General features: G+C 40.9%; 2 protein-coding genes across 9 annotated transcripts; both read right to left on the bottom strand.

Annotated features, from left to right (window-relative positions):
- Window positions 1-67,881: 67,881 nt before the first annotated feature.
- Window positions 67,882-221,750, bottom strand: LOC122699847 (synuclein alpha interacting protein). Of its 8 annotated transcripts, XM_043912259.1 has the most exons (13): window positions 220,450-220,554; window positions 192,125-192,221; window positions 146,954-147,056; window positions 130,882-130,954; window positions 110,443-111,314; window positions 108,668-108,847; window positions 103,242-103,355; window positions 92,872-92,997; window positions 87,744-87,913; window positions 81,805-81,897; window positions 80,159-81,227; window positions 78,548-78,618; window positions 67,882-68,435 (listed from the first exon to the last, which is right to left on the bottom strand). In XM_043912259.1, exons 3-13 carry the CDS (start codon window positions 147,008-147,010, stop codon window positions 68,351-68,353), a joined length of 2,910 nt encoding a protein of 969 aa, XP_043768194.1. In that variant the 5' UTR covers window positions 147,011-147,056; window positions 192,125-192,221; window positions 220,450-220,554; the 3' UTR covers window positions 67,882-68,350. The 8 variants fall into 8 exon arrangements, with proteins under 8 accessions (XP_043768194.1, XP_043768198.1, XP_043768197.1 ...); XM_043912263.1 differs by lacking the exons at window positions 192,125-192,221; window positions 220,450-220,554 and adding an exon at window positions 221,577-221,750; XM_043912262.1 differs by lacking the exons at window positions 192,125-192,221; window positions 220,450-220,554 and adding an exon at window positions 221,277-221,391.
- On the bottom strand, window positions 154,574-160,763 carry LOC122699849. Its single transcript, XM_043912267.1, has one exon. It carries the CDS (start codon window positions 159,291-159,293, stop codon window positions 158,322-158,324), a length of 972 nt encoding a protein of 323 aa, XP_043768202.1. The 5' UTR covers window positions 159,294-160,763; the 3' UTR covers window positions 154,574-158,321.
- Window positions 221,751-274,240: the final 52,490 nt, after the last annotated feature.

Below are 274,240 nucleotides of genomic sequence, written 5' to 3' on the forward strand. Positions count from 1 at the left end.
ACTGTTTACTATAGACTTTTTAATATTTGACATGATCTCAACTGTTAAAATTCTGAAGATATGTCTTAAACAGTGTAACCCAGAAATGCTCTAAAATTTCACAAAATACAACCAAAAGATGAGTAAAATAGAATCATAAGCTTAATTCATTACATTTTCCAAGGGGCATGCTGTCCCTTTTCATGAATTTCTAGAATTTTGTACCATAGAATCAGAAAAGAATAGGCACCACAAATGGCTTCAAGATATCTGGAAGCAATAGGTTAATGTTTAGAGGTATTAGATAAAATTTTAATATAACTTAGATATGGAGTTACAGATTATATAGTACTAAGACAGTATCTAATATGCAAAAAAGTTCATTTTCCTTAAAACATTTTTTTACAGAGGCATAAAATTGTTCTTTAATTAAGAGTCAAATTTTTAAACCACTACTAATTAAACCAATGTTGTTATTGAGAAAGGTTACAGATCTCAATCCATTGATTCACACGAAGTAATAGCCATTATTACACTGATTTCAAACCTTCTGGGAAAGCAGAACACAAACCCTGAACTTAAATAAGGTTCAGAGTTGTTCTAAAAATGGTGTAAGCCAATATTTAATCAATCAGAACAAATCTGTTTTTGTATAAAAATTTAAACACACAAAATGAACACCTTGAGACACTTTGGGAATATATGTAAGCAAAGAATTTCCAAATAAACACAGCCCACGCTTATGAGTGAAGCCCTCCGCTGTTGTGGGCGGCAGAGGAGCAGCGCAGTGTAGACAAAGCGTGATAGGGACATAGATCACAGTAATAACATTTGCAATAAACAATAACAGAACAAAGCAGACATCTATAAGAATCCCACCAGGAATTTACGTTGTCCATAATTTTTCTTTACATTTGAGAAACTATGGCAGGAAGGGCCATTACATTCAATGGCACCAATTAATTTCTGCAACTTTTAATGACATCTTTCTGAGTAAAAACCTCACATAATGCCCTAAGCACATGATTGATAGCAGCTTGTGTTTGATTTGTACTGGATTCCTGAATTTTTTTTTAGTATTTTTAAAGAGTCCCTCTGCAGCCAATCAAGCAATCAACATGAAATACTCAGATTCTCTCAAGAAAAGAACAGGAAGAAAGAAAAGACAATGCGGCTTCTTTCCTGGGCCAACAGATGACTACTGATGTTAATTAAGTAGTTTTCAGGCTGATGGATTATAGAGATTTTTATTCCAAAAAAAAAAAAAAGACAAAGCCATTTAATTTTTGCTTTATTCAGGATATCAGAGTATAACATACTCTTAAATATAACACACAATTTTCCTTTATTGACTTCCCTAGACTTTAGCAAAAAGTATTTCTTACTATCCTAGAAAATATTCCAAGTTTGTAATATCAATGAAAGGATTTAAACTGAACAAACAGGACCACACAAGAACTCACATATGCTTTTAGTGGGCATGATCATGGGAAATGAATCCTTGATTAGTATGGGGGTGGCTAGAACTTCTCTTTCCTTTAACCATGAAAGCTCCAGTCAAAATCTGGTTGAGTTTAAAAAATAATCTAAGATAGTGAGCATATCTAGCAGTGTGCTGGTAAGCTCAAGGGTCCTATTCACAAGTTATGTGTTCTTTAGAAGGGTCTTCTGAAGGAGAAATAGAGAAACCTATAAGAAGCAACATAACATGTGTGCAAGTGACAACCTGCAAAGCAAGTACGGCTTGATGAAGACCAAGTACTGCTCAGAACCATTTATCAGTGATGACCATGAAGGGAATATGGAGTGTCTAGGAGGAACAGAACATGCATTTATTTCATAAATGATCGTTGTCTCTTTCAGTCTAAACACTGAGACAAGTTTGAGATTCCCAGGCGGCGCTAGTGGTAAAGAACCCACCTGCCAATGCAGGAGGTGCAAGAGACCTGGGTTTGGTCCCTAGGTCAGGAAGACCCTCTGGAATAGAAAATGGCAATCCACTCCAGTATTCTCACCTGGAGAATCCTATGGACAGAGGAGCCTGGCTGGCAAAGAGTTGGACATGACTAAGTGATTGAGAACACACAATGAGACGAGTTTAGAAAGGCTAAGTGACTTCGCCAAGGGCACAGAGAAGATAGTACAGAGCCGGGCTCATCCAACTTGCTCTAAAATTGTAACTTGCAAATAATATGTTTTATCATGCCATGGAAATAACAGAAACAAAAGGACATTGGATTTCATGATTCAGTGACTTAAAATGAAAATTAGTGTAAAAGCCTGCTATTAATTGGTGGTTTAGATATTTCTAAACTATTTCAACCATAGATATTAATCATATCCGAAAATCATAATTCTTGTTCAAGGAATTCTACCTAATTGCAAGCAGTCTTATGTTCATGGGTAAGGAATAATCAGTGCCTAGATACTTGGGGAATAAATGTACTCAGGCCTTTAAATTTCTATAACTTTCCTGTAATTATCCATGGTTCCTGGTATGTTTACTAACCAAGAATTCCCAATAACCCAGCAGTCACTCAAATCCCACAACCTCTGCTAACAAATAGGGTTTCAATGACAGAGAGCTAGATGAAAGATGATAAAATTCAGATTTTTCCATGACCACTAATATTGTCATGAAAGAGTTCTGTGGTTTTATACCAGAGCAAGCCACAGGCTAAGTTCTGATGTGTGCCTTATGTAATCTTTCTTTCAATCCACAGAAAGTTACATAAAATGGAATAATTTTTTTCTAATTAATGGACTCATCCAGTTTTATTTTCTATATTTCTTTTAAGTAAAAGTACAAGGTTACTGCCAAACTCTTCTAAAATGTTACCCCTAAAGATAACTGCTGAGGATTATTGCATATTAATGGAGATCCAAGAACTGGAAGTGCCCTCAGAGGAAATAAACTCTAATATCCTCATTGTTTTTTTTAACAAATCTAGAAACAGAAGCACTGAAAGTACTTGCCCAACACCACTGAGGAGTAAAGCCAGGGTTAGAACCCTAGTAACCAGATGCCTAATAAAATACAGTGATGCTCCCTGATTATTCTTTTTGTAACATCAAAATCAGAGTAACAAGAAATAGAGCATTGCACTGTGTTCCCAAAAACATTCGGTGAGCCCTGTTAGAGACTGGCATATTCTTTTGCCTTCCCTTTTTAAGAAGACACAAATTAAACCTTGCCCAGAAAGATCAAGACCAAACATATACTCCCCCAAGTATATGTGTTAGCATTCTGAACACTCAATATTGGTCATTGTTATTCTTCTCAGCAGAGGCTAAGAGTCTTATTAATTGCCATGTACCTTTTGTTCCCTGTAAAACAAAATGTACTCCTTGTATATGAAAAGATAATTTCCTTATTCAATTAAGGAAAGGAGAAGTGGTCAAGAGTGTTGGGAAAAATAAATGAGAGAGAAAAGAGGCAAAACAGGAAAAGAGGATGGAAGCAAGTGAGGTATTTAAAGTACTGTGGAACCACTGCCCACCATTGGTATGGCTACTTTAAAAGCGGGGAAAAAAAAAAAGGAAATAACAAACGTTGGCCAGGATATGGAAATATTGGAAACGTTGTGAACAGTTGGTGGGGATATAAAATGGTATAGCATCTGTGGATAACTATATGACAATTTTTTTTTAAAAAAGCAAACATAGAATTATAATATGACCCAACAATTCCACTGCTGGGTATATACCCAAAGAAGGGAAAGCAGGGACTTGAACAGCTATCTGTAGAGTCACTGAAGCACTGTTTACAAGACCCAAAAGATGGAGGCAAGTCAAGGGTCCATTGATGGATAAAACAAATGAATTCACATACAATGGGATATCACAAACATACAAATATAAGTACATATGTATACACATACAATGGAATATTACTCAGCCTTAAGAAGAAAGGAAATTCCAACACATGCTATAGGACAGATGAACCTCGAAGACACTGTACCAAATGAAATACGCCAGTCACCAAAAAATAAAATTATAAGTTATTTCACTTATATTTTACTTAGAGTAGTCAAATTCATGGAGGCAGAAAGTAGAATAGTGGTTGCCAGGGCCAGGTGGGAGGGAAGAATAGAGAGTTGTTGTTTAATGGATACACAGTGTAAGCTGGAAAAGGTGAAAAAACTCTGGTGGTGGTTGCATAGCAATGTGAATGCGCTTAATGCCATGGAACTGTACATTCACAAATGGTTCAAGTGGTAAAGTTTTTTTCATATTTATTAATCTATTTATATCGGAGTATAGTTGTTTTACACTGCTGTGCCAGTTTCTGCTATACACAAAGTGAGTCAGCCATTTGTATACATATATCCCCCCCCACCCTTCTGGATTTCCTGCCCATTTAGGTCACCACACAGCACGGGGCAGAGTTCCCTGCGTGCTGCAGTGGGTTCTCGTTAGTTATCTGTTTTATTCACAGGAGTGTATATATGTCAATCCCAATCTCCCAGTTCATCCACCCTTCACTCTTCCCCCTTGGTATCCACATGTTTGTTTTCTATGTCTGTGTCTTTATTTCTGCTTTGCAAATAAGATCATTCAATACCTAAAATGGGAAATTTTCTGTTATGTATATTTTATCACAATTAAAAAAAAAAAAAAAACAGAGTCCTAGGAGAAAGTTATAAAAGGCAAAAATATAAATGAGCCTTAAACTTCAGTATGCACTTAAAAAAAAAATCCCTCTGAAGTAACAGGCATTATTTTTAGCAAAGGTAATTCTTTTTGTTTCTAAAACAAGCAACTGCTTTTCAAAGGCAAGGGATCTGAGGGCAATTCCACTTTCTTTCCCCACAGACAGTGTTTAAAGGCAGGTAAACTAGTGCATTCTTTCTGTCTGAGAAAAGGTATCACAGATTTCAGAAGTATACACTCTATGGAGTCAATGCTTTTTTCCCTTGTGCAGCGCAATATTTCCTTTGATTATTCCTATTGGAAAATAAATAGCCACGTCTTTATTTTTGCAATACTCTTTCTGATCGATCCAACAGCAGCAGCAATGAAATATTTATTCTTTCTACTCCTTTACAGTTTGTTTTTCTTTAATTACAGGAAATTCTCATTATAAATATGCTCTGTGTTATCAGGCAGCATCAGCTATTGGACACTTAGCCTGGCTGCCAAGTTTATTTTAGTCTTTACAGCTCCTACCTTGCAAGGATGTTTCAACTTCTCCCATATCCTTTTACAGACTGGATAATGGCCAAACTGCAAAGGATCATTACTTATTAAATGATAGAATAGCTTCCCAAGAGCATAGGTGATACGAGGCAACTCATTTAAGATATGTAAAGTGGTGTTCATTTTTATTGGCAAAAAATAAAGTATCTTGAGATGAATGTTTACTTAATTACCACTGCAAGAATATCATATTATTATTACTCTCAGAGATTCTGGGAAGCTGCTACTGTGTGCTAGATCATTATCCCATACTGTTGTGACACAAAGGGTGGACAGATATGTTTCTGGCCCGAAAGGATCTATTAGAGGTTAGATCCCTGGGTCAGGAAGATCCTCTAGAGAAGGGCATGGCAACCCACTCCAGCATTCTTGCCTGGAGAATCCCATGGACAGAAGAGCCTGGTGGGCTACAGTCCATGGGGTCACAAAAAGTCGGACAAGACTGAGCAACTAACACACACACACACACACACACACGGATAGGTCTTGGTTAACTTACTTTATACAGTTTTGTGATTGAAGTTGTTTAGGAGAAGTTCTGCTCCCAATATTGCCAGAAAATGTACCTGTTTTATGAAGATCTTTTGGAGAACCACATCACTTAGCTTACTGTCTACATTAAAATGAGTTCACTGTTCCATTGTTGTCAACAGCATAACTTTACTATTTCAAGAGTCTCTTGCCCAAGTGAATAACTGGGTTGTTATAAAAATTTCCCAAAAGATCTGTCAACTCTTCAATCAGAAGCATTAACAGGCAGTTCATATCCCAAGGCTCTTTGAGTCTTTGCCCAAGGATGCTTGCCATTTTCACCAATCCTAAACAATTATAAAATGATCCTTCACGAGTCCTACTCAAGTCCAGGCTTTAAAAGACCATCCTTGAACCCAGACTTCAAAATTCTAACAAGTCAGAACTTGCCCTTCCCTCAAGTCTACATTAGTCACAATAGCTGAAAGATGAAAAAATAACAATCAGTTCAGTCCAGTTCAGTTCAGTCGCTCAGTCGTGTCCGACTCTTTGCGACCCCATGAAAATAACAATACCGCCCCTCAAATATACATAATGGAAGGATGGATAAACAAAATATGGTATATTCATACCCTGAAATACTGTTTAGTCATAAAAAAAATCAAAGTATTGATATATGCTACAATGTGGATAAACTTTAAAAACTCTATGCTAAGTGAAAGAAGTCAGACAGAAGGTTGCATGTTGTATGGCTCCATTTATATGAAATATCCAGGATAGGTGAACCCATAGATACAGAAAAAAGATTAGTGGTTGTCAGAGATTTTGAGGTGTGGAAGGGGAATGAGGAAGGGCTGCTTAAGAGGTATGAGTCCTCCCCAGGGGGTGAGTAAATGCTTTGGAACTAGGCAGAGGTGATGAACACACAGCATTGTACACTTTAAAAGGTAGATTTTATTTTATGTGACTTCACCTCAATTAAATATTTTTAAGTCTATGGAGTTGATGGTTTCTCCTACCTTGATAAGAAATAAAACTCCTTTGTAGTAACAGTTTGTTCTAATGGTGTTTGGGGAGCCAGCATTCAACAGGCATAATTTAAATCAGAGACCATAATCCTCATTGGCGTTTGAAAACAGATCTCACTCCCCTTGTTTGTGATCTTCAATGACTCCCAAATTTGGAGTTCAACTTCCCCTCAGTTTTCTCTCCCTGTGAGTAAATGGCCCCCTTTTGGTCACAATGTTTTATCCTCCTACTTTAAAGTAATCTTTAAGATGTCATTGATTTTGAGGCACTCATTTGCAAATTCTAACCTCGGTATGGTTAGTTCTAAATCACTAAAATACAGTCTGCTTTTCATTATGATGTCTTAATCCTTAAAAATTAAAGTATACATATCCATTTTTGGTTTGTCTTTGCTTGTTTGTAACCATTTTATAAACTGTTATATTTTTTTAAGTTATTCTGTTGAAACCACAGAGGCTCTCTAAAAACATCTGGTGCAAGGAGGTACATTATACTACATATTCAGTTGTACAAGTACAGGGTTGGAATAGCTGGGCATGGGTTAGTCTCCATTTGTTTTGTCCAAAGGCAAATAATGAGAGGTGTAATTGATGTTTTTTGAACTGTGGTGTTGGAGAAGACTCTTGAGAGTCCCTTGGACAGTAAGGAGATCCAAACAGTCCATCCTAAAGGAAATCAGTCCTGAATATTCATTGGAAGAACTGATGCTGAAGCTGAAGCTCCAATACTCTGGCCACCTGATGCAAAGAACTGACTCATTTGAAAAGACCCTAATGCTGGGAAAGATTGAAGGTGGGAGGAGATGGGGACAACAGAGGATGAGATGGTTGGATGGCATCACCGACTCAATGGACATGAGTTTGAGTAAGCTCTGGGAATTGGTGATGGACAGGGAAGCCTGGCGTGCTACAGTCCATGGGGTTGCAAAGAGTCGGACACGACTGAGCGACTGAACTGAACTGAAGCATATAGGAGATATTTCCCATTCCAGTCTCATTTGCCTGACTTTTTGTTTCTGTTTGAGTATGCCATTCCTGGGTTTGGGTGGACTCCGGGAGTTGGTGATGGACAGGGAGGCCTGGCGTGCTGCGGTCCATGGGGTCGCAAAGAGTCGGACACGACTGAGCAGTTGAACGGATACTGATACTTCCTGACTGACTCTTATTCCAATTTTTTCCTGATGGCTCCTCAACTTATAACTCCAGAACCAAGCTCTCTGAACAACCGTGGTGTGAAGATGCCCGCGCCTCTCGCTTCGTTGTTCTACTGTCCATTCCTTCCCACATTGCAAAATGTACTCGGATCTAAGCACATTGAAGTCATGGATTATTTGTATAAGTACGTGTCTGCTTTGTTCAAAGCCAATAGTTTCATCCTAAAGCCCAATTCAGTAGATTTATCTTCAACAATGACTGGGCTTTGATCACCCTAGAATAGGTGGTGTCGTGTGGTATGTAGCTGTCCTTTTCCAGGGCGCTTACCTTATCAGGATACATGTCTGTTGATTTGTGGGAAGCTGGCTGTTTTTCGTTCCTGACAAACCCCAGTGATTAAAATGTAGTGGCTTGCTCTCGTTCCCCTGATAAAGGTGACAGCTGCAGACTTTCCAGTGGTGGTGGATATCGTCCATGCAGATTGCTTTTTAATGAAAGCAATATATTATCTTACCTAGAGACCCTGAAGCCTCACCTTGTTAATGTATTCTAGCCTGGCACCACATTTATCTATAAATTAGTTGTATTAAACACACTCCTTACTATTTATCCAGGCTTTAAAGAGTTTTTCTAGTGAGAGGATTTTGCCTTCTTTCTTCACCTTAAGTATTGTTATACCCAATGACAACCCCACCAATATTTTAAAGTGCAGTTTTGTAAAAAAAAAAAAAAAAGAAAATCTCCCAAGCTGTAAAACTATTACAACTATACTCCATAACTTGATAATCTTTCACCACATTTTGCCACTAAAAGAAGAGTCAAAAGATGGAATTGTTTAGAGCTTGAGCCTTTCACTTGAGTCTCCTAAAAATCTGCAATAATTCTAAAAGCAGAGCTCACTAAGTAACATAATTAAACAAAGAGAAGAAAACAACTTAAAACTTAGTCTGTAAAGACTAAGTTTAAATTTTAAAATTTGAGATTTATAGGAACCCTCTTGCTCATATGTAGGAACATCAAAAGAAAATGCTGTCATAGTTTAAGACTCAAATAATCCCTTGACATGCGATCTGTTTTCCCTGTATCCCACACAGGGTGTATACCATCAGGTCGCTGGCGAGTGGGCCCAATTCTGCTGGGACTGAATGGCATCTATTGTCCTCTTGGAGGAAGACGCCACAGGGAGGTGCAAACTTCACGCTGTGGCTCTGGAAATAGTTACGGCACAGAGGCCTCGTAATGACCCATGAACCAAAATTGGAAACAAACAACTATTTTGCTGAATGTGTCCTCTCTGACCTAAACCCAATATTAAACTTTTTACAGAACTATAAATCAAATCCATTAAAAACAAAAAACCCAGTGAACCAGTCTGAACTGAATCCAAACCTACATATTTTCTAAAACAACTGAACTGTAACAAAACTAAAACATCAAAATATTCTCCAACCTGAATCGATATTTCATTTGGTTCAAGTCTCTGAACCATATTTTCTGTTTCAAGACAGAATTATTGTTGCTAACCATCCCTTTAAAGAGGAAATACAGAAGGGATGTTAATGCCATAGTTAGCACTGAGTATAAAGAAAAGAACTTTGCAAAATGTATGAAAAATATGCATTTTATAAATAAACAATCATTTAAAGCAAAGCAAGAAAAAACTGTCAAAAGAGGAAAATACAATAATCAAATTTGTGAACAACTAAGAAAACATAGGGAAACCAGTGCAGATCACCGTGAGGAAGCAGTAAATTTCATGTGGAATGAACTGATTCCATGGAATGGGAGAGGAAACAAGCAAGCAAATATACATTAAGAAGTGCTAACACCTGCTTATATTTTAGATCACAGGGAATTATTCATTTTAATTATAATTTTCCTTACTTTTTGGTCATTTTTGTTGATTATGAAAGGCAAGAGAAGTGAGTAGTAAATAGAAAAAAGTTGGGAAGTAACTTTTGGTCTGTATGAATAAGAAATGATAAAATTCAAAAATGTATTATTTGAACCTTTAAGTTATCTTAGAATAAAAATTTGGATGATTTTTGTAAGAAATTTATGTTTAAGAAAATGATTTCCTAACATCCAAATTTTGCAAATATTTTTTTGTGGTGTAGAAACATGAATATGTCTCTAAAAATAATGGAAACTTAATTGCAAATTGTATTTAGCTATGCTCTGGCATATTCATACATAAGAATGCATACAAACTATGCATAAAAAGTATGCATAAACACTAATCTAAAAAAGTCTAGCCTTTTATGAATAGCATATTATTAGGGAAATGATCACAGGGCATAGAATCTGCAGATTCATGACTTTTTCCAACAATCAATTAAGACAAGCTTCCTGAAAGGAATACTACCACATTCAAATTTTGTATCTCTTAGGGCTGCGATGAAAAGTGAAAAGTCTTCAAAAAAGTGAAAAGTGTTCAAATTCTTTTTTTTTTTTTTTTATTATTTTTTTTTCCAGTGGGTTATTTTCTATTTCTGGAAGTTTCTCTTAAAAAATAATCATGAATGTGAGAAGACTTACTCACAAGGATTATCTTTAATTACTATATAGCAGGAACTATTAACTAATCACCAATCCCCTCTCCTCATTTTCTAGGGCACACAGCTAACAAACATCCCCCAGATTGCCTTGTGGTTAGAGATGGAGGTTTAAGTTCCATCCCATGGAATGTGAACAGAAGTGATGTGTGATATGCGTCACTTTTGCCCTCACTGGTAATTATGCTCTTTTCCTTTCCATGATGACCTTGGAAGCATCATGTTAAAGATGATGGAGCCATAATATGGAAGGATATTTCATTCCTGAATCACCATTTGAAGGAAAGCTACCTGGTAACAGAAACACTGGTTTGCACTGCACATGAGCAATAAATAAGCACTATTGTGTGCAATCTGTTGAGGCTTAAAGGGTTTATTTCTTATACTGCTACTTTAATATGCAACTTTTTAAACAATGCCAAATAACTAGAAACAACCTAAGTACCTAGCAAAGTTTCAGTGACCATTCTAGTTGTTGGACATCGTTGATAATTTTAATTCCCCTTTTTGAACTGTTCTGGATAGTCTTTCTTTTCTACAATTTGTGCATAAAACATTTGTAATTAATGCCTAAAATTTATAATTTTGACATCATACAAATCAAGTTAAATGTGTATAATTTCATGGTGAATAGTGTTGATGGCATCCAGAAGTGATGGATATTTTCAATAGAAGGAGGAAAAATGCTGTAAGTAGTTGGAAAGAAGCAAAAAAATCCCTTTTTATTTTCCTCATAGTTTAGTTTTACTTAATTCAATGGAAAACTGGTGATTTTAAAAAGAGGAAATGTTATTGGTGGTTGACTCCTGAATTTAAATTGTCAAAAGTTTTTGTGTGTGTTGTGTGTGTATGTGAGAGAGAGAGAGACAGAGAGAGAAATATCTAGTCGGAATCAACTGGAGATGATCAAGCAAGTGACCTATGGCATGACTGGATTCTTAATACTCCTGAAAATCTTAGTGTATGGCTGCCTAGTTCTCCTAGAAAAATATAAAGAATCGTCTATTATTACATGACTACTACAAGGATAGAAGAGTACATTCAATTTTCTTTTATATATTTCATATTCAGAACTCTCTATGTATCAGTTATACACTCACTGCCCCCTTTCATGATGATCATTGTTTATATTATGCAAACAGCTTTGGGGCTTCTCATGTGGCACAGTGGTAAAGAATCTGCCTGCCAATTCAGGAGATGCAGCTTTGATCCCTGGGTCGGGAAGATCCTCTGTAGAAGGAAATGGCTACACACTCCAGTATTCTTGCCAGGATAATCCCATGGACAGAGGAGCCTGGTAGGCTACAGTCCATGAACTCGAGAAAGAGTCACAGGTGACAATATAAATGCAGGAGTCAACCACCAGTAACATTTTCTCTATTTAAAATCACCAGTCTTCCATTGAATAAAATAAAACTGAACTATGAGGAAAATAAAAAGGGATTTTTTGCTTCTTTTCAACTACTTACAGCATTTTATGAACATAAAATATTTTCTCCTTAGTGACTAAACAACAACAGCAACAACCAGGTTTAACTCATTTACTTTTCTTAAAATTTATTCACATGGTAGGCGCTGTCTTAACTGACTTGTACATAACCAGCTTAACTAGAATTATCATGTTTTCTTTCCACTGAAAAATCAACATTCTGATTGAAGTCGATTGCACTATGAGTGCATGGAATTAACCTATGATAATACCTTTGTTTATTTTCAAAATTACCAGTTGAGCTATAATCTAACCGAGGGTTGTTGGGTTTGAGATTTGATTTCTACCCTGCTTAGAAGCTATAAATTACCCTGTTACTGTCTCATGCATGCTGGCAGAGGACACAAAACTTGGGTCAGAGACAAAGCGCTCTTACCTGTGGCACAGTGAGCAACAGGCGCATCCGTGTATCTCCATTAGTTCCTCTTGTTTGCAAGGCTCACGAGGGCAATGTGATAGGCCCCGCTGAGGCAACACTGGGTATGCAGTTGGTTTGTGCTGCAGCTTAGGAACACTGGAGCTGGGAAATCTACCTCTTTATGATGAGCAGTAAGTAAGCCTGCTCGTTGCCCAGGGGGAGATGTTACCTCACCTCCCAAAGTTGTCGCATAAACAACCCTGAGTAAGGATTCCAGTGAAAGAGTAGTCAAAGTTTCGCAGTCTTGACACATGGTTCCTTTGAAAAATTGTCCTGAGATAAAATACAGACTGGCTCCACTTTTTCAATTAATTGTATTGTATTCTGCTTTTCCTCCTTTTCAGGAGCTGTTGATCATCATGTGGTACCTATTGATAACCTTCTTAGTGGTATAGAACTAGACGCTCACTCTATTTTCCAAAGTGTGTGTCTCAACAAAGAGGATGAGAGCTACATTATGTCCAGAACCATATTACCCAATTTTCTCAGGGACTTCCTTTCAGAAACCACTTTTTCTCTTTCAGAAAAAGAAACCAACACCTTTTCAAGCTGTTGCAACTATAACAATCTAGCTACCATGAGAGCCAGTTTCCAGTTTAGGAATCATCATGAGAAAACATCTGTGGACAATGTAACAATTTCTAGTCAGAAAGGCCAGGACAAATTAGGATGGAAGAGGGAATCTTAGTAGCTACAGTATGTCTCATAAGCCAATGATTTATGAGATGTTTTTACAGCATTTTTCATGAAGTACCAGCTGCTTTTGACTTTTTCACAAAAGTCAAAAGCTTAAGCTATTGCTTTTTCACAGACAGTGGATTTTGAAGTTCATTCTTACTCTGGATGCGACTGAAGCTTGGAATTGAGAAACGGGGATGTGGACGACCTCACGTGAAGGGTCCCAGGCCACAGCCATCCATATGACTGCTTTTCATGAGCACCTCAACTGTGGCAAAGATACTTTTATTTCATGAGTCTGGAGGACTCCTCATAGGGAAGTAGGCCCATAAACACAGTGGCCCATTCATGCTAATCAGGTTCAAAGATTTTGAAACTTAGCTAGTGGACTACAGAGAAGTGACTTGGAAACAGTTTACTCTCAATTTTTACTGAAAATACATCATGTTGAAAAGGACACGACCCCATCAAAGTTTGGAAAATTAGTGCTTTGACCTGAATTTTTATTATATTAAGAAACATTGGGACAGAAAAGGGCTTCATGAGAGGGAAAAAAATTGGCCATGACTTTTTCCTACAACCACAGAATTCCACAAAATGCATGCAAACAAACCCATGAAAGCTCTGACTAGGCCATTTATTTCTGCACCCAGAACACCAGTTCCTGCTTTGTAAACTCTAAACCTGTTTGGGCTCTCCTTTCTTCACCTCCTGTTTTTAGACAGTTCCTGTTGCATCCTGATAACCTGATTGACAAGAAAGACCTCCCAATGGGGAAAAACAAGAACCATTTTCAGATTTAGATTACCAGGGAAAAGAAAGAGATTATCAAAGATCTAAATAATGCAACCAATATCAAAACACCCTAGTAAATCATACTAACCCAGCTAAATTAGATAGCACTGTCCATATACAATTACACTGTTAGGCTCCCATGACAGTCTTTAAATGTGACATGTTATTTGACATGTTTGCAATTAGGGCTTAGGAAAAAAAATCAATTTTTTTCTACTCCACTTAAAATAAAAAATATACTGTTTCCTTGAAATGTACCTTTTTGAAAAAATTCAAGACAGACTAAAAAGTAATACCAGAACTAACATATCACAGCTGCATTATGAAGATAGACATTTAAAGTCCGAATTTAATAGATTTTATGAAAGGGCAGCACCTAGAAGTAATTACCGGCGCGTGGTATTTACTTCCACATCATCATCCTTACTCACTCTGCCCCTGAACTGTGAACAGACAGTCAGGTCCACGGTAACCGGTGGTCCTGGGTGAGCTTCGGAGCAGCTCTGTGAGAACTGCATGTGTTCTCGACCAGCCAGCGGGGCAAGCTCCTGCTTTTACCAAGACCCCGAGTAACATTCTGTGTCCCTCCACCTTCAGTGTCGGTTCCAAACTGCCCTAAATAATCCATATACATTGTGCATGCTCAGCTGCCTCACTGTGTCCTACTCTCTGCGACAACATGGACTGGCTGTAGCCCGCCAGGCTCCTCTATCCATGGAATTTTCCAGGCAAGAATACTGAAGTGGGTTGCCATGCCCTTCTCCAGGAGATCTTCCCCACCCAGGTACCAAATGTATGTCTCTTTCCTCTCCTGCGTTGGCAGGCGGGTTCTTTACCCCTGTACCACCTGGGAAGCCCTATATATGTTACACATGGATAAATATTCAAAGGTGAGATTCTTAACTGCATAAAATGCTTCCAACTTATCGTCACTCTTCCCTTCTCAAATCCCTTATCACTTCTTGTATCCTCTGGAAATATACCATAAACAGATAACATTTCTTCTCTTTCAAAAAGACATTCTGACCTTTACTATAGTGTGTCCCATCATCACAGATCAGATATATACATAATAGTAATAATAACAATAACAGCAATAATAACAGCAATGAAACAACATTATTTGTATAGTTTCTATGCACCAGACTCTGTTTTCAGTGGTTTACATGAATTGTTTCAGCTGACCTTCACAGTGACCCTATAGTTACTATTATTAATCACCAATAAATATATCTGCCATTATCAATACAGTAAGGGATCCCAGCTATAATTCTGAAGTCAATCATTATAATCCTTGTGTTAATAACAAAATCAATACAAGTAGGGGATTTATGATACTTAAACTTTGAGATGAATTTTGGGTAAAACAAACCAAGATTATTATAGGCAAAGGAATGGCCCTCCCCCAAAGACATACATGTTCTAATTCCCCAAACCTGTGAATATGTTACCTTACATGGCAAAAGGGTCATCGCAGATATGACTGAGTTAAGGATCTTGAGATAGGAAGGTGATCCTGCATCATCTGTTCAGGTGCCCCCAAATCATAAGTATCCTTACAAGAAGAGGGTGGAAGGGTCATGAGAACAGGAGGGAAACAGGAAGATGCTACGCTGCTGGCTTTGAAGGTGAAGGAAGCAGCCACAAGCTAAGGATTGTAGGTAACCTCTAGAAGCAGGAAAAGACAAAGGAACAGATTCTCCTCAACAGCCTCTAGAAGAAATATAGCCCTGCTGACACCTTGACTTTAGCCTGATGAAACCCATTTTGGAATTCTGACTTCCAGAACTGTAAGACAATAAAAGTGTTGCTTTAAGTTACTAAATTGGTGGCAATGCAGCAGCAATAGGAAACTAATTAAGCATGAATCCTATATTGTTTCATTAAGCAGTATGAAAAAATATGGTGCCCATGAGGAGGAGCTTGGAGGAATAAGAGAGTCTTTTTGGAGGCCAGTTGTGTGTGGTTTTTAGTTTGGCTGTTTCTTTGGTTGCCTGGGCTCTTTGTTGGGGCACACAGGCTTAGTTGCCCCATGGCATGTGCGATCTTAGTTCCCTGACCAGGGATTGAACCCTCATCCCTCACATTGGCAGGCGGATTCTCAACCACTGGACCACCAGGGAAGTCCTCCAGCAGAGTCTCTTTGGAGGAGCCAAAGAGCTCTGTGGGAGCTATTCACCCGTGAAGTTAGCGAAGGGGCCATCCACACTAGACCTCACTTCTGACACAAATGTAAGTCCAGGGAGTTCCCTAAACACAACTGTAAGCCTGGGGAGTTTGATAATCCTCCAGAAGGATTCGTAGAACTCCTGAGAGCGGTTATACTCAAGGTTATACTTTATGACAGGAAAAGGCACATTAAAATCGCCAAGGGAAGAAACACCAGGGAAGAGTTGGAATACCGAACGTGACACGCCATTGTTCTCATCCCGCTGAGCTGCAGACAGGCTCACTATTTCAGTACTGATCTGTGACAACACTGGTGTGTGGCACGGATGACGGCCTTGGCGGAGCTTTCACTGGGGCTCCATCAGGTAGGCTTGCCTGACTGACTGGTCACTTGCTCACACGGTTGATCTCAGTTTCCAAGGCCACTGATACCACTTTACTCACAAACTCCACTCTCTCTTCGTTCGGTCTTTCTGATCACTCCCAACTCTTCATACTATCTGGTGTGGCCAACCTCCACCCTAAATCACAATCTTAGACTTTGCGGCCTGACCTAAAAGCCCCAGGCAACCAAGATACTCCTACCACACATGCCCCTTACAAGGCCCCAGAGATTGCCTCTGAGAAGCTGACGCTTTCAGACTCTCTCTTTGGACAAAGCTAAATTCTTTACTACACACACACACACACCAAGCTGTGTTTAAAGGGTGAGGGGGAGTGTTCTTCTTGGAGCAAACAAAAGGAGATAAGACATAGAAAGCAGCTGAACAAAGGCAAAAATGTTTGTGGTATTTCTAAAGAACAAAATTAGCAATGGACTGCAGTTTGAATACAGGATACTGGGCACTTGGGAGGTGGGAGTCCTGAAGAAAACTGATTGCAAAGACCCTAATGCCAGATAAAGGGGTTTTGTATCAAGAGCCGGGGCACTTGGAAGACTTTCTGGCAGGGAGTGATATAAACAAAGAATCCTTTTGCAATGTAAATAGTCATCTCCCACTTTATGTTTTATGAGTTCATGCTTTTGTCTATTGAAGTGATTTTTTTAATGGGGCACTTTGTATTTATAAGGAAGGAAGAAATTCTCTTTTTCTGCAGTAATGCTGACAACAGAGTCAGAGTGTCTGAACAGACCAGACCAGGCTAAGTCCTAGAGCACAGGACTGAAACTCTGTGGCAGGACTAGGCCAGCAGGACTGCTTCCCCTGACTTCTTCTTATCATCTAGAAAATGAGGCATAACTAGAAAAAATCCCAGGGATGCCAAGGCAGAGCGGGCCTGAAAGTGGACTTCTGGCAAATAGCCCAATCTGCACATGGCTAGACTGAACAGTCTATCAGTGGCTAAGTCATGTCTGACTCTGTGACCCCATGGACTGTAACCCGCCAAATTCCTCTGTCCATGGGCTTCTCCAGGCAAGAATACTGGAGTGGGTTGCCCTTCCTTCTTTTGACTCAGGATCTTGCCAACCCAGGGATTGAACCCAGATCTCCTGCATTGTAGGCAGATTCTTTACCATTTGAGCCACAAGGGAAGTCAGATTTTTAAAAAACCTTATCTTAAACTTAGTTATTTGATCTTTATTTTACTCCCCACAGAGGTCATATGCTACAATGCTGGGCTTACCACGTGGCACTCTACTTGTCTGGAGAATTCCATGGACAGAGGAGCCTGGCGGGCTACAGCCCATGGGGTCATAAAGAGTCAGACAGGACTGAGTGACTAACATTTCACTTTCACTTTCACTTTGTGATGGTCAAGACCCAGAGATGATCAGAAACTCACTGTCTTAGCAGCTTACGCTGCTACAACAAAACTCACAGACTGCGTGACTTGAATAACAAGCATTTTTTTCTCATTATCTTACAGTCTGGGACATCCATGATCAAAGTGTGGGCAGATTCAGTTCTTGGTGAGGACCTTTCTCCTGGCTTGCAGACAACCACCTTCTTGCTCTATCCTCATATGGTATGGAGAGAGAGAGAGAGAGAGAGAGAAGAGAGACAGACAGAATGTCTCTTCCTCTTCTAATGAGGGCACTAATTCCATCATGGGGTCCCCACCCTCATGATCTCATTGAACACTAATTACCTCCCAACAGCTTATCTCCTAACACCATCACAATGAGGGGTTAGGACTTCTACACATGAATTTGGAACGGACACAACTAATCCATAACACTCACCATTTTTCTCCAGTCAGCTTAGAAGTGTCCATGGGGGTTTCCCACACAAATGAACACTATTTTCTGTCATTTACTTTTCACAACAGGCTTGTTTCTACACAAAAGCTAACTTACGGGCAACTTCCAATTGAGAAAATTACATTATGTGCTTCCTATAGAAAGGACTGCAGGATTTCAATGCCTAAGAACATACCTAAATACTTGATTCATCTTCTATACAATATTATGCATATCTTCCTTCTAATTTTAACCTGTAAAATAAGAAGAGCAATACTTTTTTTTTTTTCCCCTGAGGAGTCTTCACAGGGTTTTGTGGGAACAAGGGAGTACTGAGAGAGTCATAAACAATGGTACATGTGAATTTTTGTCTACATGACACAAAACATTGCTTTTGTCTTCAGGGAGGTTTGTGGGCCTCTTGGATCTGTTCAAGGACCCCTCAGTGAGAAATTCTGCTCCCCAAAGAGCTTCTGGGGAAATAAAGAATTCTAAGACCTGGGGTCCATACTTACAAGAATCTTATGATGTACTTGATGAGGCAAGTTAAGCACAAAGATGATTCTAAAAGGAATTTCCTAGATTAAGCAAATTAAAAAAACAGAACAGATGTTCAGTTAAATGAATTTCAGATAAACAAGGAATGATTTGTTAGTATAAGTATGTTCCAGATGTTGCTTGACATACTTACACTTAAAAAATTGTTGCTTATCTGAAATCCACATTTATGTGGGTGTCCTGTATTTTATTTGGAAATCCTATGCATAAGTCACATGAGAAAAAGAACTCTCTTGGAGCTCAAAAGAGGGAATGTCTCAGTGATTCTCAAGAAGTGGATGCTGAGGCAGAGTTAGGAGGGCAAAGGTTTAGGGCACAGGAAGGTCTGTGAAAGGAAAAGGGAGAAAGTAGGGTTGGCTGGAGAGCCATCAGACGGCGATCTCACCCTGACCAAGTCTCCACCAGCATAACCAAGGGCTCTGACAAAGAAACACCCTCTTGGGGAGTCCAGGTTGGGAAGAAAGGATTAGATTTTTGCGCCACTGAGCTGCTGAGTCTCCTCCCAACTCCACCCAGAGTAGCTTCCTTCTGGGCCAGGCACTGATGCTGGAAATTCTGTCATTATGCCACCATTGCACAGCAAGAGAAAACTGGCTAGATTCTCTACCTTTTCTCAATACTATGCTTTCATTAAATATAATTATAGAAAAGTGTTTACCAAAAACAGGTTAAAACTCAGGTTATAAAACAATATATAGGATATGCTCTTATATTGTTAACACATGTAGCTGTATCCATGTTTATACACATTTCTGCACATACACACACATCATGGAAACAGAGAGAGAGGGGAGGTGGCAAGGTGGGAGAGAGAAAGAAGACAGAGATCAATAGCATATGCACTAAAATATTAACAATAGTTCTCTCTGAGTGGTGAGATTATTGGAGGTTTTTGTTTGTTGTTATTAATAAACTCTAAAATTTCTACAATGTGCTAGTGTTATTTTTGTATTACAAAGGTTAAGTTATTAAAACTTTTTTAAAAGCCACTATTATACTTCTTGTTGTTTCCTTCCCTGCTCACAACAATTAAACACTTTTCTATACATGATATTTAAAGCATAGTTGGAACTCAGCATAGAGATAGCAAAGATGTCAGCTTTACTTCATCCTACTGGAGAAAGTGGTCTAAGCATTTTCTGAGGATTCTGCTTTTTAGAACCTATACATCACTGCAGTGACAGCAGGCAAACCTGATAAATGCTGGTGGTCAGAACAGAAAAGATCTTTGCTTTTTTTGTGTGTGTGTATAGAAGAGGAAAGTAAGTGGCAGCTTTCACCTTCCCACCTTTTCCCTTCTATTTCTCACATTTAGTCTCTTCTTCACTCTGAAGGGCAGAAAAACATTAAATTACTATATAAAACACCTTGAGTCCTGCCAGGAACATTTTTAGATTAAAGACCTAGATGTGGAATTTTAAAGCTTATGAAAGTTTTATTTATCAGGGATGTTAGATGACTAGTTCATAAAATATGAAAACATCTACATTTATCTTGAAGAAATGCTATGGTTTTCTTGGAACATATAAAATACTGCCTTGGAACATATAAAATAAAAGAAGAAATTAAATACTCTCAAGAAGGGGAGAGAAAATAAGATCTTATTTAGTTTGGATGCCTGCAGTTGATACCATAAAGCCTGTCATTTATATTATTTTTTTTCTCATTTTAGGCAGAAGACATAAAATAAGACAAAACTGGAAAGAAGGAAGAAAGAAAATGGATGCATTGTTCATGAATTATGTTTTCACTGGAAAAACCAGTAAGGGAAAACTGAAAACCTTTTAAATGCCAAAAAATCTGCTTCTTTCCTTTATCCCTGGTGGAGAGGGGTATGTCTTCCCAGAGGTCCAAAGGGAAAGTTCTCAACCTGCCTCCTTCTAGACTCCAATCAGATTGACAACTGCCATGGCTTCCAAAACCATAACATCCAGCTTCGGGTAGAAAAGTTTGGACATTTACTTAATGAGATAGCAAATGCCTACTCTGTGTCAGGTACTGGGGTGCTAAAGACGCAGATTATGAGATGCCTGCTTCAGAGGAGAAGCAGGTTACATGATCATCGAGATTCCTTCCTTCATATAATTTCCTCAGAGTGATCAGAATTGGAAGGTAGCTAAAATCCAAGCAAATTAATGGTTTGGCCAAATACAAAGTAAGCAAAAACAAAAAAGTAGGCTCCCCACTCAGTCTGGGGGAAGAAATGCTGGGAAGGCTTCCTGGAGGAGGGGGTTACTTAGCTGAGTCTTGTAGGACAGGGAGGAGGTGGACAGACAAAGGGAAGTGGAAGGAGCACCACGCAGGAGGGTGCTGCAGCAGGTGAAGAGTCCTCAGAGAGTCTGGGGGCGGGGGCGGCTGGAAATGATGTAGGTGGAGAGCTGAGATGGGTCTGCCTTGGTGATCAGTGGGAGTGCAGGGGCGGAAGGAGCCTGTGTAGAGGGTTTGGCACAGCTAATTCAGGAATTCAAGGAGCCAGGGAAGGATTTTTCAGCAGAAGGGTATCTTGATCAGATCTGAATTTTAGAAAAAGATTCTAACAGCAGCTCAGGGCATGGGTTGGAGGTTGGAGGTTGGTGGAAAGGGGCAAGCTGAACAAGGAGAGAAAGTGTGAAGCGTTAAGTCGCTTCAGTCATGTCTCTTTGCTACCTCATGGACTATAGCCTGCCAGACTCCATGGGATTTTCCAGGCAAGAATACTGGAATGGGTTGCTGTTTCCTTCTACAGAACAAGGAGAAAGACGGGGCCTAATCTTATGCCCAGAACTGAGGCTGTAGGGATAAAAGGAGGAGATGGGTTCTGAGAAGGCAAGAGTGAACGAACTGGGAAACAAATCAAGCAGGCTTAGCTGAGGGATATATCTGCTGGGTAGGGTATGATTCTAGAATGACTTCCAAGTTTCTGGTTTAAGCAACTGAGGAAGCAACTTAGTGTCATCCACTAAGATAAATAATAAAGAACAGGCAGGTTTGAAGGGCAGGAAAAATGGTGATTTTGGTTTTGAACACACCAAGTTTCTGTTGTGAGGTAGATCATATTTCCAGAGATTATCCCAACCTTATCTCATGCACCACATGCTCTTATAACAATGTGACTCTGATATGTCTACCACTGAGATGTGGCCACCTAAACCCGGTGGGCCACTGTGACTGCCGAGACCAACAGAATATGATGGAATTGACACTAAGTGACTTCTAAGGCTGCATCATAAAAATTTCATGCATTTTGTACCTTGCTTTCTTGGGATGCTTACTCTCAGAGCCCAGCTGCCATATTGTAAGGAAGTCCAACTGGTACCAGCTAGACAGACCACATGGAGATGCCCTGTGCTGGTCATCTAGACAACAGTCCAGCTGAGGTCCCAGCCAATAGGAACATCAACCACCAGATATGCGAGTGAAAACATATCTGGATAATTCCATGTCCAAACTGACAAGCTGTCCCAACCTTGACTCTTCCCAGTAGAGGTCCCTGACATAGTGCATTACAGATCAGCTGTCCCTGTGGTGTCACCTTTGAAATCCTGACCCACAAAATCTGTGAGCCTCATAAAGCAGTTGTTTTACACCATTACATTTTAGGCTGGCTTGCCAGTACCTGGAACAGGATGCATGAGAAATATTCACCTGAATATGTCTGGTGCAGAGCTGGCTGTGTGTACTGGAGCTCACAGCTCAGGTTCAGCTGGAAATGTTGAACTGGGCATCATCAACATATAGATTATCACTGAAGATTATCGATACAGGGGCTCTCTTAGGAAGTGTCTTAAGTAAGAAAATAAGAAGGGTATGTCTGGAATCTAAGAATATATTTATATTTAGGGAGCATTTAGAAGAAAAGAAGTATGTAGAAGAAGCTAAGAGTAATACTGGTGTGGGTACAGAGTGGAAATGAAAAATAACTTGAAGTATGTCAAGCAGAGATTTGAAAGTGAAAGTATAAATTGTTCAGTCCTGTCTGACTCTTTGCAACCCCATGGACTGTAGCCCACCAGGCTCCACCATCCATGGAATTCTCCAGGCAAGAATACTGGAGTGGGTAGCCATGCCCTTCTCCAGTGGATCTTCCAGACCCAGGGATTCTGCAGGGGATCTTCCTGACCCAAGGGTCGAACCCAAGTCTCCTACATTGCAGGCAGATTCTTTACAGTCTGAGCTACCAGGGAAGCCAGTAGAGATTTTGGTTCTTATGAAATTACTGGAAAGACTGGGTGTCTGCTTCTAGCTGCCATAGCTGTGGTGCAGCGTCAGAGAGCTGCTGCCACCACTCAGAGGACAAGGATCTGCAGAGAATTCTTTGCAACCTCACCGATCCATCTCAGCCTTGACCACTGGGTGAGCATGGAGATTGCTGCAGAAACTTCTCTTTGCAGCCCATGCCTCTTTTGCCACCATAGGGGGAGAAGAATAACATTCACTTTCTAAGTCCAATGAATGCATCTCATGGCATGCAGACTGCAAATGTGATCCAGGATTCTGGAGAAAGGGAATGGAAAGAAATGCACCCCAGGCTTCTCCTACTAAAAAGCACAAAGTGGGGGGGGGGGGGTCAGGGAGGGGCCCGTGAGAATGTATGCTGATTGCAAAAACAAACCAAACTGAACCAAATGCAACTCAAGGGCTATCCAAAAGAATAGGGTAGCTGGAGGTACAGAATAGAACCCACCTTCAAAGTCAAGTCAGGAAGTGAAATTGAGTGGTGGAGGGGTAGTGGATTATGGAGACCAGCAATACTGAATTCTGATCCCCAACTAAATCACGGGGCTCACCACTTTTCCCAGCTCCTATTTCCTCAACTGTCAAACAGGGAGGAAAATATAAACATTGCAGTGTTTGTTGCTGGGAGAATTGCAAACAATACACGCTGGGTGTTGAGCAGAGAGTTTGGAACATGGCAGCAGACACAGTGGCCTTGATTATTCCTGAGGTGAGCAATCAGGCCCGACTCCATCCAGCAGTGGGGAGTCCTGCCCATGTGTGAGATTCCATCTAACTCAGTGGCAAGTCCAGTGGTGGAGCAGAAACTTTCTGAATGGCACTTGGTCAGACTTTATCCAACAGCCCTTGATTTAACAGAACTCCTTTAGAGATCTTTAGAAAAAAGGTAGCTGGTGGCTCAGACGGTAAAGAATCACCCACAATGTGGGAGACCTGGGTTCGATCCCTGAGTTGGGAAGATCCCCTGGACGAGTGCATGGTTACCCACTCAAGTATTCTTGCCTGGAGAATCCCCACTGACAGAGGAACCGGGCGGGCTACAGTCCATGGGGTTGCAAAGAGCCAGATACGATTGAATGACTAAGCATTTCATATATCCTCTTTAAGAGTTAGTTTCAACACAGACTTGGAAGGGTGAAAGAAAGTGGGCTAGAACAAAAAGAGTGCCTAAGAGCTCAAGTTTACAGCAGCTGATAATGAACTGCAAGTTGTAGCACCAATCCTTCCATCGCAAGCTTGTCTGATCCTAGGTGAGGAGGCTTGCTTAGCTTTGGGTATGTTGTGAATGCCAGCCTCTCTCTGCTTCCAAGTGGGTTATTTCCACTGTTGAATTATCCTCCAAAAGATGGACCAGTAGAAATACAGTATGTAGTATCCGAGAATGCTTGGCATAGTGTAGTAGAAAGAGCATAGCTAGATTCAGATCCAGGTGATGCTACTTTTAAACTGGGTCAACATGCTGAACCTCTCTGAGCCTGTTTCCTCACTTTTATATTAGAAACAAACAAACAATCAAACAAACAAACAAGCAAAAAAACCATACTAACTACCTGGCAGGATTGCTGTGAAGATGAAACGAAATTAGTAAACCATGAGAGCTGCCATTTATTGACACGTATGTTCCAGATGCTGTGCTAACTGTTTTATATCAGTTCAGTTCAGTCGCTCAGTCGTGTCCGACTCTTTGTGACCCCATGGACTGCAGCACTTTCCTGTCCATCACCAACTCCCAGAGCTTCCTCAAGCTCAAGTCCATCCAGTCGGTGATGCCATCCAACCATCTCCTCTCTGTCATCCCCTTCTCCTCCTGCCTTCAATCTTTCCCAACATCAGGGTCTTTTCAAATGAGTCAGTTCTTTGCATCAGTTGGCCAAAGATTTGGAGTTTCAGCTTCAGCATCAGTCCTTCCAATGAATATTCAGGACTGATCTCCTTTAGGATGGACTGGTTGGATCTCCTTGCAGTCCAAGGGACTCTCAAGAGTTTCCTCCAACACCACAGTTCAAAAGCATCAATTCTTCGGTGCTCAGCCTTCTTTATAGTCCAACTCTCACATCCATACATGACTACTGGAAAAACCATAGCCTTGACTAGACGGACCTTTGTTGGCAAAGTAGTGTCTCTCCTTTTTAATATGCTGTCTAGGTTGGTTATAGCTCTTCTTCCAAGGAGCAAGCACCTTTTAATTTCAAGGCTGCAGTCACCATCTGCAGTGATTTTGGAGCTCCCCAAAATAAAGTCTCTCACTGTTTCCATTGTTTCCCCATCTATTTGCCATGAAGTGATGGGACCCAAAGTCACGATCTTAGTTTTCTGAATGTTGAGTTTTAAGCCAACTTTTCCACTTTCCTCTTTCACTTTCATCAAGAGGCTCTTTAGTGCTTTATATACAATTACTTAATCTAATCCTTAGAATAAATCCAAAAGGATTTGCTATTTCTAATTTGTAGGTAAGGAAACTGAGGTTTAAAGAGATTAAATAACTTTTCCCAAATCAGTCAGATACTGTATGTGCTTTAGAGGCAGGATTTGAACCCCTGTTGATGGAAGGGTCTGGCAGGGATGTGGCATGCAGGAAGTACTCAGGAAGGGAAAATGTTACTAATCCAGCCCACCCCTCATTCGATACACCTCTGATTCCCAGTGAGTCACTTGCCAAGGGGCACTGGGGGTGTTGAAACTTAAACCTCCTGATTCTGAGTCTAGTGCTTTTTCTCTTAACCTAAGCAGTCCTCACTGTATCAAATCTTTTTCTGGGAAGACTAAACTTGAAGACAGGCTGGACACCAACCATCCCATGTATGTGGCAATAGCTCCCTCTGCTGGCCTCAAATAGAACTGAATGTGGCAGTCTGGCTATCAGGACTTCCCATCTCAGCAGTTTGATTATCCACCCTTTCCTCCTTTATTAAAAAAAGGGGGGGGGGGGGGAACCCTTATGTCTCTCATTCATGTTTTTACAAGAAACTCATTGTTGGTTTTTGAAAACCTTGTGACCCTACCCATACGGGCATGGACCCAGTCTTAGGGGGTTGTAACATGCTCTTCCAGGCCCCTCTTAAAAAGATGTCCTTTTCATCATAGGGGACTGGAATGCAAAAGTAGCAAGTCAAGAGATACTTGGAATAACAGGAAAGTTTGTCCTTGGAGTACAAAATGAAGCAGGGCAAAGGCTAACAAAGTTTTGTTAACAAAGGTCTGTATAGTCAAAGCTATGGTTTTTCCAGTAGTCATGCATGCATGTGAGAATTGGACCATAAAGAAGGCTGAGCACTGAAGAACTGATGCTTTTGAAATGTGGTGTTCGAGAAGACTCGAGAGTCCCTTGGACTGCAAGGAGATCCAACCAGTCCATCCTAAAGGAAATCAGTCCTGAATTTTCATTGGGAAGACTGATGTTGAAGCTGAAACTCCAAAGTAATGTCCAAGGTAATGTCTCTGCTTTTTAATACACTGCCTAGGTTTGTCATAGCTTTTCTTCCAAGGAGCAAGCATCTTTTAATTTCATGGCTGCAGTCACCATCAGTTATTTTGGGGCCCAAGAAAAGAAAGTCTTTCACTGATTCCATTGTTTTGCCATCTATGTGCCATGAAGTGATGGAACTGGATACCATGACCTTAGTTTTTGGAATACTGAGCTTTAAGCCAGTTTTTTTCACTCTCCTCTTTCACCTTTATCAAGAGGCTCTTTAGTTCCTCTTTGCTTTCTGCCATAAGGGTGGTGTCATCTGCTATCTGAGGTTATTGATATTTTTCCCAGCAGTCTTGATTCCAGCTTGTGATTTATGCACCCCAACATTTTGCATGATGTACTCTGCATATGTTAAATAAACAGGATGACAATATACAGACTCAACACACTCCTTTCCCAATTTGGAACCAGTCTGTTTTTCCATGTCTGGTTCTAATTGTTGCTTCTTGACCTGCATACAGGTTTCTCAGGAGGCAGGTAACTTGGTCTGGTCTTCCCATCTCCTTAAGAATTTTCCAGTTTGTTGTGATCCACAAAGGCTTTGGCATAGTCAATGAAGCAGAAGTAGATGTTTTTCTGGAATTCTTTTGCTTTTTCTATGATCCAGTGGGTGTTGGCAATTTGATCTCTGGTCTGGTTCCTTTGCCTTTTCTAAATCCGGGTTGAACATCTGACGCAAGGCCCTCTTATCTCAGCTCTGCTGAGTCAATCTGAGCCCTTGACACCACATCTGACTTTACCTAAGCTTTGTGCTTCTACATATATCACAGGAACCAGATACATTCTCCAGGGGAGAAATCCAGAAGCTCTTGGAATCTGACTCCAGAGGTCAAACAGACAGTGTTCAGTGACTACTACATACTCGCTGTTTAATATTATGAGCCAATGTAGGTGTTACTAAATGATGGACACGCTGATGGTCCAGTCCCTGCTTCACTGAGGGCTGAAGGAGACATTGTGTGTGTGTACTGCGTGGTGCCTGCGACTCAGACAGCAAGAATTAATAATACAGTCGCTAGAACAAAAAACAAAAACTGTGCCATTATGTTCTCAGGACCAGTCCAAGCTCTCTAACTGCCTCACTCGCTTCCACAGATCAGGCACTCGCAGGCGTTTCAGCACGAGAGTCTGATTGCCTGGCATTGCATCCCCAGTGCCAGTCACCTGCCCTCAGTAATGCTGGAACCATCAGCCTTCTCCTGGCATTGGAAACAAACCTGTCGTTTTAAACATTTCCCCCACCGGTCCTCTTGCAATTACCAAGAGAGGTTGCTTTTCCGCCCTTTATTTTCAAATTAGAGAAAATTCACCAAAACTTTTCCTTGATTGCTCTCTTCCTGAAAAGAAGATAGGGTTCCAGATTCCAGAAAGGAAAGGAACTCCATTACAGCCCTGACAGAATCTGCCAGTAGCAGCCAGATGTGGTTTTCTGTCTTACTTAGGTGACATTTTCACCACTGGGGACCAGGCAAAGTCCTACTGATAGATACAGGTCAACAGGAGTTTTGTAGCTACATCAAGGCTGACTGAATTTGTATAATCGTTTCATCCGAAGAGGTCAACTGATTAAGGGCACAGACTGAAACAGCCCTGGGCTCACAGCCCCATCAATCACCTTCTTGCTAGACAGTCTTAGGCAACTTGTTAATTTCTTTGAGTTCTTCAACCCCAAAATAGGGATAATGATAACAAGCTCTCTCCTGCCAATTCTTGTGGGGGTTCTAGAAGACAGTAAATGGAACCTGGGGTCTCTGCATCTGGCACAAAGTGGGCATCACTCGTTTATTTAACAAAAATTAATTGCACAGCTACTATGTGCTGGGCGCTGATCCACGTTCTGGGGATTCAGGAGTGAACAAAAGAGCTCCCAGCTCTTTGAGATCCCACTGTCTAGATGGGAGAGACAGATGCTAAACTTACAAGCTAGGACATATCTGGAGTGATGCGCTGTGAAGGCAAGGCAGAGTGAGTGCTTTGAGGCAGTGGGGGCGCTGTTTTCAACAGAGGGCAAGCTGCTTCTTTTTTTCTTGACAGGGAAGTCTTCTCTGGGAAAAGGGCATTTGGGAAGAGACCCGGGTGAAGTGCAGGAGACGAGCCTGGGGATACCACAGGAAGAGTGTTCTAAGCAGGAAGGTCAGTGAGCGCCAGGCCTGCAGCAGACGAGGCCGCAGTGAGGGGTGCTGGGGTCAGCAGTGGCTGGGAGCCGGCGCGTGCGCTGGGGCAAGCGAGGCATGGGCAGCATCGGTCAGTGGGAGGGGAAGGCGTGCGGCCCAGAGAGCCAGTCTCCTCCTCTGCCCCTTCTCCTCGGCCCTTCTTCCCGCCTGTATTCAGAAATAACCTTCAAAATCATTCCATTTCATGACCATCCACCATCTTATTGACTTTGGAGAAGGTAAAGACTCAAGGAAACTGGACCTTGGAATATCCAGTTGAGAGCAGGCGTTTGAACAAACTCCAATCCAGCACTCTCCCTGGCTTCTCCATTTAGTACTACTACTAATGTTATGAATATTAAGTACTTCCTAAGAGTGACTCATTTTCTTTACTGCCCAGGAGGGTTGTGCAATTATTCAATTGAAAAGCTCATGGATTAGACTTGGAGAAATCTAGACTTTGCTTATCTAACAAATATGAAAGGCGCATTTCACCTTTCCCAGGGGCAAACACTAGTTATTGATTGCCTGATTTCCTTCAGGACACAGAAGTGAATATTTTACTTTCAAACTTGAGAAAAATCTCAAAGCAGAAAGTCTTCCTAAAAACCGAAACCTGTCTATCAAGAATGTGTCTGATGACATCTAACAGACTGATGAAGCTACAGGAATCCTCTTCTTGTATCAGAGGTGGAATATTGTTTTGGAGGATATTTCAAACTAAATCTAACCCATGTGTATATACGTGTGTGTGAGGCGTGTGTGTGTGTGTGTGTGTGTACATATTACAGCCAATTCAGTACAGAGTGGCATGTATACCACATGCCAGTCTCGGGGCTAAGGTGCAGACGGTGCAAGACGGTGGCATAGGTTCTTGCCACCAGTAGCTTGCAGTCAAGTTCACGGCCATCACTACCTGATATTTCCACAGAGCTAACACCACCATCTCACAGGCCTGGAGAAAGCTTCTGATTCCCTCTAGGAAAGATTCTCCAGTTTGGATTAAAACATGATCAGGTGTAGCATTGGCCTTTATTCTTAGAAAAAGTCAAATAAGCCAAATGATAAACTGTGAATTGGGTCTCGAGTATGGATCCGAAGCAAAATGAGGATGGAGAAATCATTCCTTTCAATTACCTGAAAAATTCCACCAGGGGCAAAGGAGTTATAAATGTTACTTAAGATTCCAGAGCTAAGTAGTTATATGAGGCTACAGAGAAAGGTTTATGCCAGGCAGGCACTTGCCTACTGATAAAGAGCTGGCGATAAAAAATATCTCCAGAAACATTGAAATGACAGTAAAGTACATAGCTCTATATATGGAGGATAAAGGGAGTCAGATAAACATATAAATAACCACGAATAGGAAGCACTGACATAATCATGAGTACTTCTCGCACAAAGAGACCTGGATTTCTGCAAATGATATTTAGTTAGCTAAATGTGAATGCAATATTGCTAAGGCTTATCTGAAGAGTCAGAACACAAATGAGACAAGAATTAAACCAGACATGCTGGCTAGAATGCCTTTAAAATTTGTTTCCAGAGTCATAAAAATTGTTTGGAAAAGCCAGTGGTCTAATAACTGTGGAAAAACCAAAGCTCATAATAAATATTGTTTATCTCCAGTCTCAGCTCTCAGTCTGTTATAGATGTACATACACTTTGTGAGTATCTCAGCCCTGAAGATGTGCTCCTTATGAGTCAGACCTCCATAATTTCCCGGAGGCACTTCCTGCTCTATATGTGTCCTTTTCCTTTTTAAAACAACGAACACTCTGAGGGCAGTCTGGATCACCTTTTAATCTCTAAGAGCCCAACTCCTGGCACAGAGTAGATGGTTAAAATCTGCTGGCTGAACGAAAGAATGATAAAGTGAAGGAAATGAAGGAGAGCTTGTGTGAAGACCACACTGTAATCCCTCACCTGAAAATGGTCTTGCTGGACCTTCCAGTTCCTTCCAAAGAACCACCGTCTGCAGCGGGAAATGAAATAGGTCCCCAGCTTGGGTGGGAGCTCCACTCTAAAGCTGCTACCATCACTTCTAGGACCACCATCATCATCTAGGACTTCTGTCTCATTCCCAACCCCTTAATCCACTTTTTCTGTCTATCCCTCTCTGCTGGAGTGGGTTTTCCAACATAGCATTTTCATGACAGGGTGAGTGGATAGAGCAGAGAGATAGAGGCTGCCCATCCATCCATTCATCCTCAGTTTCCTCATCTGCTAAATAGGATTAATAATACTATACATTAATAAGGCTGTTTGAATACTGTTATTACTTCATAAATGCTGAGAAATATGTTTATTAAATCAATAAAATCATTGAGATGTCTCAAAAGTTGTTACTCATTTTGCCTTGAAAGTGAAAGTTGCTCAGTCATGTCCAACTCTGCGACCCCATGGACTGTAGCCCATCAGGATTCTCTGCCCATGGAATTTTCCAGGCAAGAATACTGGAGTGGGTAGCCATTCCCTTCTCCAGGGAATCTTCCTGACCCAGGAATCAGACCAAGGGACCGAACCCAGGTCTCCTGCATTGCAGGCAGATTCTTTACCCTCTGAGCCACCAGGGAAGCCCAATATTATGCCTTACTGGGTGATTAATGAAACAAGACTTTATAGACATTATAGCTCATGATTTTTGATGATTGCAAACTACTTTACTACTGGCATTTGAATCATGTGATGGTACACTATCCCTGGGTTGGTGACGAAGGACTTGCAAAATCCTGCCTTGAAACACCATTCACACAGGAATGTGGTCATAAGACAGCATATTGCTGACACAAGGTCTGGGCTATAAGATGGGCTACAGAAATTTGGCCTTTATTTTATACCTGAATGTTCACCTGAGTCAAATTTTCAATGATCTAGGTCATTGCCATTGGATTTGTATGATCATCAAATTGGGTGACAGTGATTTATGACTCCTGCATGCTCTGCTTTTCTGGGGTTCATCATAATATTTGTGCACAACCACATAGAGGAGGATTTTAGTACAGGACCCCTTCAGTGTTAAGCAAACATGCCATCACCTTGAACCTGAATCTCATCAAACAGCCATCAAAGATCTGTTCTGTCTGGCTTTACTGCACTTCACATATTTTCCAACTGTTGCTTTCTCACTCAAGACTGTCCACCCCAGAAGAGACCCACACTCCTTCCGAAGTGGTAATTTTGTGATCACACATTCTGGATGTGTGATCACATCCAGAAATGGAATTTGCACAAGAGATAAAGAGTCACAGGCAACTTGAACCACGCTTACAGATATTGCCAAATATGTGCATATGCAATTGAGTTTCACACTGCAAAATTAGCATCGACTGAACCATCTGCTTGCAGGAATAAATTTTTGGGTCACCCTTGTGATTTTAAATACAGGGGCTTCCATCGGAGACACTTAGAATCCCTGAGTCATTTTCCTTGGTGTTTTAACACTATTCCATCAACGTTGACTAGATCAGAGGGAAGTGAACTCTTTAGGTCCATGGACAAGCAGCATCTCCCCATGGGAGGTTCATGGACACAGCGGGCCGTCCTTAGGAGGGTGGGGTGATAACCCCTGAATGAGTTGAAGGGGAAATAATCTCACTCTGTGGGCCACAGTTCTTTAGATCAAAGGCGAGCATGTGATCTGACCTTGGCCAGATTCTCTGTTTGGAGATGCAGTGACAGTCATGATTTTGAGTTCATGTAGGACATGTAGGATTGTTTAGGACATTTCCCACCCCTACCAGTTCAGCATATAAAGCTTCTTTATTTCACTTCTTCTTCACTTTTAGAAAAGTGAAGAAAAGAGAAAAGCAGATGTGTCGTGAGAAGGCAGATCATTTGGCAGGAGGGCAAGACGCAGGGGGTCGTCTGAAGTTGCCTCCGTTCCTAACTGCTCTCCTGTCCCTGCCCTTGAGTCTGTGAAGGAACCTGAGTCCTTCCAGTGTCATCACCTCCCTTCCCCTTAGCTAGGTGGAGTGGGGTTCTGATATATTTAACCAAGTAACCCCTGACTAGGACAAATGGGTGGGCAAACACAGAGGAACACGGACTGCGCCAGCTGCTGCCTGGGTTCCTTTCGGTGGCCTCTGAGTCCTGCGCTCACAGACCTGTCGTCTCAGATGCGCCACCTGGTGGTGGAGCAAGGATCTGCTATTTTTTTCAAGCTGTAGGGTCTGTGCTGAAGCAAGCAGCTAATCGTGAATTTTTCCTTTATTACTCAGTTTCATAAAGATTTAGAGAGCACCTTTCTTGAGCAGACACACCTGTAGATGCACTGAAGATGCCTTATAAATAATAAAACCAGGTCTCAGGATTTCCCTGGGGGTCCACGGTTAAGACTTTGAGCTCCTGTTGCTCAAAGGGGCCTGGGTTCAATCCCTGGTCAGGGAACTAGATCCCATATGCTGAAATTAAGAGTCCATCTGCCACAACTAAAGATCCTGCATTCTGCAACAAAGACCCAGCACAGCAAAACAAACAAACAAACAAACAAGTCTCTTCTCTGTAGGAGCTTGATGCCATTAGGCTAAACATCTTCTTTAATCAGGCCTGTGATTCAAGAGCAAATTTCATTTTAATTATATGAATGGAAAAAAAACCTTCCTTTTTAAACTATGGAAAATATTCTAAGAAGAATCCTTAAGAAATTTTAAAATTTAGAAATTAGATAATCAGATCTCTAAAAAGAAGACTTCTGATGGTATGCATATAATTTCACATATCCATTATTTATACAGAATGATTGGGTATTTAAAAATCCAACTTAAAGTTTTATGGCGATAAAAAAAAGTTGCACATCAAACGTTCCTTTGCCTTGGCAGTGTTTAATTTCTTTGCTAAAAAAAATTATCTAGTATTGCTTTTGTATTTCTGTCCAGGGCCCCAGAATCTGACACAGTCGCTATGAAAACTGTATATTGGTGCCTTTTCACTCAGAAAGCAGTGTTTTCTCAGATATCAGGTACTGAGGCTCTGGGCAGAGGAAAGAGACTGATTTTGTATTGTACACTCTGATAAAGCTGTTCCTTACCACTTAGAAACAGGCAAGGAAATGGAGCAGAGGGAAGGGGGTAAAAAGGAGAGGAACTGATCGCAGAAGAAATTAAACCCAAACAAAGGGTTGCAAACACACAGAGCTATTTTCCTCCCAGTTCTGCACTTCTGCTGAGTGGTAAGGTGCTGAAATAGAAGAGACTGGGATGTCTCAAGCTCTGTCTCCCTCTGGTGACCATTCTTACTATCTTCAGTTGAGTTCAGTTCAGTCGCTTAGTTGTGTCTGACTCTCTGCGACCCCATGAATCACAACACGCCAGGCCACCCTGTCCATCACCAACTCCCGGAGTTTACGCAAACCCATGTCCATCGAGTTGGTGATGCCATCCAGCCATCTCATCCTCTGTCGTCCCCTTCTCCTCCTGCCCCCAATCCTCCCCAGCATCAGGGTCTTTGTCAACTCTTCGCATGAGGTGGCCAAAGTACTGGAGTTTCAGCTTCAGCCAGTCCTTCCAATGGACACCCAGGACTGATCTCCTTCAGGATGGACTGGTTGGATCTCCTTGCAGTCCAATGGACTCTCAAGAGTCTTCTCCAACACCACAGTTCAAAAGCATCAATTCTTCGGTGCTCAGCTTTCTTCACAGTCCAACTCTCACATCCATACATGACCACTGGAAAAACCACAGCCTTGACCAGACGGACCTTTGTTGGCAAAGTAATGCCTCTGCTTTTTAACATGCTATCTAGGTTGATCATAACTTTCCTTCCAAGGAGTAAGCGTCTTTTAATTTCATGGCCGCAGTCACCATCTGCAGTGATTTTGGAGCCCAAAAAAATAAAGTCAGCCACTGTTTCCACTGTCTCCCCATCTATTTGCCATGAAGTGATAGGATCAGATGCCATGATCTTAGTTTTCTGAATGTTGAGCTTTAAGCCAAATTTTTCACTCTCCTCTTTCACTTTCATCAACAGGCTTTTTAGTTCCTCTTCACTTTCTGCCATAAGGGTGGTGTCATCTGCATATCTGAGGTTATTGATATTTCTCCCAGCAGTCTTGATTCCAGCTTGTGCTTCTTCCAGCCCAGCGTTTCTCATGATGTACTCTGCATATAATTTAAATAAGCAGGGTGACAATATACAGCCTTGTACTCCCTTTCCTATTTGGAACCAGTCTGTTGTTCCATGTCCAGTTCTAACTGTTGCGTCCTGACCTGCATACAGGTTTCTCAAGAGGCAGGTCAGGTGGTCTGGTATGCCCATCTCTTTCAGAATTTTCCACAGTTTATTGTGATCCACACAGTCGAAGGCTTTGGCGTAGTCAATAAAGCAGAAATAGATGTTTTTCTGGAACTCTCTTGCTTTTTGGATGATCCAGAGGATATTGGCAATTTGATCTCTGGTTTCTCTGCCTTTTCTAAAACCAGCTTGAACATCTGGAAGTTCACGGTTCACGTATTGCTGAAGCCTGGCCTGGAGAATTTTGAGCATTACTTTACTAGCATGTGAGATGAGGGCAATTGTGTGGTACTTTGAGCATTCTTTGGGATTGCCTTTCTTAGGGATTGGAGTGAAAACTGACCTTTTGCAGTCCTGTGGCCACTGCTGAGTTTTCCAAATTTGCTGGCATATTGAGTGTAGCACTTTCACAGCATCATCTTTCAGGATTTGAAATAGCTCAACTGGAATTCCATCACATCCACTAGCTTTGTTCATAGTGATACTTTCTAAGGCCCACTTGACTTCACATTCTAGGATGTCTGGCTCTAGGTGGGTGATCACACCATTGTGATTATCTGGGTCGTGAAGATCTTTTTTGTACAGTTATTCTGTGTATTCTTACTATCATTGGACTCCTGCAAAGACTGCGGCCATCCTTGTTTTTCTGAGAAGCTGAAACGCCTTTGATAAAAATGCTCGTTCTTTCAAGACTCGGATGGGAGTTTTAGCTGGGGCAGCTGTGGAACACCCATAATGAATGGCACATGCCTCAGGCTGAAGCTCAGCTCCACAGTTTACCATGAGGTATCCTGTGCATCAGTGAAACTCTCTGAGCCTGTTTCCTTGTTGGTACCATGAAGCAGAGAGCTGCAGGGAGCAGAGGTCTGCCGAGGAGTGGTTGAGATACTCCCCATGAGCACTTGCACTGTGCCCAGCGCAACGACCACATGCTGCAGAGGTGCTGGTCAGAGGATGCTGGACTGGGATGGATGAGGGAGATGGCTTCCTGACAAGCCAGGCATCTGCAAGGAAGTGTTAGCTATGAAAGGGTGAGGGTGTGTATATTAGGAGTCAAGTTTCCTTGTAGGAATTCACAGCTCATATTTTAAAGTCAGATCATAAGTGGCACAAAAGATAGAAAACATAAAAATTCCCCAGATCTTAGTCACTGGAAGGATTTAGAAGTTTCTATCTCAGGGAGATTCTGGAGTCTTACTCTTTAGGCCAAATCCTGATTGCATCACTTTTCAGTTTGTTTGACTTTGGACAGATTTGACTTTTCTGAGCCTTGGTCTCCTCCTCCGTAAAACAGGAGTAAGATCACTCTCCACGCCCACAGTGTTCTTGGGACTGATGGACTTAAATGAGACCATCCATAGGAAGGACCCAGTAAATAAGCATGCAGAGGAAGCTCTCAATCTATGTTACATATTATCAACACCATTCCAAGCTGAGTTTTTCACCCTCAGGGGAAGACTGAGGCCAGCATCAAGGGAGAAAGCTTGCTAACTGTAGAGTAATTTCAGAAGCAATGGGGTTTAGCAGAAACCAAGCCTTCTTTCTTTACAAAAATGTGGTTTTCAGCATTAACTGCATATTGGAATTGTTTTGGAAGCTTTAAAAAATGTCAAAATTGGGGCTCCACCCTCAGAGGTCCTGATGTAATTGACCTGGGGTGTGGCTTGACATTGAGGTTTATAAAAGCTCTCCAGATGATGGTAGTGTGTTAGCCAAGGCTGGAGGCCATTGTTTATTAAGAGTATTTCAACATACCACCTGCATGATGTTGGATTCTCTTTTTTTTTTTTTTTGCACCTCATACAAAATCTGCTAAGGTATACAAGCTAAAAAGCAATTTAAGAACCAAGAATGTTTGAAACCAAAGCAGCTTGACTGACATTCAAGGATCAGAAAACAATGGGAACGGACTTCGAAGTCCCACGAAGTAGTTTTATCAATTGTAATGCTCTTCAGGGCCGGAAACCTGCCTCCATTCTCTTTGAAATCCGCTTACACTTTCACTTACACAGAAGGCTAAAGTCCCCCGCCATGCCCTGGAGATCCAAAACGTGGGGTCATTTGTACACACACGTACAACCCAAGTCAACAGCCAACAGGAAAGGAAGCTTTTAAAGGGAAGAGTCACTGAGGAACTTAACTGTAGGGCAGCAAAGGAGACGGAAACATAAAGAACAGCGGAGGAAGGAGAGGGTGGAATGAATTGGGAGAGTAGCACTGAAACATATACATTACCATATGTAAAGCAGAGAGCCAGTGGGGATTTTCTGTATGCAGCAGGGAGCTCAAATCCAGTGCTCTGTGACAATCTAGAGGGGTGGAATGGGGTGGGAGGTGGGAGGGAGGTGACATATGTATACCTACAGCTGATTCATGCTGATGTATGCCAGAAATCCACACAATATTGCAAAGTAATTATTCTACAATTAAAAATAAATAAATGTTTAAAAAAAGAAAATAAGAAATGTAAATAAAGGGAGGAGTCTTTTGAAATACATGAAGGAACTCAGGGAAGGGGTGGGGTGGGCATCACTGGGAAGAATCCACCTCTTTCTTTGTGCTAAGGGATTTTGGAAGGAAGCCCCTGGTGTTCTATTTGTTTGAGGCCCAGCGCTCATTTGGGAATAATGGGGTCAGACCCCAGGAATGAGTATCTCTGGTGAAGGAGGGTTTGAGGGTGGCGAGGGGAGTGCAGCAAGCAAGGGCTCCGTCTCCAACCGTAGAGGAGCAGGCACACAGAAAGACATCACCCCGATGAGAGAGGGAGGACATATCCGGTGAGTCTAGGGACACAATTAGCAATTAGAGGAGGGAGGCTTCGAGTGTAACTCGAAGTGTCCCTTCTCTTATTTTCCAGCCCAGAGTATGGACTCTGGAGTCTGATGAACCTGGGTTTGAATCCCCATTTGGCCACTTACTGTGTGATTTGGGCATGCCGCTCAACCTGTCAATGCCTCAGTTTTCCCATCTGTGAAATGGCAATAACAGATATCATTCACTTCACAGAGTTGTTGAGAGGCTTAAAAGTCATAAACAATGTCAAGTGCTTCGAATAGTGTCTGAGAAATGCTGAGGAACACATTCAGTGTTAATATTTTTATTATTTCTGATCCAGCTCTGAAAAAACATTTTTAGGTCTTAAAAAAAGTTACTACAATTAAAGGGGTTGTATATAAAAAAAATGAAGATAGTGAATTGGGAGAATTCTTATACCCCTGCAATGAGGACCCTTCTTTAACTTCAGGAGAAGTGTTGGAAGGATGCCATGGTAGAGATCAAGCTAGGAAGAGAAAGCCAAGTCAGGTCAAGGCCAGCTGGTATCCTCCAAAGTGACAGCAGGGGGCGCTGCAGGAAAAAAGGCAGGCAGAGTTGCAGCCTTTTCGCCTCGGTCTCAGAGGAGAACTTCATGTGCCATGGCGCCGTGGCAACCCTGGGTTCCAAGCACAGGAATTAATTTCTATCAATTTTTTTTGTAGGGATGACTAAAAATGACCCTCTCCATTGTTAGGTCTTGTAACTTCTTTTTCCACTTAGATAGACTGACTTACTGACCAGCTGGTCTCCAGCTGGTCCCTGAAAGCATGAAACCCAATAAACCAAGGAGGCAGAGAGATTGTTCTCATTACACCATCTTTGGGGACAACTCTGCTGCACAGATTCTCAGGGGTAACCTTAGGGGTCTTGAGACCTTTTGGAATATAAGATAAAACCCCTAAGGAGAGACCCAGACCCTCATCATTTACCCTCATCGACTCTGTGGCTTTTCTCACATTGCTATGTGGTAAGGGTAGGAGTCGGGGGGCGGGGGGCAGGGGGCAGGACCTTGTGGATAGCCAGAGTCAGACAGGACAGTCAGATATTTGGTCAAAGATATCAGAGTAACCAATTCCAGGTTCACTTAGGCAATGATTGAAGAGTTAATAAATGTCCCAGACAGCTTCAGACTCAGAGGAGAGTCTGGAAATGCTACGAATCAGACTCAAAAAAAGAAGCATGATAAAAGAAGCTATTCCATGGTCTGTGTTAATGAGCCCATCACACGCAGTTTTCTCAGAAAAGGTTTTTCCAGAGACTTTACAGTTTTTTAAAATTAATTAACGTTTTACATTCAGCATCCCACGGATTTCACATCTGCCACTGATTTTCTTACTAATTGGAAAAGCTGTTGGTGGAGGAATTGTTAGATGTTTGTACCATCCCAATTAGGGCATAATTAGAAGGCGGGGTGTAAGCTAAAGAGAGGGAAGGCTGATGAAGCCGGGTAACAGGGACAGAGGAACCTTCCTTCTCATAGATGCCTGAGCTCATTTCCACTAGAATCCTACGTGAATGTAGGTACACATCCCTCTTGACAGTTGGCTGGCTGTTGTTTGAAACCATACAGTCTTCAGATAGAAGATCTGCCCTCTGAAGCCTTTTAACCTCAAAATCCCACGGAGAATACAATAGCCATGTAATACCTGTTCCCAGGTGTAACCAGGTGAGACCGCAGACCACTCCCATTACCATCAAATAGTACTTTGGAATGCTTTTCGATATATATCTTACAGAGTTTTTACCCTCTGTGGACGCTCCAGCCTGGCATGGGGCAAACAGGTCCAGACTAATAACACAGACAGCAAGGCAGGGGCCACGTTGAAGGTCCTATGACTGCAGTGTAGTTCCTGCCACGATGGCTCAGCCGTTTTGTATGATCTTACTTAGGATGCTGAAGACCGCATGCTGATTCAATTTAGAACAAATAAGGAGTACGAGCTGTTTGGCTTTTTCTGTAAGACGGCATGGAAAAACGCAAGCAAACTTTTTGGCCAACCTGGTATTTCCCCAGTCCACAGAAAGTAGCCACCTAACTGAAGAGAGAAAGGAGATACTGCAAATCAGTACAAGAGAGGACAGGAGTGGCTGGTCAAAACGAGGCCACTGTGGAGGCTTCCGAAGCCAGAGCCCCTGCCCCCGCCTTGTACGACTGCAGTGACATCAATGAGAACTTGGAGCCCCTGAAGAAAGGATCCCTGCTTTCCCGTGGTTCTGGTACTTTTGTACAAGGACACTGCCATTGCATAGACTGTCACAGTCAAGTCATGGGGGTCCCTTCCCAGATGGTACCAGTTGTGTATAGCACTGCCATCTTGGGGAATCCCTGTCCACTGTCAGTCAGACGGTCCCAAAGCCAACTGCAACTTCCATGGTGACTTCCCTGGTCCTCCAAAGCCTGTGGACCTTCCCTCTATCTTCTTGGCTTTGATCACACCCATAAGCTCATTCTTGGATTCAGCACTGGCTGGGAGAGTATCTGCAATGACCTCCGCCTGCTTACCATGTTGACTGGGTTTGTACAGAGTTCCACAGGCCTGGTTATTCCTGAGGCCTGGGTGGTGTATCCAAAGTCCCCAGGACCAGAGAGGTAACACAGGGGGTTGTGGAGGCACTGGAAAATCACAGGGCACAGGCTCGTTTTATAGAGAGCAGCCACCACTCAGCTCCAGCCACATGGAAACGTGGATGGGGCATTGCCAGATCTTTCTGATTTCGCAAGAGAAACTGGAACAGTGGTTGTATACAGGAAATTTGCCAATTTTGGAAATGTTCAAAACAAATTCAAAACTTTCAAAAACCGCAAGTCAAACAAAAGAACACACACACACACAAAAACTCATACTATATTCATTCTACACGTGGCCCAGATGGAGTCTGCCTTAGGCTGATGATCCCAGTCTCAAAAGATATAAACAGAAAGTGCCAACAGAATCGAGAAATGGGTGGTTTTGACGTCAGCTTGGGGAATCATGGAAGACTGGAGGAAGAAAGACGATGATAACCCAGTTGCTTTGCACCAAAGACATGCTCTCTGGTGTTCTGTTTACTACTCACCCTTCCCATTATTAAATTGCTTTTTTTTAAAAAAATTATGACATATTTGTAATTTGGAAATATTCTGCTAATATAGGGCCCTATTAAGTCTCTCTGTCCGTAGAAAGTTGTTTCTGGCAGTTTATGCATGATACTTTATGATATAGTATGTTGGGATATTGGTAAATAAATCCTTGAGGCAAAATATATTTTCAAAACTCAGGAGTTTTAGCACATATCATTTTAAAAAATCTAAAGAGTGACATCTGCTAAAAGAACATTTACTCTCTGAAAACATATCTGTAGCTGAATGTTGCCTTTAAGGAACTGGAAATGCCTCATTTTTACCAAGAGTCTGTATATGAAATAAGACTTTGACATTACTTTGACATTCTGAAGATAGTTATGAAATGTTCTTTTATATGATGATGAGGTCATGCTTCTGTAACAACCTGCATCTTTTCTTATATAATATTTTTAAGGGATAGAGCTGCTTTTAAATTTTCATAATGGTCATGATTACATACTAGAGAAAAATGATTTTTCATGGTATGTTTAAAACTTTATTTTTCATTAGAAACTTAAACTGAATTTATACAGAGTAAAATTCACCCTGTTTTGTGGATAGCTCTATGAATTTTGATAAACACACACAGTATGTGACCTGTATGCCAGTTTGATGTCATAAGTCAAATGTTAATACAAAGACAGTTTACTGTCACATACAGATGGCCAGCAGGCACATGAAAATATGCTCAACATCGCTAATTATTAGAGAAATGCAAATCAAAACTACAATGAGACACCTTCTCACACTGGTCAGAATGGCCATCACTAAGAAGTCTACAAATACCAAATGTTGGAGAGGGTGTGGAGAAAAGGGAACCCTTCTACACTGCTGGTGGGAATGTAAATTGGTACAGCTGCTATGGAAGACAGTATGGAGATTCCTCAGAAAACTAAAAATTGAGTCATCACATAGTCCAGTAATCTCACTCTGAGGCATATATCCAGACAAAACTATAATTCAAAAAGATACATGCATCCCTATGTTCATAGCAGTGCTATTCACCACAGCCAAGACATGGAAACACTCTAAATGTCCACTGACAGATGACCGGATAAAGATGTGGCATATAGATTTACAATGGAATACTACTCAGCCACAAAAAGGAATGAAAATTTGCAATCTGCAGTAACATGGATAGACCTAGAGATTACCATACTGTCGGGGGAGTTTGTAATTTCCGCGGTTATGTCTCACTGCAGCAAAAGTATGAAGTGACTGGCGGATCGGTGTTACAGCTCAGTTCTATTTGGCAAGCAAAGGAAAATACATCCTTGAGGCTTGAGGGCAGGCTCACCCAAAAGACGTGAACAGAAGAGAGGCCCGAGACTCAATTTTGGCTCCTCTTTTTATATATATTTTTTCTCCTCCCCCTGAGCCTGCCCTATGTAAATTAGGCTAGCCAGGAGGCTGGCTGCTTCACTTGAGGTCCTCACTCCAGTCCTCGGACCTTCCTTTGTTCTATTTTCACGGGCTTTTCCCTTCTTTGTCTTTTAGTCACCACCATTCTGGACTCCTTTTTCCTATTCTAACTACCTAACAATACTAAGTGAAGTAAATCAGAAAAAGGAAGACGGATATGATATGATATGATGTGTGTATGGAATCTAAAATATGACACAAACTTATCTATGAATATGAACAGACTCACAGGCATAAAAGAGCAGACTTGTGGTTGCCAGGGGAGGGGTGAGTTGGGGAGAGATGAAGTGGGAATTTGGGGCTAGCAGACACAAATTATTATACACAGGATGGACAAAACAAGGTCCTGTTGTATAGCACAGTGAACTGTATTTAATATCCTGTGATAAACCACAATGAAAAAGAATGTAAAAGAGAATGTATATATAACTGAATCACTTTGCTGTACCGAAGAAATTAACGCAACATTGTAAATCAATGACGCATGCATTTGTTCAGTTGGTCAGTCCTGTCTGACTCTTTGTGATCCTACGGACTGTAGCCCACCAGGCTCCTCTGTCTGTGGGATTTTCCTGGCAAGAATACTGGAGTGGGTTGCCATTTCCTCCTCTAGGGAATTTTCCTGGCCCAGGGATCAAACCCCCCGGCTCCTGAATTGCAGGTGGATTCTTTACCAGGGAGTCACCGGGGGAAGCCCATAAATCAATGATACTTCAATTTACAAAGAAAAAATAATCTCAAACCTCGATTCATTGTTTCAATTAATTCTTTTCACTCATTCAATCATTTAGCTCCTAAAATGGACCAGGCATTGAGAATACACGGCCCCAGCCTTCAAGGAGTTTTCTGTTTTTTGTTGAGCCATGTATCTTAAAAGTGACAACGCAGTAAATAAAATAAACTGCTATAAAGGATATCTTTGGCTTCCCTAGTGGCTCAGATGGTAAAGCGTCTGCCTACAATGCAGGAGACCTGGGTTCAATCCCTGGGTTGGGAAGATCTCCTGGAGAAGGAAATGGCAACCCACTCCAGTATTCTTGCCTGGAAAACCCCATGGATGGAGGAGCCTGGTAGACTACAGCCCATGGGGTCGCAAAGAGTCAGACACAACTTACAAATAGCATCTCATTTATTCCCTTAACTAATAGAATCTGATCCACCCAGTAGGATTAGGCCCCCTGTTAAGCATTGGGAATGTAACTATGGGCAAGGAGAGCTTGGAGCAGGCTCAGAAGCCCGCCAGCCACCTGGGGAGGAATGGATACAGAGAGGTGAGTGCCCTGCTGGGGAAGGACACAGATCTGTGGGAAGAGAACAGGGGCCGTATCTCTTGTTGGGAGCAGAGGGGAGCGTGTGCTGCGGAAGACAAAAAGGCTCTTCCTGAAATCCTTCTGCAATTCCTCCAACACTGCCCATGTCTGGAGGGGCTGAGGACATCTCCACTGAGAGATACAGACATTGCCTAGCAGATTTATCACTGGTTCATGATGGAGAAAATGGATGACTGAGCATGTCCATTAAACTACAATCCAGGAAAGCTTCTGTTTTTCATACTCCTATCAGGCATAGATAAATGGCTATCTTGCTAACAGGGAGCCCGTGATACATGCACAGGCAGAGCCCGGAAAGCCATTTATTAGGAGGGGGAGGACAGAGAACAGGCCTGGGTGTCTGGTACCAGCAGCCCTGCCCAGTCCCCTGTTGGCTCAGGTCCAGGTGATAGCCTGAGTCTGAGCCTGTGATGAAGCACTCCCAGCCAGCCACGGGGAGCTGAGATAAGAGGGTTACTCCAACAATCCCACGGCAGGCAGGCTCAGAAGGCAGCTGGGGTAAAAGGTTCCCTGGACTGGAATGCTTGGTTTTGTCCAGAGCCATTGGTATCTTCAATATCCTCCGCTCCGCTGGGCAGTGTTCCTCAGCTGACAAAGGGGATGCTTACTTGATTGTTTTTTTTTTCTTTTTGTTGGGGGTCATGGTGGTTGGTTCCACCATGTGACATGCAAGATCTTCCCCAATCAGGGAGGGATGGAACCTGTGCCCCCTGCGCTGGAAGCATGGAGTCTTAACAATGGGGCCACCAGGGAAATCCTAACAGTTCCTTTAAATGATGCATGGAGTTTTTTGACTTGAATTCTGGGGCCTATTCACTCCCATCTCTTCATTACAAATGAATGGAGATCTGCATCTCAATAAGTTCCATTCCCATTCGTCCTCTTTAGCCCCAAGCCACACCTTTGCAGTCTCATCTGTGTTTCCCTATATATATAGATGCTGGATGCTTTGCAAAGCTTGAGGTCAGGTTTAGAGTTAGATAAGTGGGGAGGTGGGGGGTGGGGGTGCAGATTCTCAGCCTCAGCAATACTGACATTTTGGGCTGGGTGATTTTATGGGTGGTCCTGTACATGGCAGGAGGTTTAGCAGTGTCCCTGACCTCTACCCAATTAATGACCAATGCTCTCCCTCTAGTTACAGCAACCCAAAATGCCCAGGTACTATCTGGAGTCATTAATAATTTAATATTAGTAAATATTCTGTAGGGGGCAACATTGTCCCTTTTTGAGAAACACTCAGGTAGACCTGCATTCTAATCCTGGTTCTGCCACTTATTAAGTTTCTTAGGATCACTGAATCCCAGTATCCTTGTCCATAAAATATTTTCTATGGCTGGTAAAATAATTGGAAAATTATACGGTTGATTAATTCCTGTTGTGTGGAATATCTTCAAAAGGCAGCTATTATTACCATTTGAGTCCTCTATGAATTTTCCTAAATTTTTTTGGTTGTAATTCCAGATTTCTGGTGACCAAAGAGTTCAAGAACTGTGGACAGGAATTTCCTTGGCTCTGTCTCTGGCCATGTAAAGAAGCTTGGCTTGGATTGTATCACCTAAGAGGATAGTTTGGAGTCTCTCTCTGGGAAAGCTGCTGTTTTCAGCATTCCTGTAGAATGGGATCAGCAGCCCTATGGGCATAAAAGACTTCAGTCTTGTTACAGCCGGCTCTGGGGTTTGAACTGCCTCCTGGACTTCTCAACATAGGCGTGGAAGTCACTGATAGTTCCTGAAGCCAAGGTTTGAATCCGCAGCCTTTGGGATTCAGGGCTCAGGACAGATGCAAAGTGATTTAGTAGTAGAGTTTTAAAATGGCTTGTGAAGAGGGAACTATTTCTTGGAATAAGTTATAATTTTAAGAAAACGGCCTTTTAGCTTTGCTGATCAGGGTTTAAGGAATGTTCCCTCTTTCCCTCCATCCACCTCATATTCTCTTCACTTTCTGTCTCATTTTGAGGATATGAAGATTTTAATACAATGACATTGAAAAGCATCCTTCAAGAAATTAACATTCTTCTATTGACCGATTTCTAAGAAAAGGGAAGTGGAAGGAGGCATACAAAGAGGAGACAATATTTGTGGTTTATCAAAATTATGAGGTAACATGTGAGTCATTCTCCTCCCTTCCCCACCTGCCCTTTTCCTCTCTATAAACACCTTTCTACTTGCTCTAGGACCAGCCATGCATAATGATACGTACAGACTTAAGACATGGTAACTGAAGTAAATAAGAATGGCAAAATTAATTGTTTAATTACACAGGAGTGAGTCACAAGCCAAATATAAATGTACTCTTCAGTTGCACACAGATTTTGATTAAAGTTTTATTTCTTTGGGAGAATATGAGTGTGACATATCTAGGACCCAAAGAGGAATATCAGACAATCTGGGTACCCAAGAAGTAGAGAAACTAATTGGGAGAGAATAAATAAGCGCTATTGATAAGATTAAGCTAGAAAATTGACTGAAAAGAGATTAGAACAATGCTCACATAGAGTAAGTGGTTACAATAATAGACTTTAGAAGAGGAGGAAGCAGAGGGAAGGAGGGGGGAGAAAAGGAGGGAGGGAGGCAGGAAGAAAGGATCCTATAAAATAGCATACATTAAATGACAAATGAGGGCCACAGATAATTCTTTAGGAATTTAGAGAAGATTCCAGGACATGGGTTATTCAGAGACAGCTCCTTAAGGTAAACATGGAGAGACATACGAAATGCCAAGTAGTGAGTAGAAACAGAGGTCTCAGTTTAGCCAATAACAAGTATTTCTAAGAGATAAACTCATGAGGAAATAGTCTACTAAGCATGAATTCTTCTGAGTTGCTATGGTTCTCTTTTGAGCTCCTTGAAATATCAAGCTAATGAAGGGCAATAAAACCCATTGCCTCTTACTGTCTTAAAATGTGTATTTTTAGATCATAGGCTTAAGATGTGCCTATGTAGTGAGTATTCCATGTCTGACGAAAACACCAAAATACATCTAGGAAAGAGGCACAGCTATCTTCCCTGAAGGCAACCAAAGAGCTGAGACATGCCCTTCCTTACCCACCCTGAGATGGAAGCCAGCAATTTCTCTCAGTGAAGGATTGTAAGTTCTTTAAGTCACTACCTGCTGTGGAAGTCGTAGCTCCTTATATGGTTCCTAAGTTTACCTCTTTTGGACTCTCAGATTCATATCTGAATCTCTAAAATATTCCAGTTCTCATATGAAGAAAAACATCACTAAATATTTCATCTACCTATTGGCTGGCACTGTTGCTTCTTGCCTGAATATTCATATGTTTTCAGAATCAATTGGGATCAAGTCTTTATTTCCATTGAGTGCAAGGAGGAGGAGGATGGTCCTAGAAAATGAGATGATAGCAAGCCCGGACCCATCAATGTGAGGCTCTGTGTGAGGTCAATAATTTGGAATTCCTTCAAATGATACATATATATATATTTTTTAATTGGGGTGTAGTTGCTTTACACTGCTGTGTTAGTTTCTGGTGTACAACAAAGTGAATCAACGGTATGTGTACACATATCCCCTCCCTCGCGACCCAGCCCACCCCTCTAGGCCAGCACAGAGCACTGGCTGAGCTGGGCTCCTTGCGTGATACAGTTTGCTGCTAGCCATCTATCTCACACATGGTGGTGTACATGCAGATCAACCCTCATCTCCCAATTTGTCCCCCCGTCCCCTTGCTCTATTCCTGTCCTGCAAATAGGTTCATCTGTTCCACTTTTCTAGATTCCACACTCAAGCATTAACATACAATATTTGTTCTTCTCTTTCTGACTTACTTTACCCTGTATAACAAACGCTAGGTTCATCCATGTCTCTACAAATAACCCAGTTTCATTCCTTTTTATGACTGGGTAATGATATATTCTTTGTGTATTTGTCTGACCTTTACTCAGAGGGGTGGGGAAATATTGATTTTTTATTAATACAAGTTGTGTAATTTTTTTTTTTTTAGTGCTCAAAATTAAGACTTGATCATATGCGAAGTAGGCAAAATTATTTATTTTCTTTTTACTTATTTGCAGTTGCCTTGGAACTTCCCCTTTTTGGACTGATTTCTTGGGAAGCCTGTTATCTAAACTTCAGAGGATAAAATGATCCCATATTCTTAGTAAACAGCTCTCTGGTGTAGTTGTGATGGGCAGAGAGCCCTCTGAGAAAAGTAGTATTCATAGTCTACTTAGAAAGTTGCGTACTTTGTGAAAAGCGGGACCTATTTATATTTTACCACCATGATCTGTGATCTGGACGGCAACCCGAGTTAATAGGAGTCACGTTTTGTTTTCAGTGCTTTCTGCCCTGTTGGCTGAGCAACTGGGCACAGACCTTGGAGGTGCCAGGGCCGGTTACTCTGGGCTCCTCTCTGGCCATTCCTGAGGGCTCACTATTTAGGAACTGCTCACAAGTGACTGGTCTCCCAGTGATAGGTAATTCCGTTGCAACCCTATCATATATTCCATGGTTTTAAAAATTACGATTATGTCTCTCATTGTGTACTTTTCTCTTCAAATTGTATTAGTCATCCTACTCATTTTGAAGATGACTAATCCTGCTTGCAATCTGCTTTTACTCTGGTGGTCTACTTTATAATGTTTGATACCGGGAAAGTACGATGTCGTAAAGACAGTCTTCGATTTCGGAAATGTAGGGGGACTCTAAGTTACCTTTAAAACCTTCTGTGGAGTATGGAATGGGGGGTGGACAGGACAAATTATACCTCTGTCCTTGGAAAATCACTTAAATTGTTTCTACATTTCCTTCAAGGCGCTATAACTCTGCATGATTTGTTCCTCATTTATCTCTGGTCTCTCCTCCTATCACTCTGCTTCATCCGCTCAATATTAGTCACAGGGCTTTACTTTATGGTCCTTAAAAATGTCAAGCTCATTTCCAAATCTGAGGGGTTTTTTTGGTGGTGTTGTTGTTGCTATCATCTGGAACATTGTTCCCAGGTTTCTACCTAGTTCATTGTCTTACTTCATTTAGGTGTCTAATTCAGCTATCACCGCCTCAGAGGAGCCTTTCTTAGCCACTCTGTCTAAGCAAGTCACCAGCCTCAGACTCATTCACTAGCATCTTAACTGTTCTTCTTTGATATCACTATCTGCTGTTCCCTGGGGAAGGAAATGCCAACTCACTCCAGTATTCTGGCCTGGAGAATTCCATGGACAGAGGAGCCTGGCGGGCTACAGCCCACAGGGTTGCAAAGAATTGGACACAACTGAGTGACCATCCCTCATCTGATGTTACATGTATGTGTGCATGCCTCGTTGGGTCTGACTCTGTGACACCCTGGACTGTAGCCCACCAGGCTCCTCTGTCCATGGAATTTTCCAGGCAAGAGTACAGGAATGGATCCCACCCCAGGGGATCTTCCCGACCCAGGGACTAGACTCCTGTCTCCCCTGCATGGGTAGGCAGATTCTTTACCACTGCATCACCTGGGAAGCCCATCTGATGTTATAGTGTATATTATTTTCTTCTCTAGAATATAAGCTCACCTAAGCAGGAGTTTTCTGTTTTACCTACTACTGTGTTTCTAGTACTGTATCTCTAGGGCCCCAAAGAGGTAAATTTAGTAACAGTTTAAGGGGTTACTATAAAGGATATAGTAGGTAATTACCTGGAGAAGGAAATGGCAAACCACTCCAGTATTCTTGCCTAGAGAATCCCGTGGACAGAGGAAGCTGGTGGGCTGCTGTCCATAGGGTCGCACAGAGTCGGACATAACTGAAGTGACTTAGCATGCATGCATGCATTGGAGGAGGAAATGGCAACCCACTCCAGTGTTCTTGCCTGGAGAATCCCAGGGACAGAGGAGCCTGCTGGGCTGCCGTCTATGGGGTCACACAGAGTCGGACACAACTGAAGCAATTTAGCAGCGGCAGCATTAGTTACCTAAAGAACACAACCCCACAATGAGAAAATTTTATGGCCACCAGCTTAGAGTAGGTAAACAAAAAGATGTGGTATTTCAGGGCAAGTTTCTGGCTCTTTTTGATTCCTGGCATATAGCAGGGGCTTAACATTATCTATTCTTGCATAAATCATTAAATGCCTCAAATTAAAAGCTGGGACTAGATAATTTCCAATGTCTTCTCTAGTTCTAAACGTTTACAAGTCTTTAAGATCTTCGAATTGTCATCAATTTAATGAAATAAGACGTCTTGGGAATCCCTATGAAATCCTAGACTAGGGGAATTCCATCAATATCGTATTGACAAGAGAGAATGTTTAGGGAAGTAATAAGCTTGTGTCTCTTTTTTTCTTTTCCATGGGAAAGAATCAGGAAGACATAAAAAAGAATCAGAGTGTTTTAATAGGGAAACTGGGCTGAATTATGGTCGGTGTGCTCTATGCTTTTCAAAGTGCCCCTGCTGGCCAATGTGGAGAGAAGTTTAAGAGTTAACAACTGTCACCAGGGCTGCAGGCGGAGTTGCAGAGAAGGTCAGACTAGAGATGTGCATTCCAATCCACCTCTTTCTTTCTGAGTCCACTCTTCACCCCATTTATTGTACTCTAGCTATTGAATTTCCTCCTGCTGCCATTTGCCTTCTAAAGCTTTCCCCTTTCTGACTGCTTTACTGCTTTGGACAAAGATTTATCTTTCTTTCTCACCCAGATAGAATTCCAATTCCCTGGTTCTCCTGGTAGCCCAGTTGATTAAAATATTTTATATTAAATAGTCAATAGGACTTAAAGAAAACCTGAAGCTTGAAAGAATGATCTAATGTCTTCCTGGTTTTCTAGGAATGCCATCTTACATATATGTGTCTTACTTACACACACACACACACACACACACACACACACACACACACACACACACACACACACACACACACACACCCTATTCCCCTGTTTAAATTACTCTTCAGGCCGCTGCTGCTGCTAAGTCGCTTCAGTTGTGTCCGACTCTGTGCGACCCCATAGACGGCAGCCCACCAGGCTCCCCGATCCCTGGGATTCTCCAGGCAAGAACACTAGAGTGGGTTGCCATTTCTTCCTCCAATGCAAGAAAGTAAAAAGTGAAAATGAAGTTGCTCAGTTGTGTCCAACTCTTAGTGACCCCATGGACTGCAGCCTACCAGGCTCCTCCGTCCATAGGATTTTCCAGGCAAGAGTACTGGAGTGGGGTGCCATTGCCTTCTCCAACTCTTCAGGATAGGAGACAGTAAATAAAGGCTTGCCGTGGTATAAATCCTAAGTGACCAAGAACAGCCATTGACATGCTAAGAGTAGCATATACATGCTCTTGTGTATCCTGATGTTCATGGGTTTGAAGGTACAATCTTTGACATTTTTCTAATCAGACCAAACAAGCAAATAATGGTTTTCAGAGAAAAGGATTTCCTAACCATTGCAATTTTTATGGTCTTACAGAACAGACTACAGAAAAATGTACTCTGTGACTTCACAAGATAATTTAGTAACAATCCCTTAGATGTCACCTTGACATGCAGCCAGAGTAGAGATCATCATTCTCACTTTGCCATTACGGAATATCATCCCTCATCCTGGATCCCAGCGACAAGTGGTGATGATGAGCAGGACAGATTTTTGCATCTATGTAACCTTTCCTGGAGAGTTTTGAAATGACTGAGGGGAGAGGGCCTATGAAAAGACCGGGGTTTAATTTGTCTCAGAGCCCTGAGATGATAAAAGTGACATCATTTGCCTCTCAAGATCCTTACATTTGAAAAAAGGCAGTTCTTTAAAAAGTGAGACCAGTGCCCAGTGGCAGCCCTGGACATGAGGAGGAATTGAATTTCAGTACAGAGCAGGAAATGGCAACCTACTTCAGTATTCTTGCCTGGAAACCCCATGAACAGAGGAGCCTGGGGGGCTACAGTCCATGGGGTCGCAAAGAGTCGGACATGTCTGAGCGGCTAAGTAACAAGAGAGCCTTGGAGCAGTGACTCAAAACCCGGTGTAGCTGGGGTGTGAGCAGTGAACACAGGACAAAGCCCTGTGGCATTTGCCTTGGATTTAAAGTAGATCTAACATCAGAATCTCTAAGGAAAATGCCCCCAAATCTGCATTTCTAATGAACACCCAAGGTGATTGTGATGTACAGCCAGATGTGGCTGGGGAGCGGACACGGGCTGGGGAATGTGTGTGTTGATTCCTAGAATCATAGGGACTATGATCCCTTGGGAAAGGTTCTGCATGAGTTTGCAGCAGGGGCTTGCAGTATACACAGGGTCTTGCATAGTGGTGGGGCAGGAGTGAGACAGTCTTTAGCAAATGATTTTTAAAAATCAGCTTATTGAATGCACTGAGGTATAATTTACATACAATAAATGCATAAATTTTATTAAACAGTTTGGTGAATTTTGAAAAAAATATATTCATCTGTATAACATCCTAATCAAGCTATAGGACATTTCCAACACACGTAAAATTTTCTACATGCATTTTCTATGCAGTCAGTCCTTTTACTGTCTGGATCCACATTCCCCACGACCCCTATTCTTGTTTGCATCAATTTGGTTTTGTCTGGTTTTGAAATTTATATAAAGGAATCACACAGTATATAGTCTTTTATGTCAGGCTCTTTTTGCTCAGGATAAGTTTTTGAGATTAAACTACGTCACATCTATGAGTAGTTTTTTCCTTTCTATTTCTGAGTAGTATTCCATTGTATGAATGTGGATGGACATGTGGGACTTTTCCAGTTTTGTGCTATTATGGATAAAGTTTCCATAAATATTTTCTATGTTTTCCAAGCTTTTTGCAGATACAGTTTTCATTTCTCTTGAGTAAATACCCAACAACAGAACTGCTGGCTCATGCAGTTGGTACATGCTTAATGTTGTACTGCTGCTACTGCTAAGTCACTTCAGTCGTGACCGACTCTGTGCGACCCCATCCCTGGGATTCTCCAGGCAAGAACACTGGAGTGGGTTGCCATTTCCTTCTCCAATGCATGAAAGTGAAAAGTGAGAGTGAAGTCGCTCAGTCATGTCTGACTCTTCGTGACCCCATGGACTGCAGCCTACCAGGCTCCTCTGTCCATGGGATTTTCCAGGCGAGAGTACTGGAGTGGGGTGCGATAAGAAATTGTCAATTTTTTGTACCTTTTGCATTCCCACCAGCAGAGCCTTGAGAACACTTGGTATTGTCATTCTATTCAATTTTAGCCTTTCCAGTGACTATGTGGTGTCTTATTTTGTTGTAATTTGGATTTCCCTGATGACTAATGGTGTTGAGGATTTTTTTTCAAGTGTCTGCTATGTATGTATCTTCTTTTGTGAAATACTGGTTCAAGTATTTTGCCTTTTTGGGGGTTGTTTGCTTTTCAGTAATATAAACATGTGCCTGAATTGCTAAGTTGCTTAATTTGTGTACAACTCTTTGTGACCCTATGGACTGTGGTCCACAAAACTCCTCTGTCCATGGGAGTCTCCAGGCAAGAATACTGGAGTGGGTTGCCATGCCTGCCTCGTGGTTCTTCCCAACCCAGGGATCAAACCCAGGTCTCTTATGTCTCCTGAATTGGCAGCCAAATTCTTTACCACTAGCATTACCTAGAAGCCTCAAATATAAACATAAGAAAATAGAATTATTTATTTGTATGTTACTTGCTTTGCAACAATAATTATCAAGAACATCTTTCCATTAAATAATTTCTGCAGCATTATTTTGTTTTAATGTGCATAGTTTTACATACTATGGGTGTATCATACAACATTTATTTAAACCAAGATTCTATTATATTATTGGATAACTTGGTTGTTTCCAATTTTTCAGTTGCAAATTGTTTTGATAACTGTTTTCATATAATAATCTTTGTGCAACTAGGTTTTATTTTTCTTTGTATAATTTTCTGTAAGTGAAACTGTTAGGTAAAGGTATCCTCTTTCAAGGCAGTTTCCTGTTTTAATAATGACTTTTTCTTGGGCCTAAACCTATAGATTTTGCTTGGTCGCCATGTATAGGCGTACATTGATTTACCATCCCAAAGCATTGTCACGTGGTCTCTGCATGCAGGCATTGAAATTTCCTAGTGTCCGTGGCTAATACTTTGTCTCCTACTTCCTTCTCCAAGAAATTCTAGACCTCCATCTGGTAACCTATCAGATTTTTATCAATACTTCCAAAAGGAAACTTCACTTTTCTGAGATTCAGAACAGAGATCTTCTTCTCTATGATTTAATAAACACGTTTTTCTAGGTTTTTCCTAGTTTCTTTAGAACTCTGCAAACATTTCGTTCATTCATGATGCAATTACATTGGGATCAAATGATTAATGTGGGATGTTCCCTGTCTATTTCCATACTTTACTCAGCCAAAGAGAATTATCAATTGACCAGATAAATTTCCTGATTCTTTTCTTCTGTTAGAGAGGTCAGGTCAATCTATATCATCAAGTGATGCAGAGAAGAGGGGAAAGGCAGAGAAAAGGAAAATGGTGTATTGAGAGAAGTTATGAGGAATTGTGGGTTGAAGTGCTCTGCAAAGGCAGCAAGTGTGAGGGGGGTGGGTGGAAGATGAAGGACGGTTTTAATAACTGTTGTTATGGTCTTTGAATTTGGATATGCTTTATGGTTTTTAAGAAACATAAGGGTTTGGGTTATTTTGAAATTACTTTTGGCTGTGGGAATATATTTCTTGACTGCAACCCCGTTCCAAGATCAAACTATGTCTGCTCCAGGTTTATAAAAGTTATATAGGCTTAGGAATAGGTTTTCCTTGTTCATATCCTTTTAAAATTGTGCTGTGATTGTTAGTTTGCTGTTCATGAGATGGTAAGTACTGGACACCTGTTTAAACAGATTTAAGACTGCTCCTTCTGGCCAATAGTTTCATTGTGTACTCTTTTTTTTAAAAAAATCCAAACCAAGACAATTGAGACATAAATTTCTCTTCTCCTTTTCTGTTTATATTTTTTATTCTATGGTTTTTCTGAGGTAGGGAGTCCACATTAAAGGTCATAGTGCTTCTGGCTCTAGGGTTTAATTTCTTAAACACATCCCAGGTCAACTGGAGTGCTAGAGTTTATTACTTTTTAAAAACCAAACCCCTGCCAAGTGAAAGGAGAGAAGGGCATGTTTAGATGAAAGTGCTTGATGTTCAAATTCTGCAGTTTGTTGACATTTTATTGCTCAATGCAATTTTTCCTACCCTTCAGGGCATTTTGCTTAATGGTTTCACAAGAAACCAGTATGATGAGGCTTCAAAGCAAGCCCCAGGTTTTAGCAACAGTACTCTTATTCCAGTTTATATGAGACACATGTCCAAAACCTTGTATAAATCTGAAGTTTTTCTCATAAATACTCATGCCCAGAAAATATGGTAAGCCATGTTAACAAGCCATATTAAATATCACACACTAACAGGGAAATAAACCAGGCACTCCCAATGTAATAACAGATTTTCTTAGAGGTTGGGGGGAAGAGAGGTGTACCTAAACCAGATTTTAGATGTACTGCAGTAAATTTATTCTGCGCTCTCTGTCACCAGTGGTCTGATAGTGCTAGCTATTGGGTATTAATCTTTCATTAAGAAATAGCTGTGTTGGTGTTATGCCTTAAATATCAAACTATTACAGATACACCAACAAGATGATGGATGACCCCAAGAAGTATGCCCTTCATAGGTATTTATTCATGAGTATTTATTCCATAGGTTAAGGGAAACATGAGCAATTTATTACCTTTAAAGTGGTTCTCATATTAAACCACATACGTACCAATAAAACATGAGTTTATGAGGGGATATATAGTTTTACGGTTAAAAAATGAAGTGCCAGTTCTTACACTTAGCACTTGAAGTAGTATCTAATCCCTCTTTTACTATTATCTGCTTCAGAAGCTGACTCTTTGCCCTCTTTTTTATATTTGCACTGGATCAGATCCTTGTCATGGTCAACAGGCTTAGTCCTAAAAGGACCATTTCTGGGAAGGCAGGCCCACAGAAATGAGGCGGCCTGGGGGAAGAAAGGCCTGGCATTAATGGCTGTCCCAGCCTAAAAATAGTTACTGACAGGGATTGTGGAATCTCATCCTCTGGAGGTTTTTTAAAGAAATACACATTTTCTTTTGTTTGGAATGGTACCCCTGTGCCACTTCTAGCAAGCACTGGGAGGCAAAGGGTCTCTCAGTTCTCTGCCCAGCATATCATACTTTTATATTTTTTAAAAAATTTATTGGAATATAGTTGCTCTGTAATGTTGCATTTCTACTGTGCAGCAAAGTGAGTCAGTTATAAGTACACATGCGTTAGTCTCTCAGTCATGTCTGACTCTCTGTGACCCCATGGACTGTAGCCCGCCAGGCTCCTCTGTCCATGGGATTCTCTAGGCAAGAATACTGGAGTGCGTAGCCATTCCCTTCGCCAGGGGATCTTCCTGACCCAGGGATCGAACCCAGGTCTCCTGCACTGCAGGCGAATTCTTTACAGTCTGAGCCAGCAGGGAAGCCTATAAATATCTCCCCTCTTTTTTGGGTTTCCTTCCCATTTAGGTCACCACGGAGCAACAAGCAGAGTTCCCTGTGCTACACAGTAGGTTCTCATTAGTTACCAATTTTGTTGATGGTATCAATAGTGTCTATTTGTCAATCCCAGTCTCCCAATTCATCCCATCCCCTCTCATTACCCGCCTGGTATCTATAGGGTTGTTCTCTACTTCTGTCTCTATTTCTGCTTTGTAAATAAGATCATCTGTATCAGTTTTTTCAGAGTCCACAAATACACATTAATATATGATCTTGGTTTTTCTCTGATTGCACTCTGTTTTTTGATGTGTTGATTACTGAAAAGCAGAAGAAAGGGCTCTCTCACCTACAATAAGAAGATCTAATAGCAGGCAGGGCATTTTCCAGGTGGCACTAGTGGTAAAGAACCCACCTGTCAATGCAGGAAACATAAGAGATGCAGGGTTGATCCCTAGGTTGGGAGGATCCCCTAGAGAAGGAAATGGCAACCCACTCCAGTAATCTTGCCAGCAGAATCCCATGGACAGAGGAACCTGGCAGGCTACAGTCCATGGGGTCACAAGGAGTCAGACGTGACTGAAGCGACTCTCTCTCTCTCTCTCTCTCTCACACACACACACAATAACAGACAGAGTGGGTAGAGTCACTCTTGGCAGATGGCTTCCAGCAGGGTGATCCTTCAGGAACGCAAGTCAGCCAAACCTGCAACATTTAGGAGACTGTGGGGTCTGAATTCATGTTTAGGAAAATGTTAATATGTTCTTGAAACTCCATCTGACAGCCATCCTGCCATACTCATTGCACAACAGAGGAAATTTTCAGCCCTGGTTTTAAATTTTCTTCTCTCTTGTGGGCTTAAGGATGGACCTCAATGTTATTTTAACTGAGTTTCCTCCAGGCAAGGAGATTTATTTAATTAGGTAGCCAATCAAGAAACCCTGTGACTGAGCACGGGGTAGACTGCAGTCCATGTGCCCCTTATGGTTTGTGGTGTGTCTGGAAAACAAAAGAGGCACACGAGAGGATGCCCAGTCATTTAAAATGTCTAGGAGGAGGCTGAAGGAGACGCAAATAAAGTAAGAATTTTAAGTGTCCACCATGCCAAGAAAAATTCTGGTAAAATGGTTCTAAAATCAGAGGTGTGATTTCGCTTTGTTGTCAAGAGTTTATGTCCAAGAAGAAACAACAGCCAAGAATTCACGTGGAATGCTGCTCTTGTACATACAGGAAGAAAGAAGCACTTTCCATTCCCTTCTGATCACTCTGAAGCTTAAGGATGAATTGCTTCCTCCTGGAGACATCATTACAACCCAGCAATTGCTCGGAATGTGAAATCGTGGGATTTGTCTTGCAGATGTGTCTGCAGATCCAGATAAACAGGGAGGGTTTGCAGCCATGACGTCAGGAATCCATTTAGACAGGCTACAGTAGAATGGTTCCTTTCTCCTTGAAGTCTTCACAGGTTTTAGAGATTGGCTATGACAATAAATCCTGCATGAAAAGGTGCCCGCCCCCACCCCCAAGAGGCAACCACCATCAGTAACATGATGATGAGCAACTTTCAATCTAACTTATTATTTATTCCCTGTGCCTGCTACACACTGCCTGTGACAAACTTAGGAAAATTCAAAATAGCTGGAATGCGAAGTCAAGTGGGCCTTAGAAAGCATCACTATGAACAAAGCTAGTGGATGTGATGGAATTCCAGTTGAGCTATTTCAAATCCTGAAAGATGACGCTGTGAAAGTGCTGCACTCAGTATGCCAGCAAATTTGGAAAACTCAGCAGTGGCCACAGGACTGACAAAGGTCAGTTTTCATTCCAGTCCCAAAGAAAAGCAATGCCAAAGAATGCTCAAAGTACCACACAATTGCCCTCATCTCACACGCTAGTAAGGTAATGCTCAAAATTCTCCAAGCCAGCCTTCAGCAATACATGAACTGTGAACTTCCAGATGTTCAAGCTGATTTTAGAAAAGGCAGAGGAACCAGAGATCAAATTGCCAGTATCTGCTGGATCATCGAAAAAGCAAGAGAGTTCCAGAAAAACATCTATTTCTGCTTTATTGACTACGCCAAAGCCTTCGACTGTGTGGATCACAATAAACTGGAAAATTCTGAAAGAGATGGGCATACCAGACCACCTGACCTGCCTCTTGAGAAACCTGTATGCAGGTCAGGAAGCAACAGTTAGAACTGGACATGGAATAACAGACTGGGTCCAAATAGGAAAAGGAGTATGTCAAGGCTGTATATTGTCACCCTGCTTATTTAACTTACATGCAGAGTACATCATGAGAAACGCTGGGCTGGAAGAAGCACAAGCTGGAATCAAGATTGTTGGGAGAAATATCAATAACCTCAGATATGCAGATGACACCACCCTTATGGCAGAAAGTGAAGAGGAACTAAAAAGCCTCTTGATGAAAGTGAAAGAGGAGAGTGAAAAAGTTGGCTTAAAGCTTAACCTTCAGAAAACTAAGATCATGGGACCTGGTCCCATCACCTCATGGGAAATAGATGGGGAGACAGTGTAAGCAGTGTCAGACTTTATTTTTTGGAGCTCCAAAATCACTGCAGATGGTGACTGCAGCTATGAAATTAAAAGATGCTTACTCCTTGGAAGGAAAGTTATATTCAACCTAGTTAGCATGTTAAAAAGCAGAGACATTACTTTGCCAACAAAGGTCCGTCTGGTCAAGGCTATGGTTTTTCCAGTGGTCACGTATGGATGTGAGAGTTGGACTGTGAAGAAAGCTGAGCACCGAAAAATTGATGCTTTTGAACTATGGTGTTGGAGAAGACTCTTGAGAGTCCCTTGGACTGCAAGGAGATCCAACCAGTCCATCCTAAAGGAGATCAGTCCTGGGTGTTCATTGGAAGGATTGATGCTGAAGCTGAAACTCCAATACTTTGGCCACCTCATGTGAAGAGCTGACTCATTGGAAAAGACCCTGATGCTGGGAGGGATTGGGGGCAGGAGGAGAAGGGGACGACAGAGGATGAGATGGCTGGATGGCATCACTGACTCAATGGACATGAGTTTGCATAAACTCCGGGAGTTGGTGATGGACAGGGAGGCCTGGCGTGCTGTGATTCATGGGGTCGCAAAGAGTCGGACGCGACTGAGCGACTGAACTGAACTGAAAGATAAGTACATCTCTCTCAACAGAGATGAACTGAAGGGAAATCAATGCTACAAATAGCAAGAGATAAGTTGAGTAATTCACTGACATGTTCTTTGTGTTAAATTAACTCAAATATGGAAAATGTGAAGGCGAAAATTGGGGTGAGAGAAAGGAAGTGTGAATTATTCACCTGTGAGCAGCAAAACTTTTGCATAAGAGATAAGAGATGCAAAAAAAATAGGATGGAGCTTAACGTAGGGTGAAAGCTTTTTTCCACCTCTTTTTGATAATTTTTTTCTTTGAACTCAGGTGACATGTTTTACCTGTGTTACAGGGTGAGTTGTACTCAGTCACATATTGCCTCTCCCTGCCTCACCAGCTTAAGGGAACAGGACATAGCTTTCTGTGATACAACTCAAGGCAGAGAAGGGAACAGACTCTTTCAGGACAAGTTACAGGAGACATATTGATACATACCAGCACCAAGTTCATCTTTGCCAAGGGATGACCCATGCCCCTCCCCACTTCCACCCACAGGATTCCAGGCACCATCCTGCCCCCACTGTCCCACCCTCCCTAGGTAGGGGGAGTAAAGAAAGTTAGAAAGGAAAGAAAAACCCAAGCTGAATGCATACCCCAAGAGGAGGCTGAACCTTGAAGGGGGTGAAAGAGTAAAAAGAGGTGGCTCTAGGGATGAAGGTCAAGGAGTATGCCAGTTAAGGTCATCTGGCAACTATCAAAATGGGATTAGATGGGCAAGGAGTCATTGAGGGGCAGGCTTGGGAAGGATGAAGGGGGGAGGAGCAGGCAGAGAGAGGCTTCAGACTGGCACACAGGACTGACACCTATGCAGGGAGAGAGGAGAGGAGAGTCTCAGACTGCAGAACATGCTGGAGAAAGATCTGGCCCGGTGAGGGGAGTCCTGGGCCACAGCCTGCTCTGAGAGGAACTCCCTGGCAGAAAGAGATGCTCTGACTCGGATGCCTCTGCTGCTCAGACTCCAGCTAAGAAAGCACAGAGAAGTGGGGCCAGCAGAGCTGAAGGAGGCTGTGCGCAGGGCATCTTGAATGGAGCCCGGCAGGGTTAACGGCAAGGCCACCACCAGGGGCGTCCATGGCGTTGACCCAGGAGTGCCTGCAATGAAGGCTCTGAGCAGCTAGGATTCAGGTCCCAAGCAGGTGAAGAAAATAGAGCTCCATTTCTGAATCTCTGCCTACCTCTGTTAGAAAACATGCATTGCTTGACCAAGTTAAGGGCTGACTGAACGTTTGCCAAGACTCTGAGTCGGACAAACTGCCAGTAAGGCCACTTGGCTGCAGACACGCACTGCTGTGTTCAAATATGTGACTGACATTTTGACACGTGATACACAGCATGGGGACTGGGTAGCCAACCACTGTACCTGAGGATATCCATCTGCTTCCACTGAATGGGAACTCACAGGGCACAAGCCTGGCCTCAGCCAAACCAAGAGAGTTCTCCCTGCTCTCAACGACTGTGGTCGCGGAGCACCACCTCCCCCACACCTCCAACACACACACACACACACGTTTCTTGTCTTGCACTTTACACACGTGTGTGTGTGTGTGTGTGTGTGTGGTCTCTCTCGTCCTAGATCAACAATGAGCAACTCGAGGTGACAGTGTCTCTTATTCTTTGAATCAGCATTGCCTTGCACACAGTTGGTTTAAGTTTCAACCGCAGTTAGAGAAAATGAATGGACAGGATTGGGGAGACCAGGGGTGGGTAAGTTGTGGAAAAAACAATAGGAACATTTATATTTATTTCAGCCTACTTATTTTCAGAAGGTCTAGGGTGGCTTATAGTAGTGATACGGCACAACTATTAAAAAAGGATAAAGATGTAAGAACAAAGAATGAAGGCAGACATGAGAAAAACTATATACAGCTGGTCCTCCATGTTCACGGGTTTCACCAACTGCAGATCGAGTACTGTGTTACCAGCCACAGTCAAATGAATCCGAGAATGCAGAACCCAAGAACATAGACAGCCAACTATGGGACTTCAGCATCAATGGGCTTTGGTATCTGTGGCGGGTCCAGTAACAAATCCTAAGTGGACATCTACGCAAGAATCTACTGGAAAAAACTAAGCTAAGGACTGCTACTGAGATGGAATGCAAACTTTACTTTTGACCTTTTCCTGGCAGGCAAGACAAAAAGGAAAACACAAGTTATATAAGGTTCTTATTAGCTAATAAAAAAAGCATGCCAGTTTTTCTATAGAAGCAGATTTTTTCCTAACACTAACTCTAAGAAGAATTTATTTTATGGCCCCTAACAGAGCCATTGGCTTTTTAAACATATAATGGTTTCAGTAAGAATTTTATAAAAATAATACATAGAAACTTTTTAATTCATGGCTATTTCTTATATTGGTTTCTGAGAAATGCCATGGTTCAGAGATGACATTTCTTTGGGGACTTAATATGTAGTTCAGCCATCAGCAGTGAAATAAGGTTGATGGATTGCATCTGGGGCCATAGCCTATAGAAGGACCCTAAGAAAGGTAGTTTACATATAATGACCACAGGCTACTACATTAAGTATTAACTTGATATGATTGGTAAACAAAGTTGTATTCAACTGGAGTATAACTTTGGCTGGACTTCTTTGAAATTTGGCTAAATAGTTCTACCATGGCACAAGCATTTTGATTTGACACTGGGTCATAATATGGGCTTCCCTGGTGGCTCAGTGGTAAAGAATCCACATGCCAATGCAGGAGGTGTTGGTTCGATCCCTGGTCTGGGAACATACCCTGGAGAAGGAAATGGCAACCCACTCCAGTATTCTTGCCTGGGAAATCGCACGGACAGAGGGGCCTGGCAGGCTACAGTCCATGGGGCCGCAAAAGAGTCAGACATGACTTGGCGACTAAACAACTTTATCATAATAGTCCAAATTCTATGTACACACAATGATTTAGAATTGATTCTAACAACTCCTAAACTCACATTAAGAGAAATTGCTCCGGAGGATGTGAAAAGTGTTCTAAAAGTCTAAAAGTTCTAAAAGTCTAAAAGTCCTTACAAATCAATTTAAGCACCTAACATATTTAAACAAGTATCCTTTGTACTCTGAGATTCTTCAAAGTTTGAGCAGGCTAATAATATCCTGTCATAATCCGAGTTCCCTGGTAAGTGGGCTCTGACCTGGAGATTAGTGGGCAGGAAGTCTATTATAAATGGTTCTTAGGATTAACAGGGGAGGGTAGTTGGGGGTAGAGAATAAGGCAGGGGAAGAAGCTGGGCCAAGCCCATGGGGAGCTCTGGAGCTAGAAAGGCTTTTTGGAGTTATTTCAAGTTGGGTGAGGGGTTGAGTTTATCTACCCCAACACTGAACAGCCCTTAGATACAGGTGCCCTGGAAAGGGGCATGCCCTTGGGCAACGTGCCTGTCTTCAGCTGAGGGCAATCTCCAGAGAAGGCTCACACCTGAGGTCTCTGGCCCAGGAGCACTGCCAGCAGCTGGGAGAATAAATCCTATTTCTGAAGGCAGTGCATTACAACGTGTTATGAGATTTTGTATGCACAGTTTACCAAACTGGCAAAACCTGCTTTAATCCTGAAACACAGACAAACATCTAGACCTAGTGGTGGAGAGAATACAACTTGTGAAATGTTCCTTTATCCCAATGAACTGGACGTATACTACTTATTTTGCACAATGAGTATATCAATTAGGTTTTCTTTTTGGCTAGTCCTACCAGAAGCCAGGTATTAGTGATTTAGTCAATGAAAAGAACTTATTTTGCTCACCTAGGTTAATATGCAGAACAGGCCAGGGCTTACATGGTGGCTGCCTCTCTTTCCTTCGCTTTCATCCTTGGCACGTGACTTTGTTCTCAGGGCTGTTAAGGCGCTGCTCTACCACAGAGGGAAAAGTTCTGGGGCAAAGACAAGCGCCAGACAAATGTCTTCCTCCATAAAATTCTCGAAAGCTCCACTTCACCATTTCGGAACTTCTCAGGAGGTGCCAATGGTAAAGAATCCATATGCCAATGCAGCAGACACAAGAGATGCGGTTTCCATTAGGAGGGGAAGGTCCCCTGGAGGAGGAAACGGCCACCCACTCCAGTATTCCTGCCTGGGAAATCCCGTGGACAGAGGAGCCTGGTGGGCTACAGGCCCCTGGGTAGCAAAGAGTCGGACATGACTACGCACCCACGCATGCATGCCTGATTTCTACTGACGTTTCATTGGCTAGAGCAGAGTCACATGGTCATTCCTAATTTCACGGGCATCGGGGAAAGTAATTTTACCAGAGAACATTTGACTTCTCTTAATTAGGGAAAAGGGAGAAAATATTGAGACGGGAATAGCCTTGCCACAAAAAAAATAGTTTAACTTCTTCATTCCTTGTTCCTGACTAGCTGAACGACTCCAGGAACTCATTCCACAGAAAAAACAAAATATATTTCTAAAATACAAGTAAGACATTACAACAAATTGCTATACTTTTCAAATTTAAGCTTGACCCACATTTTGCACATTACATCAAAAGCACTATGGATTTACCACCATAGGCTTCTGGCTGTAGTTCCACTGTTAGGGACGGAAGTGTACATGTGATAGGTGTTCAGTGCGTGTTGTGTAAACAAAGGAACATATCTGGCACAGAGGATAACACTGTACTCTGTAGTGAGCTCATAAAACACATGTACCTTGCTGGCATGTTATGGGGAGGCCCTGCAGTGGTGGTTGGGGACTGGGTTTTAGTCTTCGCTTCAGTGTGTTTTATCTTGGTGATTGCCACTGCCAGATGGGTAGCTTTCTGATGATTTGATTTCTATAAACAAGGATTTTAGGAAATTAGGGGAAATAACAATTGAAAAGCTAGTCACGTTATGATCACGCATAAAAGGGCAATGACCCCATCCTTTATGGAAAAGTTATTGTTCTGTCTTCTATCTGAATCAGAAAAGAAGCCTTGCTTTCTATAATTATATGATTTATAAATCTCCTACATAGGCAACTATAGTATTGAATATGATTTTCAGTTTATAGGCATATTAAACCTAAGAGTGCAATGACCCCAATGTTACTTCCCTAGACCTAATAATCTTTTCTCCATACCTATCGCAAGCGTAGGGGTATGTCCTTCTTTCCCTCTCCTTGAGAAAGGGTCTTTTTCTGTCAACCTATCTTCTCAAATATTATCTCAATAGATAGTACAGCTCATCTGTAACAAAACTAAAAATAGAGGCCATGGTAAATGCCAGAAGGAAGATTTTGCATTTCTAGTATGCTCCCAGATGAGGCCGATACTGACAGTGCCCAATGACACTTCGGTAGTAAGGCACTGGTTTCAAAACTTGACTGCACTTTTGGAGTCCAGGGGGAGATTTTATAAACGCTGATGCTTGGCTCTATTCAAGAAGTTGGATTTATTTGTTACAAGGTTCAGTTTGGGCATCGGATTTTGAAAAGCTTCCCCAAGTGATTCTAAAGTGCAGCAAAGTTTGAGAACTACTGCGATAAATGAATGAGAAGACTTTTTTCGGTAGGTCCCTCTAAATATACAGTTTGGTAGACTTCTGTCTCCTTGTATGGCCCTCTACAGTTGATACTGACTTCTGGGTCTCTTTTAATTCAAGGAGAGTGCCTAGCATAGGGATTGATTCTTGGCAAGGATCAATCATAGGCTGTTGACTACTCACCATATAGAAGGATGAGTGTTCTACTGATATGCTTTGGCGAAGGGAGAGGTGATTTACTTTTCATTGAAAACATGGGTCCAACACATTTCTACTTACTGCAGTTTCTTTGCCAGGTTTCTTCCAAGGAAGTTCATACATAAAGGGCTTAGAGATCTTGAGAATTGAGGGTAGAGAAGAGAGAAGAAAATGGTGAGAAGACGACAGTAAAGAGGAAGGAGAGACAGCAAGGGAGAAACTGGAGAGAAAAAGAGGATAAGAAATGGGTAGAATATGATGAATGTGGGAGAAGTGAGAATAGAACAGTAATGAAAAATTGCTAGTAGATATTCACTAACCACCATCTATGAGAGGTGGTTCTATTGAGATCAACAACAAAGACTATTTAGATTAACAAACTTATGGTCTCATTGGGAGACACAAATCAAATGCTTGAAAAGTTATATAAAGCTATGCAATTGTTAAAGGATAATGTGTGACCAGAAGATAACACATAGACAGATCAACAAATGAGAGTTATGGGCAATGGATAGCACAAACTCCATTTTTATGCGGGGAAATTTTATCAACCCTGTTGTAATAAATTCCTTATTCTTACTTTGCTTTATTAAATTAACATTAAGCTTCTAGGAGGCTAGTGAAGAAATAACATTTAACTCATCTTTCATCAGCGAGTCTTTCAGGGGAATTATTTAAATATCTACTTTATATTCATTTCCTCCAGCCTGTACCAACCAGGATGTGGTTTATGAATATTCACTTTGAGAAAACAAACTTCTAAGAATATGCTTCTTTAAGATACCCTTTTCAGAGCCTCACCACACTCCCAATGCCATGATGTACATCTAGAACTTTATTAGGGTTGAGGTCTTGACACAAATTTTTGTGAGAATAAATAATGGGAATTCAATCCATTCATAGTGGTGAAGGTTTGGTATCTTGTTATCTTTTCTAAGAAACATTCTTAATTTGATGTGTTGAACTTTGGCAATGCAAGTCCCTTTAGTGACATAAAAGCAGCCAGACTTTAAAAGATGCTGACAGATGTTGTGATAGTTGTTTTTTTTCTTTTACAGTGGAGCTGAGTTCCCTGTTCGGCTGCATGTAATTAGACATGCAGATAGAGCTTCACTCATTTTACTAGTCCGATGGGAGGGAGCGGGGGCTGGGGCCCCAAAGCTGTGCTTACGAAAAGGAAACACTTTTTCTTCAACATGTAAGTGTGTCTTGATTTCTATAAGGATATAAAGAGTTTGCGTCTTCAGTTTTAAAATTCTGCACAAAACTAAGTTTGTGGTAAGGAAAACATCATGTCTACTAATTTCAAGCACACATAATTCACCCATGTCATAAGGAACTTGGACAGTAAAGATGTTGTACATGTGTGATTTAAGACCAGCATTTTTAGTGTCCTAGAAACATCGTTAAACATAGCATGCATTGTCTCACGGTCTGGCTCATCTGAATCCATTCGACTTGCCTATTTTACCTTTTTTAAAAAAATTCTTTGTTCTTCTGTGGTTAGTACTGTGGCATCTAAAATGATAGTTTCAACAAACAATCAGATTGCCAGAATGTTCTAGGTCGAGTTAGCATCTCTTTCTTTCAAACTCCTCACATTTCCTTTGCTGTGTTTAATTGGGAACTCTGTGTCTGGCTCATAAAATCTCTGCAGAATGTCCAGCCCCCTTCAACTTTTGAGTTTAAAAACACAGTCTAAGAACAAAATGGGGGCCTCTGCAAGTGCGGGAGTGGGCGGGCAGAGAGAGCACTCTCTGGATCTTCCTCCTCTGTAGACCTCTTTAGAGGGATAAGTCCCGAAGGTTGGCTCACATATGACTCCAGGATCACCTCCTCAGCACTGAACAGAAAGCGCAGGAATCCACTTGTCACATATGCCTGCCATATATTCTCGGTTAGAATCTTACACACTAGGATAGAGCAGTGAAATGTGAGGAAGCGACCGAACAGGGCACATGAGGCCAAGGGCCACAATCAGAACAGGGCATCTCACTGGAGGAGAAGCCAGTGTGAGAAATGTAGACCCGCACACGGCACCAGCCTCTCACAGGAACTCACAGGACCCGGATGAGGACGGTGCAGACTGGCTGACATTCACAGACATGCTGTTCTGTAAGTTGGAAGGAATCTCCCTCCTAGATGGGCATGCCAGTCTCCTCCTTTCCCCAGGTTTATTAAGGAGGCAGGTCCCTTGCCCAAGACTAAAGGGGTATCCAGGACTAGAGCCAACACCACACCACCACAAGCTTCCTGCGTGCCAGTCCAGTGGTCCATGCACTAAGAAGGTACTGTTATGCAGGACGATGGACAGGGCAGTGAGGACCATGAACAAACTTGTATCAAAGCCAAGTCTGCTATTGCTATGGTGGTGCCTTGGACATGGAATTTATACCTTCTGAAGTTTAATTTTCTAATCTATAAAATGAAAGTCATAACACCTTAAGCATGGCTGGTACATAAAAGGCACTTAACCATTACCCCCTTCTCCTAAACTCCACTGCATGTCATCAAGCCCACGTTTGTTGAATGACCCACCTTTCCAAAATTGCCTGTTAATTCAGTACCTTGACCTATTTTGTCCACCAGGACACAGAATGGTCCACAGCTGATGGCAGAAACATTGCTAGTGATTGCTAATAGCATACACTGCTCCCTCCTACTGATAAGAATATGTACTACTTTCAAACTACAACTTGACAGGCCTCTTACAGACCATGCCAACACTTTGAAAATAAAACTCTTGAAGTTGCAACAGAAATACATTTTCACATGATAGGACAAAACCATCTGGAACTTACTCTTACATGGATTCAAAGAGCTGCATCAACAATAGGGCTGTTATGAACTCAGGCTCCACACTGTCTCCTAAAGGGATTAGACAGGCCTCATCATGTGTTAGAGGCAGCAAAAAAGAGACCCAAGAAGGGGCTAAATCCTTAGCTGTCATTAGTATTTTCTCTTGTCAACACTGAGATTTGAAAAGACAGAAGGAATTGACTTACTTTATATACTCGTTTGATCCTTTAGTACTTTAGTGAAAAGTAGAATGTTTTATTTTACCCCTATGGGAAAGCAGCTCAACTGGGCAGTTTGTTCCTGAAATAAAATACCAGCAGTCAAAATATGCTTTAAGCCCCTCAGAAATCAGAACATCATAGACTTATGAGAAAGTAAGTGCCCCAAGCTTACAGGTGGTTGTTAACATTGTTTTATTTCCTTTATACAAAAAGTAAAAACGACAGAAAAAAACACTCGACAGAAAACAACAGCACTGACCTGGTCTCCCGGAGAAGCTGAGCCCAAATTGCCCGTATTATGGGGAAAGGGAGGTTAGCCAGCATCAGCAAACACCCATGCAACTGATGAGACAAAATGGTGTCAGTGGCTGGTGGATGTCCTGTGGGGAGGTTGAATCAATCTTAAAAAACATACATTTGCCCAATCATGCTTTCAAACTGCATCTCTTTAAAAACAAGTTATATATACAAATATCACCCCAAAATGTGTCTTATATACGTTAGTGCTATAAATTTAAGGCATCCTAATCGTCTGGTCTTCTGCTGGTGAGGCATTGTTCTCATGATTCTATTTCCACAGAGGACAGTCCAGAAATTTCCATTGGTGTCCAAAGGGCAGCAATGAGAGATAATAAAAAAGTGATTTATAAGTAGAGTTCTTTTGATTCTGGCTCAGCAACATGCTTTATACTGTAGGATTTCTTCATTTTTCTACTGATGTCATCATGCCTAAGTGGAAGACAAACCACAAGGCCAAAATTAGATAAAACTACGGTCAAGTTACAATACAATGCCACTAAACAGCTCACCCAAAATGGAAATTATCCTCACACAAACCACACTGAAGAACACTTCATTCCAGAATGCAAATTATTCTTTTTTTCACATAAACCACTCTTTAAACAATAAAAGGAATAGTCACGTAATAACATACTATGTGGATATTTTAAAATCTGGCCCCGGAAGTAATTATTCAATCATGCCGATTGGAATCCAAGTAAAATTCTACCGTCAAATGAATTTTATCAGTTAAACAAAATAGGAAGAGTGGTAATGCTTGTTAAATTGAAACAACAGATATTTATATTTTATTCATGGGGTTCACTGGTGACACTCTTTGTTCTCCAGTAAGCTTGAGTATTAACAGTTTAAAGGAAATGCTTTTGCTTTGGGTGTGTGATTGCTGAGTAGTAGCATGGAAAAGCACAAGTAGGTATATCTATAGGAAAAAGAAGAGCCTAGGGAACAATAGTGCTGTTTCCCCTTCAATACTCAATACCTTGTAAATCTACGGAAAAAAGTACCAGCTCAAGTCTGGGAACAGTTTTGCTTTTGATGTGAATTTCCCCTAGGAAGAAGCATTCATTTTCATTGAAATATTAGTCTCATTCTGGGTGTAAAATATCCCAGACAGGAGTTATCTTCTGACTGTGAGCAAGTGTGCATACTACTAAATTCCTTCTTGTTGCTAGGTCAGACAAAAACAAACTGTTTCTGGGAATGGTACTTGCTCACATGAGGCTACATTTGAATGGAGAACTCCAAGTGTGGCTTTATGGCCCTCAAAATCATGCTTGCTTACAAAGATCATGTAGTCTATTCTTAGACTGGTTAATAACGATCATCATCACTGTCTGAAAGCTGTAATTCTTATTTTTATTTAAAGTTCATCTGAACAGAACTTCAGAGAGATGTTTATGGGAAAGAAAGGGAAGAGTGTGAAAGTAAAACCTGGTTGGTTAAAAGATTAGGAACTTCCAATTAAGCATGATAGACTGAATACATAGTACTAATCATCCCTTTCTTACAAAAGAACAAGCAAATGAATAAAAAAGGCACCAACCTAAATGAATAAGGGAAATGGAAGAGGAGATGATAACACACACAAAATGCCAATAACATTTCAGAAACAGGAAAATGGATGAACATGTGGAACTGATTTAGCAGAGCAGGTAGGAAGCAGAAATCTAAGCCTACAGTCAGGGAACCCAACAAACTGATGTTCATGATGCAGGAACCAGAAACACTATATACTTCTGAAATTTGCAGTGGGTGCTGTGTGAGTGCTGAAAATAGGAAGACTATTCTAAAACTTTTTGGAAGTACCAGTTCATACCCAGATTACCTTCCTGACCTAATGCAGCCAGGTGACTGTCCCTTTCCCAATGTGAAAAGAGACTGCAGGTTACAATTTGCAAGACATGGAGCAGAGAGACTCTAAGTTCAGCTGAAGGGGGTGAAAACCATGGGATTAGGTGAAAGTTATAAAACACAACTGTCGACCCATCCCCTGTTACTTTAACCCAAAGATTCCTGGAAAGTAGGTTAATAGATCCAAGGAGGAGACTGGAGTTTCCTCATCTTGAGAAATGAACTGCCAAAAGAAAAGTCCTACAAATAGTGACCGTGAGTTTCCCAGCCAGAGAGCCTAGTACTTAACCAGTCTGTGTGATGCAATATCTATAGTCAACAAGCCAGAGCTTCTGTTCAGTTTTAGTGTCTTATTCTTAAATATGAACGAGTTAGGGATCACCAGATATTTGAGAAAAATGCTATGACAGGCAGAGACCAAGATAAATCGAGAAACAGCAGTCAAAGTGAATAGAGATAATATAAGGGGTGATAAGAACTTCAAAAATTTGTAACAAGAAAAACTGGGGAAAACATTTGCTATTTGTATCACAAAGGGTTAATTTTTATAGTGTATAATACATAAAGAGCTGCTACAAATCAAGAAGAAAGACCAGAATCTCAATAAAAATGTAGAAAGAATTAAAAATAATACATTCATACAAATAAAGAATACATATCTATGTAAAAGAATGAAGGAACTCTCTTTAATGAATACATAAAGATCTCCAAAATGATAGGTGAAAAAAAGCAAGAAGCAAGATTATGTGTAAAGGATGCCATCTTTATTGTAAAAAAGAAGGAACATAAAAATATACATTTGTATTTGTATTTGAGTATAAAATATAAATAAGTCTTACATACTTAATGCTATAAAAAAAGAGAAAGTCAATAAAATGCTACTGAATATTAGCACAATAATCAAAGAAATAAAAAGTTAGAAAGATTGGTAAGTAAAGTTGAGTAAATAACCTAGGAAGAATTTTTAGAAAAAGCAAAAGTATGGATAAAAATAGGAGAAATACAGTTAGACAATACTTAGAAAAATAGAAAAAACAGTTATAAAAGTATCAGTCCAGTGTGTTGAACATCAGATTAACAATATTTTCAGAAAAATGAACAGAAAAGCAGTAGGGGATACAATTTTCAAAGAAATTGTACAAAAACACTTCCCAGTACTGAAGCACACAGATTTCCAGATTGAAAAAGCCTGCTGAACACTCACATCCGAGAAATGAGAATAGGATCATGGCAAAGTATCATGAAATCAAAATACTGGTGATAAAGAGAAAAATCGTAAAAGCTTCCAATGGATTAGAAATTAGGGAGAAACTGAGCTTCTTGACAGACACATCAGAAGCAAGAGGAAAATGAAATACTCTGTTCAAGATTCTAAGGGAAAATGGTTTCCTATCTAGAATTCTATACCCAGCCAAATAGTGCTAATCCATATGAAGGCAAAATGAAGCTATTTTCAGTCAGGCAAGGCCTCAAAACCTTTAGCATTCTTTCACCTCCACAGGATGGAAGTTGTCTTTACCAAAGACAGAATATAGACTGACAAAAAGGGAAAAGGCAGATTCACAGGGGAAATCACAGGGGAAAAGCCAAAGGCAATTCCCAGGATAATGTATATAAGAAACTGCAGGGATACGGCTGGTAGCACTGCCAGATAGCAGCAACCTAGACTGGGGAAAAGGAAGGATGGTGTCTCCATGAGCAGGCTGAAACAGAGAGGGACCTGATGTGTCTGAATGCACTCAAAGAAGGGTTTTTGTCTCTAGCAGTGTTCAGAAATTATATACTTAAAAATCAAAATTATTATCTTCAAGGAAAACAAAGTTACACAAATAAAGAAATGTTAACAATAGTACACTGCACGTATCCACTGTGATAACTATCTAGATAGCCATAATAATAATAAACACCAAATACTGATTTAACTCCCAAGAGTGATACAACTATTTTGATGGTGGGAAGAGGAGGCAGGTGTGTATATGTGTGTGTGTGTTGGAATGGGGGGCAGTGCTGGTTGCCAAAATAGAGCTGGACAAATTTGGTTCATTGTTGAGAACATGGGTTTTGGAACCAAACTGAGCTGAAACCCTGGATACATAATTTATGACCACTGGTACTGTGTAATCTTGGGTAAGATATATAATTTCTCTGGAAAATTTGGATAAATAATAATATCTACCATATTGTGTCATTCATTGTGAAAATTAAAAGTCAATATGCATGAAGTACCTGGAATATTCTTTGGTACATTGTAAGTGCTTTATAAGCGGCAGCTATCATTTTTATCTTCTGTAGTAAGATACCAATAGACAACAGAGATAATATCTAAAATTGAAAGTCCATATAAGTATGTTATTGAGAAATACAGAATACTAGAGAAAACACCTAAAAGCAAAGCAAATGTCTGATTCAGGGGAGTAGGAATGAGAACAGGGGAGGCTGGACACATGGACAGCCAGTTTTTGTTACAAGGCATTACTATCATATATACCTATAGCACTTGGACAAAAAAATATAAAAATCAATAAAACTTTTTTAAAAAAGTCTAAGGATATCATCATAATTTAGACATTGAGGGAGTAATTTTACTTTAATATAAGGGGTGTTGTGTTTAAAAACATTAAAAGCACTTTGTGTAGAATAAAACCCAGCATGATTAGAGTTGAGTCAATACCAAGTAAAATGTTAATTTGAGGCTTTTATCTGAATAATATCAGGATGATTCAAGACTCCCTGAACCCTTCAATTACTTAGTCCCGAATAACCAGTATTCAAATTTTTTAAAAAAGCAAAAGTGTTTGGGTAATTCTGGCATGAATTATTCAGATAATTTGCTGCTCTTGATTTCATTTTTGGATATAAAATCACATTCTCTGTGACCAAAATTGGAAAGAAGGCTTAAATTTAAGTAACAGTTTTTCAAGTAATCTAACCTGCTGACTCATCTGTGCCTGGATTCCATATTTCTACAGCCCTGGGTGACTAGATGGCAAGTTATTTTAGAGAATCTGCCTAAAATGGTCCATTAGTATGCACTACATATTCCTACTGATGGCCAAAACAGGTAGACTGACTTAGCTATTTCTGTGATCTCCTTCAGATCTTCACTGAGAGCATATCTATAAATGCTCATCTTCTAAAAAATAAGATTCTGGCTCAAAGAATAAAAATATATACTTGAAATACTCAGTATTAAACTCACTGTGGCAGAGAAGACTTGTAACCAAAAAGCCTAGGCTTCTACAGAGCATACCGTTCTTTCCTCAGGATGACAGGATTGCTTGGTCTTGTCTTTTCCCTCTCCTTCCTCCTTTCCCTCTCTCTAGCTTCCTCTCCTTCATATATTCTAAAGTCCCTACCCTGTGCCAGGCACCAAACTAGACACTGGGGTGCAGACTGGGGTATGATGGTGCTACTGAGGGTCACCACTCCCAGGAAGTTCTTACACCTTTCATGGGGTTGACCATGGTTTAACCACATCCTCTCAATTTTCTTTTGATCATTCTCTTGCTAAATGAAGGAACATGCCTTATTCTGGCACAGCAAAATTGCTAACGAAGGTATTCAAACAAAGGACACTGGCAGTCCGGGGATCTGACATCCGGGAGGGTCGTAGGGCTGCACTGTCCTCCACGTGGGAAGGGATAGGACAGATGGCTATGGCTGGAGCTGGGAATCTCAGTGAAGATACTAGAAGATGTTTGGGTAAAGTCTACCTGATACTTTAAAAACTCAAGTGACTACGGCTTCTTTAAAACTCCAGGCGTAAGAGAGTTCATAGACAGTTTAATGTGTAAAGACTCTGTAGTAGTGGCAGACATGTGGCACAAATATGACACTGGTTCGACATTCATCCCCTTTGGAGTCACACAATTCAAAACTGGACTCTGGGGGAGGGGAAGGGAGAGGAAAGGAAGGTGGAGGTGGGAGAAGGGAACTGTTTGTTCATAACTGTTGGGAGTACACTTAAACCAGATGAGTATGCTGAAAGAGTGTATTTCTAATGGGAGGATTTTGGTTTCCAAGGTAGATCTCCCCTCTGTCCCCTCCTACCTGCATCTCATAGGTGTTCCACATGTTCATTTCTTGCCTTCCAAGTGCAGTGTTTTGAGATAGAACATGGGTTCTTATTTGCAATAGCTTCTTCTATGTCTCAACTCATCACATTTTGATACTAAACCTTGTTCTACTGTCTTCCTATGATATGCTTTCTCCTTTTCCCAGAGGGTATAAGGAACTTATGAATAAAAACTCCATGTGTGAATCACGCTCTCATGAATCTTGCAAACTCTGGCAGATTTTATAAAGGGTTTGCTAAGTTGTGCCCAGACACTGGAAAGAGCTGCTCATGTGAACAATTCTCCATCACATGGGCATTTTTCTCCACACACAAGATTCTACTAGGCAACAGCCAAGAACAGTGCAAAACTGTGACCCATTTCAAAGGACAGGCTGTTACTTAATGGATGTAATCTGGAGAAATGGTTCCAGATTGGGACACATCATAGGAACCTGTATGAAATGCAGGTTTTCTCTCTGAAATGAATGTGAATCCTAGGGAGGCGGAGGTAGGGGAGGGCAGGAGAAGAGCTGAGCAGGAGAAAACTGGGCAAATGTGGGGAGGGCTATAGGGAAAGGAGACAGACAAATTCTAGGGCTTTCTGAGGCAGAGGTGGTCGCCCCAGGTACACCAACTTCTCCTGGCTCTGGACCCCAGAACTAGTATATTAGATGCAAAAACACAGAAAGATATACTTCACATCAGAGATTAGAACATAAAACTGTGGTGTGGGGGCAGAAACTCTGTCTAGAGGGTTACCAAACCCCCTTTTAGTACTAGCACTCTAACTAGCTTTTCTGAACTGTTAAATTCTGAACAGTCTGCCCTCAGGGATTCAGTCTAGAACTACGCAATCAACATAATTTCAGCTAGTTTGGTCATACTCCTATGGCTAGATAATTATCCCTTCAAGAATCTCTATGAGTTGAAAATACTTTCAGGTCAGAAGTTTAAGATTAAGGTGTGGTTATTTGACTTATACCCAGAGAAATGATGGCAAAAATGCTTTAGAGATTCCTTTTTGTTCTCCCTGCATTTTCTATCACGATTCTGGAATCTGTTCAGAGGGGCTGTGGTATACACTGCTTGGGACAGGTTTCAGCCAGGGCCTCACCTCTACCTTCCCAATGTCTTCCCGTCTTTGGCTCATTTTTCTGTTCAGTAATATGTCCTGACATATTAAAGGACACTAAAGGACAGATATGTGTGTGTATGTATGCACATGCATAGTAGGGGTACCCTGAACTCTAACCTCCAACTGGGCACAGCAGATGACCACTGCCATATCCTTACATCATTTCAGGCCAGATTTACCACTCTTTCTGAAGTGGCTGTTGAACAATCTTGACATCTATATGAAATATGTGCTACTAGCTCTTGGCTCCGGATGTATAAGTCCCAGCGTGGCTAATTCCTTGGCAGTAAAACCCACACTAATGGTGTTTATTGCTTAATGTCTTTTTAAGGAGTCTGCTCTCATGTTGGTGATAGGATTAGGGGCTTCCTGATGCTAACCCCTCAGGCCATGGTCCCACTGCGGTCAGAGAGGATATGACCAGTGGTGGCCAGGGGTTAATGCCGTCTGCCTATCAGGGACTGGAATCGATGCTCACTTTATGTGTTACAGATCTCACATAGACTTAAACTCTGGGAAATGAATGTCTTATTGGCATTTTAAGATAAGTAACTGCCAACATTCCCTTGGAGTTGTAATAATTCAAAACCAACTTGTCTTTTATAAGAAAAAGTAAAGATAAATCTGCTTGTTATAAACAAAGTCATCCTCTGCAGTTGAAACACACTGGGAAACTATTCCAAGTAACAGAGTTGAATCTAACTTTAAAGGGCATTGAAAAGACATTTAGATTCTTTGCTATCAAACTGTGACCAATTTGGAAAAATAAATAGCAAACAGAACCCCCTTCACAGAGCTGACATTAGAATGTTGTATTCATTCTCTATTTTTCCTTTACTAAGAAAAACAATCTTAGGAACTAAAACGTGATGCAAGAATAGGGCTGGAAGAAGGATCCACTGCCCCTCTCTTTCTCCCAGGGACATTCTGATAGGGTCACCAGTGGCATAATGCTTAGAGCCAACTTCAACCCACTGCTTTCCAAGTTACATGATCCCAGGCAATCCCTGCTCCCCAGAGGAACCACGTGGCCTTCAAGAAAATTCTTGGGTCAAGATTTGAAGGCATCACTGATAGAGAGGCACTTCAGCTTTTTCCTTTTTTTCTTTTTTTTTGCTTCTTTCTGTGAGATGCCCTTGCTATGGATCCCAAAGGCAAAACAAGAATTAATAGGTGTTTTGCATGTCCACATTCCCATGCTAGCTTATTTCTCTGAGGGATCTTTATTTCAACTAGATATAGCCATCTTTACTTTATCTAAGGAGTGAACTGGGCTGGTCCTCCCTACCTCTGTGTGTGGTGAGTGAATAGGAGAAAAGTTCTCACTCTACAGTGAACAAACTGGTGCGTTTTCACTTTTCATGGAACACATGCCAAACTAAAACCATGATAAAATACACTTTGATTTTATATGGTGGGGACAGTGAGGGGGTCTGGATGTTTATCTAAATAAACTGAATTATAACTATAATTTTGGGGTTTCTCCTCATCACTGAAAGAAAACTCTCTTAATACATGAAGCCAGTGAATCTGATCGGTTCAAAACTGAGTCTTCAGAAGGACTGTTCCTTTAACTGAGAAGGAAAGTGTTAACCCAGCTGTCAGATATGTGAGTAGCCTTATAACCTCCTTTTGTGCTCTGATTTCTGTAATCCTATTATAGTAGATTGCTAGCTTTGTTCTCCTGCTTGTAAGAAGACAGGATGAAATATATCTAGCAGGAGAATCTACTGTGATGCTAATTATCTTGTTTTCAGGTGCTGTGGGAGCCTGGAAGAAAGGAGAGGTATTTTCCCTCCTGCTTCAAAGGAGTTCCCCAAGCCTTTGTGCTTCCTTGCCTTAGAGTATTATTGGTGATTTCCCTTTAAGGACAAACTCAGAATTTTCCAGGTGCTAGAAGACAGAACCTAAGATGCGGACACAGAAGGATGGTCAAGATAGGCTGGGAGAAACAGAAGTGGGCTGATACCAACGTCTGGGAAGGGAATGGGTATTTTTTTTTTTCTATTTCCTTCCCAACCCAGGCACCGAGCTGTTAGCACTGGCCAAGACGCCCTGCCCCAGTGTGGTGGGAAGCAGCCCAGACTTAGGCAACATGTGAGCCTGACCTGAGCAGAACGAGAGTGACCTGTAAATACCAGAGCTCTAAGGGGCTTCCTTCAACTTATGTATGGAATTAATGAGATCCTTAGGGGGACCCTGTAAAATGACAGATTTACTTTTCCTCTAGCCTGAACGGAGACATGAAGCGGATTAAATTTGATTTAGAGGGAAAGAAAAAGAGAGTGACATTTCTTACACCTTAGAATTCTGAACGAACATTTATATCCACAACATATTCGCTTGTATTTGTGTATCTGTAATTATTATATATAAACACATCTCCACACAAACACTTTGGAGGATTTTGGAAGGGTGCTAAAAGGCATGCCATAGTCTTAATTTAAATGATTAGTCCTTGTGAAAGGGGCTAGGGGTTTATCTCTCCTGGAATAAGCCTGTCAAGAGGCACTAGACTGCAGTACCTCCCTGTCAGCTGCTCTCCTGTAAGCACTCCCCTGACGCCTGCTCTGTCAGGGAGTCGTGTGTATCCTGGGGATGAGTGACAGCTCTGCTGAAGAAGGACTTTGCTCAAGGAGCAGCCTGAGTCACTGGGCACCCTGGAGATGGTCCTTCTATATACACAGTCCATGCCTTATTGAATCACAAATATTGTGTTGAAGAAAGGCCTTTTTGTTGTTGGTGGTGGTGGTGGTGGGTTCTCACAGCCTGGCTTATAGACCAGCATTGCAGTTCTGAACGCTGAACTAACTTCAGCATGGCAGGACCTCAGCTCTCCTGAGGGCAGCAGATTGCTGACTAAAGCAGCTTTCAGTCTGTAACCAGCAATGAAGAACCTCAGCTCGGTTTCAAAGTTCTGATTATGATAGGAGGCTGACTCACTCCACCCATGGCAGGAAGTGTCATTTTTATACTTACTCATGTGAAAGAACGTGAAAGTATTAGTTGCTCAGTCTTGTCTGACTCTCTGCAACCCGATGAACTGCAGCCCACCAGGCACCTCTGTCCATGGAATTCTCCAGGCAAGAATACTGGAGTGGGTTGCCATTCCCTTCTCCAGATGATCTTCCCGATCCAGGGATCAAACCTGGCTCTTCTGCATTGGCAGGCGGGTTCTTTACCATCTGAGCTACCGGGGAAGCCCACCATTAAAACAAAGACTGAAAGTCAAGGTCAGCTGGGAAGCACAGCTTGTTTGTGATATGAGTAGACTCCTCTGCCCTCGGCTGCTGGAATGAAGTCCCTCCAAGAGGGTACCTGCTCCCTTCCTAAGGACCAGTTACAAATCTGCCAGCTTCTATTTGGGGGAGGAGTTGTAATTTTCTGCTTCCTAGGTGTCAGCACCTGCAAAGGTGCCCTAGGACCACCATTGTAAAGGTCTTACAACTTAAAGCGAAGGCCTGGCACTGCTGTGGATACACCCCTAGCACCACGTACCGTGCATAGTTACGCAGATGCTCTTCAATCAGCGTGTTAGAGGAAAGATTGATGCAGCTGCCGTACATCTCCTAGAGAGGTGCAATTAAAAATCATCTGAACACATGCAACAAGCTTAGCACATGCACAAGTCTCGATAAACAGGAGGCATGCAGAAGACAGGTTAAAGGAGAGAAGCTTCGGACACACTTTAAGGTGCATGGGGAACTGCTGAGATCTTTGACTCCTCAGTGAGAGGACCCATTAAGTTACCTGGAAAAGTTATATTCCAGCAATGTACGTTTGGACATATTTAATCCAAAGGGCCTGGGGTTCGGGGCACAAGCGTGACTTTTCTAAGCTGAAGCAAATACATGCTGCTGCTGCTAAGTCACTTTAGTCGTGTCCGACTCTGTGCGACCCCTTAGACGGCAGCCCACCAGGCTCTGCCATCCCTGGGATTCTCCAGGCAAGAACACTGGAGTGGGCTGCCATTTCCTTCTCCAATGCATGAAAGTGAAAAGCGAAAGTGAAGTCGCTCAGTCGTGTCTGACTCTTCAAGACCCCATGGACTGCAGTCTACCAGGCTCCTCTGCCCATGGGATTTTCCAGGCAAGAGTACTGGAGCGGAAATACATGCTAAAGTCTTTTATAAAAAAGCAATTGCAATGTGCAATTAAAACTTGTGTGCTGTTAATTTGAGTTATATTAACTAAAACTTGATTTTGGTACTGCAAAAAGGGTCTGGACAGTTCTTAGACCTCATTGGAATGGGGCTGTACCTTATAACAGATAATAAGTTATGCAGGTGTTGACTCTCTAGTTACCATGAAGGATATTCTGGGTCCTTCTTTTCCACAGAGGGTTTCACATTTTGGCTGCTATACCACATTTTGGCTGCTGTTTTTAAGGGCCTAGCAGGCACAAAGCATGCAGGAATCATCGCTTAAAAAGATGTTCGTATTTCTTATTCATAGGATTTAAATCCAGATTATAACTTGTGGTTTTACAATAAATGCAACCATACAGTGTAGTTCATGGCACACACTCTGCCATCCCCTGCGTGCTGGCAAGCACTTGTAGACCACTCGGGCTTCCTTAGGGGCTTGTGTCATAAAATGTCAGTGTGGAGGTCCCTGTGGTGTATTCATTCCAAAGGTCTTTCTAAAGCTGAGTAGCTAAGTCTTTAGAAATAGAATTTCTATTTGTATGCTGTTTAATTGGGCTCAAGAATAAACTGTCCAGTCACATGAGGAGAACTAACTCTTCCTGAGGCAGAATCAGGGAGAGAGAGAGGCCTGATTCCACATCGATTTTGTAGCCTAATCCTGTAGAAATGCCTCCCTGTCTACAACTCCTAATTCTCAAAGATCAAACTACTTGGGCAAATCTAGGGACCAGGATATAATCTCCTGTGACCTGTTTAATCATCCTCTCTCAATTTCCAAAGGGAGAGTAAAAGGTACTCAACACAACATATCTCATTAGAAACGCTGGCGTCTGTTTTTCCATGCATCCTTTAGAATTCTTCTGGGGATTCCCTCAAGGTGGCCAAGGGCTGTAATCTGTGGTGTCAGGAATAACATAATTAATTTAAAGGAATAAAAGGGACATTCTCCAAACAGCACTCACCGCCTTATTTTTTCCTTTGCTAGCAGAGCTCCCGGTGTTTCCCTTACCGTCCGTCACCTTCCTCCCAAGGGAGGTTAAGGGGAGGGTGGAGGTCTTCAGCTGGTTTGATGCCTGATAGTTATTGTTATTGTTCTGGTTGCCACTGAGCGTCTCCATGATGGATCGGAAGGTTCCAAAAGGCCTTTTGAGCTGATCCCCTGATTCGCTACCCGCGGACGGCCGCTGGAGGGCCCTGCCCTTCTCTCGCTCCTTTTCTCCGTTTAGTTCAAGGCTAGTTTGCTCCATCTGCACCACCGGCTCCTCAAAGGTCACTCTGAGTTTTGAGTTCTGAGATGTCCGGCGCTTGGACGACGGGGACTTGAGGGCACTCTTGGGACTCGTGGCCACTTTCTGGGCGGCTGTGCTATCAGGGCTGGGCTGAGGGGCTTCTCCAGAGGGGTGGCTTGGGGGTGTGTTTCCTGAGCCCGGACACTGGGATTCCAAGTCCGGCTCGCTGCTCTCTGAGGTGGGGGATGGGCTGTGGCCCTCCAGGGATTTGGAGGCCTTGATACTAAAAGGAAACCTGCGTCCTGATGCCAAGGTGTGTTTCTTGATCATCAAGTGGAGGCTCTCTGCGCTGTCCACGCCCTCCACACTCTCCACAATGGGCTGCGGTCTGGGCCTGTCAACCTTCCTCACAGGGGTGCCCTTGGGGTCCTCAGAGTTGTTGGAGTCCGTGTCAGACTCGCTCAGGGACCGCTGCATCAGCTGCTTTAGCCGCGCTAACTTCAGTTCCCTCTTCTCCAGCGGGATCTTTTTGGAATGTCTCGAGGAAGTCTGAGCATCCTGGAATTCCAACGACAGCTTTTCCTGGGTGCAGACATTCTCTGAAATATCTTTTCCTAATAACTGACGTAGGATTTTATCAGAATCTTCGTCTTTCACTTTGGCCCTAGCCCGGCTGGATGCTGACAGGCTTCCAAGAACCTGAATCCCCTCCTGGACTCCCGGTTTGCTTTTGGCTACAGACTCATCCTCTGCGTCTGGGGACTTCCACTGGGGCTTTCTGCAAGCTGGGGAGGATGGTGAACTGAAAGAGGATGGAGGATATATGAGATGGTCTCCTATTGGTTAAAATAACTCAGCCACGAATCACTGCGCGGCTTTACTGCTGCGAATAACTTTCGCATCACTGAGACTGAGATAAGAATAATGTCTGTTTCAATCAAACTACAAACATTCCATGGTGGCAACCACAGCCAGAATGGGATGCCTCATACCTTACGCTGTGACTACTAAATGTATCTAGTGTTCTGCTTTTTTACGCATCAATTTTGCACAAATTTTCCCAATCCTATCATCAAAAACCTTATGAGCCTAAATATCCTTACTTCCATTTTATAGATGAAGGAAAAAAGACTCTAAAAGAGTAAGTGACTTGTGTATAGTCATGGAAAGAAGAAATGGCAGAGCCAGAGATAAACTCACGTCTTCTGACCCTAGATCCAGTGCCTTCTTCCCTGTGATAGCTCATTTTTATTCCTCTTTATAAAAATAAAATGTCTTCTCTTGTTATCTTCTAAAAAGATATTAAAAGAAAGTCCAAGAAAATGGCTCAGAGATTAAAGATACTTAAAAGTCTTAACCACCACCACTTCTGGTATTACCTGGGTGAAGAAAGGAGTGACTTGCCCTCTGATTTCTGGGCTTCTAGAAGTTGTTGGAGCTGGTTCTGCAGTGTGACACGTTGCATCGTCTGTCTGGGAAAAACAAATCAAAACAAATAAGTTCTCTGACACATGGCTACTACTATAAATTAATAGATATACATTTTCACCTTTATAATTCAGAAATTTTCCTAAGGATACAATCAAAAGTACTCAACAAGATATTTATTATTCACATGGCAGGCAGGTTCTTTACCACTAGCGCCACCTGGGAAGCTCATTAGTAAGAAAACTGTAACATAAATGCTAATCACTAAGACTGAGTAAATCAATTTATAATTATTTCTAGGAAGGCAGCAATTAAGAATAATATATCTGAATATTTGTGACGTATAAAAAGCTTCCCTAATATATGTGTGTGTGTATATATATAAAGTATACAGTATGAAGTGTATTTATATAAACAGACACATACACACAGAGTGCAATTTACTTTCCTTAAGTTAAAAAAAAAGTTACAAAATACAGTGTGTAATATAATCTCATTATCTCATTTTTAAGAAATCTCGCTCTCTCTCTCCCCAAACCCCCCCACCACACCCCAAGCTAGAAGGATATACTCCAAAATGTTACTCACTCTCCCTAAATTGTCTGAATTTATAAAGTAATTGAATTAATTTAGCCATCAGAAAAAGGCTAAATCAAACAAAGCAAGCAAACTGCTTCCGTGCTGGGTATGCTGTGCTGTGCTTAGACACTCAGTCGTGTCCGACTCTTTGCAACCCCATGGGCTGTAGTCTCCCAGTTTCCTCTGTCCAGGGGGATTCTCCAGGTAAAAGTACTGGAGTGGGTTGCCATGCCCTCCCCCAGGGGATCGTCCCAACCAGGAACTGAACTCAGGTCACCCAAACTGCAGGCAAACTCTTTACCGTCTGAGCCACCAGGGAAGCCCCAGAATATTGGAATGGATAGCCTTTCCCTTCTCCAGGGGAACTTCCTGACCCAGGAATCGAACCAGGGTTTCCTACATTGCAGGCAGATTCTTTACCAGCTGAGCTACCAGGGAAGCCGCTGAGCTACCAGGTAAATCACTTTGTAGTTTTTGTATAAAGAGAAAACTGTGTATGGCAACAGTTGATTTACTCTGGACATAGAAGCATATGCATCAGAATGTGCTCTATTTAAAGTTAAGAAAATAGGTTAAAAGTCATAGGTTAAAGAAGGTAAAATCTGTTTATAAAACACAAATTATTATAGAACTTGAAAAAGTAAATTAAACTGATTCTGATTTTAGAGAGGTAAGCAGTATTTACTGATCTCTGTAGTATTCCTGTGGTACTCCCCATTGCCCCCCCTAAAGATGTCTATCACATCCTAATCCCTGGAAGATGTGATTATGTTACCTTATGTGATAAAAAGGTTGGATTAAGGGGTGGGTCCAATCTCACCACATGAGTAACAGTGAAGAGAGGCAGAAAAGGAGATCAGAGGGACTTAAAGCGTGGTAAGGACTCTACCTGCTGTTGGGGACTTTGATGATGAAGGAAGTGGCTGTGAGCCAAGCAATGCAGTAGCCTCGAGGAGCTGGCAATGACTCTCAGCTGACAGCAAGAAAACAGATACTTCAGCAAGAAACTGATTCTGCTACATGACATGAATGAGCAGGAAACAGACTTTCATCCGAGAGTCTCCAGAAAGGAAAGCAGACTGTGAATACCCTGATTTTAATCTAGAGAGATTCATTCTGGTGTCCTGACCTACAGAACTGTAAGATAAATGTCCATTGTTTTAAACCACTAAGTATATGGTAATTTGTTACAGGAGTAGAAAACTAAGCATCAAAACTGGTAGCAGCTCCCATAAGTCAGAAGGAAGAACTAAACCAATGAGTTATAAGTGTTCTTAAAAGCGTTGCTGAATCTTTGATGCTGGCTTGAGGAAGTTCAATCTTCTTGCCAAATGTCACTGCACATACTCAACAGCTGTTGGCTACCTAAATTTAATTCTGAGAGATCAGATCTGCATAATACTCTTCCACCAGCCCCAGATATTCTCCTTTTCTCAGAAGTGGTCAGTCTTAGTACTAACATTCCATCCCTAAGACTTAAAAAGTCTGTGATCTTATTTTATCTCGCTCATTCTGTGACTCACACACTGAAATAAAGCAGAAGCCAGCAAACTTTTCCCTAAAGGGTCAAATATTAAATATTTTAGGCTTGTACCCCACAAATTCTGTGTCATAATTACTCAACTCACCTTATGTAGTTGTGAAATCAACATTCAGTAATATGTAAGAGAATGTGTATGTTTCAATAAAACTTTATTTACAAAAACAGGTGATGAAAAAAAAAAGCAACAGGTGGTGGGGTGGATTGGGCCTCAGTATATAGTCTATAGTTTGCTGACCCTATTCTAAAGAATAAACAAAAAACAAAAAATACACAGGAGCTTTCTACTTTTCCTACTTTGAAATCTGGCATTGCCTGTCAAGTATTTTAGAAAAACATTAGCTCAGCTCAGCTCAGCAAAGTCACTCAGTCGTGTCCAACTCTTTGCGACCCCATGGACTGTAGCCTACCAGGATCCTCAGTCCATGGGATTTTCCAGGCAAGAATACTGGAGTGGGTTGCCATTTCCTTCTCCAGGGGATCTTCCTGACCCAGGGATTGAACCCAGGTCTCCCGCATTGTAGGCAGACGCTTTACCATCTGAGCTACCAGGGAAGTCCTAGAAAAACATTAGGTGAGGGATTAAAATAGATGAAACAAGATTACAGTCTCCTTTTAAAAGGTTTTTAGGTGTCAATGTGAATTATGACACAGTCAAGAAAACTATTTGGAGGCAATTAGGATGACTGATGACAGGAATCCCAGGTATGGATGGAGAAAAAAAGGACTCTATTCTCTAGAATCTAAAAAAGCCCTCAGAAAGGAATAATCAACTTTAATTATAATATATGAGCATGTGAAATATGAATATATGAAAACATGTGAGCATTTGTCCAGTATGTCTGCTAGGCTGCTCTAACAAAGTACCACAAGTTGCCTTCCTTAAACAACAGAAGTTTATTTTCCTCACAGTTCTGGAGGCTAGCAGTCTGTAATCGAGGTGTTGACAAGGTTGGCTCCTCGGAGGGCTGTGAGGGAGAACTGGCCCTATGCCTCTCTCCAAGTGTTTGGTGGTTCACTGGCACTCTTTGGCATTCTCTGACTTCTAAATGAACCACCCTGATCTTTGCCTTTATGTGCATATTATCTTCTCCCTGTGTGTGTCTGTGTCTGTGTCCAGATTTTCCCCTTTTGCAAGGACACCAATCATCTTGGATTAGGCCCAATCCTATGACTTCATTTTCACTTGATTACTTTTGTAAAGACCCATCTCCAAATAAGCAATAAGCTCACATTCCAAAGTCCTAGGGGTTAGGACTCCAACACATCATTTTATGAGGCCACAATTCAACCCATTGATACACCTACAGATCAGGATGTCTAAGAGAGCTGAAGGGTGCCACTTCTAAATAACAGCTATGTTGATGAAGGACTGGTAAAAATATTCTAGGAGGAAAAGGCTCTTAAGACTGTCTCCCACTCACAATTTTGGACTGAAAAACTAGTGTTTTCCATCCTTCCTCTTGCACATTTTGATGTTATTGGTGCCCTAGAGTCGGAAGGGTACAGTGGACTAAATAGAGTAAGTGAATTTCTGTTTTAGTTTTGCCAGCCTTACTGAGACACACAGTAAGTACAAACTAGGGTCTCTAGCATAACCTCTCATATTTCATATTCTCATTGGCTTGACTACAACTGTCTACAGCCTTCAGTTTGGAGACAGTGGAATAACTGCTGTCTATTACTGTACATGTGTGTTTTATCCCAGGATCATCAGCAGACAGAGCAGCCAAGACCCTGACCTTGAAGAGTTCTACCGATAAAGCAACTGCTACAGCTCAGGAAAGCCTCTACGACTCTGTGCTGAGAGATTGAGGGGAACGGTTTGGCAGTCTTTTCTCTGAGTACAAACCTTTAGAAAAAACATTCCATTGGACTATTTTAAAGTTCCTCTCAATGGATATGTCCATACACTACTGGGCGGAGTATCCACTGGTACACCATTTCTGGAAGGATATTAGGCAGCATCTATCTACAAGTATCATGACAGCAAGGAGATCAACCCAGTCAATCCTAATGGAAAGCAACCCTGAATACTCATTGGAAGGCCTGATGCTGAAGCTGAAGCTCCAATATTTTGGCCATCTGATGTGAAGAGCTGACTCACTGGAAAAGACCCTGATGCTGGGAAAGACTGAAGGCAAAAGAAGAGGGTGGCAGAGGATGAGATGGTTGGATGGCATCACTGATTCTAGGGACATGAACTCGGGCAAACTCTGGGAGACGGTGGGGGGACAGGGACGCTTGGTGTGCTGCAGTCCATGGGGTCACAGAGTCAGACATGACTTAGTGGCTGAACAACAACAATCCACACGCATGCCCCTTTGTTCTGGCAATTCCTTTTCTAGGAACTCCTTTCAGAAATACCTATACATGTACATAAAGACATGTGTACAAGTATGTTTGCCTTGACAAGATAACTTCCTGAAGGGAGTTAGGAATTTCTGTGTATTTCCCCTTCAGTTACATCCAGACCTTCAAAGCTTGCTTAGCTCACCTGTCCCAGGGGAGTCTTGTGTAACTGGGCAGAGGATTGTTGGAGAGAAAGGAACCCCTCTAATTTTTAAGTTTAAATTTTTTTCTAGTGAAAGCCTAAACTCATTAGAGACAGTATTCTAGGTACTGACAGGGGAAGGGTGGAGGAGTGCAGAAACTCTTAACCTCTAAGGCACTAGAGCAGAAGCAGAGAGAGAAATGTTTCCCAAGTTTAGTGAGGAGCCAGAGGATCTAAGGACTTGTCACACTGTTGCATGAATTAACTTTTAACCAGTTAAGGCCTCCTACCAACTACAGATCTTTTTTCACAAGGAAAGAAGAAAAAAATATTTTTTATAATTTTAAAGTAAAACTTCACTTTTCTCCTCTAAAACTTGATTTTTAAGGTCTGTCCTCCTAATCTGTTACCATTACTTTGAGTGCTGTTCTTGATTTTCAATGATTCCCTTACCAGTATGGCAACTGTCATTCGGCCAATGTGTTCTCCAAGGGCTGACCTCTGTCCCCTTAGAGGGGCATCTGCTCTTAGTCCTTCAACCTGCTTGAGAACCCCCAAGATGGCCTCTCCTTTGGCCCTCCTTTTTTCAAGCACATCATGGCAACTTACCAGCCATGCTTCCCTGACATCTAGTTATGCAATGTGTACCAGCTTCAGCATTTCATCAGAAAAAGAACCGAGCTTAACTAGACAAAGAGTGTTTTAAGTAACGTCATGCTGAGTCCACATTCTGAGGATTTTTCATTCTGAGGATTTGTGAATTGTCTGCTTAATTTTTATAATAAATTGGCAGCAATGGTTACCAGGGTACCTGTACTTTCCCAAATATACATTTTCCTTTTTTGAGAAAACTGAGAAACTGGCTCATCTTGAACCTTTCTCTCTCATGCTCTTTATAATTTGCTGAACTATTAAAGACAGAAGTTTGGAATGATGCCCACATGTGCTTTCTGTGCCCGCTACATCATCTGGGGCCCTGAGATGTGAAGACAGAGAGAGGCTCTCTCCCCTAGTCCACTGTGGCTTAAGTTTCCTTCTGAGGAAGCTTGCTCTGCATTCTTTTTTTCCTTAAATGTCATTTTGCCTCCACAGAGATGGCATCTTCAGCATGAACACCGGCTGTGAGGACTTGCAATGAGGGAAGAAAAGAAGATGAGGACGACGCTAGGCACTCCCTGCACCACCAGTGCGAGGGAGCCTTCTGAGGACCAGGCTGACGCCTAAGCATGACGCTGACCAGCCAGACTGGGTTCTCACGGAACAAACGGGTCACTCACTCCTTCAGCTGCTTGGTGAGCTTCACCACCTGGGAGGCTAGCGACATGCAGGTCTCCACCACCACCAGGTACCGGGAGCACAGGCTGTGTCCGTGGCGCTCGGCGCTCTGGGAGGGCTTCTCCCCCACGTGGTTCTGCATCGTGACATTTGCTCCATACTCAACCAGGGTCTGTTAGAGAAGGCAGAGACATGTGATCCATCAGGATTTCCCTCTAAACATGATTTAAAAATTTTTTTTTGAAGTATAGTTGATTTATAATGTTAGTCTCAAGTGTGGAGCAAAGTGATTCAGTTTTATATATATATATATTTCTTTTTTCCAGGTTGCTTTCTAATATATACAAGATATTGAATATAAAATATAGTTGCCCATGCTATACAGTGAACTCTTGTTGCTTATCTATTTTATGTATAGTAGTTAGCATCTATTACTTTCATACTCCCAAATGTATCCTTACCCCACCTCCTTCTTCCCTTTGGTAACCAGAAATTTGTTTCCTATGTTTGTGAGTCTGTTTCTGTTCTGTATACAGAATAATTTGTATTATTTTTTAGATTCCACATATAACTGATATCATATAATTGCTTTTCTGACTTACTTAGTATGATCTTTGCTGCTGCTAAGTCACTTCAGTCATGTCCAACTCTGTGTGACCCCATCCCTGGGATTCTCCAGGCAAGAATACTGGAGTGGGTTGCCATTTCCTTCTCCAATGCATAAAAGTGAAAAGTGAAAGTGAAGTCGCTCAGTCCGGCTCTTCGCGACCCCATGGACTGCAGCCTACCAGGCTCCTCCATCCATGGGATTTTCCAGGCAAGAGTACTGGAGTGGGGTGCCATTGCCTTCTCCATAGTATGATCTTTAGGTGTGTCCATAAACATTACTTTTTAATGACTGTTACAGAAGGTTGAGTGGAACTTCTCCTGTTGTTCCAAAACCAGTCACCAGAGTCCACAGCAGGACAGGGTGGGGACAAGGAGCCTCATATACAAAGAGGACTTCTAGTGAGATTTTAGCAGTCAGTATCAGATGCCTCCCTTCAGAACCCACAACAATGCAACCAACCATCCCTACTACTATCAACCCCACCGAGCCTCAGAAGGACACTGGGAAGGAGAGGAGGATGTGTTGTCCTTAGGAGTCCTTTCCTTCATGAGATGATCAGGGCAGTGTCTGTAGTGAGAGGCTCTGTCCCTTTCAATGGGTGGCCTCATGAATTTAGGGATGCCCATAAGAAAAAGAAGGAACTTTTTTTACCTGTTCCTTTTTGGGCAGCACACTTGACCTGGTGCTGAACCTACCCAATCAGAGATACAAAGAACTGGAGAGAATTGTCATGGCAGGGGCCCTTATTCATACCACGTGCCCTGGCGAGGACGTGTCACATAGATTGAGCAGATGTTGTAGAAGGGAGCATGCTGTGAGCTTATTATCACCCGATGAAAACGGAGAAGGTTCTTTAGCAGCAGGAGGCAGTGGGAAGCAACACAGTGGAGGGGCTTGTATGGGGAGGAGACTGCAAGGTCGGGGCCACATCTCCCTGTCAGGTAGCAGTGGGGAGGCTCTAGAGGACCCTCGAAAGACCCCACTCATCACATCCACCAGAGACTCAGCCCCTGAAGGCTGCTCCCGAGGACATCAGTGGCAAACCTTAGTGAGCTAAAGAAGCAAGACAACTTTCAGGGAGATGCCATGACCCCTGCCAGTTAAGCAAAGAGACAGCTGAATTTTGCTCTCCATATTTCCTATTTGTCCTCAACAGTGGAGCCCAGGAGAGAGAGGTGAATAGGAGCTAAGGTGGTGTCTAACAAGCCTGTCAAGCTTCTGTCCCAAGCTCGTTCCTTCTACCCTGAGCTGATCTGGGTTGGGGAGGAGAATACTTTGAATTAGGAATAAGACTGAGATTTTTCAGTTGGTTTGAAGTATATGTTAATAGTCAAAGGCAAAAAGTTAAGGAATCTTGTCAAGGTATCATTAGTATAGGGGAGAAAGATTTGATGGAGCATGGTTGAGATCATTTTTTTTCCTTTTTACTGTACTTTGGCTTGTGTGATCTTAGATCCCTGACCAGGGATTGAACCTGTGCCCTCGGCAATGAAAGCACAGAGTCCTAATCACTGGTATACCAGGGAATTCCCTTACATCGTTAATTTTTAAAAATCAAAACTTTAGTTTTTATGCTGTGGTGACAATAGACTCCACAAAAAGCTGTCACATCAATATTAATCAACTGTCATAGTCTGATATTTTTTGACACTACCAAGATGAGTTTGTAGACCTCCCTCCGGATTTATTTTAGTAATAGATAATGTTTTCTCTACCAGAAATCACTGTTATTTTAAAATTTCTTGACTACTCAGACTCAGAGGTCACTAAGGACCTTCATTTTCCACTCAGTTTAGGATCACTCACCATGAAAAGTCACTGAGCCACTCAGCCCACAGAGTGTCCCCACCTCACACTGAGCTCTCAGAGACACAGCATAAACACACAGTTAGCACTCCCCTTGACTCTGGCCTCTGCAGTTTTCTTTCCAGTGTTTCCCACACTCAGTTCCCTCCTCACATCATAACGACACTTGCTCACTCCCTTTTCTACTTTCAATCTCTTTGTACCTACTTTTTCTCACACCCAGTGGAGAGACTTACTTCCAAGAGTATCCAAGTTTCCACATACATGGTGCCTTGTGCCAAAAATATCATTTGTGTTAAGTGGAGATGAACACGCTGAAAGGACAGACTGCCTCTCCTCACATAGTAAAAAAAAAAATAATTGAAATCTCAAACAGAATTAGTGATATCAGCTGGTTTTCTTTGGCTTGCAGTCATTTATTAGCTGATAAAAGTTTACTCTTTTTTACTTTAAGGCTATTAAATATGATAGTGTTTTGTTAAACGGAGAAATGAAGTTTTCAGTCTTCATTGAATTATTTTTCCTCCACAAAAAGCAATGCTACTCCTTTCATCTTTCTGCAGACCCTGGTAGTAATTTAAATTTCTCTCTTTTCCATATTTGATTTCGCATCACTCCTTTCACAACTGGGTGTCTTAAATTAGAAGATGCACGCTTTGCCAGCAATAGTGGGGAAACTTCCCAGACACTTGGAATATTTCCTGTCAATGTGGCTTTCCACAGAGCAGTTGCTATGTGAGGAGACCCTGTAGAGATCCTTTTGCTATTGCCTCTGCATTCTGGTTTTATTCAGCTCTTGCCTCATATTTACAGCTTTTTCATATCTGCTGTCATTTCCTAATCCTCTCTACCTTTCTGAGCAACTGGTTCTCACTGCCCAGCTTTCTCTTTCAGATACAGTCTACCGGCACACAGGAAAACCTTGCTAAGTGCCTGTTAAGTCTGGAATAAAAGAAATATTACCAAATATGGTGAAAAAGAGCACTGTTTCCTTAGAGTTCTCAAGTGCACATAAGATATTTTGAACTGTATGAACCTGGTGAGGTGAAAGTATTTTCTTTAATCGTGGCCTTCATCCATACATTGTCAATTGTTCTTTTCCTATATTTCAGGCAGATGTGGGAACAAATCCATAGATGTTGGGTCATTTTCAATGATAAGAATGGTGTGATTGGTCAGACTCTGGTAATGATGATTTATGTTCCTAAAGTAAATTCCAGGTCAGTTCTAAACTTTGTTTCAATTCAAAGCTTTTCCTCTCCTTACACCATCATTGTCCCTCCTCCCCTTCAGCCCTCCTCTCTCATTGTTTTGTCAGTCAGGGCCTTATACTTTCTAGCTGAAAAGGCCTATCCAGTTATTTTTTTAAATTTTCAAAAATTGAGTTTGTGTCAGTTTTTGCTATATTGCAAAGTGACTCAGTTATACACATGTAGGTTTTTTTTTATATATACTCTTTTCCATTGTGGTTTATCACAAGATATTAAAAATAGTTCCCCACGCTGCAGAGGCAGGCGGGAGAGGGAAGGCCTGGGAGTCTGGGATTAGCAGATGTTACACTCTTACATACAGGAGGCCCGCCCAGTGTTCACACACACGTGCTCCTCTCAGGGCCCCCGCCAACTGCTGTGAGGGAGGCAGCACTGGTGTGGCTCGGCTCTGGGCAGCTCTGCGTTCAGCTGCAGGACGAGATGCCGACCCCTCTTCTCATAGGAAGCCTGTACTCTCTAAGCAGCCCCCTTGGAGGTCCCCTCAGGTGGCTGCGGCAGGGGGATGCCACCTCCTGTGGCTCCACTCCCCAGGCTCTTTCCATCACTACACACGTGAGACACAGTAAAATTCTCCAGCTATGTTTGGCTACAAGGGTGAGCCCACCTGAGGCTGCTGGGTGGACTGGCTAGCCAATCAGGGCCCTGTCTAGCCTGCCCACGGGCTGAGGGGGGTCTATATCCAGGGCTTCCTATAATCAGTTCTGGGCTTTTTGAGTGTATTCAAGAAGCTCAGTCCTACTACAAAGAAAGGGAGAAAACCACAGGACCCTCCTCTCCCCCCAGCCTACTACCTGCTGTGTGTGTTTAGTCTCCCAGTCGTGTCTGACTCTCTGCGACCCCATGGACTGTAGCCAGACTCTTTGTGATTCCCTTACCTATGCGATTATCCCGGCAAGAACACTGGAGTGGGTTGTCATGCTCTCCTGCAGGGGATTTTCCCCACTGAGGGACACAACTTGCGTCTCTTGTGTCTCCACTGTGTCATACTACTTGATACGCTAAGGAATTTTTCTAATTGTTTCCTGAAAACTCAGTCCTGTTTATCAGACACTTGGGAAGGCCAAGTGTGCTAACGACAGCAGGAATGGCCCACCTGCCATGTGACAGTCTGAGCGACATCTGTCTGACCGGGGTTTTCTGCTATCTTGAGAACACGGGGTACTTAACACCTACTGTCCTCAGCACTGGGGTTTTCAGGCAATGCTGAAAGGGCAAGGAGAGACCCTGGCAACATCCTGGGACACTCAGGGAGAAACCCAGACAGCTATTTATGCCAATGCTTGTGGGCATTTCTGGAAATACAAATATATCAATTTGATTCTTTATTATCCACTAAAGAGACAAAGTGGACTAAATCTAGACTTTCTCCGAGGGAAACAAATTCCCATTTTCTGTTTTACTACTTGTGGCCCTCATTTCTCCAGAGAAGCGGGGCCTGTGTACCTGTATGCACCCGAGGTAGCCATGCTGTGAGGCCACATGAACAGCACTGTTACCATCTTGGTCCACTTCATCCAGCGAGATGCCCTGCTCTTGCATGAACTGAAGAAGCCACAGCAGAATCTTCTCCTATAAACACAAGGACAAGTTGGAATTAATAGGCTGTCATGCAGAGCCAAATGACTGGAAAAGACCCTGAGGCTGGGGAAGATCGAAGGTAGGAGGAGAAGGGGGCGACAGAGGATGCAGTGGTTGGATGGCATCACCAATTCAATGGACATGGTTTGAGGAAACTTCAGGAGATGGTGAAGGACAGGGAAGCCTGGTATGCTGCAGTCCATGGGGTTACAAAGAGTCAGACATGACTGAGCAGCTGAACAACATGTAGAGAAGCCTAATAAAAAGAGGAAAATAAAACTCCAACATGTGAAGCTTAGATATAGCCAAGCTTACCCTCTGAAGAGAACATTTCCATTCAGTATAAACTGAAAATTCATGCACCTCTGACAAAAGTCAATGAAAGAGAATTGCGCTGAGAATTCAAAGAGCAGAAAGTTATCTCAGAAATGCCCTTGTTTTGCTTCCATATTCTTCAGGTGGAAAAACTGATTCAGAGAAAGTTTGAGCATCTCCTCAAAGTTACACAGTGAGACAGAGTCAATGCTGGAACCAGAATCCAAGTCTTTTGATTTCAAGGCAATATTTCTGCTTATTTTGTTAAATTCTGTTAAATTATTCTGTTAAATTATCTGGTAGCTTTAAGAATATTATAAAACCTTGAACTATTGAGATAACTAGTTTCTACTTTATCACACTTCAACTATGACTTCGTAATCTCATACTTTTCAGTCAACAGGCTTCCAGAAAGGGGAAACATATAAAGTTGTTAAGTTAACCACACTGAAATAAAACTGGGACCATCTTGATTTTTCTGATCAAATGGTGGTGGTATTTGAAAGGTAAAGCTTTCTCTTCTTCTATGTTAAAGAGCACCAAACCTCTGAATACTACCTTTCCAAGGGAAAGACACAGAACAGTCAGTGTGTGTTGTCATAACCTGTGTGCATTTTACCCATTGAGTCTTTTGTGGTATTTTCATGTTATGTTTGGTCTCAGAGAAAGCAGGGGGATGGGATTTCAGTGTTTTAAAATAGAAAAATTAAATATAATGCTAAAAAAATACAAGAGTGGTAAAAACAACAGCATGAAATTTAGTGGGTGGAATTTGACATTTAAAAAGATGATCATGCCTTTCAAAGAGCCTTGAACCTCTCCCTAGCCTTTTAAAGGATTTTTTTTTCCAATTTGCTCGGACTGGTCATGAACTTTTATACTTTTCTGGATTAAATTTGCCTGCACCTTCTGAACATGCCAACTAATCTCCTAAAGGAATGTTGGATCAAAACAGCCAACTCCTTTCATGTTTCTCCCCTCATGTGGGGAACAGGGCACTGTTTATGAAGGCAACTGTGATATCAGGGAGAGACTGAATATTTGCACCACACTTTTTTTCACAGGAGCACGCAGAAAGTAAGCCCTCTAAAGAAAGAGAAGAGAAAATGTCAATACCTGCAACCAACCAAGAATGCACCCTGGGAAAGCAGGGTGAGTGTTAGCTGCAAAAGCAGACAGACCTTGTAGGAAGGGAAACCCTTCAAGTCCTGAGAGAATGAGGTGGGGCAGAGCCCGGAGGCCAGGGCTGGGTGGCTGGAGGTGGATAAAAAAGAGGCCTATGTGCTCTCTTCTTCAGAGGCAAAGAAAGAAAGAAAGTTGAAACTGATACCAGAGCAAGTGATGTTTCAAATGCATAAGGGAGAACAACTTCTGTTACTTTTCCTATTTTAGGGAAAAAAAAACCTGAATTACCTTAATTTGGAGACAGATGATCAAACCTTGTGACCTTTTTTTTTTAATTCATTTTTATTGAAGTATAGTTGCTATACAATGTTGTTAGTTTCTACTGTACAGCAGAATGAATCAGTTATACATATACATATATTTCCTCTTTCTAAGATTTCCATCCTATTTAGGTCACCAGAGAGCCCTTGAGTAGAGGTCCCGAGCTAAATAGTAGGTTCCCATTAGTTATCTATTTTATACATAGTAGTGTATGTATATGTCAACCGCAATCCCCCAATTCATCCTCCCTCCCCCTTAGTATCCAAATGTTTGTTCTCTATATCTGTGTCTCTGTTTTGCAAATAAGGTTATCTGTACTATTTTTCTAGATTCCACATACAAAGGATATTATATGATACTTGTTTTTCTCATTCTGACTTACCTCACTCTGTATGACTGTCCCTAGGTTTATCCATGTCTCTGCAAATGGCACTACTTCATTCCTTTTCATGGCTGAGTCATATTCCATTGTATATATGTACCACATCTTTTTTATCCATTCATCTGCTGATAGACATTTAGGTTGCTTCCATGTCCTAGCTAATGTAAACAGCTGCTGCTGTGAACACTGGGGTGCATGTATGGTTTTCTCTGAGTATATGCCCAAGAGTGGGACTGCTGGACCATATGGTAGTTGTATTTTTAGTTTTCTTCAGAATCTCAATACTGTTCTCCACAGTGGCTGCATCAACTTATATTCCCACCAACAGCGTAGGAGGGTTCTCTTCTCCTCCATACCCTTTCCAGCATCTGAATCATGTGATCTTAACTCCTAAAAAGATCTGGATGAGTGGGTATATCTCAAGATCAATGACATGACCAACTGGTTAGAAGTCGATGTCTAAGAAATATCAAGAGGGCAAGTTGCTGTGACTCTATTGGTGAAAAGGACAGCCATGCTATCTTCAAAGGTCATTGGCAAGCTTGTGGTGACTTGGTTTGCTCCATGATATTAAACGTTAAGATTGTAAAGTGGGAGAGATTTTAGAGAAGCATCCAATTCAAACACTCTTATTTTACAAATCAGACAACTGAAGAAAACAACTGGATATTCTTGGATATTCCAGCAACTTCTTTAGCAAGTAAAGTTCAGAGGGGTTCAAGATAATCAGAAATATTTTATATATATGTTATCAGGCATACTTTCATGATTTCCAGACTCAATTAAATATCATAATGGATATGTGCGTGCTCCACATGCACAGAAAATGCCCTTTACTATAATTCACAGTGTTTTGACTTCTGTTATTGTTGCTCAGACACCAAGTCATCTCTAACTCCTTGCGATTCCATGGACTGCAGCACACCAGGCTTCCTTATCTTGCACTGTCTCCCGGAGTTTGCTCAAATTCATGTCCATTGAGTCAGTGATGCCATTGAACCATCTCATGCTGTCATCCCCTTTTCCTGCCTTCAATCTTTTCCAGCACCAGAGTCTTTTCCAGTGAGTTGGCTCTTCCCATCAGGTGGCCAAAGTATTGGAGCTTCAGCTGTAGTCCTTCCAGTGAAAATTCAGGGCTGGTTTCCTTTAGGATTGACTGGGTTGGTCTCCTTGAAGTCCAAGGGATTCTCAAGAGTCTTTTCTAGCACCACAATTCGAAAGCATCAATTCTTTGGCACTCAGCCTTCTTTATGGTCCAACTCTCATGTTCAGATATAACCACTGTAAAAACCATAGCTTTGACTATATGGACCTTTGCTGGCAAAGTGATGTCTCTGCTTTTCAATATGCTGTCCATGTCTGCCATAGCTTTTCTTCCAAGGACTAAGTATCTTTTAATTTTGTGGGTGCAGTCACTGTCTGTAGTGATTTTGGAGCCCAAGAAAATAAAATCTGTCACTGTTTCCACTTTTTCTCCGTCTGTTTGCCATAAAGTGATGGGACCAGATACCATGATCTTAGTTTTTTGAAAGTTGAGTTTTAGGCCAGCTTTTTCACTCTCCTCTTTTACCTTCATCAAGAAGCTCTTTAGTTCCTCTTTTCTTTCTGCCATTAGAGTGGTATCATCTGCATATCTGAGGTTGTTGATATTTTTAGTAATGGAGTTAGAAGAAATAGAATACTACATCCATAAGAGTAGGAATTTTCCTTTTATAGAAATCTGGGGAAGAACCTATAGAGACCTGGACTTTACAGGGGCTTGATGCCTTGGGAGAACAGGACAAAGTCTGTGTAAGGCAGGAGGTGCCTTGACTCCTGGGGTTCTCCCAGTCATGTGTAGTCCACACTGTTATGATAACCTGCTGCTTTTCTTAGGATGGCCTGGATAATTCTTCCTTATAATTACTCTTAGCAAATTCAATATGCAAGACTTTAATCAAGGAAGAACCATTATCCTAATTCAGGTTAGTTGCTCTGTGGTGTCTGACTCTTTGTGACCCCATGGATTGTAGCCCACCAGGCTCCTCTGTTCAAGAAACTCAAATTCTGGGAGATAGTGAAGGACAGGGAAGCCTGGCATGCTGCAGGCCATGGGGTCAGAAAGAGTTGGACACATCTAAGTGACTGAATAACAGCAGTAACAACATTATCCTATTATCTAAAACAATGTAGGTCTTTGCCCAGCAGGTCAAATTCAGTTTCCTATGCTGCAGTGAACACTTTCATAAGAAGCTATTCAACTGGTTGCACCTTCCCTAGTGGCTGAGATGGTAAAGAGTCTGACTGAAGTGCGGGAGACCTGGGTTTGATCCCTGGGTCAGGAAGATCCCCTGGAGAAGGGAATGGCAACCCACTCCAGTATTCTTGTCTGGAAAATCCCATGGATGGAGGAGCCTGGTGAGCTACAATCCATGGGGTCACCAAGAGTCAGACATGAATGAGCAACTTCACTTTCACTTTATGCAACTGGCCTGTTTACTGAGAAGTTATATGGAAACGACCATCTCCCCTATGATATGTGCAGAGAGGCACTGCTTAAAGGGATGGGCTGACTATCCACTCTTTAACAACCAAAGTTTAGAACTTCTGAGATGGCATGGAGATGGTTAGAATCCCTTGGTTTGGGTAAGAGCATGTTTAGCATCCTGGAGAAGAAAACGGCAACCCACTCCAGTGTTCTTGCCTGGAGAATCCCATGGACAAAGGAGCCTGGTGGGCTACCATTCATGGGATCACAAAGAGTCGGACACAATGTCGGACACAATGTGCTGAGTGACTAAGTACAATGTTTAGCATCCACTCTCCTAGAAATGCTTTCTGCTCTGATTCTGGAAGACATGCCTGCAGAGACCCACAGTCCTACAGTTTAAACAGCGACTTATTTGACAAATATCCAGTGAAGAGAACAGAACAAACACAGCTACTTCCCCCAACTAAGAAGACCCTGTGAATGTATATCACATATAAATATATATCCATGGTGCCTAGCTCTTCTTTTAGACCTTTAGTGTGTTCTCCCCACATCCCCAGTGACCCCACCCCTGCTGTGTGTGTGTGTATGTATGTGAGAGAGAGAGAGAGAGAGAGTGGGGGATATTAAAGAATGTAACTTCAGACCTTCATGTTCCCATAGGTATAGCTTTTAGAGAACATCCAATGTAATCACATGGATGAGGCAGTTCTTCTGTATTATTTCTGTTTTACAGAATGCCTCTCCAATTGACATTCCATCCAATCACCTATATCTATTATATCTATGCATTCAATGTTCATCTAATGAATGAAAACTTACTTTATGTACTAGTTTCCTCTTCTGGGGACTTTTTGCTCTTTTGATAACCCGTTTTAATGTCTTTTGTGCATTCTTAAAGGCAATGGAATTTATTTATAGAGACAACTGTAGTTCTAAAGGAGGCAATTTTGTCTGTGATTATGTCATCAAATCTAACAAGCCATCAATTATAAGATTCATTCCAGTTTTTGAGATGCTAAAATGTGAAAAAAAAAGGCCAGCAATAGTTTCATATTGTCACTTATTGTAAAATAAATGTAGACTCTAGGGACAGTAAAACGTGAAAAAATAATACATCTAAGAATTGATTGAACAGGTTTAGCACTTCCCTGGTGGCTCAGACGGTAAAGAATCTGCCTGCCGATGCAGGAGACCCAGGTTCTATCCCTGGGTTGGGAAGACACCCTGGAGAAGGGAATGGTAACCCACTCCAGTATTCTTGCCTATGAATTCCATGGACAGAGGAGCCTGGTGGGCTATAGCCCATGGGGTCACATAGAGTCAGACACTGAGTGATTAACACACATACAGAGTTGTTTAGGCTGAAAAATGTTTTTTGCCAAACTTATTTTATACTTTACTTATAGGTAAATAAACAATATGCATAGCAATAAAAATCATAAATTGGAAGGTAGCCAATAATCATTAGAGCTGACATTTACCTAGTGTCTACTACAGGCTTCCTGTGACTTTTCTCATTTGAATCTCAGAGCAACCCTGTTAAGAAAGTTCTATTATCTCCATTCTAAAGATGAGGAAACTGAGGTCCAGGGAGACATTTTCTTATCTTTTCTTTTAAAATAAAGAAATATATACAAGGCTCCTGGGCTAGTAATGGTAGGGCTAGGATTTAAACTCAGACCGAGGAGCTAACGTTCTGTGCCTTCTGTATATGAATATCCACCACAGCTCATGACGCATGACCCCTGACTCCATAAAGGACGTGCTCCTTCGGCACCCCTTGGGTCACAGAAATCACATTAACCGCCTGTCAGTCTGTGGGCTATGGAGCTCTGTGCTGGTTATGCTTTTTCAAAGGTCCTTGGAGAGCAGACTCTTGCTTGTGCCAATCAAAGACTTTTCTATGCACTTCCATCTGCAATCATAGCACTTTCAGTGTTGTTTACTTATTTCTGACCCATGACAATGAAATAATAAAGTCAACAGAATATTTCTCCTTTTAAAAAAGTAAACTGCGGAAAAACTATAACACAGCCTGTGGAAACAACCCCCTCATCAGAAGGCCCATCACCATTCATGACCATTCGGAGGAATTCTGAGCTTTTTGTGAAAAAGCGTCTTTTATTTTTTAAATCTGATCAGGCCAAACATTTTAAATGGAGAATGAACAGAAAGAACACATAAGCAAGCGTGTTCTTTCTCAGTAAATGCTTAATGTTATGATGCCTGTTGTTTCCGTAACAGAACTTCTTGACCAAAAGGCACATTAAAGGTTTAGAAACAAAATGAGAAGTTTGATGTTGAAACAGTGACCAACGCACCAAACAGGCCGAAGCCCCCAAGCAAGTGAGGGTGAGAGCTTCGCTGGGACCCTGAAGGAGACCATCTGAGCTTTCATATTTGAATAAAACAGTCCAAGTTACACAGGCAGTAGCTTTGACTTGAGATCATTCTGCCTCGATTGTTTCACCAGCAGCATCTCTCCCATGGGACAGCAGAGCAGGCCCATCTGAACGTGCGCCCGTCTCTTTCCCTGAGTGTCCCTCATGCGTTCACCTTCATGCTCCCCGGGGCCGGTTCTGCTAGGTACTATCAGACAATGAAGTAATTGCCCCCTCTGAGACTGTGTGTCAAGAGGAGGAAAATCAATTCCTGTTACCCAAAGATCTATCACTCCAGGAGACCACTAAAAACTGCTGGCTACCCCGTGGTTCTGGAGTCCTTACAGGTCATTTTTACCAGAAAAAGGATGCCAACTGTGAGTCAAATAGAGCCCATTCTTTTGAGAATCTACAGGAGGGGCAGAGGGTAACTAAAATAAACCAGGAGAGAAATTTTCCTCTGTACTGTCCTTTCCAAAAGGTATTTACTGAAGAAACAAAAGCAGAACACACTCAAGTGCCTGCTCGATGTAGAAAAACCTGCATGTGCTGAATCCATTAGAAAACTGTTCAGTAACAGTCTTCCTTGTGAAAATATTAGGCTTGCAGTGGTTCCAAGTTCAGCATCTCCGCAGGTTATCTGTTACATAGTGGCTGTGGCAGATGTAGGATGGCTGGGCTGAGTTTGCAGTCCTGATGGGTGTCTACATTTTCCACTTGGGTAGGAATGCTCTCCTGAAGGCACTGCTGGGGTACCCTGCTCAGAGCTGTACTTGAGGTCATTAAAAATGCTTATCAACTTGAAATAACAACCTGAAGACTGATACTAACATGAAGCAAATGTTTGACATGGCTCTTCGCAAAGGTCACTAATTTCTGTATTTTCCTCTATTCCAGCCAAATAAACCACACTATCACCTGACCAAATCCCAGAAATGGCACTTTCTTTTGTTTTGTCCCAATGGCTTCAAAGTTATGAGACTCCTGCTGTGAGAGCTGAAGAGAGAAACTGGCACCTCTAAGCAACATTTCCCGGGACAAAGAATACCAGATGCCCTGTTATTGACTTAAAGTCTCAGAACAGCAATGCAATCCTTCCCTCCTTTTCTTTGGCAAGCTCTTCCAAAACTGCAGTCAGCTTTTCCACTGATATCTGAAACTCCTCTTTACATAAGCAAATGAAATCAGGGGTGTGAAACAATTATTCAGGCAATTTGAGAATAAATAAAATTTTCATCTTATACTGAGAATGATTTATGGGAACTATTTGTCTTCATACTTCTTTTGGTCATTTGAAAATACTATTCTCCCTTCTGCTGGCCTAAGCCAAAAAAGAGCATCTTTAGCAAATACTTATTAATTCTTATGGTAGTTCATAGAACACCATGGCTGGGGCTCATAAGTGCAATACACAAAGGAAATGAAGCAATTACTTCAAAGACAGTGGCTTTTACAAATTTTAAATGTTCTTGCTTCTTTCTTCATTCCATAAATTTAGTACCATGAGTTTGTGTTTAAGATATTCCAAATATCACAACATATTGTTAGATAGAATTATTTAAAAAAAAAAAAAAAAAGGACTCCTGCAGCTATATCAGTTCCACTGCTACACAAAGTATATACCCGGATGGAGGAAAAAAACAGAATCTGGCCCCAAAGTCAAAGGACCTGAGTTGAGATCCAGCCTTCTCTTACTGGCCACTAGACCACATGCTGGTCACTTAAACAATTTCCTGTCTTCAGTCTCCTCATCTATAGACCAGGGATAAAAACAACAGAATCCAATAATGTTGTTTCAAAGACTAAGTCAGATAATGTACGCAAAGTCCAATGGCATGGTGCTTGATACGTGTAGGAAACATTACACACATATATTAATTGAAGTTAGCATGGCATATTATAAAGCATCACCTACCATGAACCCCACTAAAGAAAGGTTGTGGCAATATTCTGAGTCTATTTATAAATTTGAGACTGTCATGCTTGAAAAAGTATAATCTCTTGTTGACAACACCACAATTTACTGCCACTGGGAAAGTTTATGAAGCCAAAGGGATACGGTTATAAGAATGAGAAGCAATTTTCTTTGCCACAAACAAATGTGATTAAATCTATTTTAATGCACTGCTGACTTTATTTATATTTTCTTAAGGCTGAGATTGGCATTTTGTGGTTCCAGTTTTTTTTTTTTTTAAGATTATTTATACTCATCCTTCTCAAAGGGAGTTAGTGATGATTTTTTTTACTGCCTACACTGGATTGTAATCTGCATACATCAATTACTCACACTGGGATTTCCTAATGTAGAAACTGACTGTAACTGAGACTTTGTTTGCATGAGTGCTCATCTTTTTTTTTTAAATTCTCTAATTCTTTGTTGAAAATGATAAAACAAGCTTTGAATATATAAAAAACATGAACAGAAAGACTCAATGCTGTAATTATTACCAAATTAATCTGAAAGTAAAATTTAGCAATGACAATTAAAATCCCAATAAAGATGGTTTAACTGCATGTGAACAGCCTATTTTGGAAAAGAAAACATGTATGAATATTTAAGAAAATTTTAGGTAAGTGATTGTTTTGCTAATCTTTAATGGAGCAAGACTTCCTCAATTAATGTCTTACTAAAGATTTGCTTTTTAATTTTGGGTTCAAGAAAATATATCATTTTTCCTTTCCACAAAAGTTAAATTTGTTTATGTCAGGAAATTTGGAAAGAAGTGAAAAACATAAAAAAAGAAAATAAAAGCCACTTATAATTCTGAGTGATAATTACTATAAACATGTGGAGACAGTTTTTTTTTTCTAGTCTTATTATTCATTTCTCTTTCTCTCTCTCCAAAGTTCAAAGTTGGTACCAAATTACAGGAACAGTTTTGCATCATATATTTTAACTCAATATTATATAATGAATATATTTCTGAAAAAGTCATATGAACATATGAATGTTTTATTATTTATCCAATATTCTATCATGAAATATTTAGGTTTAACAAAATGGCAATCCACTCCAGTATTCTTGCCTGGAGAATCCCAGGGACTGGAGCCTGGTGGGCTGCCATCTATGGGGTCACACAGAGTCCCAGACACGACTGATGTGACTTAGCAGCAGCAGCATAAATCTTTGAATACATCTTTGATGATTTTTTAGGTTTGGATTTTGATATACTGAAAATTTAAAATGTGGTAGATTACACAGTATGCAAAGAGAAAATAATTAAAAATTTCTTCATACCTGACCAAAACAACCTGCGTAATGAATAAGGCTTGGAAAATCCTTAGAACAACTCAATTCAGCAATGGCTTCTGTTTCACTGACCATCCAGCGTACACACTCCAACTGACCATTCTGGATTAAAAAGAAAAAAAAAAAAAGAAACTGAAGGTAATTTAAGTTTAAAAGTTACCTCACAGGTGGCATTTTTACCAAGAAAAAAAATCACATGAATTTTAGCTTTTACTTCTGGCTTAACTCATTTATAATAAATGTATACCATACCTGTGATCAGTAATTTTTACTCTAAATCAACTGCATAGTTTTACTTAAATATGTTCTCATAATTTCATCAGTTATTTTAAAATCAATTTATTAAAGTATAATTTGCTAACTATAAAATGTACTCTTTTAAAAGTACAATTTGAATTTTTGACAAGTATATTCTCCGGTAGCTATACCTCCAATCGAGACATAGAACATTTCCACCCCTGCCCCCTCATTTCTACTTCTCCTTTGTTCTCATACCGCTTTGCCCACATGACCACTCTGATTCCTATCACAGCAGAAGAGAATATGCACTCTTTAACATCTGGTTTCTACCTACATAATGCTTCTATTTACATAAGCTACTGCTTGGAGATAGCTTATTTCTTTTTATTGCCAAGAAGTATTCCACTGCATGAATATACTACAATTTATTTATCCATTAACTCTTAGAACTGACTTTTTCTCTTGATAAGTTAGAATGTGAGGAGTCCAAAATGAAGAAAAGGAAAGTAATCCCAATACTACTTTCACTGAAGGGGCCTTCTCTGACTTGATGCTCACAGGAGACCTTTTCTCCTATGCTGAAACCCACACTGTGCAAACCAGAAGACAGCTGAGACATACCCGACCTAGTGATTAAGACCCAGACTTTGGACTGGATTTAAATCCTTAATCCACCACTTAGTTACAAGACCTTGAATAAGCTTCTTCTTCTCTCTGATACTCAATTTTCTGATCTATGAAATAGCAGGGGTTAGAAGCAGCTACCTTATGGAGTTACTGTAAAGATTAAGTGAGGCGAAGCATGTCAGCTTCCTAAGCACACAATACCTGTTATCTTATATTAAAATGCTATCTTAGATCCTCATAATAACTCCAGAAGACAAATGAGACATTCAGCTGCTTTCCTGGTTTACACAGTGTGGGATCTTAGCCCAGGAGAAAAGAACTATGGTGAGTGTGAAGTCAGGGAAGCCTATACTGAAAATAAGACGGGAAGTAATCCGCTCATTCTTCTCTTACTCTGGAATTTCAAGTAGTCAACTTGTAGCTAATCTCATGTAGAAAACTCATCTAGCATGATTAGTACCTGCTGAATAGCTTCCCGGTGCCCCACTCAGCTCTGTCTCCTCCCATTTCTTCCCTCCTTGCTGCCCAAGGAGCCTGATGTCTATGGGTTGATTCCCTTGGGCCCTGGCTTTTGACTGGGTTTGGCTGATGGAAAGCAGTAGCAGGAAGAGAGACAGTGTTTAAGGTTCCCTTTGTTCCCAACTCCCCCTTAGTGGATATGCCACTGGTCTGCTGAGTCCTATCAACCAGTCAAAGGTCAAAAGTCAGCAGTTCTACTCAATCCTCTCTATCTCAGGTCCTTCCCCTGCCCTTTTAGGCTCTGGAGTGGTAAATGTGCTCTGGTTGTTACTGACCCCAATATATTGTACTTTCCTTCACATGCTCCCTATACCTACACCTCATCCATTTACCCTCCTTTTGCATATAAATCATTCATTATGGCCTCTCCTTAAATTACACAATTTGAGCATGCAGTGTTTCTTAGGAGAATTTAAAAAACAAAACAAAACAACCCACTGATACAATGTGCTTCATTCCCTCTGAATGAAGAAAGGAAAAGGAGCCATGCTGAGCATCTATGAGCAAGACAATCTACATCAATGGGTATTAACACAGAATGCAGAACTATGAGACAAGAGTCCTGATTTTAGTAATAGCAGTTAGTCTTCTCTCTCTCTGGTTAGTCCGACTAAAGGTTTGCTAATTTTTAAGCAGCTTTTTTATGAGACCAAATTTGGTTTTGCTGATTTTCTCTACTGCTTTTCTATTGTCTATTTATTTTTGCTTGAAAAGTTTTAGATTTCCTTCTACCTACTTGCTTTGAATTTAGTATTTTTCTAGTTTTGTGAGGTAGATTAGGCTATTAATTTGAGATCTTCCTCCTTCTCCTTTTTTAAACACAGGCATTTACTAAAACATATATTTCCCTTTAAGTAAGCTTTAGGTGCATATTTAAATGTAGGTATGTTGCATTTTCATTGATCTCCAAACAGCTTATAATTTTCCTTGTAATTTCTCTTTTGATATAATGATTATTTTGGACTGTATTAATTCTATATACTTGTGAATATCTTAAATGTCCTTCTGTTATTAATACCTAATTGCATTTCATTATAGTTAAAGACAAAAACTTTGCATGATTTTAATTACTTTATATTTATTGAGATCTGTTTTATGACCCAACATACAGTCTATAAGAGAGAATATTTTGTGTGCACTTGAAAAAAAAAATGCATGTTTCTGCTATTGGGTAGCATGTTCTGTTAGACGTGTTAGGCTTAGTTCATTGAAGAAGAAACATTTAAACAAATAAAAAGTTGCCAGAGAAGTAAAAGGAAATATTATATCATTACCATGAGTTTGAAAGCCATATCATTTGTCATTAATAGAACTGGCAACAAAACAAAAATCTTATTAAGTTCTAGTTGGAAATTTTTACTTGCTAACATCCCTGAGCTTTGGGTCACACATTGTATATTAAAAAGGAGTATAAAAAAAAAATAAAAAGGAGTATCAGTAGGTTATGTATTTTCTCACCAGACCAGCATTTTGTCTTTGGGCTTATTCAGAAATTAAAAGAGAATTAAAGTTATTTCATTACAAATCTGTTTAGATTCTGAATTTTTGTTTTGGCTCCATGTTAGAAAATAGATTGTTTTCACCTTTTTGAAATTTTCTTTACAATTATTTTGCTTAACTGTTCCCAAACGGCACTTAATAATACCTTGAACTCCCACAGTATCTAGTGTTGGGTCCCCCAGAAAGCACTCAATAAATTTTGCATGGAGCTGGCAAGAATTTATGATGTTCCATTTAAGGAGTTTAAGTGTGGGGGGAGATGTTCTTTAGCTTTGGTATGACTTCAGAGCCCCTTTTCTAATGTAATCTTCTTATTTGATATCCTGTCTCTGACTCTGCTTCCTGTCAGCCAAGTCATATCATCTGAGCAACTTCTGCCCATTTGTACCAAGTTTGTTTGTCTTTAATGACAGCAGGGCTCTCCAAAATGTGCTTAACGAGGTGAATCACCACCAGTTAGTTACCAGTGTTCAAAACAAGGTCTTAAAATGGAAGAATGATGACTTCTTGGGACTCCCTCAATTTCTTCAATGTCCATCACAATACACTAATGAACTGAGGCAGGACATGTGTCAGGACAGGATCGCCAAAGGGCAAGGCACGTGTTACAAAATATTTGTATTTACCGCTTTTGTAAATTCTAGATTAAATGAAGGAATAAAAGAACACTTCCAGGGTTGGCTTAATGACCACTAAATTTCTTAGGTACCTTTCTACTTTGAAGATTCTTACTCTATCAAAACAAGCATTTGGGCACACAAATTAACAAATTTTATACAATTATGTGAGTGCGTTAGTCTCTCGGTCGTGTCCCACTCTTTGCGACCCTATGGACCGTAGCCTGCCAGGCTCCTCTGTCCATGGGATTTTTCCAGGCAAGAATACTGGAGTGGGTTGCCATTCCTTTCTCCAGGGGATCTTCCCGACCCAGGGATTGAATCTGGGTCTACCACACTGCAGGCAGACTCTTTACCGTCTGAGCCACTAGGGAAGACTTAACTACAATTATGTAGTTAAGATATATTCAAAACCCACCACTAGTGAGGAAAACTAATGAGCACTGTATTTTATAAATACTAAAATGACAAGGTAGATGTCAGCAATCACTGGCACTGAAAGAATATTTTAGTCATGACTGACATTCCCACTGATTACCAAACCCAATTCTTGCCTTCCCCCAGGATTCTGACATGGGCCTAGATCCTGAATTCACCATCCTGCACTGGTAACTACCTGCCTTATCCACCAGGCTATCAGTTCCTTAAGAAAAGAGACTATGTCTCATTCACATGTGTTTTGCCAGCACCTTAAAACAATGTCTGGTGGACTCAAAAACACTGTTTAACTTTACTGAATTTTCACTCACATTTGTTTTTCCTTTTTTCTTGATGGCAGTTCAGCTCTTATTTGACATAGCATCATTGCCAACTAACAAAAAATGATATCTATCCACTGGGTCATGGATTTCTTATATGATCAGAAAACCTAATCACTGAATAACATTAAACACAATAGAAAACAACTTTTTAATAATGTAAAACTTTGCTGAATAATAAATAAATTGAAGATACAAAAATTTAGATTTGCATAAGAGGTATACAGGGGAAGGAAATTGCTTTTCAAATATAACATGTTCCTTAGTGAATTCACAAACAGACTTTAACTAGCAAGTTCCTCTAGTATATTTCAATATAATTCTATTTGTAAAAATTATGATTATTCAGCTTATAGAAGCCCTAACTATTAAGCAAAGCAAAGTACAAATGCAGAAGCACAAGATATATTATATTTCCCTACATTTCACTTCTGGCTTCTTAATAAATGTGACTGAATTTCACATTTATTTGCCAAAGATCTTAAAAGTAATTTTAGTTTAATAGCTAACCTTCTAGTGATGTGTTACATTTTACAGAGGCACTCACTACAGTGCTATAAAAGACCACATTTTCCTGTATCACTGTTTCTAGGTTTTAACTCTATCCCAGTCAGCATTAATTTGCCTAGTTTTTGACAGATAACATACTGTGCTCTGCGAGAGCCAAACTTAAACTCGGCACTGATATTCTAAAGAACTCCTGATAATGCAGACACTTCAACTTCAGATGTAATCCATTAAAGGTCCACTTTATTATCTGAAATCCTCCTGAGTGCTAGGCTAGCATGCCTTACCATACACCTTTTCCCCATTCGTCTTGCTCATTTATACTCACATTAGGGAAAAAAAAATGAAACAGCCTCACATAGATCCAGGGGTGGTTAAGAATCCAAACTTCAGTCACCATGGATAACAGAAGTTCTTAAAATGGCAACAGATCATTTTCCTTTCTCTTTATTAGCTATTTTGATGCTTACCCTAAATTGGAATATAGTCTCAAAATCTCAAAGCAGTTAGTGACTGAGATGGTTAACCTTTTAAATGCAGTAGGTTCATTTGCTGTTTGCTTGGAACACCACTCTTAAGTTTACTTAACTTTACTAGAAATCTTACAAGACAGGAACATGTGGAGGGCCCAGCCCCAACCAGTCACCTTGATGGCCAGGCCTGCTGGAGTCAACTTTTCCACATTTCGCTCGTTGAGGCAGTCTTCTCCCATCAAAGAAGTGAGGTGCTGCAGACACTCTGCATGTCCCTGTGATGCGGCAACGTGTAAGAGATTGTTTCCACTTTCGTCATGAATTTTGTCTAGATTGTCGGCAGCTAGGTGTGGCTGTACACATAGTAAGATGAGGAAAACGTAAGTCAATAAAACAGAATGAGAAGCTGTGGGGGTTTTGCTCTGGGCCTTGGGAAGAAGAGATGCGCTTCCAGAAGCCCTGGTGACAGCCACGGGGTTGTAATAAGTCAGAATTCCTTGCTATGAAAGCACAGGAATGCTCAAGTGACTTACTTTCATGGGAGACGGGCAACCGAGATGAGTCAACGAGTCTGTAGAGGCTCCAAGCCAGCTTTCTAACAACTTATGGTAACCAGCAGGTTTCCTGTCTGTCTCTTCCACTCCTGCTATCTTCTGAGGGCCAGACTCTGCTTTATTCCTTGTGGTAGGTTTGTTGAATGAATGAACTACCTGTCATAACCATCTGCTTTGCCTTGAGCTTTGGAGAGCTGGCTCTGATGGCAAGCCTCATGGTGGGTGCTGTAGTCTGTGCTCCCCCGGGCACCTCCAGACACTTTCACCCCTAAACAAACTCCTGGGCAGCTGGAAGCTCTACTTGGATTCTGGTTTCTTCACCTCGAGTGAAGTTCAGTGCCCTGAGCGTAACTCATTGATAAAGACTGTTGGGTAAATTGAGAGGTGTTACCATTTGGGAAACATAAAAACATGGGAAAGATAAAAGAAAGGAATGAACCAGAGAGGAAGAGCCAGGAGAAATGGAAAAGACATTTTCAAGAGACAAAAAAAAAAAAAAAATTTACTTGACTTAGTAAAATTGTTCAATGATATCATCCTATTATAACACTAAAATTTGTGGTAATAGACCAAGTGCATTATATTTATCTATGCACAGATTTACCCTGAGTAGAATCACATGGCCAAGATGTGATGATTTTCCTTGAATGAGACTTTAATTAACACCACAGTGTCAGCTCAGGCTTACTACTGTTTGATCCATGTCTGGAAGCCAGGAAAGAACAATGTAGGCAGATGGAATGTGATTTCAGTTTAGTTTTCTCTGAGCCTAAGCAGAACAGACTTTTCTTACATCATGTTACTCTGTGTCTAGAGTCTCTGGAAAAGCTTCTTCATGCTCCCTAGACATGCAGACCTGGAACTAAATAAAAACTCCATGTGGGTCAGAGGGCAATCAAGCTCTAGGGTAAGTCTCTATCTGCAAATGCTTTCAAACGTCCTGGTCCAAGTCTTCTGAATAATGATCAGGATAAAACAGAAGACCCTCTGTTCATGTATCTGGCAGGTTCCCCATCATCAAGGAACTGACATCCCCACAAATAACTCAGTGAGAGCACTGGGGACCATTTGAAAAGCAAAAAGAAAGACATTAAGATTCATATTTTTAAAAGTGCTGGACTTTTTTTGGTTTTGCTTTTACTTGCGACTACATGTCCTTATTACAGTTGAATTCATGCACAGTTGAAGTGAAATAACACTCCCTCTATAGCCATTTGTTTTTCCTTATATTAACCACCTAACTTTTAATTTTAAAACTCCAAAGTCACATCGCCCAACAAAAGCCATTGCGAAAAATTGGAACAAAAGCACCATCATTCTGTTACTGGTGAACGGAGTTGATGAAACTGGAGTTCTAGACGGTTAGTGTGTATACTGAATTAGTTCATACTCACCAGGAGAGATATTTGCCCTTCTTTAACAATGTTCAAGATGCTTTTCACTTTTTTCAGGTACTCGTTCCTTTCTTCGGGTCCCTGGGAGCTGGTCCAGTTCATGCCGCCAACCTGCTCCTCAGGCTTGGGGTCCGTTGCCGAGGGCTGCAGATGGAAGGCCCTGAGCTGGCAATCTGGTGCCATAGCCTTGTCAACTTTCCGACTGTGAGGATCACTGAAGGTCTTGTGTAGGAAGTCCTTACCCTGGTCTTCAGGCTCATAAGCAGAGCCACATTTAACGAGAGGAGGAGAACTCTCCGATTCCTCAGGGGAGAGCTTCTGTTGGTCCTGGACAACAGAGGACGCTTTTCTCAAGTGAGGGCTTTTCACAGGAGAAAGAACACAAAACGGCGTCATGTTAGACGGGGAGCTCTCGGCACTTCCTGTAGGGCAGGCTTTGCCGGAAAGGCCGTTAATGCTTGTGCATAAACCCAAAATCCTTTTTTCCGAAGTCGCCTTGGTGAAAGAGGCCAGCTGCTGACTGGATTTGATGTAAGGCACGTCGAGAATCTCATCCATGTCGAGGTCATAATGTTCCAGCTCCCCCAGCAGGGCGCTGGGCTCCGTGCTCTTCCTCTGGGGGCTGCCCTCGCCAGCTCTGGGGCCGAGCTCCTCGGGCTGGGGGCCTGGGTCAGGATCACCCCCTTTCTGGTACTCTGCCTTTTGGTTCTTCTGATCATCACTTTCATTGTTCTCCAGAGTCTCTGGCTGGTGTTTCAAGGGGGACACTCTTTTCACTGGGCGGAACTTACTATACACATCGGCGATTCCTGTGGGCTTCTGCGTGTTTGTAATAAGAGTTGAGACACCACAATTCCAGCCAGAGCTAGACACTGTTTTAAAATAAATTAAGAGAGGGGACTATTAAATTGAAACACTGAAAACAGCAAGGCCATGTAGGCAGACACGATCCACTCAAGTTGTGCTCAAAGGAAGTCTGGGTATTAAGGAACAATTTAAGAGAGAATGTAGACCATAAAACAGTTTGTACTTACCCTTGAAAAACAGTGAATGCTAAAAGAAAGTTACCATGTATTGGCTCGGAATTAATTCATGTAGTAATAATAGTAGAAGCAAACAGTAAAAGAAAACAAACCCAGACAGACACTCTGTTTTATTCCCTGAGTGGTTATACCTCCTTGACAGTATGCTGATACTTGCCACCACTCTGAAAAACAGAATTGGAGGACAGGATCCTTTGCATTTAATAAACTTCCAAACTAATTCAGGGAGAGAAGGTATGTACCTGCATATGTGTGTGTGTGCACACACACATAGGTATACCCTTAGAGCTCATGAAGTCTTGGAGAAAGAAGGGGTAAATGATTTAATATTGGGCAAACTTAAACTGAGAACTATTGAGTGATTTGCTAGGTGATCTGTTAGATGGATCAAGGAAAGAACAGGAAGGCATGGAATGGTCAGGACTGGCTGGACCGTGGGAGATAAGCCACAGTGGAGTTCATCCCACCCTAGACTGAGTATCCAAGTCAACCATAGCTCATGGGCATTTGACGGTGCTTTCTGGCATATGACCAGCAACATAACACACTGCCACGTCACAAGGAACATGCTCTTTTAGAGTCTGCCCTCCATCATTTGGAAAGCTGGAAATGAACAGGAGGAAGTTGCAAAGGGAGGGTGAAGCAGGCAGGCTAGTATTTTTTCTTCCCCCTTCTCATTTCTGTGCAAAGTTCAGATAAAGATTGTATAGTCTGCGTTTGAGTGTCTGGTTGGGATGACGTGTCAAGCGAAACAGCAACACATCCAGAGGTGAAAGTTAAGCACCACTTCCTTCCACGGGGAGCCTCATATGACCAGCTGCCCCTGCCTCCCCTCAGAGGCTGACCGAGCAATGGCCTCCTCCCTCGGGCTTGATGATACAGCTTCCTCTCTGGGACACTCCTCTGACTAGACAGATGACCCTGCACCCTGGTAACTTGCAGGCCACTGATTTATGGACTCTTACTCCTTTCCCACTTAGTTTATACCATCCTCCACCAAAGGCGTGAGGTTTCAGGATATGCCTTCCCACTCGGCATCTCCCATCTCTGTCTCCTCTTCTAGAACGGTAGCAGGTGGGAAGTGTTTAAACCGAGGCACCTGTGTGTGTCTGTTCTTTGCCAGCGAGCACAACCCAAAAATGGGCTTCCCAGGTGGTGCAGTGGTAAAGAATTCCATCTGCCAATAGAGGAGATGCAAGAGACGGGGGTTCGATTCCTGGGTCAAGAAGATCCCCTGTGGGAAGAAATGGCAACCCAGTCCAGTATTCTTGCCTGGAGAATACCATGGACGGAGGAGCCTGGTAGGCTCCAGTCCATGTGGTCTGAGTGACTGAGTACACACACACACAGCACAATCAGACACTAAAGGATCCTGAGAAGAGGGTATATTCAGGACTGTAACTTCTGCAATAGCCCCTGCTATCACTGATTCTTGGGGTGAAAGTGGCATACTAATGATTTAAAGTTCCCCAAATTTAGACCTGGCCATTCTTCTTCCTACTACAATGTGTTCTCAAGGGATTCAGGTTCTCAAAGGATTCAGGTAAGTTCCAGAGTCAAAACAAGATGCGAGTGAGCGTTCTAAGCCTGAATGCGAGATACCTATTGGTGGGTGAGTTTTTCCCCCCGGTGGACCACAACTTTGCTTGTGGTCTCAGAGGGTCTGCACGAAGCGATCCTTCTCTGAGGACTTTCGGGAACCTACGAGAACACTGTCAGATGTGGAATGAGGCCAGGATTCTGTCTAGTAAGAAACAAGTGTTAACTGAGAATATTCCAGAAGGGAAGGGAGGTATCTAGATGCTCTTAAGCTGCTGCTCCTCTGCCTTTAGCTAACTCTGGTTCTTACATGTATACAGTTCTTGACACAGAGCAGACAATTAACAAATGCTAGTATCTGAGTTTGAATCTCACTCTGTACAACACAGTAAATTTCTTTAAAAATGCCCAAAGCATCCTTCTGAGGGATTCACAGCTTAATTTCACAGGGAACCAAAGTCCTTTTAATAAACTCAGAGGAGCGATAATCACCAATGAGAGCTGGATTTTCTAGTTATTTATGAAATGTAAATATGCAAAGGCAAAGACTAATTCCAACTGGTCCATTATAAATTTCAAAGTCTTTCTATCCTTTATATGTCCTTTTGCCCTATAAAATGTAAAGCTAAAAAAATTAATGCCTGCCAGAAATTCTTGCCAAGCCTTTAACTCTTCCTTTCAAGAACACATGGTTACTTACTTATTTAAAAGAGCAGAGAAACAGTGGACACAGAGTTTATAATATGTAAATATGCCTTTAATTTTATCCATCAATTATCTGAAAAGCTTATAGTAGAATATATATATATATATATTCCTTAACATTTCTGAGATGTACATTTATTATTAGGGAGAGCATTTGCTAATATATTGCCAACTACCTTCATGTTTTTGGAACTTCTTGATAATGTGAATCTCAGGATGTAATAAAAAAATTTTCAAGTAGTGGGCCAGTACAACGAGAGCATTGTACCAATGTATTTATGTATCATATAAGGTTGTGGGTTCAAAGGGCTACTCTTTTATGTTGGCTTTATTTACATGTGAAATTTTTTCCAAGTGATACAGGGAAATGGATACCATATGTTTCCCAGCTGTTTTCTTCTGACAGGGGCCATTAAGAATGCTCTATGGAAATGAATTCTGTCTGAATCTTATGAAAACACTTCTTTCCACAGAAGAGCCTAGAAACTGAAGAAGGGGCATCAACATTAGGCTTGTTGTACTCCTTATTCAAACCTATGATTTTTTTTTTTTTTTTAGGCTGAGAGTGAAATCTGTGCTTTTTAGTCTCTGTCTTGACTTCCTGGAAAAAAACCCAGTTAGGAAAAATGGATTAGATGACAAGTTTTCATGAGAATGTTCTCATTTATTACCATATACTTGTCTGAGAAGTAAAATTTTGTTTATATATAAAAGATAAAACTCAATTAGTTTCTTTCTCCTAAGCTGGGAAAATGGGCATTTTAAGCATAACATCATTGCCCTTAATAACTGACAAGATTTTCACTTCCAATTCAATAAGTCTACCAAAAATTCCACTTATATTGTTGTTCTATGCCAACACCATAATAAATTTCTTATAATGCATGGAAACAAAGATCAGACTAATTATGGTTACTAGGAGGACTTTTAGGCTAAATTTATTTCCTGGAAATCATGAATAAACACTTCACATGTTAAACTTTGAATCTCTGACAATTTGATCTATTATCTTATGAGATCTTTACAAGCTCTGTAAGAATACAGTCTGTGTCTAATTTCTCTCTATCCCTCAAAGCACCCAGAAAATTCCTTTATATGAGTAGGTTCTCAGTGACTTTTTGGTACAGTGGATTAATTTTCAACATCTTATGAAAGGAAACATGTAAAATATACCTTAAATCAGTCCTCCTGATTATGGCACACATTTTCTAAATGGTCAGTAGGTAAATGGAAGTGCATTTGAGGCTGATTTATAGACCATAATTCCCTCTCCTAATCTAGTTGGCATTTGGAATGTCTCCGACCTCCAGCAGGGTATTTCCAATTGCCTGCTGACCATCTACAGGTCACCATGTCTTCAACAAGCATCTAACGTGATCCTACATCACACAAGTATGTGTAACAGGTAGAATGTTCTGATCCAGGGGTTTTATCACCTTCCACACTGGCCTGCTTTCTCCTTTTCACTTCCTTATCCAATATATACACATACACATACACACACACACTCTCTCTCTATTCCATCTTCTCTAAATGTATTCCTGAATCATATGACCATGTATTCTGGCTCCCAAGAAAACCACCTCCAAGGCATCACTGATCTATCTCTTTTTTTAAGTTAATTTCTGTTAGAGTATAGTTGACTTACAAGGCTGAGTTAGTTTCTGCTGTACAACAGAATCAGTCAGTTGTGCATATACACATATCCACTCTTTTTTAGATTTTTTCCCATATAGGTCATTGCAGAGTAGTAAGTAGAGTTCCCTGTGCTATAACAGTAGGTTCTTAGTTATCTATTTTACATATAACATGTATATATGTCAAATCCCAATGTCCCAATCTATCCCTCCCTCCCTTTCCCACTTGGTAACCACAATTTGTTTTCTACATCCATGACTCTATTTATGTTTTGTAAATAAGTTCATTTGTACCATTTTTCTTTTAGATTTCATGATCCAGCAATCCCATTCCTATGCATATATCTGAAGAAAACCATAATTCAAAAAGATACACGTGCTCCAATGTTCACTACAAAACTATTTACAATAGCCAGGACATGGAAGCAACCTAAATGTCCACTGATGGATGAATGGATAAAGAAGATGTGGTAATACACACAATGGAATATTACATGACCATAAAAAATAATGAAATAACTCCACTTGCAGTGACGTGGATGAACCTGGAGCCTGTCACACTGAGGAGAGTAAGTAAAAGACAAATACCATATGATACCGCTTATATGTGAACCCTTCTCTTTTATGATCCCTGGCCCTCACCCGTTTGGCAGTGAGTCTTACTGTGGCCTGATCCTCAGTTCTTCTCTAATTTGGTCCCTTGCTTCATCTTATCACACTGACTAGACCACACAGACCTTCCCATAGTCTATGCAGGTTTCTGTCTATTTCTTAGGTTTTCCTTTTTGATCCCCTATTCAGATAAGTCTGATTTTTTCACTTCTTAATTTAGAAACATTGAGGTGGCCTTGTACTGCCTAAAACAATACCCCAGTGCATAGAAACCATGCTAAATACCCCTGATTTAAAGAATAAGCGAGCTTCTCACCTTTCAACTCTTTATTCTTCTTAATTAATTTAAGAACTCTGTTAGATGCTACAATGATTTTAACTCCGCTGCAAAACTTACAAACTCCTTTTAGAATAATGAGACTGTGGGCCTTTACCTCAGAGACTTTCATAAGCAGAGAGTTCACAGAAATGCTTTATTTCTATTCCATTTTAATTATGTCCTTGAATTTACTATGACAATGATTTTCCACTTACAACACTGACCTAAAGTTTCTCTTAAAAACAAATATGCTAAAAATAAGTGGTCTTAGAAAAACAAGTTTAAAATAATAATACAAGTGGTTTACAGGTAAAACAAAAATGGCAGAGAAAACTTTACATGTAGACTCTTGAGAGTCCCTTGGACTGCGGGGAGATCCAACCAGTCCATCCTAAAGGAGATCAGTCCTGGGTGTTCATTGGAGGGACTGATGTTGAAGCTGAGACTTCAATACTTTGGCCACCTGATGCGAAGAGCTGACTCATGGGAAAAGACCCTGATGCTGGGAAAGATTGAGGGCAGGAGGAGAAGGGGACGACAGAGGATGAGATGGTTGGATGGTATCACTGACACAATGGACATGGGTTTGGGTAAACTCCAGGAGTTAATGATGGACAAGGAGGCCTGGCGTGCTGCAGTCCATGGGGTTGCAAAGAGTCAGACACGACTGAGAGACTGGACTGAACTGAACTGAACCCATGTTGTGGAAATAATACTTGAACAACTAAGTTTTGATGAACCTTTTTTTCAGGATAGTAGCTAAATTCTTGAGGATTCTTTATGTTCTAATTATCTTCTCATCTCAGCACCATCATTCCCACATCACTAACTTTCCTCTGCCTTTCCATCACTAAACTCACCCTTTCTGGATGTCCCGTATCCTTCTTTCATTTTCCTTCTTTGTGGCAAGTACCCCTCTCCCATGATGCCTTTGCTGCCTTCTCTGTCTGAGATGGAAGCTCATCTGCCAAGATTCCCCTCATGTGTTACCTCCTTGGTTCATTTCCTCTGACTTTCCCAGATAATTGTTGTCTGTTGCTTCTCAGTGCCCTGAGATATACTTGCTCATGCTGAGAGTCAGGCATGTATAAAGCTCTGTTGCAACAATTCACTTAAGCATCTGTCTCACCTTCTCCACTGAGAGTCCCTCAAAGGCAAAGACTGCTTATGAACCAATCTGTTTATAACAGCCCTCTCTCAAGCACAGCATGTCACAGATATAGGGACCAAGGACTAAACCTTTTAAAAAATAAATGAATGAAGAGAGGAGAGAGGGTGTTGGGCAGGGGGGACAAAGGTACAAAGGAATATGCTAGACCAAAGATGCAACGTATACTACATACACATGAGTCTTGTCACAGTGAGTCACCCTTGCCCACATTTTGGACAAACTGAATGTGTTGAATATTTCAAAGACAGTCTTGGTAAAGCTATTGAAGATGTGCTACGTATTAAAGTGTTTTTATGTGTTTCCTAAGTTCTAGCCAAAATTGCTTCATCTGTAAAATAAAGGGGTTAGACACATGATGGCTAAGACCTGACCCACCTCTAAATTTCTATGACTGTATGGAATGTCTACAAATAACAGGGCTCTTTATTTTGAGTGACTCACTATGAAACACTATAATTCTTCTGGATCCATGTCTTTCAACAGATCCTCACAAATTTATAATTATGAGGCTAAGCTGATTGCTGACACAGAACAACTCTTTGGCTCTTGGGACTGATAAATTAGTATTTTCTTAGGAAGATAATGTACAGTTTGCGATTGCAACGGTGGATCCAATTTTTGAGACTAAACGTCAGTGCTGGCTCCCAAAATGTCTATTTTACTTCTAAATATGGAGTTATGTGTCCATACTAGAAAATCAGCTTTAGACATCAAGAAGAGAAAGAAAAGGAATGTATCTTTATGATAAAATACTGTTCTCTTCTTATTTATTGTTAAAAGGTAAAGGAATACTAGTTTCCTTGAGAAACAAAATGATCAACTTTAGCTGTAATTGCCTTAACATGTACACAACAATGCACTTCCCATCTACAGCTACTGGAAACCTAGGCATCTTCAAGGACATGACTTCAAAGTTCTCCAAGAGGCCATTTCCTTCCATTTCTATACCTAAGAGAGGGATATCAATGAAAGATCAGGAGGGTCAATGCTAGAGTCACATTTCCTTAATCCAAAGTAAATGAAATTCATTGTGGGCCCACTTATCAAAAACACTTCAAGTTCTAAAGAGTGGTGACAGGTGACTTACATCATCTCATGACAAATGAAGAAGGATACGGAGCCTGACTGAAGATTACTTGCTGAGTGCTCTCTGTACCATCCGTGAGGACTAGATTGGAACCTGATCTAAGAAAGGGTTAACTCTGAATCTGGAGTATTGTGTCAGGCCACGATGTTGGGAACAGCTGGTGGGAGTGAGGAACACATGTTTCTGGAACGTTCCCATGGAGTTGTCTGCTCATCCCTTTCACTGGTGCCACAGACCCTTTATTGAGCATGTTGTGAGGCTGAGGGGAAAGTACAAAGGATTTTCTTATAAAAATATCAACCAAAGATTTATTCACATTGAGATGTTAAAATATTATTGGAAAAGATTCATTGATTTGGTTCTCAACTTCCTGAATTTAGTGGCTGCTGACACCAAACAGCTTAGAAAGTGTCAGATTCCGGTTTTGTAATTCTCAGCCCTGCCCTGAACTGTCAAGACCTGCTCACATCACTTTGTGCCCCATCTGAACACATCTATTTGTTGGGTGAAAACTCACAGAAATACTCAAAATCCCTTACTACCTGGATAGAAAAGATACTTCTTCACCAAAGATGTGTGTTCTGTCAAGAAATGTGACATAATATTTTTACTACTTAAAATCTTTGGACCTTTAAAAATATGGGTCCTATAAAAGAGCAATGGGTGATTCTCAAGAAAGTACACGGTTTTAGTTATTCTGTTACCTGAAAGGGCTTCCCAGGTGGTTCAGTGGTAAAGAACCTCCTGCCAGTGCAGCAGACTCAGGTTCGATCCCCAGGTCTGGAAGATCCCCAGGTCTCTAAGACCCCCTGGAGAAGGGAATGGCAACTTGCTCTAGTATGCTTGCCTGGGAAATCCCATGGACGGAGGAGGCTGGTGGGCTGCAGTCCATGGGGTCTCAAAGAGTCAGACAGGAAAGCATGTTGACCTTCACTCTGACATCAGCAAAACCTTTTGAGTGGATTAACTCTTGTATCCACTCGAGGCCCATTACCAGGTTTCCTTTTTTTTTTTTTTCTCTCTCAGTGCTAAGTTGTAGAGAGAGATACACATCCAGGCATGGTACAAAGGCTCAACAAGCAGAGAAGTGTGGAGACGGGAGAGCTTGCTCAGCATGGTTTCTGGAAAGTGCAGAACCACGCTCACCAGTTTTAACTGAAGGTGGCGATGTTTTACAGTGCTCATCTGTCAAGGCCAGGAAACACCGAGAGACTGCTCCTTGCTAAGAGAACCAGAGGCAGAGAGGGTGGGCCGGGCAGGGGATGGGGGTTGGAAAAAATCCCCATCCTCTACCCTCTACTCGACAGCTCCAACAGATGGCTGGCTCCCAGAATGCCATCAGTAAAAAGTGTTCTCTGTATGAAGTCACGTATCCGCATTAGGAATACAGCTTTAGATACAAGAAGAGAAAAGGGTGTACACATCTTAAGGATGCAAGTGTTCTACTTTTTTTTAAACTAAACGTTAAATGAACTTTATTTTCCAGAAAAAAGTGGTTAAGTGTATGAACTCTGGTGCCATTTTGAGGGGGAAGCACTTGAAAGGTCTGGAAGGGTGGAGAAATGGGAGGAAGAACTAGCCTGGCCTGCAGGCTCCTTTTTCACAAGGGTCTGCCCACCCGAGCTGGTGGGGCCCCCGGCAGAGCTCTCCATTACAAGGCTGTGGAGAGAACAGGGCAGGTAAGAGGGAATGCAGCCAACTGCAGACAGAGGCTCGGCCAGGAGAACGCCTAGCAGAGCCACGTGCCTCCCTGTCTATTGCAGCTCAGTACACACTTCTCAGGCACTGTTATAAACGATCGGAAAATAAAAAAAAAAAAACCTCTCCAAATGCTGTTTCTTAATTAGAACTTTCCTAAAATGTCCTCCATCTTTAAATTGCTAACAACATATGTTGGTGTAAAACCTCCTATGTTTCTGACTACAAGGCAAGTGTATCATTTCACTAGATGTTTTCACAGCAACTGCAGAGGGTGATCGGTGCCTCTGTTTTTCTCACTTGAAAATAAATGAGAACTCAGAGAATTTTAAGCGTTATGTGGAAAATTACACACAATGCTGACTGCTCAACCAGGACGGAGATTCCTGGACTTCAACTTTCTTTCCGTAATACCACAGAACTGCCTTATCAAAACACAAAGCATCCCCTAAACATTCAGTTCACATTTTTTTTTTTTAATTTGGGTCACATGTGGGCAATGGAATCCTAGACACCAGTAGTAAAACCTGGTTGTACTCATTTCAGATTCACTTTAGTCTAAATCCCAAACTGTACACTCTGTCTATAGATTTTGGTAACCACTGACTATCAAGTAACATTAGTAAAATGGCTTTTAATAACAAGTTTTCTTAGAAACAGTTGAGTGGAAGAATTTCCCTACTTTGTTTATCTTTAGTGGCATCAGCCTAAATTTAGAGTCATCTTATCACCGAGAATTAGTTCTGAATTCAGCTGCCCATTCCTTCAACTGGTTAAAGGCGGCAATTTCTTTCCAGGATAAGCAAGAGATACAAGAATAGAATAACACTTATTCAGAAGTGCTAAAGTAACTGGTAGAATGTTAAAAGCCTCTTACAGGGGCCATTCATTCTACAAACATCTGTTGAATGTTCTCTGTGCAAACGCGTGGTTCTAGGGGTACAGAGGGGAATGAAACAGACATAATCATTGTCAGCAGAGGGCAAGCCGACAGACAAGACACAGATGAATGAGAAGTTACAAAATGCAAATTGCTCTGATGGAACAAAGAATAGATGAGAAGCCTCGTCATGGAAATGATACATCCTAAGCCAAGGCCTGATGATGAGAAGAAGACAATTACTTGAGGGTAAGATGAGAATTACAATTCTCATCTTTCTCCTGATAGGAAAATATAGGATAAAGGATGATTTTGTGGAGATCTGGGTAGAAGGAAGCCCATCCTCAAATGTCTGGTGCAGGACAGAATCTGGCAGGTTTCATAGTTCTCATATCTAGAGCAGAGTGAGCCAGGGTGAAGGAGAGCAAAGACAGAGCTAGGCAAGGTTGTCAGGGGCCAACTCATTTGAGGCTTCTATTGACCACAAGAAGGAGTTTGGTTTATATTTTAAGTGAAATGGGGTATTCTTAGGGGGGTTCCACAGAGAACACAAGGGTCTGTCTTACATTTTTATTATTTTATTTATTTACTTATGTATTGACCGTGCTGGGTCTTCACTGCTTTGCTAGAACAGGCGCTATTCTTTGTCGTCGCAGTCCTCAGACTTCCCACTGTGGGGGCTTCCCTTGTGGAGCAAGAGCTCTAAGCACACAGGCTTCAGTAGCTGTAGCACACAGGCTTGGTAGGTGCAGCTCACTGGCTTAGTTGCTCTGTGGCATCTGGGATCTTCTTGGACCAGTGATTGAATCCTTGTCCCCTGCATTGGCAGGCAGATTCTTATCCACTACGCTACCAGGGAAGTCCAACTTTATATTTAAAAATACATCTTTGTGCCTACTTGGTGGAAACGTGGGATGGTAGGATTGACGGTGAAGAAGGAAGTGAGACTAGTTGATGGTTGTTAACTCAGATGAAATGTAAGGGTGGCTTAAGTCAGTGCTTCACAAACTTGAGGGCTTCCCTTGTGGCTCAGCTGGTAAAGAATCCATCTGCAATACGGAAGACCTGGGTTCGATCACTGGGTTGGGAAGATCCCCTGGTGAAGGGAACAGCTACCCACTCCAGTATTCTGGCCTGGAGAAGTCTATGCATCGTATGCAGTGGGGTCACACAGGGTCAGAGACGACTGAGTGACTTTCACTTTCACCTTCTCAAACTTGCATCTGCACAAAGGCTTGGCCTGGAGAGCCTGGTAGGATGCAGATTCTGATGGAGGAGTCTGGAGTAGGGCTGAGTCCACCTTCCTAACAGGCTTCCAGGTGGTGCTGACCGTGCTGGTTCTGGCTCCAGGTCGCATCGTGAGACGCAAGAGCCTGACCAAACAGTGCCGTGGAAGGGTCTGGATTTTTGTAGATGATTCTTTACTCCCTCTGAGAATCCTTCAACTATGAGATTCTAGTATCCTGTTTCTACTACATGACTTTCAAATTTTTTCTTAGGGGAAGAGTCAGGGCAAAGGAGCTAAGTGGACAAAGCGCGTCCGTTCATTTTAAATAGGAAGAGCGAACCCATTGGGAGACAAAAGAAAAAGGATAAGCTCTCAGCCAGAAGTGGGGTGCTCTCTGAGATGCTGAGAAGCTCCAAAACCAGTAATGACCCTCCCCTCCCCAGTCATACCATCGCATTGATTGGGAAGGCGGGGCAGGGAAAATCCCTCTTCCCTTCTGATGGAGTGACTTCTGAGGAGGAAGTCACCTAGGGGGGCTGCACAAGGTCAAAGGCACTGGGGTTCTGTACCAGTTTCCCCCTGACCCTGGGCTTCACTTCCTCCCCTACCTCCCGCCACGATGCTTATCTCCCTGACTTCTCACGCTTCCTTACTGGGATCCCCTTGAACTCATTTCTACCAAGAGCAGATTTCTCCACCTGTTTTGAGTTCAGTAAAACCAAAATATGGGGAGGAGACTGGGTCTCTGCCCTGAAGTTTTCTCTCTCTCTGACACTGCCTCATTCCTGACTTTTTTAACTCCACAACCTTCTAGACAGTCAGGGAGCTGCAGGGCTTATTTCCCTGGCTAAGCAAAGGGAAGAAATGTTCAAGTAAAGAGGAGGAAAAAGATGCAATGTATTTAATCTCTGCCACTGCCAGCCCTTTACATTATTTTTGACAAGAGTTTTATTTTTAACTTCTCTATCACCCCCCTGCTCCTATCTTTCCCTGTACTGACTTCATACTCTTTCTTTCAGAAACGTAAGCTAAATATGGGGTTATGTGTTAATCCATAAGTGTTAACGGATTAAAAGCAGACAGAGGGGGCAGCTCTGTTTTCCTAAGATCTGTGGTTCATTCAAAGTGATGGCCATACACATTTTGTAAGAGCAGAAAAAAGCAGTGGATAAAATGGCCCTTACATCATGCTGACAACCATACAAAAAAATACGCCTCATGAAAAAATGCTAGTGAGAAATATAGCGATTTTGTTTTGGTGGCATGGTTAATTGTAGCTTTTACTTACCATTTTAAAAATGAACTATGTCAGCTTTATAATTATAATTTTGTTAAAGAAAAATAAAAAATGACTAACATACCCACCTACATGCTTTACGGTATGTAAATTTTTACTGTGGTTAAATAGACATTTGTCATAAATGTCAGATTCTTTGCTGTATCAGGTTGACGCGTCATTTTCTTGACTGAGATCTTAACAAATCTGTTCCCCAATTCTTTGAGTACATTTTACGTTAGAGCGTGTGAAATGGATTAGTCAGCAGGCTTTCAATTTAAACTGCTGTACCAACCTTCGTTTTCATGCTTTTAGCATGAAACCTTAATAATATATAAACAGGAGGTTTATGTGTTTAGCATCATTAGCTATACCACAGCAGCACTGAGCAGATAAATTTCATGTCAATGTATTATTTTTGGTGCTAGCCAAAATCCTTGAAAAATCTTAGAAATCCATGGATTTTCAAACATTCAGGGTTTTTCCTCAAAATTTGCATGCACAAGGGCTAAAAATATAGCAAATTCATAATGTTTCTAATTAAACATCCAAAATTACTTTTACCAGATACTAACTTTAAAAGGTATGATTTTTCTTTACTCATTATCATACCAGTGATCTTCTCTACTATTTAGGTATTGAAATCCTTTCAGTGTCTCTTCTCAAACACACCCTAGGGCCATTTATTACTGTTACATAACCAAGTTTCCCAACCTTAGCACAACTAAGTTCTCAGATGCAAAACTGCATTAATATTTATCTGCCTTCTTTCAAAAGAAAATTATACGAGCTGAGCAGATACATACTTGTAAGAATCACAAGACATTTAAACCATGAATTGAAACAAATGTGTATTTGAGTGTCCAATTAATTAAAAGAAACTCGAAGTCAATGAAATTGAATATGTTTGATTTGAATACCGTATGTCGATTTAACGCATTTAATCCTCATATGGAGAAAATGGAGAGCAGAGTTAACACTCCCTGCCTTGTTCTGTCGTCCTTCCCTACATGAGGAAAGGGATTAAGCAGAGAAAACATGCAACTGTTTTACAAATAACTCTCTCTTATAGGTGCAAAATTTTCAGACATAACATCCTTGGTGCTAATCCTTGCCTCACACCACTAGCCACGCGTGGTTCCTCAGACTGCGACAACTCTTCAACTGTTAAACTTCATAGGGGCTCTGCAGTCAGTAGACTTGCCTTCAAATGCAGAACTCTGGGCAAAGCATTTGCTCTCTGTGAGTCTCAGTTGCCTAGTCAGTAAAATGGGCATTTATTTTCCTTATCAATAAAAAGACCATTACTATATAGTCTTCCCTGTGAGAATTATTTTGAAAGTAAAAGTGTAAAGTGTTAGTTGACCAGTCATGTGCAAATCTTTGCAACCCTATGGACTGTAGTCTGTCAGGCTCCTCTGTCCATGGAATTCTCCATGTAAGAATGCTGGAGTGGGTTGCCATTCCCTTTTCCAGGGGATCTTCCTGACCCCGGGATCAAACCCTAGTCTCCTCATCACAGGCGGATTCTTTATTGTCTGAGCCACCAGGGAATTATTCCAACGACAAATAAGCTGTGTACAGAAGACTCTGCCTAACACCTGGTACACTGCACACCTCAGACATAACCGGGAGAGCTCGGTAATACAACTCCAAACACACCAAAGTTTGTTCTCAGGCTTCTAAGCCCTAGTTGTTCTTCTTCGTCCTGCCTTCCTCTGATATCTTCGATTTCTTTACACTTCTTTTCAAAACTTCTTTTGCTGACAAAAATTCTATGTAGTCATACAGTGGCTCGTAGGCATAAAGAATCTGCCTACGATGTGGGAGACCTGGGTTCGATCTCTAGGTTGGGAAGATTCCCCTGGAGGAGCACAGTTGACAGTATTACCCTGTGAGGGAAAATACAGATTTTAATAGGAATCCATGCCTTTGGCTGTGGGAAGGGCACGCAGAGCAGACTCGTGGTGTCAGTGAGCAAATGGAAGGCGCAGGGAGTCTGCCCCAGACCTCTGGCAGCACTTGGCCATTTGCATTTTCAGAGTCCATGTGGAGCTGGCACAGGGTCCAGGGATGAAAAGTGGGTAACCCTGGGCTGTGTGTCTTGTGGAGAAGCTTCCAAGGGTTCAGCAGGGTTCAACTGAACTCCTGCTCTTCTCAGGACACTTGGAAAACCAAGCAGAAAGGACAGGCACTGGTTGTGCCTCTGCAGCCCACTAGGGGTGGCAGGAAAGGAATGTGCTAAATTCTGAGGCTGATCAGTGGGGCTGACAGGTTCTGATCAGATCACACGTGGGAAGGCCTCAGGTGCAGTTCTGGGTGCACCACTTTTAAGAGGGATGCTGATAAATGAAACATCCACAAGAAAGCAAGAAGCATGAGCAGTATACACTCAAAACTGGGGAGGGAGATTTTAATTTGGAAAAGACAAAACCAAGGGTGACTGCCATCTCCAAACGCTTAGTGGCAACACTCTTGCCCAGGAGGAACGGTCCTTGTCTAAGGTTCCAAAGGAAAAAATCAGGTATCAGGATGGACATCTGAGGCCGCTGATTTTGGCTGAACAAAAATTAACCACTAATTCTGGCTGAACAAAAATTAATCTCTATGAATAGGTGGCTTTGTCAGACTGTGAGCTCCCCGCCACTAACATGATGAAGTACAGGCTTGGATGATCCCATCAGCATAGTAACCATCACTTTCTAAGATCTGATGGATTTGGGACTACATTCTTATTACTTTTAGCCTTAAAAAAACTCACTTATAAATAATCAAAACATTTTTCATTTAAATTTACAGAAGAGTTGAAAGAATAAAAAAAGTACAAAGAACACATGTATACTCTTTACCCACATCCATCAACTGTCAACATTGTAACCATCTGCTTTTATTATCTGCTCTTTCTCACTTTCTCTCCTTTTTAAACTAGATGATTTTTAGGGATCCTTCTTTGACTGAGAGTTATGACTCTAGGCTTCCTTCCAGGTAACAGGAATTTAGAAAAATTGGGATTCTGTTGGCAGTGCTCTTAAGAGGTCTTAGCATAAAACCTGAACTCCAAGTTCCTTGACTCACAGGGCCCTGTAGAGTCTGACCCTCACTGAATGGCTTCCTGGCCTCATCCTCATTTTGATCGCCCCCCAACTCCTCCACAGCCACACTGGTTTTCTTTTTCTTCTGCATCCACTAAGCTGATTTCTGACTCAGAGGCACTGCACTTGCTAGTTCCTCTGGCTTCAATGCTCTCCACTGGCTTTCCCATGGCTGGGCCCTAGGAACACTCCCTGATCCCCAAACTCTTCTCTTTTCTCCACTATAAGTTACTTTGTCACAAGCCTCGCATCACTTCATCACTATTGGGAATGATCTGGTTTGTGTATTCATTTGCCTGCCTTTGTCTGTCACCCCCAGGATGTAAGTGCTTTGATAACAGGGCCTTGTCTACACCTTGTTTATTACCCTGTCTTCAGTGCGTAGGACAGAAAACACACAAGTTACTTGGGGAATGAATAAATAAAAGAATGAGTGGCTCCAAGAACATCTATCTCATCAAAGACTTGTTAATAACAGGATGGATGTTACTACTTGACAGCTTACACAGAAAGTGCCTAACAGACTTAAAGGTAAAGAGACACATCTCTATTGGGTGGGGTATGTTCACAGTCACTAGAAGTTTAGGGGAAAGTTCCCCCATCCAGAAGACGTAGACTTTTCTCAGGAGCCAATGTGTCTTCTGCTGCCAAGGGTTCGAAAAGATCATCGTAACAATGGAGATCTGCAAGGGCTACTGGAGCCAACTCCTCCTAGGTTGTTGAAACAAGAAAGACCTGGGGCTGGGGTTGGGGGGCAATGCTGGGGGGCTGCTGGGGACTATTTCTACATCTGAATGCCCATGGAACTCATTGAGACTGGCTCAGTTCTTTCAGAAAGGGAAGGTGAAAACTTTACTATATTGAGATCTCTTTCAAAGAAGTTCACAGATAATTCTACAGTGGTGCTTGGGAGAGATTAATTTTTCATGTGTTTCTTTTTCTAAGATCTCTCTTGCTCTATTAGGAAGTGGTTTACCAGCAACAGAACTGGACATGGAAAGACAGACTGGTTCCAAATAGGAAAAGGAGTACATCAAGGCTATATATTGCCATCCTGCTTATTTAACTTATATGCAGAGTACATCATGAGAAACGCTGGGCTGGAAGAAGCACAAGCTGGAATCAAGATTGCCGGGAGAAATATCAATAACCTCAGATATGCAGATGACACCACCCTTAAGGCAGAAAGTGAAGAGGAACTAAAAAGCCTCTTGATGAAAGTGAAAGAGGAGAGTGAAAAATTTGGCTTAAAGCTCAACATTCAGAAAACTAAGATCATGGCATCTGGTCCCATCACATGGGAAATAGATGGGGAGACAGTGGAAACAGTGTCAGACTTTATTTTTTTGGGGCTCCAAAATCACTGCAGATGGTGACTGCAGCCATGAAATTAAAAGATGCTTACTCCTTGGAAAGTTATGATCAACCTAGATAGCATATTAAAAAGCAGAGACAATACTTTGCCAACAAAGGTCTGTCTGGTCAAGGCTATGGTTTTTCCAGTGGTCACGTATGGATGTGAGAGTTGGACTGTGAAGAAAGCTGAGCACTGAAAAGTTGATGCTTTTGAACTGTGGTGTTGGAGAAGACTCTTGAGAGTCCCTCGGACTGCAAGGAGAGCCAACCAGTCCATCCTAAAGGAGAGCAGTCCTGGGTGTTCATCGGAAGGACTGATGCTGAAGCTGAAACTCCAGTACTTTGGCCACCTCATGCGAAGAGCTGACTCATTGGAAAAGACCCTGATGCTGGGAGGGATTGGGGGCAGGAGGAGAAGGGGACGACAGAGGATGAGATGGCTGGATGGCATCACCGACTCGATGGACATGGGTTTGAGTAAGCTCCGGGAGTGGGTGATGGATAGGGAGGCCTGGCGTGCTGTGATTCATGGGGTCACAAAGAGTCGGACACGACTGAGCGACTGAACTGAACTGAACTGAACTACCAGGCTCCAAATGGTCCATCATATTGGAGGTATACATGTGATTCCATTAAAGAGACCTGAGTTTTCCCCTCAAACATTCATTTCTTGTCAGGTCTAATCATTGGTGATTACCTTGAGCATTGGATATTTGCTCTGGGTGAGTCTGAAGGCATCTGAACTTGAAATTGGCCTCCTTTTCAACCACAGAAGAAATCTGTAACATTGCCTATTGTGGAAGGGGCCACAAGTCACATGACCTGGAGAAATATGGACTAAACCACCCCCAGGAAAATTGCTTTTAAAAGCTTCGGTTAATTCACTTAATTTGGTAAGCAAGAGAAACTATTTAACAGAGAAAACACATTTTCTACTTCAATGGTGAGGGAAAATGCTAGCTTTTAAAGTTTTAAAATATCCTGAAATTAAATTACTATCCCTAAGTCTAGTTATCTGTTAGTATAAGGAATGTATAAGAGAACAGACTCCAGAGACAGACTTCCTGGAGTTTGAATCCCAGCTCCATAATGTAATTGCTGTGTAACTCTGGGCAAGATAATTAACTTCTCTGCTCCATGCCTCAGTTTGCCCATCTATGTAATACAAACATCCTAATGGTACTTAGTTCACAAGGATTTTAGGATTGCGTTAACACAAGTAAGGGCTTACAGCAGTACCTGGCACATTAAGCACTACTGAAGTGTTTGCTATTAAGTCTTCTTTCTTACTCTCCATCTCCAACTTAAAAAAAAAAAAAGAAAGAAAATCTTGTATCTCCAAAGTATCTTCAGATACATCACCTAATTTTGATACTAACAGTAGCCTAGCAACACTGGCAGAAAAAGTTTCTTTTTTATTTTATAGATAATGAGTCACAGGCTCAAGGTCAGATAAAGGGTAAAGAGCTGAATGCTGACTCAGACGGAGGTCTTAGACTCTGAGGCTTGGGGCCTGTCCACTGCATCTGCTGCCTTTGTCACTGATCACAGGGTTCAACTCTCAATCTGGTGATGGCTTTTAAGGAGGCACATTCTGATAAGTCTTATGATCAAAGCCTCTGTTAACCACATAGAAACTTGAGTGTGCTTGAAATTAAAAAAAAAAATTTTTTTAATGGAGGTAAGTGAAAACTTTCATTTGCACTTCAAACTATCTTCTATGACAGTTCTGACCCAGACAATGAAACATTACTTTCACTCACACAGAAAAACACAGAGATAAACAAACCTAGATAGACGAATTATTTTTCCCACTTCATCTAAACAAACTGTCGATAGTAAACAAACAATCCAGGAGAAAAGTAAATAAGCTTTATACAGTCGTTTCAGTTCAAAAGGCCTAGAATTCTAGTAGCTGTATAAGTAGGATGATCTATTTATTTTCAAATACGATGCACCTAATTCAAGGATTATCTTAAGTCTTCCATCATCTGCGTTTCTTAGGATGCTAGTTACTATCAGAGGTCCCGCTTTGGCAAGGTTAATGGTGATGCCTTAGAGTAATTAGTTGGAAAAATAACAAACATCATTTCATAGTTTAATGCTATGGTATCATTCCCATCAATATCCTTTTTTATTTTCATTTTTGCCCATCACAGAGAGAAAAGCAGAGAGGCTTAAGTTGATTTTCAGAAGGAAAAACAATCCTGAATGTACTTTTACTTTGGTCGAGGGTGGGGGGCGGTGCAAGGAGAAAAGGTCAGCCAGCTGGTTTTCATCTATATGCCATAATTCTCTGTTTAGTTTACACTATTAAACTCCAAAGCTTTGCTTTAATCTTAACTGTTACAGTATGCCTTACTGCAGATTCTATCATGTCGCATCCCTGATAGGATTTCAGACTTTGGCGAAGCACCATCCCCCAAGTTGGTCCTTGCCATCTGGGTAGTAAACGTATCCAACATTTTTTCATTGGCGCCTGCATCATTATGTTTTGTCACCAATGGTTTCTCGGGTTTGCAGTAAATTGCTGCGTATACTGTGGTTTGGAGCCACCGCGATGATCGCCTACATTTATTTGTATACAACTGGGTCCTCATCAGGGCCTCCCCGTCCAGTTGGTCTCTGGAGGATGACCTCACATCTGTTTGTTGGGGGTGGGTGGTGAGTGGAGAAGCCATAAAAGAAGAAGAAAACAGAAAGCAGGAGCAACCAATTTGATGGGGGAAGAGATTCCAGGAGGAGTCCCCCACACTCTAAAAGGCAGGATAAGAAGAGGTGAGGAGCGAAACTTACCTGATCTGTCTTCATTTTGGGAATCACATCTTCGGCACAGTTCCGGGATGGTCTTGAGTGATGTGACTGAATACTGAACGGGAAGCCAGAGGAAAAAGAGTGTAAAGTAATAATTTTAAACAAGAGCATTACATTCATTCAACTGGCCAGAAAACCAAAACACAAGAAGTGATACTTGAGTACAACATGTATGTCCAGAAAGCCTAAGTTTACGATAAATGGGCTGCTTGGTGATCTGGCTGCAGCCCATACTCTACCTATAAACATGTAAGTAGATACAGATTAAAAAGAGGTCTGGACAGTCCTTTAACAAATGAGGTGGGGTGTAGCCAGCAGATATTCTATCTCTTCTGCTACTTGTGGAAGATGGATTTTTCTGAACCTTGACAGCTTCCAGGAGATAGCCATAATATTTGCACTCTGAATCCTAAGAGTGAATCTATGTGTGGAAAAAAAAAGTCAAGAGGAGGAGCACCCAGCTTCCTACAGCATCCAGGGTAGCCAGAAGCCATCTCTCCTGGACTACAGAAATGTCCCTAATGCTGCCACAAATCATGCTGCGATCTCCATGGGAAATATCAGGATAATGCTATGAAAAGCGAGAAGAGCACGGTTCTGTTTGAAAGCTCATCTGTTTCACGGATAGATTAGTCTAAATTGAAAGAAACCACCCTGCAGGCTCAGTCCCAGCACCAACTCAGGGGCTGCTATCAGGATGATAGATTATGACATAAAGGGGCATAAAATCAGAGGAGCTACAACAAATGTAAAATCAATAGTTATGATGTATAGGAATGACATTTGATGCCAATCAATCTTTCTTTGGAGAAGGGTGTTTTAAAACAATGTAAATAGGATGAACTCTTTCTTTAATCAAAGGCCAAGTCAGGGACGGTCTTCAATCATACTTTAATTCATAATATATAGCTTCCTAAAAATAGTTTACTCTGTACCTTTAAGAACAAAGCTCTTATGTAAATGAGCATGGATTCCGAATGACTTCAAGTTGCAAAACTGGGAAGGGGATTGAGAAAAACAAAAACATTATCTAAAAGAAAAATGATCGTGAGAAACTCATTAGGATTATTCCAGCATTACAAGTGAGGGATGTGTAATTGGGACACATTCGTCTATAGGAAGGTGCTTCAGTTAGCCTGATGTTGATGGATGAAGCAGTGTCTACACTGAGCCCCGCCACATCCCACCCCTGCACTTTCCATGTGGTATCAGCACAGCGAGACAGAGGGAGGGGCAGTTGGAGCGACTGTCAGTTTGCCAATTGCACATCACAAACAAATTAAATTTCCAGTACTTCCAAGTGGAAAATGAAATCTCAGATGACTAATTAGAGAAATGACTCTTACCTGTCTGATGCAATAACATCCTGTTTATGTTGGCTATTCCTCAGAGACTACAGGTGTTTTAGCAAACCCCTTCACATACTCCAGGGACAGAGGACTGCCTCTTAAGCCAAAAATGAACTCCGAGAAAGTTCTTCCCCTTTTACATTAAGTTCTCTGGGAGTGGGAGGTAACACAGGTACAGAAGCATTTTTCTTGTTACTCTTAAGTTACCTTCTGTTTCTGGCCAAGTACAAGCTCTCTAAGGAAATCTGGTAGCTTCCTGAGGCCAGCTGGTACAGGTTAAATAATTACACAGTCTGTGATTCAATTAAAACTGGGCCTTTTGTTTCGGCTGCCATCAACCCCATGAAAGCACCCTTTGGCAAAGTCTTACCCTCTCTTTTTTCCCCTTTTCTTCCAAGGCAAAAATCTCAGACAGGAAGTTTCAGATTGATCATGTTTAAATATAGTTAATGGTAAATTCAGTAAGTTGCTCAGTGGGCCTAATGATACGTATTTGATTAAACTGGGTGTGCTGCTATCTGCATTTCCAGCCACATGCATCGTAACTGCCACCTCCCACCCCATGTCAGAAATGTCAGAACCTACAATTTATTAGGTGCACCTTCAGCTCCTCTGATGTGACTGCAAAGGTCCACAGTATGCAATCACTTTTAATTTGATGAGGTTTGCATTTCAACTGCCCACAGGATGCCTGGTTGATAGAGGGACTGAGCTCCAGGGATGAGCCTGGCTGAGCCCCATCCACTGCCTCAATCTGTTTTACTTCTGGTGGCTCTGCCTCTCATCCACAGTCACACAGGAAGTTACTTTTGGCAAGGTATCCATCTTAATTCTTTGGGAATATGACATGGTAGAAAAAGTCATCTGCTTACTCCTGGTCATGGAAATAAATAGTAATCTAAGACAAAGATGATGTGTTGGCCAGAAAATCAAAGTTTTGGATAATTATAAGTATATATGGAATGTCAAATTCAGCGATGACTCTAACCTACACTGCGAACAAATCTATAAGGACACACGAGGAAAAAAAATCAGTTTGTGGATTTGTTTCAGCAAGTACACTGCTCCTTGGATACAAGATAAAACTTGAGCGTGCCGTACAGACGGTTGAGTTGTGATATGAAGAGATACAGCAGAAATGCAAAATTCACAAAACTAACACAAAAAATAAATTTTCATATCTGCAAATCTGGGAATAAGCAAACAACCCAGGAAGTCTCCTTTCACAAATGCATTGTGATACCATTTGGGAGCTGAGAGGAAAGCTTTCCCAGGACTTCACCCGGGTTTACAGGACAGATGGCCTTTTATAAGGAGCTGTTATGTCGCCAGCCCACCTATTCTCAGGACAATGGCCAGCTCCCAGGGTAGCCATGACTGTTATTTTGGCCCTAAGAGAACCAAAGCCCCGTATCTTCCCTCTGTCTTGACCCCAACCCAAGCCTTTATATTGTGTTCCCTTGATTCCTATTATCCTTGAGTAACAAGAGAGGAGAAGGGTCTTGAAGATGGCCAAAAAAGTACTATATTTCCTACCTCTGTGCTGCATTCTGATTTTTTTCTTTTTCTAAGCATCTTTAGAGGAAACAATATTTTTGATTCAAACTTCTTTTCCACTCCTCCAGCATGCTTCAAGGAAAGCCCCTGCCAAAGACTGAACAGTTGCCTTCACTTCTTCCACGTCCCTGTGCGTTCAAAGTTTAGTTTCCCTTCAGTTCCTTTACTCTGGGGCCTCCTTGCCTGCAATGCTTTCTTCTGGCTGGGCAAATGCTCTCTGCTCCTCAAGGCCAGGGTTTCACAGAGTTCCACATTCTCTGTGAAACCCTGCCTGATTGCTTCAGCCGTGACTGAACATACTCTTTCTAAAAAATTAGTCAATTATTTGAGCTTCCCAGGTGGCCCAGATGGTAAAGCATCTGCCTGCAATGCGGGAGGGAGACCTGGGTTCGATCCCTGGGTTGGGAAGATCCCCTGGAGAAGGAAATGGCAACCCACTCCAGTATGCTTGCCTGGAGAATCCCATGGACAGAGAAGCCTGGTAGGCTACAGTCCATGGGGTTGTAAAGAGTCGGACAAGACTGAGTGACTTCACTTTCACTTTCAGTTAATTATTTAAAATTGAAGTATAGTTGACTTACAATGTTGTGTTCACCATTTCTGTGTATAACAAAGTGACTCATTTTTATACAAATACATATATACACACATTCTTTTTCATATTCTTTTCCACTGTGGTTTATCATGGGATATTGAATACAGTTCCCTCCAAGGACTTTGTAGTTTATCCATTCTACATATATCAGTTTGCATCTGCTAATCCCAAACTCCCAATTCAGCCTCTTCCAACCCCCTCCCTCTTGGCAACCACCAGTCTATTTTCTATGTCTGTGATTCTACTTCTGTTTCATAGATAGGTTCATTTGTACCATGTTTTAGATGGATACAACTAGGGACCATCATGGGCTTCCCCTGTGGCTCAGCTGGTCAAGAATCTGCCTGCAATGCAGGAGACCTGGGTTTGATCCTTGGGTTGGAAAGATCCCCTGGAGAAGGGAATGGCAACCCACTCCAGTATTCTGGCCTGGAGAATTCTATAGACTTTATAGACGATGGGGTCACAAACAGTTGGACATGACTGAGCAACTTTCACCTGACTTCACTTCACTTTTCAGGGACTATCATGCTAAGTGAAGTCAGTCAGAAAGGGATGCTTTTCTGCCCTTGATAAGAAAACCTTGCTGTTTCTCTGTTGTTCCCCTGTGCTGTGCTGGCTCCCACAAGTGCCCGAGGGAAAGGATGATGTCTTTAGTATATATGCATGGCACAAAACAACTTATTCACTGACTGAAATGCTAAGCTATACACACATGTGATTAATCCTGGGACATAATATTATAGATGGTCAAGCAAGTTCTTTCATATTTAGGTTGTAAGTGGGAATTCCTTCCATGCTTCTGTACTTGCTCTAAAATTACTTAGTTTTCTAAAATGTAAATTTGACTAAGGTGCTTCTCAGTTTCAAATCTTCAGTGGCTCTGCCCTGCCCCTAGGAGAATGATCAACAGGCCTTAGCAAGGCATGGGCAGCCTGCCATGAGCTTAGACTCATCTCTCACCACTGTCCTCTTCTTCTGGTTCTTCTGGTAATACTAAATTTCTTGTAAATCCCTCATATCTTCTCTGATCCTCCCAGGTGGAATTTATCTCAGCTTTCAAAGTGTGGTGGCCAGATCAATGGCATTAACAGCATTTAGGAACTTGTTAGGAATTCACATTCTTGGGCCCCACCCCAGAAACTTTAAGGCAGGGCCCAGCAATCCAAGAAAGACTGACAGCAGGAGGACAAGGGGGCAACAGAGGATAAGATGGTTGGGTGGCATCATCAACTCAATGAACATGAGACTGACCAAACTCCAGAAGATAGTAGAGAACAGGGAAGCCTGGCCTGCTGCAGCCCATAGAGTCGTAAAGAGGGGGACACAATTGAGCAACTGAACAACAACAGCAATCTGAGTTTTTATAAACCATTCAGGTGATTCTGATGCCTAGTGAAGCTCAAGAACCACTGTTCTTTATTTATTTATCTTGCCCATATGTTCAGTACAGAATCCATCATGTGACATTTCATCTATACCTTTATATAATGTCTTTCTCTGCTTCCTGAGGGTGTGGACAATATTTTATTTACCAGAGATACTAGGTACTCACTGACCTGAATAAAACGAATTTTCCTAGGTAGCCCATGATATTGGTGGCAATACTAATACTAATAATGGTAGTGCTTAATATTTATATAGCACTAATCTTCTTAAGAAACTTCATGTGCACGTTAGTCGCTCAGTTGTGTCCAACTCTTTGCAACCCCATGGACTCAAGCTCACCAGGCTCTTCTGTCCATGGGATTTTTCAGGCAAGAATACTGGAGTGGGCTGCCATTTCCTTCTCTAGGGCATCTTCCCTGGAGAAGGACCAGGGATCAAATCTTCCCGACCCAGGTCTTCTGCATTGCAGGCAGATTCTTTATCATCTGAGCCACTGGTAGTACTCCGTAATATTTATATGGCACTAATCACCTTAGAAAATGCCATACCTACCTGTCTTGCAATGTAATTAGGACATATTTAAAAGAATAAACACTTCTAATATATTCATAGCATGAATGGCAGCTGGTACCTTAGCTTTTCATATAGAGACAATGGATTTGGAGCCAGAAGCTCTGGATTCAAGTCCTACTTCTGACATTTATTAACTCTGTAGTTCTGGGCAGAGAAATCATTTCCAATCTCTGAAGCTCAGTTTCTTTATTTAGAAAACACAGATAATCAGATGAGATCATGTAAGTGAAGTCAATCTGCAAGCTACAAAATGATGTTAAATGTTCTGGTCTCTTCTCTCTAACTCATCTTCCTCATGAGTACCACAGCTCTTCCCTCCTCATCTTTGTACCTCTCATGATTCGCAGTTCAGGAGATCAAGACTTGAGAACCGATGAAACAGGAAGAGGGGGGCCAGGCTGGGACTGGAAAGGAAAGGAAGGACAGCCCAGCCTGTCTCAGCACTTTATTTCACTTCTTTGGTCTTTCCTCCTCCAAGAGAACCCATGCCCAAGAACAGACACTGAAACTTAGCTTCACAAACTACACAGAGTTGCTATGATGTTAAGATGATCCTACAGATCCCAATGTTGTCACTCTGCCATGCAAAACAGTTTGAACGTGCATGGGATTCATAATTATAGGCTGTGACTTCTACACTGGGCTTTGGGGACCTCTGACCACCTACATACTATTCAGGGCTGAAAAGCTTTGGCCCTTGCTCCTGAGAACTGGAGCCAGTTGGGTGAATGAGCAGACATTACTCAAATGGTCATGAGCCACAGAAAATGAAAGAACTAAAATCCTAACACCTTTTCAAGCTAGAGACTTTTAAACAACCAAGGTCGCATTGAGTTTCCAAAAGAAACGATTAGGCCAGTCATCCAAACAACTATCCTGAAATTCGTGGTTTCTCACGTAGCTTTCCAAAATTCAAGCAGGCATCTACACAGTCACACACTAAAAATGACAAAAATGTGTACACGCAAAGTTGGTAGGGAAAGCAAAGGCACACAGCTGAAGAGAGATTTTCAGAAGTGCAATATTTCCCTAAAACTGTGACTTCCTCTCCAGTGGCCCAACTCAGGGGAGTAGTGTCCTGACTTCACGCCCTCGCTAACAGATCATGCTCTGTTTTCCCTTCTCTGAGGATGTGGTACTCACACTCCACACCTTCATCACGCTAGCCTGCTGTTATGGCTCAGATCTCCTTTTCTCCCATCTCCTCGGACTCATGCTCCACCATCACCCTCTCTTCTCTCCTTCTCCTCAGCCACTCTCTCAACATCACCTCTCTCCTCTGATCCTATAAAATTAAACAAGCACCCCCACCACCTCAAGACACGCTGCCTCCTCAGTTGGTCATGGGTGGAGTTTCCTGCTCATGTGTTCACATCCATCTTTTTTGAAAGAATTGCCTTGGTTCCTGTCTCCACTTCCTCAGCTCTGCATTCACTCCTCCAGCCACAACGATGTGTTATTTGTGCCCTCACCCATAAGACTGCTCTTATTGTGTCCACCAATGAGTTTCAACTGGAAAATCCAGTGGCACTTTTCAGACATTGCTCTAATGATCTATTTCCCACACTTGACCATTGTAAGTGGTCCTTTAAATTCTTTAAATCATCCCTCCCCCTCTTTCTATCTCCCTTAGTTTCCTCTTATATCTTTGAAAACTTCTTTCCTGTCTTCTTTGGAGAAGCTTTTTTATCCTCTTCCTCACAGGACACACTTCTACACAGTTCCTTTCTTGGGACACTCTTCCCTTTTCATATTCCATGCTTCTCAGGTGACCTTATTGATTCCCACAATTTCAACCATCACCTCTACATAGTACAGACACTGGTCATCTACATATTCACACACACACACACACACATATATATATATCCCATGCATGGAAAATTCTTAAAGAGATGGGAATATCAGATCACCTTACCTGCCTCCAAAGAAACCTATATGCAGGTCAAGAAGTAACAGTTAGAACCATACATGGAACAGCTTGGTTCAAAATTGGGAATGGAGTACATCAAGGCTGAATATTGTCACCATGCATGTGCAGTCCATGGGGTTGCAAAGAGTCAGACATGACAGAGTGATTGAACTAACTTAAGCAGAGTACATCATGTGAAATGTTGGGCTGGATGAATCACAAGCTGGAATCGAGATTGTGGGGAAAAATATCAAAAACTTCAGACAGGGAGATGATACCACTCTAATGGCAGAAAGTCAAGAGGTACTAAAAAGCTTCTTGATGAGGGTGAAAGAGGAGGGAGAAAAAGTTGGTTTAAAACTCAGCATTCAAAAACTAAGATCATGGCATCTGGTCTCATTACTTTATGACAAATAGATGGGGGAAAAAGTGGAAATGGTGACTGATTTTCTTTTCTTGGGCTCTAAAATCACTACAGACAGTGACTGCAGCCATGAAATTAAGAGATGCTTGCTCCTTAGAAGAAAAGCTATGACAAACCGAAATAGTCTATTAGAAAGCAGAGACATCACTTTGCTGACGAAGGTCCGTATAGTCAAAGCTATGGTTTTTCCAGTAGTCATGTACAGATATAAGAGTTGGACCATAAGGAAGACTGGGTGCCGAAGAACTGATGCTTTTGAATTGTGGTGCTGGAGAAGACTCTTCAGAGTCCCTTGGACTGCAAGGAGATCAAACCAGTTAATCCTAAAGGAAACAAACCCTGAATATTCATTGGAAGGATTGATGCTAAAGCTAAAGCTCCAAAACTTTGGCCACCTGATGTGAAGAGCTGACTCACTGGAAAAGACCCTAATGCTGGGAAAGATTGAAGGCAGCAAGAGAAGGGGACAACAGAGGATAAGATGGTTAGATGTCATCACTGACTCAATGGACATGAGTTTGAACAAACTCTGGGAGATAGTGTAGGACAGGGAAGCCTGGTGTGCCACAGTCCATAGGGTCACAAAGACATAGGGTTGGACACGACTTGGTGACTAAACAAATCCCATGTGTGCATGCTCAGTCACGTCCGACTCTTTGTGGCCCCATGAAAGTAGCCCCCCAGGCTCCTCTGTCCATGGGATTTCCCAGGCAAGAATACTGGAGTGGGTCGCCATTGCCTTTTCCAGGGGATCTTCCTGATCCAGGGATTGAACCCACATTTCCTGCATCTTCTGCATTGCAGGAGGATTCTTTACCATTGAGCTACCTGGGAAGTCATATATATCTCAGTCTGTTTTAAATATATAATTCTTTCCACCATTCGGACTCTTTTAAAGAAAATTATTATATATTATCCTAATTTAAATGCATTTGATTTTTGCTCTTACTCCTTGTTTTTATCCTATGCTCCAAGAGGTCTTTAAAAAATTGATAAGCGTCAAATTCTTCCATGCTAAAACAGTGCTTGCGGTTGGTATTTGGGAAAATTCAGTAATTCTCTCTGAGCATATTAGAAGTACACCAGGAATGACTCCATTGTAAAGTTAACATGTACAGTCAGACAAAAGATGAAAATCCACATTGGTGAAGGGATGATGAGACTGCAGAATTGAATGATCCTCTTCTACTGTGGGGAGTGGTCATGGATGGGAAAGGATGTGGGTGGACGAGGGTAGATACCAGTGACCAAGGGGCTGAGCAGAAGTCATTTTTCAAGGTAGTAATTACATACCTGGACTATACAGCTAGACTGTACATGTTATAGCCTGAAGTGAAGTGAAGTGAAGTCACTCAGTTGTGTCCGACTCTTTGCGACCCCATGGACTGTAGCCTACCAGGCTCCTCCGTTCATGGGATTTTCCAGGCAAGAATACTGGAGTGGGGTGCCATTTCCTTCTCCAGGGGATCTTCCCGACCCAGGGATTGAACCCAGGTCTCCTACATTGCAGGCAGACGCTTTACCGTCTGAGCCACCAAGGAAGCCTGACTTCACCATTTTCCAGCTAATTAATCTTAGTTACTCAATCTCTGCATATTACAAGTCTCTGTAAAATAGGTACTAATGGTATCTACGTCAGAATGTGGCTGTGAAGATTATGAGGTAATAATGAAAAATATCAGGAATGGTGTCTGATGCATAGCATATGTTCAAAAATTGTTAGTTATTATTACTATTTAATTAAAAAGTATAAAAAATGAGCTAAAATAATGGTAACTATTGAGGCAAAAATTACAAACTATAAAAGATTTAGAAAGCAAGTTATCTTATAGTAGGGCAGATGGCCAACCACAAGCCTTATTTGACTTCAATGATTGCATACTTTTAATTGTGAGCCAATAATCAATCACAACCAAAATATAAAGACTGACTTCAAGAATAAAGTTTGATACTGTAATTAATTGTGACCTACTATTTAAGTTAGCCTGACATTTCATAATATGCTCAACTGTTAGCATAGGGTATGGTAAACTCACATAAACTCACATAAATCTCACACAGGGTATGAGAACACAGAACACATCTGTGTCCTTCACCTCAGGTCTAGAACCATGCCTGGCGCACTGTAATGTTTAATATACGCCTGTTGGGTAGACTGGTATAACATGTACTCGTTCATAAATGGTAAATAGCTTGCATAAATAACCTGCATAGTCAACTTAATAAGTGTCATGACTGTTGGGCAAGATGCAAACTATTTACAGAGCAAGAGAAGGGCAAAACAGTAAATCAACCAATTGTTCATTCTGCTAGGAAATCACTCCGTGTCTATAAGACTGCTCTCTACCTTCTCAGGTGTGGATGGATGTCAGTCAGGTCCAAGTTTGGAGTCTGGGGACGTGGGTTCTAGGCCTGCACTCTTAACACTAGTATGGGACATAAATTTGAAATTAAATTTTGCCTGGATTAGATTATTTTTAATTCCTTTCCTGGCAGGCATTAAGAAAATGGTAAGACACACATAATATTAGAACAAGTATGAGGTTTTGAGTAATGGTGAGGTGGAGAAGGGACCAATGAGAGGTAACTGAGACTTGGATACAAGACACTACAAAAAGAACACTGCCAAAAGTTGGGGCATTCTGAAGGGCTGATGAAACAGATCCTACTGAGAAGCACTTTAGAGAAGTTTGAACGGAAATAAGAGCAGGGTGATGGCTCGGGAGGGCAGGGACAGCGAAGAAGAGATGGAGGCGATCTGAGGCCCCTAACCTCTAGTAACCTTCCAGGAAGCAGCAAGGAAAGATACTAGGGTTTTAGAGCCCGTGCTAGAGAGGAGGGACAAGCAAGGTTCTCTGTACCTTGATTATCTTTCTGGATTTTTTTCACACCTAAAACTGGAACAAAAGCTGTACTCTTTACCCACCCCACCTCAGTGCCTGGGTGCATGCGATAAGCTCTTCAGGCCCTTTCTCAAGGTCTCCCACTACCTGGAAGCACTTCTTGGTCAGAATGTAATGAAATCTGGGAAGTGTCAGTGCAATGAGTTGAGCACAAGGTGATGTACACAAAAGGGGGGCGGGGAGGGCTGGTATTTTAGTGTAAGTGATGCCCAGTCTGTGGGACGGAGATGTGAAAACTCACTGAGAGCGAGATTTACTTGCCATAAGAACTTATTTTCCTACCAGTGGTTTAAGCACTTCGCTAGCTTGCTCAGTTGCTCCAGCCGTGTCCTACTCTTTGCGACCAGCTCTCATAGCTCGCCAGGCTCCTCTGTCCACGGGATTCTTCAGACGATACTACTGGAGTCAGCTGCCACGCCCTCCTCCAGGGGATCTTCCTGACCCAAACCCACATCTCCTGTGGCTCCTGCACTGCAGATGGGTTCTTTACCCCTCAGCCACTGGGGAAGCCCCTTAAGCACTTTAGGAAAATGAATCCACCTAAGTCTGTGCTATTACTCTGGGCTGCAAGGGCTTAGGTCAAAAGGGATAATAAAGTGAAAGGACACTTACTGATCTTGATCTCAACTGATTTGCACAAAACATACACTATGTGATTGCCAAAAATGTCAACTTTCACCAAAGCTGCAGTCATGGTGATACAGAAAAGCAAGAAAAATTCCTGTGCTAAGGAATAAAGCATTGTACTTAGTTCTATTTATATGCGTGTGCACACATGCCTGTGTGTGTCTATTTACATGTATGTGTACATGTTTATATGTACATGTAGGTATTTGTATAAATATATGTGTATACATATATGCACTTGTGTCTGCATATGAACAGAAGTGTGAGTTTATGTATGGACATAAATATACATTTCATATCTTCTCCATAAAATACAGGACAATAGGTAGAGATGGATTATTATGACTTAACAGATGGAAAAACTGAGGAACAATTAAATTAGGAGGGTTGTTTAAGTTCTCCTAGCTTCTTTTATTTTATTAATATTTATTTACACTGTATATCAACTCCTTTACTATTGATAAGCACTCTGCAATCTCTTCAGAGACAGCTAGGGGTAGTGATGGGCGAGATGACTGGTCCAGAGATGATTTTATTCAACCAAATTGCACAAAAGAGAAAAAGTAACACAAACAGTTCTGTATTGAAATCCTGACCCTCCCACTTATCTATCTGTAACCTTGTGAAAGTCAGGCTATCTCTCTAAGCCTCCTTATTTTCATCTGCCAAACAGGGGATTATAAATAGGGCCCGCCTTGCAGAGCTGATATGAGGATTAACCAGGACCAATGATTTATTTATTTATTTCCTTTTTAGGACCAATGATTTAAAGAGTTCATCGCGGTGCATGGCGCAGCCAACATTTGACGGCTCATGAGTGGAGCACTGCGGTGGATCCATGGTTTGGCCTCTGCTTTGTTCAGTCCTGTGTATAATCTTATTTTTGAGGACAGCAAATTGGCCTCTCTTCATAAAATATACATCATGGCTACTAAGGACTCTATGGTAAAATAATATTCCAGAGCATTTTTCCTTTTTAAGATGGAGAGTGCTGGCTTCCATACGAATAAAGAAGGAACTCTGTAAACACTTTTGCAGTGACAGAAAAGTCCAGCTTTGAACCCCTGTGTTTATGTATGTCGTCATCTCCCCCTCACAGACCCTCAGTCATTGCACAATGTTCTGCCCTTTCAGATGGCAGAGTTACAAGAATGTATAGTTTAAACTCTGCATTTTGCAAAAGATGAGCATTATTTTTGAGTCTGGGAAACTTCAAAATAATTTGATGGCCTTCTGTGTTTTGTCTCATTAGGTAAAGGCAAAAAAGCTCTGCTTTTCTGTACCAATATACAGCTTGTGTCTTAATTAAAACAAGAACTAGGCTCATGACCAGGGGGGAAAATCATGAAACAGAAACCCTATAATACGTAAAAGGGCTATGGTTGGAGAGTAAGAAAAGGAGTTTTAAACTTGGGCATCTCTTTTGTAAACATCTTTTTCAAATGTATTATGCATTCCCCTTCCCCCTTCCTGCCACTAAACCAGGAAAGAAGCATAAAGGCTGTCAGAAAAGGAGGTTTACAGAATTTTAACAATACAGGCAGGTTTATGGGAGACAACATTTCTTGTTGGGCTTCCCAGATGGTGCAATGATAAAGAATTCGCCTGTCAATGCAAGAGACACAAGAGATGTGGGTTTGATCACTGGGTGGTGAAGATCCTCTGGAAGAGGAAATGGCAACCCACTCCAGTATTCTTGCCTGGAAAATTCCATGGACAGAGGGGTCTGGTGGGCTACAGCCCATGGGGTCGCAAAGAGTTGGACATGACTGAGAGAGTATGCATGCACACACATTATTTGTTATACCAGTGAATTAGCAAGTTGAACACATCTTTGTGGGGTTTTTTTTCCCCTAATGTTAGCATCTGAATTATATCCACTTAGCCCTTAAAGCAGATGTAAATTTATTGCTCCTAGGTTACCTAAATAGCCTGAGAACAATCATTTCAATGTTTTAGAGGCTATGTCCACTTCTCTTCCCATGAAGACATTATATAGGACAATATATTCTGACATGTTTAAAGTCTTAAACCTGGATGAGATGGAACAACTATAAAATAATCTACCATGTTACAGAGGATGCCAGTTAAGAGTCGAGTTTCTTTAGTTTTAAGTGGATTGAAATAGACCAGGATTGTTCATTCTCAGTACTGCCAGCATCTTAGGCTAGATATTTCTTTCTGGTAGGGTATTTTCCTAGGCATTGCAGGATGTTTAAATCCATCCCTGGTCTCTACCCACCAAATGCCGGTTATACCTCCCCAGTTATGACAATTAAAAACATCTCCAGGTATTGTTAAACGTCCCCTGGGGGAAGGGTAAAGTTGCCCCAAGTACTGAGGCTAAAAGCAGATATTCCAAAGACAGTGCTCCTAATTCAGTGGGTGACACTGGGCAAGTTAAACAACATCTCACACCTCAGTTTCCTCATCTATAAAGGAAAATAACAATTTTCCCTTCTTCAGAGAATTATTGTATTAAACAAGATAATGCTTATCCCCTGGGAAGTGCTCAATGTTAACCATTATCATTAGTTTATCAAGTCTATGCAATTTCATTTTTTCCCTTCTGGTTTCAGTTTAAATGCAGGTTAAAGATCCAAACAATAGGAATATATCTAAAGGGGGTGAGTTTGAGTGCAGTTACACAATTGCAGATGGAGATCTTTACTCATGTTTCAGAGTGGTCAGGCTATAGAAGCTCAACTATTGCATAATTCTGAATCCTAATTCGCTAAACAGCTTCAGTTATTGCTTAACATATTTTATTATCTTTCAAGTGGAGATTCCTAATTCATCAAAATTATGGGCTGCTGCCAGATGAGTCTTCTATAAACACAACTGCTCTATTGTATTTTTTTAAAAAAGTCTTGACATGATGCCTGGTCTTTTCCCTGGAGTTCTTTCTTCACCATTGGTCATATAAATATTATTGTAGCATTCATTGAAATAATAACAAAAGCTACCATTTTTAAGAGCAACTTACTGTGTGCCAAGATAAGTGCTTTCCGTATATTACTATTTCACTGAATCCTCGAAACAATCTCAAAAATGAGGTGGGTATATCAGCAAGGCAGTTATTGTGCTACAGCCAGCAAAGGTCAGGACGAGGCTGCAGCCCAGACTGGTGCCTTCAAAGTCTATGCACCACCCTGAACTGATAATCATAACATGCGTCCCTTTCTGAAACACTTTCTACCTTACCTCCACCACCCACATCATCATTCACTTTCCTTGCTTTTCCCCACTTAACTCAAGATAGCTGGAGGGGAGTGGTTTTAAAAGAACCAGGCTGTGATCCACATTAATTATGGGGCTTTCCAGGTGGCTCAGTGGTAAAGAATCCATAGGAGATGTGGGTTCCATCCCTGAGTCAGGAAGATCCCCTGGAGGAGGAAATAGCAGCCCACTCCAGTATTCTAGCCCGGGAAATCCCATGGACAGAGAAGCCTAGTGGGCCATAGTTGATGGGGTTGCAAAGAGCTGGGCATGACTAAGTGATTGAGCATGCATGCATAGTGATTTAAAAAGGGAGAGGGAAAACACTCACTTCACATCCATCTTAATGAGGACTAATAATTGTCTGAAAGCTGAAAGAGGGAAAGGCTGAATTCACATACAGGAAAAGCTAGGCAGATTCACCCATGGCTGAACAAAATGGGTGATTCATCAAACGCACCCCCGGAATCCAATTCTTACATAGAGCATGCATATTTCACTTAAGGGAAGGAGTAAAGTAGCAGAATAACACCGCTGCCAGAGGCATGTGAAAGACTATGTTTTTGAGACAGTTGCCACTGGTGACCAAAAACCAAGACATCAATGGAAAGGAAGGTCAGGAAGTAGGTCTGTGTTGGCCCTGAGAAGAAAAGGCATATAACTTGTTCAGAAAAGCTACCTTCTCGTCACATACTCTGAGAGTCAGCCCAACTGGGCTAGGGTCTGAGAGGCCAACATTGCTATCCGGCCTCTGGCAGAATAGACCATGTGGTCCAGGGTGAGTCACAAGAAGCTCTGAGCAAGCAGGCAGACCATCCACTCACAGTAGCCAGGAGTCAGACTGGAGGCAGCAGGAAGTTAGTGAGTGCAGAGGATTCAAGGACGTTCATCCGTGCACAGTACTACAGGATGAATCAGGGCCTCAGAGGCCAGCCTGTCCTGTCCTTAGCAATACATGACTCTTCCTCGATATTCCCAACAAGTGTCCAACCCATGTTTTGAAAGCTCCAGTGACTGAAAGCTCTTATACTGTTCAAAGACTAATAACTTGGCCATCCTTCAGTCTGTGTCCTTGTGAATGTTAGTGCATGCAGGCTGTGGCACAGCCAGTCATATAAAAGGGACTAATTATGGACATTATGGACATCTACACTAATCGGGTTAATTATGTATATAAGTAAATTTATGAATGTGCCTGTTATTTGCAGGCACCTCATACATTTACCCAATGAATAACTGTGACAAGAAAGAAACAGATTAGGAAGGGAAGCCCAGTGAGGTTACATGCTTTCTCATCCAAGCTCACACAAAATGAAGTGGGATTCCTTCACTTCCTGGTCAGGAAGGACCCCAAACCACACTTTGTCTGCCACAGCAGGATTTCTGTTGTCAATTTCTAAATGTGGTAGGAAGAGCTTAGAATATACAGACTACAACAGAGAAAGGAGACCATATAGATTAAGGCAGAATTTCCTGAAAGCACTGCTTGCAAGGAGCAATACTTACAGAGATGTCATCACTGAAGTCAATTTCATCCAAATCAAGGTATTCAGGGGCTTCCATTATTCTTCTTTGCACATTTTGAGTAACGTCAGCTACTTATAAAGTCCTGGACAAGAACGAAGCACAAGACAAAAGCAAAAAGGTTAGCTGCTTTATAACCAGAGATCATTTTATTTAGACAAAATGAGAAAAGTAACTGGTACAAGGGCTGCCTTTGAGCACACTTTCCCGCTTGTTTCCAATGTCCCCAGCCTGGCCCTCTAAGCACAGCTCCTCTGGGCTCCCCAGGAGGGTCCCCAGTGGGTAACCATGGGTCCTTCACTGTATTTCATTTGTGCCTGCTTGTCTTTGCCAGAATAGTAAGTAACTCAGGTCAGACTCTTCCCCTTTGATTAAGACGAATCTAGCCCACATCTAACACTACACCATGGGGGAATGTATGGGCTTTGAGGATGGGGAGCAAAGCTCGAAATCTGAGGACAACCCTATTCAAATGTTTATGTGGGCGTATCCTCCGATCCTAGGCAGGGAGTAATGAATTCAGCCTCTCCATGGTAATAACACAAGGACAGGCAGATACCAACTAACCAACAACAATGAATATTTCAGAATTTGTAGGGCAACCTCCTGTTCACACCTCAAAAAAAGGATCTAAGCACAGATTTAAACCACAGAGTTACTGCATCACCCCCTGCCTCTAACAGCTTTGCTTGCCAGTGCCAGAGGGACCCGATATGTCCCATATGTCCCAGTGCCAGAATGTCCTCGGTCAGGACTTGCCTCTGGGCAGCCCGCAGCAGTTCTTTAAATCTGTCAAGGAAGATATATCGCCTCCCAGTTCATTTTCCCATCACTTATCATCACCACCATCGGCAGTGGCATCTATAGATGTCAGGAATAGAAATAAAGATCTCTTGCCAGTGCCTTGCTGGGCAGTGCTTTTCTGCAGAGCAAACTTTGAGATGCTGAAAAAGATTCCATTTCCTGTAACTTGTTTTGCTTATTACAAAAACTGTCTTATGCACTCAGACTTGAGGATCTTAAATAATTTATTTTCTCCTCTTTCAGATCTCTAATGAAGTGGTTACTTGCCAAACAGTAAGGAATACATTATTGGAAAGTGAAAATAAATCTAGGCTGATGAGAATGAACTTATCAGTATAAGATCAAGATTGTAAAAATACCTAGTTTTTAAAGGAAAACTGACTCTGAAGGCACTAATTTCTCATTTTGAGGTTTTTTAAAAAAAAATCTACAAAAATAGCATAGTTGCAGCAAAAGAGAGAAAATCGCTCTTCATTCCATACTTCAAATCCATCACTTGACTCAATTTTCCTTTTTGTCCCTTCCCACATGAATATACCATTTTTATATATTTTTAATTTTTTGTGGACACAGAGTTGATCTAAGAAAGGATTAGGATGCTATTGCCATGTACAAATGTGATTATCCATTTAGAATATATATTAAAAGTTCTTCTGAAATCACAGGTGTAAAATAAAAAGAAAATCAACGTGTATTTGATATCTAAATTCAATTGTATTATTTATAGAAATCTAAAAATTGGTTTGTAAGCAAATTGCTTGGTACAAAATGTATCACTTTTCCTTTAAGCCTCAAAAAGCTTTTCAGAGAAAAATATGCACACTTATACTTGCAAATTACTCAAAATAACTTTCCCTTCCATTTTGGTGGATTCTGAGACAATCCAGACTTGGGATTCCAGCTTGTCAACTAACAGATCTTCTTTCAATCCAATTTCTCTTCACTAAATCTGTACTCCACAATGAACTGTTGATTTATAGACTCTATTCCCAAGGCTTTGGTGAACACAAAGATGATTCTGGGTGTTAGGATGGGGTCCAGACACAGTATCACCAGAAGCATGGAAACATGAGATGAAGTAGAAAAGCATGAGTCAAACCTGGGGAACAAGTGGATCTTTCAATACATGGATATACAAAACTAAATGCAAAATGCAAATGACCACATCTTAACTAAAGTTAACAGTCATTGAGTCTTTGTTTGAGGTGTTATTGACATTATGAAGAACAATTTGCATTTGAGCATAGACATTCTAATGGAACATATCCAGTGGATAATATAAATCATGACAATGAGAAAATCTTTATATTTGGTCTTGGAGGTTGACAGTGAGATTCTTTATTCTAACAGACCGGAACATAAGTGTTACAACAGTTCCAGCCCATTACATGAAGGCCATATTTATCTCAGTAGGTTGAATGGTCCCACCTCAGATTAAGTGGTCCAAGGCATACAGTATTCTTTGCTTCCCAACGGACCCGCGCATGCAGCCATCTCCTTTAACACGCCTAATGCCATCTACAACACAATTCCTTCTGTCAACTCTCAGTGCTTCTTTCTTTCAAGGGGCCACTCTGGAATTATTGCATCCTCATTTATAAGGTAGAGAAATCCCTGTGGTTCACCAAATCCGGGTCACATTCCCAGCATTAAGTCCATCTTTCAGCTGAGGGCAAGCTCACGGTTGCCCCAGTGGTTATTACATCGTCTCTTCCTTCCCCATCTGCCCTCCCACAGAGCACATAGGACCCTCGAGCACTCCCTTCTGAGGAAACAGGGATATGATGGGATCAGAGTCAGGTTTAGAGCGGCCACTGCAACTCATCCAACACAATCAGGAAACTGAGCTGGGCCGGGGATGTGCTTTCCCCCTTGTGCTCTTGGGGCACTATCCCACCCCCGACACCAGCCACAGCGGAAGCCAGCGAGCCCCCCTTTTCTGACGGCCCCACGGGCTCTGATGGAATGAACAGTCACCGAGGGCACACCCGAGGCCCAGGAGCCAAGTCTGGCCCACAGATGTGATGTGTTTGGCCCCAGCAGTGTTTCTAAAAAATAGACTCTGTGGCCAGCTTGTAGACCTTTGGTGATTTCACATAAAACTCTGGATTTCTGGCTTCACTTAAAAAATATCTGAAGCTCTGGCAGCACAGGTCTGTGTTCCCCACAATAAATAATTGGCTGGAGCGGAGCTGCCGCTGCTCTGTCTAGGGAACATGTGCTCCTCAGCTCCGCCCCTCAATCCCCATCAGTTCTGCTCATCCACAGGTCCTGCCTGGCCTCGGGGCATTTCAGCATTTGACCCTTCAGAGGAATCCAGGATTAAACCTTAAGTGCCATCCTCCCCTCTTTTCTTATTGGCGCCTCCTGTCAAACGAAATTTCCTTCATTTGTATTCTAAGGTTGAAACAGTATTCTACGATTGTTTTGAATTCTCATACCACAACAGCAGTTAAACACAATTTCTCACAAATAAACTACCGGCATGTTACAGTATGTGCTTGTCCACGGCCTCCATGTCATCTCTTAGAATTAAAGAAAGGAAACCCTCACAAACACAATAAAATGGAGGCGGGGATTACATTTCCTGCATTTTACAACCAGAGGAAGAAGAGGTCTTTGCCTCGTGGTCACTGGCGTTGTGCAGTTACACGGTGCCACTTCACTATTGTGACTGGGGGGAAGGGCAGAAGCTATGCCAAGGACAAGTCCAGAAAAGAGACCAAGACCATCCTCTGCGTGGCCAGCCTGGCAGCTTGGACCCCAGAGGGCCAAGCGGCTCCAGGCCGATGAGAGTGGGTCAACAGACACCTCAGTGGAAAATATTTTTCAGCCTCCCCAGAAAGGGCAGTCCAGCTGAAAAGCCTTTACATGAGATTTTTATTGCTATACATCATAGTTGGCCCTGGACCCCTCTGGGATCTCAGAGCCCAGACATTTATAAATTTGCACAGCACCCTTACCCCATCAACCCTGAGCCTACAAGCTGCAGATCCAGGTTCCTTCTCTCCTCTTTTGCCCATTTCCTTCCCCTCAGGCACACCTCTTACAAGACACTTCTACCCTCAGATACTGTTGACTGGTTGAAATCCTTCCATTTCAAGGTCAGTTGGGCTTTTCTCTTCACTGACGTGGGCAAGTTTTAATTTGTCATGCACTGAGGGATGCATGTCAAGTGTTTCGGCTTTCTTTTTTAGGGCTGGGGGGAGAGGTGAAGGTGGAGAGTGGGCAGGAGTGGGAAAACAGAGAAAGGGAAAGGAAACATTTTCCAATGGCTTAAGTCTACTGCTTTGGGTGGGAAAAATTACAGAGAGGGAAGGAAAACCAATATTAGGATGTGGGGACACACGACTGGGTGGCCGGGACCCACATGCCATGTAGAAGCTATGGGTGACATGATGCACCCTTTCTCTTGATGTGTCCAAGGCACCAGAGAAACTTTACCCAAACTCCAAACTGATGCCAGTTAGAGGGAAAGAGAATAAAGAAGTACAGTAATGAGCATCAACTGTGCACGTCTGTAGGATTTTCCCTACTTGCACAGAGTTTTGATAAACTGCCAAGAACAGAAGTCCCTCCAGTGCCTATTAAAACGTCCAGCAGGGGCTCTGGCCCTAATAGGTCTATCAACGCCATGTCACCTTCTCATGGGTGACCTCAGTGATGGCCCGACTGCTTCCTTCAAGGGAAGATTCAATTTAGGAAAGAGCTCCAAGTAACTAAGAGTCCAACTGAATAATCAAAAGTAGGCATCAATCTAAAAAATAGCCCCCCCCCCCGTCTCCAGTATTAGGACTTTCAAGTGACATTTTCCATTTTTTTTTATAGTGACTTGAAAACTGACTCTGAAAATAGTTCCAAATGAAGACTTACAAAATCTGTTGGGAAATGAATGGCTTAGAGTGGCCGACAAAATTTCTTTGAGGAACTACCCTCATTTAATGTACACGTTCTGGTGTGCGACTACAGTCACAGATCACATAAACTGCTCGACTGAAATTCTTCTTAAAATGAATTGCCTCACTCCATTTTACAAGGAGTCAGCATGGACTCATTTTGAAGGCTCATGTTACACAGATTTCTCCCCTTCTGCCAAAGTCACTATTGCTACATTTTACCAGTGTACTAGGAGGCCTGGTAATTAAAAGTTAAGTTGGGCTTGTCAAAATAAATGAGCAGGGTACATTTGGTGATGAGGTAACCTTGGCTGATTTGCATTACAGCTTCTTTCTTTAGTCTTTAATTCACCAATAACTTGGGAAAACACCGCACTTGCCTACACTCTGACACACACAGCCAAATTCGTACTGGGATACATTTTCAGTTTAAAAGCCTAGGCGTAGATATTGAACTTTCTTTCCTTCATATAACATGAGTTTAAAAAAAAATCACAAACTGCATACTGGAAGGCTTGGGTGGAAAAAAGCAGAATATATGAAATGTCGTCCCCAGTTGGCTCAGTAGATTGGCTGGCAAGGAGGCAACTCATTCCAAATGTTGGATTCAGTTTCTCTCACTCTTTGATTCAATAGTGGCCAGAGGCATGGCAGTCACTGAATGCCTAGTATTGAAGCAGAAAGATGAGAGAGGAAAGAAATTTCTACTGGAAAGAGGTAACTGAAGGAGAGCCAAGAAGTACATATGAGGAGAAAGGGGAGGCAAGCACAGGCTGTGGAGATCTCATCCTTGTCTTCATTTACGGCATGTTCCCAAGAGAACACGTTAGGTTAGACCAACACTACTCTCCAGGCCAGTATGGGGGGAAGTAGTGCAGAAAAAAAGGCCATTACCATGTACTGTGGTCCTTGCTGGGACACGTAAATACACAGGAGCTGGGCATTTGCAGCAACATAGGTAGAACTAGAGAGTGTCATACTGAGTGAAGTAAGTCAGACAGAGAAGGAGAAATATCATATGACACCCCTTATATCTGGAATCTAAACAGAAATGATACAAATGAACATACTTAAACAAAACAGAAAGAGACTCACAGACTTAGAAAACAAACTCATGGTTACCGGGAGGGTGCGGGGAAGGGATAGATAAGGACTTTGGGAAGGTCATGTACACACTGCTATATTTAAAATGGATAACCAACAAGGACTTACTATATAGCACAGGGAACTCTGCTCAATGATATGTGCCAGCCTGGACGGGGAAGGGGGTTTGGGGGAGAATGGATACATGAATACTTATGGCTGAGTCCCTTCACTGTTCACCTGAAACTATCAGAACATTGTTAATTGGCTAAACCCCAATACAAGATGTTTTTGGTGTTTCAAAAAAAAAAATACACAGGAGCCGGAGTCACCCAACTGAGACCCTGTAGATGAGGGAAGTGCGCCCAGTAGAGGGGAGGTCTAAGCTGACAGCTGAAGAATGTGAGGGCACAAATGGTGAGTGAGTCGATGGGGCAGGAGGAAGCGTTCTGGGTAGAGCTGCTCTACGGGTGGAGGCCTGGAGGTGAGAAGAATCCTGAAGCAGGATTTCCAGAAAGATGGGTAACACGGATTTAACACCTGCTGCTGTTTTTGCTTCAAAAAGTGGGTCTTGAAGGGTGATAGCTGGGGTGGGTTGATAAGCCTGGCGGGCAGGAGACTATTTCCAGAGTACAGACAGAGTGTGTGCTGGAATAACAAATTCTCTGGCATGTCTGGAGAAAGTACAAGTGACTATTTGCTCTCAAACAGGACGCTTTAATGTAATGTATTGAGCCCACTCCAGCTCCAAGAAAGGGGAGCTGCATTTCCGGTTTGAACGGCCACAAGGATTTATGAAGTCAAACTTTAGACCAGGGGTAGGTCTGGGTGCTTTTACATATACGCCCTCACTCACAGTTCACCAAAGTCATAGGAGACAAACATCTTCACAATCTCCTTCATGGAGCAAAGGAAACCAAGGCTCAGAGAGGTGCTGTGGTTGCCTCACATGCAGCCAGGGCTTCTGGTGGTAAATGTGCTTTTTCTCCCTTATTTCAGTTTACCCAAACCGCAGGGGTAAAGTATGGGGTTGGCTGCAAGACTGTACAGAAAATCGAACAAACTTTTTGGCCAACCCAATAACACTTCACTTGTATTAGACATTTTATTTTTTCAAAACACCTTCAATATCTTTTTCTTTATCTACAATATATTTTATCTGACTTTATTACAAGTCCATGAGGGATGCAGAGGGTGAGTATCACAACTGGCAATCATATCCTTTCAATTTTAAAGATGGCAAAGCTCAGGAATGTTTTGGCCAAGGTGATGTACTCCTACAAAGATAGGGACCAAGCAAGCTTAGACAAACCACTTCCCAGGATCAAGCCCACAGCTCTTCTGATTTGCATCTTCAGTTCAGTTCAGTTCAGTTGCCCAGTTGCGTCTGACTCTTTGCGACCCCATGGACTGCAGAATGCCAGGCCTTCCTGTCCATCACCAACTGCCGGAGTTTACTCAAACTCATGTCCATGGAGTCGGTGAGGCCATCCAACCATCTCATCCTCTGTCATCCCCTCCTCCTGCCTTCAATCTTTTCCAGAATCAGGGTCTTTTCCAGTGAGTCAGTTCTTTGCATCAGGAGGCCAAAGTACTGTAATTCCAGCTTCAACATCAGTCCTTCCAATGAATATTCAGAACTGATTTCCTTTAGGATGGACTGGTTGGATCTCCTTGCAGTCCAAGGGACTCTCAAGAGTCTTCTCCAACACCACAGTTCAAAAGCATCAATTCTTTAGTGCTCAGCTTTCTTTATAGTCCAACTCTCACATCCATACATGACTACTGGAAAAACCATAGTCTTGACTAGATGGACCTTTGTTGGCAATTAATGTCTCTCTTTTAATATGCTGTCTAGGTTGGTCATAACTTTCCTTCTAAGGAGTAAGCATCTTTTAATTTCATGGCTGCAGTCACCACCTGCAGTGATTTGCATCTTAGACTGTCCTAAAACATGGTCTCTGAACCACGTAGGCCAGAATTCCATAGGCATCCTTAGTCCTGAGCTGTACTGCTTTGGGTGTGCAAGAACTGTAACTCCAAATAAATTGCTCCTCTCTCCAGTAGAGTCTAAAGAGAATGGTGGGCATGATCATCTTTAAAGGAAAGTATATAGACCTTTGTGTACCTAACATACCTTATCCACAGGTATCCCTGAACTGGCCTATAAAGCATTATATTCCATAGCCAGTTGGTTTAATACCTCAAGTTCATCTTCAAAGAAAATTTGATTATGACCATCTTTCCTTATGTCTTATTAGAAAGACAAAACACCACAGTATAGGCTGCATTTCTTTGTAGTTTTTTTAAAAAGAAAATGAAGCATATTTGATTTAAAATATGGTCTTATTGTAGTTTTGAACCCTAGCCTATAGTTTAAAATTCTTGCAAATGATTTGGGGGTATTTCATTATTTTTAAAATCTGACACTGAGAATGAACTAACTTATAGCAGAATTTTAGAGCCTGAAAGGACCTTCATTTTTAAGCCCTAACACAATGGTACTTTTAAATTTGTATTTCTGTGTGTGTGTGCGTGTGTGTGTGTGTGTGTGTGTGTGTGTGTGAGAGAGAGAGAGAGAGAGAGAGAGAGAAATGGGGGGAGAGATTTAAAGTGAGTTTAATATTTAAAATTCTTTTTGGAAGAGGAAGGGAAGAATCCAAGCTCACAGTACCTACACAAAAGATAAAAAGAATGTAGAAAAAATATAAACACATATAAATACAAGAGAATATATATTGTGTTCAGTGCTGGCTGCCACTACTTAAGAAGGCCACAGGCAAACTGAAATATACCAAGACAGAGTGAGGAAGTCAAGACAGCCAGAGGCTGGCAAGCTCTGCCTCACACGGCATGGCTAAAGAAATGTCTAACGGGAGAAGAGAAAAGCACTCCTCTCTCTCTAAGAACCTAGAAGCCGACAGGTAAGAGGAGGATTTGCCTTCAAGGGTAAGAAACTTCTTGAAGGAAGTTTCAGAGATTCCAGTCTCAGTAAATACTTCTTACTCATGGTGTTTGGAAAGGGTGTAAATGGGATGGGCCTCTTGATAAGATCACAACCACCCTAGCAAGAAACTATTCATTCAGAGGTTTGGAGGGATTCTCTGAGGGAAAAAGATGAGAATCTTGCATTGAAAGAAGGGACAGATGGCCTTCTAAGTCAGAGATTCTGTGAGGCCCAAACCAAGACCTCAGGATAGTCCTGACCAACTCTGAGCCCTGTCCAAGGTGCCGCCATGACAACCTTTGTTGAACTTCACTTCTACCCTATTTCATCTATCATCCTGGTCCTACCAGGAATGTAGATGAAATGTGGAGGTTAAGGGAGAGGAAGAGAGTGAAAGAGAGTCAGAGAGTTAAAGTGAACATAATTTTAAAAAGTGAACTGGAATGTGGTTCATTCAGTGAGAATATGATTTACTCTCTGTTGTAGATGAAAACATCAATTCCACAAGGACAAAACTATGACCTAATGAGGCCCAAGCCAAAAGAACATGTCTGAGGAGGAAAAGGAAACATTTCCAGCACTGGGAAGTTGAGCCTGGGTGTCCGCCAGCCATGTCTTGCACTGACTTCTGGAAAGAAACTCTGGAACTAGATCCATTACTGAGTTATGTACCGGAAACTCTCCAAATCCAAGTTCCAGATTTTTGGCACACCTGAAGTGGTCATGCTTTCCTCTTGATTTTGCAAAGATTGCTTGATTTTTACAGTCGATTTGTTTGGCAATTATTATTGAGAATGTATGCAACACAGATGACAATCCTGATTCCCATTTTAGAGAGCAATAGACATAACAGCATGTGTACAGGAGCATCAAAGACTACGTCAGGTGTCCGTTATCTTGGCTTTGTTCTAACACTTCTCATTGTTTGTGAGGCTTAAACTTCTAAGTAACTCTAGGCCAGTGGTTCTCAAAGTTCAGCCTGCATGAGAATCAACCAGAAGGCTTATTGAAAACAAGTTGGTGGGTCCAACTGCCCAAATTGTAGCTCTGGGCTGGGGCCTGAGAATTTACATGTCTAACAAGTTCCCAGATGATACCGATTCTGCTGGTCCCAGAACCACATTTGAGAACTACTACCTAAGATCAATGGCTGGTCCCAGCCCCAGCTACATCTGCACTTAATTAAAAGATGGTGACCTCTTCCCCACATCCCCCATCTCCACAGATGTTAACTTCATTATATAGGCTCCATGCATAGTGCCCTTCTGATTAAACTTCCTCAGTGGACTCAACTAAGCATTTCCCATGAAGACCACCCAGAAACCTCAGAAGGTCTTAAGTCTGTGTGTGTGTGAATTTTAATTCTCAGTGCTATACAAGGGACAAGACGTTTTGTAGGGCCTACCGAACCCTACAAAATTTGGCCTTGGTTACTTTAAAAATTCCTTTCTCCACAGCACTTCACGGCAACAAGGATGTTCTACATTTCTCCTGTTAATGAGATCCAGGTTTAAAATTTTAGAAGGAGCCTTTTCAGAGCAAGAACCCCAACTTAGGGGCATCCAGTCACTAGAACCATAATGCAATTAATCCCAAGTCTACTTAAAAAGAAGGAAAATGAAATGCAAGAATTGAGTAAAAATTAACTTAAAATTCAATGCTTATACCACATATATGCATCATAAGATATATAAAATTATTATTTATTGAATCTGAAGCAGTCCAAATGGCTATACTGGCTAACTGTAAAAGATAAAATCCTGGTCATATATTTTAAATTATAATGTGCTTATTTTTTTATTAAATCTAAGTTTAGAAAAATAGATTACTATGGATACTTGTCAATTCTTCCAATTAAAATGTACCAACTTAATAACCAAAAGAGGAAATAAAGTCTATTAAAATAAATATCTTTTTTTCTGAAGAAGGAGGAAAGTTGCAAGTTAAGGTGATTAAGTAAGAAGAGTGGGTTAAATGTCTGTAGTAACCAAATATTTGCACATCTGTACATACAGAAAGAATATGATTTAGCAAGCACTGATTGTTTCATCCAAAGGTTTTCTCTAGCCGAATTTACTAAGGATAATTAGAGAAAGGGAAATGAACAGAATCTGCTTCTAGTTTAGGTGAGGTACTGTGATTAAAAGTGCAAAAATGAACACTGTATACTTAACTAATACACTTCCAATATATGTCATAGCATGTCAAGAAAAAACACAAGATGAAAACATAAGATTACTGTTAAGTACCTTTAAAGGAATTCAGCGAGGCAGTGTAATCCTCAGTTTTTACAATATGCTGCTTTTTAACATAATTTCTTACATAGAGTAAATACTTAATACATTGTTTGTTGAGTTCACTTCCAGACTATGATCATTGTTGGGTCCTACACTAAAAACTGTGGTATTGTCTGAAATCACAAATGTTGAGATGACTATTTTTCTTCAACTTATAATAACTTCAAGTTCAAATGTCTTCTTCTTGCACTGTTTCCCTCAGAAGTCTTTTTCTGAGGAGAAGTCAGTCTTTTAGTCCTTCTTTCAGAAATTATCTGTTGATGAGCATTGTGGAAGTTTGGTCTGACTCCCCAAAGTTAAAGCAGAGGTTTTTTTTTTTGCCATTAAGCATATGGAGAGAGAATAACATTTGCAGGCTGTGGTGTGGGTTTTTTCTCTTTGGCATCACAGAAAGACACCAACTTTATTCTGTAATTCACCAGCATAAGCAGGAATGGACTGAGCGCAGAGAAGCCTGAAGAGAGGGCTGTGAGGACAGCTGGAAAAAAGACACAGGCTGCCAAGCCTTTCAAGAAATAGACTAAGATAAAATGAGAAATCCAAAGTGGAGTGATCAGCCACATTAATAAAATACTAAACTTGGCCCCTCTAAGGATTTCAATCTCTGAATCATCGTCTCCAATCCAGATGTCACCGTATGTCATCTTCTTTCTCTCCGAAAGCAGAAAAGACATCCAGAAACAGACAAAGACTAAGGTGGCTAAAGGAAGAACATCAATCAGAACCAAAAACACTTCCTCATAGTAAAATTCTACTTGCTTGTTTCCAAAGTCGGTTACACAATCCATGTGAATCCTGTTTGTAGACAAGGGGTCTGTAGCATTTTCTGCATTCAGGTATTCTGATTTTCTAGTATAGAGTAAAACGGGAATGTAGACTGCCATGCCTGCCACCCAAAGTGCAGAAACCACCTTCAAGGAATGCTTCTGATGGTCCGGGTTTGGAGGCTCACTCAAGGGGTGGAGAGTCTGGTACAGCTTCTGGTGGTAGAGCAACGCGAAGTGTAACATGAACCAGATGGCCAGGGATGTCGTCAGCGCTGCCGTGAAGCGCAGAACTTTGCAGCCAGATGAATCCAACATGCAACCAGAAGAATAAACAATTTTCATGACATTCACCACCAAGTTCTTAATGAGGTGGACAAATATAAGACTGAAAATCAGAAGAAAGGATGTCTCTGGACGCCCGGTCATACACTTCCTTGTAGAATAAAATAAACACAGGTTTCCAACAAAGCTCACAAGGATTAGAAGGATGCAAGTGACGATTTCAAGCACATCCACAGAGGACTTCATGGTAAATGGCGAGTCAGTGAGCTCAGCTGGCTGCTTCTTCAGCTGGAGTCATAAGGCACTTGGAAAACTTTGAAGAAGTCTTTAGTAAGAAGACCTGGGTTTTTCTAAGCCACTACATTGACACACTCCTCAGCTGGTGTCACTCTAATAATTCAGAGATGGTTTGCAACAGAATTATGCTTGTTCCAGTGCCGAGCCATTGGAAACAAAACAGCTTCTCAAGAGGATTCTGTTTTATCATCTCTAGAGATTGAACTATAATGAGAAAGTTCTAGGTATCATCACTTAATTAAAAGTTCTCAGAAATGTATTTATAGCACAGTAATGCAATTTCCTAGATACAGTGTGATACAATTTTCAACAACCATGAGGCAGAGGAGAAAATTAACTGTGTGACAACAAAGGACAGGTGGCCAGAGGTTGAAATGACCCTCTCCACTCAAAAAATATTAAAGACGTGGGGGTGTCTGAATAACAATGAAGGTTTCCAAATAACAAAATTATGTATTACCGATGACATTAATAACATGATAGAAATTTATGAAGGATAGCAGTTTTCTAATGTCTCTACCATTTTTGCAGAACAGGAATACTATTACCTCTTCTGATGATCCCTTGGGGGTTGTTAGGATTACAAAACAGATGATAGAAAATACTTGTGAGGTCACAGGGAAGGGAATAAAGAAGACAGGGAGGGAGGGAGGGAGAAGGGAAGGGAGGAAAGGAGACATTTTCACAAACATGGGCACTATGTCCGAAACCAAAACTTTAAACTACTGGTTAAAGAAACAATTTGATATTCAAAAGTCATTAGGGAGGCCCACCACTCAACCCTCCACCTCTGCACCCCACTGCCAATTGGGCACAAGCAACTAGGAAAAGATTTCTGTCCTCAGTATGACGACAGAGTACGGAGCAAGGACAGAAAAACAGGACTGAAACATGCTGCTCATGTAATCACTTTCTGAATGAGTTCTGTTAGTCATTCCCAGGAGAAACTATTTTCCCTCTGTTCTACATGCTTGTAGATTCCACTGTCAACCATCCTATCCTGTACTGTTGCAACACATGCTTCGCTCTGACCCAGGGGTGCTCTGGAGCCAGCTCGCACTGACTTGAGCAACTGTGTGCATCTCTTCCCAGCTCTGTGCTCAGCAACTCCAGAGCGGTTGCTTGGAAGTTTGAAACTGGGTATCCCGAAAGCATTTACACCATGGAAATCAGCAAATGCTGCAACTCAGGGCTTTGGGTGGGGGAGGAATTGTTTTACTAGGACAATACTGGCCTGACCAAAAAATACAGAATAGAGTGATAAGATATGAGCTGGTATTTTACCTACATAATGATAAGATCAGTATTAGCTATGTTTTTTCCAGTAGTCATGTATGGATGTGAGAGTTGGGCTATAAAGAAAGCTGAGCACCGAAGAATGGATGCTTTTGAACTGTGGTGTTGGAGAAGACTCTTGAGAGTCCCTTGGACTGCAAGGAGATCCAACCGGTCCATCCTAAAAGAGATCAGTCCTGGGTATTCATTGGAAGGACTGATGCTGAAGCTGAAACTCCAATACTTTGGCCACCTGATGTGAACAACTGACTCATTAGAAAAGACCTTGATGCTGGGAAAGACTGAAGGCAGGAGGAGAACGAGCTGACAGAGGATGAGATGGCTGGATGGCATCACCGATTCAATGGGCCTGAATTTGAGCAAGCTCGGGGAATTGGTGATGGACAGGGAGGCCTGGCGTGCTGCAGCCCATGGGGTCACAGAGACTCACACACGACTGGGTGACTGAACTGAACTGAACCCTTTCAATAAGGGTACGAGTAAGTGGTTTATAGCAGTGTTAACAAGGAGGAAAGTTGGACCTTACAATTCCACCCAAGGGAGGTAAGCTTGGGGGCTGACATTTCCTACTAAACTCCTTATCCCCAGTTGGCTGTTAAGACAGGTAGCCAACTCAGAGTCCCCACACCACATTTTTCTTCCCTAAGAAACACCCATTACCTCAGTGTCAACTGCAGTCAAACAGGCACCTCTGAATTTATAATAATAACAATAACAATAATACAGTAATAACACAATAATATTGCTCATACTGGTCACCATTTATTTAACATAAATTTGGGCCAAACACTGTTTTGGTGTTCTGCTTTATAAATACGATCTCATTTAATCCTTAATGACATTCTTATATCACTAATGAGAAAGTAAAAGACCAGAGAGGAAAGCAAATTGCTCAGAGCTGCTAAGAAATAGATACAGGACTCAAAGTCAGGTGTGACTGATTCTGAAACCACTGGTTCTTTACCAGCACCTCTCCACAGTGCTGTCCGACTGTGGGTTTTCTGTTGACAGTTCTTGATAGTTTATTGATCATTTACAATTGGTACACCCAACCTATAGAGCCCATAATATGCACTTCTTGATAAAGAGTTTTCTTGGGTTTATAATACACAAGTCATGTAGATGTTTTGCATAGCAGTCTTCTCCCTTCTCCTTCAACAATAATAACATACATTAAGGGCATTTACACTTTTGAATATCATAAAGATCTTTAAATATTCTGTACACCAGTTCAAGATGCCTTACATGAAAGAGAAAAGAGTTGATATCAGCAGAAGTGAGGACCCCATTCCTGATCATATTTAAGCAGAGGCACAATGATCTCCCGGAGTGAGTCTGTAGATTATTGAAAAACAACCCTAAATAGAAGACAACATACAGCCACCTTGAGATTTAATTTTGTGGTAGGGAATGAAGAAATTGTGTATTTGACACTATTTTTCAAATATGTTGACATAGTAACAATTTATGGCAAACACTCTTAGAGCTGAGGGCTAAGGGTAAAAATGTTTTTAAACCCCCTTCTCTAAAGGCTTACATAAACATTTGTTTTTCAAAGGATTAGCAAACATGTAATATGTTCCTTGGCAGCAGAGCAAAAGTGTAAAATATAAATGTCATTTTTTTCCTTCAAGGTTATTTACATATCTTGACGGTATATATTAGAAGTGTATATTAAAAATAGCACACATTAAAATATAAGGGGAGTAAAACTGATTTTTGTGAATGTTGTCTTGACTGATGGATAATGCTTTTGTTAACCATGGCACAGTATAGCTAAGGAGGCTCCTCTGTGAGACTGCCTCACTTGGCTGTCTACCGAGAACTACTGTGCGCCCCGCTCAGCACTGGACTCCAAGGTGATGCACAGAAATGGAGGCCACTGTCCCTGCCTTCAAGAGCTGTGCAGTTTAGTTGTAAGAACACACTGAAGTTTAACGCTATGTTAATATATATTATTTATATTACATGTATGGGGCTCCCCAGGTGGCGCTAGTGATAAAGAACCCACCTGCCTGCCAGTGCAGGAGACCTGAGAGGTGTGGGTTCGATCCCGTGGTCGGGAAGATTCCCTAGAAAAAGGCATGGCAACCCACTCCAGTATTCTTGCCTGGAGAATCCCATGGACAGAGGAGCCTGGTGGGCTACAGTCCGTGGGGTCACAAAGAACTGGACATGACTGAAGTGACTTAGCACACACACACTCAAACCTACTACATGTGTGTATATATATATATATATATATATATATATATATACACACACACACACACACACACACACATATCATTTAAGATAAATGTAAATACATTATTTACTAATAACTAATAAATCATGAATAATACAATGTGATAAACTGTGTGGTCACGAGTACAAGAATAAAACACTCAAGAGAAGAGAAGACCCCGGGTGGCCAGAACCACTTTTAATCTCCAATTCACAGGAAAGGAAACTGAAGCATGGAGAACCAGCAGAAGAGGTGGCACAGAACCTCAGACTTTTTGCTTTCAACAGATCTTTTTGAAAGAGAAAGGGAAGGGGGAAAGCAAAGCTGACTGACTTGTGAAGCAGAGCTGTTAAGAAACCTGGGTGCCAACCCCAAGGCTCCCCTGGAGCTGCAGTGATGAGCTGCTGACGGCCGAAAGCCCCTTTCTGAGAGGCAGTAATGGGGCCCAGAGCAGGGGGGCACAGGAAGCCCACCTATCTCCTCCTCCTCCTCCTCCAAGGACTGCATCCTCCCTCAAGGAAGGTAACTGTCCTGTGTACATTTCAAGGAGGAAAGAAAAAGAAAAAAAAAACACGTTTCCTTTGGAAACTAAACACTGGCTCTGCCAATCCAACTTCACTGAGGTCATTTGAGAACTGAGGAGTTCAAAGGTTCTCTACAGCTTCGATTTACTTTGGCATAAGATTTAACAGAAAAAGAACTAAGGGAGAATTTATATGGCCCAGGCTGTTTTCCAAGTCGCAAACTGCTAAAGCTATTTAGAATTTACTTTAACTTGCAATCACATGTAAAGTGGCTCAGATGTAAATGCTTTCCGTGTGGCTTAAGGCAATCTAGGTTTCCTCAAACGCACATGTGCGATTCTAATAGTAAAGATCTGGATTCGAAATCGCAGAGTATTTACTTTGGGTTCCTCATGATTAGAGGCTGCTGTTACTTTATGCAACGTCGGGTGGGAGTGGAAGAAATAAAACACGCTGCCTTCATTTGGGCATTAAGTTCTCACAGTAGCGCTAAGATAAACAAATCTTACAGGCTGAGAGAAGGGCATTTACTCCTTTAAATTGAGTATGTAATACAAATCAATGTCTTTGAAGACGAGATGCCTGAAACTTAATTCTAAGTCTGGATCTACAGGAGGGCACTGATTTATTGTAATGATCAGTATAGCACGTATGGGGGAAGGGCACACCTTCTGGACGGTGGTGCTGCTCTGGCCAAGCAGGATAATCCACCAAGTCACACAGAGATGCTGCTTGAAGCTGTCTGTGGCCAGGAACAAATTGATATTTGCATTTTTATATAGAACGAAATGGGGGAAATTACCAAATCCTTTATCTTGTAATCAATGGCTGCCTGTAGGTTGTTTTAATTCTCTCCAAGGCAGTGATTTTGTGATTGGCCTGGGGAAGACTGAAAACGCCCTAGCTCCAAATTGGAAGTGACTGGAGAGCAACTTCAGGCTGGCTGGGGCCAGAGCAATTAAATGGTAATTGCCTTTTAGATATACTAATGTTGCTAATTATATTAGTGTGCTAAGTGCTGGGAAATGCGGGTAAGAGCTCCAGGCCACTCTGGTGGGGAAACGGAGCTCAGATTGATTAAGCCTGGCACTGAGCTGGACCCTCTGCATATGTTCTCTCCTCAAACCCTCTCAGGAACTGAAAAGGAATTGCTAGCTTCAGTAGAGCTGAGGAACTTGCCTGCTTGGTTTCAGTCGTACCTGACTGAATCGTGAGTCCCACCAGGGTTCCGGGGCTGCACAGAGCAGGGGGTGGGCAGGCCTTGAGCAGGAGTGGGGACAAATACTGGATTCAAAGCCGAAAGAAATGTGGTAGCAGAGAAAGCTGAGAGCATTGGAGAACCAGGCCGTGAAGAAACAGTCTGCTGGAATGAGGACCGTGGCGGGGGTCTTTCCTTGCTGCATGTAGAAAGAAAGGGCCCAGGATGGGGAATCTTTGTGGGCAGTATCTGGGGTAGCCTCTCCATCAGAACATGGGAGGCTAGGAAGGGAGGAGCTGCCATCGCGGAGAAGAGTGGCCCCCATGTCCAAGGCTGAAAGGCCTGGAGAAGCTGGAAGTAAAGGGGAGCGGGCAGTACATACACAGGACCCTTTCTAGGGCAGCCTGTGAGAATGGGCAAGTATGTCTGCGGGAGTCCGGACATGTCCCTAGGAACCTACACACGACACTCCCTAGGCCAACCTCTGAGAATGGCAAAGTCTGTCCCTAGGAATCTGAAGCTATAGGACCTGGGTTAATTCATGAACAGATTGTGAAAGGTTTGTCAGGTTATATCTGCTCTTAGCCTCAGACTCCTAATAAAGGTTTCCCAGAGACAATGAAAGTCGCTCAGCTGTGTCCGACTCTTTGCAACCCCATGGACTATATGGGTAGCCTGGAGAATTCCATGGACAGAGGAGCCTGGCAGGCTACAGTCCATGGGGTCGCAGAGAGCCGGACACAAGTGAATGACTTTGACTAACACTTACATATTGGGCTTCACTGGTGACTCAGCAGGCAAAGAATTTGTCTGCAATGCAGGAGACTTGGGTTCAATCCCTGGGTTGGGAAGATCCCCTGGAGAAGGGAATGGCTACCCACTCCAGTATTCTTGCCTGGAGAATTCCATGGACTACACAGTCCATGGGGTTGCAAAGAGTTAGACACGACTGAGCGACTTTCACTTTCTTTTAGACACAATGAAATATATATACTTTTATGTGTGTATAAGTGTGTGTATAAACAAGCATACATATATATTTGTATGCATATGAGGTGTGTGTAATAAGGTTGAGTGAGTGAAGTCGCTCAGTCGTGTCCGACTCTTTGTGACCCCGTGGACTGTAGACTACCAGGCTCCTCCGTCCATGGGATTCTCCAGGCAAGAATACTGGAGTGGGTTGCCATTTCCTTCTCCAGGGGATCTTCCCGACCCAGGGATCGAACCTGGGTCTCCCGTGTTGCAGGCAGATGCTTTAACCTCTGAGCCACCAGGGAAGCCTGTGTAATAAGGTTAGCATAGGTCAAATGAAATCATGAGCCCAGTCTGAAGGCTACAAAGTCTTGTATAACTGCCATTTTTTGTGAGTACTTACTTCCTAAAATCCTAAGACAGTCTAGAGGTGCTTTCTGCTTGTAAGTGGAAGGTGCTACATGGCTCTTTGCAAAGGCTGGAATTCTAAATGCACTGTCTCTGCAGCCTAAGCTCGGTTCCTTGGCAGGCAGTTGTGGAAAACTCCCCCCACCTTCTCCAGGCTTGACTCCAGCCCTAAGTCCCTTGGTCTACATCTCTACTCTACTGTCTGAGGATTAAACCCATCACTCTGACACACACATCCTCAAGTCTCACCAACCCGACAAATAGAACCCATCCCAGGGACTTTTCTGGTGGTCCAGTGGCTAAGACGCTGTGGTCCCAATGCAGGGGACCCAAATTCAATCCCTGGTCAGGGAACTAGATCCCTATACTGCAACTAAGAGTTCACAACTGCAATTAAGAGTTCACAACTGCAACTAAGATGGAAGATCCCATGTGCTGCAACTAAGACCCAGCGCAGCCAGATAAATAATAATCAAAAAAACACATCCCAGCTTTGGATTCCATCCCATCTCTTCTCTCCTTTCATCTGAACATCTTAAGAGGGGCATCTGCATTCATGCTCTTTTTACTTCTTAACACACCACAACTTTCTACTTCTTCTAAGATCAGCTTCTACTACTAAATCCAGTAACACCTGACTTGTCTGATATTCTTCCTTCTTTTCCTTTAAGGGTCTAATAAAAAATTAGGTCAAAGGTCTTGGTCCACTGTTGCTATACACCAAAAACTAACACAACATTGTAAATCAACTATACTTCAATTTAAAAAAAAAAAAAGTCTCACAACTATGTCAAATATCTGAAGAAGAAGCTGAACACAGATGCTTATTTTTTTAGATGAATTAAATGTGGTGGGTTGCTTTAGGATATTTTTCAGCTTCAAATCATTTAAAATCAATCAAGAGACACGCTGCAAGTCGTCATCAGTTTCCTGCACCATCCTAGGCGCTATGGCAAATAGGGATTATGTTTTCTGTTTTCCTTTTCCCCTTTGTACTTTAAGTCATGTTGGATTGATCCTCAGGCTTACTTCTAGTTCCACATTCGTTTCCCGTTTTCCTGGGCCTGACTCTTCCAGGTGAGGTGAGGGGAGCAAACTTCAACCAAAGGGGCCCTGGTCAGTCTCAGCCTCCTTCCACAGAGTCTCCCAGGGAAGGAACTCTGTCATTTGCGCACCAAGTTCCTTCTGGGAAGCAATGACAACCGGCAGAACAGTCTACACAGCATGGATATGTGACTCCTTGCACTGTTGGCAGTAAGTGCAACAAACTTAGGGAGACAAACAAGAGAAGCCATGGTACCTAGAAATTCAATGTTTCAAACATAGCTTCTTTCTCTCTCAACCATATAGTTCATCTGTGATTCAAACCCTTATCAAACTTTCCAAACTCCATCCTCCAAGGTGAAGATAGTTGGAGCACATGTTGCTACATTATTCAACTCATGTGCATGTACTTGTTATCATTATATCATTATGGCGGAGCTGGGGCGGGGTGGGTGGAGCACTTCTAAGGCTTCTGAGCATGGTTCCTGCTCAGTTCAGCCTCAGTTGGACTGCTGCTTCACTCGTCAGGCTCCAATCGAGCCCTTGGCTCGCTCCCTTATTATCTAGTCATATGTCGACATTCTCCAGTTTCCTCTTCTCCCATTTAAGCTGATTCTGCACTTGGTAACCAGTACACGTTCCTATGAGTTCTATGACTTCACACATTCCATTTCTACTGATAAGCCTCAAAACAGCCCTGCTCTAACTCACTTCAGTTCTCTTCAGTCAACACGGCAGTTCCCTGCACATCTTTGAGCTTCACAGAGGACAAACCTGGCTCTCCACCATTTGCTCCATTCCTGGGGTCAAAAAATACCCAGATTTCTGAATTTCCAACATATCCCCTGTGGTGATTTATAGTGGTAATCCTTGTACCTCAGAGGGCAATGACATTTATATTCACCTCACACTCTTGACAGATCTCTACTCCATCATCCAATGATCACAGGCATGTAAGTGATAGAGACTCAAATCTTCATCTGTAAAATAGGAATTTGATCTCTGAGGGTTTTTAAAAATTTTTTTTTAAATTGAGGCATTGTTGACTTACAATGTTGTGTCTGTTTCAGGTATGCAGGGCCTCCCAGGTGGCTCAGATGGTAAAGAATCTGCCTGCAATGCAGGACACCCAGCTTCGATCCCTGGGTTGGGAAGATCCCCTGGAGAAGGAAATGGCAACCCACCCCAGTATCCTGGCCTTGAGAGTCCCATGGACAGAGGGGCCTAGTCCATGGCGCTGCAAAGAATCAGACACGACTGAGTGACTAACACACACCTAGCCCACATACAGCAAAGTGATTCAGTTATATATATATAAGTATCTGAATATATATACTTTTTTCAGATTCTTTTCCATTATAGGTTATTACACGATATTGAATAAAATTCCCTATGCTATACAGTAAGTCCTTGTTGTTTATCTGTTTTGTATATAGTAGTCCAACTCTTTGTGACCCCATGGGCTGTAGCATACCATGCTCCTCTGTCCATGGGATTTTCCAGGTGAGAATACTGTAGTAGGTTGCCGTTTCCTTCTCCAGAGGATCTTCCCGACCCAGGGATCAAACCTGGGTCTCCCACATTGTAGGCAGACACTTTACCGTCTGAGCCACCAGCGAACCTGTATATAGTAGTGTGTATATGTTAATCCTAAATTCCTCATTTATCCTTTCCCCTTTCCCCTTTGGTATCTGTAAGTTTGTTTTTGAAATCTGTGAGTCTATTTCTGGTTTATAAATAAGTTCATTTGTATCATTTATAAAATATTCCACATATAAGTGGTATCATATGATATCTGTCTTTCTCTGCCTGACTTACTTCTCTTAGTATGATAATCTCTAGGTCTATCCATGTTGCTGCAAATGGCATGATTTCATTCTTTTTATGGCTGAGTAATAGTATACACACACACACACACATATATATACACACCACATCTTCTTTATCCACTCATCTATTCATGGACATTTAGGTTACTTACATGTCTTGGCCATTGTAAACAATGCTGCTCTGAACACTGGGGTGCATGTATCTTTCACATTAGAATTTTATCTGGATATATTCCCAGGAGTGAGATTGCTGGATCATATGGTAACTCTGAGGGTTTTGTAAAGAGTTAATGAGATCACAGAGGCAAAGTCCTTGGAACAGTGCTCAACAGATATTAGTTGTTATTGCTTTTATTATTATTTTCACTACAGATCTACTACAATATCCCCAGTAATAATAAAAAAATTACTCAATGTATTAAGGCCAGTGATGATTAAGAAATCAGGATCCTGCAGCTGGAATTGAAAACATTCACACATGTTACCCTCCATTTTCCATTGTTCCCAAACTGTATCCATCCTCCAGTGCTAGAAAATTACAAGGGTCACCCTTTCAAAATCATTACCAGCCAGTTTTATAAAAGGTTAGAAGTTGACTGTGCTGACATAGGGCTGAGGAAACATGAAAGATCTTTCTCTCTTCTTCTATGTCTGGTCTGTCATTTGAAACTGATTATGTGGAAGGAGAAGATCAAATGATACTGATGGAAAAGCTGATCTGGAAAGCCCAGGGGACAGAATGAGCAAACATGCTGAACAAGATCATGCGGAGGCCCTTAAGGTCAGGGAGAGAGTTCTTCATCAAGGGATGACAATAACTCCACTCAGGGAGGCCTGCTTATCCAACTTCCCACAGTTTCCAGGTTACAGAGAGAGAGAAAAGTCATCATAATATGAAAATATTCATGAATGGGCTGCTTTAGCCACTCTGAACTCAACATCCCACTCTGCTTACAAGCAGCATCTCTCTGTATCCATTAATCAACATCTGTGGAAACCCATCCCACATGGGCTATGGGATGTTTCCAACCCTCCTTCAATGCAACACGAATACAATGCAAGTGGACTGGAAGCAAAACTGCAAAGCTTGCAAAAGATCAGGATCCATGAAGTCTGAAATTGTGTTGAGTAACTGCTTAAAATACACATCAGGTCACTGGAAAACGTTGGAGGGGTTAGTAATTCCAGAAACACATCAACAAGGATGATGGTGTAACAGATGTTTCACAAGAGAATGATTTGATGAGTAAAAGGTAAAGATAAGGCTTTGGATAACTTGATGAAGCACAAGGACCTTTTTTTTTTTTTTTTGCAAAAATGACCATCATTATGTACTACAAAGACAAACACAAAATAAAGGATGTCACGTAACATAAATGTATAATTTTATTGAAAGAATTAACAGGCAATTCATTCTAAAGATCTAACCTAGGTCTCATTAAATACAAACTGAGGCACAGATGGACTTATTTCCATAATTTCTATTTAATTTTTCAAGAGAGATTCGAATGATGAGAATTTTGTGTGTTTTACTATTTACTATGAAAACATGTTCAAGTTTTTAGTGACTTCACTTTTTAAGTGGGCTTTTATTCCTCTCCTGATTATTCTCAGATAATAAGGGCCTCTGGTACACATAATCATACTTTTTTTTTCCATGAGGATACTTGGAGACTTTACAAAATAAAACTTAAGTGCTAAGTGAAAGGGATCCAAAAAGCCATTTCTCCTCTTCAAGTAGAGTTCCAGCTAATGAATTTCATGAATCTAAAGAGACAGTACTGTTTTTGAGCAGCTTCCACATGCCAGGCAGTTCACATGCCTCACTTGTAAAACTTGCAACCACCCTGCAAAGTAGTTATAACCATCCCTGTTTCAGAGACAGGACAACTGAGACATGGGGGTAAGCCAATTATTAGTTTACAAAGCAGGTCATTGTTGGAGAAAGGATTACAATCTACAGTGAATAATATTCCTAAGGCCCTCAGGAGACGGGATACTGGAGGCCGGAATGCTAGAGTTGGTGGGAACCAGTAGCTTTCAGCTCAGTCTCTAATATAACCCTATTCATTACCAATCTTCATGAGAAAGACACTTGCAATGTTAATTTCTGGGACTGGCTGAACAACTAGCCTGACGAGAAGACAGAAGGCCCGGAGCTCCAAGAGGCTCCAGGAATTCTGTTCAACTGGTGCTGCTATAGACAGCTGAAGCACTTCCAGGCACTTGCTTGTTGTGGGATACTCTTTTGAAGGGGAGGGCTGGCTATGTTACTAAATATTTAGGTCTCAAGCAGCCAAAAGCAATTCGACATCAAATGTTAAAATTCAAAAAGCATGGTGGGAAAGTGTTTACAGGTGCTCCCTGGAACAATGTTTTCCCACTTCTGCATTAAAAGAGCCCGGCCACAAGTACAAAAAAATCAACTCTGACTACATAAAGAGGTGCTTAAAATCCAGCAGGTTCTCCAAGTTGCAGCATGTTCCTTACCCAGGAATCCTTGGAGCATGCGCCATCACGTGTGGCTACAAATAACAGCAACACATGCTAGAGACCCAGCTCTTTATCTCTACAACTACAGATTCATGGGCTGATGAGCACTTGGCTCTTAAAGACATATTCTGCTCTACCTTTTTCCGAAAAAATAAAATGAATATGACTTTCCTCTAATAGCTATTATAATTCTCTCATAAGATCTTATTAAATAAAGGTATTCACTGATTCAGTAAGCTTTGTGAAGAAAGGCATAGAGAATCCGCAAAGTTTATTTGTTCTGTTCAAGATTTAAACATATGTTGTCACTCGGGGCAAAAGAATATTCAGTGTGAAATTACTCAGAAATTTAAATGCTGTGACATTATTTTGATAATTCAAATCTAACTAAAATCTAGGCTTCAGAGCATAGTTTAGTAAATTATTCTGGGCTTAAACGATAGATTTCTCTGTCTTAAAACAAAAATGACAAAGTACTGTTTTTGAAACCATTCTTATTTTTATACCAACTATATGGAATCATTTCCTATCTAGACAATTGTATATGAAGAACTTAAAAAAACACTTTAGAAAGTGTATTTAAAGGTTTCAGATAATTTTTAAAGCATTAAGTTAGAGGAAACTCTTAAAAAGCAAAGAATCAGACTTATTTTTAATAGATGTGATTTGTTACAAGGAAGACACAAATTCTTAGCTCTGGATCACCTTACGTCTTATTACATATATCCAGAAGTTTCTCTGAGTTCAAAAGTTCATAGCAACAATTTATAAGGGTCTTAGCTCTGAAGCAAGCCAGGAGGAAAGTGCTGCTTTTAATCAACACTCAGCTGCAATCCTTATGCTAAACATCTCACCAATTGGTGTGATGTAGAGTTGTTACATTGCCAAGACACCTCTCAGAAGTATGGTTTCCACAAGGTAAGTTCAGAAAAGTTACACAAATAACCTGCAGGTACACGCATTCCATATTTCCAACTTTTGAGAACTGCAGCCTTAGAGAAAAAAACATTGTGCATACATCCTAGAGATAAAGGAAGGAAAATGGTTTATTGTACTAGACAGAGACCAGGAAAAACGTGCTTTTCTCCTGGAAGTCTGATAATGTCTCTCTTTGTAGGCTGGAGTCCCCAAAGTGAGACTCTAAGAAGAGATAAAAGGTGGCAAACACAGGGGAATTCGAAGGGATTCCATTGCATATAAGGCTTCCCTTGTATATAAAAAAGAAATTTTCTAAGTCTGAAATGTAAGCCTGTTTTGGGGTACAGAAGGACTGGAGACGAACACTAAAGTGATAAAGATATCTCTTCCTAAAAGATACAAGGCTCTTCTTTCCCTCCTTCTCCTTTCCCTCTCCCTTCTCTACTTCCTTCCTGCCACACATTTATCGAGCATCATGTGTTAGATTCAGCCACTGAGCATTCAGCAGTGAATAAGCAAGACAGGCTCACTGCCCTAAGAAAACTCATTTGTTAAAATATAGTCCCCTGTGTTATACAGTCGGTGCTTTTGTTTATCTGTTTTATATATAGTACTATATATATGTTAATCTCAAACTCCTAAGTTATCCCTCCCCTGTCCACTTCCTTTGGGAACCAAACGTTTGTTTTCTGTGTCTGAGTCTCTTTCATAAATAAGTTCCTTTGTATCATTTTTTTTTTAGATATCGCACATAGGTGGTATCATATGATATTTGTTTTCCTCTGTCTGACTTACTTCACTTAGTATGATAATCTCTAGGTCCATCCATGTTGCTGCAAATGGCATTATTTTATTCCTTTCTTATGGCTGAGTAGTATTTCATTGCGTATACATATAGATAATGGGAATGCTCTAAATGGGCATTGTCTGATGAGGTAGCCACGACAAGCTAGTATGCACTGCTCACTTGTAAGATGGCCATGGCCACTGAAGAGCTCCATTTCAGACTTTATTTCATTTTCATCTGTTATGTTTAAATTTAAATAACCACATGTGACTAATGGCTACCATACTAGACAGCACAATTCCAATGGGTTAATCAGACAATAAACAAACAAGTATATAAAGTATTTTCAGGTTTGGGTAAGAGCAACAAAGAAAAAAGGCAGACTGAGGATGACTAGGGGGAGAAGGTTGGACTTTTTAAATTATGGTGGATCAAGAAAGGGTTTTTTCTTAACAAAAGACATCAAGGCACACAAAATGTAGGGGAAGAGGATTCCAAGTAAAGGGAGCTGCCAGTGCAAAAGGTCTCCAGTGAGAGGGATTGCAACAGAAGGAAAGAGAGGGAAGGCTAACGTGGAGGAGAATAGATGCAAGCAAGTTTGAGGAGACCAAGTCTGAGAAGCAGGTGGAGGGGTGGGGGTTCATGGCTTTATGGCCCATGGAAAGGAGTCTGAAGTTTACTCTGATGGTGGAGGGAAGCCAGTGAATGGTTGCAACCAGAGACAGTATCATAAGCTGATTTATATTTAATGAGATCAGACAAGCAGCTGGTTAGAGACCAAACTGCAAGAATGGAAGAGTAGAAACAGCACTCAGGAGGGAGCCCAGAGTCAGGCCTAATGCTGCAGTGGCTTGGCTAGGACCACTCCAGTGCCCGACTCCAGTGTGCTCAGAGGGTGGGGCCGACAGGCCTCGGAGATGCACAACTGGTGGTGAGAGTGCATGTGTGTGACAGAAAGGAAAGCAAGAAATCAAGGAGGTCGATTTGAAAGGGAACTGTAGGGCTAATCCCCAGTATCACTCTGGGGATGGAGTGCCATTTGAACTGTCGAACAGTGTGAGAAAAACATGGTGCTCAAACTCCCAGAAGCAGTCAAACCATAAAAGCCCTTATCAACATGTCAGGAAGCCTGTGTATGTGTGTGTATGTGTGTGTGTGTATAAAACTGTAAGTAAAATGTGCCCAATTATTTCAATCCAGTCAGAAAGAACTTCAGGCATATAAACTGTGTAATGACCTTTTAAAAAGGAAGCCAACTCTTGCAACATCTATTGTTGCCAAAATACATTTTGGCACAGTATTAAACACAATCTACATATATTTATACACGTATAAATGCCACCCACCTTCAGAACCAGTTATACTAAACCATAATCATATGTTATCCAGTAGGAGAGTTGGGGTTCAGACCACTTCAACCTTTCATTACTGTACTGTTTTCAAGTGTTTAACCCTGGAATTGATAACATATTTTCCCTAACACGTCTGTTGGTGTGTTATGCACAGAAAAAGCCCTGGGGGGGCCTCACAGATACAGTGGTATCATTGAATATAGGCATTAACTTAAATTCAGCTCTGTAGTGAGAGGGAGGGAGGAAGGAAGGCAATTGACATAACATGAGAAATTCTACTCACCATTCTCCTCAACGAGTCTGGGCCTGAAAATGAGCATGAGACTCAAGATAGGAAATTAGCTGTTCCAACCATTGATTTGGTTCCATTTCATGCTGTGGGAATCCTACCATGTCGTGTAGGATCTAGTGTTACTTTTCCCTATAATGTGGCCCTACATCATCTGATGTGCAAAGACAAAGCACTGTTTCCAATGTTGGAGGAAAAGCTGACAGCACTGGGCTTATGGGAAGGTGGATTTTAAGGGCAATTTAACAGGCATTCAGGGGTTATTGTGACTAGACGTATTTTCTGCCTCACGCACCAAGTTTATACCCTAATCACTTTATAGAATAGGGCTTCACTCTATACCAGGGGGTCTCCAATGTCCAGGATCTAATGCTTGCTGATCTGAGGTGACGCTGATGTAACGATAGAAATGAAGTGCATAATAAATGTAATGCATTTGAACCACCTCCCCTTTCACCATGGCCCTCGATCCATGGGAAAACTGTCTTCCACAAAGCTGGTCCCTGGTGCCAAAAAGGTTGGGGACCACTGCTCTATACTATTATGTATTGGCACAGAGTTGCTTCAACTTTACTTAGAAGGAAAAATCATGAAGGATCTTATATGGCTATTTCTCACTTTGAAAGAACGTGAACATCAAGCTTTTTTGAGATTTTTTTTTTTTTAGGGGAGGCCATCCTACAGATGAGAAACATTAACGCAAACAAAAGGAATGTACAAATTTTGAGGGGTCTTACCTAATAAATTTATAGCCTCTGAAACACGATTTTAAATCTGAGTTGAATCTGTTGTGTGTTTATGTAACCTGTGGAGAAGTAACAGAAAAGTCTTTGCATGGAATTTGCTTACCTCTCTAGAAACGTCTATGGTATGAGGCTACACTCTTGAACAAAGAATGCATGTACCCACCTCACACACTAACTTTTATTTTACTAAAGAGTAGTATGATCTCAAAACCTAAACATTCCTTTGGAACATAAAACCAGAATTTGTATCCTTGCACTTGCAAATTTGGGAGTGTGCCTAGAAAAACAAACATGTTTTCTTTAATTAGCCCTAACAGAAAAGAAATACAACTGGAAATTAATATTGTTGGTTTTGAAATGCAATAGAAAATAGAAAACATGGTTCATAAACTCCAAAGAAACCTGAGTTTGTCCTATGCTTCACTCTGAAAAAAAAGAGTATAAAAATAAAAGGCCAGTTGATCTGCTTTAAAAGGGATGTTTCATTTACTGTTTTTGATTAGTTTGTGTTTTTGCTCATGTTTAAACTCCTACTAGGCTGATCACTGAAAATGTCATATAACTCTAGTCACATAATATTAACATGATTACTTCACTATATATTTGCTCCAAGACAATCAACTCAGTCAGGGCAACTTTGCTTTCAATTGCCTTTGCTGAAAAGCTGCATAAACATCCAAGACCAGTTAATTCTTTCCATGGGCTTTAAGCCTCATTGACATGCAGATGAGAGCCTGATCAAATGACAAGCCTGGGAGCCAAGTGCTGTGAATGAGTTTACCCACACAGACATGATGGGGACTCATTTCTATGGGCCAAGAGGAGGATGTAGCAAGAATTCTCTCTGCTCCCTATCACAGCCTCTCTGGAAGACCAGGGTCTTTTGCAAAGAATATTAAACACAATTCTCAGAACATTCTTCCTTGAACACAACAAAACATGCAACAAGTAGAAGAAGAAAGGAAATTCTAGCCTGTGCCTTAACAAAATGAAATGCCCAGCTTTCTGAAATAGGAAGATGAATGTGAACCAAGGAAATGCAAACTCAAATGTCTACTAGGCGGGGCGGGTCATGTAAATGAGTCAGCTAAAAAACCTGACTTCTAAGTCAGAAAGAGAAAAACAAATATCGTATATTAATGTCTACATGTGGAATCTGAAAAAGATGGTATAGATGATCTTCTTTACAAAGCAGAAATAGAGACACAGACATAGAAAACAAACCTATGGATACCAAGGGGTAAAGGAGGGTAGATGGGATGAATTGGGAGATTGGGGTGGACATATATACACTATTATGTATAAAAATGAGTGAGTGAAAGTCTCTCAGTCATGTCTGACTCTTCGCAACCCCATGAACTATACAGTCCATGAAATTCTCCAGGCCAGAATACTAGAGTGGGTAGCCTTTCCCTTCTCCAGGGGATCTTCCCAACCCAGGGATTGAACCCAGGTCTCCCACATGGCAGGCAGATTCTTTACCAGCTGAGCCACAAGGGAAACCCATTATGTATAAAATATGTATAAAATAGATAACTAATAAGAACATCCTATGCAGCACAGGGAACTCTACTCAATGCTCTGTGGTGACCCAAATGGGAAGGAAATCCAAAAAGAGGGGAGATACATGTATATATGGAGCTGATTTACTTATCTCTATAGCAGACACTAAAACAATGTTGTAAAGCAACTATACTCCAATAAAAATGTAAAATGAACAAATAAAGACAATCAGGAGTTGTTCTGAAAAAATAAAGAAACTCCAAAAGGGCAGGATCTGGCAGGGTCACTCCGGTTTCCACCTATATACAGGCATCCTGCCCCATAGCTAGGACACAGTACATGCTCAATATGCATGCATTATTAAATACGTTAATAAATGCTGTCATCAAGTAGCTGTGTAATTTGTCTCTAGGGGAACCCTTCTTTTCTTTGCTCCAAAACATGGTGCTTGGGTTACACCAGTGGCATTCACCCTGGCTCAGCCTCACCCCATCCCCATCTTGGGCCCTCCTACTATTCCTGCTTTAACTCAGCAGCTGTTTCTTCCCCTCAATTATCTTATAACTGCTATAATTATTTCAAGTTTTTGGTTAAAAATACACAAATCATAATTGTACAGCTTAACAAATTTTCACAAGCTGAGTCCATCTCCCTCTTGTCCCATGACAGTCACTGCCCCTCCCCAATCCTAACTGACAACTATCCTGAATTCTAACACAACAGACTGGTTGGCCTTGCTAACTTTACATAAATGCAATCACAAAGTGTATACCCTTGTACCTGGTTTCTTCTGCTCAACACATTGCTGTTTGAAATATTCATCCATAATAGTGTGTATAATTGTTCATTCCTTCCAGCTTTAATTCTACTGATGCTAACTACTAAAGCAATACACAAGAAAAATACTTTTGAAAACAGCCAAGGCAATATAACTGATCTCAGTAATAAACAGAACCATAGCAGATGCATCCTAGGCAATATCATCTTAGTCTTAATGTGTATTAAAGGATTTCCCATGTTGATGGGGTTCTGCATCCACTGGCGATAAGTAACTGGAAACTGGTGGTGATTCCAGACCTGTTCTAGACAAACTTTCCAGAGTCCACAGTTCTATTAACTGTTCATTTAGAGCCATGGTATATCAACTCTGGTTAACCATTTATTTATCTGTAAAGCAAGATACAAAGTGAGTAGCCTGCAACTCAAATACATGAAGACAATGAAAAGAAATATTTGTTTAAAAATGGATTCATATCTTCTTTTCAAGGAACCCAAAATTGTTTTATGTTGTCATTTATTCACAAGGATTTTTTTCTTGGCTTGTAACTGTGAGGAATAAAAAGACTGCTTCTCTTTACAAGGTTCACAGTGAGTGAGAAAAAGTTCTGGAGGACAGGAGGAATAGGCAGAAGACACAGAATTTAAAGGGCAGTGAAACTACTCTGTATGATACTGGAAAGATAGATACAGGCCTATTACACACTTGTACAAATCCGTCAACCGTAGACCACCGAGAACAAACCCTAAGGTAAACTATGAATTCTGGGTGATACTACTATGCAAATATAGGGTCACCAATTTTAACAAATGTACCACTCTGGTGAGGAATGCTGATAATGGGGGAGGCTGTGCAAGTAGGTATGGGGGCAGGAGGTCTACAGGAAATCTCTATATCTTCTTCTCAATTTTGCTGTGAATTAAAAATTGCTCCACAAATAAAGGCTGTTGAAAATATTACGAAAGTGGGAAAATTGACAAATATCCAGGAACTTCCCATAAAGCAATTTCTGAAATATTTATACTAATATTTATATTAATAACAATTTATACAATTGTATCATAGGGAAGGCTGAGAGTCTATTTTTATTAGACAAGTCTTCCTATAAACTTTTACAACAGTAACATTTCAAGCAAAACTGTTTCTAGCACTTCTCTTTTTATAAGATGAAAGTATAAATCTCTGTGATATTTTCAGTGTCTGTGAAGTCTCAAAAATTGTTTTAGGTGTAAAAGATATCCTGGTGATTTGTTATTTTATTTTCCTGCATTTAGGTTCTGAATTTGGGAAAGCAAAATTCCAAAGTTCTCAGAGAAAATGTAGACACTTCATTGAGCTAGGATCATAGATGACTTTCAAGCAATATTTGGTAATAAGAAAACTTTGAAAAATAAGCAGAAATGACACAAAAAATGAAAAAGAAACTTAGTTCTTTCATAAGTGAGAAATTTTGCCTTATTGTCTTAAATAATCAAAGATATAGTGAGGTCAAAATAAAGCACTTCCTTAAAAAGTTTTGCTATCTAAGAAAACAACAATAAAATAAATAAAAATCTTTGATTTTGTACATAAGAATGTTAATTAGTAAACCAAAGAAACAAGGCCATCAAACTGAGTACACTTTTTAAAATGTTAACAATTCTTATTCCCTGTTTTCAGACTCAGGTAATGTAAGCCAGGGCAAATAATATTTACTTTCCAAGTTTGGTCCTTCATTAGAATAGGACTCAGGAGGTCTATGAGGTCAAATCTTACCCCAAAATTACAGTATATGGCCTTTATATTAATATGCAATGCATTAATATCAAATCAATAAATACAAAAGCTATATGAAATTTTAAAAAGGTTAAAAAACATTTCTTAAAAACCTCCAAGAACCTTTTCTGTAGTGAGGAACTATTTTCTAATCCTTATATAGAACCATGAAGAAAGGTTGCTAATGTTTATGATACCATAAAATCTGGCAAATGAAAAAAACCAATATAATTCCATATTTACAATTGTCCTTCAGTAAGAGAAGAAGAAAGCTCAGTAATCAAAGAAGATAACTTAGCAGAAACTTGGACTTTAATCTTATTAATGAGAGTCCAATGGAAACTCCAATAATTTAAAAGAAAGCTATTTTATCTATGGATGTTTTTTAAAAGACATCTTAGTAAAGAAAAGAATAGTTTTAAAAAATTCCTGGAAATTTTGCAAAGACCCCTGAGCCTTTAATGCAAGCAGTGGTGTAATCTTCTTTGATGACAAGGTAGAACTGGTTATACAGGAAACTCATTTTTCTGGGAGGCAATGGATAAAATCCAGAAGAGGTGCAGAGGCAAAAAAGTAATTAATGACTTTCGCAGAAATTACCACATGTACCAACTTAATACATTTGTGAAAACATTATAAACAAACGCTGAACATCCAAGATTTTCTAGACTGCACTTTGCCAATCTGTCATAAGCCTGGTTGTTTCCAATACAGCCATTAGATGAATCAGACATGCCTGCCTCCTAGAGGATAACAGTGGGTGAGATCACAGTATCTCGCTTTTGGGGAAACAACAGGTCATCATTACTGACAAATCCTTCTTTTTGAGGAAGGGCATCATCTGGTTTTCTGCTTTAAAGCCCACATACTGTATACAAACTCTTCTAGTTTGGGACAGGCTTGGCCAAATTTGCTAAGCAGCCAGCCTTCCTCGATGAGGTCAATACAAACATCCCACTTAGAGGGCTGGGTCCAAACACAGAGATGTTGAATGCCGCTGATTAGTACCCTCTGTCCAGGCCTGTTTGGGTCCTAATGATATCAAACACAAAACAAAAAAAGCTATTTAATGCCTATGCCAAGTACACAACCACTACAGACGAAATAATGTCTTTAATCAGTCCACATTCTTAATTTTCCTCTGGAGTCAAAAAGCACATCTATTAATGGGGGGACAGATGTAAAATGAGAAGAGAAGACACCATAAAACTTACAGTAAAAAAAAAAAGCATGAAAAAGGATAACACTTTCATATCCAAAAGAACACTGAAGTTTATATGCTGAATCAATAGAAAATGTTAGAGGTAAAATAAGATCTGGGTTATAGTAACTGATGCCCTAGATACAGAGCTAATGTTTCTAACAAAGATCTTCAGGATTAAAGAAAGTAAACAGCACTCAACACTACGAGCAAGAATAAAGACTAGATGTTATTACATGGTCTTTGGTGTTCTGGCTTCAGTTAAGCCTCAAGAAATCCCTCAGTACCACCCCAATCTCTTGTGAACACCTTTATCTCATCTACCTTCTTTTCATCTCACTTTCTCATCTGGGACCCACCTTTTTGTCCAGCTTTGCCAGGAAGCAGCCTGACTTGTTTGGACACCCATCTCGTGACCACCCCATCACACACCTTCCATGATCCCTGGTCTTTGTTGCACACATAAGCACCAAAAAAACTAAAATAACATGATTTTGCCCCCAAACATTTGCAATTAAAGTTGGTCAGTGATGAACTGTGAGTCAGTCTGAGCTAAAGTATAAAAAGGTGATTTCTGAGACTTTTCTAGTAATGAACAATGATTCAAGCAAAACTCTTTTAATTGTAAACATCTTGTGAGGCATTATTCTTTGTGCACAAAAGAAATGCAGGAATCTCAACTGTAATACCTATTTAGTGTGTACTGAAATCAAACAATGATATTAAAAATCATGTCATCCCAATTAAAAATTATATAAGCTGAAACTAATTCTGAGAAACTGCATTAAGATAAAAGAAATCTTCTATTTTTAATGGGAACTTACAAAATTATCTGTCATATTTCTTTCCACTAAAACATAAAAATCAGCAAACCCATTTATGCATTTACAAGTCTTTCAGGTGAGATGGACTCCTGAATTCAGATACTGCTGTGCTTAACTTATTCCAAATGTAGAAATATGCCATGATCAAAAAGATGCAATTCCTGAAATAAATCTGTACAGAATAAACTTCCATTATAGCTGAATGAAATATTGAGATTCTCTCTGCCATTAGATCCTTTTCCATAATTTCTTAAGAACTTACTGAGTGTGTATCTAATATGAGAAAACTGTACTATTCACACAGGGAGAAATACAATATAGTGGCTCTTTTTTTTTTTTTTTTTTATAGTGGCTCTTTCTTAAGAACATTCAGCTGATGGGGCAGCAGACGGGTGTGGAAGTTCAGAGGTGGTCTATAGGTTGGCGAGGGTGGGAGGCGGCAAGACAGGTAGATAGACAGGATGGTCACAGGCAAGGCAGTTCCATCAGAAGTATTTCAGCTCAATGAGGCACCACCGTAGATTTAGGGAATAAGTGAAAGTGAAAGTCGCTCAGTTGTGTTCAACTCTTTGCAACCCCATGGACTTTACAGTCCATGGATTCTCCAGGCCAGAATACTAGAGTGGGTAGCCTTTCCCTTCTCCAGGGGATCTTCCCAACCCAGGGATTGAACCCAGGTCTCCCACATTGCGGGCAAATTCTTTACCAGCTGAGCCATAGGGAAGCCCAAGAATACTGGAGTTGATAGCCTATCCCTTCTCCAGAGGATCTTCCCGACCCAGGAGTTGAACCAGGGTCTCCTGCAGGGTACACTTACAGATGCAGAAAAGAATAGAGAAAGAGAAGTGTGACAAGTCTGAAGAGGCCCTGCCTCCTAGATCCTCAACCTCTCAGGAACACAAGTAGCACTGTGATGTTTTCTTTAAAGAGAGTAATTAACAGCAGAAAAAAAAGTTAAAGAAATATATAGTTCAAAATGCAGAAATGAGTTATTATGGTTAAGAATACTCTCTTTCTTGTCAATAAAGACCTAACAGGTTACCATTACTTTTTCAAATTTGACTTATGTAAGGGAAAACTCGAGAACTTTTTTAATACATTAAAACAGTGCTAGTAGAAAGAAAACAGCCATATTCATTTTTTTGATTCTGCAAAGCGAATTACTGGAAGTTAATACCTTTTGATGTACTATCAGTGGTACTCACTAGAATCTCATAGGAAGTCTTAAAAACAAATAAACAAACAAACAAAAAAAACCCAGTTTTTCTCAAGCTCCAACCCTCAGAGATTCTCATTTAGCTGTTCTTGGAGTGGAACCTGGGAGCAAGTCATTTTAAAGCCTGACAAGAGTTGAGAATTATTGTGCTAAATAAGTATTTTGAGATGAAACAAATAAATACTTTGGGCTTTTAATGAAGGAAACAACTGAGGCACATCCTACTCATAATTACTGGTGATGGATAATTCATAGTCCATCTGGTAATGAATAGTTCAGGTGGCTTTATCATGAGGCTTTCATTATCAGAGAAAAATTGGTAACAGGAAAAGGCTAAGCCACCTTTTCACTGAAATAGTGAAAAACATAATGTCGGGTTATTATCTTAAATAAATTCATTAAAATTATATCATAAAGAAAATTTTAAGCTATAACTGCAGCAATGAACTGGAGTAAAGATTGAATCGAGTAGACATAATTTTTCTTTCCTGACAAAATTACACTACAGTTCAACCTAAACTAGAGCTATTATTTCAAAGAATACTCAAAAATGTCATCAATTTTCCCAGGGGTTCCTCTTGCCCTTTGATTCTAAAATAATTTTCATATGAAACATCTACTTATGTCCTCATCCATTTTTGTTCTCTCATTTTTAATTGTTCATTGGTCTCACTCTGCCGGATCCTCATTTATCAACGGATTTATGTGTGATTTAGGCAGTTTTCCAGGATGAATTGTTTTGAATTAATGAATTCTTTTTTTATATATGTAATTTTATTTATTTAGTTAGTTAGTTTTGACTATGCTGGATCTTCACTGCTGCATGAGCTTTCCTCTAGTTGTGGTGAGCAGGGGCTACCCTCCAGCTGTGGTGCTTGGGCTTCTCATTGCAGTGGCTTCTCTTGTCGCAGAGCTTGGGCCCCAGGGCACTGGGGCTTCAGTCGTTGGCACATGTGGGCTCAGTAGTTGTGGCTTCCCAGCTCTAGGGCACAGCCTCAGTTGTCGTGGTGCACAGGCTTCGGTGCTCCGAGGCATGTGGGATCTTACCAGTTAAAGCATCAAACCCATGTCTTCTGTGCTGGCAGGTGGATTCTTTCCCACTGAGCTAGCAGGGATGTCCCAGCATTAATGAATTCTTGCAATCAATTTGTTATATGGATTGCATGTGTACCATATTTTTAGCATTGCATTTTTTTGTGTGTTACATTGTTGTAAGCATCTTATAATCAGCCAAAACTGATTAATAACAACATCAGCTTAGTGAGATTTAGAAGGCTACTTTTATAACCAGTCACTTTATCAGTAAGTATTTTCCTCTTATGACAGTTCACCTTGTAACCAAACTGTGAGGACTTAGACAATGAAGGCTCTTGTTATCAGAACATTATTTAAGAACATCAAGGTAATGAACAACAGTAATTCTCTAGACCATAATGTTCCAGAAATTGAAAGCCAGGTTCATATATCTTTTTTCCCTTTAAGGAACAAAGATGTCTTAACAAATATGAGAAAATAAACTTTATATTGCTTCTATGTCCCACATTTACTTAAGGAACATATAAAATACTTGGAAAATTAAGATTTTCCCCTTTGTATACCAACTGTTAATATCTTTTGAATGATAGATATATGTCCCTCAGAATCTGAAATAATGGGAGGATACCAGAAATTTGAGAAAAATATAATCAATATTTGTGGGATTTTTTACATATTGAAAATTAAGAGGTAAAAACAAAATACAAATAATTTGCTTTTCTCATAATGTGCTTGGTTATGTTCAATATTCAAAGGCTGAGAAAAAGAGAGAAATAGGAAGGGAAGCACTTATTTTTATGTTTTTAATAAGAAATGGCATGAGAGGAAAAATCAGGATGAATGTTTGCAAATTCAATCTTTTTCTCCCACAAAAACATCACAGTTCTATTTTAGATGAAAATGCATTAGATATTTCTTTTCACAATATTCTATAAATAAGACACAAACAGAACTGCTTGAATACGATGCTCATCATTCCAAGGTACCAGGATGAATGTGTTACTTTAGTTAAAAATGTAAAACATCTCTAAAAATTGAGAGCATAATCAGAAGGGAGACAAATGAAAATCAGTATTTTTTTTTCAAATTGAGAATATCTACACATATGTGAAAGAACCAAGAACTTCCAGGATACCCGGAGAAACAACATGTTCTTATATGGTTAGTCTTATGATTTTAGCATACTCTACACTTGTGTGCACACACACATACAAACACACACACACTTGTTATCTCTGCAATCTGGCCTTGAGCACAGAAGTCTGTCAAGAGACAAAAAAGAAATCATTCCCTAAAGCACTCCTACAACCAAAGAAGGCAGAGCTGGTGAGCAGATGTTCTTTGTGGTAAAGATGCTATGATGACCACTTTATCCCAGCAAGCTTTGAAAAGCACTGCTCACACAGACCTTCCAGAAAGCCATAATATATTATGGATGACGAAGAATTCATAGTCTATCTTTTCAAATAATTTGTAAGTAAAATGAAGAAAGTCAAACAACTCTGGCTTCCTGTAAGTCCTACTGAAGTATATGTTTTTTGCTTCAGCTGCATTAAAACACTGAGTTTAATCTAATGATAAAAATTAGCTCACTCACATCTGGGAATCATTCCTGCAAAGCTTGCCTCAAACTGTGTTCTAATTATTCGGTAATCTTGTTAATGTGATTTTAAAAGAAACCCTACACAATCCACTGACAACTGCTTTCATTGTATCCGTAATTATATCCATGTCATTAGTGTCTCTTAACAACCCCACAGTTTATAATATATCTCAGCAGTCAACATTATTACTTTTTTGTGACTACTAAAAAATTTTAGAATTGGCTTCTCAGCTTTCTGCTACTATACCCTGGACATGCCCAAAATAGATCAAGTAGATCATTTATCAACTCTATTTTCATTCACCCAAACCCCAGGAAATCATCAGATAAGCAGATAAGAATGTGAAATTCCTATTACTCAGTGACTGGCAGGAAGATGTGTATTTCAGTGTCTACTAATTTCGCTGTCCCTGAAATTATCTCTAATAATTTTAGAGTTTTAAAACTCTATTAGTCCATGAATCCATGCTTTGCAGGAGGCGGAAGCTGAGTTCATTGGTGAAACTGCCTTCTACTTGAATGAAGAGAAAAGAGAAAGTTTTGTTTGACTCTGGAAACATCATCAGCTATTTGAGACAAACTCTATCCCCTCATCTTTAATACTGGAATTCTATTTTTAACTTTTTCTAGTGATGCTAATGTACTTAGAAAATATAAAACCACACAGAACAAATCATGGGATAAATGAAATACATTTTTAAGTTTTAAAAAAGTCCTTGCGAGGATGAATTCTAAAGAAGTACAAAAATGCTACCAAACGATACAGTGTAAGCCATCCTGTTAGATGTGCAAAAGTCACAAGAGCATGATTTTCCTGAATCTCTAACACTTCCAGAAAGACCTGTAGCTTTGGGTTGTAGTGGACTACCTCTTCAAGGAAGGAAATCATTAGAAGGCATGCTTTCCTGGAGGGCAGGAAAAAAAGCAATTCATACTCATCTCTGTATCCCCCATATCACGCATCAGGATGTTTTGCATGTAATGGAAACTTAATATGTCCATTGATTGAATAAATTCCTAAAATGGGGCTTTCCCAGTGGTTCGCTGGTAAAGAATCCACCTGTAATGCAGGAGCTACAGGAAACGTGGGTTCAATCCCTGGGTCAGGAGGATTCCCTGGAGGAGGGCATGGCAACCCACTCCAGCACTCTTACCTGGAAAATCCCGTGGACAGAGCCGCCAGAGGGGCTATAGTTCATGGGTTTGCAAAGAGTCGGACATGACTGAAGTGACTGAGCACGCACACATTCCTAAAATGTCCTATCAGACAGAATCTCAGGGAATGAAAGTCTACTCTATCTCCTCTTTGTTTCCGGTCTCTTCCACGCATCCTATTTCCATTATAAAACTATACCAAAACCTCTGGCTCCAGATGTTGAGCTAGGCTATAATCCATGAGGGATAAGATATGATCATGTTATGCCACCAATGGAGGATGGGAATAACACTGGACAGAGAGCCTCAGAGAAAGGTCTCAGGCAAGGACATACTGCCAACACACTAAGGAAGACCAGGAGAGCCAATACCCCTTCAACCCACAACAAACAAGAGGAATAGGACACACTGTTCTTTTGGTTCTTCTACTTCTGTGACTAATCCATGATAAACAGGGCCCAATCCACTGACCTAGGGCTGCCTTGGACTCTTCAGGACTTTACATATATCTCAAGAAGCATGTATGAGGAAAAAAAAAAAACCCAGTATTTTCATTAATTATTTTGATCCTATGTTTAAAAGTAAGAAACGATAGGTACTTTGAAAGAATTAAATAGGTGGTATAATTAGGAAACACACGAGGGCACCCTAATCAACCAACAACAATAAATCTGATATCAACTTTTTTTTTGAAAGATCAATTGTCACAGACCTTTTGTTGACAATGCTAGTGAATTCTGGCATCTGCCTATGGCCAGGTTGGCTATTTCTGTCATATAAAATTTCAAGCGGCATTCAGTATACAGCCTGAAGGGTCTGCAATCTTCACCATGCCTGGTATACATGTCCATAATTCTTCAAGACAAAAGCACATTTGGTGGCATGTGTATATTTACTATTTGCTAAGCTGACAGCATTTTAGTATATTCATTTCTGGGCCTTATATCTAAGCCAAGGATTTTGTGTTCCATCTTTATGATGAAATTCAGATTTTCTACTAAAGGCAACTACTTCAATTCAAAAGACTGAATGTTAAGGGTACTTATAAACATTTGGCAATTGGTTAAATTTAAGGAGCTGAAAAAGTAAGCATAAAGCAAGAAAAGATTTTAAAATACAGAATAAGAATTTCAAACTCAATAAATAAATTATTTCCTTTAAATTCCAAACTTCAATTGTTACTTCTCAAACTACAAAACAAGCATTTTAAGGAATGCTGTATTTGTTTTTCCGTACCTTCCAGTGAAACCGTCTAATGACAGGCTTTTGCTTATTGACACATTTTTCAATGGTTGCTTATATAAGAGATGTTGGTACTTTCCAAATGTTTTCTGACTTCAAGCATCATCTGGACTTTCTCTCCTTATTTCTTTACAGCTCAAGGCTTTCTCTTATCTGAAGCCATTGTTGGTTGACATGAAAAATGGACTCTAGTACAACTAATTCCACCAAATGAGAGAAAAACCTAAATCTCAATTATGAAACAATTAATTATAAAATCATTAGGTAGATTTTATTATACTTGAAGCTGTGCTTCTTTTCCATTAACAATTCTCTCAATTTATTTTCAGCTATGTTAGTGATCTTTAATATCCTCACTCTATTTTTCTTATAGAAAGTGTCTCTAAATAATTGACCCACTCAGTCAATAATTTCTCATGGGTTACAAATTATGTGTCAGGTATTGGTCTGTGTACTGCACTTACAGGACTAAATAAAAAACAAATTTCCTGCATTCACATAACTTACATTAAAAAAATTTTTTTTAAAAGGCAATTTAAAATTTTCTGAAATGAGTCTTGAAAGTAATATAGCTTACATTTTGACAGGGGAAAAAAAAAACAACAAGCAATATATAACTCCAGGCTGAGATGGGTGCAAGGAAGATAAATAGAGCAAGTGAGGCTGAGAGTCATAGGGTCGTGCTAGTTTTTAACAGAGTGGCTAGAGAAGGCATGGTAAGATGACACTTGGGTTAAGGTGTCTGAAAAGAAAGGAAAAAGAAACCTATCATGGTCTTAGACCTTAGTCACCTTATCTTGTAGCTTGGTCATCACCAGAGCTGATATTTTGATCCCTCTCTAACTAAGACTTCTCAGCTGGAGAACCACAGAGCAACGCCTCTCAGTCTGGGGTGATTTTGCCCCTAGAGGACATGGGACAATGTCTGGACATTTCTAACTGTCACATCTTGGAGGAGGTTACACATTCACATGTGATTGGTAGAGGCCAAAGATACAGCTCGATATCCCCCAATGCACACAGACAGCCCCCACAATAATAAACGATCTGACCCCAAATGTCAGGAGAACCAAGGAGGAAAGGCTTTGCCATATATGATGAAGAATGCTTGGCCTCTCCCAAACACTCAATACCTACACCTAAGAGAAAACCAAAAACATTTTCAAAGAATATCATTTTAAAGAGTATCTATGCAGAACTTACTTACAAAACAGTTTCAGTGATTCATTCAAGCAAAAATAAAGATATAATTACTAACGTTTCATTATTTCAGTTTAAGTAACTGCTTACATATAAAAGCTATCTGTTCTTTCAAATACTCAGTTATTAAAACTTGCAGTAATTTCAACAGTCTCCAGTGAAAATTATTGAATTAAAAAAATGTACCTAATATAATGGTAAGCTTTGGTTTCGGTAAAAAGATTTTAGACTGTAGGGATTGCTAGGAGGATAGTGAGATGAAGGGGGAACATAAGAAAACTACTTGACTGGCAAGGGTTAAACTCCAGAAGTGGACACTGAGCTATCCACATAAGAGGCTAGCAGAAAATAATACTTGGCTGATTTAATTTGGCAGGATTTCTCAGGTGGCGTGAGTGGTAAAGAACTCACCTGCTAATGCAGGAAACCTAAGAGATGTGGGTTTGATCCCTTGGTCGGGAAGATACTCTAGAGGAGGGCATGGCAACCCACTCCAGCATTCTTGCCTGGGAAATTCCATGGACAGAGGAGCCTCATGGGCTCCAGTCCATTTAGTTTGACAGCTAAGTACCTAAGTAGGTTTCAACATTAAAATCTTCTGTTTCTATTGTGTCATTAGAAAACCTGGTTGGTACGAAGGCCATACAATGTTTATAATGAACATATTTGTTAAAACTACTCTCAGATGCCATCTGCCGTGGGATCTCTTCCAATGCAAGTGTAATCACAAGCTTAGAAGGAAAGGAAGAAAAAAGACATTCTATTTTGTTTCTTACTTAAGGAAAATACAGAGATAGATCTTCACATATCAATTGCAAAAATCCCCTATACATCTCTAAGATAAGAACAATATATCTTGAACATTCTGCCACTGGAAAAAGAACACAGCCTGCTTATCACACTGTTACCATGAAAAAAAAGGGACAAATGAGGAAGCTCACGCTGTGGGATGCATTATCCATATTGCTGAGTGAAGAACACAGTTAGGAGGACACAGGCTGTGTTAAAGCTATGGGTTTGGGACCAGGATTGAGTCCTTTCACCACCATTGACCTGGAGAATGGCCACTGCAAGTTCCTTAGCCTCTCTATAAGCTCCAGTTTCTTTATCTGTCAATCGGGGATAATGGTCATCAGAGCCCCCCTGTCATGAGGATTAAGTGACTACACAGAGACCTGCGCTAGACTGGGCACTGCATAAAGCTCTGGTAATTACTGACGGCATTACTGATACAGCTAGCTGTGTATGGACTGAAATGGTCCTGCCTTTTCTTTAGCACCCAAATCCATATCCAATGATCTGAATCACTGAGAGAGATGCCAGCTTGTTGCTTGCCAGAGGTCACTGGACACATGTAGTTGTCCTTCCTATGGACACTACCTGAGGACCTGAGCAATGAGCAGTGACTCTCGCTGGCAAGATGAGACACAGAGCAGTTCTGGTTCCATTCTTCCATCCCCAGACCACCCGTCTCAGGTTTCTCTACCCTTAGACTGGGTGACTTGGATAATAAGATAACAGGAGAGGAGAGGTAGGAGAAAAGGAGAAACCAAAGAATTATCACTCTGGGTGTATTAATATTGATGGCTAGCGATCAATATCCTGACTGCTGTAAGGACATGCAGCTGATGGGCAAACATAGCTAAAATACAAAACATCTCATGAAGCACCACCCATGGAAGTTCTACTCTCCTAGAGAAAGCGGTGGCTAGGAGACAGCATATTTTACTGAAATTTGCTAAGCTTTCTCATAGTTTATTTAATACACACCATGTAACTCCTATCCAGCATCTCTTAAGACACCAAAGTGAAAGTGAAATTTTAGTTGGTCAGTCGTGTCCAACTCTTTGAGACTCCATGGATTGTAGACTACCAGGCTCCTCCATCCATGGGATTTTCCAGGCAAGAATACTGGAGTGGGTTGCCATTTCCTTCTCCAGAGGATCTTCCCGACCCAGGGATCAAACCCGGTCTCCCACAGTGTAGGCAGACACTTTATCATCTAAGCCACCAGGGAAGTCATGATACCAAGATACCAAAGGTGGGCTTAAAATGGTAGAGCCTTTCCCCAACAATGCAATTTCCTACAGAACCCCAAGAGACAAAGGCTTTCATTGCTTTTCTGAGGAGGTATGAGACAGACCAAAGTTCTAAACAGTGACAAGAGGCACAGACAATCCTATAGTTTTCCAAATAAAAGTGCTAAAAAAAAAAAAAAAAAAAAAAAAAAAAAAACCCAGAGGTTCTTAGCATTTGCCCACACTTAGGCAGATTTCATTGAAAACTTGGGGCTGGGTTAATATCCAAAAGATTAATAAATCTGAGTCTTTAAATGGTTTGCCTTCTTAATACACTAAATTGCGAACTGAGAAGTAGATGGTTCCTTTGATTAAGGTACCATAAAACCATAAGTAATGTCGATTTTGTATTTCAGAGTCTTGGAGGAGTCTTAGTCACTCAGTCACATCGGACTTTTTGTGACACCACAGACTGTAGCCTGCCAGGCTCCTCTGTCTGTGGAATTCTCCAGGCAAGAATACTAGAGTGGGTTGTCATTCCCTTCTCCAGGTGATCTTCCCGACCCAAGGACCAAACCAGGGTCTCTCCTGCATTGCAAGCAGATTCTTTACCATCTGAGCTACCAGGGAAGTTATTTCAGAGTATGCACTACCAATTTGTATGTGTTAACTAGAAAATGCCAATGACTAAAGTAGCCAGTTCATTTACTGACCACACTGTGTTACCCTGACGACTGAAAGTAACTTTAAGTTTCAAAATCTTCATCGAGGCCAGGAAACTGAGACTGCTCAACCTGTAAAGTCCGTATACTTCTCTGTCAACACTTTAAAAATGTACCCTGTCAGTTTTAAGAGAGACAAGGCGCTGATTATCCTCACTGGTTAGCCAAGACATGAAGTAGAAATTTCTGGCACTAGAGATTCTAACGTTTAAATATGTCCTTCTTTATGGTAGAGCAGGCCCCTGGGGTTGAAAGTAAGGGAGGGGTTTCAAGCCAAAAATGCATTTAAAAACATATATCTTCCCTCTTACTTCATGATCGCTAGAATCAATTTATAAATGCCTAATCTCTATTTAAGTTTAAATCCTAAGGTTACTAGAGCTAATTTATGGAAGTTCTCATGTAAGCAGCCTGAAAATCAGCTTAATAAACAGGTATTACTCACCATCAGCAAGTGCCTAATAAATTTGTCTAGACACAGGTGACGAGGCAGTAAAATTCACTCTAAAATTTCCACGGACTTGTGGGATTCATGTGGTTCTCTGAAATAATGAAATATAAGTGTTCACATATTTTAATAAAAAAGGGTCATTGAAATGATTGTTTATGTTTGTAGCACAAAGTAACAGTAAATACTGAGGATATCATGCACAATTGACAAAGCGGAATACTTTAAGGGCAGATTAACTTTTTAAATTACTTTCATAGCTGCTATAAATTATTTGAAAAACATTCCCTTGCTTCAAGGTGTCAACACTTTGAATCACTGGTCTTTTACTTGGTGATTCTCAGTATTTATTGATGAAGGAAAGGAACGAAAGCTTCTCTGGTGAGGTAAGGAAGAGGTCTGTGTTAGAAGGCACTGGAATATTTCATCTCTCCCTCCATTAATTCCCATCTTCATCCCCTACTTCATTCTTACCAGGGATCCCAGTCCAAAGGAGAGGAAAATGGGATGGTTCTCTGTATTCACATATATATTCAGGGAATCATACTTCAGAGTACTATTTATATTTGGCTCCTCAGTATTCAAAGTAACTCGGTTTCAGCTTGACCCCTCCACATCCATCACATGTTTGAGAAACAAAGCAGAATTCCCATGTTCTCTACTGAACAACTGAATCAAAACTCAACACATGGAAAAAACACCTCAGGTGCAATGGGGGAAAAGAATCTCTCCACAGTTTCCAACTCTAAGTAGGCTTTACACAGTAATTTTTTCTGAACTGCTTGTAAGGGCAATTTATGAGTTCCTGATTGCTATAACATATTGTGCTCTTAAAAGGAAAAAGGTAATAGAAGTTTGGCTCCTTGCTGGCATTCCATTTTTTATAAGATTATTATATTGTCTTCAGGCTGGGTTGAGTCTGAAATTAATATAATTAACCTCCTGCTCAGCTACATGCATGTATTTTCCATTCTCATTCATCTTTTCTCTCTGCCCCTGTAGACAGACTTGGAAAGGAAAGAAACCTATGTTCAGTGGTCTAACATTCATTGTTAGTTCCCAGACTTCTGCTCTAGAAGCCAGCATCAGTTGAACGTGAACACAACCTGAGAAATCACAAGAGACCCTTCACAGCCGACCAACTCGCTTTCCACAAACAGCACTTACATTTTCTGTTAAAAATGTTACAAAAACATATCAAGGATATCAGACAGACAAATGATCAGATAAAAACTGGCCACAAAGGCTTAAATCAGGAAAGGAAATCTCAAACTGAGATATAAATGCGAAAGAGGAAATTGGGTATTCAATTTTGGACCAATCAATAAAAAGACAGTATCCCAAATGAAACAGGATTCCAACTTCCTATACCCCCACCTCCTTTTTGGACTAAAATATATGTGGCTTAACCTAGAAAACTGGAGCATTTTTCACACTTGAAGAAGAAAATTTAAATCTATCCAAAGTTGGCTCTGATTCCATTTTGAAGATTCTATTAAGATAATTAGTTTCTTACTCAAACTGTACTGGCATTCCATGTATGTCCAATGGAAGACAATCAGAATTCCAGTTTCCCATGACTTAGATGGGAGTGAGAACACTGGATGCCTTCGGGCCATATGTAGCCCACATCAGGGATTGATTTGGTCTTCTCAGTGTTCTAAAATTAAGGAATTTTACAAAAACATCCATATTTTTATCTTCTCTTGAACATTAGATGTAGAGAAATTGGTACTACTTTTCGAAATGATCACAAACCCAGTTGCTTCCTTCAGATCAGGACACCAACACGCAAGCTGCCACCCTCCCCCCCCCCTGTATAAAACCCAAGTCCCCCTCCAGGTATCTGACAGCTTCCTGCCTGTGTATGCACACGCCTTTAGGCTACCCTAGAAGCAGAGGTGTGCATGAATCCTTCTATAAACGCTTATGTTTATCCCATAAAGAGGTTTTAGGAAATGAACATTCCCTTGAAGACGTAGGCCAAGATTCAAATGACATACAAAACCACATTCAAATACTATGGGGATCTAAAATAACAGTGAAACCTGAAAGTCTTCATTAAATCCTTGTCCATTATATATGAATTCTCAAGATATTATATTACTACTTGATTCCTAACTTCACTGTGGGGGAAAAAAGAGAACTCAAAGGGCATCTTTAATTTGGTTCTCATTCATAAACTTTATAAATTATCAGTATCAGCATAACTTAATATATGTAAAGATAGATATGAAACAGTATTACTCTAGTTCTGTGACCATTTTAATACCCAGAACAATAAAAAAATAATAAATTCTTAGTTGATCTTGACTGCAGCACTAGGACCGATAATTAACTTTACAGCCATTTAGATTAATACTGATAAATTGGGAAGCTGAGTTATGGTTGTTAATGAAGACATGCATTCATGATACAGTCAAACCTCTACAAGTTTGTAGAGGAATATCCTTCTTTTCTCATTTCAAAAAGCAAACATACTTTCATCTGTTTTCAATATTAAAGCCCCAAATAATTTATAATGCAGTTATACAATATATATGGGACACTGCATCAATCATGTCAAAATATCTGTTTCATTCAACTGTTTCTGAAATCCTCCATTAAATTAAGATTTGCGTAGAAACCAAAGACATACAAATAAAGTAATCGCTGCTTGAGAAAAGACATAAAATACTTCAGATTGAGATTGTCATTAACTTTTATCAAAGAATACATGTGACTGAAAATATTACAATGACTTGCTTTATTCCTTTTTTTACTATAGAAGATGAAATATTATATGAAAATCTGACAAATGTCTTAAAGTCCTCATGGACTATCTGACACAAGCGGTATCCTATTCAAATAAGCAAAGTAACAAGAGAATCTTGCCTACTCCAGTTGTGCTGTCGAAAACAAATCAGAGGATGCCGACTGTCATAGAGCAAGGCAAGTTTTGTGTCATTTGTAACCTGATTCGACTGTGGGGATCAGTCAGCCATAGTTCCTCAAAACACAGAACACAGTGTAAAAGAACACTGTCCAGGCATTCTAATCAAATGAGAAGCCCAAAGGAAGTTATTCTAATTTAAATGGGGTTTAAATTCATTTCAAAAGGCGTATACTTCAAGTGTATATATTTATATTTTTCCTAGCAGTACCCCAAATGATTTCTTTCTACTGGTTCCAAGAACCCCTCATCATAAATGAAATACTTATAACGTGGGGTCATTCAAAGTTTGGAGTGTTTCTATACTTACTGTATACACACACACACATACCTCCTTCCCCATATTAATCTCACTGAAGGGGGGATCAAGCATGGGATTTGGAACAGGTACACCCAGCTTCACCTCTGACTCCTAAGCATATTTTAGCATCGTGAATTTCCTTTACCCACTAACACCTCCACTAAATGGGGACAGAAGTACGGGGCAGAAATCATCCCAGAAGGGACCCGTTTTCCTAGGGTGCCAGTCCACTGTCATCTGCACTACAGCCCTGATAAGCGAGGATAAAAATATTTGCCTTTTACCAATAGAAGTTGTCTCAAGGGTCAAAAGCAAAGTTCTGGGATTTGTGAGGACCTAAACCCGGATAAGGAGACATGGTTAAAACAAGGGAAGAAAGTTAACCACTGAAGCAGAAAATCTCTGGCTAGAGTTAAAGGATTAGAACTAACAGTATAGTGTGGGATCCAAAAGAGGGCTTTGATTTGGATGAAATTGGCTTCGAGTCATGACTATATGACAAACTAGCTGTGTGATCTCAGACGTCACTTAACCTGTCTGAGTCTGTTTATTTACCAATGCCATTAAGAGAACAGTATCTCCCTCACAGAGGAGTTCCACAGATTAAATGACAGGTTAAGCTCCTAACAGGGCTTCCGTTGTGGCTCAGTGGGTAAAGAATCCACCTGCAACGTGGGAGACCTGGGTTTGATCCCTGGGTTGAGTAGATCCCTTGGAGAAGGGAAAGGCTACCCACCCCAGTATTCTGGCCTGGAGAATTCCATGGACTATAGAGTCCATGGGGTCACAAAGAGTCGGACATGATTGAGCCACTTTCACTTTCAAGCTCCTAATACAGTGCACAAGACTAAAAGTGGCTCATCCTATTTATCTATTCCACACTCTTGCACACACATGTGCATTCTCCTGATAACCAGTAACTAAATATATGACCACTTCCCTTTTCTATGCAAAAGACTTATTCAAATAAAATTTTTCTTGGTTTCATTTTCTTGTAAAATTAGGCTTCTGTGATAACACTATCTATAACTTAAATGTAAATAATAAGATGCAGATATTATTTTTTTATTATTTCCTTCTTAAAGTTTCAAAATATTTTAGTCATTTATTCTAGAGGGCATTGTTGCTTCCAGTTCAAGATGGAAGGACATCATCCCCAGTTGCTGGGAATGATATTGCCCAACAGCCCTCAGCTGTCCTTGTCTCTGGGAATCGCCCCTGGCTAGACAGAGATCCTCCACTCTCTGCTGATCGACTGAGGCTTTCGGTGAGACTGCATAAGAGCCCAACTTCTCCTGCCCACTCCCTTCCACAGGTGTTGATCCCAAGAGCACTCTCTGATAAACTTCCGGCATACAGTCTACTTCCCAAGAGTCCCAAAGTACAACAGTTACAGTCCAGAGTAACCATCTGCCAAAGCTAGCCAGTGTTAAAGGTTACTGGGGTCAGGCTTCCTGCAGCATCATAAATGAAGCACCTTTCACTTTGCTTAAGAGCTGGTACATCAGCTTCTCTACAACTACAAGTGGCTACTTTTGACTGAAGAAGATGATAGAAAATAACAAAAACAGATTATTTTAACCAAATAATTAGCTTTTCTTATTTGATTCCAGAATCAAATGGTTAATTGAACTAAGCAGTTGCATTGACTTTGTCAAGACACAGCCCTACATCTGGCATATAAAGAAGCCTATCCTTTGGGTCTTTGACAATTGTTCAACTGAAACTTGTCTATAAAACTGCTCTCCCTAACAAATATATTCCACTAAAGATGAATCTAAAACATTAGGTTTTATTTTTATTTTAAAAACAATTATACAATATCTTGGTTGTCAAGAAAAAGGAAACAGGAAAAACATGCTTGAAAATATGTATTTAAATTGTCTAAAAGTCTTCCTCCCACACTTTTAATTGTGTTAGTTGTTAAAAGTGAAGGCACATTGTCAAATGCTTTAAAAGTACATTCTGGCCAAACCTATACTAATTTAATAATATCTCTGGCATTTAGTAATACTTCCTAAACACTGAACTAAATCCACATGGAGAGGGTCAATATCATTTTTGCCTAAGTGTCCTAAATTGAAAAGAAAAATCCACTAATTACTGGACATTTACCTAAATTCTGTGGCTAATTCATTTGCATAGGGGACAATGAAATAGTTCACATGCTGTTTATTCTAGGACTACTGTAAAGTACATGAGTTTAAGCAAACTATGTGAGTTTGAGCAAACTCCAGGAGACAGTTAAGGTCAGGGAAGCCTGCAGTTCACGGAGTTGCAAAGAGTCAAACATAGTTTAGTGACTGAACAACAGAACTGTAAAACTGCACAATATTTGCACATATTCTATAAGGAGATTTTTCAAGTGCAGACTAGAACTTCTAAAAGAAACAATTTGTCTAATATGAACCCAGTTTGCAGATGAGGCTTTGTTATTACAATAATTTCTCTAATCCACTCTGTATTTTCCTCTTTCAATTTCACTAACATCTGTCCACTGATATGACCCTGTGTGCCCACTCTTACTCATTACCTCTACCCTGGAATTGTCTCAAGTATGAATCAGGTGTTGACCTTGAACAAAGACCTAACTGCCAACTCATTTGTTTGTACAGTGAACACTTAAACTTTTCCAAAGCATCTTAATTTTTCACAGATGTCTGAGAGACAAAACAGTAGAAGGGCCAAGAGCATGGGCTTGGATCTGAGGTGCCAGGTTCAAATCCCAGCTGGGCCTCTTGTTAGCTGTGTAACTTGAGCAAAGTGCTTTAAAACTTCCTCCACCTATACAGTGGAGATGTTAATCATTCCTAGCTCACTGGGCTACGGGGAAGGTGAGTTAACATTTGTAAAGCATCTAGGACAGCGCCTGCATGTGGTTTGAACATCTTTACTATTACTGGTTTGCCACTCTATTTTCATTTCCTTGAGTTCTTCTTATCACCTCTTCAGAGGATGCAAGCCTGTTATAGCATCCTCTCATACTGTCACCTGACTTACCCTCTTAATCCACTTCTCTGTGCTTCCCAAAGCTCAGTTTTCCATACCAACCTGCTCTTCCAAGTGGCCTCCATACCAAAACACAGCTTCCATTTGCCCACTGTTTCTGACTTCTTATTTCCAACTATCTCTAAAAACTGTACTGGTAGCCTGATAAAATGTAAAGTGAAATTTATGAACATGACTAACTAGCGAGGCATACAAATGCAGAGCTGCTACTATCATGCAATCATGCACTGGTTTTTTTTTTTAGTGAGTTATCAGCTCAGCAGGTCAAGAACCCGCCTGCCAATGCGGGAGACTCAAGAGACTCAGGTTTGATCCCTAGGTCAGGAAGATCCCCTGGAGAAGGAAATGACAACCCACTCCAGTACTCTTGCCTGGGAAATCTCATGGACAGAGGAGCCTGGTGGGTTACAGTCCATGGGGTCACAGAGTCAGACACGACTAAGCATGTGCACACACACATAGTACACTCAGCCTTGGCTGAATCTGGCAGAGAGACACCCTAATAGTTTGACTGCTCAAGGGAAATGGGAAACAACTAGAATGTAAGATTTTCAAGTTTCAAATGAAATACAAACTTGAATTCTGAAGAACCCACTGCTTTTCTGTAAATGAGGTATGGTCTCTGTGAGCCAAGGGCCTTTATTTGTACTTCATCTAATACCATAAACAACAACACGAGCTCTGGCCCACATTCCTGAAACTCTTCAGGGCTCTGTGAGGTAGAAAGAACTCTATCTTGCTTTTATAATAGCTACTGTGTACTGGCTACACAAGGCGGGCAGCAGTAAAACCTAGTGGGAGTCAATACACTGAGTAGATGGGACTCGGAAAATACCCAACCAACAAATAGGTTCCGTAATAATGTGACATTTTTATAGTCACATTTTTAAACCATAACGGCGCCTGAATGGTACGTATTATGGTATTTCAATTTAGTCATTTATCTAAAAATGAGTTTTATCTTGGCTCATAAATAAACAGTGACATTCCAGCAATTTGAAAAGCTCAGCTTCACCTTTTGCTTTAAAGCTCATTTTACAACATGCAGAAACATGCCCTTTTGTGCCATGTTGCTTAATCTTTGATTTATGGCCCTTATCTTTGTGCTAACCTCTTTCTGTAAACTACACGAAGTTTGCACAAGCTCAGCTATTTCATTCTCATTTCTAATCTTAATGGGTTAGTTTCTCCCTAGTGGCCGTGTCTCTCTATCAAACAGGATAAGGAGAAAGTATTCACTCTTTAAGTTCACCAAATATTCAGTGCTCAGTACATTCTCAGTCTGAAATAAGCAATGCATTTCCCTAAAAGCCTTGGCAAGCTCTTCCAGAAAGCCTTCCCTTTCTGCTGTCCCCTGCTCCTCCCTCTGCTTGCTCCCATGGGCCCCCTACAGGCAATGGGGGCCTCCCCTCCCTCCTTCACACACTTCACTTCCACTGGACACCCTCAGCCAGCAGGCTGGGAGAAGAAAATGAACATGGCACCTCAGAATCGCTTCTCCTCCAGTTCCATCTTGTCCGCCTTAAAGTGGTGATGTCTGGATATTTACAGTCGCTCCAACTTCTCCCAGAGTCTATCTACGGCTCTAGGTTAATTAAGGAAACACTGGAGATGTCTTTGATGGAAGTGTATTTGACTTGAAGGAAATCTGCACCTTGTTCAAGGTCCAAGATGATGGAACAAGGGTAGTTTCTTACGTCTTCCTTCACCTGTATCCATACGTTATAGACTTGGCAGGCAGGTATACTTCAATGTTTGTGCTCTGGGGTTGCTGCTAATGACTTGTTTCATTACAGATGGATTTTCTTCTCTGTTTTTTCATTACTTATGTTGTTTGGAGGTGGGAAGAAAAGGATTTCAACTCTACTATTTAAAATAGGAGTCTTTAGAAAATATTTGTAACAGGATAAAAAGATGCTGGTGATATAATACAAGTGAAAGAAATCCAGCATACAAAATAATATATCCAGGATGGCACATAATTATAATGTGATGTCAAATACATGAAGGGGATAACACAACAAAATGTTACATCATTTTCTCAGGGTTGGAGAATGATTTAACATGTTTTAATTGATATTTCCTTGTATTTCCCAAATTTTGTTTTGAGTATTTAGTGAATAAGCATTACATTATATTCAGTGAACAATGTTTACAAAAATACATCCATGCAGCAGCACTATCTTGTCTGGGAGTCTTGACTAAGCACAAACTTATATGTGTACATTTCTTCTTTCAACAAATACTTACTGAATTTCTACCAGGCATTATGGTAGGTTTGGGGAATACAGCAGTAAACAAATGAAAGTCTTGCACATAGCAACTTCTATTCAGGTCGGGGAGATGGATGATAAATAAGCAAATAAAGCCTGGTTATGTTAAGTTGGGATAAGTGCTATAACACAGAAAATAACATAAGGTAAAGACACAGAGAATGACAGTGGGTTGACAGGAGCCACCAAACGTCATGTTCCTCCCAGGTGGCACTAGTGGTAAAGAACGCACCTGCCAATGCAGGTCTCATAGATGTGGGCTGGATCCTTGGGTCGGGAAGATCCCCTGGAGGAGGGCATGACAACCCACTCCAATATTCTTGCCTGGAGAATCCTATGGACAGAGAAACCTGGCACGCTAGAGTCCATGCGGTCACAAAGAGCCGGACGTGACTGAAGCAACTTAACTCACACGCACATGCACCAAATGTTTTGTGTCTGCATCAATCAAAGAAGCTGAGGAAGACGAAGATAAAAAGCAGACATTTAGAAGAGACTTGTTAAGTCAATCCTACAGGTTAATTCTGTGTTCATTATCAGGTAGTCATTAAATCAATATATGTATTTATTTCTGGGCAATTCTCCTTAAGGACACAATATTTTTATCTTGAAATGTATACTAAGTATATCTTAGGAAACATTTCAAAAGTAGCATATTTCAAGGATTTTTTTCTATTAAGATGTTTAATTAGCTAAAATAATGAATAGTAAAAGGGACTACTTAATGAACATTCAACACCAATGACCTCGAGAATTCCCACCATAAGGACTTAACTAGGTATCATATTTTAATACACTGTATGCCTTAAATGATTACTGGCCACTTTTGTTGTTCACCTGACCAACTATTTTCAGGAATTATGTGGGAAAACTAAGTGAACTTGGGCTGTAACGTAGCAAAAACAAAGTCCCTTGAAGTGTATCTTATGAAACAAAATTGTCATTTTAAATATGAAACAAGGCAACACTTCACCCATACTAACACATCCACCAAACATGACGAAAGGCCATCGAGATACATGAGTTTAAGCGTGAATACAGTCACTGCTCCCTTCCCTACTTTTGCTAAGTCGTGTGGGTCTACATGGAGCTGAGCCCACACTTCACCTGATTGCCCGCTACAGCCCACCCAGATCCAGGAGCACACGCTTTCCTGTATTCACTGAATCATTAAAACACCCCAACAAAGAAAGTACCTCCACTTTGGAGGTAAAGTCATTTCTTCCAGGTCCTATAGCTGGTAAATGACTGAGCAAGAACTCAAACCAGGCACTCTGAGTCCAGGGTCCTCACTTTTTACCATTACTCCCACGAGTCAGAGCAAACTCTGGGAGATGGTGAAAGGCAGGGAAGCCTGGCGTGCTGCAGTCCAGGGGTCGCAAAGAGTCGGGCACGACTGGGTGACTGAACCACAACCCAACTGACAATCCTTCAGCTCACAATGACCACTGGAAGCTCCACTTTTTGACCCTGAAAGAATTCAGAATTACATAACATACTTCCACACCTGAACAATTTTGGACTTAATTTAATAATCGTATGTGTACATTTAATTTTAGATATCTCTTTTCAGAGGCATCACAATTACTGTCTCAGGATATGTCTGCTTTTACCTTTGTTTCCTCTCAGGCTGTTGCCTCATAGCTTACTTCTGCACCTACACAGTTGTTCCTCTCATCCTAATGAAGTTGTTGCACCAAAGTTATCAGACTTGTGAGTTAAACAAATTAAGTTTCACAGTAGGTTCTATGGAGCACATGCTGGGTTCTCTATTCTTCCATTCAGTCACCTACCAGCCATCCATTCAATACCTCTAGGAATCACTATAACATTGGGTTGGCCAGAAAGTTTTGTTTGGGTTTTTCATACTATCTTATGAAGACTTCTTTCCACTTGATTTCTACTGCCTCTACCCTTGTATGTGCATGTGTATGTGTATGCTAAGTCACTTCAGTCATGTCCAACTCTGTGCGACCCCATGGACTGTAGCCCGCCAGTCTCCTCTGTCCACGGGGATTCTCCAGGCAAGAATACTGGAGTGGGCTGCCAGGCCCTCCTCCAGGGAATCTTCCCGACCTAGGGATTGAACCCTCATCTCTTATATCTCCTGCATTGGCAAGCGGGTTCTTTACCACTAGCGCCACCCGGGAAGGCCCTACCCTAGTATATGTATCTTTTAAATTCTCACTTGTTTTGATAAAATACTGTCTTTACTGAACTCCCTGTAACAAATCTCTTTCCCAATCTTTACTTTTCTTCTACATTCCTTCTCTAAATCTTGGCTTGATTTTGTTTTTTTCCCTTAAAAGAGAATATATGTAAATAAATTAGCACCTTGATTGGCCTCTAGTGAGTGCTTTGTCAACACTATTATTTTGCTGTAACTATGAGCTAGACAGGAGTGCTGGGAATAAGGCAGACATGAACGAGACATGGTGCCCGACGCTGAGGAGCCTGAAATCCAGTGGAGAAAAATAAACAACCTATCACCACATACTTGTAGAAGCACCTCACCCTGACCTGGATGGAGGCAGTGGTGCAAAGGAGTGAGTAGACAGGGTAAGAAGGCAACAGGAACAGGAAAATGCCCAGGAGACTAATAGACTGGAAATTACAGGAGCTCCATGTCATTGAAAAAGTCTGGAGAAGGGTAGGGGATTGGTCATGGGCCCCAGGAGGCTGGATAAGCAGGCGGCGCAAAAAGCCTATGGATTTGTATGTTGTGCCAACGTTTTGGATTTTATCCACAGGCAATGAGGACCTGCTAAAAATTTTACTAGCTGTCATTTATGCAATAATTAGAAAGATCAACCTGGTAACCATGAGATAACTGAACAGAAAGGGAGATGAAGCTGAGTTAAGAGGTGGCAGGGGTAACCAAAGAGAAAGATGACAGCAACCTAAATAAAGATACTGGAACTAGGCATGGAAAAGAGACAATAATGTTGACAGTAACTGAATAAATAAGGAAACTTGTTGAGTGGATGTCAGGAGACACTGGGGATTCCAGAGAAGACAGTGTCATGGATGACTACCTTGAAAACTGGGGCCATTGTCTAAACTAAGAATCAGAACGGAGCCAAGGTCTTGAGGGAAGGGTGATGGGTTTACTGTGGGAGTGGAGATTTTGTGACAGCCAATGAAACATCAAAATGTAGGTAAGCAGAGGACAAAGGGGATCTGTAGCCCAGGGCCAGAGATAAAAATTTGGAAGTCACCAACACAGATGATGGTATGAACCCCGAGCATGGATGACACAACAGTCTGTGTAGGGTCACTTGTTAATATCACTCACTGAAAAAGATAGAAAGGCTCCCTTCTTCCATACTGCGAAACAGATCAAGATTTGGCTCCAGCTGACGTTATCACCTGCCACTCCATACCATATATCTTACTGTGAAGTCACATCAAAATACTTGCAATTTCTCAAGTCTGTTACACCCTAACACTCTCCCTGATGTTTTCTGCCTGGTGATCTCCCACTTGGCCTTAAACTCTTAAACCAAATGTCAATTTCCCTGAGAAACCTTGATAATCTGACCACCTTCCTCCAGATTCTAGGTGGACTTCATTACTCCCAACTCCTTCCTACTATAGCACTCGGCCTATGCCTCTACTATTGAGAGCTAATTATGTCCTCCACTAGATAGAAAGTTCAGAGAAGGAAATGACTGCCTCTACGCAGCAAAAGGTATTAAAGCATGTTTACCAAATGACTATGCAAAGCAACATGTCCTTCATCTGCAAATATCATCCATTACTCAACTTAAAAAACCTATGCCTACATCTATTTGGCAAACAGCCATGGAAGGTTCTTGGGTATAGTGTGATATTTTTAGGATCACTTAGCACGATCTACTAAGAACTTTATTTTATTCCCACACTACTGGTATGCATGTCGACACAACTGATGTGCTGAAAACAGTGTCATCATTTAGAATAATAACTACGATGAATATACTACTAGTTCCTCTTGGTGACTACACCACTGTATTTCACTCAATATGAAAAAAACAGGAAGAGAGAAAATCTAAACAGAAGTAGATGGGCGGAAGGAAGCAATGGGAGGCTTCACGAGGGTCAGAGGGGAGATCGCTATGGCACTTGGATATGTCTCCTCCAGAAAGCACAACTTAAAGACAATAAATAAACAAATAGTTGAGAAAGTTTCCATTTGTTAAGTGCCCAATATATAAAAGGTATATTCTTTATAAGGAAAGACAACATCAATCTTACCTGGATGCGCCTTTGAAGAAAATGTTAAAGAATAAAAAGAGATCCAAATGTTCAAACAACAATCCTTCCTTCTAGAAGCATTAGCCTCTCTGGAAACAAGATATCTGTTTTTGCCACTTAGCTCCTTGAATGGAAGGGGACAATCTATAAATCCTCATTTGGACTGACATCAAAAAGCCTTTCAGATTGCTATCCCTCCCTTGGCTCTACTTAACTGTAAAAAAAAAAGAGAGAGACATTTTTGAAACTCCCTTTCGTTCTAATTTCTTCGTGAATACGTATACAATTTTTCCAAGATATTGAAAGATGCATCCACATGTTCTGAAATTTCAACAACTATGACAAATTCATTATCAAATGGAAAGACATTGTAGGATGTTTAGTTTTTCAAACTGATCACTGCTCCTTCAGGGAATTCATTAGTTTTCATTCCTAACAAACAGTTTAATTAGTGTACTATAAGTTAAAGATGAGATGGCTCCAATTATCACAGAGTGGCCTATTTTATATGACTTAAGAATGAGAACTCTTCGATGGTAGTAAGAAAAATGTGTGTTTCCAGAAAATCTACTATATAAGCATCATAATGCTGGTCTTTTATTCAGCTGTGAGTATAAATAAATAGATCTACCCTCAAGAGTCTGTAAGAAATTCAGTGCTAAGGATCATATATCTTCACACTACCAAGAGGGTATAAACGTGAAAATGCTGAGCCCCAGCTCTTACAGATTTGCTGAGGTGTCCATGACTCAACCCAATTATTATTTAGTGGTCACAAATAGAATGTATTACATTTGGCATATCCACTTACTCCAAGTAGGTTATGTTTTAAGTTAGTACATACTTTGAAGTTGTAACTTTCTTTTCCAGACATCATTGCGACTCTGTACCCTATACAGAGAAACAAGGACAAAAATCTTCAATTCACTTCTTCAGTTCTAGAATGGAAGCACTGAGTGACTTCACTCTTGTCTTCTCTGTTTCACTTTTTCCACTTTTAACATCTGCAACATGACAGTTATTTTCTTCTTGTCTTTTAAAAATTTGAAAACATCGTAATCACAATGAATATGACAAAGCCAGTATTTTGTAACAGGAAACAACTGCTGATGATAATCATATTTAACCTTGTTGAATACTTATTATGAGTTGATCATTGTTTTAAATCCTACAATGACCTCTGAAACAGGTAACCACTTGTGTCAGGTTCCCATGAGGAAATGAGTGGCACAAACAAATGCAATTTGTGGGTATTTTAATAAAGAGACCATTTGCAAAGGTGTGGGCTGGGTTTGAAGAAACTACAAGAGATGGTGCAGTACCCTAAGCTAATAAGACCAAAGGGGAGCAGTTATCAGTATGAAATAGCTGCAGGAGGGCATAGTTGCCAGAATTCAGAAAGTAGCCTTAGGGAGATGCTCAAGTGCCAGGAGCTCATCTCCTGTTGATGCCTCTCACTGACCAAACCCAACCAGAAACCAGAAAGCAAGCCTGCTGATTCAGTCCAAATATCTCAGCACACAGAGTAGGCTGAGAAAGAAATAGAGCGGATTAGAATCCATTTGATACCAATCATCCCAAACTTACTTTGAGCAAGTGAAGTAATCAGTAGATATCTGGTAGTGAAAGATAAAACCATATCAAAATATCCAGAGGTTCAGTAAGCTGCCCCAGATCACACACACACAGCTAGAGACTAAGCCAGCCCGTGCTCTGAGACTTATAACCAATGTAGCAGTCTGCCTTCATGTACCATCTCCGACCCACACTATTTATAAGCACGATGGTGGGTGTTTCAGGTAACAGTGAGAATAGCAAAAAAAATAACCAACACCCTCTAGAAGCTTGTAACCTGTGTGCCATTTTGTTATCTCACCTTTCCATCTTACTACTATCAGATTTCCAAATTCCCTTCTAGCATCAAAAGTTCCATAAGAGCAGGTCTTAAGACTCTTACAATTCCTTTCCCATTCCAACCAGTGGCTGAGCAGTGAGACCTTCCATCACATAGTGTTTTGCCCAAGTATTTGACAGTATCCTGCTTCGGAGGGATGCTCTGAACATAAATTACACAGGTTACACAATGATATCTTTTGAGAAGACAAGTGTTTATAACCTCTGTTTACTTCACTGAAGTAAACCTTCAGTCTTATAATTGATACATTTACTTGCAAGACATGCTGAAGGACTCATTTATCTAGCCAGCATGTATTAATCATAAGCATGAACCTGAAACGGTGCTAGGTACTTGCACAGACTGAGAAAACATTTTTACCAAAATCAACAAGTGGTTTTCTAACAGAAATGAGTCCTTAATTATCCAGAGGGAAATTTAAAGTGTGGTAATCAACACGAGCGGGGCTTCTCAGGTGGCAAAGAATTGGCCCGCAATGCAGGAGACACAGGTTTGATCCCTGGATCAGGAAGGTCCCCTGGAGGAGGAAATGGCAACCACTCCAGTATGCTTGCCTAGAGAAATCCACGGACAGAGGAGCTTGGCAGGCTACAGTCCATGGGGTCACAAAGAGTCGGACACAACTGAAGTGACTACGTATGCATGCACACAGTCACCAAGAGAGGTCATGAACACATACGCTGGGTGTAGTCAGGATCCTGTCCCTCAGCAGTACCCTTCTCAAAAGATATAATCTCCCCAGATTCTTCTGAGTTTGGATTCAGGACAAAATTCTGTAATAAGCTCAAGCCAATCAAAAGCTGTTCCTCAACACAAACAAGTGTTCTGCTATTTTCCATCTTTTAGGAAGGGCCTCTGCTTTGAAACATCAACCCTGTGTACAAGGGCCTGCCTCCAACAGATCAAACAGAAATTCGTCCCTGTGGGTTTTTTCTTGGTTCTGCCTTTGAGCTTGGGGAGGCCATTCTTTCATGCCTGATCTTGACTGAAATAGCACATAGAAACCTTTCGTCTTTTTCAGGAACAAGGCAAATGAACTGGCATCACTACCCCCTTTCATGCTGTGTAAGCATTAGCTTTGCATTTTTAAAAACTATTGTACAGTGTGTCACGCCGTGAGGTTTGCCAAAGAGAGGGAAAAGGAAAAAGGAATAGCAGAGTTGATATCCTACATGCAAGTTTTAATGATTTTGGAAAACCATCAACTTGGATTAAATGCTGATTCTAATTTGACAGCTTCCCACTAATGGCGAGAATGCAAAGCCATCAATTAGCTTTGTGATAATTCTACATTAAAGAACAATCTATTTCCTTGGTAATTCTAATGAATGGACAAATTCATTTCATTAAAAACTCAAATACTGGATGAAGCTTATTTTGTCCAAGAGCGCTAGGTAAGATCTTTCAAACAAACTCTTTCAAACATCCTCAAAATGTTTGCTTTAGTGCACATACCTGGACTTTCTGTGGCCAACAAAAGCTGCAAGACCTCTGCTGCATGAAACACATTCACATACATTGTGAGACAGAAACAAAGAACTGATCAAGTCCCTTAGTAGGAAAAGCTTATGTCCCTCTTCTTACCAAGTCAATCTGTAGCTTGTGAAGAGCTGTTATTTCCTAGCAACAAGAGTAAACACAGTGCTACATTCAGGGCCCAAGATTTGTAACCACGTTAATCTGCGAGTACTCAACTTAATTAAAGATTAGACTTTTAAATTGTATTTTTAGTGCACAACAGTACTGTTAAATTATGATGATCAGCGGCTAAGTGTGCTTATGTCTGCAGAACTCGAGGAGTAAAAATGAATCATTTATTTCCATCTTGATATGACTGCTCTTCTCAGAGGCTCTTTTCTCTGAGTTCACGGGCCTCGGAGCTCATTGGAACTGTATGGCTAAAACACAGCTTGGAGACCTCATTTATGAAAATTCCTTTAAACCTTTCACCACTTTGACAAATCCAGTCCAAGCTTACTGAGCCAATTCAAAAGTAGCTCTCGGCCTTTTATAGGTTTTCAATTACACCAACACAGCAACACCAGAGCCGTCATGTAGGATGAAGGACACTGCAGATACGGACAGCCACGGGTTCTTTTTAAGAGATGCAAACGAAAGCAGCCTTCCCAAAACTCGAGCCAACAGATGAAAAGTTTTGTCTGTCCTGAACCATCCTTGACTTATTAAAAAGAGATCATCAAATTACCTAAACACCATTAGTGTTTGGTTATCTACAATAGGATATATGCTATGATGTTTCTAGTTCTTTAGAATTTACTCTGCAAAAATATTGGCAGTTACTTTGCCCTCCAACTGTTCCAAATAAACTTCTTTTTTTTTTTTTTTGAGAAATTGTTCAAAACATTCTCTAGACTTCATTCATCCTCCTCCTACATAGTGTGTGACAGCAGGATTTACTTTTCCCTGTATGCACTCTGAGAAACAAAAACCGCCAGCAGGTCAATGAGCTTTCCAGGTTGAAAATGGGAATCAACTGGAAGACAGAGGTTAGGCCTGATTCCACTTTCTATTTCAATGCACCCTTTGAGGACTCTGAGGTAACATACTCTTTTCTGAGACAAGAAGTTCTTAAAATGCTTATATGACTTAATAGATCAAACACAAATATTTTCTCCCATTTTCAAACTTTTGACTTTATGTAAATATGTGGTTTATATGGTATTGTGGCAGCACCAACCTTTGATACTTGGTTGAATGAATTATTTTACACAGCATTTATCATTAGGGTAAAGTAGACAGGCAAGAGCATGAATGTTAGTTGGTTAGGAGCACTTGCAAAATTTAAATACTGTACGTGCAAAGGCAAACTAACTCGGGCTATAAATCTCCCATTCTCTCAGGGGGCATGGTCATGACTCTCAAACCACTGGAAGCATCGAGAAAGCTCATCATCACGACTGCAACAACTCCCTGATGCAGCCTATCCCTTCTCTGTGGATTTAATATTCTAGAGGTCAGTTGGCTTTCTTTGCAATCTTGGTAGGAGGCTTGTCCAGTGGATGAGGTTTGTTTTGGTATTTGGTCCATCCTGCTTTTTTCCCCTTCTGATAAATAAGACCATTAAGATTTAACATGCTAGAATGCAATAAGTTCCCCTAGGATTCAATACTAGAGGAGGTATAGCTTCAAGTTAAACAAGATATGTAGAAACAGCACAATTCTAGGCTACAGTGTTCCTTTTGACTGTCCATTTGGTCTGACTCCAGTGTGATTCTATGGCACCAGAAAGAACCAGAGATTGAAAGGCAGGAGCCAGGGCTGGGAAGTGAGCCTCATATACCAGTCTCTTCAGTTCCTGAGATTACATACAATCTCCCCCTCCTTTAATGCATTCAATGTCACAAATGCCAACTGTGGGCTCTGAGACGCTGCGCTCTACACCAGGGACAGAGAGGTGACCAACACCTTGCCTACTCTCAAGGGCCCAGGTTCAAGAGCGCAGGCAATCGAGTGCAACACCTCTTACGGGGTGACAGAGGAGATGCAAGCTAAGTGCTGGGGAGACAGAGGTGGTGGTGGGGGGCCTGAGTCTGCCCTTGGGGCTCCCAAGGCCTCTTCAGAGCCCAAACCTGCAGGCTGCAGTGGGAGCCACCAGCCACGTGGCGAGTGAGCATGGCAAACGTGGTTGGTCTGAGTAAAGAATAAAGTACACCCAACTATACTCAATATCTTGTAATAACCTATAATAGAAGACAATGTAAAAAAAAAATATATATATATATGTATAACTGAATTACTTCATGATTCACCTGAAAATAACATAGAGTTGTAAATCAACTATATTTCAATAAGAATTACCATTTTTAAAATAAAATACATCCAAATTTCAAAGAGTTTGGGGATGCAAAGAATCTGATTAATGATATTTAAAAATATCAGTTACATGGGGAAATGCTAATATTTTGGATATACTGGGTTAAGTAAAACATTGCATGTATGCTCTGCGTATGTTCTCAATAGCTTCAGTCATGTCCAACTCTTTGCAACCCCATCGACTGTGTAGCCCTCCATGCTCCTCTGTCCATGGGACTTTCCAGGCAAGAGTACCGGAGCGGGTTGCCATTTCCTCCTCCAAGGGATCTTTCTGACCCAGGGATCGAACCTGAGTCTCCTGCATCTCCTGCACTGGCGGTGGATTCTCTACCACTGAGCCACCAGGGAAGCCTAAGTAAACCATTAACATTAATTTCACCTGTTTCCTTTTACTTTTCTTACTATGTGTACTGGAAAATCAGCAATGAACCATGGATTCTATTACTTGTAGCAGGCAGTTCTGGTCACCAGCAGACGCCTGGGGAGAAAACCCAGGAGGCTGTCTTAGGGTGTCGCAGACAAGAGGGGAGAGGAGCCATAGAATGAGAGAAGGGGAAACACAGGGGAGCTGACGAGGGGCTGCAGAGAGGAGAGGCTGATGGTCTGTGTGCTCCCTGAAGAGCACTTATCATTGGATTCATCTGCAGCAGAAACACCACTACATGAAGGCCAAAACAAGGACAACAGTCACATCATCAATAAATGAGAAGCAGGCTCTGGTTTCCAGGGAGCCACGCTCTACTGGGACCAGACCGACCAGTCAGCCTGTCTTCATTCCATCTGCGGCTTGTCTGGTCCCTCTGCCTCCTCACCTGCAGAGAGGGCCTGAGAGGAAACCACTCTGCTTACGAGTCCCCCCTTTCCAGCCCTCATCTGCTCCAGCATTCCAGGAGGCTCCCGTGGCAGAAGCAGCCACTAGACCAACTTCCAACAGAGAGGCTGAGGGCCGTCAGGACTGACAGAGCCTGGGGGTCCCTCTAGCCGGGTTGCATGCCTCACACAGTAAGAGGAACGGGCATGGAGGCTGCAGGAAGGAGCAGTGATGCAGATCGGGGTTCAGCGTTTAATTCCACACTCACCACGTGGCAGCTGGGTGAAGAGTAAGTTCCTTCTCTGAACTTCACTCAGGACAGCTAAAAACAGGGCTCATCATGCACGTCTTTGGGGCTGGTTGGCTATGATGAGCTTTTCAGGAAGGACTGGCACATGGTGAGCACGATAAATGGTTGCATGTGATACATGGTAAACACTCAACAACGGCTATTACCATTCTTCCAGATTACAGCTTTTAAGCAGGTTTTTAACCTGGAGTCTATGGAGTCCTGGGAGATCCACAGATGGAAACTCTTGAAATCAGATACACAGTGTGTGTGGGGGTGGGGGTGGTGTGTGTGTGTGTGTGTGTATGTGTGTACATCTTTTTTCTCTAAGGAAAGAATCTATCGCTTTCATCATAGCCTCAAAAGGCTCTCAGACTCAAAACAGGTTAAGAAACATTCTATGGCTTCTATGACTTCCAAAATCTTTAGCTCATTTTGAGTATCCTTAGTATACGTTTCAGTGTAGTTCTCAGAATGAAGCCTCTTCGATGCCTGTTCAAGAGACCTACGCATTACACACAACAGGACAACATCTGTAAGAGGCCTCTATTGTCTGGCCACAGCAGAATCACAAAAACATGATGGGAATTTCTAAGGTAGAAATTCAGCTTCATTTCAACTTCCTATAGAACTGGTGTCCCTACCTCTTTAAACACATCTTTTCCCATAGTGTTTCTGACATAACGGATGGCCAAGGGAGGCAGCTGGAATGTTTTACTCTTAGGAAGTGGTCACTTCATTTTAGAAAAACAACGAAAGCATCATAACAGATGACTCAGAAGAGCCCAATCAGAGATGGGGGTCTACTCCTCAATGGCCCAGCTGAGGGTCTGGCAGCTCTTCAGTCCCCAGGAAGGGAGAGCTTAGTGGCAAGCAAGCTGCTTCAACTCTTTACATGTTAGTTTTCTCAGATGGAGAGAGAGGATGATAATGTAGTACCTCCTTCCTGCAGCCTCTGTGAGGATTCACTAAGAATAACTGGAATGCATCTGAGTTGGTAAGTACCCAACACAGAGTAAGCACCTCAAATATTAGTTAATAGATAGCCTCTTTATGGTAGGAAGAAAAATTATTCCTCATCTGATCTCTGAGCCACAGATTCCAGCCTTGATATTCACTTTGGGCCACTTGCATTTTTCCAGCTCTTTTCTAAGGTAGCTTTTAGTGACCACGTAGGAAACAAGCAGTTGGGAGAACTGAAGGAAAAGTGTCTGAGCAGCATTTTCAAAAGTAACCTGTCTTCGTGTCTAATGTTCCGAGAAGCAAACGTGAGAATCAAGTTAAAGGAAATAGAATAAATCTTAAAAAAATCACCTTAAAAACCTGAAGGTTAACAACTCAGTTCACATATCTCATTCATTCATTTAAAAAAACATCCCTATGAGAGGCACTGTTACTAAGCACTATTACTAAGTTACAGAGACAAGGAAGGGCAATGCCTTGCTTGAGACACTCAGAGCAACGGCACAAACAAAGTATACCCGATGCTGTCCCACAGGGTCAAGTCCAAGGCAGGGCCTTGGACCAGCAAAGGTTTCTCGAAAGAGTAACACTTGAGTTGTGTCAGGAAGGAGAAGCAGCTTTTCACTAGGTCAAGAAAGGAGAAACGATACTCCACAGAGACCACAACAGACACAAGCATGAAACTGAGAGAGAAAATGGACACTTGGTGACCTTGAGTGCTAGAGAGGTCATGACAGCATGGGGAGTATGTGGGCAGCTAGAAGTCGTCACTGCGCACCCTCCTCCCATCCATCCTCTGTGTCCAATAGAAGGCGGGGCACACATCATGGGGAACCCCCGAATTCATGGTCAGGAGCTTGGGCTTCTTCCCCAGAGCTGTGAAATTTCAAATGGTTTTTTTTTTTTGAATTGAGATACAGCTGACATATAACATTACAATAGTTTCAGGTGCACAATATAATGATTTGATATTTGTATATATTATCAAATGATAATCACAAGTCTAGTTAAAATCTGTCACACAAACTTACAACATTTTTCCTTGTGATGAGTTTTGAAAACCTACTTTCTTAGGAACATTCAACTATGCAATCTAGTATTAATAACTATAGTCACCAGGCTGTATATTATAGCCCCATGACATTTATTTTACCGCTGGAAGTTTGTACTATTTGGCCATGGGCACGTGGTTTAATTTTAACTCTTTGTTCTTTAGAAGGAACTCTCAGGTAGTGGTGAGGAGAACGGCTTGGCAGGGAGAGACTGGGAGCAGCATTTCAGAGGTGACTTGTGAGGAGTGAAGGAGTGAAAAACAGTGAGGATCTAAACCAGGGGTTCCCAGCCTCCAGGATTTAACGCCTGATGATCTGAGGTGGAGCTGATGTGATAATAATTGAAATAAAGCACACAATAATTGCTATGTGCTTGAATCATCCTGAAACCAACCGCCCCCCCCCCCCCACCCTGACCCTAGTCCTTGGAAACACTGTCTTCCATAAAACTGGTCCCTGTGCCAAAAAAGTAGGGGACCGCTGATTTAACTGATGAAGGGAAAAAGAGTAAGACTGAGAGATGGATCCGGAGGCCCTGGTGATTGATTAGGTGGAGGTGGAAAGGAAGATGGTCAGACCAGGGCCATCCCAGGTTCACGGCTTGGTGGCTTAGCAAGATATACCATGTCCTCCAGGGAAAACAGATGGAACAATAGGTATCTGCTGCTTCTGCATGCACAGCCTCCACTCTCTTCTTTTCAGTATTTTCTCTTTAAAACCCACCCATTTCCTGCTCTCAGGTCATGGGCTTTAGGAGGGCTTTGCTGACCACCCTCCCCGCATAAACCTCCCCACCCTCCCATGCACCTCCCCTGGCACCCAGCCACCCCTCACATAGACTCCCTCCTGCTCCTGAAGGCTCCAGGACAGGACGGGGCCCATCGTCAAGGCCAAGCCAAGGAGCATATTCCCAGTATCCGGCCAGAAAAACTGGTTCGGGCATGAGCATATGATCAAAGTGGTCTAATTAGAGTTAATCCTGAATTATTCTCTTTTCCCACAGGGATTAAGTTTAAAGCTGCTGATGAACATTTTACCACCATGAAGAAGAGAGAAAATCAGAACTTGGTCCTTCCTGAACTTTTCCAACACAGGAGCCAGGATATGTCCCTTCCTACTTGTACACTGGGTTTCTGTGACTTGCTGCCAAGAGTCCTGACAGATACAAAAAGTAAAGACAATTGTGTTTCAAAAAAAAACCCCAGGGTCTATTTTTGTAACTGGGATTATAAAAACCTGTATTTCTGTGACACCAGTACCTTAAAACATTTCAATCCACAAAAGGCATTTAGGGGACTTGATAGCCAATTCTTCTGTGAATAATGAAAATCCCAGAGAAGGAAATGGCAACCCATTGCAGTATTCTTGCCTGGGAAATCCCATGGACAGAGGAGCCTGGTGGGCTACAGTCCATGGAGTGGCAAAGAGTCAGGCACGACTGAGCAACTAAACCACCACCACCATTACCTTAAAACATTTCAATCTACAAAAGGTATTTAGGGACTTTATAGCCAATTCTTCTGTGAATAATGAAAATCCAGACCAGACTGCTTTAGAAAATGTTACTGTGGCAGATAATGGCACATTCAATCACTAAACTAACATTTATGGAATATCTTCTGGGATATAAAGAAGTGTGGGCTCGGGTTTGAGCTGGTCCATCCCAGGCCCTTCCATAACGCACAGCTGTGTGTGCTGCTGAGCCGAATTGCGGGATGTGAGTGAGGCCAGATGTTTCAGGCCAGCCTGACAGCCGCACTCCATGGCAGGGAGGCCACCTGAGCTTCAGACAGGCCACCTATAAAACAAGGCTGGCGAAGCAGCACCTCCACTGAACTCTCAGGTGATAGAGAGAAAAGATCGTGTTTTGCATTCCTCTCCCCTCTGATAAGACATCCACTGACGTTTACAGAGGAGCCTGCACTGGGCTGGCTCTCTCCTGCCACTAGCATGGGTGTTAACTGTGACGGATGCACTGGTATCTCTGTAAATGTACCTGAAGTGTCACCTCCTAACCTGCCCACTTCTCAGTAGCTGCTGCTGCTGCTAAGTCGCTTCAGTTGTGTCCAACTCTGTGCAACCCCATAGAAGGCAGCCCACCAGGCTCCTCTGTCCCTGGGATTCTCCGGGCAAGAATACTGGAGTGGGTTGCCATTTCCTTCTCCTCCCAGTCGCCAGGCCCAAAGAAATCATCAAGTGTTCATCTCTGGCAGGGATTTGTTGGTTCTGCTACCCTGTGTGCATTCTCAATTCTGAGAGCGGTGCTCCCAAGCCCTTTGAGGAAGCACCCACCTACTCCCCCATTGTGTGCTATCTGAGCAGGGCTGTCAATGAACGCTTCTGGCTCAGCAGAGTGCCTGCCACGCAAACTAGGCCAAAGGAGCTCTTCCTGCTCTGCTAAGTGCAAGGGCAGAGCCTTCCAAGGGCTGACAGCCAGCTGTGTGCCTCAGGAACAAGACCTTCAGTTTCTACTCCCCAGCTCCCCAGAGGAGTTCCGTTTCTATCCTGAGAGTGGTTCTGACTTCCCTTTGACTCTCAGGATATCCTCCAGGTTGCATTTTGTTTTCTGTTGCTTTATAACTAGAGAATACAAGACACTGTGATTTAAACACTAAGCAATAGAAACATTCATAGCATACTCTGCAGCTTATAAAGCACTCTCACGTTCAATTTATCTCTTTTAATCCATCTTCCTGGAACTGAATTTTTCACCTCCCCCCAAATAAATCACTTATTGATTTCTCTATTTCTCACAACAGCACAATCATTCTTTCAGTCACTTACGCTTTTTTAAATCTCATAATGATTGTGACTCTAGGCTTTCGCTAACCTTGTATAATCAGTCACCTAATCCAAAATATGGGATCTCCCAGATCGATCCCTGCTTCCCAGGTGGCACTAGTGGTAAAGAACCCACCTGCCAATGCAGGAGATGGAAGAGATATGGGTTTGATCCCTGGGTTGGGAGGATCCCCTGGAGGAGGGCATGGCAATCCACTCCAGTATTCTTGCCTGGAGAATCCCATGAAGAGAGAAGCCTGGCTGGCTACAGTCCATAGGATCACAAAGAGTTGGAAAAGACACGACTGAGCGACTTAGCCCAAATGTACAGATCGATCCCTTCCTTTCCATCCTCTCTGCCTCCACCTTTGTCAGAGCCTTCCTCACCCTTCAACAACGGATTGCTGACTCTGCTACCAGCCTACTGTCTCCAAACCATCCTCACACCACTAGCAGAGGATATAGCTAAAATTTTATTATCGTTGTCATTCCTTTTCTTTCTATGGTTTACAGAACAAAGATTACAGGACAATGATTTATAGGGCAATTCCCTAACCTCAATTCTGGGCTGTCTCCAAGTACACTAGCTTACAGTACACCATCCCTCAGCACAAAAACATTGGCTGGAACAAGTATTTTCGTACACATACTACATTGAAAACAAACTGCCACAAATTTTTGCAGCTCCCGCTGACAGCAAGTGGAATCTTTTAATACCCTCTTGAATCTGGGGAGACCCTGTGATTTGATTTGGCTGAGGGGAAGGTATAGCAAATATAATGCAAGCAGAGGCTTAAAAATCACCTTAAATTGGGGTTTGTTCTTTTGCTGCTCTTGGAATACTGCTTGTCTGCCACATAAAGAAGCCCAGGCTAGTCAGCTGGAAAATGGGAGGCACATGCCACAGTTACCTGTTAACCTGACCTAATAACTATCAGACATAAATGAGGCCATCCTAGATCATCCAAACTACCAGGTGACTGAAGATAACAGAGGAACTCAGCCAAGAGCAGCAGAAGAACCACCTTGCTGAACCCAACTTGAACTACCAGCCACACAATTGCAAGCAATACAGTCATTTTAAGCAATGATTTGGGGATGATTTGTTACACGGCAATGGATAACTGGAAAAACATCTAGGCTGACTTGGTAACTTTCTCCTGGGAATTCCTTTTCAATTACTGCTCACTGTCTTGGGCAATTAATCATAAAATATCTTCTTTCATGTTTTGTATCATTACTTAATTTTTCATGTATCCTATTTTTCCCCTTGTAAGTTCTCTGTGAAGAGACTCTGCATTTCATATTTTTATACCCTATGTATGTACCAAGTGTATATGCAATAACTATTTAGTAATCAATCGGCACTTTTCCAGGACCCAGTTGTCAATCATATCAATTAACATTAATCATTTCAACACATATTTTGATCAGTAATTTTAAAAGCTTAAAAAAGGAGCTAAGATATATAAATTATAAAATATAAAATCCAGTTATCTACAGGCATAAAATCATGCATAGTATACATATAAGTAACCACTTCATTGAATCATTTTCAGAAAATTAATTCTTGCAAGTAGAATCTGCACACCAATCTAAGGGGCACAAAGAAACAAGCATAAAGGTAAAAGTTTCACAGAAGCAAATGTATGATTTTCACCAGGAAATTATTTTTCTCCCAAGACACCTATTTCTCCTATGTGGTTTGCAACCCTAATCTGACAGACTGCCAAAAACAAACCTTCTATTCTAAGAGTGTCACTTGATTCTCTTGTGCTATTCAATTAGATTTTGCATTTAAAAGAAAAATTCCCTTGTGTTTCTTATAATGATGCACCTGCTCCTTGGGAGATTTCCTCTTTTGACAAGAAATGCCTTCAATCTGGCAAGAAAAATGGCTCTAGGCTTTCTCTGATAATATCAAAGATCATTTGTTTGTATTAGATGTTTATGTGGGTTTTCCTCCTCTTAAGAGCAGTAAAATACTGCTGCAATTCCCTCCAAGACAACAGTGCACAGAAAGTTTCTTGGCCTCTGTTCTGAATTTCCACTGTACATCTGCACAAGAACAACTAGTTGAAAGTAGGAGAGCTATGACACAGTAGACAGAGAAATTCATTTGCCTTAGTCCCTTCCTTTTGGATATCCATACACAGTTGTAAATGTCAAATCAATAACTGCAGCATCATTTCAAATCTACCATATTGTAACCTTTCCTCATGAAAATCTTGCTCTAAATAAAATGAAGCTTATGTTCAAAGCTGTATTATTTATTTTTTTATATTTTATTTCTAACTGAGATGTCCAAAGATCCTTAAGAGAAGCACCATCTTCTTTCTGTGCCTAGACCTGAAACTCCTACATATTTGGGTAATCTTCAGTTAATACTGCCTTCCAGAGAGACTTCTGCAATGGGGACAAAATGTCACACTTTTTCAAATAAAGAACACCTGAAGGGTGTCTCCCTAGAGTCCAACCAGGCTGAACGTAATTTAACGTTGAGATGCATCAGAAATACCCAACAGACATTCTCTAGATGTGAATCCATTAGCATACTGCTTTCCTAAACCTTATCCTCTCTGCCTTTGAAAACTTCAGTATACACAAACGAAATGCAGATTTCAACCCATTCCCAACTGGGACATCTGCTCCACAGTAAGAGAAATAGGTTTTTGCCTTTCTGCAGATTCAACAGGGAAAGCCATGCTTGAAAATGATGTGTTTAGAGTGACACTTTGGAGCACTGACACACTCTACGCACATGCAATCCTCATAAACCTCCCCAGACAGCCCTTATTTCATTCTGCACACTGCACCCTGGCTGGGCTCCACAGCACGTGGTGTGTGGTGAGACTGTCCTGCAGTGGTCTTCCCTTCCTCACGGCTCTTTGATGGACACTTGTCAGTGACAGCCAGGAGGAGCGGGGTCCAGCCACCAGCAAGTGAAAAACGGGCCACCGACAGTGAGCTTCCTTAATTAACTTTCCCAAGGCAAGCCTGTTCCCACAGGAAAAAAACACCACGTTTCCCCTCTCCTAGCGGTCCATTGAAAATGAGCAACAATGCTGTTGCCTTTTTGTTTCCTAAAGACTTTCTTCCCCGCAAGCAGTAGCGTGTTCCTCAAAGAATGCTAGTATTTCCTGTGGAAACTGTATGGCTGCCAGTAATGGCTCATAATTTTCCCTCTTTTCCTTTCGTAAAGATGAAATAAACAAAACGTGGCATTTGACAATAGCCAAATTGCCAGTCACCTCGCTTACCACCTGCAGACGAGAGCCATCACCGCGAAAGGCGGCCAGGAGAGAAACACTCCTGGCTCCAGTTGACCCGGAGGAGCAGGGGACACGGGACAGCGCCCGAGGGTGGTGGTCGGAGCCCTAGAGGACCGGGCAGCCAGGGGGCCGCGGTGCCCAAGAGCGAGGGGCTGCCCTTGGGCCGCGGCAACCCCAGGCGTCCCTCTGTTGCGATTACTATTATTATTGTTGGTACTGTTTCTATTACTATGACTTCGTCCCTGGTTACCTCAGTTCTCAGGAGCCCCGGCACTGCCCATCCTTGCCTCCCACACCATCCCAGGTGGCAGGAAGAATAATAAGCACACGAAACCGGCAAAGGAAAAGAGCGATCCTTTGGAACCGGAGGTGGGGGCTCCTCCTCGCTCCCTCCAGAAGAAGAGAAGCCGCTTGGCAGGCGCCGCCAACGTTACTATAGAGACCTCTCCCCAAACCCTTTCTGCAGAGGCACCGCCGCCACTCGAGCCGCCGGGACTCGCCGCACAAAGGGCCCCCCCTTCCCCGGGGCTCGCGGCGGGGTGGGGGGGACCCCCGCCCGGGCCGCCCGGTGCAAACTTGGAAAGGCTCAGTCGCTCGCGCCGTCGCGCCCCACCCCCGTCTCCCCGCGGCGCCCACCCCGGGACCTGGACTCACCCCGGGCGCCAGGCGCGGCGGCTGCTCAAAGACGCGGACGGACGGACGGACGGACAGATGGACGGCGGCGGCGGGAGCAGGCAGGAACGGCGGGAGCCGGCGGGCGGCGGAGGCGCTGCCGCGGCCCCGCTACGTCACAATGCGGCCGGGCCTCCGGCGCCTCTCCCCCCCGGGCCCCCCAACGGGCGCGCGGCAGCGGGAGGAGGGCAGCCCCGGGGCGGCGGGCTGGGAGCTGGCGCGGAGGGACGCGGAGCGCCGAGCGCGGCGCACCGCCGGGCGGGGGCGCGGTCTCCACGGCCCCGGCCGCCGCGCCCTCCCGCCGCTGCCGCGCGCCCGGCGCCCGCCCCCCGGCCCGCGAGCCCGGCTCGGCCTGACTGCCGGCGACCCTCCCTCGCCCTCCGCGCGGCGGCCCCCAGCCCCGGCCGCGCCGCCTCCGCGTCCGCGAACCTGCTCTTTTCTTCTTTACCTTTGGCGCTCGCACCTCTGGGTCTTGGCTGCTCGACTGGCGGTCTCCGATGTCCTCCCCTCCCACTTTTTACCCCTTTCTCCTCCGCCCCCACCCCCGCTGGGCGGCCTCTCCCCCACCCCCGGGAGATGAAATCGCCCCTCACCGATCCCTGCGTCAACCGCTGCCATCTCATTGGTCCCCAGGCCATTCCAGGATTCCAGCCTCGGCGGGGCAGAGACACTCGGGGAGGGGGCGACGGAACGTGGGCACGGTCCTGGGAAAGTGCCCTGCTTCGGGAGCCCCTTGGCAGAGGATTTTTGCCTTGGCACAGTCCTAAGCCCCAACCCTCCCCGCCCGCCCCGACCCAGGTCTCGCCCACCCTCGAGGACTTCGCCAAGGAAGGAAGGCTGAGAGGTCTTTGCCCGGAATGTTCCGTGCTCGAGTATGGGTGGTGGATGGAGGAGACTTTGGTCTGAACGGATGGTGTTTTTAATTCAACAACGGTTAATACACCGACCGCCCCTTAGTAATATTAACTTTACTCTCAGCAGCTCTGTCTTCATTGGGAGGGGGCGGGGAGCTGCTGGATGAGGCATCCGTCAGTCAGCCCCTGGTGACTGACTCTTTCCTTCCTTATTTCCGAAGTGAAGTCTGGAGGAGTGGAACCACTGATGCTAACCTTGGCTCGCGATCGTTTCGCTCCTGCCCTTTGGAAAGCTTTAAATGGTTTTTCAGAAGTCTCTTTCCCCACCCCGGGAGAGATGGCTCAGAGAAGCTCACTCAGCAAAGCCTTTGAGGGCCACTCTCCTGCTCCTGGGTGTGGCCGCTTGTCTGATGCTGCTCCAGAGAAGAGTGTGAGGAAGCAAGTTCTCTCGTCTGCCTGCTTAGGGGCCGCCTGCTTCCCTTGCCAACTCCGGAGGACACGAGTGGCGCAGCGATCTTGGGAAATTTGGCCCCATCTGGGTTAGTGGCGGTGGGATGTACAGTATGTGTAAGGCTGTCACTGAAAACATATTACCAGTGAAAAAGGAAGGGCATGGTTGTTTAAAAACTGTGGTTGCCTGGATGACTAGTGTAGTGCCTACGAGGTCCGGGGGCTGCTATGTTGGCACCGCAGGGAAGAGGCCTTTGGACTGTTCCGAGGACACACCCAGCCCTCCCTGCTCTGGACCTCTTTGGATGAGGAGTACATAGTCTCTGAAATAAGGACTGCCTTGAAGGCCAGCAGAAGACATTTCACATGCTTTTGATTCCATTTCCGATTGAGAAACTAAATTTCTCTCTCCGCTGTCTTAGCATAAACAGCCAAAAGTATGTTCTGCCGGTGTGGTAATTTGTTTACTTTTATTTATCATATATAAGACTTTAAGTACATACATGGAAAGTGGCTTCACAATTTGAAAATACCCACTATCCCTCAGAAAATATAAAATCAGATGACATCATATGGCACTAAAAAATACTTGAAAATATTGGGTTTAATTCTTTCACATCTGGTTAAAATAAAAATGCCTTTTTTTTTTTTTGCCTACTATAAACTCTCAGAAAAGCACATCTTGCTTCCATCCAGTAGATATGGATGGAGTTGGTGTCACCCTTGATATGTTCTATACACAACATACTTTTATTGCCATCCTCTTAAATATTTTGACAGCCTGCTTTTGAAAAATCAAGTTTTAACAATGAAGGAGTAATTTTTTGAAGAGTTATACATGGCTATCTCCTTCCAACTGCCTTAAACATCTAACAGTAAGTAAGCCAGTGTTACCTCGGTGTAAATGGTTCAACAAAGAATGGATATGATCCTGTTACATGGACAGAAAACATTGCTGAGGAGAGAAAATACTGGTTTTGTGTAGCCAAGGAAGGGCATGCTATAGTCTAAAAAAACAGTCGTTGAGATATTGTTTCAGATATTCCCCCCCCCCTTTTTTTAAATTTCTTTTGTTATGGTTCATTCTAACATGTTTTTGATTACATATTTACCATAGTTTCCCTGTGATTATTTTTACACTGTGCCTTAAACCTATGCTTATACACACAGGCAATGAGTTTGCTTTCACTTGGCCTGTTTGTTGGTTTGCTTCTCCTGTGCACAGCCTTGCCAAATCCTAAACCACAAACTGATACACCAAAGTGTGGAAGTAGTGAAGTAATTGGAGTTGAAACAGAGCTGCTAGGTTTTAGACTGGATGGCAAGAAAGCCAGCTTCCTCAAAGTAACATTGATTTTTTTTATCAAGTTAATAAGTTGCTCTGCCCTCTCCTTCAGTGGCTTCTTACTACCCACTACTCTCTGATACTCAGTTTTCTATTCAAGCAGCTGCCTCTACAGCCTAGTACTAACTATGGAATGGCTTAGCAGCCATAGCTACTAGATCATTTACCCTTTTTTAGAATTTCCAGGCCTGTCACAGCTTGGAGTGTGCAACTCTTAGAGCACTTATTATTTCTGCTTCATGTCCATTTCTTCTCCCCCACTATTCAGTTGTCAGTTTCCATTCATGCCAGGGAGTTCATATTACTCATATTTGGATCTTCATCACTGAGCAGATTTTTATATTCAAGAGTTAGCTACTGAAAATAATTAGTACAGAAATTCATTTCACTGTAAATCATCTGCCAAAGAGCTGCCATGTAATTATTCATTCAATTATTACAATTAAACAGCTGCCTCTTTCTTTTTACCCAGTTTCCATAATATATCTTTATTGTGCTACAAAAATTGAATAAACCTGCTACAACACTGCCAACGATCAAATAGAAACTATTCTTTTTTCTTTTCTTTTTCCCATTCTTTAAGTGTTGATTTGTTAATAAGACATCCAACTCTGCATTAAAGGCTCTGCTTTTTATTTCTCATTGCAGAGTGTGAATCACTGAAGAAAGACCTGTTTGGGATCCTTTCTGATTTCTAGTTGGAACCTATAATTCAGTTGGGCCCATGCTTTTGGACTTTGCAGGTGGCTTAGTGGGTAAAGAGTCCACCTGCAATGCAGGAGACACAGGAGACATGAGTTCTGTCTCTGGGTCAGGAAGATTGCCTGGAGAAGGAAACAGCAACCAATTCCAGTATTCTTGCCTGGGGAATCTTGGACAGAGGAGCCTGAGGGGCTATAGTCCCAGGGGTTGCAAAGAGTCTGGCAAGGCTTAGCACCTAAACAACAATGTATCAAGAATCAGATCATACTTCACATGCAAATGCAATTGTATCAGTCATGATAGGTTAGGTTATATTATAGTAACAAACATTCAGGCAACAAGAAGCCAAAACTTCCACAGCTCATTAAAAATGCATTTCTTGTTGTCACCATATGGTAATTCCAGGTCAGTGGCATCTCTGCCTCATATCTTTTTCACTTTAAGACTCCAGCCCAATGAAACAGCCACTAACAGCAATATTGCTGGTCACTCTAGTGAGGGAAAGCGAATTTGAAGGTCTTATGTGGGACATTAAATACTCCAGCTCAAAAATTGTACAGGTCACTCCTGCTCACAATTCATTGGCCACAACTAGTCATGTGGCTCCACTTCTCACAAGAGGACAAGGAAGTGCATCCCACAATATGACCAGACATTTGGTAAATAATAAGATGAGGAGGGATGACCATACTACACTTTACTGTAGATCTTATAAAACAGGAGAAAAGTCTTTGTGCATTTTACAAAAAGCCATAGAGCTGAAGTATAGAAATAGGTGATAAACAGAAGTATAAATTCTATAGCAGTTCTAACTTCTGAAATAACCACAAAATCAAGAGCAAAGAAATGTGACTGATAAAGAATGATTAGTAATCGAACTTTGGAACATTTTTGAGTTTCTTCAGACAAACTTTAGACTTCTTTAGATAGAGTTCATCTTTGCTATAAAAGTGAAAGTGTTAGTCGCTCAGTCATGTCTGACTCTTTGCAACCTCATGGACTGTAGTCTGCCAGGCTCCTCTGTCCATGGGAATTCTCCAGGCAAGAATACTGGTGTGGGTTGCCGTTTCCTATTCCAGGGGATCTTCTTGACCCAGGGATCAAACCTGTGTCTTACGTGTCCTGCATTGGCAGGCAGGTTCTTTACCATTAGCGTCACGTGGGAGGTCTATACTCATGGGTCTTTGTATGCCTGCGCTGAGTCTGATTAGGAATTTAGCATTCCTCACCTGACCTGTTTTCTGTGATCATGTCTTCACTTTCTAGTGATTTTTTCCCTGCAATATTTCTTCATTTTTCTCTTCTTGAAGCAAGTTTTAGCCTTTTGCTTCATTTTAGCACTTCTAATAAAGTTAAAATCGGGAGGGGGATGAAATTCAAGCCTAGCAGCTTAGCTGCTTATAATATAACAATGTCAGTAGAAGATTAGGTATAGGAGAAATTTTATGCATTGTTAATCTGATTTGCTGAGATTATCGTGAAATTCCATTTAATCCTGTTACTGTACTTTACCCATCCTTACAGATCATTGGCAATTTTATTGTTGGGATTTTTAATTGGGAAAAACTAGACCATGCACAAAACTACAATCAGATGAATGTCTTGCCATGTGTTCTGAGAACCCCTGGGGCAAAAACATACCAAAAAAAAAAAAAAAACTATCCATGAAGCATTAAGGGGTTTTCAGTAAATCAACTGATTTGGGACTGTGATCTTTCCCCTGTGCTTCTCTTCCATAATGAGCTACCAGCAGGGTGCAAAAGCTGGTTTAGAGATACCTAGAGGAACTCTGGATTCAAACTCTACACAAGTATTCATGGCTAGATTTAACTACAATTACTTTAATCCAATAGTCAGATTTGTGCAGGTTTGTGCTTTATTCTACCTGAAGTTGATTTGGACGCACTATTCATGTTGGCCTTGAGAGACACTCTGCCCATTCTTAAGCTTCATCTGCAAATCTGCAGTTGTGGTTTAAAAGTGATGTTTCTGCAGCAACCTGAGTTCAGTGGACTGGTCTTTTCCTAGGGACTCCACCCACATCATCTTCAGTAGGTCCCTTTTTCCTGGATCCTTTTTATGGAAAACCTTTTCCCTCCAGAGTGGCTTGTTGCCTTCAGATCTATTTGAATTGGTCTCCCTTTGGGTCACAGCACATCTCACTATGGGCTTCCCTGCTGGCTCAGATGGTAAAGCATCTGCCTACAATGCAGGAGACCCAGGTTTGATCCCTGAGTTGGGAAGATCCCTTGGAGAAGGAAATGGCAACCCGCTCCAATATTCTTGCCTGGAGAATTCCATGGAGAGAAGAATCTAGAGGACTGTAGTCCTTGGGGTTGCAAAGAGTTGAACACAACCAAGCAACTAATGCACACGCACATCTCACTATGTGTCCACTGATGCCTCTGCTCTGAATCCGTTTGCCATTGACAATGGTGAAGCTGCCTAAGCCCTGTGCTCCCACAAATTAACAATCATTGAGAAGTGCACCCACCTTATTGTGTTCTGGGCAATGGCTTAACACAAAAAGCCTCCTCCCCATGACTTTGATAAAACCCACGGTCCACTCTTTCTCATGACTTCATAAGATTTGGACATGACTCTTTTGTTTACCCAGGACAAGCCCAGACACAGATTTTCCCCTTTCTGCCTGAATGTGCTGACAAGACCAGACGCAGACCCTCCAATTTCCCATTCTTTGTCTCATGAATGAATAGCTGAGATTACAACTGTGGGTCCCTCTGAAACTTGCTAGACACAGAGGAAAATGTTTCCTGTTCAGCTAACTGACCTAGACTTCCTCTGATTACAACCATCCCAAATGTAAATCATCTCACTTGTAACATGTCTGTCCTTCCCTACAAAGTTCTAATACAACATCACCCATCAGAAACACTCTGGTATGCAGGGTTGAGGTGTTCTTCCTATTTCAAGAGCCTGAATAAAATCATTCTTATTTGTCTGTTTTTTGTCTTTAAAATCATCCTTTCCCCCTTTTAAATTCTAGTCTCTCTCTCATCTTCATTAATAGCTTCATTAATAGCTACTCCAGTCACTGATGTAAATTGATGTCGAATCTGTTCTGATGTCTCTCTTTTATGTTTTCAAGATTTTACTACAGCATATAATCTGTGGGCTTCCCAGGTGGCGCTAGTGGTAAAGAACCTGCCTGCCAATGCAGGAGACCAAGAGACTCTGGTTCAATCCCTGGGTTGGACAGATACCCTTGGAGGAGGACATGGCAATCCGTGCCAGTATTCTGGCCTAAAGAATCCCATTGACAGAAGAGCCTGGAGTGGGGGGAGTACAATTCATTGGGTTACAAAAAGTTAGACATGACTAATGCAATTTAGCATGCACATAATCTGTATTTTGAATATTGCTATGATATGTATGTGCTTTGATTCAGAGTTTTTATTGTCTTTATGAATAATTCACCTTTTTCCCCTCACCTATTCTACCTCAGCACTGGAAACATGCATTTGGAGATAACTGGATAGCTCTACAGACGATGTCCATGGCTATGAAATGGAGTAAAGTGATTTAGAGTTTATGAGGATTAAAACTATAATAGACTGGTCTCTGACTTGATCTTTAATCAGCTTCTAGGGATTAACAGAACAAAGTTTTTCCCCTTGGATAAGTCATACAAAGACATTAGAATTGGTTACCTCTAAGTATAGAAGAAAGCTGTCAGTGAATGGAATGCATAAGTAATTATAATCCCCACTATTCCAAACCAGAATAAATCCTATTTCCAAACAGTTTTAGTGCAGAAAGTCCAGTTCTGAAAATGAAGTAAGATATTCAGTCTTCCTAGATATGACTATCTTACGAGTTTTACTTTCTTCTATAAATTTATAGCTTCCAGTTTCCAATTCCTCGTCCTAGGGACATATGGTCCTCTTTAGAAGAAATCAAGGAAAGAAAAGCTAAATACATATTGGACAGGATGAGAAAAGCTGATGGCTGATGAAAAACGGTCCTTGTAAATCATGGGAAATGTTTTAAAGGTGGTTTGTGGGAAGAATACAGAAAGATGTAATTGTCGATAGACTGAATGCTTTTAAACTCAAAGTCCAAAGTAACCCTCAGTATAAGGGTTAAGTACCCTGATCTGGGAGTCAGACCTCCTGGGATTAAATCCCAACTTCCCTTCTTACCACCTTCAAAGTCACTTCATGTGTCCAGGCCTTACTTTTCACAGCTATGAAATGAGAGGTTAATAGTACCCACTCAAAAGATTGTTATCAGCATTAAATAATCTAATATTCTAAGAAGACTTAAAAGTGAACACATTAAAAGTTTAAACAAGTATTTGTTAAATAAATGAACTCTAGAAAACCTATGGCACCTGGGTGAATTCACTGGAAAAAAAAGAACCCTAGAGCTGACTGCTGCTTTGTTGGATGGAAATATCCCTATTTCTCTACTTGTGTCATGGCATTAAATAGCACTAGAATTCTTTTTTTCTTAAACTACAATAATAGTACATTCTAGATTGCTATATGGTATGTGTATAGTTGTCCACAAACTTACTTTTATTATAATCATTTAGATCATGTAACATTGAGAAAACCTTTCATTTCATGTTTTAGTATTGCCATTGGTTCTCTGACAATTTAAAGTTTAAAAAAACTTTTAGCTTCCAATTTCACATTTAACTTTGGTTTGTAAACAGCATTTAACATTCAACTGAGACCTCCAGTGGTGATTTGACTAATAATTTATTTTTTTTCATTTATTTTTATTAGTTGTAGGCTAATTACTTTACAATATTGTAGTGATTTTTGCCATACATTGACATGAATCAGCCATGGATTTACATGTGTTCCCCATCCCGATCCCCCCTCCCGCCTCCCTCCGCATCCTATCCCTCTGGGTCTTCCCAGTGCACCAGCCCCGAGCACTTGTCTCATGCATCCAACCTGGGCTGGCGATCTGTTTTGCCCTTGATAGTATACTTGTTTCAATGCTATTCTCTCAGCACATCCCACCCTTAGAAATAGAGAAGAGGAAATACTTTTAACAATGAAACATTTTTAGCGAGAGGAGTATCTTCCACATTTAACTCTAGGGCTGTCAATATGATTTTGAGATGCTTATTGTTATAGTGACATAAATGGAAAAATACAGTCCTTGGAAAAATGCAAGGTACTTGGTTACACATTTATGCAAATATTTGAGCATTTGCTATGCACTAGGCACTGTGTTGGGGCTTCCCTGGTGGCTCAGAGGTTAAAGCGTCTGTCTGCAATGCAAGAGACCTGCGTTCGATCCCTGGGTGGGGAAGATCCCCTGGAGAAGGAAATGGCAACCCATTCCAGTATTCTTGCCTGGAGAATCTCATGGACGGAGGAGCCTGGCAAGCTACAGTCCATGGGCTCGCAAAGAGTCAGACTCGACTGACCAACTTCACTTTCACTTTCAGGCATTGTGTTAATTGTTTAGGATATTGGACAGAATAGACACACTAGACTGCTCTTATGTGAGTGAAGTGAAGTCACTCAGTCGTGTCCGACTCTTTGTGACCCCATGGACTGTAGCCTATCAGGCTCCTCCATCCATGGGATTTTCCAGGCAAGAGTACTGGAGTGGGGTGCCATTTCCTTCTCCGGGGGATCTTCCCAACCCAAGGATCAAACCCAGGTCTTCCGCATTGTAGGCAGACGCTTTTACCGTCTGAGCCACCAGGAAGGTAGTCAATAAACAAGCATGTTTCAGTGTTGCCAAGACCTATGAAGGCAACAACAGAATACTGTGGAGGGGGGGAGAAAAACATAGAGAATACAATATAATATTGGGTGGTCAGGGAAGGCCTCTGAAATTTGAAGAAAGAAAAGAGGACAACTGTGCCAACAGTGCAAGAAGAATTCCAGGTAGAAGAACCAGCTCGGACTGCTCAGTATCAATCCATTGACCACGCAGAAACCAAAGTGTTCAGAGTTATTCTCAAATAACTAAGTGATTTAAGGAGGGCTATTGGGGCTTCCCAGATGGCTCAGTAGTAAAGAACCCACCTGCCAATGCAGAAGATGCAAGAGACGTGGATTAGATCCTTGGGTGAGGAAGATCCCTGGAGGAGAAAATGGCAACCTACTTCAGTATTCTTGTCTAGAAAATTCTATGGACAGAGGAGCCTGGCAGGCTATAGTTTCTGGAGTTGCAAAGAGTTGGACATGACAGAGCGTATGTGTACACGCACACACACACACACACACACACACACATCTATGTCATCTACCACTTGGCCTGGTACACTCAGATACAAAAGCAAAATCTATCATCAATACCACCATTAACGATATATTTGGGAAACACAAGTGGAAATGTTGACTTATTAAAGTGCTTATAAAGCATCTGTGAGAACAATATAACTGCATTGTGCTAATTCCTAGACAGCAAGTCTTCAGAGAAAGTCAAACCTCCTACAGCATACTCCCTGGTGTGAGGATCAAGCAGTGCTAGTGGAAATGTGTGGCCAGGTATAACAGAAAAGAGATCAATTGTTCCAAAACACTGGAGAATTGAGACTAGAACACAAAACACATTTAAGAGCAAGTCAGCAAAAAATCATGAGGGTGGTGAAAAAAAACCTATGAGAATCATAAATAATCATACAGATGCATTTTAAACACTGTGTTTTCTTATATGGAATTCAAGAAGAATTGTGACCTATAAATTTGGAACACTTCTCCTGGACTCTAACTTTCCACATTTTCTAGGACCGTCATGACCTTGACAATGGCTTTTAGTAGCTACATTGACCAGGGGGAAAGAACATGGAATCTTGGTACAGAATCAAGGAAATGAGGATTTGGGTAGGGGGAAGAAATTCTACTGCTCACAGTATCCTGAACTACTCAGAACTATATAATATTATATGAAAGCATAACAGGTCCACAGCAAATGCTCTTAAGTATAACCTACAGGGTCCTTCCAGGGCTACACTGCTCCATACAGTAGCAACTAGTCAGAGGTTGCTATTGAGCTCTTGAACCATGGCTAGTGCCAACTGACCTGTGCTTTGAGTGTAATAGGCACACTGGATCTCAAAGTCTTAGTGCAGAGAAAAGAACATAGAATATCCATTAATAATTGTGTACTGTTGGAATATATGGGTCAAATAATATATTGAAAATGAATTTCACCTATAATCTTTTTTTAATCCAGCTACTTCAAAACTTAAAATTGAATATTTCTCTCACATTATATTTCTATTGGACAGCTCGGTTCTAGGGAATGTGAAAAATCACCCCATCATACCTGCTCCCCAGCATCCATCCTAAACCATTCCATCAAAACGGATGACAGTGTCGTCAGAGGGTGGCTAGCCAGTTTCAGGTTTGGGTGGGAGGTAAGAGATGGGTGTGCAGTTACACAGTATTGGAAAAATTAATGCTTGGTAGAAAAACTCATCGATAAGTGTTAGACAATATTTATTGATGTGCTCTGTAGATGTTCCCAAAGAAGGAAACCAGGAGCATAAAAAAATAAAACAAAACACTATATTATCCTCATGCCAAGGGACCGAGGGGCTTCAGAATATACTGTCCCTCAGATTGCCTTAGATTTTTTTTTTAAAAAGGGAGCATGAATAATCCTCCAAAATTATATTGAACCTTCCTTTCTTTCCTCTAAAACAGCAACTAAACAAGCAGAAAGAAGCCTTTTACAATCAATAAGCTAAGGTATTCTAAGCTAATGAGTATTCTGCAAACTTCTTGACAATAGCCCCACTCCATGTAGGTTATGCAACAGATGTTGATGATGCTTAGCATGACTGAGGATACAGAAAAAAACTACTGTGTCTTCATACTTGGCTGAAGGAAAAATCTTTTCCCTTGAAAAGATCTGCATAAATGTACTCCCTTAGCAAACTGACTAATATGTCAGGCTTCAAAGTGACCAGACTGTACACTTACTGTTTTACTAATCCTCTGGCTTCCTCTGTTTTGAAATGGTTACAAAAAAGTCCATTTTGGAATATTTTGCCCTTGGCTCTAACACTTGGCAGAAAAGTTCCCTGTTCTCTGCTCTTCCTTGTGTTAGTTATAAAGCTGTTTGTCATCTCCAGTATCCGGAACACCTGCTTTTTTTAAAGGACTGCTGGCTCAGGGAAAAGAACATAAGTTATTTTTATGCAACAACTCGCCAACTCAAGGCTTTTAAAAACCCCATTTGAAACAGTGTTTTCTTCCCCCATCCCCACTCAAATAAGGTATTTTAAAAATCAAAATCTTTCATTTTACCAGCTTCCTTTTGAGATAAACCATTGGAAGGCAAATGACAGGACAGTTGGGTAAACCAAAGCATGAAACTTTTGATCGTAACAGGATACAAAGGGAAAGAAAAACACAGGCAATCTTGTCTCCCAATTCAGAGAGGGATTTTTCACAGAACTTGTAGAAACTTAAGGAGGAAAAATTTTCAAGAATTTAGGAAGACCAAAAAGATGAGGGAGGCTCTTTCATTTTTTTCTTATGGAGAACGACACAGTTTAAATCCCATGTTTAGTGTATATCTGTTGTTTTTGCCTACTTGGCAGACTTTCTCCCTTCTTGTAACAGCTATTATCTTTTCTTCAGGGAACACTCCCTTCCTCAGCTGATAGATGTGTTTATCACTTGACCTGCCTCCCTGGCCATAGCGATGGGCACATGACCAAGAGGAGCCAATCAGAACGTCCCATCCTCTTGGCCATAGGTTTGGGAGGACTGGTTGTGGCTATTGAAAAAGAAGCACTCCTTTTTGTTCCCTTGGGGCTGTTGGTGCTGACAGGGATGTAAGACTTGGGCAGTTGTGGCTGCCATCTTTGCTGCTCTGAGGAGAGAGCCTGACTGAGAATGAAGACAGTGTAGAGGTAGTATAGTACTAAGAGATGTAAAAGGAAAGAAATCTTGATGAAAAAATTTAAGCCCCCAGATTTCTTACTTATATGATCACAAAATTCCCATTAAACTTTTCTTTTCAGCATAAGCTAGTTTGAGCTGGGTTTCTGTCTGTTACGATCAAAAGATTCTAACTAATACAGTATGTGTGAGTGCAAATAAAAACTGTGTCAAAAAAAAAAAAAAAAGAGAGAGAGAGAGAAAGGAAAGAAAAAAGAAAGCATAATAATGGCCTCCAAAAATGAAAAAAAGAAAGAAAAGTGGAAATGATTAGGTAATTTCTCCTCTCAAATGTACTAGCAGAAATTACACACACATAATTATACACATGGAAATTCTGTCAATCTTAACTCACCCTCTAGAATTGAACACAAACTAAATAATTGCAATAAAATTAACCATTTCTGGCATAGGCGGTAGTCTGCATGCAAAAGTGCAATTTTTAAAATCATACCTCTCAGCTCTATTGGTTTTTTATTTCACCATTTCCCTATTTTTTAAACAAAAAAAGATGGCTTTTAGAATTAATAAAACAACATATATACTCATTTAAAAAATCATTAGTAAAGAAGTCATTAAAAATAAAAATCCAAAGCTTACATTTCAAACCTATCCTTCGAGTGTGTCTTTAAATGTACTTTCCCAGAACCTCTTCCTCACCTTCAAAAAATGTTTCTTTGGCTTTTAACAAAAATGGAATCAAAGTAGGCATCTGGTTCCCAAATTAATTCCTTTTTAAACAAAAACATGTTATGCACATCTTTTCATGCAAAAACATAAGTTTCACATCATTTTATTTAGCTGATGACTAATATTTCAATTAAAGGGCTTCTCTGGTGGTTCAGTTGATAAAGAGTCTGCCTGCAAGGCAGGAGACCAGGGTTCAATCCCTGGGTCAGGAAGATCCCCTGAAGAAGTAAATGGCAACCCACTCTAGTATTCTTGCCTGGAGAATTCCACAGACAGAGGAGCCCGGGTGGGCTACAGTCCATGGGGTCACTAAGAGTCAGACACGACTGAGTGATAACACACACAGTATTTCAATGACTGACAAATATTTAGTCTGTCTCTAGTTTCTTTGTTTTCTGTTGCTTTTGCTGTTAGATCTAGTGCTGTAACAAATGCCCTCAATATATTTTCATACTCCTCCCTTTTTCAAAATTGTTCTCATTTGTATTATTATTGTAACTGTTTCCTAATCATAGACTGTGAACTAATGATCGGAGCAAGAACCGATTAAAGTCTCCATCTTGTCCATAGCTTTGTGCACACACATACTGGATGTGATGAAATAGGCCACAGTGAGGCACAATTTAAAGTGTGACATCGGAAGAAACATCAACATAAACCCAGGACCGGTGAAGTCTACACCCACAAGCACACGTGCGCAAGTTGCCTTTCCTCGTGTTGTGTGTAACATTCAAATCACACTCCAGGCCTACAGGTCTTGGCAGATGACTGACCTCTTCACCTACCATCTCTGCCGTTTTCACTGTCAGCTTCTGTCCATTATCACACAAGGCAGGTAGTAAAACAGCTCTTCACCTTTAGGCAGATATCTGTGGTCCATTTGTCTAGATCGAAAGCCTTATAAGCACCTCTAATTCTGAATTCTGTGGGGGTATTTGACTCCTGGCAGGATTGACAATATAATTGCTACTCTTTAATCAGCCCAGTGGACAGGACTCATTTATTTTACCTTCTGCTTTGAATTTTTTTCCAAGGAAACTTCAAGAGTTTTTAAAAGTAGTTCGAGAGTTTTTAAAAAATAGTTCACTCTTTTCTTTCTGCTTGTATATCATTACCAAACATTCAGACAGTACTAGCCCCCACCCCTGCTTTTTTTGGCAGTGGGAAGGGGTGTTGTTTATGGCACTTTAGGTTACTGAAGCCTGACTCAATTACCTGTAATATTTTCCTCTACCTTCTCCAGGCAAGGACATATGAAAAAATGATCCCTTCTTGTGTTGGTTTATCACCTGGCTTAATTTTCTTTACACTGACCTTTTTGTGTCTGAAAGCAGGGGAGTAAAACGTCCTGGCTGATGGGTAGCACTGGTTCTCAGATAACCTGAGCAGAACAGGAAGCGCAGGTGCCTTGCCTGTGACCCTACTTTCACTTCTGTTTCATTGTTTCTTCAATACTGTTGTTGAAAGTAAGAAAATACTGGGTTGGACAAAAAGTTCACTTGGGTTTTTCATAACACATTATGGAAAATCCTGAATGAACATTACGGCCAACCCAATAACATGAGGCGATTTTTAAGGAAATCTCTGATTGCAATAGATTACATGTCAAAAAACAATGGCTGGTTAAAACAGCAAGCCCTGCCTCTCTACTGACAAGGAAGAGAAGCTCCTGATGGCAGATTCCTGGTTCAACAATGAAATGCAGGGAAGTGTCTGAGGCCCAAGGCAACCCAACTCCTGGAAGGGCTTTTGCTTTACTGTTCGGCAATTACCAGTGAGTCATAACTGGTTGACCTCCTAACAGGGTCCTTTCCTTACTCAAGGCCAGGACTTGCCTGCAAAATTGTGGGGTAGGTCAAGTTTATGTTGGGTACCAACCACCTCACTTAACTTTTCAACTCCTCTCCATTTCTCAAAATAGAAATCTACTATCTTTAGGGGCTGGACTTCCTGGGACCAGACTTGATTCTTAGATCTGGGCCGTGTATCACATCTCAGACTTTTCTGTCTCCACTGAACACTTGCCACCAAAATACACTTGTCTTGTATCCTACTCCCTCTGGATCCTAACAGGATCTGGAGTGAAGCCTATGTGTCACGCACTCAGTTGTGTCCAACTTTTTGTGACCCAATGAGCTGTAGCCCACCAGGCTCCTCTGCCCATGGGATTTTTCCAGGCAAGAATACTGGAGTGGGTTGCCATTTCCTACTGCAAGGAAGTGAAGCCCATAAACCCATATAACTGAAGGTCACTTGTGGGTACATCTCTTGGGAAATAGGTTCAGCCAAGAGGTTCCTCCTGAATCTGGTTGGGAATCTTTATGCAAAAGGAATGAATATAATGGTGGGGCTTTAAGGCACTTTCTTAGGGGAGATTTTCAGTGACAGAGGTGATTTAGAAACTCCTCAAAGCACATGAAGAGGCAGCCCCCTACCACAAGAACTTAGCCTGGCCTCCTGCCTTCTGCCATTTTGACAGGAAACTTGATGGGCTGTCCTAACACAGCAGCAATTATAACTTAACAATCCTTCGGTCTCCTCCCCACAGCAGGGGAAGAGAGCTCTGCCAGGGAACATTCTCCAGCATAAGGCAGCTTTTTGACATTCTACAAGAGAGGCAGTGAAAGATCTTGTTTAAAACACATGGATTTCACTGCTCACTTTTCTTACACTTATCTGTCTCCTCTTCTCTGGCTCCTCTGCCTAGGCTTTTAGAGGACACCTACATGACTGGGTCTGCTCACTGCTTCTACAGAACCACACTGAAAGGCCTCCCATGTTATGTTCAATGAGGGGACTCAAAAGAAACACATGTGGGGTCAAACTGGGATAAAGAAGACAGCACTGTTCCAACTGAATAAAACATTCAATTATCACTTTTGTCTCTGGTCTTTTCAGTTTGGTCCCATCTTTTCTGATACCATCAAATTCCTATTTCATTTAATTGCTTTTTCTTTGAAGAGTATAGACCATATACAGTATTTCAATCTCATTCTCTAAGAAGCAACTGAAAATGTAGTATGTAATACAACTGGCTTTTTATTAAGATCATAGGGAAGAGAAATTAATCTAAGGTTCTTATAAAGAAAGTAGACTATTTTTCTGTACTTCTTTAAGTAAAAATTTATTTCACAGACTGTAATATTTCCTCTGAATATTTCCCTAAATTCAGTGATTAGTCTTTGGTTAACCCTTCTAGTTTCACTGTGTTCTTTAATAAGGCAGTTTGGAATAGACAATAATATTGTTTTACCAGGAGTAAGTCTTCCTGACCACTTAAGCATTTTGGACATAGTTATATCTAAATACAGTACTTTCTAATTTTTCCACAGGTGATGCCTTTTGTTCAATTTACTTGAACTTTAACACAACATAAAGAAAATTTATAAATATCACCTTAGTTAATTTCATGTTCAATGAAGAAGCTATGTGAAGGATAAAGGAAAATTGAAGGCTTTGATTTGAATTGCGTTAAGTGTTCATAAATCAATTATAAAATAAACATTTATTTACTGTTCACTCACTCAGTTAAATATGTTCATGCTCAAGAGAGAAGAATTACATGGTAGGGGAAAACTTTATATATATATATATATATATATATATATAATAAAATGAGATTGCAGTTATAAATCCCTAATCAGGGGATCTTAATGGTGACAGAACATTAGAAAGAAGCTAATTGGCAATGTAAGGAAGACCTAGGGCAGGAGGGAGATTTTCAAATCAATAGAGTAAACAACTGGCTGACATTGGATAGATAAGAAAAACTTATTTCTATACAACCATCTAAAAGCATCTCCCCCTTGCTCTAGTCTGTGAAAGGGTGAATATATAGTGAAGTAGCAAATAGGAGATGAATTCAGGGATTTCAGTTTGGGGCTTTGCCACAGTCCTAAATCATCCCTAAGGTCTCAACTCATCCTTCTGTCCTTTCTCCTCAAACCATCTGTAAAGACAATAAAAATATCAGTTATTTTAGCATCTGAAGGCAAAGGTTTACAAAGAAGGAAGAATTCTTTTCAAGGATTTTTTTTTTCTATAAAATACCTTAATGACCTGAGCCTGTTTGGCTATGAAAGTTGAGCCTCTCCACTCCCCCCATCTAATCTAAAAGGATTCCCCACCTGTAATGTGACTGTGTGCATGCTAAGTCTTTCAGTCTTTGCAACTCCATGGCTTCTCTGTCCATGAGATTCTCCAAGCAAGACTACTGGAGTGGGTTGCCATTTCCTTCTCCAGGGGATCTTCCCAGTCCAGGGATCGAACCTATGTCTCTTATGTCACCTGCACTGGCAGGCGGGTTCTTTACCACAGCACCACTGGGAAGCCATGCTCTCCCCTGCTGTTTATCTCAGCATATTTCTAAAGCCAGAGTTGGTCCTCCTATCTAAGAGCAGAAATCTGAGAATTGAACACTGTGTAGAGTTCATTCAAAATGTATGAATAAATTTGAGTTAAATATTTACACTCAGAAAAAGGTTGAAAAGGTATGTAATGTTTGCTTTTTTTCTTTCTAACATAATTTTTCCAAAAGTTTAGTTTTTGTTTCTTACATATAACACTGCCTAGACCCTTAGCTAGATCATCAGCTCCTTACTGCAAAATTCAGTCTCAAATTGAAGAAAATAGAGAAAACTATTAGGCCATTCAGGTATGACCTAGATCAAATCCCTTATGATTATACAGTGGAGGTGATGAATAGAATCCGGGACTAATCTGGTAGACAGAGGGCTTGAAGAACTACAGACAGAGGTTCATCATATTGTACAGGAGGTGATGATCAAAACCATCCCCAAGAAAAAGAAATGCAAGAAAGCAAAGTGGTTGTCTGAGGAGGTCTTACAAAGAGCTGAGATAGGAAGAGAAGTGAAAGGCAAAGGAGAAAGGGAAAGAGATACCAACTGAATGCAGGGTCCCAGAGAAAAACAAGGAGAGATGAGAAGGGCTTCTTGGGTGAGCGATGCAAAGAAAAAGAGGAACACAACAGACTGGGAAAGACTAGAGATCTCTTTAAGAAAATTGGAGATACCAAGGGAGAATTTCATACAAAGACAGGCACAATAAAGGACAGAAATGGTAAGGACTTAACAGAAGCAGAAGCAGCTAAGAAAAGGTGGCAAGCATACACAGAAGAACTGTACAAAACAGCTCTTAATGACCCAGATAACCATGATGATGTGGTCACTCATCTAGAGCCAGACATCCTGGAGTGTGAAGTGAAGTGGGCCTTAGGAAGCATTGCTACAAACAAAGCTAGTGGAGGTGATGGAATTCCAGCTGAGTTATTTCAAATCTTAAGAGATGATGCTACTAAAATGCTACATTTATTTTGCCAGCCAATTTGGAAAACTCAGCAAAGGCCACAGGACTGGAAAAAATCAGTTTTCATTCTAGTTCAAAAGAAAGGCAATGTCGAAGAATGTTTAAATTTGTTCTAGTTCTGTGAAAAATACTGTTGGTAGCTTAATAGGGATTGCATTGAATCTATAGATTGCTTTGGGTAGTATAGTCATTTTCACAATATTGATTCTTCCAATCCATGAACACGGTATATTTCTCCATCTATTTGTGTCCTCTTTGATTTCTTTCATCAGTGTTTTATAGTTTTCTATGTATAGGTCTTTTGTCTCTTTAGGTAGATATACTCCTAAGTATTTTATTCTTTTTGTTGCAATGGTGAATGGTATTGTTTCCTTAATTTCTCTTTCTGTTTTCTCATTGTTAGTGTATAGGAATGCAAGGGATTTCTGTGTGTTGATTTTATATCCTGCAACATTACTGTATTCATTGATTAGCTCTAGTAATTTTCCTGTAGAGTCTTTAGGGTTTTCTATATAGAGGATCATGTCTGCAAACAGTGAGAGTTTTACTTCTTCTTTTACTATCTGGATTCCTTTTATTTCTTTTTCTGCTCTGATTGCTGTGGCCAACACTTCCAAAACTATGTTGAATAGTAGTGGTGAGAGTGGGCACCCTTGTCTTGTTCCTGACTTTAAGGGAAATGCTTTCAATTTCAAATAATTTCACAATTCGTATGGAAATACAGAAAACCTCGAATAGCCAAAGCAATCTTGAGAAAGAAGAATGGAACTGGAGGAATCAACCTGCCTGACTCAGACTCTACTACAAAGCCACAGTCATCAAGACAGTATGGAACTGGCACAAAGACAGAAATATAGATCAATGGAACAGAATAGAAAGCCCAGAGATAAATCAATGTACCTATGGACACCTTATCTTCGACAGAGGAGGCAAGGATATACAATGGAAAAAAGACAACCTCTTTAACAAGTGGTGCTGGGGAAACTGGTCAACCACTTGTAAAAGAATGAAACTAGAACACTTTCTAACACCATACACGAAAATAAACTCAAAATGGATTAAAGATCTAAATGTAAGACCAGAAACTATAAAACTCCTAGAGGAGAACATAGGCAAAACACTCTCCGACATAAATCACAGCAGGATCCTCTATGACCCACCTCCCAGAATATTGGAAATAAAAGCAAAAATAAACAAATGGGGCCTAATGAAACTTAAAAGCTTTTGCACAACAAAGGAAACTATAAGCAAGGTGAAAAGATAGTCCTCAGAATGGGAGAAAATAACAGCAAACGAAGCAACAGACGAAGGATTAATCTCAAAAATATACAAGCAACTCCTGCAGCTCAATTCCAGAAAAATAAATGACCCAGTCAAAAAATGGGCCAAAGAACTAAACAGACATTTCTCCAAAGAAGACATACAGATGGCTAACAAACACATGAAAAGATGCTCAACATCACTCATTATCAGAGAAATGCAAATCAAAACCACAAAGAGGTACCATTACATGCCAGTCAGGGTGGCTGCTATCCAAAAGCCTACAAGCAATAAATGCTGGAGAGGGTGTGGAGAAAATGAAACCCTCTTACATTGCTGGTGGGAATGCAAACTAGTACAGCCGCTATGGAGAACAGTGTGGAGATTCCTTAAAAAACTGGAAATAGAACTGCCATATGACCCAGCAACCCCACTCCTGGGTGTACACACCAAGGAAACCAGATCTGAAAGAGACACGTGCACCCCAATGTTCATCACAGCACTGTTTACAATAGCCAGACATGGAAGCAACCTAGATGCCCTTCAGCAGATGAGTGGATAAGGAAGCTATGGCACATGTACACAATGGAATATTACTCAGCCATTAAAAAGAATTCATTTGAATCAGTTCTAATGAGATGGATGAAACTGGAGCCCATTACACAGAATGAAGTAAGCCAGAAAGATAAAGACCAATACAGTATACTAGCGCATATATATGGAATTTAAAAAGATGGTAACGATAACCCTATATGCAAAGCAGAAAAAGAGACACAGATGTACAGAACAGACTTTGAGACTCTGTGGGAGAAGGCGAGGGTGGGATGTTCTGAGAGAATAGCATTGAAACAAGTATACTATCAAGGGTGAAACAGATCACCAGCCCAGGTTGGATGCATGAGACAAGTGCTCAGGGCTGGTGCACTGGGAAGACCCAGAGGGATGGGATGGGGAGGGAGGTGGGAGGGGGGATTGGGATGGGGAACAAATGTAAATCCATGGCTGATTCATGTCAATGTATGGCAAAAATCACTATAATATTGTAAAGTAATTAGCCTCCAACTAATAAAAATAAATGAAAAAAAAAATAAAACAAAACAAACAAAAAAGAATGTTTAAATTACCATACAATTGTACTCATCTCACATGCCAGCAAGATTATGCTCAATATCCTACAAGCTAGGCTTCAGTAGTACATGGACTAATGTACAAGCTGGATTTAGAAAAGGCAGAGGAAGCGAAGATCAAATTGCCAACATATGCTGGATCATAGAAAAAACAGGGGGAAAAAAACAAAAATCTACTTCTGTTTCATTGATTATGCTAAAGTCTTTGATTGTGGATCACAACAAACTGGAATATTCTTCAAGTGTTGGGAATACCAGACCCCCTGACCTGCCTCAGAGAAACCTGTATGCAGGTCAAGAAGCAACAGTTAGAACCAGACATGGAACAACAGACTGGTTCCAAATTGGGAAAGAGTACATCAAGGCTGTATATTTTCACCCTGCTTACTTAACTAATATGCAGAATGCATCATGTGAAATGCTGAGCTGGATGTATCACAAACTGGAATCAAGATTGCCAGGAGAAATATCAACAGCCTCAGATATGCAGATGATACCACTTTAATGGCAGAAAGCAAAGAGGAACTAAAGAGTCTTTTGATGAAGGTGAAAGAGGAGAGTGAAAAAGCTGGCTTAAAACACAACATTCAAAAAACTAAGATCATGGCATGTGGTTCTATCACTTCATGGCAAATAGATGGGGACAATGTGGGAACAGTGTCAAATTTCATTTTCTTGGGCTCCAAAATCAATGCCGACAATGACTGCAGCCACAAAAGTAAAAGATGCCTGCTCCTTGGAAGAATAGCTATGACAAATGTAGGCAGTGTATTAAAAAGCAGAGATGTCACTTTGCCAACAAAGGTGTGTATAGTCAAAGCTACGGTTTTTCCAGTAGTCATGTTATGGATGTGAGAGTTGGACCACAGGACATCTGAGCCCTGAAGAACTGATGCTTTCAAACTGTGGTGCTGGAGAAGACTCTTGAGAGTCCCTTGGATAGCAAGGAGATCAAACCTGTCAATCCTAAAGGAACTCAGGCCTAAATATTCATTGGAAGGACTGATGCTGAAGCTGAAGCACCAATATTTTGGCTACCTGATGTGAAGAATTGACTCATTGGAAAAGACCCTGATGCTGGGAAAAATGAGGGCAAGAGGAGAAAGGAGTGACAGAAGATGAGATGGTTAGATGGCATCACTGAGTCAATGGACATGAGTTTGAGTGAACGCAGGGAGATAGTGATCTACAGAGAAGCCGGGTGTGCTGCAGTTCATGGGGTCACAAAGAGTTGGACATGACTTAGCAACTGAACAACAAGACCCTGAAAACATAAGATAATCAGAAAGAAAAATCACTGAACAATGGAGGAAAGGAAATCTCCTGATCCCATTGGCCCTACAGGGAGCCTCTCCCTATTTCAATAAAAGAAAACAAGTCTTCTATTGTTTTAGCTTAAAAGATTGAAATTAAGGTACTCTAAGTTAATGTGTATCTGACTTAAAATATTTTGCATGTAAAACAGCCAAGTTAGAAAAAGGCTGGTTCAGCTGTAAGAACCATGTGACACCTAAAAAGCAGGCATTTCGGTGGGGGGAGGTTTTCATGGAGAGCCAAATAAGAAGCAGCTGGGGCACTAGCATTCCTCCTGATCCCAGACGCTCCAAAACCAGGAACTCAAGCGCCAGCTTTATGTGTGTGCTGCAAGAGCTTATCTTTAAATAGTCGCTCTATTAAATTCATCTTTCATCTATTAATAGGAACAACACCCCCCTTCAATACCCAGCCTAAAAACACACAAAAAAGGATCTGACTCTCAGAGAAATAGTGGAGAATCCTTATTCTCCTGTGCTTGAAGGACTAGGTGCCAGGGTAGGCATAGGTCACTGTGAAGAAGTGTTTAAATTCATAAACTATGAAAATATTATACAAAGCTTCCACACTGCATAAGAATCTAGGTAGTTGAAAAACAAATGCCTTTGAAACAATTAAAGGACCTGGTGAAAGGATTTTACCACGATCCAAAATGTCTGGAAAATGACATCAGGAGTTTGTCCCCCAAGGTACCAGGATATACATGAAAGGCCGAGCAAGCTTGAAGCGTAAGGAAAGTGTGAAGGTCCAGGAGAAGGAGATATTTTAGATAACATTGCATTTGACCCTCACTATTGTCTTTTACGGCACAGATGCATCAGCAGCTTGCCAACCTTCCAGGCTGTGTAGTTTGAATGAAAGTCAGTGCAGGGACAGAGGACTTAGAATCAAGTGCTCTAGGTCGAGTTCATACAAGGATCACATTTTTATCTGTTTGCCCTTGTTCAGTCCTAGTGACGCTGCAGTATCACTTGACATAGGTTGTTTAGTCCTCCTAAAACTAGGTATGCTGCCTGACCACCTTCTCCAAAGGAGTGTTTTTGCAAATGTACACAGGCAGTCTTAATCTAATGAGTGATGGGCGGCAGACTCAAGGAACAGCTTGAGGACTTAGATGTTTACACTGAGTACAGTCAATCCACAGTGGAAAATCTGTGCTTGTTCATGACAGGAATAATGAGGTACTGTCATCTCTGCCCCCTACCGACTCGCAACCACCGCATGGCCAGACCTGCTGCCCCGCACTGGCCTGTACATCAGAGTAGAAGGAGCACTGCTGGTGTGACCTGACCACTGTGGGAGACACATACTCTCCCATCTTGTGGGACTGCCCAGCGCAACACAGGTTAGAATTGCCTACCTGCTCAGGGCGTATCTTAATGTTTAAGGCCAGCCCAGACCTGCCGCAGACCTCTTCCCACTTTTCAAGGTGATTGTGGAACAGAACTCAGTTGAGATGGTTTGAGCCACTCTGCAATTTGCAAATATATGTCTGGAACTAGGTAAGGAGATAATGGCAGGCAGTTGCTTTGGGCACCACCACAGAAACCTGCTCATCCATGGACTGCTCTTCACTACAAATCCTGGGGGAATTCCTGTTCTCCTTGACCTACCAAACTCTCCTAGTCCCAACAATACCCCGATGATGGATGGCCTGGGTTATGCGTCTACCTGACCCAAACACATTTTGCAAAGCCAAATATTTCTGTCAGTACAAAATAAGCTCGCTTGCCAAAAACTACAAACCCACAATTCCAATCTGTTAACACTTGTAAAAGATACAGATAGAGAACAATCAGTTTCCTTGGATTCTCAGGTCTCCTGTGTTGCCTTTAGTACTGTTTTTAACTACCCTTCAATTCCTCTTTGGACCCCAAGGTAATCACAGATTTCAAGAGAAAGCCTAAGTGTCTGGATGAAGAGTTACCAGTTTGGTTTCCGAGAGCAATTACGAGGTATCTGGGTATGGAGTGATTTTTCTGATGTGGAACAATTCACAGTTTAGGACCAATGCTTTAAAACTTTTCTACTCAATAATACTCAAATGGCCAAACATACTTTAAAATCATTGTAACTACTGTTATTCACAGAAACACAGGCTTCACATGTTTCTACATTAAGTATATCTAAGGAAGAAAATTCTGATCTCATACTGATGACGTAATGTATGTCGGAAGCCAGTTTATTCAGGTGAGTGAACTAGACCTTCACATGGGAAAGAAAATTCATATTGAATATTTTTGCATGGTATTTGGCATTTCACATTACCACATCAGTTCATAAACTGTTTTTTTGGTTTTTGTTTTTTTTTTTTTTGAGGGGGGAATTCTTCATTTTGGGACTGATTCCATAAGAAAACATTGCAATTTTTAAATTCTGAGCAGTAATAGTTTAGACACTTTGTTTATAAGGCTAACATGAAATCTACTCATCAGAGTTGAGGGTAAGCTCCATGGGGCAATGCAGTAATTAAACTCTGTGAAGTTGTGGGTTCTTAGATGTCATGTCTCCCAAGAAGTTCAGTACTGCAATCTTGTGATTATAAGACTTTGCTTTGTGATCATCAAAGGGGAAGGTTTGTGTGTGTGTGTAAGCAAATTACTCTTAAACTTCCTATCTACATGGATGTTTGAAATACAGCTCATCAGGCTAAATTAAAAACACTCTTTGTTGCTCAGAAAATGTTTCTTTTTTTGAAAAATGCTGATTCAAACCGGTCTGTTGTATTAATTCACAATATCTCTATGGAATTAGAAAGTAGGAGGAACAGGAAAGGCCTTTGTACTAATGTTTAAGGACCGTACATATGTGTTGTTTTTATTATGTTAGCAATTAGTCAAATTAGAGATGGGACATCACAAAGGCCAACTATTTTCATTTCCAAGTCAAAACATGAGTTTTTAAAAATTATTTGAAGAAATTGATAATTTTATTTGGGATTTATCAACAAGTCACATTGGTCACAGTTTTAAAATCATAGGGCTTGCTAAATTTGATTTAGCTATTTTTTACTAAAATGAAAAAAATTTCCTGGTTAAAGTGGTTCTTGGGGTTTAAAAGAAATTTAAGATCAGTTTTCCAATAGCTCGTATGTGACATGGTCACCTTCCTTGATTTATGCATTCTTTTCTCCTGACCCTAACACACATACATACATACCCCAGGATGTCAAGGTGTCTAGATTCTAGGGAATAGAGACAGAGAAAAATTTGAGGGCAGATACTGCCTGACATTAAGACTTTACTAACCATCTAATATGAAAGTGTATAGATGCTTCCCAGGTGGTGCAGAGGTAAAGAATCCGCCTACCAATACAGGAGACACAAGACACTTGGGTTTGATCCCTGGGTAGGGAAGACCCCTTTGGAGGAGGGCATGGCAAGCCACTCCAGTATGCTTGCCTGGACAATCCCATGGACAGAGGAGCCTGGCAGGTTGCCGTCTATGGGATCACAAAGAGTCTGACACAGCTTAGTGACTGAGCACACAAGCATAAACATCAAAAAGGATATCCCAAATTAACCAATATGCACATGAAAAAAATCCCAGCACCTCTCTTAAACTCCCTGGAGAATGGCTGGTAAACAACATATCTCTTCTGAAGGAGAAGGGGAGCCAGAGGATGAGGTGGTTGGATGGCATCACTGACTCAATGGACATGAGTTTGAGCAAATTCAGGGAGATAGTGAAGGACAGGGAAGCCTGGTGTGCTGCAGTCTATGGGGTCAAAAAGAGTTGGACACGACTTAGCAACTGAACAACAATATATGCACTCAAATAATTTACCAGCCTGAGATTCACCAGGTGCAAACAGTCACAGATTGAAAGAAATTTACATCTGATGTATCCTCACTGACTTGGGTAAACATCTCTTCCTTATAGACTGCCCTAGGATGATGAGTATTTCTTTTCTCTTTTTCTTTAGATCCCACCAGGAAATCCAAAACTTCAGTGCTGCCATCCTTTAACCCCAATCCCCCACAGAAGTCAAAAATGATTTTCTATCTGACTGCTACCCTTGTGACAACTTTCTCTTATTTTATCTTCACTGTCAATAAAAATATTTAAAAATATATTTATTTAGGTACTTTAGATATTTGTATGTCCTTAATTTCTGTAAAGTTCATTTTATAGATAAGGAAATAGCTACCAGTCAGAAAAGTACTGAATGGCTGAAGAAAATGTCCTTGCAAAGTAATAACTAGCCTGCCCCTGGAAATCCAGTCATGCTTGACTACAGCTGTCAGAGTTAAAACCCAGGTCATCCTTTTATCAGCCTAGATGGCCTCAGACTTCCCCAGCAATTCCAGAGGGGCTTGACTCCTCTGTTCTAAACCTTCACTTTCTCAGGCTTTTGGAACCTAGCCTGCTTTAAGATTCCATCAGGCAGCATTTTCTCCATAAAGCCTTCACCAGTTTCCCTGGATTGGAAAGACTCATTTCCCCTGAACACTGAGAGTTCTTTGCTTACATGGCCTGTATCTTAGGGCATTTAAGACTTTCTGATTTATGTTGTCACTTCTGGATGTGTGTTACTTTCAAGTCTACCTGCAGGCCCCGTGGTATTTACCTGTCTGCTCTATTTCAGCGCTGAGTATAATTTTATGCACATGCTATGTTCTCATGTTAGTTGAATAAATGAATACAACATTAAATCAATTAATGAATAACAATACACAAAGGGCATGCTATCTACAATGTCAAGATCCCTATATGATGGTGCAAAGCATAAAGAAAATCTCACGGCTTCAGCATCCAATCCTATGCTTCAATTTTCTAGATTGTATTTTACAATTATTTTTCCTTGCAGGGAAATTAAGAGATGTTCATTTTGCATTATAGAATCACTCCAATAAACAAACAATCCACATTTACTATCTTGATGTTAATAAATATGCCATCATCAGAGAATAAAACTCATTAACAAGCCTGCACTTTGATGGCAGAAGAAACACTACTTAAAGCTATAATATGCAGATTGAGAAACGCTACTTTGTTAACTGTCTGTAAAATCTGAGCTTGTATTCACATTCAAAATATTTTTTGCTTCTAATCCACCACCTTGTTCCATCTAAGATCTCAGGAGACAATTTTGTACTCTTTCTCTATTGCAATATCCCATATGAGGATGCAGGTTCACAACACAGATAATTATTATTATGAAGCATTAGTTAATATTCCACAAATTAATAATTGCTTTTTCTCTCCATAAAATTGTAATTTGATTCCTATGTCTTTTTTGTCTTCATTTTTATATCTTTACATCTTCATTACTATACATTGATAAAAAATTATTAAATAATTAGAAAATAGGAAAAGACTTAAATTCATTTTTTAAATTCAATTTTTGAGATAATTAGTTCACACGCAGTTTTAAGAAATGATTGAGAGATCTGTGTACTTGTTACCCAGTTTCCCTCAGTGGTAACATCTTACAAAACTACACAACAATATGTCAACTAGCATATTGATATTCAGTTCAGTCGCTCAGTCATGTCCAACTCTTTGCGACTCCATGAACTGCAGCACACCAAGCCTCCCTGTCCATCACCAACTCTGGTAGTTTACCCAAACCCATGTCCATTGAGTCAGTGATGCCATCCAACCATCTCATCCTCTGTCGTCCCCTTCTCCTCCTGCCCTCAATCTTTCTCAGCATCAGGGTCTTTTCAAATGAGTCAGCTCTTCGCATCAGGTGGCCAAAGTACTGGAGCTTCAGCTTCAACATCAGTCCTTCCAATGAACACCCAGGACTGATCTTTAGGACAGACTGATGGGATCTCCTTGCAGTACAAGAGACTCTCAGGAGTCTTCTCCAACACCACAGTTCAAAAGCATCAATTCTTCAGCGCTCAGCTTTCTTTATAGTCCAACTCTAACATCCATACATGACCACTGGAAAAACCATAGCCTTGACTAGATGGACCTTTGCTGACAAAGTAATGTCTCTGCTTTTTAATATACTGTCAAGGTTGGTCACAACTTTCCTTCCAAGGAGTAAGCGTCTTTTAATTTCATGGCTACAATTACCATCTGCAGTGATTTTGGAGCCCCAAAAAACAAAGTCAGCCACTGTTTCCACTGTTTCCCCATCATTTTCCATGAAGTGATGGGACAAGAGGCCATGTTCTTAGTTTTCTGAATGCTGAGCTCTAAGCCAGCGTTTTCACTTTCCTCTTTAACTTTCATCAAGAGGCTCTTAAGTTCTTCTTCACTTTCTGCCATAAGGGTGGTGTCATCTGCATATTTGAGGTTATTGACATTTCTCCCAGCAATCTTGATTCCAACCTGTGCTTCTTCCAGCCCAGTGTTTCTCATGATGTACTCTTCATATAAGTAAAATAAGCACGGTGACAATATACAGCCTTGACATACTCCTTTTCCTATTTGGAACCAGTCTGTTCCATGTCCAGTTCTAACTGTTGCTTCCTGACCTGCATACAGGTTTCTCAAGAGGCAGGTCAGGTGGTCTGGTATTCCTATCTCTTGAAGTTTATTGTGATCCACACAGTCAAAGGCTTTGACATAGTCAATAAAGCAGAAATAGATGTTTTTCTGGAACTCTCTTGCTTTTTCGATGATCCAATGGATATTGGCAATTTGATCTCTGGTTCCTCTTCCTTTTCTAAAACCAGCTTGAACATTTGGAAGTTCATGGTTCACGTATTGCTGAAGCCTGGCTTGGAGAATTTTGAGCATTACTTTACTAGTGTGTGAGATGAGCGCAATTGTGCGATAGTTTGAGCATTCTTTGGCATTGCCTTTCTTTTGGATCGGAATGAAAACTGACCTTTTCCAGTCCTGTGGCCACTGCTGAGTTTTCCAAATTTGCTGGCATATTGAGTGCAGCAGTTTCACAGCATCATCTTTTAGGATTTGAAATAGCTCAACTGGAATTCTATCACCTCCACTAGCTTTGTTCATAGTAATGCTTCCTGAGGCTCACTTGACTTCACATTCCAGGATGTTTGGCTCTAGTTGAGTGATCACACCATTGTGATTATCTGGGTTGTGAAGATCTTTTTGCTACAGTTTTTCTATGTATTCTTGCCACCTCTTCTTAATATCTTCTGCTTCTGTTAGGTCCATACTATTTCTGTCCTTTATTGAGCCCATCTTTGTATGAAATGTTCCCTTGGTATCTCTCATTTTCTTGAAGAGATCTCTAGTCTTTCCCATTCTATTGTTTTCCTCTATTTCTTTGCACTGATCGCTGAGGAATAAAGAATTGAAGAAAGTGGGGGAAACCACTAGACCATTCAGGTATGATCTAAATCAAATCCCTTAAGATTATATAGTGGAAGTGAGAAATAGATTTAAGGGACTAGATCTGATAGACAGAGTGCCTGATGGACTATGGATGGAGGTTCGTGACATTGTACAGGAGACAGGGATCAAGACTATCCCCAAGAAAAAGAAATGCAAAAAAGCAAAATGGCTGTCTGAGGAGGCCTTACAAATAGCTGTGAAAAGAGAAGTGAAAAGCAAAGGAGAAAAGGAAAGATATACCCATTTGAATGCAGAGTTCCAAAGAATAACAAGAAGAGATAAGAAAGCCTTCCTCAGCATATTGATATTACTACAGGCAAAGTTCCCTCTTGTTGCTTTTTATATCCACACTCACCTACCCCCACCTCTGCACACTGCATACTGGCAACCAGTAATCTGTTCTTCATTTCTATAACATTTTTTTTTTTCCTGTATGGGACTCCAGAATCATGTGTTAAGAAAGGTGACCTTTTTCCATTGAATTCCTTTTGGACTTTTGTTGAATATTAGTTGCGCATGTTTTGTGGGGATCTTTCTCTGGGTTCTCTATATTGTTCCATTGACCCTTATGTCTATTTTTGCACCATTATCACAGTGGCTTGATAATATGTCTACATAGTGGCCCTTAGTTTTGGGTAGAGTTATTCCTTCTACTTTATTCCTTTTTCAAGATTATTTTAGCTTTTCTAGGTGCTTTGCCTTTTCATGTAAATATTAGGATAGGCTTGTCTTATTTGTGCTTACAAAAATCCTTGCTGGAATTTTGGTAGGAATTATTTTGAACCTACAGATTGAGTGGAGGATAACTGGTATCTCTATTAGACTCAGACTTCCAATCCATGAAAGCATGAATAAGAATGTCTGCCTATTTATTTAGGTCTTTAATTTCTTTCATTGGTATTTTGTAACTTTCAGCATACTGATGCTGTGTACGATTTGTTTGGTTTTACCTAAGTATTTTATTTTCTTTGGAAAGATTATTAATGATATTGTGATTTTAATTTTGGTTTCAGCATATTGCTTGTTCATTTATTGAAATGTGATTTATTTTTGTGTGTTGATCTTGTTCCCAAAACATTGCTCAACTTACCAGTTTTAGGGATTTTTTTGGTGTGTAGATTCCTTAGGATTTTCTACACAACCATGCTATTTTGAAACAGAGACAGTTTTATTTATTTAATGTGTCTAATGTTTTTTTTTTTTCTCTTCTTTCCTCCCTTCCTTCTTTCTTTCCTTTCTTTTGTCTCATTGCAGCAGCTAGAACTTTCCAGTACTATGTTGAATGAAAATGGTGAAACATTTTTGCCTTGAGTCGTTCACCGTTAAGTATATTATTTACAGGTGTTTTGTAGATGCATTTTAACCAGTTGAAGAAGTTTCCCCTCTATTTCTAGTTTGCTGAGGTTTTTAAAAATTATCCCTGAGTGTTGGATTTTGTCAAATGCTTTATGATCATGTGAGTTTCTTCTTCATCCTGTTGATATGGTGGATTATACTGATTTTCAAATGCTGAATCAGTTTTGCATGCCTGGAATAAATCCCACTTGGTCGCAGTATATAAATATTTTCATTCATTGCTGGATTTCATTTGCCAATATTTTGTTGAGGATTTTTGCATCTAACTTCATGAGAGATATTGGCCTTTAGTTTTCTCTTTCTGTATTCTCTTTGTCTGATTTTGGTATCAGGGTAGTAATAGCCTCATAAAATGAGCTGAAAAGTCTTCCTTCCCCTTCTATTTTCTGGAAGAGATTGTGTGAAATTGGTGGCAATTACTTAAATGTTTGGTAGAATTCTCCAGTGAAATTGTGCTTAGAGCTTTCTTTTTTAGGAGGCTTTAAATTTCTAATTCAATTTAGTGCTTGTAGGACTATCCTAGGTTGCCTATTTTGCCTGAATTGAGTTTTGGAGCTTGTGATTTTCAAGTCCATTTATCCCAAGTTGCCAAATTATGAGTGTAAAGTTGTTTGTATTATTCCTTTATCATTTTGATGTCTGCAGTATCTGTATCGATAACTTCTGTTTTATTGCTAGTATTGGTGATTTGTATCTTCTTTCTCTTTTTATCTTTGTCAGTCTTTCTAAAGATTTATCAATTTTATTGAATTGTTCAAAGAACCAGCTTTTTGTCCCATTGTTCTCTATTTTTTCCTATTTTCAATTCTATTAATTAATATGCTTATCATCATTATTTCTTTTCTTATGCTGAATGGTGTCAAAAGTTTATTTTTATATCTATTATCTTTTATAGCTAATGATATTTGAATTGGCATAATAGCCAGTCCATAAACATGATTTTAGCTGTTAAATACAAAATAACCTTTAAGTTGGTAACAATGTTTAGTATTGAACTGTTTATAGAGACAAAAGTTTAGAGAGAAAACAGGAAGATTCATTTATTGGCACATAATAAATCATCTCACACACTAGTAAAGTAAAGCTCAAAATTCTCCAAGCTAGGCTTCAGCAATATGTGAACTGTGAACTTCCAGATGTTCAAGCTGGTTTTAGAAAAGGCAGGGGAACCAGATATCAAATTGCCAACATCTGCTGGATCATAGAAAAAGCAAGAGAGTTCCAGAAAAACATTTACTTCTGCTTTATAGACTATGCCAAAGCCTTCGACTGTGTGGATCACAATAAACTGTGGAAAATTCTGAAAGAGATGGGGATACCAGACCACCTGACCTGCCTCTTGAGAAACCTGTATGCAGGTCAGGAAGCAACAGTTAGAACTGGACATGGAACAGACTGGTTCCAAATAGGAAAAGGAGTATGTCAAGGCTGTATATTGTCACCCTGCTTATTTAACTTATATGCAGAGTACATCATGAGAAACACTGGGCTGGATGAAGCACAAGCTGGAATCAAGATTGCCAGGAGAAATATCAGTAACCTCAGACATGCAGATGACACCACCCTTATGGCAGAAAGTGAAGAAGAACTTAAGAGCCTCTTGATGAAAGTTAAAGAGGAGAGTGAAAACGCTGGCTTAAAGCTCAACATTCAGAAAACTAAGATCATGGCATCTGGTCCCATCACTTCATGGAAAATGATGGGGAAACAGTGGCTGACTTTGTTTTTTGGGGCTCCAAAATCACTGCAGATGGTGATTGCAGCCATGAAATTAAAAGATGCTTACTCCTTGGAAGGAAAGTTATGACCAACCTTGACAGCATATTAAAAAGCAGAGACATTACTTTGTCAACAAAGGTCCATCTAGTCAAGGCTATGGTTTTTCCAGTGGTCATGTATGGATGTGAGAGTTGGACTGTGAGGAAAGCTGAGTGCCAAAGAATTGATGCTTTTGAACTATGGTGTTGGAGAAGACTCTTGAGAGTTCCTTGGACTGCAAGGAGATCCAACCAGTCCATCCTGAAGGAGATCAGTCCTGGGTGTTCATTGGAAGGATTGATGCTGAAGCTGAAACTCCAATACTTTGGCCACCTCGTGCGAACAGTTGATTCATTGGAAAAGACCCTGATGCTGGGAGGGATTAGGGGCAGGAGGAGAAGGGGACGACAGAGGATGAGATGGCTGGATGGCATCACTGACTCGATGGGCATGAGTTTGAGTAAACTCCGGGAGTTGGTGATGGACAGGGAGGCCTGCCTTGCATGCTGCAATTCATGGGGTTGCAAAGAGTCAGACACAACTGAGCGACTGAACTGAACTGAACTGAATAAATTCAAGTCTTAAGTTTTCATTTGCAGTGATTCTGGATACTTACAAGCATTCCATCTCAATCTAAAAAATATCATATTGGAGAAAAATTTGCAATAATAACTGTAAATCACTGTACAAGATATGTTGAGAGGTAAGAAATTTCTATAAAATGTCTTTCTTCCAAGAAAGGATGGGGAGACTATAGGGTAGAAAATAAACTGAAGAGAAATGAATTATCCACACAGGAAAGGAGGGATATTTTAGCTGAAATATAGCTGGAAAATGTAGGTAGAGGTCTTACATGAGAGTAGGGAAAAGGCAGAAATGTCTGAATCAGAGAAAGATCACTCCCTAAAGAGAAGTGAGCTGCCAAAAGTACAGGGTTTGCAACTGAGCTAAGTTGAGAATAAATGTAAAGAGAAAAGAAAGATTTTTCTTTAAAAAAACATTTATATACATTTTAAAAAGAAGTGAAGTGCAAGATTAGAAGTAAAAATACTAGTTAATTTAGCTTTAAGACTTATGAAATTAACTCATAGTCCCTGCTCTCCTAAAGCTTGCAGTCTATAACCAACAGATTCTGTTATACTGGATTGCTTTAAAGTATATCACATTTAAAATAGATGTTCATCTATTAGTTTACATTTTAAAATTGCTTAAGAGAGGTAGTGTTTTAAAAATTACACCAATCCCTGAAGTTTAGCCAGTGTGTGTCTCCTTAGCAATGAGTCCTTTTGAGCTAACAGACTGTTGGGTTTCCTGTAGACTACAGAACTGATAGAGCTTACCTGGTGGCTCAGATAGTAAAGAATCTGCCTGCAATGCAGGAGAGCCAGGTTGGATCCCTACACTGGGAAGATCCCTTGGAGAAGGAATGGCTATCTGCTCCAGTATTTTTGCCTGCAGAATTCCATGGAGGGAGAAAACTGATGGGTTACAGTCCATGGGGTCAGAAAGATTTGGACACAACTGAGTGACTAACACTTCACGGAACTGGTAAGAAACCAGGAGCCATTAGTATAATCCTGACACAGCTGAAGTGACTGCGTGCACAGCGGATTCGCTTTGTATAGCAGCAACTCACAGAGCACTGTAAAGCAGCGATAATCCGATAAAGATGTTTGTTTGTTTGTTTGTTTGTTTTAAAGAAGCTGGGTGCTCACTGTTTACATCTGCCAGAGTACGAGAACAACCAATTAATTCCATCTCATTTCTAAAGTTAGTTCTGGACAGAAGTTTCTACCAAGTCTCTGAATTTGCCCTATCTCTATTTTGCCTTCTCTTCCTCTTTTGTCTCCCTGAATGTAAACCTTCAATAATGCTTTTTGCTCAGGTCTTTGCCCTTCAGGTCTCAGGGTCTGTTACATCTCAGTCTGGAATGTCTGTTCCCCCCACCCCACCCCCACTCCTGCATCAAACTTCCATGGGTACTTTTAAAACCAGCTCAGCAGTCACCTCCTCTGGAAAATCATTCCAAGTACACTTTTCCTTCAGTACTCTCTCTGTATTCTGCTCGTGCTAACACCTACCAGTGCACTCTGTATTGCATTTTATACTCGCCTTCCTAACTAGGCTTGATGACAGAGATTGGGTCTATGATTCTCCTGTTCCAAGTTCCCAGCACAAGGACGGTGCCTAGTAACAAATGCTGTTGAATGAGTGGATCCATGTACAAGCTAGCAAAGGCCATTAAATAACCTCATTAAAATAGCTTTAATACCTCCACAAAAATATTCAGCATATGTAGAATACTCTTCCTTTTCCAAAGCAATAAAAGAGTTAGTTTAAAAGACATTTTTAATAATTCATACACTTCTTTGACATAGAATTATTGCTAATCAGTAAGTCCTAACTTTATGAAAGAATAAAATGTAATCAAGAAATGATGTCTTTTGCCTTAAAAAATTAATACCTGTCAAATGAATGAGAAGGCAAGTTACAGACTGGGAGAAAATACTTGCAAAAGTCATATATTATGAAGAACTGTTATTAAAATAACAGTTGAAGAACTGTTATTCAAAATAACAATGATAATAATAATTAGAAAGAACTCTTAAAACTCAAAAATTTTAAAAAGGCAACCAATTAAAAAATGGGCAAAGACCTTAACAGACACCTCACTAAAGATCAAAGATAGATGGCAAACAAGCATATGAGAAGATGCTCAAAATCATATACCATCAGGGAATTACAGATTAAAATAATAATGAGATACTACTACATACTATTTGGAGAAGGAACTGGCAACCCACTCCAATATTCTTGCCTGGAAAATCCCATGGACGGAGGAGCCTGGTGGGCTATAGTCTATAGGGTCGCAAAGAGTTGGACACGACTAAACGACTTCATTTCACTACACACCTATTAGAATGGTTAAAGTCTAGAGCACTGACAACACCAAATGTCAATGAAGATGCAGGGCAACAGGAACTCTCGTTTGTTGCTGGCAGCAATGAACAATGGTACAGCTACATTGGAAGACAGCTGGGTGTTTTCTCACTAGAGTAAGCATACTTTCCCATGTGATCCAGCAATTGTCTTTCTTGGTATTTACCCCAAGAAGTTGAAGACTTATATCCACACAAAAACCTAGACATGGATATTTATTAGCAGTTTTATTCATAGTTGCCAAAACTTGGAAGCATCTAAGAAGTCCTTCAGTACTTGAATGGTATATATCCATTTTTAAAACAGGGCCAGTATATAGCATTAATAATTTATTGTACAGGCAATGGGGAATGAGGCAATGTTTAATTATAACAGAGAGGTGTTTATGTATATTTGAAAAAGAAAACATTGAAGTAAACTGTGTAGATAATATTTGAAAAATATAATACTGATTTAAAGAAAACAATTAGAGTGGCGTATACTAAAAGATAAGTAGACATTTGGAAATATACTTTTATCACACTAGAAAACTGATCAAATCTAAATTTGGACAAACTAAAAGTAGAATGTTTGGGTGGATGTCAGATGTAGCCATAACAATAAAATCTAAAATCTACAGACATATCCTAGCGTTTGTTTAAAGTCAGAAGTATTAGAGGATCATGGTTCCTTTAAGTCTAAGCACCTACTTTTCAAGACAGCCATTAAGCAAATACATTCATGTTCTCCAAAGTGCTATATCCAGACAATGAAATATTTCATCATTATTCAGTATTGTATAGAAATAAGCCATCAAGCTACATAAAGACATGGAGGAACTGAAATGAAAGAAGTCAGTCTGAAAAGTCTACATGCTACATGATCCCAGCTACATGACAATCTAAAACAGGCAAAACAATGGGAATGGTAAAAAGTTTAGCACTTGCCAAGGGGAGAGGGAGATGAATAGATAGAACACAGAGGGTATTTTGGACAGTGAAACAATTCTGTATGATACTGTAATAGTGGATAAATGCTATTATACATTTGTCAAAAACTCACAGAACTTACAATTGTGAATCTTAATGTAAATATTGGACTTGTGATGATGATGATGCATTAATGTAGGTTCATCAGTTGTAACAGCTCTGGTGCAAGATGTTGAAAGTGGGCAAGGTTGTGTAGGGGGCAGTGGGGAGGAAGGGGAGAGGGGAGTATGTGCGTGCATGTATGCTCAGCCATTTCAGTCGTGTCTGACTCTTTGTGACCTTATGGACTATAACCCACCAGGTTCCTCTGTCCATGGGATTCTCCAAACAAGAATACTGGAGTGGGTTGTCATGCTCTTCTCCAGGGGATCTTCCCAACCCAGGGATGGAACCCACGTCTCTTATGTCTCCTGCATTGGCAGGTGGGTTCTTTACTATTAGCGCCACTGTATAGGAGAACTCTTTGTATTCTCTGCTCAATTTTGCTATGACCCTAAAACTACTCCAAAATTTATTAGGGAAAAAGGAGAATATGTCTTCTATATTTTTTAGTGTAAGTAATCAACATAAAGATGACAGCAGTATTGTGTAACAGTGAAGGATGTAGCTACTTAAAATATATCTGTGAACCAGCTGCCAGGACAGTGCCTGAGAGCTTGTTAGAAATGCAGAAGCCCAAGTATGTCCCCAGACTCACTGAACCACAGTCTGTGTATTAACATGTTCTCCAGGTCATTTGTGTGAACATTAGAGTTAGAGAAACACTCACATAGAAGATTAAGAATGAAAGTAGGAGCAAGAAGAACCAGGTTCCTTCTCACCACATCCACTCATGTTGGTTAGCATTGGACAACGTATTGAAACTGCAGGTAGCTAGTCTATAAGTCAAGAGAGTTGGACTGGCTCAAAGGTTCTTACTTTGTGGTCCCTGGATCAGCAGCAATAGTATCATCCATACTTGTTGCAAATGCAAATTCTGCTAAATAAGAAACTGTGGGGGTAAGCCTACCATCTGTTTTGTAACAAGCCTTCCAGGTGTTTCTGATGTGACCTAAACTTGAGAACCACTGGATGATCTCCAAAGTCCTGCTCAATGTGAACATTTTATGATCATCTGAGAAAATTTTAAGTGTCATGAGATTTTATGTAATATGTGTGTGTGTGTGTGTATGTGTGTGTGTGTATAACTTGAAACTAAATCCTTATACACTTTAAACAATTAACTAGCATTCTTTTTATTTTCCACTTAAAAATATTTTTTATATTGATAGAAATTTCCATTGAATTTTTTTCTGTAACAAAAGCACAGTACTTGTACCTGGATACAAAGGAAACAACTGATTTGAAAATATCCTTCAGACAAAGAAACTCTGAGCTTGCTGTCCGTCAAGAGACGAAGATTTTAATACGACATAAAGGCTTTTTTCCCTTTGTAATTAGGAAAGCCACATATTTTTAACGCCAGGATGACTGGCTAAGGTCATTTTCATTACCATAATTCCCACTGAATGCTAAGTATGTTTTCTTTCATCCAGTAAGAAAATCTGAAAAAGAGCAGATAATGTAAACTTTAATTTTGGTTAATCACAGAAAAGAAGTCCCTGATCACGCATTAAATACTGAATCATGAAACAGCTAATGGGATTCATTCAGTAAGGAAACATAAGGGTGCTAACTTCTTGTCTGATTCCAGCAAGATGAGAGAATTTGACTTCATCTAAAATTTTGTCAAAAACAACACAGGCAAGCACTATTTTTAACTCCTAATTTTATCCTAAAGAATTCATAGTGTCAGCATCAAACAGTTATTTTGAAAGAAGGAAAAGTAGGTACATAAACCATTAGCTCAGTTTTTATTACCAGACAGTTACTAATGTTGTTGGGGGGTGAGGGAATCTATATCCCAAAATTGTTGATGCCTGGGCCCATCTTGGTATTCACTTCGTGAGCAGAGCACCCAACAGAGTTCCAAGGGGCTTTCTTTCTGAGTCTGACTATGAACTGTTTCCTACACACGTTAAAATAGTACTAAGAAGATATATTTGTGTGACTATAGGCTTAGTTTACCTGAACCATTGCATTTTCCATATGCAAGCCCTGGCAACCCATCACAGGGACCTCAATTGCTGACTCTGACATCTTTTGTCCAAACCAGTGTTCCCCAACCTTTCTGGCCCCAGGGACCAATTTTGTGTAAGACAATCTTTCCATGTACCTGGGAAATGGTTTCAGGATGATTCAAGAACATTATATTTATTGTGCACTTTATTTCTATTATTATTACATCAGCTCCAACTCAGATCATCGGGCATTAGATCCGAGATTGGGGGTTGGGGTTGGGGACACCTGATCTAAACCATTAGATTGTAGCCACAGAACTTGTGGGTTTTTTATTTGTTTGTTTTTTTGGTTTTTCTCCTAAGGATAACTGTTCTCTTGGTCTTTTGAGTATTGCTGAATAGAACAATACCACTAGTATTTCTGGTCAGATTTTCAAAGGGACAGTTCCCATTTTAGCAAGACAAAATTGCCTTTTTACCTCTACTTTTGCAGAAAACAATTTATGAGTTTTACGCATAAATCAATCAAAAGCCTGAAAAATAGGGTACCCAGAAAAGAGTGGGCCCTTGACAACCTGTCCTAAACATGTTGCTGACAGCAATAAATCAGTAGGATTTTGATTTCCTATAAGGTGTTTGCCTCTCTCATCACTCTACCTCCACAAAGGAATAATGTTTGGGTCACAAAGGGCCAGATTGGGTCAAGCATGAGATGTGTAGTGGGGTGAAGGATGTGATGCAGAGGACAGCTGCTGAAATAGGCTCCGAAGAGGATACGCTCAGAAACGCATCAGTCCCTGAAGAATCCACCCCTCCAGATCCCCAAGTAGCTGAGAGAGATGGGGGAACTAGAGAGAAGGGAAGGCAGGTTAAAAGAGGGGCCAGGGGAGAGGGAATGGAGAAGAGGGGGGAAGAAAAGGAGACAATGGAGAAAATAGAGGAAAAGAGGGAGAAATCAAGATGGGGAGGAAAAGGAGAGCTGAGAAAAGAATAACCTAGTGAGCTGTGGAAATGGGGGTGTGAGGAAGAGCCCAGGTGGGGAGGAAGCAGAGAAGGGGGAACGGTAAAAGCCAGAGGGGTGAGGTTGGGGATGTTTATATTGCGGGGTCATCATGGGTGTGGACCTGGAGGTTTTGTCTAATGAGGTCGTGACAACTGCATGGTAGACGGCCTACAGAAGCTTCTCCCCAGCATGCATCTGGCAAATACATCACTGGCATGGATGAAATTAGCGTAGGGCCAGGGCTGGTCTCCTGAGATATGTTGCTTTCCTAGAGCAGGAAAGGCCGCAAGGTGAAATTTCTCTGCTGTAGTCGCTGGAGACTAGTATGTAGTCAGAGGGAGACTCCTACAGTACGGTCACATCTCGAGGAGCCTTGAAAACCCCCCAACACTCCTCCTGCAGTGGAATTTCAGTCACTGCAGGACATACTAATGTACCTCAAGGGTTTTTTCTCATTCAGGATTTACACCAGTCCCCCTGCTGTGACATGACAATATTGGTCCCAGCCTCAATCACAACTCTGTGTTTTCTATATGACAAATGAACACTGTATTTTTCTAATATTTATTTTTAGAACATAGCCCTAGTGGGAAATTTGGGGAAAGAAGTCCAAATATTCCCTTAGTTTTACCTATTGTGTAATAAAATTAAATTTATTTCTGTTCAACTGGACCATGAAATGCATATTATGTATTTATTAATCTCTTTGTTATGTTTGGACTATATGTAAGTTTACTAAAGACACTGGGGTTTGTCATTTGTATATTTTATGATGTCAGATTTCTTTTCCCAACTATTTCATACCTGTTTATCCCAAGAGAAAGTTTCATATTGTAATGAGCTGGATATTACTTCATGTAATAAGGGTTCTATAAATAAAAATATGCCTTATTCCTTTTTTTTCATTCTTTACAAACTCTAATATCTCTGACTAGTTTTTAATAATTTTAATATCCTGCTATGTTTTGTTTTCAGATTGTTCTCCTGAAATACTAGAAAATAAATGACTCCCAATAAAACACCAGTTAAAGAAATCTTCAAAAGTCTTTGTTTGGTTTTGTTAGAAATAACTCCTACATAGGCAATTTGGAATGTGTTCAACACAAGTGTGAATCATCACTATGTAATCTTTGAGAGTGTGTTGAAAAGAAAATCTTGCAAAAGAGAATGTACCTTGCAATAATCTTATAGCATCTGGCTCACACCTGGGCAAGTAAAATTTACACTGTTGCACTGTGATAATTTTAGAACTGTAATATGAGCTGTCTTTGGATATTATATTTTATTTCAGACTATTTCTACTACCAAAGCTAATTTGAGCCATTTTGTGCACAACAAATAGTTGAAGTAAACGTTGGAGAGAACTGATTAATTACAGTGGTCTTCTCTCAAATACCAGCTAGACTTGGCTGTGTGTGAACATGTAAATCTTTATGTTACTATGATGCTCAGAAGTTTGGACTCTACTTTCTTTAGTCTATAGCTTTTAGCCTAAGCCATGAACATGCCCATCTTCAAGATTTGTATGTAAAATCTATTTAGACAGAGGAGTAACATCAATATTTGCTTTCCACATAATGTAAAAATGTTAGTGAAAGCCAGAAAATTTTTTTTCTTCTTCTTTGGGCATTGTCATGGTTTCTGAGTGTGATTCTAATTCAGTCCTCCATAATATCAAATATGGTACATGGGCAGACATTCAGAGGGCTTTTTTTTCCTTTGCATTTCTCTTCTGGCCCATCAGTTCTTAAATTTTGTTCATGAAATAATTTTGTTAAAAGGTGAGAAGTTGCCTGTAAAACAGTTAATTTTTTCCCCCAAAGATGTCAAGCAAACTTCTGTCTGTAACTTTCACATTATCTTTATCAATGGAGCCTCTCTTTTCCCTCTCGCCGTCCTAACCTCCCTACTTAGACATGCCCTATTTGCTCAGTTCCCTCATGTAGGTTTGCTGATGTTCACTCAAACAAGTCTACACACACACTCATTTTTTTTTTCCTTAATTTTTCGGCCCTGGTTCTACCACTTGATGTCTGAGATCAGGACCAGTGAAGTAGTGAAAGAGGCAGATTAAGTTCAGTATGCTCCTTCTTTCCTTATCATTTCTCCAGTCTTCCCTTCCTCTCGCTGGCTAAGTCCCCTCCGCGATACCTCAAGGCTCTCTCTTCTCAGCTATGTCTTCCCTACACATGCACATCCCTTGGGAAGCATCTCCTATTTCTGAATCTTCCCTAGTTCTACAGTCCATCAAAATGCATCTATTTTCTGCCATAGGGTCTTTCTCTTTCATAGACGATGAGAGCACTATTGAATTCATCACACAGCCACCCCATCCACATGAGAGTGAGGTAACGTACTCACTTTTGCATAAGGCAAAAGTAGGGTTTCCCCAGCTATGTGCATATAGCTTTTCTTCTAGAACTTAAGACACATAACCTCCTCAGAAGCCCTTCCCTGACCTCCCTCCTCTATTTTCTATTTCATCATTGTTTAGTTCCTCCACAGTGTTAACACATTTGTATTCACAGTATTAAAGTTCACTTGAGGATATAAATCATAACTGTACAATTTAATAGATTTCTACATGGTGGCCTCCTTGGACCCAGAAGTGTAACCTGCCTGCTTCCGAGGGACCCACCTTATGCCCACCTTGGATCATTATTCCTCTTCCATCTCAAAGATAGCCACCACCCTAAAATCTGCCCCATAGACTAGTTTGCATGTTTTTCAACATTATAGAGTGTGCTCTTTCATTAGACTTCTTTTATGCAATATAATATTGATGAAACCCACCCAGATGTTGCTTATAGCAGTTCATTCATTTCATTGCTGAACATCATTCATTGTATAACTATACCACAATATATTTATCTATGTCACCACTGATGGACAATTTGGGCCTACTACAAATAATACTGCTATGAAAATGCAGTCCATTGTTTTGGTGCACTTCTCCTGGATATAGAAGTTCAATTACTAGGTCACTGAATGATTTTCCAGGTTTAACATATATTGCAAGTAAATTTTCCAAAGTGGCTGGATCAATTGACACTTATACCACCAAAGTACAAGATGTCAAAAAAACATATCAACATTTGGTATTGGTGATCATTTATAAAAATTTAGCCACTTTGGTGAACGTGTTGTTATATCTCATTAAGGTTTTCACTTGCATTTCCCTCATGATTAATAAAGTTTAACACATGCTCATGTTTCTTGGTCATTTGGATAAGTCTCTTTTATGAAGTGCCTTCTCAAATTCCTTGCCCATTTTTTCTCTTGTGTAATCTTGTCTGTGTGTTTTTTTTTTTTTTTTTTACTGATTTGTAAGAGTTCTTTATATATTCTGGATATGCGTCCTTATAAGACCTATGTATTGAAATCTCTTCTGCCACATTCTGGCTTAACTTTTCACTCCATTAATGATGGCTTTTGATAAACAAAACTTCTTAATTTTGATGTAGTCTAATTTGTAAATGTTTTTCTTTATGATTATTTCTTTTATTTTTGTTTTAAAAATACCTTTTCATCACTTAGGGTCATAAAGATATTTTCCCATGCTATCTTCTAAAAGCACTTTCACATTTAGAACTACAACCCACCTGGAATTGGTGTTTGGATGTGATATGCAATGAGAATAAAATTTAGTTTATTTTTATATATGAATATCCAGTGACCTATCATCATTATTGAAAAGGCTGCCCTTCCTCCACCCTAAACAGAATCATTTGTATCATAAATCACAATTCCTTTTGGGTATAGGCCTGTTTCTAAATTCTCTGCAACATTCCCTTGATTTGTTTCTCCTTTTCTGAATACTGTATTGTTTTAATAACTGTAGATTTATGATATGTCTTAATATCCACTATTGTAAATCTTCCAACCTTGTTCTTCCACAAGTTTCATGGCTATTTTTGGCCTTTGCTATTTCCATATATGTTTTAGAGTTGGCTGATCAAAATCAAAGACCCCAGTTCTAGAAAAATACACACATACACTCACAAACAGCTGAACTTTTTTTCTTGAGAATGGAAAATCAGACAAGAGCATAATGATAATGAAAAAAAATGCCTTTCAAGAACATCTATTTTAAAATTTAAAATAAAATTTGGCAAGCTACTATATCTGGCAAATCCTACTTAAAATGTGGCCTCTGACTGACATTCACATATGTGGACTACCTAATATTTAGGTAGTCTATTAGGCTACCTAAAATAATTAGGCTACCTAATATTTCTGTGTCTCAGTTCTGTATTTTGCAATCTTCACTTACTATTCCTAAGGTTCAAATGAAATAATAAATATAAAGCACTTCTAACAGTGGGACACACGGAGCCAGTAAAAGTTGGTTATTGTTATTCTTCTATCACAGCACTCTTTCATTTAGTCTCCTACTATAATTCATGATTTCTTGTCTCTTTCTCTTACTAAATTATAGGCTCCATGGTGGAACCATCCTTGGCCCAGGCAAGAGCCTGTGCTCCAGGATCCGTTCTTTAGCAAGCCCTGTGTATCACAAACATCACAATCCTAAATTTATTAAAGGATACATGGGTCACTTCAGATTCAGCCATGAAGAATGGCACAATGCAGTGTGTGTCACCCTAAAACAACAGCTCTTCTGACTAAACTTTGCAGATCCAGGGAATATTGTTGTCTTTATTTCTTGTTTTATGTGCTCAAAACAAGGTGACTGCATTTGAATGTTCTAAAGGTTAGCTGGCTGTTCCACTGTGCATGTCAGAAACAGTGTGGTACAGGCATACAAACTGTCACATAAACCAATGAAATAGAACAGAGGGCCCAGAAATAAACGCATGCATGTACAGTCAGCTAACCCTTGAAAGTGGGCTAAGAACACAAACTGGGGAAAGGATAGGCTCTTCAATAAGTGGTGTTAGGAAAACTGGATATTCATATGAAATTAGGACTTTATATCACCATATGCAAAAATCAACTGAGCTCTGAAGTGGTAAGAATACTGGCAGAAAACACAGAGAAAAAGCTTACTGACATTGGTCAAGGCAATAATGCTTTGTGTTGTGACATCAAAAGCAAAGGTAACACAAGCAAAAACAGACAAATGAGTTTATACTGAACTAAGAAGTTTCTGCTCAGCCGTGGAAACAATCATCAAAATGAAGAGACAACCTATGGATTGGGAAAATATATTTATAAACTGTATATTTGATAAATAGTTAATATCCAAAACATATAAAGAACCCATACATTCTCCATAGCAAAGAAAATTAAAAATCTGATTCAAAATGGGCAAAGATGTGAATAGGCTTTTCTCAAAAGAAGACATACAAATGGTAAACAAATACATTAAAAAGTGCTCAACATTATTAATCATCACAGAAATTCATATCAAAACCGTAGTAAGATACCACCTCACACCTGTTGGAATGCTGTGGCTACTGCTGCTGCTAAGTCACTTCAATCACGTCCGACTCTGTGTGACCCCATAGACGGCAGCCCACCAGGCTCCTCTGTCCCTGGGATTCTCCAGGCAAGAATACTGGAGAGGGTTGCCATTTCCTTCTCCAATGCATGCATGCATGCATGCATGCTAAGTCACTTCAGTCGTGTCCAACTCTGTGCGACCCTATGGACAGCAACCCACCAGGCTCCCCTATCCACGGAATTCTTTAGGTAAGAATACTGGAGAGAGTTGCCATTTGGAATGGCTGTCATTAAAAAGACAAAAGGTAAGTGTTGCCAGGGATGTGGAAAAAAGGGAATCCTTATACACTCAGCGGGAATGTAAACTGGTGCAGCTATCATGGAAAAACAGTATAGAGGTTCTTCAAAAAATTAAAAATAGAACTAACATATGATCCAGCAAGCTCATTTCTGGGTATCTACCCAAAGGAATTGAAATCTGGATCTTTAAGAGATCTTCATTCCCATGTTTATTGTAGCATTATTCACAGTAGCCAAGATATAGAAACAAATGAAAAGTCTTTTAACAGATAAATGAAGAAAATGTGGTATTTCTCTCTCTACCCCTCCTCCTCTTTCCTTTCTCTCTCTCCCTCCCTCCCATGAAATATTATTCAATCTTAAAAAAGAGAACACCTGGAGGACATTATACTAAGTGACATAAACGAGACACAGAAAGACAAGTCTCCCTCATACTTGGAATGTAAAATAATCAACTCATAGACGCAGATCTTTGGTGGTTGCCAAAGATCAGGATAGAGAGGAGGAAATGAGGAGATGTTGGGCAAAGGGTGCAAAGTTTCACTTTGCAAGATGAATGGGTTCTGGAGGTATAATGTACAGCACGGTAACCAGAATTAACAGTACTGTACTGTACTCCTGAAATTTGCTAAGAGGATAGATCTTAAATCTTCTCAACACACACACACACACGTAATATAAAAGTGAAGGCAGAGGTTATTTAGCTCGACTATGGTGGGCCTTTTCCAACATATGCTGTGCTGTGCTTAGTCGCTCAGTTGTGTCCGACTCTTTGCAACCCCATGGACTGTCAGCCGCCAGGTTCCTCTGTCCATGGGGATTCTCCAGGCAAGAATACTGGAGTAGGTTGCCATGCACCCCTCCAGGGGATCAAACCCAGGTCTCCTGCATTGCAGGTGAATTCTTTACTGTCTGAGCTACCATGGAAGCCCATGAATACTGGAGTGGGTACCCTATCCCTTCTCCAGGGGATCTTCTGGACCCAGGAATTGCACCCGGGTCTACTGCATTGCAGGCGGATTCTTTACCAGCTGAACTACCAGGGAAGCCCTTTACAATGTACACATATATCAAAACATCATGTAGTAGCCCTTAAACACAATTTTTATACGTCAAAGATATATGTAAATATTGCTTCCCTGGTGGCTCAGATTGTAAAGTGTCTGCCTGCAGTGCAGGAGACCCAGGTTCAATCCCTGGGTCAGGAAGATCCCCTGGAGAAGGAAATGGCAACCCACTCCAGTATTCTTGCCTGAGAATTCCATGGACAGAGGAGGCTGATGGGCTACAATCCATGGGGCTGCAAAGAATCGGACACGACTGAGCGACTAACACTTAAACTTGTATAACATTTTAATTAACGGCCTTAAAATATTTAGACACATGGCAAGTTGGCTTCCATTTGCACTCCTGACAGGGCCTGGAAAATATGAGGTGGGTCTCTTCTTAGAATCAAAGACATGTCTCATTCCCCTCTGTTAATCACACATAAATGCCAAACACAAGATGGTGCACGAGAGGTGCCCTCTATCCCCAAATGCTTAATTAATGAATGTATGCTTATTAAGTGAATTTATGGTGGGCCCATCAGGTATTTCAGAGCCAGTAAGCCTTTTGACACCTCTAAATGACACTTGATATTTAGACGCTGTCTACTCCAGCCGTGAGTAAGGTCACTGCATGCTCAGACACCCTGCACAGAAACGTACTTCTTCCTTCTTAACCACTTCCTCTCCCAACAGCTCAGGCACTCCTTCAGAACCCATCTCTTGGGGCTATCAGATTAAACTGAGCAGGAAAACTGGTAGAAAAGTTAATGCAATTGATTCCACAACTCGCAATGGTTTGAATTCAAAGGTTTAGTTGCTAATTTTAGTCCCAGGGTTAGGATATTGAAAAAGTAGACTGTGTCTCTGTTTAAATAATCTTCCTTAATGATGATGTAAAGTAAAATAGTTTTAAAACGTCCTGGAGACAGGCAATATATTTTTAAAACTTTTTGGTTTGTGTGTATGCCCACTTAGACTGGGTATAGATGAACATAGCCACATAAAGTTGCCAGTTTAGGGGGGAAAAAAGACCCATACAATTTTGGGCTTATTACAAAATGTAAAAAATATGATATAGACCTCCCACTGAGTAGCTCTGAATTAAAACCAATTTTTACTTAAACATGTGGCATTTCTCCTTACGTAGCTCTTTTTGGGCCTCTCCTCACCACCCCTCATCCAGAAAAAAAAAAGTTTTAAAATAATAAGAATAATTTGATTTAAAATGCCAATCTGTTTTAATGCTTTAGCCTGAGTTCTTCATTTGGGTTCAACATACTATTGCCATCCTGGCATATGGTACAGCATTCATTCAGAAACTATAATCCTTATTCAGAGAAACTCTTTGGTACACACAGCTCTAGTTATATGTAAGATACACTATTTTCTGAAGTAAATTAAAGTATCTCTGCAGGAATTAAACTCTCAGAATAGATCTACTTTGGGGTTTCAACAGCCTTTCTGATTTCTAGCCCAGTACCTTGTATTAAGCAAGATGTGCTTTATAAGACACTAAATAAGAACAATACTTGCCTTCATGTTTATCAACTCAGACCCTTTCAGTCTTGTCTTCATCATGCATTTTGCCACTTAAGGCAAAGTCAAGGACTTTCAGTTTGTTTATATTTATCTATTGCCTGCCAAATAATCCTCTGCTCTCCAATCCCCCAACCCCCCACAAACTAGGATAAGAAAAGGAGTTTAAGTTATTCTTATTTGATGCCTTTATTTGGTTCTTTCATATTTCTGAGGCTTACTTTTTATCCATAAAATTAAAAATAGAAGTGAAAGTCACCCTTGTTTTTATAATTAAACCCTCATTTCATCAAACTGGATTTCATTGGCAGGACTTAAAGGCATAACCTTCCACTTATTATCACCATCCTTTACAATTCCTGCAATCATTACTTCTGTGGCAGATGACTGTGGTTTGGGCTTTTTTGTTGTTGTTGTTGTTTTAATATATGTCTCTTTACTGTTCTTTGGAAAGTGGCCATTGTTAATATGGAGGTTCTTCCATATATTCAAGTTTATGTTTGCCAGATGCTCTAGAATAAGTGATTATTCAAAACATATTTGAATCCTTTTTGTTTTCATCTATAGCTTAAGTTTGGCACTCAAAGACGAATGAACTTAAAATATAATTTTCTCCTTATACATTTAAAATTTAGTCACATGCATATGTAAGGCTCTTTTTTTTCTGTCTATGCAAAATGCTAGAGACATTAACTCCACAAGTCCTATAGGGTTCCCTGAGGCTCAGAGAAGCAAGTGTGAGGGTAATGGCCAGGCCACAGAAGTGCATTGTGAGGTTTCTTTTCCTACAACCACAATGGCATAACTAAAGGCCAAACTTGCACCAATGGTCAACCCAACATTCATTATCCAATGTGTCATGATTTTACAGTAAAAAGAAGTTGTTTACTGTGTAGATGCCTTAAAAAAGAGATTTCTTTGGTTTCTAAAGGTCTCTGTCTCTGGAAAAAAGTACATGTAGATTGTGATAACGTTTTTCTTCATCAACAACCTTTAATGTTATTATAAATGCTCATGTTACTATGATCACTCTCTTCTTAGCAAATGCCAGTAACTTCCACAGAATCATAGCCAAAGAAGCGGGAATGTGACGAACACCTAACCAGTGGGCCTCACTATGAGTCAGAGAACATAGATAGTTGTAGGTGCTGAGTACAGTCTGAAAGTCCAAATAAGTCCCCACAAGATAAGGTAACCTGTGTAGGCAGTCAGGACAGCAACAAGGCCACTCAATGGAGACAGCATCAGGGCTCACCCAGCAGGGACGCCATATTGAAAAACAGGGCCAGGAACCCAAAGATGAGTGAGATGCTGGTACAGAAGTAAAAATTACAGCAGAGCTACCCTTTGGAATTGCTTATTAGAGTCCCCAGAGCAAGTGTGGCTCCTGAAGCAAGCTAAAGAAAGGCTCACAAGCCCGTGGAGGCGTGGGGAGGGGTGTTTCTGCTTTACACACTCTTGGGTAGAGCAGACTTCTGCCTTTGATGCTGGTTCCTAGATTCCACCCATCTGAGCAGAGCCACGAGGAACTGGCAAAGGGCCTGGAGCTGGAGAGGGTATGTGAGTTTAAAAGCATACACATTATTAAAAATTATTAAAAGTGTTGGTAACCCAAAGTGAATTCAGCTGCACTTTCATACACAGACTTTAATAGGTTAAATGGCTTGGGCTGTCCATCCTGACTGGTATTGAAACCAGAGCTGGGCTATGTCTGCTGCCCCATTTCACATGGACCCACAGGGGCAGCCACCATTCTGCATGCGTGGGCATCTAAGTTTTCAACGCCTTTTCTCCAAGAGAAGTTTTTTGCACCTTGATCCTTCTGCCTTGCAAATCATACTAGCTAGCAGCAATAAAGTAAAAAAAAAAAAAAAAAAAAAGCCATGGCTTTTGAATTTGCCCTTGACAGAGCACATCACCAAATGCTCAAACAGGAAAGGACTTTTCACAATCACAGTCTGATTCAAAGTTAAATTGAGTACTCTTTGGTGGTTTCACAAGAAAAATAGCATTTAAGATGGCACAAGAAAGCGTTCTTTCTTATGGAATTAATGTAAAAACAGATATGGGATTTTATATTAGAAAGCAGGAGAGAGAATGAAAGTATTTACCTTCTTTTAGGATGAATGACCACAAAATAAAGTTCTGTTAATTTTTTAAAATGTAGCCTTAAATAGAAATATAGTAGCATATACAAAGAAACCCAGAATAGTTACAAGTCTATTTTAATATACTTCTAATTTTAAGAAAAAGTATGCAGACTATGACTGGCTTAAGTTTTGCTTAATAGGTAGAAAATATTATACAAATCTTTCCTTCTCAAAGAATGGCCCTCAGACTTGCAGCATGAACATCACTTGGGAGCTTGTGAGAAATGGAGAACTGTGGGCCCCAATATGGTCACACTGGATCACAATCTATGTTTTAACAGATCACTAGGTGACTTACATGTACACAAGCTTTTTGAAGCACTGATCTGAATTAACCTTTCATCAAAGACTTCCCAGGCAGCTCAGTGGTAAAAGAATACTCTTGCCAGTGCAGGGGGCACAGGAGACTTGGGTTCTTTCCCTGGGCTGGGAAGATTCCCTGGAGGAGGAAATGGCAATCTGCTAGAGTACTCTAGCCTAGGAAATTCCATGGACAGAGGAAGCTGGCAGGCTACAGTCCAAGGAGTCCCAAAGAGTCAGACACAACTTAGCAACTGAGCATGCACACATTCAAATTGAAAAGCTTTTCAAGGAGGCTTTAGAAAGTCACCTTTTCCTCCAGCACCGCATATAAACTTGCAAACAAAGGAAAAATCAAGTTTGTTCTGCAAACAAAACTTCGAAATGAGTCAGTCCCCTAGTACCCTCTTCAAACATTCAGGAGCCACCACATATTTCTTTACTTTTCTTCTTTCTCTGAAATACTTCCTAGGGTAAATACCTTCCCTTTTTGCATGGATTGTTTCGTCTGTGACTTTGGAAGCTTGAATAACAGCTATGGTATGACAACAGAAAGAAGTAATACTGATTTATAGGAAAGAAAAATAAGTGAAAGACATGGCATAAATACAAGCAAAAATAGCATGAATGAGAGAAACAAATCTCTATGTATTTTATTTATATTGCAAGTAGATTGACTATCTAAAAGAAGGCATGCTAATAGCTTCTCATAATTTTTGCTAATTAAAAGATTGTAAATTCTCAAATAATACATAAAGCAGTGGTGTCCAAAAACATCACCATGAAGGGAGAAATGTATTTTGTTCTTTCAGTGGCCCAGCATCCACTTACCCATTTCCAGATAATTATCCCACCAATTTTCCTAAACTGAGATCCCTCTTCTCTCCCCCTGCCCCAGCTGATTCTCAGGCCACACGCTATAGGTATTATCCTAGATCACTTTTGGATATGGTGGGGATACAGTGGAAAGTCTGACACAACATACAGGCCTAAGTCAATCAGAATTGCTGTTCTCTAGATCAGAGTATTGATTTGGGTATAAGCACAGATTTTATTTTCTTGGGCTCCAAAATCACTGTGGATAGTGACTGCAGTCATGAAACTAAAAGACGTTTGCTCCTTGGAAGGAAAGTTATGACAAACCTAGACAGCATATTAAAAAGCAGAGACATCACTTTGCTGACAAAGATCCATACAGTCAAAGCTATGGTTTGTCCGGTAGTCAGGTATGGATGTGAGAGCTGGACCATAAAGATGGCTGAGCACTGAAGAACTGATGCTTTTAAACTGTGGCTCTGGAGAAGACTTTTGAGAGTCCCTTGGATTGCAAGGAGATCAAACCAGTCAATCTTAAAGGAAATCAGTCCTGAATACTCATTGAAAGGACTAATGCTGAAGCTGAAGTTCCAATACTTTGGCCACCTGATGCAAAAAGAATCTGATGCTGATAAAGATTGAAGGCAAAAGGAAAGGAGGCAGCAGAGGATGGTTGGATAGCATCACCAACTCAATGAACATGAGTTTGAGTAAACTCTGGGAGACAGTGAAGGACAGAGGAGCCTTGCATGCTGCAGTCCATGGGGTCACAAAGAGTCAGACAGAAGCGACTTAGTGACTGATAACAAAGCACAAATCCCAAATTAACCAGCCAGGTCCGGTGAACCCAGAGCTTTCAACTAAGTAATTAGGAAAAGACTTTCTTTCTTGCCAGGCCTGATATGGACAGGAGAAGAGGCAAAAGCCGTGGCAGCCTCCTTGTCACCATGAGGGGAGATATTGTTCTGAAGACAAAACCACAGAGAAAGTAGGGCAGAAACTCAGAAACAGGGAAAAACAGGTTCTTCATGAAGACCTTGTTTGAAGCCCTGGAAAAGAGGTGTCTAAAAGTAGACCAAAACTCTGTACTTTTCAACTATCTAAGCCTCCAAATTCCTCTTTTGCTTAAATTAGATTGATATTCTGTCACTTGTATTCAAGGGAAATATAACTAATATATGTCTGTATACTTCTATGTGCACAACTACATAGATGGATCTTATTATTTACAATTGCATATTCAGTTTATTCTTTGCCTACTATTTTTAACCTACTTTTCTTAACCAAAAAAAAAAAACAAAAAACCATGAACATCTTTCTGAGCAAAGAAATTCAGATCTATATTGCTATTTTATTGGATACAGGATATCTTATAATTTGTATTATAATTAATCACCAGTTTCATACTGAAGGATATTTACAGATTATTTATATACATGAAAAAGAACCTCAAATATATTAATTCAGCCTAACAAGATCTCTTTGGGACAAATTTCTGGAAGTGGAGGTATTAGGCCAAAGGTATCTAGACTTTATACACACTCCTACACTGCTTTATAAAAATCTGTAGAATTACATTTACATCAATATGACTTGGACAATTCAGTGTTCCCTACAGTCACATAAACATCTGCTAATTTCATGAGTGAAAATAATATATGTAATTTCTTTTCCACTTCTCTACTAGTGAGAGCGACTATGTTCCACATGTTTGTCAATCCTTGCATTTCTCCACTTGTGAACTACCTATTATTTTTTTACCCATATTTCTGTTGGGGTGTTTGACTGCCTTATTGGTATGCTGGAACCCTTTATATATTAAGTGTATTAATCTTTTTCATATATATACCAGCTTGTATTTTGATTTAACTTAAAAGCTTACTTCATGGCAGAGAAATTTTACATTAATATGTAACCAAATTTATCAAAATTTAATTATGGAACTTGTATTACTTATATGTCTTAGAAAGATTGTCCCATATTTTATTCTAGTAGTTTCTGGTTTCTCTCTTTTCTTTTCTTTTTGTGTACATTTAACTTGTTGATCCATCTAGAGGTTATTTTACCATAGGAATTCAGCTTTCTTTTCCCCAAATGTCTAGCTCGTAATCCCAATGTTATTTACCAGAAATTCTATTCATCATCTCGCCAATTGAAATGCCTGCCATCTTTCTCATATAATTGACTACCATATATCCTTGGGTCTATTTCTGGCTGCTTTATTATGTTTCAGTTCAGACTGTTTCTGCCTCCTGTAGCAGTTTTGTGTCAGACACTATAATTTATAAATTTAAAATCTAGTAGGATAAGTATTCTTACATTTTTAAATCCTTCCAAATTTTCTTAGCATTTTCATTTATCTCTTTTTAAAATTAACTTTAGAATAGCTAAAAAGTTTCTAAAGAAACAGAACTTCAATATTGAATAAAAATACATGGATATTATAGATTATTTTGAGGAAACTGAATGATAGTAAAATATTAAGTATTGGTAACCAATACTTAATATGGCATGCATGGCATAATGGCATGCATTTGCATTTATTTAAACTATATTTAATGTTCTTTAGAATATTTTAGTTTTCTTTCATATACCTGATTAAGAATATTTCTTAACCAGTTTATTCCTACATATTTTATTTTTATGTTTTTACTACTATTTTCAATACTTAGCTTTTTTTGCCAAATTTGGATAATTATTATATGAAGAACATCTTCTTATTTATAGTTATTGGGACATCTAAAACAATATTTTAAAGTCAGGTATAGGTCTTAAATTTAATCAAATTTGTTTTAACATCTATTGGGACTTGACTCATTGAAAGAGATCAACGTATTTGCCAATACTGAATTGAACATGTTCTTGGAGTTCATCTCACTTGGTTATATTGTATTACTCTTTTGA

Source organism: Cervus elaphus, chromosome 9, assembly GCF_910594005.1.
Source record: "Cervus elaphus chromosome 9, mCerEla1.1, whole genome shotgun sequence".
NCBI classification, from domain to species: Eukaryota; Metazoa; Chordata; class Mammalia; order Artiodactyla; family Cervidae; genus Cervus; species Cervus elaphus.

Excerpts from the sequence above, each read along its gene's own strand:
- LOC122699847 (XM_043912263.1), bottom strand. The coding sequence starts at position 147,010 with ATGGAAGCCCCTGAATACCTTGATTTGGATGAAATTGACTTCAGTGAT. Across the intron at positions 81,898-87,743 it reads CTCACCAAGCAGCTGAAGGA|ACAGACGATGCAACGTGTCA; the intron begins GTGAGTGACCCG and ends TGTTTTTCCCAG. Across the intron at positions 78,619-80,158 it reads GCAAAGGAAAAAATAAGGCG|GAGATGTACGGCAGCTGCAT; the intron begins GTGAGTGCTGTT and ends GCACCTCTCTAG.
- LOC122699849 (XM_043912267.1), bottom strand. The coding sequence starts at position 159,293 with ATGAAGTCCTCTGTGGATGTGCTTGAAATCGTCACTTGCATCCTTCTA.